The 243,793-nt window shown below is 43.2% G+C and overlaps 1 protein-coding gene across 6 annotated transcripts; it reads left to right on the top strand.

The window, feature by feature from the left end:
- The first annotated feature begins 361 nt into the window (after positions 1-361).
- Positions 362-137,902, top strand: LPIN1 (lipin 1). Of its 6 annotated transcripts, none has more exons than XM_090031991.1 (23): positions 362-570; positions 48,349-48,405; positions 84,265-84,465; positions 85,463-85,558; positions 87,857-88,191; positions 89,911-90,030; positions 91,043-91,150; positions 97,049-97,178; positions 99,650-99,962; positions 101,809-101,902; positions 102,635-102,825; positions 104,653-104,746; positions 106,013-106,082; positions 113,513-113,590; positions 113,720-113,812; positions 115,208-115,278; positions 117,291-117,435; positions 120,146-120,294; positions 121,737-121,823; positions 127,886-128,038; positions 130,012-130,126; positions 131,669-131,772; positions 134,075-137,902. In XM_090031991.1, the coding sequence occupies exons 1-23, from the start codon at positions 490-492 to the stop codon at positions 134,232-134,234; spliced, it is 3,045 nt and encodes a 1,014-aa protein (XP_089888117.1). In that variant the 5' UTR covers positions 362-489; the 3' UTR covers positions 134,235-137,902. The 6 variants fall into 6 exon arrangements, with proteins under 6 accessions (XP_089888117.1, XP_089888071.1, XP_089888090.1 ...); XM_090031955.1 differs by lacking the exon at positions 113,513-113,590 and adding an exon at positions 9,414-9,531 and having other exon boundaries at positions 381-570; XM_090031945.1 differs by lacking the exon at positions 113,513-113,590.
- Positions 137,903-243,793: the final 105,891 nt, after the last annotated feature.

Here is a 243,793-nt window from a genome sequence, read left to right as displayed (position 1 = left end):
GGAGTTCTGTGGCTATGTGGAAGGCAGAATGAAATTGTGATGCTCAAGGCTCATCTGAAACAAATAAGTAATGAACTGAAATCCATAATAAATACAACTAATAATAATAGTAAAATGCTTGCAAATTCCTTCCAGATTGTTGTTCACAGTAAATGAAACTGATAAAATGTATCTAACCATAAAAACCCTGTTTAAAATAAGAACCATTTGTCTGGCTGTTCAGTTTTTGCTGAAGCTTGTGACTTAACTGGGATACTTGAGGAGTCAGTTGCAAGGAAAGTGTGCGCCAGCTCGTTGGGCTCATGTTTCTTGCTTTGGCTGTGGTTCCAAGAGCTTGAGCAGGTAAAATTAGCAAGTAAACATGATCAGTAGGAAATTTTATTCTCTGGATCTCTGTTGTCAACAAGTATTACTTGAACGCAGCATTTTTGTTTAGGACCAAAGCTAAGACTAGATTCTAGCAGCCGTGGATAAAGAATTTTCCTGGGAATGGAGGAAAACAATCATCTCAAGATGTCATCAGGAGATGCAGAACATGCAGGGAGCCCTGCAGAATCTCCCTGGTCTTGGGTAAGACCATATAAACCTACCTAAACAACATTTAAAGCAGAAGAGAGTTGTTCATTGTGCTATAAGACCCTATGTGGAACAGAACCTGCCCCTACTCAATATGATTTTACTTTTCTATCATGGCTTAAGAGTTTAATTAAGTGTTAGATTTTCCTTTCTAAGCCTATTTGCAAATATTTTAGAAATATATTTGGCTGGGGGGTGGGTGGGGGTGGTACTGTTACTTAGCTTTGCAGTCTCTCCAGTTAGTTGTTGCAGTAAAATACAGCTGTATTTTTATAGTTCTCCTTGATGCCTTGTTGGCTGAGCAAAGCATTGCTGTAGAAGGGGGTTTGCTGTAGATGGAGGGAACAGGATGACTTTGAGAATGATACCCAGACATGGATTAAGAAAAAAGACAATGAAACCTCAGTATATAGAGAGTCTGATTTATTACTACATTAGCTGAAAAAGTAGAGCCCTATTAAAAATAAGTTTGCCTTGGGATCCTGATTACTAGAGGATCATTAGTTCTGGGGCTCCAAGTTTTTTTTAATCCAAACCTAAAGCCTCTCACTGCTGAACAGGATGACTTTCTATAGGGCATTTACTTTCATGGCATTATTAAATGTGAATAAGAATGTGCTAAATTGACTGGGAAATCTGTGTAGGTTCCAAAAACTCTTATTGAAATAAAAATAAGGCTTTACATCCATATGAATTACTTAAAAAAAAAAGCTTTAATGATGTATCTAATGAAAGAAAAGGCTGAATTTATTGAAATTCATGGATCTATTTGCATAAACCACCTTAACTATCTTAACTCTCTTTATCTCTGTTTTAATGTTGACACCAATGATCATTGTGGAAACAGAGATACTTGAGAGATTTATAACTATCACATGATGTCTGTGGGTGCTCAGGGACAGGCTTAGAAACATGGGTAAGGTGATGCACACGTGGGTATTGTATTAACCCTTTCAGCCAATGCATATAGATTTATAAGGGCATTTCATTTGGAAGGTAGAATTGTGAGTTTAATAGTTTATCATGAATAAGGGCCCTGTACCTGAAGCATAAGAGAGGAAATATTAGCAGTTCTCACTGTCAACATCTCAGACTGTTGATGTGCGAGAGGGCTTGCTTCTAAAGTAAGGGCCTGCTTTTGATGGGTAGGGAGGCACTCTGTAGATATGGATTTTTACAGTGAAGGTAGGTGAGGATTTGTGAAACTCTATTTAGGATACATTAATATGGCAGATGAATGTGAAAGGGTGGTTATTGAAGTCAGATGGTGAAAGCTCTAAAGTCAGTTTGAGCTATATTGTAGAGAAACATGCATCGGTATTTCCACCCTCTTGTGTGGTGGTGATAATTTAACTTGGAAAAAGAATCCCATCTTTCAGTGTAATAAATGTCTACAATATTCTGCAGTTATTTAGCGATGAGAATTTATGATCTTAATTTTACCTCAAGGTTTATTCAGGGGATTTCTTTAATATTTACTAATTTTGAAATGTTCAAGGCAAAAATACCAATCCCACTGCTACATGGAGCTATTTTTAAAGCACCAGATATGTGCATTGCATAATTAACTGTGCAGCCATTCTGTTAATGATTATATCGTGGACAACTGCTTGCAGCAAATGCATTAAAAGGCATTCAGAACTGCTGCTGTTGAGCTCTTGAAGTTGTTAGACCTGTGGTTCTGTCAAGTAGTTTAAAGGAGCACAGCAACATTGCCCCCAGGAATTTATGAAATGCTTCAACAGGAACTTGTTTTGCTCAGCTGTAGACATTTATTATGCTGGGTAGAAGGCTGTGGACCATACAGAGTTCATAAGAGAACTCAAAGAATATATTTGAAAGATCCAGAAGTCCAGAACAGATAACTCCCAAGCTGAATCTTCCCCCAAATACTGAAGGATACAAATTATGTCAATGCATGGGGTAACAAACTACAGTAGGAGTACTTAGACCAAACTATTTTCTTTTATTATTATTATTATCACTGTTATGGCCTTTAGTAAGAAGCTAGCATATTTCCAAAAATGAAAATACTTTCATTTTTCAAATATTCTAGGTTTCAAAAATGCTTTTTTTGATTCACCATGAAGGGTCCCAAAGACCACACATGCAGTTTCATACAGAGGCATAACCCTTTCCCTGAGGAAATCAGAGGGGTCACATGCAATTTCTGATCTGGCCTGCAGGGCTGGGCACACACCATTTATCCAGCCTATGGACCCGCCACACATCATTCATTTAGACCAGAGGTTCCCAAACTTTTTCTTATTGCAAACCCCTTTCCAGATTTACCAGCTGCCCATGTACTCCTTCCTACTAGCATATGTTTTATATTTTAACTTAAATGCCAATTATTATTATAATTGGCATTAAATAAATGAAAATTAAATCTGCCATTACACAATTTCTCCCATGTACCCCCCACAGAGATGTCTTGTGTACCCAAAAGGGTACACATGCAACAGTTTGGGAACCCCTGATGCAGACTGTGGGCCCAGATGAGTTTGATGGCCCTGATGTATGTGGTCATTTTTTTTAATGCAGCAGGAGAAGACAATGTGTTGGGTTGTAATCTCTTTATGGGAGGGAAGGAAAGAGAGGAAAAAATTGGAATGGGCCTAATTATTTTCTCCCTGACTCCAGTGGGAAGGGAGGAAATACCTGTGAGATCCTTAATAATGTTCCTAATGTCCCCCTCAACTACCTCATGGTAATACAAGTTTGCTGAAGCCATGCTACTAGCAGCTGACTTCAGGACTCAACAGACACAAACAGCTGGGGGCGCAGAAGAGGAACTCAACCTTTGTGACAGCTTTCTGTTCTTAGCTTTGTGGGATCGGTGCAAGGGTGACGAGGTACATCCCATCCAGCCTCCACCATCAGTCCGTGACGCCTCAGAAAAGGGGAAAAACATCTGCCAAAGAAAGCTGAGCTTTTCTTTCATATAGGAGGTTGAGATCTTGTGTACAGATCTTGTCTTCTTGTTGGTCTCAAACTCAGCCCTCCTTTATGTGAAAAGCAGCAGTGATGTATTTCCAGTATTTCAATGAGGGGTGCTCACAGCCTTTATTCTCTTCACTTGTGAGAAAGCATTGGTGACAGTGCAGATCTTGTAGACAAACAGCAACAGAGCAGGAGAAAGTGAAGGACCTGCTGAGACCTTTTGCTGAGTTTGATGACATGACTCTGGGAAGCCCTGAGAGCTCCTTCTAGCATGTCACTGCGGAGGAAGTGGGTGTGGAGGGACAGGGGAGGCAGTGCTGCCTTTGGACTACATTTGTACAAAGGCCTGCTCCAGACAGATGGGAGACAGACAACTCAATAGGAGATAGTGTTGTTCTTTCCATCAGGAAGGTGAGAGGCTGTGAACTACCATTTACTGGAAAAACTTCATAACATTGAGCTGTAGACTAAAAAAAACCTCCAGTTCTTTACCTGACTGCCCACAAGTTGACTTCAGCCAAAGCATAGCACAAATATAGTCTACCCACTGCACCTATAGAGTCCCTTGTATATATGTGCTTGAGAGGCATGTAGGCATGTGGCTATACAGAGGCCTGTTGGTAAGAGCAAGTGTTAGCAACTTTAAGCCAACTGATGATACACAGGCCTTCTAAGAAGCTAGATCAGATGGGTTTAAGGAAGCTTTATTTCAGTGGGTTGAGACAGAAATACTGACTTTTGTTAAAGATTAATACAGATATTGTTCTGTCATTCTGGCACAGTTGGTGTATTTAGCTCAGTGACTGTTAGTACCTTTTGTTTCCAACGCATTTCAGTCTTAAATCTTTAAGTACGCTGCTGTCCACAGAGTTAGGCAGAATTTTATATTCATTTCATTGAGACTACAGGGAAATGGCACACAAAATGTGCCCTTTTTTACTGGGACTCTACATTTGCTTTCTCACTTTATCATTTTCCCAGTCTAAAGCAAAACTTGGCTTTTATTGTGGTGGGGAAAAATGTTATGGATGTAGAAGAGCTAAGGTGTGTGGTTTGGGGTAGTGTGGGTACACAGAAGATGGGAAGCCATGAGAAGAGAACAAAGATTTTGGATAGACAGTAGGGAACAAATTAAAAATACATGGGGTTTACTTTAGGAATTTCAAGCTATGGTACATAGCTATAGCTCTAGTTAAAGACAAACAAGCAATTAGAGCCTATAAAACCAGATTCTCATTTGGTATAAATCAGTGTAGCTCCTTCGGTTGTAATGGAGCTGAGCATCTGGGTCAATATTTGAGCAAAATATGCAGCTATCTCAGGCATGGAGCAACCTGTTTTACAAGAAGTAAAACAGTTTTACCAAGCAAGCATGTTGCATTTGCATGAGAATTTATGAGACTGAAAACCAGATTATAATCCTCTTTTGTTTGCATCACTCTACATTAGCTCTTCCAAGGGGGGATTATTTGTTTAATATACATGGCTTGATAGCATTAAAGGGCGTATTTGCTTGATAGAGACCCCAGCCTAAATCCAACTTCTCTTCCTACTTAGCTAATTTTAGCTGTACGCATTTCAGGCCACTTGCACAGAGATTAGATTCTCCTCTTATCTTTGAGCATGCTCACAAAGGGAAACTCTGGCCCACTTAGACTCTGCGGCCATGTCCAGATGTGCATGGACGTTTGGTGCCCTAGGTACAACTAGCGGTGGCGCATCTTCTGCTGCTGCTAGTTGTCCCTGAGGAATGCCTGTGCCATGTGTGTTCTGGCATGCAGCAAGTTACCCAGGGTGGGGTAGGGGAATCTAGAGCCAGCACCTAGCAGCCTTACCTGAGGTCCTGGGGGCCTCCTGGGGCTACAGCAGTGGTGATCCTGCTGTGCAGAGTCTGGTTGGCAGCAGGATGCAGCTCTGGCCAGCCAGTCTCCACTTCTTTTTTTCTGCAGGTTTTTTTTACTCCTGGATATCCAAGGGTGAAAAAACCCCTCTGCACTGCTCCCTTGCAGCACAGAGAACAACAGAACACGTGGTAGGTGGAACTGCAGATGTGTCTGTGTGCTCATCTGCCTGTGATTTTATTCTGCCCTTAACTCTGTGAAAGTACCAACAACAGAAACGGGCAATGGAATAGCTCCAATAACCATCAGCCATGGCTAAATTTATTCACATTTAACCATGCTACTTCCATTCCATTTCCTGACCCCGGTGCTACACAGGGACTTACTATAGCTTAAAGAGGGTAATAAACTCTGCAAGGGAGCAGAAAGAGTGCAGAGTGGAGAAACATCATTTCCACGAGTTTCAGGCTCCGAGAGCAGCCATGTTGCTGCTGCCCATAGATCAGGCGCTGATTGACTTTTGTCTTTAGCCCTCGGTCAGTGGCTAAACAATGGCCCTTATATGACTGGACATATATGAAGCTCAGGCTGACCTCTGAAGTTCTACAGGAGTGGGAAGTATTGCCTTTTTGTGAGGATAAGTGGCTGTCAAATGTGTGCACCAGACACCTATTTTCCAGTGCTACTGTCACGGAGCCACAGAGGTGCTCCGTGATTGAGAGGGTGATTGGCAGAGCTGTCAATCACCCAGGCAGCTCAGGTGCCTGGTTGCCAGGACAACCAGGTGGTCACATGGCCGGAAGAGGTCAGGGCCAGGCCTTTATAACTAGCTGAGGCCGGAGCTAGACACACAGTTCCCTTCTGGCTGCTGCAGGAGCAGGAGCTCTGCAGCTGAGCTGAGCGGCCTGAGTTAGTGGTCGCAGTCCTTGCCACCCTAACCGGCTGCGATGATGCAGGGAACAAGATCACCCTGACTGCAGGTAGGACTAGGAGCCCTGGCAGGGCTTGCAGTTATTGTTGGGCGTGTGGAGCCTCTGTATTTATGTTGGAGCCAGAGGGCTGGACTTTGAGTTACAGTTTACACCGGAGGACCGGGTGAGGCTGTAGGGGAGCGAGGAGGCCTCAGGGGAGCTCCCCAACTGCTTGGGGGTTCCCAGTGCCCAGTTGAGGCACAGCGCCAGGGGCACTAGTGTCGGTGCTGCTGGGCATTATTGTGCGCCAGGGAGGCGCGGTGTGCGGGGTTACAGACCCCAGCCCATAAGGGCAGTGTTTAGCCCTGGAGCGGGGCAGGGACAGAGCGCAAGAGGCGCGGAGTCAGCCCCGAGAGGGCAAGGCCCTGGAGCGGGGCCAAGACAGGGCGCGTGGCGTGTTGGCCCCAGAGTGGGAAGCCCACAGGGGCGAAGCGCAGGGAGCGCGGTAGAGGCCCCTGAGGGGCGAGGCCCCAGAGAGGGGCCGAATAGCCAGGCCTAGCTAGCCACCCAAGGGCGCCGAGACTAGGGCGGTGATAGCGCCGGCCCAAGGGCGCCGAGACTAGGGTGGCGATAGACCTAAGGCTAGCGCAGTGAGAGCAGCCGAGCTAACCACCCCGAGGGCGCCGAGACTAAGGCGGTGATAGAGCTCAGGCTAGAACCCAGCCCGAGGGCGCCGAGACTAGGGCGGCGGGAGTGAGCCGGCCCGAGGGCGCCGAGACTAGGGCGGCGGGAGTGAGCCGGCCCGAGGGCGCCGAGACTAGGGCGGCGGGAGTGAGCCGGCCCGAGGGCGCTGAGACTAGGGCGGTGATAGAGCCGAGATCCGGGCAGAGGGAGCGTGCCGGCCCAAGGGCGCCGAGGCTAGGGCGGCGAGAGCGCTCCAGACTTAAGACAGAGCCGGCGATTAGCCAGGCGCCGGCTGGGACCCGGCCCAGGGGGCGCCGGTAGTGAGCGGCGCTGGCGAGCCGACCCAGGAGGCGCCAGCAAGTAGCTGGGCGCCAGCGTGACAGGCCCAGGGCGCGGGGAACGGGCGAGAGATTGGGGCCCGACCCAAGGAGGCGCCAGGTGGGCGAAGAGCCCCGGTGCCCGAGAGCGAGAACAAGGGCACCCGAGGGGCGAGGGACCATACAAGCGTCCCCCGGAACAGCTGCGAGGCTTGGGGCGTGCTGAGGGGGAGGCTTGGAGGCACGCATTGCCCTTAAGGCAGGACGCTTATCAAATCCCCAGTCTGGAGTAGGGACATACAACAAGACCGCCTATTAGGGAAACTGGCAGCCTCCACATTATATCTTTTACCATCAAAGTCGTGGCGGGCGAGGTTCTGAGGGTGCTACGTCACCCTAAAGTGACGGTAGGCGGCGCTAGGGGGTTCACGGCCGCCCCTAGCCGCCGCTCCCTCACAGCTACATCTACATCTTGAATAGTATGTGCAATTGTGGGCCATCTACCTCTAAAAGAATAGAACTAGGAAAGGTATTAGAAAAGAAGGGCAACAAGGATGATCAAAGGTTTCTGTATGAGGGGAGACTAAACAGGCTAGGACTTTTCAGCTTAGATAAAAGACAAATGTTTTAGGGACAAAGATAGAAATTAAGAAAATCGGGACTAGTGTAGCGAAAGCAAGTAGGAATTTATCATTTACCAGCTTTCCCACTACTAGAACTAAGGGACAAGGATATTATTAGGAAGCACATTTAAAACTAACAAAAAAGATTCTTTTTCACGCAGCGGGCATGTCTTCATAAGAAGTTTGCTGCGGCGTTCCCTAATTAGCTCTGCAGTAAACATCTCAGTGTCTACATATGTGGCCCTATTAGGATCCAAGAAACTAATAAAATCCACAGCAGTAAATACAAGTACTATCCTGCTGCAGAGTTTTTTTCATGCATAGCAGTGCACGTGTAGATGCTGACCTGGCTGGTTGCGGCACAAGGGTGCTTTAGTATTGGGGCTTCCTACTGCCTAGCCCTGCACTGAAGCATCTGTGCCTCAGCCAGCCCCTCTGCAGCATGTTGAACCTGGTTGGAGCAGCCGTGGGGTAGCAGGCTGACCCCCCAGGCCCCCTGCCAGCTGGGGCTGCTCTGACCTGGTTCAATGTGCACATGTAAACACGGTGCCTGGGAGCAATACACTCTGGTACGATACGCATTGGAGTTTATTGCTGCACATTAATATGCACATGTAGATGTGCCCAGCATGTAATTATCCTATGACACTTATTGTTTTAGAGCAGCAGACCCAAATGAGAGTTGTGGGGGCAATGCTGGCGGCGCCATATCCAAAGGACAAGCTGCGCCGTGTGCTGGGAGGTTCTCCACCTCCGGGCCACCACCGCTGCACTTTGCTCCCAGCAGCAGGTTGTGGCAAAAAAAGGTTGGGAATCACTGTTTTAGAGGCTGAAAATTTAAGTAGGTTCAGAAGAGGATTAGACAAATTCACGCAGGATAGGTCCATCAGCAGTTTTTAAACATTAAAGTTGCAATTTTGAAATTAACTCTTCCGAGGCCTATAAATGCTGGAAAATATAAGGGAGGAGGGGCAGGGGACAGATCAGCTCGGATAGCCCCTACATAAATACTCATCCCCTTATCATGTGCTTTGAGCCACTATGAGATACACAATGCTCGGTTAGATGGGGTTGTGATCTGACCCCAGAAATCTCCTATGTTCTTATGCTCTTTAGGATGAAGCACACATGCCTTTTTCCCACTCTTTGAAAAACAAATTGTAAGCGTGACCCAAACAGAATGTCTTGCAGTGATTTACTTCGCAGTCCCCAGTGTGATGTACCTCTTCTGGAAACCTCTTCAATATATAGTTATTTTACATTTCCCTTAGAGATAATTGCTAAAGCATAGTAACCCTCTGCACTTATGTCTTGAGAGAGATTTTTTCCTTATTTTATGGTAGATGAAAGTTCAGCTTAAACCCACCAGAACTAAAAGATGTGAAACAAGTAGCTGGTAGACAAGCAGGAATGGGATGGTCAGTGGATGTGTTATCCAGTTCCTGTCTTCCACACTATAATCGGGGCTCTTTCTTTACTTGATGAGTAATGCTTTAATAATAACATCTTCCCTTTTAGGTTCTGCAATGCCATAAATGTGAACAGAGCTGGACAGACTCTGGCCCAAATCATCTTCTCAATGTGAGACAGGTGTGCCTCACTTGGGAGCCGGAGGGTATGCTGGTGCCAGTTCAGGGTAAGAAAGAGGTGAACTAAGCTGTCTTTGTCCCATGGAGCTGAAAACTAGGGGCAAAATTTTGCAGGTTTGACTGAGCAACTGAACTCATCTCCCCTTGAACCTTGGGCTGTGAGTGCTGAATACTTCTAAAAATGTTGGCCTGTGTCCCAGTATTGTGAACCCCAAACATTCAGGAACTGTGAGCCAGGCTACAATTTTTTTTTATTTGGCTTGTGAGGGCTTATGTTTTCAAACTTGTTTTGTGCCACCAGACAGCCTAGAAACACCTTTTATTTAAATGAAATGTGATCAAGAAATTAGTCTGTAAGTAAATCACCAAATATCACAAGATTCATTCACAATAAAATTCCTAAAATCATAGAAAGTTAGGGTTGGAAGGGACCTCAAGAGGTCATCTAGTCCAACTCCTCGAGGTCCCTTCGAACCCTAACTTTCTATGGTTCTATGATTCTGACTGAAAAAAGTATAGGTATAATACTGTATTCAGCACCTGAAAGGAGGACTTAAACAAAAGATCCAGAACCATCCAGGGTACAGACAGACAAACTAGATATCCTGAAGTAAAAGGCAGTAGGATTTACCTTGTAACATGCTCTGTGGTTACTGCCCGTGTGAACAATTTTATCCCATGATAAAAGAAAGTAAACCATGCGAGTTCCTTTTCTTTCACTGAGGGTCAAGCTGTCATGATTTAGCTCCTATCTACTGTGGAGTAAGTGTGTGCACAGAGCCAGTTACCACAGCATAACTGATGCTTGGTAAATCCTTGCCCTGTTTCACAACGTATTAACTGGTCAATCCATCCATAAACTTAGTGCTTATGGACACGCAGGGCACTTGCTCCAACATGCTATAATTACAGTGTATTGCAACAGACTTAATTAATCAAGTGTGCTGGAGTGTGCTAATTAGCATGCTTCAGCAGCCTCAGCATCTTATGTATTCAGTGTCCCCACACTTAAAAATGGCGGCAAGGGTGCTTTAACTAAAGCTCATTAAGTGAGCCTTAATTAAAGTGCTCCTGCAGGCATTTTGAAGTGTGGGATGCTGAACACATGAGACACTGTGGGTGCTTTAGAGTGGCTCCCAAGAGCTGCTCTAATTAAAGTGTCCTCCCCCCTCCAGAGTGGGTGTCAAGATGACTACTCTGCAACTTGTCCTGACAAAGAAAGTGTATGCGTTTGGGAACCTAAGTATCCCTGCAAAAAATGATTTGGGCTCCTAAATCATTTAGGCACTTATAAAAATGTTACCCAAGGAATCTGTCTTAGAAAGTTTATAATCTACATAGAGAAGAAGGTAGAGGATGGGAGGCAATTATAGTACCTGATCCTCTTTCAAGGTTCATTGGGCCTTTATGGCTCTGTTGTTTGCATTTTTTTTAACGTACTTGTCTCTTACCATCCGTTCAAAGTGCATATGTGTATGTTGGGTGGGGGATGCACCCAGGATTCATAGGTCATATGGGAGAAGTGGCTTTTCACATAAGACAACAAATAGTAGTAGTAGTAGCAATAATAGTAAAGAAAGTGAAAAGGGAAGACTGAACAATAAGGCAGCCCAGGCATAAGGAGCTACGTGAAGTGGCCGAAATGGTGATCAGTTGTGATTTCTGTGAAGAGACCGAGAGACTCAAAAGAAAGCAAGCTATCAAGTATTCATGACAATCTTGCAGGATTACAATTTAAAATATTTTGTATGGGCAACTAATGATAAAATGTGTGTATACTACTGGGCTCTCTACTTCTCACTCTTATCCTCTATTTACATTTAGATACATAACAAGTATATATGGCCCCAAGTATATGCTTTTTTACATGAGGAAGAGAGAAAGAACTGGTAAAGCAGCCATTCCGAAGTCATTTTCTTTATCCAGTTTTACTTGGCTTGGTTTTTTCTCTGCCACTTGCAGACAGTGAACTGACATCTGGTCAGTGATTTGTGAAATTCCTAGGGGTGGGGAACTGAGAAGCCACACAAAGGTCATGGTGCCACTGGAATGAAATACTGTGAGCCTTGTGAAATACTTAGCAAAAGAAAAGGCGAGCCCAGAAAAATGCCTTCCTGGGTGGCAAAGCTAACACAAACAGGGGAGTCGGGTGCTCACCGAATCTGAAAATTTACCTGACTCCCTTCTGCTTATAAATCACTGTCATCTAGAAGAGTGTAGGAGATGAAGAGGGTGCCTCTTTGCAGGGCACTGAGCGTCATGTGTGATTCAGTGAAACATGAACTGCCCGACCCACTTCTGAGATAAGCAAGGGCACAAACAGTTGTCACTCTTGACAGTTCTATGCAAAAGGTAAAATATTAAGGGCTTATATTAATTAAAGGATGTTTGAAGGCAACAATCAATCTTCACAGCTGAATCAACTGTTATGAAAATCATCATTATAATACTTAGGTGCAGATGTGAAAAAGGTGTCTTTAAAAGAGATTCTCATTCACTTATTGACTTGCATTTTTTTTAAGCTGAAGCTATCAGCTTCCATTTCCTAGGCACTGCAGATCCAAATAGCTCAAGGGTTTTGTACTGTTGCCCATCACTGAAGTATCTGAGCACCCTCTACGTAATTCAATAGCAACAACAGAGTCTGTAGTTAGCTTTATGGAAGATCTTGCTTTTCCTCCTTTCTAGGTCAAAATGCTGCTTAGAGTTCAGGCTTTTTCTACATGGTGGTAAAGAGTTTATTTTTCTTTTTAGATAATATTTATTTACAATTTTAGGTAGAGCTTCTGGGGCAGAAGGGGCATCATTCTATAGTACTTCCAAAATGCTTAATTTAAGATCTGAAACCATGTGCCTCTGGTAATACTGGTTTTCAGTTCTGTTGCAAAGCAATGTGAAGGACAGCTTTAGAAGTGGGCACTGGGTAGCTGAACGTTATAGGATACACAGTCTTTGCAGTGAGTCCAAGAGTTCTTCAGAGAAGCATGCACCATTCACTTGCTCTTATGCCAAACTCCAGGATTAGGTGATGTGGACAGTCAAGTGGCGCTCTGAGTGTGCATGCGTGCCAGGAAACGTCCCCAAGTCAGAGTGCCTGAGAATGGCTCAGGGCTGGACTAAATGGGGTGCTGAGCAAGATTGGCTGGGGCAAGCACACTTCAAATTGGTACTTATGGGCTCACAACAGAGGTGATGTAGATATGGCATCAGTCATGGATGCTGGGTACAGGATAGGGCTTTGCACTAAACCAGGGGCAGGCAGTTATTTTGGGCAGAGGGCTGCTTACTGAGTTTCGGCAAGCCATCTAGGGCCACATGACAGGCAGCCCAGGGCAGATTAATATTACTTTTCTAAATTTTTTAGGGGCTCTGTGGGCCGGATAGAATGGCCTGGTGGGCCACATCCCGCCCCCAGGCTGTGTTTTGCCCATCCCAGCACTAAACCCGTAGAAATACCAAAGCATTTTAAAAATGTGGTTGTTTAACTGGTCAAAGGGAAGACTTGGTGGGCAAGAAATGTGTTTTATGGATGCCCCTATTTAGAAATTTCTAGAGGTGTCTTTTATCTGATAGGCCTTAGATTGACATTGGTAGTTACTCTCAGGGTACATCTAACATTATTTCAGTTTCACGTTTTAGTTGGTGGAAGCATTTAATGCAACAGAGTTGCGTTTATATGCAGTCCTGCTCCACTTCAATTCAGGGCATGAATGGTCTCTTCCTGAGCTTGTCTGGAAGAGTGTAAATATTATCAGTGATATCTTTCAACTGCAACCTCTTATTTAAATTAAGTGCAATGCCTGTCTTATTTTTTCTAATTTGTATAGTGGGTAGTGCCAGGTTCATGGAACCACTGCTGAGAGTTCATGATGGAAGAACAAAATGTTCCTTGCCCAACACATACAAGGAGCACGGGTGCCTATGGTGTCACTTGGTTGCTCTAACTGAAAGAAGCCAGAAAGTCTCACTGCGTCATGACAGCCTGAATAAATTAAAAAAAAAAGGGAAAGGGGACAAACCAAACATAGATGGATGCTTTATTCATGAGAGCAGTTTCCCTGAAGCCAACTGGACTAATTGCATGCGTCATCACTATTTGCAGGGCTAAGATTGTACGGGATTTGGACTTTATTCTGGTACACATTATATTTAATTTTTTTGTTTTGTTTTTCCCTTTTTTTTGTTCACTGGCAGCAGCAGCCTGACATTTGGAGGCGTTCAGTGAAATGATGGATATGTGCACAATGCTCAGGGCACAAATCAAGCATGAAGTTTTCATATTTGTATAATTTGTAATAATGACTCCATGTCATGGAAAGTACATCACACACAGGACCAGAGAACAGATTCCTCTTCATTCTGTGCCAATCCTTCCTTTGAATTTAAAAATGATAATTTTTTTAAATTGCAAAATGCCTTTTAGGTAAAAGCATTCATTTAGCAAACCTCTACTTGGAATAGTTTTTAGGATGGGAGCCATTTTATAGTCATAACATGAGAGAAACAAAAGTTCAGGATCAGAGAATAGCTTGGCATGAAGCAAACATTATCAGGTGTCACATCACGTAAAATTGATTTCTTTTGCAGTTCCCTCTCCTAAATACGGTGTCTCCCCCCTCTTTTTTAATCACCTTCTACCTCTTTCCTCCCAACGTGGGTATTTAATACTTTTTTTGATAATTCTAAAATTAAAGCTGTGTTTTTAAAAAAAAGAAGGTGTAGAGCTTTCTGTTTTTCAGATTGTTTTTTCTGCTTCTTAAGTACTCAGAAGCTGGAAATATTTGAAACAAAAGTGACCCCCAGTGGTCAACAATATTACTTCTGGCTGATGTCAAAAACCTGTTTTTTCTTAGAGTTCAGGCAAACAGCTTAGATTTCCCTATTCCCAAATCTAATCAACTACACCTTCCCTTAGCTTGAGTTCTGGAGCGGGCCAAAGGTTAAATGTAAGACACAAAGCCCTTTTATTACTGTCTACTTCACTGGATCAAATCTTCCTCAATTCAATAGTTGCAGGGCACCATGATTGTGTGGCACATATGGCATTTGTTTAGACCAGTGGTACTTCTCCTTTGGGCCCCATGGGCCAGATGAAGGGTGTAGGGCTGATCCACAGGCCGGATTGGGCCCTTCACTGCCTCTGCCCAACCCCCACACATGGATTGGCCCCTGCGTGGTCTTCGCTGGCCCTTGCATGTACGGATTGGGACTCACTGCCCCACGCTACCACTGGCTGACCCTCCCCTGTTGGCACTGGACCCTGAGCCTTCATGCCACCCCCACATACCAGGATCAAGTCCTGGTGGCCTGGACTACCCCTGCACGCTGGGATTGGGCCATAGCAGCCCTGCACTACCTCCACATGCAGGGATTGGCCCTTGGGGTGCCACACCACTCCTGCATGCTGGGATTGAGCCTTGGTGCCCTGTGTACGGGGATCAGTCCCTGTGGCCTTGCGCTACCCGTGCCTGGCCCTGTGTTCTGGGATTGGGCCCTGCACCACCCTGTGCATGCAATCCAGCACAAAAGCCCATGCTATATCTGCCTGTGGTGCTTCCCATGGGTCTGAAAATTTGAGAGTAGTGAAGCAGTACCACAACAGGTCAGGTGACACAACACTGAGGACCAGACCTGCTCTGTGCACCTGGGGTTGAGCCTTCTTTGATTTAGACAAAGTTTTATTTCCAATTAAAAGCTCAATCTTTTTCACAGTAGCAGTCACAATTGCCAGCATCACAAGGGGCATTTGAAAGAGCATGGAGACTGAACCATCTTCTTGTAGTCATAAGTTGGACATCCAGGTCAGCACAAGTCCTTGCTGCAAACAATACTCTAAGAATGTAACATGGTGAGGCTGCTGCTACTGGATGCTGATGCTGATACTTCCACTTGGAGATTATTTTTTGTTTGTAGTCTATGTAGAGCATTTTTGGAATAACTTCCCAGGCAAAGTGAGTTCATCAGCTAGAGGAGGCCATGTGTACCAGGTGTGAGATGCATTAGCAGGGGGTTATGGAAATCTTGTGCTGAATAATATCAATTTCTTAGGTAGGCAGGGCTATTTCTCCTCTGACCAACATCAGTGTCATCCAGGTGTAGCCCAGTTGATCTCAGTAAAGATGTTCCCTGACGTACAGAAGTATAAGAGATGAACAAAGCACATCAAAGACTCCAGTAGCTATGGCTGTCCAAATGGCACCTTTTAAAAGCAGAAAATTCTTACCTCGCTGCTTTTTGATATGTAGAACCACAACTGTGGTTTCACCCATGACAAATGCACTCAGATTACTGGGGACCCCTCTACACATTGCAGGTATCCTACAATTAACTGGCTAATTGTGCAATTAGCTTAAGACCAGCTGCACATGCAAAGCACTTATCACAGGATAAAAAGCTCCAACCAGCTATCAAGTTAGACCTTGAAAATGTGGACTAACTTTATAGCTGGTTGCTACTGAGCCTTTACTTGCACGTGTAGCAGGGTTTCCCTAGTTGCTAGAAGTGCTCAGCAGCTGACAGGGCTTCCAGTTGCAGGGATGTGTCGTGCCAAGAATGAAACCCTTGGGCTTGGGTGATCATGAAAGCCAGGATCCCCAAGGTTCAGGGGTGCATGAAACCCCCCTCTTGGCCCCAAATGCCTGTGGTCCCCACAGCAGAGAGCCCTCTCAGCAAAGGGGGATTGAGTTCTCTCCACAGAGACAATAAAGCATGATTAAATCTAATGCATAATCCCATAGTTGCACCTCCTTCTATGCATGGGGCAATTGTGTGGATCACACATTAGATCCAATTACACTTTTACCTGCACATGTAGAGGGGGTAAACAGTCTTAACAAGTCTAACTTCTGTGACACTACGGAAATAGGAGTACTTGAGTTCTGACTGCGCTCAGCGAATTGTGGAGACAAACCCCAGAAGCTAATTCTTAGCACCAGATCTCTTCAGATATGAGCCCTGGGCAGCAGTGGTGGCAATAAGAGCATGTCTAGCAGCTGTGTGAAGCCTCAGCCCAGCATGTTGTGTGAAGCTTCGGTCCCTGATTCGATACAGCAGAGATTTGGCCTGGTTTAGTGGCTGAATCTCTGAATCCAAATCGTCAAGAGACCCTTTAATCTCTCCAAATTGAATTGGAACCCTCCGAATCAATTTGGAGAGATTTGGAAAGATTTGGAGATTCATAGACACAGGTTTAAATGTTTTTCTACAAACCCCAAGGTAGCAGGTGGCTCATGAACACTGCAACGCTGGGGTACATGACGTGTCCTGCAGGAGCGTGGGGGGCCCCCCAGCTCGCTCAGCAGCAGATCTGGAAGTGGACCAGAAGCACATCCAGGTCTGCCAGGAAGTGTGCAGGGGCCCCCTGAACCCCCCTCAATGCTGGTGCCTCCTGGGTCTGGGGGGACACCCACGGTCCCCCCGTGGCCAACTGCTGAGCCGGGGTCGGGGGAGCTCCCCAGCGCACTCCCTGGTGGACCCAGAAGTGGACCGGAAGTATTTCCAGTCCACTTCCGGGTTCACTACCGAGCAAGTGGGGATCCTCCTGTGTTCCTGTGGATGCTCCATCCACCCCAGCATGGCAGCATTCATGAGCCACGCCTGGTACTTGGAGGTATGTAGAAAAAACAGTTAAAGCTGTGTCTATGGCTGAATTGTTGATTCTCCAAATCAGCACTGAATCTTCAGATTTGGATTCGGCCGAATCAAATGAGGCACGGTGATCTGAATCAATAAATTGAATCACTGTCCCTGATTCAGACCAAATCTGACTCAAACACGGCTCATTTCGCACACCCCTAATGGCTAGCCACAGCACTGGCTGCTGTTCTTGTGTTCTCTGTAAGCAGGTTTGCAAAGCTGGTGCCTAGTCACCCATCACTCTTTACGCTGCTGTACTTCTTGCAGGACCAGGGCTTTGCTCGTTAACTGGATGTAACAAACCTGGCACTGCTGAAGCTCCTTAGGTAGCAAGTTACTACATTTTTGGATGATCTGTTAATTAACAATCCCTGAGGCATTATACTGTCAAGCATCCAGCTGAAAACTCTTCAAGTATGTTGGTATATATTAACTTGTGCACTCAATGGGCCTTGTGCAATTTTTGTCGCAACATTTCCTTTGAAATGGGAGAGAATATTATCTGTTTTCCTGATTTCTCCTGCATATTCAATTTTTATCAGTAACGTAAGTGTTTTCTTATTAATAGTCTCCTTAATAGGGATTCCAGTTCATTTAAGGGTATTTTTACAGCCTGGTGGCAGAAAGATCCCTTGTGCTGCTGATGAATTATGTCCTACCCACGTATTTCCACCCACATGCACCTCAGAAATGAAGTGGTGAGGACATCCTGGGAGCATCTCAAGCTGCTGATTTTGGATAGAAACCCATGCCTTGAACATGGTGCTAGGTGAAGGGACACAGGATCTCCTCTCTTCTTTGTTTCCGCATTGATGCGTGCAGAGTAGAAGCAGGTGGATGGCTCTTACGTCTTTGGTGATGTGACTGAGCTCTCTGCTGCTGTTGAGAAGATGTACCTTAGGACTCAGAAATCGGTAACTTGGATTTTGAAAGGTATTTAGGTACTGTACTTAAAAATAGCTGATGTGTGGCATTTACAAAAGTACTGATGAAGTAACTCCTATCTATCAGTTGAAAGATCCAGGATTCATTTGCCCAAAAATGCTGTGGAAAATTAAACCAAGTTAAGAAAAAAGTGACATTACATTACCTTAATTAAGCTATTTTAAATCTGTGTGGACAACTTCATTCAGAATTAAAATCATGGTGTTTCAAAACCCACAAACTAAGAAAACCTGTCCCTTTACTTAGGATGAAGAGTGTATGAATAATGAAAGAGAAATTATTGTTGCTTTTTTTTTTTTTGCATGCACTGCCCAGAGCCTTGGTTAGATTTGTGAAGCAGGAACACTTCAGATCGTGTTAGATGATTTGTAGGGACACCCAAAGAGCATCTCTGCAGCACTACGTATCTGTGTATACACTGCATATATCACATATTCCTGAGCGCAACTGCTCTTAGGTTCAGTGAGATCCTCCAAGTTTCCAGTGCCCATGTTCAAAGTTCAACTCCTCTTTTATAAAAAATCTGGTGAAGAATTGATCAGATTCTGTCCGTTGTGTTACACTGAAAAGCACACAGAGAGTTATCCTATGACTGACATACATGAATAATCCCCTTGACTTCAGTATTCCTCCTCCTCTTGTGTATAGAGAATAGATCTGCTCCAAAGAAACCAATAGATTAGAAGACAGCAGAGAGAATAAAACTGTGTGAGACCAATAGCACAAAAGAGGTGGAGGGGTGGGCTGGGGCTGGCATTTTGTCATGGTGTAACCTTGTGACAGAGAAAGGTAGTTTATTAATAGAAGTTTGGCAGACACACTATACCAGTGACCAGCGTTTAATGACTGTAAAAACAAGATGAGATCAGGTCTCTAATTTCTTGATGGTAACATATGCTGAATAGGTGATAGGTTAACAGAGTAGGGAGACAGAATACTCCATGGTCCATGTAGAGAAGTTTTGGAAGGGAAGTCTCTTTTTTCTCTGACAGACCAGGCACATCTCAAGCTAGAAAAGCTCATGGTGCACCCCTGTGGCGTGGACCCTGGATCACCTGATGGGGCTACCAGATATGGGAGCATACCCCATGGCTGGGAGATCCAGTTGGCCACATGTTCAATTAATGGCTTGATAGGGACCAACCACAAAGTTACTAGACATTTTTTGTGTAATAGCTTTGTGGCTTATTCTTTATCACACTCTTAATTGTATTCATGTGTGGGCAGGTAACAAATGATTAATTATGCCTTACATGTAATATGTGCCAAAGGCCTTAGATTTCATCCACAAACTCTCTTTATCTGTTAGCCTGTCTGCCCATGCAGTGTGTGTGTGTGTGTGTTTGTGTGTGTGTGTGTGTGTGCGCGCAACAAGTGACCCACTTCTTGCCCTGAGAAGCACTTTTTAATTCTTCAGTTTTCTTTTAATCTCCGTTCTCCTGTTTTTGGCAAAGCAAGGCTTACAGCTGTTTGGGGACAGGTTCCGTGGAGCCCGTTGACCAGTTCCTTACTTTGGACTGATTACGTCAATTTATAACTGTTAAGAAACACAGATGCTACCTGATCAAAATACCTGATTGGTATTTTGTCTTCTACTGCATAAGCTGAATTTTGTAAGTTCTCATTTGAATCAGCAAAGCTGAAATCTGAGCTTCTCGGGTGCTACTGTGCCTATGTCACTTGACTGCTTCACTGCCTCCCTGGAAGAGGAGAGGACATTCCAAGCATTATGCACAGGATCAAGTTAACTTTTCAACGTAATGCTCTATGTAGCTCAAGCTACATACATGAATGGTTTTCTGATGCTCAGTGCATCAGAGACCCATGTAGTTGTCAAGTAAAATTGTTGACTAAGTATGGCCAATAAACAACTTGATTTGTCTGCTAATGCTTGTATGTCTCCCAACGTGACTACCCAACTCACTTTGATATTAATAGGATCTACATTTGCACATGAAAAAGAGAAGAATTTCTTTTGTATTTGCTATAGCATCTACCGCAATGGACTCTTGGATGGATGGTGACTATGGCTTCTAGGCAGCAGTGGTAGCCCAGTGGTATACAAATAAATAATAAAATAGAATCCAATCCCTACCCAGTCGTTGTTTTCTTCTGTACGCTCTTGTGATGAGCTTTAATAATTTTTAAAGTAAAACAAGCTGTATTTTGACTACCTTTACTGAGCTGCACGTTCTATTTGCCTCAGTTTCAGGCTTGCCAAGAATTTTTTTTCAACTGAGATTCTGATGAAACCCTCCTGCTAGGCTAAGCTTCAAAGTTGAACAGTGGCTGGCTTCAAAGTTAGGGGTCTAATACTAATTAGAGTAAAAAAGTTTTGTCAGTAAATGGTTTTCATACTGTCAGTGAAAAGAAAAAATTCTTGGGTTGGCAACCCTACTTGACTGCAGCAATGCATCTAAACTGTGCTGCTTCCACCCAGGGGTTCCCTACTCATTCTCAACCCTGACTGCATCCTGCATTGTGCTACCCACTCCCAGGCTTACCCCCACCAGCCCCACTACCTGATTTCAGCATGCATTCCTACTCATGACCTCTTTTCCTTTTCATCCCCAGAGCTCTGTTCTGGTCACACCATCTCCTCCCCATCCTGCTCAATACCTCAGACTGCCTGGAGTTACATGTCCCCATCTACCTGTGGGGTGATCAGTGTTACAATCAGGTGACAGGATGCTGCAGCCACAGCACATGGCTGGGGGGAAGAGGGTTACAAAGGCTCCCATGGGCCACAAAGCCATGAAAGGTCTCCCTTCAGGGTCTTTCACTCCCACTTAGGCACCAAGTGGCTCTGCTTTGCTGTGCTCTGCCTGCCCATCACCACTTTGTATCCAGACTCTGATAATGGAGCTCCAGTCAAATTCACAGTTGCTTAGCTTTTTATGAACAGCTTAATTTTTTTTTTACAGACAGGCATTTTTAGCCTTTTTTATTATGCACTGTCTATACATTTATAGACAGTTGGCAACCCTGCTCAGTTTCTGTTGTCACATTTCCCAGGTGGTCCAGCCTTGTCCAGAAGCCATGCACTGGGTGTTTCAGAGACAGCACTCCTACATTTCAGGAGTATGCTTTGGGCTAAGAGCAAAAAGAAGAGAAATTCACATGGAAGAGAAAGGCAAAGGGGGAGACAAACTTTAGGAAAAGGCAATGGTGGGATATTACAGGACAGATCAGAATTATGTCTGTCAACAGTTGCTTAAGTGTCATGGGTTGTACCAACATCTATGTTATGACCTGTGTATCCCTACTCTGATTCACTTAATTCTGCCATACCTCCATAGGCCATGCCTAAGGGTGGGAGATGTTGGGAGTTCTTGTGGAAAGACGTGATATCTAGGGGTTAAGGATCCCCAAACCCAGTTATGGAAGGGTGATCTGCAATATCAAAGGTATAGAAGCTAATCTGGTTGATTCTTCAGTGTCAACCAGCATCCTGTCATCTTGTGGCCCATGGCTTGGGTTGGGTGATACAATGGCAGTAGGATGGTTGGAGCACTGATTCTGTCTTGAGGAAGGAGAGTTATACCTTCTGGAGCCCTCTGGGATCTCCTAGCCTCTTAATATGGGCTTGGTGCAGGAATTTCATATAAGAGGCTATATATCCATAGTACAGAGTATACTGCACTGCTTTATTCTGAGAAGAGCATTGGCTTCCATGCTTTGGCAAATGCAACAACCTAATTTTGTGCTCTCTTACTGTATTGTCATTCTGTTGACCTTAATGAAGCAATTCCAAATAAAGGCCCCATCTCAGCAAGGTGCTTAAGTGCATACCTGGCTTCAAGCACAGGAGCAGGCCTATTGGGTAAATTCCCACATGTAGGGGTGTGTGCTTGCAGTGGAAAAAGTAGTGGCACAAATTTGTGCTGCTACTTCTTGCTGCTGCACATGCCCCTGCATGTGTGTTTTGGTGCAAGGCAAAATGCCCCGCTTCAGTGTGCTGGAGGAGCCAGGACAGAACTAGAGGAGGGGAGATTTTCTGGTTGTCAGCCAGAGCATCTCCCTGGAGGACTGAGCCTCTGTGTCTGCCAGCACATGCTCCTGTGTCATGTGCTGTACCACTTTTTTGTAGCATTTATTTTTTTTGCTACCAGGAGTTCCTGGTAATAAATTCTGCTCCTGCACTGAAAATTTGCAGCACAGAGCACATTTTAACGTGCCAGGCATGTGGTTTGTGGCACTCCAAAGAGGTTTGCACCACCACAAACCACATGTGCTTGCCTGTCTGGATCCAGCCATTGATGTCAATTTATGCATTTCAGGTAAGGTACATGTGTACATGCTTTGCTGAACTAAGCCTCAGGATCAAGCTCTTTATGTGAATGTTTTTTTCTGAAGCACAGTGGGTACTGAGAATTTTGATTGCTAGTGATGTTTGTTTTGTACTGTGTGAAGTACTGAGAATTTTGATTGCCAGACTGGTCGTTTAACAAGCAAAAGAACTAGAGCACGATTGCAACATCTTGTCCATTTCCAAAGAACAGATAGCACTTTCGCCAACACAGTGAAATCTTTGGCATTGTGATGGTGATGGGTATTAAGGGATAGTTTGACTGTGTCATTTTGAAATAAAATATGAGCAATCTGATTTCTGTAGTTGCTTTCTACAAGAGTTTCTCCATTAAAAAAAGGATTATAAAAAGCTCATAAAATGTTCATAAAAAGCTAAGCAACTGTGAGCTTGACTGAAGCTCCATTATCAGAAAGAGTCTGGTTACAAAGTACTGCATGGTGCAAGAAAGGGAAAATGAGAAAAATATATGCCCCAGCCTGTGTTCAATAAGTATTTTTGCTCTTACTGTGCAGGTTCCAACAACCTCGTGAGCCATAGAGTTAGTTAAAAAATAGATCATTTGCTCAGAGCATAAGTAGGTGCCTGTGTTTCACTGACTTGTTTACTCTTTCACTCATCCAAGAGTGGGTTTTCCCTTAGACTGTAACATACTCGATACAAGATGGTTCAGATGGTTCAGCTGTTCCCATGAACACCTTTTCCCCTCCGGACACTGGAAGGTCTGGCCAGAAGCCTCTGTTAAGAGGATGCCCAGTGTTGTCACTGTCACTTTACAGGTAGAAGGTTTATGCTCGTTCTTCAGAAGTCTGAGTCTGTCATCTTGGTGATTTTCCCAGGCTACAAATTTAGGAGAGGAAAGGCCCAAGGACATTACTAAATCCAACAACCTCATAGTCTTACCTTGTTCATTCCAGCCCTTTGAAAACATGCACTTTTTCACTACCACTACTGCAGTTTGGTCAGTGAACAGGAAGAGCATTCATTTAGACAAGACACTTGCATTTTTTTAGTACAGAACAATACCACACAGCTGCACTCCAAGGCACTACTACACGACAAACTGCATGGCGCCACACTTCGCATCTGCAGTGCAGTTTCTCTTCTTCCCTTAAAGTTTTACAAGGAGTTTTTGTTTCTCTTTGATCGCCTAATCATCTAGCCCTGATCTCTGTGTCATTTGATCATCTGTGTCATTTAGCTCTAATGTCTTGCTATTTTAAAAGCATTTGAAAAATATTTCTCTAAATGTCTTTATATGTTTAAAATGTAATCTCTGGCTATAAACAGAGGAAACAACTGCTTCAGGAACTCGGGATAATTTGCTGCTCAGCATCATGAATACAAGGTGTTCAGGATCTTCATGCTGCTATCATGATATACCTGAGCTAAGTCACTATAAATTTAAACCTGAATGACACATAGTTAAAGTTGCAATCGTTTGGCACATGCATGTCACCACAGGAACAGGAAAAGGTACCAATTACAACCACAGGTGGGGTAGCCCCACTAACGGTATTTCTTCAATTGCCAGGAGCAGCTACCAGGTATCTGCTGTAGTTGGCTTTTTACTACTGCATCATCTTGCCCCATATTGACCACCTTTTTAATAATATTATGGTAAAAATGCCGAAGTTGAATTTCCGTTAGAGTGACAGCTGTTGCTGTAAAGCTGCTACTTGTCAATCTGTATCACTGCAAGAGAAATGGTGGGACATTTCCCCAGATACAGCACTCACTGCCAGTTCATGTACTAACATATGTGACAGAGGTAATGAACTATCTTGAAGGAAGACTAGGACTTTTTAAAAATTATCCAAGATAAAAATATTGGTAGGGAGGAAATGCCGTGGTTGTATTACATTTTGAAATAGTCTGATAAAATAAATATTGGACCACCCATCATTTTAATAATTGTAAATAGGATAGGACTTTTGAGACATCACTGATAGTTTTGTTGTTTTTATTTTTCTGTATGTTTGCTTGTTTCCAATTAACTGAATAAAAATGATTAATAGACCTGACTCTGTGGTGCTGTTTCATTTAATACATTCTGCCAGAGAACGTCATGTTTATTCACTTATTTTAAAAGAAATCTAAAACATATTTACAGAAACAGATACTATATCTGCGTCACCAAACCTATGTGAGCTGAAAGGCTTTCGTTTATGAGCTTTAGCAAAAAAGGGCAGAGGTCTTCCTGTTGTTGTGTTTTGACCGGGCAGCAGCCCAGTAGTGTATTTTGATTGGTTCTTAGGGGCTACCTCCCTTTCTCAGAAATAGCACTGAGCAGCGTGCAGCTGTAGTGATAGAAGCACTGGAAGCAACAGTTGGATTCCTCCTCCTCCTCCTCTTCCTCCTCCTGCTCCACCTCCTTGCTTTTGAGCCTTTAGCTCAGATCAAGTCTGGTATTACTGAAGAAGCCAATTATTAAATACATATTTACTTATTCATACTTACTACTTTCTTATTATAAAAATAAGTGAAATGGTAAAAAAAAAGAAAAAAGAAAAAGATTCCGATAATCACATACAGTATGAACAATAGCTACATGACTGGCTAATTAACAATGTAAAAGACATCGACAAAACTAGCCTTCTACCCTGAGACCAAATCTGATGACTCAACAATTGCTTGAGTATGTCTACGAAAGTGAGATCTTGAGTCTTGTGTCTAAATTATATAGCTAAAGCATAGGGCTGCAAGCTGTGGTTGCTGATAAACAGCAGGGATTTACAATAGGAGCAGGATGAGGCAGGGGAATTAACAAACAACACTTTTTCGAAGTTGCTTGTATGAATAATAAAATCACATTTAAAAAAAAGTCTCGGTGTTCTATAGTATGGAAGCAAGCAGCAGAGTAAAGATTAGAAAAACTTTAAATGTGCTCACAGTTCGTTGGGGCTCTGTGTGTGTGTGTGTGTGTGTGTGTGTGCGCGTGCGCGTGCGCGTGCATGCATGCATGCAGGGGCAGATCCAGAGAGGGATGTATTTCACCTCTCCTTCCCTGCACTCTTTGATTCCTGGTCCACCCAAAATTTAAATCCAACTGCCTGGTAGTGGCAGCAACATTTCTAGTCAGGCTATGCTGAGGGGGGTGGTCAAGTGATTACATAGCTCATTATAACCTACCAGATCTCTTCTAAACTTCTTTCCACAGAGGTTAATGACTCTGTCTTCTTTTTAATGGTCTTGACGTTCCACCGATCAAGCTAGGCTTTGTCTTGCAATTTTGCTGTCTGCTAACTGCTCCTGGTAATAAGGCTCCTATTTCACAGCTTTGCAAATTGTTTTCAACTTATTTCAATAAAGACATATTTATTAATGCTTCAATCTTAAATTGAATAATACAGCCCTAGGCCCTTACCATATTAGGAAAGCTTCTAGTATATTTTTAATTGGATGAACATATGTGTTGTTTCATATGTGACAACTCACCTCAGCATCTGCACCCACCACCCTTTTCAAAATGTTCAGATCTGCCCAAGTACGGATGTATTTGATTTAAATGCCATATTCATAGATTCATAGATTCATAGATGCTAGGGTCGGAAGGGACCTCAATAGATCATCGAGTCCGACCCCCTGCATAAGCAGGAAAGAGTGCTGGGCCTACATTACCCCAGCTAGATACACATCCAACCTTCTCTTGAATACCCCCAGGGTAGGGGAGAGCACCACCTCCCTTGGGAGCCCGTTCCAGACCTTGGCCACTCGAACTGTGAAGAAGTTCCTCCTAATATCCAATCTAAATCTGCTCTCCTCTAGCTTGTGGCCATTATTTCTTGTAACCCCCGGGGGCGCCTTGGTGAATAAATACTCACCAATTCCCTTCTGTGCCCTCCTGACGAACTTATAGGCAGCCACCAGGTCGCCTCTCAACCTTCTCTTGCGGAGGCTGAAAAGGTCCAGTTTCTCTAATCTCTCCTCGTAGGGCTTGGCCTGCAGGCCCTTAACCATACGAGTGGCCCTTCTCTGGACCCTCTCCAGGTTATCCGCATCCTTCTTGAAGTGCGGCACCCAGAATTGCACGCAGTACTCCAGCTGCGGTCTGACCAGCAGCTGGTCACTATTTTTAATGCAACCCAACCTCCTCCTAACCTCCCCAAACATCTGTATGTACTTAATTATATAAAATTATATATATACATATTTCTATAATGTAGAGGGGATGCATCCATTGGTTATATCCTGGGGAGAACCCGGGATATTTTGATTATGGTAATTTAAAATTGATATATCCTTGAAACTAATCATAACATGAAAATATGTGATGGAGGAGAACTAGATTTTGGAGAGATCCTGTTACTAAGGGTAAGATTAAAAATAAATGGCTATTTGATACGTGAATACCTATTAAAAGCACTCTCCCTAATTCTCTAACTGAAACCTAATAGAATAATAGTTCCCAGTAGAATATGGTCAAATGAAGGAAACTGTGATAACAGAACAATAAACAGAAAAATCCCATAATAAGGGGACTTATGTCCTACAACTAAGTCTCTCATGCTGCTATCTTATCAGTTAAGCAGGGGCAGGTCAGTACTTGGACAGGTGACTTTCAAGGAAACAGCTAGTTGCTAAAGAAAGTGATGATGATGATTCACGAGGTGGCTCTTTTCCAAAAGGGTCTGTATTTGATCAGGTTTCAAAGCTCTGTGTCGCCAGCGGTGTTTTCTTTAAGAGTGAAATGTAAGACAGTTGGTAGAGTTTTGGTTTTTACCTTCTTGGCTAGACTCGAATTTGAATGTCTGCATTTTACTGCTCTGTATTCTCAAACTCCTGCACTTTGCAATGTACTTGGCTAGTTTATATTGTCCCCTCAGGACTGAATGAACTCAGGCCAGTGGGAATCGCACTGTATGATGGTTTGTCGTAAATTTGAGGAGGATAAACTGAAATTATGGCACCAAACAGAGTCTGTGTTACTCTGAAGAGAAACAAAGAGCTGTGGGAACTGTGGGAAAACTGAGTAGGGTTTACAGGAGTGAAAAGCATACAGGGGCATAGCCAGAATATCTCCTGGAGATACTCTGTGCCTGGGAAGTGGTGGGCAAAATATCTCTGGCTACTAATGCACACTATGAGATTTGCATCAGGGCCCTCTGCAAAGGGATCTCATGCTTGGTTTATGTGCCAGAAGGGGTGTCACTCTCAGTCCCAAATGAATATGCAATAAAAAGGAACACTTTCTTTAGTTTAACTGTGCGAGCAAGCAAACAAAATATTCTAGCAGTTCTTCCTGCACTCATGGTTCCTGTCCCAAATCCGTCCCTAATGTATGCTTGCCTCCTAAAAGTTTTTACAACACTATGGAAACAGGTACCACAGGCAAACTGACAAAGGCCTCCATTCACGACGTGGAAGGTTTGTTCAGGTTTTCAGTGTGGCGCACAAAGCCCCGTGCCTGTTTTACAGGTGAGCTCTAAAACTCATGGCCAGATTCACGTGACAAATGGATGGATCTAAACAAGTACTTCTTTTCTTATTTTAACTGCCTTCCCTTTTCCTCCCCTCTGTGCAGCAAACACCCAGAAGGCATTTTTACTGAGTGAAAACATAAACAAAGTGTGCACTGTCTTCTTCCGAGAACAGCGCCCAGGACTGCTGGCTTTCTAGCAAGGCGTTCTTTTGTTGGTAGTTGCTTCTGGGTACTACGGTGCCTGAAGACTCTGTGTCACAAGCCCATCCTCTCAAGCTTGTAAACACGAAGACTGATTTGAGTGTAGCTCATCCATCTGGTCTGTTTGATGAGAATTTATTTGCCTCAGCTACTTGATAAGTCACAATATTTTTTTTTTGCTTTTCCTTGTACAGTGTGCTAAAGATGTAGGATCAAATTCATGCCTGCTGCAACTGTACTGAAGCCAACAGAGTTCTAGCAGGGATGAAATTGGCTCGTGCTCTGTTTACACAACAGAACTGGGAAAATAAGTTTATTCCCCAGATCTGGCAGACATGTAGAGTTGTTTTCTTTTTTTTCCACTGGTGTGAAGAGGTATAGTTCTGTTGATTCAAAGGCATAGCAACAATTTACACTAATAGAAGATCTAAACTGGATTTCATATAGTGTATACAAATTGCTGTGTCCAAGCTCAGTCCACATATTTGACATTTCTAGAACACCAGCTTTCCTGTGATTATCTATTTCTTGTAAGTGGTTATCATTTTCACCCTTGTCAAAGTTTTTCTGTCTTCTGTCTGGTAAAGGTTCCTCTGCAGTAATTCCTGCTCTCATTCCTGGTCTCTTCTTGCTGCCCTTTGCATGTGCCAATAGCTCTGCAGTTTATTATTCTCTTCAATTCACCCATTTCAAAGCCCAGTATTTTCAAAAAGGGGTGGGTGTGGCATTGTATTGACCTGCATGAAATACAAGATAAAATGACTGTGTGCACATGTATATGTCCAGAGGAAGGACTAGTTTTAAACCTACCAAACATGCTGAATTTTCTGGGACAGTCCCAGATTCTGGGGCTGTCTCCCCAAAATCCCTGAAATGGACTTTTATACCAAAGGTAGTTTCCTTCAGCATCTGCTACTGCCTGGCCCTGTGTGAGGTTGCCTCTACTGCTTCTGTTTAGAGAAGGAGCCACGGTCTGGCTCCTGAAGTAGAAATAGTATAACTGTGTTCACACAGCAATGAGACCAGGCTAATTAGGTCTACTGTGAGACAGAACTAATTCATTCACTTGCTGCCCTGAGCTTAGGCATCTCCACTAACTAGAACATCAAATAGTGCAGACTATTTCCAGTTCTAGGGTGACTGTGTCTATGCAGGTTGCTTACTTCAACTAGGGGAATGGTAAAAGAGTGTTTGTTATAGGCCCATGTGTATATGAGCTGAGTACAAGGTTCTTCAGGGCTGAAAATTTGTAAAATAGTTTTAAAGTTACTATAGGACTGATGTCCATGCACAAAAAAAATATATAAAGATGTATATGTAAGGACATAACTTGTTTAAGATGCCATAGTACCATGCACCTATACAGTAAGTCTGCGGGCATGGACAGATGTGCAGGTCCCTGCTCTAACTCATGGCACTTTATATGAAGCACCATGAGTTGGAGCAACCCCCTGATGCAACAGATGTTCTCCTGTTGGGTTGGTGGGAGGGCAGTAATGGAACTCCACTTTGGAGCTGATCAAGCCTGTACCTTTCTGCCCTAGCCCTGCTCTGCCCTTCCCTTCCAGCTCCAGGAGAAAGGAAGAGGGATCAAGCTTCTGGCTGAGGTTTGCCCAGCCTGAGCTGGAGGGGCTGGGGGGGGTGGGGGTGCGTGAGGCAGGGGGGCTCCAATCCATCCATTCCCTCTCTAGCTCAGGCCAGGAAAATTCTAAACTGCAGCTCCTTCCTCCTCCCTTCTTCCCCTCCTTCCTGCACACAGAACCAGGGGTAGGGCTGGGATGCATCAACCCAGCCCCAATCACAATTAATCTTAGGGAGCAGAAGTTCTCTATGGGGCTCCAAAGTGGAGTGCCTTCATCTGATCCTCATGTGATGACTGTTATTTGTTGTGCTATCAGCCACTTTCAAAGTGCTCCACAGCTGTGCATGTGCATCATAGCACAGCTGTAGAGTACTTTCAGGGGTCCAGTCATGCAACAAATGTCACTTCTGTCAGTGCTCTAAGTTGCCAAATATATCTGTATTCACTAGCACTGTATTGACAAGCATTGTATTGAGCAAGGCTTTTGACAAGGTCCTGCACAACCTTCTCATGAACAAATTGGAGAAATGTGGAATGGATAAAACTACAAGGTGGATAGGTGCCTAGCTCAGTAGTCACAAGCAAAAGGTAATTATTAATAACTCCTTGTCAGAATGGCAGGAGGTTTCAAGTGGAGTCCCAGGAGTCTGTCCTCAGCCCAGTGCTGTTCAACGTGTTTATTAACAATTTGGATGCTGGCATAGAAAGCTTCTTGAGCAAGTTTGTGGATAACATGAAACTGGAAAGGATTGTAAATATGTTGGAGACCTGGTGACTGTCTATAAACTCACTAGGGGGGACCAGAAGGGTTTAGGGGAGACACTGTTTCCCCTAGCACCCCCTGGCATGACAAGGAACAATGGACACAAATTATTAGAGAGTAGATTTAGATTAGACATCCATAAGAACTACTTCACAGTTAGGGCGGCTAGGAGCTGGAACCAACTTCCAAGGGCTATTGTTGTTGCTGGCTACTACCCTGGGGATCTTTAAGAAGAGGCTTGATGACTACCTAGCTGGACTCATTTGAGTCCAGTCTTTTCTCCCGCCCAGGCGGGGGGTTGGACTTGAAGATCTACAAGGTCCCTTCCGACCCTACTTCTATGATATGGAGGATGTAGTGCAATTCAGAAGGATCTCAACAAATTGGAAAGTTGGGCTAGCGCAGGGGCAGGCAACGTTTTTGACTGGAGTGCCAGCAGAGCTGCAGCATGCACTGCTAGGCAGCGGGGAGGGGGGAGAAGGTAGCCTGCCCTACTGGTGGTGGTACAGTGAGAACTGCAGAAGGGGCTTCTATCCTGCCCCTAATAGCTTCTCCCAAGGGTTTTCAGGCAGCATCTCCTCCTGAGTCTCTTGAAAGAGCCTGGAGCAGCAACTTAGAAAAAAAAAACAACAATTTCTATGGTGCACCTCCTGGCATGCCAAGAAAAATGTCTCCACGTGCCATTAACTGGCATGCATACTTCAGGTTGCCTATTCCTGGGCTAGAGCTAACAGGATGAAGTTCAATGTAGACAAATGCAGGGTGCTAAACTTCAGGAGGAATAATCAAAAACACAAATACAAGTTAGCGGACACTTGGCTGGATGGCAGCTCTGTGGAAAAGGACTTAGGAGTCTCAGTCAATTATAGATTCAATATGAGTCTGTAGTCCTCTCCTTGGACCATAACCTTGTTGTGGTGGAAAGGCATATGCTTTCCAATAACCCTCAGAGCTTTGTTTTCTGGAGTCTTGTATTCCTGGTAGGGCCTTCCCTAGTGAACATGTTTGAGGCAAAGTCCCAAATTAAGCATGGTCCAAACTTCTGAAGGACCCAATGGCAGAACAGGCATACTTGAGGACCTGCTGGTTCTCTGCAATGGTGAAGGTGGATGAGAGCTGCAGCAGGATGGAGGTCACTGGTTGTCTTGGATATCCTTGCCACTAGGTTCAGGGCTTCTTCCTGTCAAGTTTGTGTGGCTGTCACTTGTCCACCGGCTTCCCCACTTTAAAAGATGTCACTCACTGGCAGACATCATCCTCATATTGAGGGATAGCCAAAGAAGATGAGCCTGCAGTGTGATGCAGCTGCACAAAAAGCCAATGCAGTTTTGGGTTGCATCAATAGAAACGTTAAGTGCAAGACATTGGAGGTGATAGTGTCTCTTGACTCAGCACTGGTTAGGCCTCATCTGGAGTACTGTGTGCAGTTCTGGGTTTTACATTTTAAAAATGATATGGAGGAGGTTAAAGAGGGTCCAGAGGCAACAAAAATGATCAAGGGCTTTGAAGGCAAGCCCTACAAGGGGAGGATGAAGGAGCTGGGTATGCAGAATGGCAGAAATGGTGCTTAAAAGGGAACATGATAGCAATCTTCATAGTTTCTAGGGTTGGAAGGGATCTGAACAGATCATCAAATCTGACCCCCTGCCCTGGGCAGCAACGAGTGCTGGGATCATAATACCCCAGCCAGATATCTATCCAACCTCCTCTTGAAGATCCCCAAGGTAGGGGAGAACACCACCTCCCTTGGGAGCCCATTCCAGAGCCTGGCAAACCTAACTGTAACGTAATGCCTCCTGGTGTTCAGCCTGAACCTGCTCTCAATCAATTTGTGGCTGTTATTCCTTGTTCTCCCAGGTGATGCCAGGGGGAAGAGAGCCTCACCTCTTTTCTGTTGGTCCCCCCTCATGAGTTTATAGACAGCTACAAGATCTCCTCTCAGTCTTCTCTTGTGGAGGCCAAATAGATTCAGGCCCTTTAGCCTCTCTTCATTGGGCCTGGCCTGCTGCCCCCTGACCATATGTGTGGCCCTCCTCTGGACCCTCTCAATGTTGTCCACACCCTTCTTGAAGTACGGTGCCCAGAACTGGATGCAGTACTCCAACTGCAGTCTGACCAGCACTGCATAGAGGGGAAGGATCACCTCCCTGGACCTGCTTGTGATGCATCTGTAGATGCACGACAAGGTGTGGTTAGCTTTACTGACTGCTTCCTCACATTGGCAGCTCATGTTCATCCTGGAGTCAACAATGACTTCAAGATCCCTTTCAGCCACTGTGGTGTTGACAAGGGCGTTCCCCAGCCTATAGGTAAGTTGCAGGTTTCTTCCCCCTAGATGCAGTACCTAGCACTTGTCTGTGTTGAATTCCATCCTATTCTTATCTGCCCACCTCTGTAACCTGTCTAGATTTAGTTGGATTCTGTCCCTCCCCTCCAGAATATCCACTTAGTTTCATAGTTTCTAGGGTCAGAAGGGACCTGAGCAGATCATCTAGTCCGACCCCCTGCCATGGCAGGAAAGAGTACTGGGATCAAACGACCCCAGCAAGATGTTCATCTAACCTCCTCTTAAACACCCCCAGGGTAGGAGCCTGCACCACTTCTCTTGGAAGTTGGTTCCAGACCCTAGCTGCCCTGACTGTGAAGTAGCGCTTCCTGATATCTAACCTAAACCTTCCCTCTGCCAGCTTATGACTGGCACTCCTGGCAGTGCTTGGGGGAACAGTGACTCCCCCAATGCCTGATGATCCCCCCTGACTAGTTTATAACAGGCCACAAGATCCCCCCTCAGCCTTCTCCTTTGGAGGCTGAACAGGTTCAGGTCCTGTAGCCTCCTTCATAGGGCCTGCCTTGTTGTCCCTTGATCATACGAGTGGCCGCCTCTGGACCCTCTCCATGCTGTCCACATCCCTCTTGAAGTGCGGCGCCCAGACTGGACGCAATACTTCAGCTGTGGCCTGACCAGTGCTGCATAGAGGGGGAGGATCACCTCATTGGACCTGCTTGAGATGCACCTGTGGATGCATGACAAGGTATGGTTGGCCTTCCTAACTGCCTCCCCACACTGCTGGCCCATGTTCATCTTGGAGTCAGTGATGACCCCAAGATCCTTTTCCGCCTCCATGCTGACAGGAGGGGAGTTCCCCAACCTGTAGGTATGGTGCCGGTTGTTCCTCCCGAGGTGCATCACTTTGTACTTGTCTGTGTTGAAACCCATCCTATTCTTATCTGCCCACCCTTGTAACCTGTCTAGGTCTGATTGTAGCCTGTTGCATCCTTCCAGTGTGCCCACGTCCCCCCACATCTTAGTGTCATCAGCAAATTTGAACAGGGTGCTTTTTACCCCCTCGTCCAAATCCCTGATGAAGATGTTGAACAGTGCAGGCCCGAGGACCGAGCCCTGCGGAACCCCACTGCTCACGTCCTTCCAGGTTGAGAAGGTCCCATCCACCACCACCCTCTGGGTGTGGCCCTCCAGCCAGTTGGTGACCCATTTGACTGTGTGGGTGTCGACACCACAGCCCCCCAGTTTCTTAATGAGAACAGGGTGAGAGACAGTGTCAAAAGCCTTCCGGAAGTCCAGGAAGACTTTGTCCACTGCTACCCCTGCATCTAATGATCTGGTGATCTGGTCATAAAAGGCCACCAGGTTGGTCTGACAGGACCTGCCACTGATGAACCCATGTTGGTTGCCTCTAAGCATGCAGTCCCCTGCTGGTCCCTCCTGGATGTGTGCCAGCATGATTTTCTCGAACAGCTTGCCTAGGATCAAGGTAAGACTAACCGGCCTATAGTTTCCCGGGTCCTCCTTCCTGTCTTTTTTGAAGATGGGAACCACGTTGGCCCTCTTCCAGTCCTCCGGTACCTCACCAGAGCACCACAAGTGCTTGTAAAGCCATGCCAGGGGACTCACAATGACCTCGGCCAGTTCTTTTAGCACTCTAGGGTGGAGATCATCCGGACCGACTGACTTGAATATGTCCAACCCCTCCAGAAGCTCTCTAACTAAATCCTCGCTAACCCGTGGCCCAGGTGTGCATCCCCCGGGGCCCAAGTTTCCTCCCCCAGGGCCCGACTTCTCCCCACTTCTCCCAACATCTTTCTGTCATCAGTGAATTTGGACAGTGTGCTTTCCACGCCCAGCTCCAAGTCGCTGATTAAGATGTTGAATAGCATTGGCCTGAGGACTGAGCCCTGGGGAACTCCATTGCCCATCTCCCCCCAGGTTGAAAATGACTTGTGCACGACCACTCTCTGGATGCAACCATTGAGCCAATTTACGATGCATCTGACTGTGTAGGCATCAACGCCATAGTCGCCTAGTTTTTTTTATGAGAATGGGGTGAGAAACGGTGTCAAAGGCCTTCTTGAAGTCCAAGTAGATGACATCCACCTCAATGCCCACATCCAAGGACTTGGTGACCTGGTCATAAAAGGAAACAAGATTAGTCAGGAAGGATCTGACTGCAATGAACCCATGTTGGTTGCTCCTGAGCATTACCTCCTATGATGGGCCCCTGCAGATGTACACCTTGATAATTTTCTCAAAGGTCTTCCCAAGGAATGAGGTGAAACTAACCAGCCTATAGTTACCTTGGTCCTTCTTTCTCCTCTTCTTGTAAATGGGGACCACACTGGCCGTTTTCCAGTCCTCTGAGACCTGGCCAGAACACCACGAGCTTTCATACAGCTGTGCCAGGGGCCCTGCTATGACCTCTGCCTTCAAATACTTGAATGGCTGCCAAAAAGAAGAGGGAAAACAGCCTCTCTCTATGGCTGCAGAGAGAAGGATGTGGACCAATGGCTTGAAGTTGCAGCAAGGTAAATTTAGATTGGCTATCTGGAAAAAAATCTTCACTGTTTGAATAGAGAGGCAGTAGAATAGGGTAGTTGTGGACTCTCTCACTGGAAGTGTTCAGGAAGAAGTTGGACAGCCACTGATTGAGGATGATCTAGGTGTAGCTACACTTATTTTTTAAGATGGGTATTTCCCAGACTTTTGGGCCCTGCTGTTGCTTCTGTCCCACCATTCCCCTTTTATGTTATATGTGTCAGGGTGTTTTTAAGCCTTCTCAGAGGCTTTGGGTGTTGGTAACAATTAAGGCTGGGGCTTTGACTGGGGTGTGCTGATTCTCCTGCTAGTCTCAAAGCCAGATGTTTCTGGCTAGAGGGTCTTGCCCCTCCGCTCAGACTCAGACCAATCACGATATTTGGGGTCAGGAAGGAATTTTACCCCATGGTCAGATTGGTATGTACTTTTTTCCCTTTTTTTTTTCACTGAGTGGGAGGAAGGGTGAGGGTGGGGCAAAAGGGGCATGGACCTCTACCTGGAATCTCTTGAGGATATATTGACAATATTCTATAGAAGCAGGGCATTAGCTGTTGTGGTTCCCCTGCTTTACCTATAGCAAGTTAAGGTGTTAGGTCTGTGTTGTGTCAAGGTTGAGGGCAGTCACAGTTTGGATTATGATTTGTTTGGCATGGTTTGGATAGGGATGATCATGCCCCTCAGGCAGGCGATTGGATTAGATGTCCTCCAGAGGTCCTGTCCTGCTCTACTTCTTTATGACTCTATGACTCTACTGCTTAAAGCAGCAGCCACAAAACAGACATAGGGACATAGCAAAGAAGGTGTTAAGCCAGCCAATGATGGCACCTCTTTGAAGAGCACTGTGTTAGGCAATAGAATTTGGGGAAGATGAGGAAACAAGTCCTATTGCATTGTGAATACATACAAAGATAATTTATATAACCATTAGATAATTTGCCTTGCAAGTGACTAATTCAGGATCAGGAAATAGAAGGAAGCTTGGAAGAATGAATCAAACGCTGATAAATGGACAGGAAATCTACTGCTCATTGTATGAGATAGATAGATAGATTTAAAAGGACTAGCAGCAAAATCCAGATTGGCCTTTTAGGAAGCAGAGATGAAAACACCTTCTGTACCCTCTCTGCTGAGTGCCCTAACCACTGTTCTGTAGAACCATCCTTCCTCTTGTTTGTTTGCCTATAGCTCCATAACTTTTGTATTTTTGGCTGCACAGTGACCCAGCTTCATAGAATCATAGAATCATAGAAGTAGGGTCAGAAGGGACCTTGTAGATCTTCAAGTCTGACCCCCCGCCTGGGCGGGAGAAAAGAAACTGGACTCAAATGAGTCCAGCCAGGTAGGCATCAAGACTCTTCTTAAAGATCCCTAGGGTAGGAGCCAGCACCACTTCCCTTGGAAGTTGGTTCCAGCTCCTAGCCACCCTAACTGTGAAGTAGTTCTTGCAGATGTCTAATCTAAACCTACTCTCCAATAATTTGTGTCCATTGTTCCTTGTCATGCCAGGGGGCGCTAGGGGAAACAGTGTCTCCCCCAAACCCTTCTGGTCCCCCCTAGTGAGTTTATAGACAGTCACCAGGTCCCCCCTCAGCCTTCTCTTGTGAAGGCTGAACAGGTTTAGGTCCCGCAGTCTCTCATCGTAGGGTCTGCCTTGTTGTCCCCAGATCATGTGGGCGGCCCTCCTCTGGACCCTCTCAATGTTGTCCACATCCCTCCTGAAGTGGGGTGCACAGAACTGGACTCAGTACTCCAGCTGTGGCCTGGCCAGCGTCGCACAGAGGGGGAGGATCACCTCCCTGGCTCTACTTGAGAAGCACCTGTGGATGCACGACAAGGTCCGGTTAGCCCTGCCAACCGTGACCTCGCATTGTCGGCCCATGTTCATCTTAGAGTCAATAATGACTCCAACATCCCCTTCTGCCTCCGTGCTCTCAAGAAGGGAGTTTCCCATTCTATAAGTGTGCTGCTGGTTACTACTGCCTAAGTGCAGCACCCTGTACTTATCAGTATTGAAACGCATCCTTTTTATGTTAGCCCACTCCTGTAACCTATTCTTGGTGCAATTTTCCCCTCCCTACTAGCGTGCTTACCTCACCCCAAATTTTGGAATCATTAGTGAATTTAAACAGGTTGCATTTCACCCCATCGTCCAAATCGCTGATGAAGAAATTGAACAGCGCAGGCCCCAGGACCAAGCCCTGGGGGACTCCGCTGCCCACTTCCCTCCAGGTCGAATTTGACCCGTCCACCACCACCCTCTGAGTATGACCCTTGAGCCAATCTGCAATCCATCTGACTGTACAGGCATCAATGCCACAGTCACCTAGTTTTTTAATGAGGATGGGGTGGGAGACAGTGTCAAAGGCCTTGCTGAAGTCTAGAAAGACTACGTCCATGGCGACACCTGCACCCTTTGCCTTTGTGACCTGATCATAAAAGGCAATCAGGTTGGTCTGACATGACCTGCACCTCATGAAACCATGCTGGTTGCCCTTGAGCATCATCCCTGAAGCTGGCCCATCACAGATGTGCTCCTTGAGGATCTTCTCAAAGAGTTTCCCAAGGATAGAGGTCCTCTCTCTTCCCTTTTTTAAAGATGGGGACCATGTTAGCTATCTTCCAGTCATCTGGCACCTGGCCCGAGCACCACGAGTGCTCGTAAAGCTGTGCTAAGGGCCCTGCAATAACCCCAGATAGCTCCCTCAACACCGTGGGGTGGAGAGCATCTGGACCCACTGACTTGAACATGTCCAGCCCCTCCAAAAGCTCTCTAACCCGGTCCTTCCCAACCTGAGGTCTGGAGGCGTTCCTCTTGAGTCTGTCTGGCATCACAGTGGGGAAGTCCCGGTCCCTGCACAAGAAAACGGAGGTGAAGAATTGGTTAAAGAGGTCTGTTTTCGCCTCTGGCGCAACCACCAGATTGCCCAGCATACTTTGCAGGGGCCCCACATTACCTGGGGCCCCACATTACTCTTCAACAAGAGGAATGAAAGGTACTTACCTCACTGTTCTATAATCTGGTAGTTAGGCCACTGTCCTGAGGTTGCTGACAGAAGTGACATTTGTCAGCCAACTGGGCCTTTGAAAGTGCTCCACAACTATACCCTGACAGAGGGACACAGCTGCAGATTGCTTTAGAAGTGCCCAGTTGCACGACAAGTTAACCCTCATGTAATGAGCATTCAGATGAAGGTGCTCCTACGTTGAGCACTTCTATCTGTTCCTTTGTATGTTTACGATTGGGATGATGCAGCTCAGCTGCACTCCTGGCACTACTTGGGCCAGGGAGAAAAAGGGAAGGGAGCTCCAGGCTGGGGTTTGCCTAGCCTGAGCTGGAGCGGGATGGGCCAGATGGATTGGAATTCCTTGCCTCAGGGGCTCCAATCCACTTGCCCTCCCTCCAGCTCAGGCTGGACAAAGCTCCCTTCCATCCTGCAAACAGCATTGGAACTGGGGATGAGATAGAGTTAGGGAAGAGAGCCTGTAGGCAAGCAGCTCCTCCTGGATTTGGGTTGAGGGGGGTCACGCTAATTCATGGTGCTTTCTGTGAAGCACCATGAAGTCATGTTGAGTACATGTCTTCAGTTTCCAGAGGAAAATACGATGACCTCCTGACATAAGTACAGACAGTAAAAAAGGCCAAGGTTGGATTGATTCAGTCTTTGCAGGTTAGTCTAAGCTGCATAGATTGAACCAATAAGCAAGTGAACAGATATTCACTTTTGATTCGGGAAATGCACCTGCATGCCTGCAGTGGCTCAGGCCAGAACCCGGGGTGCGCTAGAGCATAGTTTCCTGCACATCTGGAGCAGACAGCTTGGACAAGACAGCCTGCCCACCCTTTGAAGTGGGATTTGTGGGAGAGGTATAAAGAATCTTTAGATGCTGGGGGACTGTGGGTTAACTTGAATCTGAATCTGGAAAGGATTTGGAAGAAGTCCAATCAACTGATTTAACCTAAATCAGTTAAATGTGATACTACATCTATCCAGGTTTATCTTAAACTGGTGTCAGCCATTTTGAAAGATGTTTATATGCACTGCGTTACAGATTTGAGCTGGTTTCGGATCATTTATACTGGTTTATGTGTAATTTCTATCCCTAGCGCTGGGGACCAATAGTTGGCATTTTAGTAGCTTCTTTAACAATAGCCATCCCAGTAGCTAGGGCAGTTGCATGACCAGGTGGCCAGGGGAATAAAACAATTGGACTGTAGATTCTGTCAACTCTGTTTCTTGTTTTCACTAGAGCTGTTTGTAGTTTCATGCCTGAAATTTTTCTGAAAATTTTCAGCCATTTTTGGAGATTTGATTTGAGTCTAGCCACTCCAGTTTAAGTCTACAGTATGACTCATATTCGAACCCAGCTATTCTAGGAAGCAAGAAGTCAATTTTCTTTCATCCGTGGTCTAAAAAGATATTCAAAATATTTACAGCTTTGACCATTTGTTAAATTGAGGGCTGTCATCTTATTTTACACATAGGTAGCTCTTCTTGCTTCTTAAAGATGCAGAGGTGATATCCTCATGGGTGGAAAAATTGGTGACCTGATACTTGGTGACTTGATGTAGCATTCTTTAAACTGCTTCTCAAAGGTCAGATGCGCCATCTTTGTTAGTGATGGGAATGCGAGAAAGAAATGACTAAGAGGGTCCCTTCTGGCATCTCTGAAAAAAAAAACCCAGGGAGACTTTAGGGGAAGGTGTGGTTTAATTCTAAAATGCAGGGAGGAAATGATTCTTGCTTCAGTTGGCATGTTTAAGTCACCTGAGTAGTTTGTGAATAGGTAATCTCATTTGTTGCATCTATTGCAACAAATGTCCTGAATTACTCAATGCCCAGATGACATCTCATAGGCTGTATAATGCATCGCAGAATGAAACAAATGAGAAATTTGATCTGGAAGGGCCTATTTAATTAGCCAGGGCAGGATTGCTCCATACAATAGTCTTTTTTGGTATTTTCTCAGTCTAATGTAAAATCTCTCAGCTGGTGGGACTTCCACCAGCAGTCCCGACACAATATTTCCTACCCTGAGATTAGTTGTTAAGAAAAAACCCCCACCTTTTTTGTGCAGCCACAGTTTACCATTTTAGATCTTGTTCCTCTGTTCGCATTCTGTCATCTTTTCTCATGTTCATGTGCCTGGTACCTTAATAACTGAAAGGCACAACTTTGATCTTATGTGCCCAATTCTGCTACTTATTCAATGCAATGGGAGTTGCACCCTTACAGCAGAGGGCAGGGTGGGGACACAAGTATTTTGCTTTGTCAGAGCATTATAATTCAGTTGAATCAGTTATAGCTTTTTCCTCCTCATGCTCATTAATGAGTTTATGCACATAATACTTTGAGAGGTAGAGACCTGCTGTTATTTTTGTTTCACAATTGGAGAGCCAACAGCAGAGATGGCAATATGTTCCAGGTAAGAGAGGAATTTGGAGGCAGGACTGGAACAAAACCTAAATATATGGTGTTCCATTTCACTGCCTTAAACATAAAATCAATCTTCTTGCAAGCCAACTTCTTTGCTGAAAGCAATACATTATTTTTGGGTTTATGCCGGTGTTACCAAATACAGGAGCTGATCGACTTATTTCCCTTTTATAATATTTACTTGTGTTGATTTAGTTTTCCCAGTGGATGGATTATGAAGATGAATGGATTTATAATAAAAATCTTAAAAGAAGACATCCAATAGGAATGGTAAACTGGCAGGTGCTAAATTTCTTCATAAATTATAATGTGGAATAAAGGAGTATTACTTTAGTATTTTGTGGAGCTGTTTTTGAAATGAAAGTGGATCTGGTTATAGTGAAATCATTTTTAAAGAGTTCTTGATAAACTATTAGGTCTTAGATATCAAATAATACTCAAGTCCATCATTAGTTGTTTTCTCAAATAGCTGGCTGGAATCCTGGATTGCCATGTGCTTGCTATATTCCTAGTACTTAATGTTTTCAAACCTTTGCCTGTTTGACATTTTCTAATGGAGCTGAACAGGAGGGCACCAGGACTATTTTTATAATTGGTGAATTTGTTGCAACATACTGTTAGCTTTTTTTATTAATTAACAATTTTGTTTTCCATTGGCAACTCCTCCTTATGCATTTTTATTATGTGTTTATTTCACGGGAAGTGTAACTCCTCAAGTGCAAAGATGATTTTGCCATGTTCCTTGTAAAAAGAACAACTCCATTAGTGAATGCAAGCAGTTCCTTATTGAAAAATAATTTTACTTGGCTGAACAATGTTTTCAAACTGGCTAGGCACCAGATTAATCCAGGGAAGTTGGGAGGGAGAAGGGAAGGCAGTAGGGAGGAGACATAAATAGTCTTTGCTTATGATCCACCCTTGTAAAACATGCCTTTGGGGGTTTGATTAAAGAATTACATTTGATTAAGAAGCCAGCCCATTGCAAAATACCTTCCTTTACTCCCTCTCCCCACCCTAGCTCATTATGTGATAAGTCATATGAGCAGCTCTTCTGGACTGGGTTGTGTGTGTGGCTGGCAGCTTGCTATCCAGAGCATCTCTGCTTTTAGTCAACTTTGTTCAGCTGCATGAACACCTGCAGTCTAGCCCTATGGGCTAGGGACAGACTTTACACATAAACAGGTTTAAGTGATCAGAAACTGGCTTAAACCTGTAACAGAATAAATGTTTGGTGCACATAAACCGTGATGAAAATAGCAGAAACCAGTTTGAGATAAACCTGGTTGAACGTAGTATCAGACTTAAATGATTTGGATAACTACCGGTTTATGCAATGTCTGTCCCAGAGCCCTTCCTGGTTTAAGTTAAACCAGAGTCCCCCAACATCCCAGCATGCTCTCTGGAGTGGGCAGGGCTGTCCGCTGGAGCAGAGCAGAGTTGGCCCTGCCCTCTCCTTCCTAGCCAGAGCACTATCACTCCTCCGGCTGGCTGAAGGAGTGCAACAGCTGCCAAGATTCCCCATTCCCCCATTCCCCTCCCCGCTGGCTTCTGAAGCAGGGATCCACCCTCCTGCCCCTCTCCTATGGCAGGGACCCCGGCGCAGGACCTGGCATCTGGTCATGTTCCACCCCCCCCGCCAGGTAATGCTGAGAGGTATCTGTGTGAGTCTCGAGTTTCACTGGAATAAAGGCAGACAGCTAGTGGCTTGCAAATGCATCCTGCAGATAAGAAAAGCTTGAAACTAATGAGAGAGATGTTTTCTTTTGTAGGGCTTTGTGAGCTGATAAACTTTGCACCAAGCAGGTTGTTTGTCAGAACAATCTGTCAGTCTTCAAGAGGGGACAGATAAAGGTGTTAGAAATGACCTGGTTTGCAGACAGTTTAAAGAAGCAGGGAGGTGGAGATTGAAAAGCTCAGGGCCAACAGATGCAGGGTCTAGCAACACTCTGGCAACCCCTTGAGCAGCCAGTGGGGAAAAGCCTGGGACTGCAAGCTAGGGTGGGGGTTAAAATCCCTCCCTAATTATAGCATCCTGCCAGGGCCTGGCCATGCCCTCCACCCCACCTCAGCTCAGCACTGTGAAATGGAAGGGATGTCTTCTCTAGTGCCCCCCCAACTTCTAGCCTGAGCTACTGCAGGCATATGCCTGCATTTCTAGGATGAAATGGGAATGTCTATCCACCTCCAAATTGGTTCAAGCCTTGCAAGTTAGACTAACCTGCAAAGATTGAATCAACTGAGGCTCAGGCTTTTTGAATGTCTGTCTCTAGCAATGGAGGCATTAAACTGAGACCCCTTCCTCCACACATCCCCATTCCATGTAGCCTGAGCTGTAGCAAAGAGGAGAGAACAGTTTAGAAACAATGGTATTTTTTTCAGAGATTAGCTACATAGTAACAAAAACCAGAATCTGCCCCACCTGCCCATATTTTTGTTTGAGACAAAGTTAATTTCTTTTAAGAGTCTCCCTGTTATATTTCCCCAAAGTCTTGTATATTGTTCCAGTGCCAAGACTCAGTCAACACTGACTTTCCCATGATTCCCTACTTGCAATAACAGTAGAACAACTAGTAGTGTGAGCACTGGTGTAGACTGGTTGTCCACATTTTCACTGCTGACATATCAACCATAAGCAAGGCATGTTTAAGATGACACAATGATTAAAATATCCATAGCCCCCAACATCTCCTTTACTTTAGCTCTCACTGTTTCTACCACCAATGGTGAAAGGCAGTCTATTTTGCATAAGATATAATGACAATATTATGCCCAGACAATAATGGTTTCCAGACAATAGTATCTGGAAGATCCCCACCAAGCTTCCAGACTCAAGCTTGCAGTCCCAGGCTTTTCCCCGCTGGCTGTTCAAGGGGCAGGAGTGTTGCCAGACCCTACATCTGTTGACATTGAGATTTTCAATCTCTGCCTCCCTGCTTCTCCAGACTGTCTGCAAACCAGGTCATTTCTAACACCCTTCTCTGTCCTCTCTTGAAGACTGACAGATTGCACGAAGCAGGCTGTTTGTCAGAACAGGCAGACAAAGATATAATGGTTTCCAGACAGTGTCTAGACAATCCTGAAATGACCTTTGCTATTCTGTCTGGTCCAGTCCTATTCAAAGTCAGTCAGCAACACAGAAGTCCTTGACTTCAGAAAAGCCGACTTTGACAAGCTCAAGAGGCTAGTTGGTCAGGCCCTCAGGGACCATGACCCCAGGGAGATGGGAGTTCAAGAAGAGTGGTTGCTTCTCAAGGAAGCGATCCTCAGTGCACAAGCTAAATCTATTCCAACATGCAGGAAAGGCAGCAAGAAGGCACAGCAGCCCCCCGGCTCTCCAGAGACCTAGTGGACCTACTATGGCTAAAAAGGAAAGCCTACAAAGGATGGAGGACGGGATTCACCTCCAAGGAGGATTACTCCACGCTGGTCTGGTCCTGCAAGGAGCAAACCAGGAAAGCCAAGGCTGCAACTGAACTCCAACTAGCTTCAGGCATCAAGGACAACAAAAAGTCCTTTTTCAGATATGTGGGGAGCCGGAGGAAAAGCAAGGGCAATGTTGGACCCCTGCTAAACCAGATGGGGCAACTGACAACTGACTCCCAGGAAAAAGCCAACCTATTAAATAGGTACTTTGCGTCAGTCTTTCATCAGTCACACGGGATGCCCATGCCTGCTATGGGACAGGGAAATCTGGGTGAGGGGGATCCCCTACCCTCCGTCAATGCTGACCTCATGAAGGAACACCTTGAGAAGCTGGATACCTTCAAGTCAGCTGGCCCTGGCAACCTGCACCCCAGGGTACTCAAGGAGCTGGCGAGCGTCACAGCCCAGCCCCTGGCACGGATCTTTGAAAACTCCTGGCGCTCTGGTGTAGTGCCCGAAGACTGGAAGAAGGCCAATGTGGTGCCGATCTTCAAGAAAGGGAAGAGAGTGGATCCGGCTAACTACAGGCCCATTAGCCTGACTTCTATCCTGGGGAACACCTCATGGTGTTTAACACTGAAAAATGCAAGGTTCTCCACCTTGGGAGGAAAAACCTGCAGCACCCTTATAGGTTCGGCAGTGCTACATTGGTTAGCACTACAGAAGAAAACGACTTGGGGGTCATCATTGACCACAAGATGAACATGAGCCTGCAATGCGATGCTGCGGCTAGTAAAGCGACCAAAATGCTGGCTTGCATCCATAGATGCTTCTTGAGCAAATCCCGGGACGTCATTCTCCCCTTGTACTCGGCCTTGGTGAGGCCGCAGCTGGAGTACTGTGTCCAGTTTCGGGCTCCACAATTCAAAAAGGATGTGGAGAAGCTTGAGAGAGTCCAGAGGAGAGCCACGCGCATGATCAGAGGTCAGGAAAACAGACCTTACGATGACAGGCTGAGAGCCATGGGACTCTTTAGCCTGGAAAAGCACAGGCTCAGGGGTGATCTGATGGCCACCTATAAGTTTATCAGGGTGACCACCAGGATCTGGGGGAACATCTGTTCACCAGAGCGCCCCAAGGGATGACGAGGTCGAACGGTCACAAACTCTTGCAAGACCATTTCAGGCTGGACATAAGGAAGAATTTCTTTACTGTCCGAGCCCCCAAGGTCTGGAACAGTCTGCCAGCGGAGGTGGTTCAAGCACCTACATTGAACACCTTCAAGAGCAAATTGGATGCTTATCTTGCTGGGATCCTATGACCCCAGCTGACTTCCTGCCCTTTGGGCAGGGGGCTGGACTCGATGATCTCCCGAGGTCCCTTCCAGCCCTGATGTCTATGAAATCTATGAAAATTAGGATAAAAATAGGTGAAAAGAAAAAACAATAAATATACTTGAAAACTAAACTAGAAAAACACTATATAAATAAATACATGATGAGACCAAATTTTGATGTCTCATATTATCTAATTAAATAGCATTATCAGTGCATGATCATTTTGTATAATACTTTCAGGCTATGCTATTTGATTAATTAATTGACTGCCAAAGAGTCAAGGCAGTATCATGAACCTGAAAGGGCAAACACAATTGGGAATAATGTAACAATAAACCCAACCTGTGCACACTGTAAGCTCATATGTTTCAGAAAATAATCAGAGGTTAGCATCCTTTCTTAACAGTAATATCCATATTTTCTGGTTTACTTCTGAGAAAAGGTAGAATGGTTTTGTAATTAAAGCACAGAAATGTTTATTACTATTGTTGTGTTTTTGCTTTTGGTGCCTTTGTCTGTGCTTGCCATTATGTCCTGAATTGTCGGTAGACCCTCTACTTTCCTGCCTGCCACATCTTTGATGTTATTATTATTATTAATATTACTTCTAAATGTTATTGACCAAGAGGGTTATTTTCCTTCGGTTTCTTCTTATTAGGACCTTGTACTGAGGCTCATGCGCAAGATGTATATATCAGCCAATCTGCTGATTCATATACACAACTGAATTCAAATCAAGATATCCACTTACAGTCGGTTTAAAATAATTGATTCTTTTTCTTTATTTTTCTTTTACAACATTCATTTAAATTCCACACACCATCAGATTGGGGAGGTTCCTTGTTTCCCTTAAAGTATTAACTTTGTAACTTGTTTCACACAAAACAATTCTAGTTTGCAACAGTTAACACGCAAATGAACTGAACTTGGCACTCATGAGTTGACCCTCCACTAGGATCTTCTTCTGTTCCTTCTATTTGTTACAGTGTCTCACAATTTTAAGGGACAAAATATCTCTTCAGTTCTCCCTGTATGTAATCTGCCTATATCTGTTGTCATCAACGCCACCAATCGGCTCTCTCTTTAACTAGTGGTCTCATTCACTTCACTTCAGAGTTTGCAATAAAAATTCTTGTCTTTCTCTTTTTTTTCTTCTTACTATTGTTGATGGGTATCCTGAGTCCCATGGAGTCCTCCCGGGGATCCACCCTTCTCTCTGTCCTTTCTTGCTCTAATGGCGAGCACTGCAGGTCTCTCCTCTGATCCTCCTATGTTTTCTTCTTCGGTCTCTTCTCTTTTTAGTTCTTTTTTCCCTCCTTTCTTGTGCATTGCGCCACACCACTCCCTGCTTCTCTCAGGGCTTGGGTCCCGTCGCTCTCTGCTTCTCTTGGTGCTTTTATCCTTACATGGCAACAGCTCCAGAAACGGTGCTCTCCGAAGCGACACGCTCTGCTCTCCCCCGTTGCATCCCTGCTCCTCTCGCTCCTTCATAACCATCTATTACTGTTTCTGATGTAGACTGCCTTGGTACCTGATGTGAGTCACTTAATGTGCACCTCAGCTTCCTCACTTGGAGAATGGAATTAATAATACAAGCTTCAAAAGGGACCTGTGAAGCTCAGGGAACTAATATATGAACATTATGTTGAAATCCCTAATGGAAGGTTCTGTGTAAGTGTAGACACAAGCCAAACAACTCATCTAAATCACCTTTGCCTCCTTAACAAAATCCCTCCCGAGCCTCACTTTCAGTGTCACCTACAAGAAATGTTGCCCTGATTATTCATAAAATATATATAAAATGTGTGCTACACACATGTATTTGGTAGAGTTGTTAGCAGCTGCACCTACCAGAATGTATTTATTTATAGAACTAATTCATTACAGAAGGTAGCACGGTCACCCTTGGTCTCCTAGCCCTAATTCTCCTTCCTGTTTACTTACTTAGTCATGTCTAAATTAGGCAGTAGGCTCTCTAGGACTGGAAACATTCCACGCCTTTTTATTTGTTCTGTAACGTAACCAGCACATTTTTGTATATTCTGTAACAAAATAACTAATGTAAAGGTAGCATTTATTTTTTATAAGTATTTGTGCAGAAAAAGTTTGGGAGTATGAATTCTTGCAGAACTCAGAAGCTCGGCAATATATGAATGCCAGCACTGAAGGGAGATCTTTTAAATAACTTGATCATTTCCAGTATATTATATTTTTGGCTTCTAGTCCCTTTTCCTTTATTTTTTTTTCTGGATTCACTCTTTTTGTTTAATTTGGGAGGCTTTTATTTTTTTATATTAGTTCATTTTTATCAAGTTGTATTACTTTATAAATGAGAGAGTCATCTTCCCCAATACAAAAATACTTCATCCGCAGAAAGAGGCCAAGTTACAGAAGCCATGCTGTTAGATCCTGATGTGCAAGCGTGGACTCACTGCTTAGAGTTCTACGCAGCAAGGGACGGACTACTCCAGGCTGAAGACCTGGGTCCATAGAAGGCACCCTGTTGATTCTGGGCTACTTACAGCAGTTTGCCTTGAGGAAATTCTCCCTTGTCTCCTTGAGTCACACTAATAACTTACATGCCATCAGAGCAGCAGAGGGGGCTGGAACAGAGGAGAGAATCCTTCTCCCATTGTGCTCACATTCAGTGGAAAAAAGTCTTAGCCCTGCCTCTGCCCTTGGCAGTAGTCTATGCACCATGCAAAAGGGAGAACTTTTTTTGGACGTTGCTTTTTCAGAGTTTGTAGTGGCACGGTGCTTTCTGGTGTTTTCACTCAGGTGATACAACACTTTTCAATACTGATGCAAAGATAAAATGCTGGTGTTGGAGGAATTTGAGACCAGTTTTCAATTAAGGTGAAAAGTTATAATGGGCATGATGGTAACATGTCTTACCTTATGGAAAAAAAAGCAGAGGAAACTTTTGTGTCAAGGCAGATCCTCCAAGGGATGACAGTTGATGCATGCGTTTGTTGACCAATTGACTGGATACTGATTTTGATCATTCACAGTTTTTTTTTACTTTTTAAATTTGCTTTTAGATACCCCTGATGAGAGATCCAGGTTGGATCCGGGATGTCTGGACTCGTAACGTGAACGTGAGTATGAGCTCAATTGTTCCCTCTGCTTATTTTAACAGGAGTGCCCATGGGCAGGCCTCTTTGTAAAATAAAATGTGCAGCTCTTGTTCCAGCTTCCACTTCCCTGATAGCCTATATCTGGCATAACAGTCTGACAATACCTCCCTTCAAGTGATCTTCTGATGTCTCTTTTCATTAGCAAGGCACTGAAGGCAAAGGCAGCAGCACCAAAGAAATTTTAAAGAACTTGACCCTGGAGGTGAGAATAGATCAGACAGAAGACCCATTGTATAGGGTTGGGAGGATGACAAGGAAGAGAACATTGCATTTCACAAGTGTAGTTAGAGGGCTGCCATTGTAGAAAGGACTGTGAAGTGCACGAATGCCACATGCCCCTGGAGGCTCGCAGGGCAAGGTGACTGCCCGCAGGTGGCAGCAGCGATGGTGGCAGCAAGGGTGTGGCAGTGGTGAGTGGTGAGCTTCCGCAGGCAGCTACGGTGGTGTGGGTGGCAGGGGTAGGCCGAGCGGGGAGCTCCCACAAGTGGCCGTGGTGGTGTCAGCAGCGGGGGTGGCATGTGCTGACCAGTGGTTGGTGACCACCCACAGATGCTGCTGGCAGCGGTGGCCAGAGGTGATTGGGGACTGCCCGCAGATGCCACCGGTGGTGTCAGCGGCAAAGGGGGAGGAGTGGTGAGCGGTGACTGTCCATAGGTGCCGCCAGCATCATTGGCAATGCTTTTTGCAGGGGGTGCATGTGCACCCCCTATGCGTCACCAGTGATGATGTGCCATGTATTAAAGGCAGTTCTTGAAGCAGATCAAGACAGCAACTGAGGAGTTTTGTTAGACTCTAGCATACACTTCTCAAGAAAAAACAAATTGCTGCTGTGAAATACTCTTGACAGTAGGGGAAGAGGAGGATGTGGGGAGGCAAATGTGTTTGAAAGCTGATGTATGACTAGGTATCTTAACACAGCAAAATTTGTGAGCTACCCAAGCTCGCTCAAAATATATGGTGAATGAGTTTCTCAGCAGGGTAAATCTGAGCAGAGCACAGCCCTAATGTGTCCATACAGTTTCCTGTACTTGAGTTACCTTTTCAGAGCCAGCCCACCTATATCTAAAAAACACTGCACTGCTCAGTACAGATGTCCCCATGACCTACCAAAGGAAAACCCGTTCCAGATTGTTGGAGCTGACTCATCTTTGCCTCACAATGCTGCTCCTGGGAGGGCCACGTGGCTTGCTGAGTTTGCAGCCTTTTTGTTTTGACAGATGTGGGTCAGGATTTCCATGGAATAATGCCAGTTAGTGATCTAGCCTATCTGTTATTAGTAGTGCAATGAAAATGATGTGGACAGCTGGATCATTGGAGTAGACAGGTAGAAAGGAAGTCAAAGATGGATTACAACTGGCAGGGGTTGGACTGAGACCTCTTTCAATGAGCTATATAAACCTCTTTCAATGAGCTATATAAACAAGGGAATGGCCAAGGAATTCAAAACTCTAAGGGAAGAGCTCAACTCAAGGGGAAAAGGTCAGAAGACAGGGAAGCTACTAGAAATCAGACAGGTCTGATCAGGCAAGACCTCTCCAGTCTAGATTCTGGAAATTTGGGGGTCTGCAATTAAATTCTGAACTTTGTAAAATTATCTCTTGGTTCAGAGAAATAAGTGCACAAAAATATGCATTATAAAAACTGAGGAGATAATTGAATCTTACAGTTATATAATATTGGAATAAATTTTAATTTGTCATTTATCTGAATTAGATTTTGACATCCTGATTTTTTTTGTGTGCTTATATTGCTCTTGTCTCTTACTACTCCCCAATCTCTCCAACTTCTTTTACTACTCCCCAACCACTGTCTTGTGTTGCTATTGGAAAGCTGTATATAGAGAAGTAGAGCAGAAGGGGCAAAGCCATCCTGTAAGAAGGGCAGGCTACATACCAAGCATTCCATAACAGAACAAGATCATGGGAGGTTGGGAAGCCCAACTTGGCCTTAGAATTGAATCAAGAGATCTTGAAACATTTTGCAAACTAAAAATCACATTAACACTAATGTTTAGCTGTTTCTAGGCAAGCTATAATCACCAGGATTACAGCCCCCAGCATTACTACTCAAGATTTTGAACCAGGAAGTGGAGAACACAATACGGAACTGAATCTGCAGAGGAATAGAACTAAATAATTCAGTGGGTCAAATTTAATGTCAGGGCACCTGTGAACTCATTTGATTATGTGATTCCAGCCACACTGGAAAACACTGAAATCAACACACCTAGAAAGAGCTGGGCTGTCACCAGTGGTGCTGTGGGAGTGGTACCTGTTGTCATCATGATGACTATGCTCACAAGCTTGTTTGATTATGCAGACTGCAGAGTGTTGGGGTGGTGATGGGGAAAGCCCAGGTGTCTGAAGGGTTCACCTTAGAAACAGACATGTATATTGACATGGCTCTGTACTACCTCTGGGTATGTTTTTTCTGGTTGACATATTTCTTTTCTATATTTGCTGTACAGGCCTTTCATAGATCTGGAAGAGACCTTACAGATCATTTTATGTCTTTCTAGTGCTCTAGAGCTAGATAGAAATCTGCATTTGTATGTTGGGTCTACATTTTCTTTTCCCCAGAGAATATTTTAAACTGGACCAGATCCTGAGTAGAGTTCCACTGGTTTCAATGGTGTTATCATGAATTGCATGAGCTGAGAATGTGGCCTAATACATGTTTACATGCTAAGTAAGGTCTTTGAGATAAAAATAAAATATCCATTATATGTGATACATGCAAAGCTGAACACACTGTCAATGGCAAATAATAAAACCAACTTTGTTTATTGCTAGAATCTGTGTAGATGCCTAGGAAGGAAGAGATTGCTGCCATTGGATAGTTTTTCCTGTAAGGCAGCTTATCTCTGAATTGAAGGGGAAGCAGTGGAATCAACCCTCTCGTTGTGTGTGCTGCAACAAACATATTGCTATGTTGAAATTAAAAAAAAATAGAATGATTTGTTAAATATTAAATGTTCGTGCGGCTTTAACTTTATAATATTGATATTTGTCATTGAACAGACATTCTGGGTTTTGCTTAGGTCTAATTGTAGTAATCAACAGAAACTATGAAAGGGTAAAATTCTCCATATTCTGACAGGCAATGGTATTTCTGAAGCTGAAACACAATGGCTATGCTTCTGACATGGCAAAAGCAAGTCTGGCTTACCCCATACTTGCGTTTTAGACTGGATAATGACTATGTATTGAATTCTTCTGATGCAGAACTGAATTGCACTGTTAAAATGACACACATTAGACACATTAATACATTCAAAGAGCTTTGTGCTAGAGAGATGATCTTCTGTATATCTTTTGGAGAGGATACACTCTTTTCAGTACAAATACTAGTTGGAGTTGAAGGTTGCCACTAGGATAGCTGGGCACTTTTCCCATTCTTAAAAATCAGAACATGAAATTGCAATTAAAATTATCTTATTTTCATCCATATTGTACACACAATTGACAGCTATTCTGGGTGTATGAACTATATAGTGTTGATTATCCTAATGTTTCAGTGTCAAGCATATTCTGGTATGGGGAATTAACAAGAAGAATATATGAAGAACTGAGGAAAATTACAGTGTCCATGCTTAAAATGTTAACCTTGAAGTCACCATGGATTATTGGAAATTAAAACTGGTCTCTGCTTTACACTGGAGATAGTGTATCTATAAATCAGCAATGTCTGGAATTGTGTTCTTATTTTGTTGTTTAGTTGCTCAGAGCTGGTGCACTGTATGCTGGCTGCACCTACTGTTCTGTGATGGAGTTTTGGATGACCTAGTTCTGTGTCTGAACTTGTTTCTAGGGTCTGATTGTTTGATCATTATCTTATTCATGACTCAAGGTTTTCTAAACTATCTCATACCAGGAAATTAGTTTTAACCTCAAGCAGGTTCAAAAAGACAAAACCAGACCAGATACTGGTCATAAGCGTAGAATATTTTTGGGTTGAAAAATGGCCCACAAATAGTGTTGCCACAAAGATATCAATAAAGAGCCAAGAGATTAGCTGGATTCTGAAGAGGATGAGTTAAGAGCAAGAATATTCACAGATATGACAAAAAAGTTTAAAACAGCCAAGGAGACTTGAAATTTCTGGGTGTATCCAAGCTTTAACTAATGGATGAAACTATCTCTGAGGGAAAATTCTCCCAGGCTCCCTACTGCACAGTTTCTTTCATCTGCCTCTGAAACATCTGGACTAGCTAATTTCTGAAACAGGATATTAGCTTAGATGAAAGTATAAGGGCAGCTCCGCCACATCTGCCCATTCTGCTCAACAGTCCCAGACTCGGGCGTAGGGAGGGGAAAGTTGCTGGACTAAAGAAAGAGGGGAGATATGGGACTAGGCCAGAGTAGACCTATCTAGCTTTTCCTGTATTCCTATAAAGCCCCACAGAAGCAGAGATAACAGCTGTGGCCTATGGTGGGGTATACTGACCCTACATCTGCTGGAGAGGGGAAGTGTAAAATGCCAAGCCTCAGTCCCTGTACTGGCATGGACACTACTGTAGGGGTGAAGCTGGCTGTTCCCTGGAGCTAGTTTTTGTGCTCAGCCAAGAGAGGATTTTTGTGGTAGCTTGAAGAGAATTCTTTCAGTGGTTTTTGAGCTAAGGAAAGGTGAAAAAATAGTGTTAAATTGACTTTTAAGATGTGCTCACACATCTTTGCTAAATTTTGTCATTTTAAACACTAAGTAAGACTATTTTTTTGCAGAGAATAAAAACAAGAACAAAGAGCAGAGGGTCAGATTGTTTCACATCCACTGCAAAACCTATCAATATTTGTCTGTTTTCCTTTCCGAGTTAACAAATATACTGTAGCACAATGTTTTTAAATGCTTGTCTGAGGGCTGAGGATGAGAAGAGGTTAATGAAGGTCACCTTTGGGGTCTTCCTCCCCAACTAGTCATATAAGTGGGGGAAATGGGAACTGGGAGTTTGTGCCCCCTCCTCTATCAGGTTGCTTGTAAACTTTGGATGATTCATAGTATTAGGCAAGAAGTATGGTACCTCTTTCCCCATCTCTTTAAATGGTAAAAGTTAAAAGCACCTTTGTTCATCAGAACTATTGTAGCATGGACTGCACCCATGCAATGCATTTGCCAAGCTTGGTAAGTTTTTGCATAAATGTCTGATTAAGAAAAAGCTGAGTAAGGCTGCTTCTTCTTGGCACTTGATCAGTGGAAAAGATCACTCATTCTCTTATGAGTTAGAGAATGGCCTGTACTGACCTGTACTAAGCCAATAAGAACTTATAATATTAGAGTTAAAAACCCAAATGACCAGGAATGTTATATTATAAAATCATTTAAAATGAAATTATTTTAATGAAATCATTTTAAAGTTCCTCTGGAGTTTTACATTTGTGAAACCTAGTCAGTGTTAGCATTATTATCTGCTCAACATAGAGTCAAAGAGAAGTAGGGTTGAAAGGGACCTCCAGAGGTCATCTAGGTCCAACCCCCTGCCTGAGGCAGGTTCATCTCTATCCAAACCCTCCTGTAAAAACACATAATATAACCTGTTAGTAAAACTTCAGTCAACCCTGACACAACACAAGGCATAACACCCTATCCCGCCACAGGTAAAGTAGGGGAACCATGGCAGCCAATGTACTGCATCTATAATGTTGTCAATATGTGCTCAAGAGGTCTCAGGCTGAGCGCCATGCCCCAACTACAGAGGACAGCAGCCCCTGCCCCACCATACCAGTCTGACCATGGGGTGAAATTCCTTCCTGACTCCAGATACGATGATCTGTCTATCCCTGAGCATAGGGACAAGACACTTTACCCAAGAGCCCCTGGCTTTACTCCTAGCAGGAGAACTGCTGCAGCCCAGTTGAAGTCCCCAGCCTTAGCTGTAAGCCAACATCCAATGACTCTGGGGAGGTTTAAAAATACTCTGATGCATATACAAGAAAAAGGGTGGGAGGCTGGGGGAAGAGGAAGCAACCAGTAAAGTCCAGAAACATGGGAAATACTCAGGGTAGAAAATAGGCATAGCAATGACTAGATCATCTTGGACCAGTGGCTGTCCATCTTGAACACCTCCAGTGATAGAGTTCACAATTACCTTAGGCAGTCTTACTTTCCAAAGTCTTGGTCATCTTTGTTGCCCGCCTATAGATCTTCTACATCCTTTTTAAAATGTGGAGTTCAGAACTGCACAAAGTACTCCAGATGAGGCCAAGTCAAGAGGCACTATCACTATTAGGTTTTGAACCTAATGCTTCTACTGATGCATCCCAAAACTGCATTGTTGTTTGCGTGACTGCATCATACTGCAGACTGAGGTTAGTAACACTTTTGGCCAGTGCCATAAACACCTCAACCTCTACCCACACCTCAAACTGGCATTGCAGAGGCAGGGAGCCACAAGCAGCTGCCACCACTGCCACCATGGAGCCAGTCCTCTGCAGCTGGTTGCAGCCTCTCCACGGCCTGCAGGATAGCAGGGAGTCTGATCTTGTTGGCCCAGGCAGGGGTTATCCAACTGCCCCTTCCTCTGCAAGGAGCTCCAGATCTGGGCCAAACCCTCCTTCATTGGCTCTGGAAAGGGGAACATCAAGGCAAGTAGGGGGTGAAAGGACCAACCTGTTTCCCAGGTCCTCTGTGCATCCACAGCCCTCCTGGCAGCTGCAGGGCAAGGGTGGAGGTGGGCTGCACCCTCTGAGCTTTGGGACAGAATCTCTTCCAGGAGCTGCAGGGCAGGCAAATGGAGAGCTCATGCCCCATCCTTCTCCTGCTCAGAGGTCAGTCCCCACCAAGGAGAATGGCCAGGGCTAGGACTGATCCCTGCAACAGGTGGTGGACAGGCTGCAAACAGCTACACAGGGCTCTGGCACTGGCTCTGTGGTGGTGGCCGCTCCATGTGCACCTCAGGGTTGACAGCAGGGGAGGTGCCAGGGTTGCACTGCCACAAGCCCCTTCCTAGCCCTGTGCCCAGAGGCACACACACAGCCACTGGCACCATGGAGCTGGTGCCAGGGCTGCGGAGACCCATGCAGCTGTTTGCAGCCTCCCAGCTGCAGCTGTCTGGGGCTCTGGGCAGCTGCTGCCTGCTGTGGCACCTGGGCTGCTTGAAGCAGGGCTTGCAGCCTCCCAGTAGCCTCAGGTGAACAGCTCAGGCTCCATGGCCAGTGGCACCTGCCTCAAGCCCAGGCCAGCTGTGGTGTGCTGAGGAAAACAGCCTCACATGCCATGCTCTGGCATGTGTGCCTGGGGTTGCCAATCCCTGCTGCAGACTCATATTGAGCCTGTGTTCTACCAAGACTCTTAAGTCCTTTCTCATAGAGCTGCCATTCCAGGTGTTCCCCATTTCGTATCTGTGGTTTTTTTTATTATTCACTTTGTATTTGTCCATGTTGAACTTCATCTTATCTCTAGCACAGCTTTATAATCTGTTGAGAGCCTTCTGAATCGTGGTTGCATCGTCCAGTGTGTTTACAGTCCTTCCCAGTTTTGTGTCGTCTGCAGACTTGCTCAAGAAACTTTCTATGACAGCATCCAAATAATTAATAAACACATTGAACAGCACTGGGCTGAGTTCCTGTGAGGCTCCACTTGAAACCTCCTGCCATTCTGACATGGGCCCATTAATAGTTACCCTTTGCTTGTGGCTATTGAGACAGTTATCTATCCACCTTGTAGGAGTTTTATCCTGCCCATATTTCTCCAATTATTTTTTATGCAAAGGTCATGTGGGACCTTGTCAAAAGCCTTTCTGAAGTTCAAACACTCTATATTCAAAGTGTTCCCTTCATCCACTCAAGTAGTTACTTTGGCAAAGAAGGAGACATGCTTGACATGATTTGTTTTTCATAAATCCATTACCAAGCCTGTTACAATTAGAAGGAAACGTTTAATATACATAGTTTCATAGTTTGTAGGGTCGGAAGGGACCTGAGTAGATCATCTAGTCCGACCCCCTGCCATGGCAGAAAAGAATACTGGGGTTAAACGACCCCAGCAAGATGTTCATCTAACCTCCTCTTAAACACCCCCAGGGTAGGAGCCTGCACCACTTCTCTTGGAAGCTGGTTCCAGATCCTAGCCGCCCTGACTGTGAAGTAGCGCCTCCTGATATCTAACCTAAAGACACAAATGCCACCCCTTTACTGTAAGTTGGTTACTGTTGTTAAATTCTTGTCTATTACTAGAAAATGCTCAAAGGGTACTGTTCTGTATAATGGTGAGTTAACAACAGTGAACAAACTGTTTACAGGTGCACTGAAAAGTTTATCGAGCAATAAAATATCAGAAACTGCTGGCTAGGGTAATTCAGCATCAGCGGCAGATCTGTCTCGTGAAATTGTTTACCTTTTATTCTGTACTTCTATAGAGCCTCACTGAACCAAGGAGGAAGGTTGCCATAGCTTTTGCCTGGGTTGCAGTGATAAAAGCAGCAGTGAAGTTGGTTCCCAGATGTTACTTGTTCTCCATAAGTCAAATCATTCTAAAGTCTGGAAGAGATGTGGGAAAAATAAAGCAACTATTCAATAGAATTTAGCAGATTTATGTTGTATGGCCTTAAAGAATGATTTATAGCATTTCTTTTCAGATCATGTAATGAACAACATTAAGAACAACATCCTGTGTCATCCTTACTCACCTAATTGTCACTTCTGTATCTTACAAAATGCAATTTTTGGCACTTACATGCAGTTTGGATTCCACTTCAAATTGCGATAAGATCATATCTCTCAGGTATGCATATACATTTCAGAAGCAAAATTATAGTTATAAAGGAGGAGGCATGTACTAAAGGGTCTGCTCTTGTATCCCTTAAAACTTCTGTACATGTCAACAAGTATTTTGTTGAAGCAGGACTAGATTTGTGAACTCAGAAATCCTCCGCTTTAGTCGATTGTTTTATCACTGTGTCCAAAATTTCAGTCTCAAGCACTAATAATAATTTGAGTTCATCAAGACTCAAAATGCCTTTACAGATCTGGAACTCAATTTATTCATTCATAGCATAATTCCACCAGGGTTGACTTTAAGGCTCTAACGTTTAATTCACAAATTCCCTTGTTCGGCTCATGCATGGGCCAAAGAAGTCAACATTAGTCTATTTTCCTTTTCTAGCAATCAAATATGATGTAGCACAGTATTTTAAAATGCTTTTGTGGGTGAAGTTTTGTTCATGATGCCAGGAAGAAAAGAAATACTTAACTTTTGCATCAAGTATCCAGGTTGAAGCCGTATTGGTCTAGAGACAAAAGTTATCAGAAGTCATGATAGAGGTGATATTTTTTATTAGACTAACTAGATTTTTGCAAAAAAAAAGTTCTTTAATTGCAAGCTTTTGGGTATAAGCACCATTCTTCAGGCATAGGAGACAAGATTGTAAAAGTTCTCCTAGAAATGAAAGTTCATATTTCATAGGAGAGTTGAGGTGTGGTAAAATCTCCTGTTTGGAACAGTTCACTTTATATGCAGATTAGGCTCAGAGAAAAGTTGGAATAGTCTGTTTACCTCAGACTTGCTTGGTGGTAAGCAGGATGCAGTCGTATTGGCTTCTGGTTATGGTGTTTCATATTTCATGAAGGAGTAAGGAGATGAAATGCTCTTTTGGGCAGACTATTATCTTTCCTATACAGCTGATCACTTTTCTAGAATTATTCAGAAATGTGAGGATAAGAAGGAGCATCCCTCTCCCATTCATAATAAGAATAAAGTAAGCTTAGTATCATTACTGTGGGATGCTCAGTTGTGTAGACAGCATCTTGGTTTGGTCCTTTAGCTTATTTCAGTTTTCACAGATCCTGGACAGTGACAAAATGCTTTTTATTTGACTACTTAATAAAGATTTCTTCTCTCATTTCCTTTTCTGACAATTTCCTGTTGCATCTTGCAACTCTGCCTTAGAGTATGTTTGATGTCACAGTCCCGCTGAGGATGATGTCACGGTTGCACCTTTTAACAATGACATTTTGTTGGGCATAGGAAACGTATAGGCAACCACAGAAGTGAGAGAAAGAAGGAAGAGGGGAGTGACAGGAAAGCATTCTAGCATTGCTGCGATGGGTCAGACTCTGAGATAGAAATGTATAATGCACAATACTTAGGAACTGTGCCTATGTTTTCTATAAAGTTTGAAAGCTAAAATTCTTGGAGTGTAGGGATCTTAGTTGAAGTCCAAACAAACTTGATTGGTGATGTAGCCTAGTATTGTGCTTTAGTTGTTGCCGTATTAGATAACAAGGAGGACAAGATGGTTTCCTAAGAAATAAGGTAAAAATCTAATAATAGATTAATATGCTGTATGTGGGCAGGGTTAAAACATACAATGTTTGTTTTAAAATCAAACTATGTGCTACTGAGGGTTTCAGCTAGCTGCTATTGAAATCAATGGGAATAGAATCGGCTCCACAGACTTAAAGAAAATCCATAATCCATAGACATTTTAGTAGTCTTTACAGCTAAATAGCTTTTACTTAAATTTATTCCTTGAGGAGCCCTCAGATAAATCAGACACTGGAGAAATGGACGGAAAGCCAGGATTTACATACAGCAATGACTGGTCAGACAACTAAATGAGGGGGAGAGTCTCATTTTATGATGTTAGATAACTATCCAGGAAGTGCCAGGGAGAAAGAAAAGAAGATACTCGATTTGGTACAACACATTGAGTGATACAGAAGTATTAACAGGTCTAGGTTAGAAGAACTTTTCATCCTTTCAGATGACAAAGTATTTAACTAGAAAATCTGCAAAAATAGGGGCCCTTTTCTTCTCTCTTGCTTACACCCATGTAAAAGTAGTCAGTTCAATACTGCTGAATTTATAGGCTGGGGTAAATGATAAGGAACATTATTTCCAGGTTGTAGCTATCTTTGTTGATTAATTGTCATTTCATTAAAATCCTGGCATCCCTATTTAGCAAAGACAATTATTAATGCATGTGCAATATGCATGTAAAAGATGACATATTCGTAAATATATCAGCGCAATAGCACTGTGAACTGAATGACAAGTTCTAGCTTTACGGGAGGATGCCAGAAATCATTGATTATGAATTAATCAATGATAGTCATCACCAGGGATGACTATACTGCAGTCGCTCGGGGATATAGGGAGGCAGTCAGGAAGGCCAAGGCAGAGATGGCATTAGGACTAGCTTCCCAAATTAAGGACAACAAGAAGTCCTTCCTTAAATACATAGGGGGTAAAAAGAAGATCCCAGGTAATGTGGGGCCCCTGCAGGATGCGTTGGGAAATTTGGTCATCACACCAGACGACAAAGCTAACATGTTTAATGATTTCTTTGCCTCTGTCTTCCTAAGTAGGGACCAGAACAGCCACCTCCCTGCTGGGCCCCCCTCGGGCCCCAGGGGAAGTACACCTGGGCAAAGGGTTAGTGAGGAACTAGTTAGGGAGCTTCTGGAGGGATTGGACGTATTCAAGTCAGCCGGTCCGGATGATCTCCACCCTAGAGTTCTAAAGGAATTGGCCGAGGTCATTGCAGGACCCTTGCCACAGCTTTACAAGTACTCGTGGTGCTCTGGTGTGGTGCCGGAGGACTGGAAGAGGGCCAACGTGGTTCCCATCTTCAAAAAGGGGAAGAAGGAGGACCCGGGAAACTATAGGCCAGTTAGTCTTACCTCGATCCTAGGCAAGCTGTTTGAGAAAATTATTCTGGCACACATCCATGAGGGGCCAGGAGGGGACTGCATGCTTAGGGGCAACCAACACGGGTTCATCAGTGGCAGGTCCTGTCAGACCAACCTGGTGGCCTTTTACGATCAGATCACCAAATCACTAGATGCAGGGGTAGCAGTGGACATAGTCTTCCTGGACTTCCGGAAGGCTTTTGACACTGTCTCTCACCCAATTCTCATAAAGAAACTAGGGGAACTGTGGTGTTGACACCCACACAGTCAAATGGGTCGCCAACTGGCTGGAGGGCTGCACCCAGAGGGTGGTGGTGGATGGGTCCTTCTCAACCTGGAAGGACGTGAGCAGTGGGGTTCTGCAGGGCTCGGTCCTTGGGCCTGCACCGTTCAACATCTTCATCAGGGACTTGGACGAGGGGGTAAAAAGCAGCGTGTTCAAATTTGCTGATGACACTAAGATGTGGGGGGAATTGGGTACACTGGAAGGATGCAACAGGCTACAATCAGACCTAGACAGGTTACAAGGGTGGGCAGATAAGAATAGGATGGATTTCAACACAGACAAGTACAAAGTGATGCACCTCGGGAGGAACAACCGGCACCATACCTACAGGTTGGGGAACTCCCCTCTTGTCAGCACAGCAGTGGAAAAGGATCTTGGAGTCATCATTGACTCCAGGATGAACACGGGCTGGCAGTGTGGGGAGGCAGTCAGGAAGGCGAACCGTACCTTGTCATACATCCACAGATGCATCTCGAGCAGATCCAACGAGGTGATCCTCCCCCTCTATGCGGCACTGGTCAGGCCGCAGCTGGAGTACTGCATCCAGTTCTGGGTGCTGCACTTCAAGAGGGATGTCGACAGCATGGAGAGGGTCCAGAGGCGGCCACTCGCATGATCAGGGGACAGCAGGGCAGGCCCTGTGAGGAGAGGCTACAGGACCTGAACCTGTTCAGCCTCCAAAAGAGAAGGCTGAGGGGGGACCTAGTGGCCTGTTATAAACTAGTCAGGGGGGATCAGCAGGCATTGGGGGAGTCCCTGTTCCCCCGAGCACTGCCAGGAGTGACCAGGAATAACGGTCACAAGCTGGCAGGGGGTAGATTTAGGCTAGATATCAGGAAGTGCTACTTCACGGTCAGGGCGGCTAGGATCTGCAACCAACTTCTAAGAGAAGTGGTGCAGGCTTCTACCCTGGGAGTTTTTAAGAGGAGGTTAGATGAACACCTTGCTGGGGTCGTTTGACCCCAGTACTCTTTCCTGCCATGGCAGGGGGTCGGACTATATGATCTACTCAGGCCCCTTCTGACCCTAGATACTGTTACTATAAATAAAGAGACTTTAAGTTAAACTGAGCTTTTGTTCACTGGAAGAACCAGGAAAGTCTAGACATCTAGGTTTGAATAGAAACCTTTGATTTCTCATTGCAAATGAGTCTCTGTGTTATCCCATAGGAATCCTTGATTTCTATGTTATCTTAATCTTGCTTGTCTTGCTAAAAACAATGGCCATTTTATTATTAGAGGAGTAGATGGGTCATCACCATTGGCATTCTTATTAATTATACTAGTATAGCAGCTATCAGCCCTAGGCATAGACCAGGACACACAACAAGAAATCCCAGTCCCAGGGAGTTTATAACCTAAGTATTGGACAAGAGACAATAGATGGATACAGACAGATTAATGGGGGAGTGCAAGGAAACACAGTGACTGTGAAGCTTCTCTGGGCTTCCATGTTGGGAGGTTCAGATTCAAATCTTGGGACACAGATGATTGTCGTGACTACACTTACAACTTCCAAAAGGAAATCCTGAGGAAGAAGCAGACTGACAGAGACAAACTATGCTAGCAAAGAAATGTACTACTCATATTATCCTACTGAATCCAGTAGAACTATTTATCTAGTTGTGTTCTCCTTCCACATGAGCCTTCAGAATCTGAGCCTAAGTTTCCATAGAATTTCTCATGGAAATGGCCTGAAAATGGGAGTACAGGTATGACCTGCGACTGACAAAAAGAATAGAAGATAAAGTAGGATGAAGAACCAAGAAGCTGTTCTTCTGCATGTGAAACAATGTAGTTGCTTTGCTGGTTATGGGTAATTTTCACAATATTTTATTTGCATTGATAACGGATAGGGTCTAAAGAGTGGGATAAGAAAATGTGACAGAGTACATATGACAGTTGGCAGTGATGTGCACTGATCTGACATGAGCTCCAGAAAGACACAAAAGCCTGTGGCAGAACACTTCAACCTCCCTTTTTTTGTGTGTTTGTCTTTCCCAGCACTGCCCCTCTTTTTTGTATTTAAATCACTCTCTCCATGCTATACACTGCTCTGTGCATGCTTTTTTACAGCATCTGATGAAGTGAGCTCCGGCTGACCAGAAGCAGAACTAGAGCCAGTTTGTCTGACCAGAAGTTATAAAGATCTTGGAGCATTTTGTAAACATGAATGGATTAATCATTGTCATACTTCTCTGAGAAAGGCTAGTACAGTATTACTGCTATTTCTGTTTCACAGATGGGAAAACTGAGAGAAAGGAACTTTGACTGAAAATTTTTATGGCGAGGACTGTTGTTTTGTACTTGTACAGTTCCTAGCACAGTGGGGTTGTGGTCCACATATGGAGCTTCTAAATGTGATAATTCAAATAATAATAAATAATGTCAGAGTAAGTGATGTGCTGAAAGTCACAGAGAAATCAGTGGTGGTAGCAGAAATGGAATCAGGGTTGCTGACCCTCTCTCTTGTGCTTTGGCCACAAGACATCTTTTCTCTACCAGGTATCTTTACAGCCTGCATGCCATAAAGTCACCATTCAGGGGTCACTATACAATGAAGGCTCCATCCCTTGTTCTTCTGCCTTTTCCTGGTTCCTCCTTTGTTGAATCTATTCCTGTTTCCCTATTTCTGTGCCCTGCTCCCTTGCACTCACTATCTCTTTTGCAACCCTTCCCTCATGCTATGGTGACATCTGCTAGTGGATTTGGCTACAGCATGATTTCCTGCAGTGCCTCTCTCTAACCAGCCCACTCTTTGCATCTTCATATTGGGCAGATCTGAAGCAGGGGCAATGCAGTAGTTGTGAGCCACTCTTACAGGAGAAGGAAGTGAAGATTCAGGGTGAAGTTTCACACTACACTTAGACCATACTAAAAGCACTAAAGGCACTTAAAATGTGAACATCTACATGGTAAAGCCTGTTAATTTGTGCTATGTGCCCTTTGAGTGTCTCAAAGTTAAGCCACTTCAGGTGAGGGTTAATTCTGGGCTGTGTTACTTAGTTCGTGTTAGTGCAGGGGTTCCCAAACTGTGGTATGCATACCCATGGGAGCACACAAGACATCTCTGAGGGGTAGGCAGGAGAATTTGTGTAATGGTGGATTTAATTTTCATTATAATAATAATTGGTATTGAAGGGGTTAAAATATAAAACTTATGCTGATAGGGATACATGGCAGCTGGTAAATCTGGAAGGGGGTCTGCAATAAGAAAAAGTTTGGTGTAACTTCAATCTGCTCCACAGAGATAAAATGGGCAATGTACAGTCCTCCAGCATTCCAGGGTACACCTCCCAGCCCCGCTCTATCCTCTCCCACTCAAAGCAGTGAAAGAGCCCAAGTGTCCTGGCCCATAGCTACACTTTTGCTCACCAGCTCTTTAGTGGCAAGTCAGAGCTGTGCAGGCAAGAAGCAGTATTTGCTTTTAAAGAGCAAGGGTGCTTGCACATGTGGCGCCATTGCCATGTACACATGATGAAAATGTGACTTTGTGGGGCTTAATGGTGTCATGCTGTACATGTGCAGGAGTTTTGGGGGTTTAAAATGAGTTTGCATTGTTGCAAACTAAACCAGTAGAGGTCGTTTAGCTTCCAATGATGTGTTGCAGCTGGGCCTCTCACTACTTCTGCCTTCAGCAGGCACCTGCTGCAGGCAGAAGCGGCGAGGGGTCTGATCCTTTTCTTCTGAGGAACCTGCCCGCCTCTCCCACAGCCAGGGGGCAAGCTGCTGGCAGGCTGAGTGGCCCCTGAGCTGCAGGGGGTCCCGGTCTTTCCCCCGGTGGTGGTGGTGCCCCCCAGGAGTTGGGTGCAGCCCCAGCTCAGGGTTGGGGAAGACTTGGATGGGGCTGGGTGCTGCCTCCAAGCTGGGACAGCACCCACGCAGGCAGCCCTAGGGGGCACCACCACCGTGGAGGGAAGGACCAGGGCCCTTGGCAGCTCAGGGGATGCTTGGCCCACCAGCAGCTCACCACCCCAGTCATGGGCAGGCTCTGCTGAAAAAAAAGCAGGATCAGGCTCCTCACCATAACAGTGACAGAATGAAAAACTCACCATTTCAATTTAGGGGGCATCAAATCGAACCCTAAGGACTAACCCCCCTCATATGCATGAGTGCCGCCACAGCACGCTCTAACTTGAATGCTGCTTAACATTTCACAGAGTTAGTGCGGTCTAGGTGTCCTGTGTAACTTCACCCTCACTGACAAAGTAGCATCCTTGCTAGTAGCTGACCTAGGTGGGCATGTAGGCAGCTGAAGTCACCCAGGGAGAGTGCCTGCCAGTGTCTTTTTTATTATTAAGATCTGTGCAGGTCAAAAGCTGGCCCTGAGCACTCAGAGGACTCTCCCACCACTTGCACCTAATCAGGAAGAAGCTTTTGCACAAGGCTTTCCCCATTATGGCTATGCTGCGGCTTCAGGTTCAGCCTATGCCCCATCCTGCACTTGGCCAAGCCTCTATTCTTATCTGCTCAGGAACAAATCTGTCTGCATGACGCCCGCCTGCAAAAACTAGGCAAACAACATGCCAGCGCCCCACTCAAGGCGGTGGTGAGGCTCCTGAGCGGTGCCCACTGCCCTGGCCCCGCCAGCCGTGTTGGGCTGAGCGGACGGAGCCCCGGGATTGGCTGGACGGATCGCCTCAGCTCTCCTCCTCCTCAGCTGAGTCACAGCACAGCAGACAGCCCGCAGCTGTGCAGGCGCAGGGCCGCGCCAGGGGGGCTCCAGGCAGCCCCGGCTTGGGGAAAGCAACGAACTGTCTCTCCAGCCTTTCCAGCGCGCTCGCCTTGCCTGACAGGAGCGCGGCCAGGATTGCGGAGGTTAAACCGTGCTTGGCAGCTCCCCCCCGCCCCCCGACTCTCCTCAGGTGTTCTTTGTGGAAAAAGCCAGAAGGGAAGCCAGGCCCAGGCTTGCCAGGTCCTCGTGCACACACAGCTGGCAGGGGATGTGCTGACTTGTAGCATTGGGAGGCTCCTAGGGTCCATGTGTTTCACACCATATGGCAGGGATCTTGGCTCCAATTCAGCCCTCTCCCCATTGAACCACCACGGGAAAGCATCCCCATTTCCACAAAGGAGGCAGATTTTTGTCATCATTTTATTTAAAGCCCCAACCCTTTTATTACATAGATGCTGCTTTGAGGCTGCTGTTTAATTGTACTTTGCTTGGGCTTCTCCTTCTGTGGAATCTATATTATTATTATTATTTCTGGCAAAGGCATAATATTAGTTCTTCCCTTTGCCTGTTTCCCATGTGCTTGCATAAGCTGTAACTTTTAATGTTCATCCGTATTGGGCCTCTGCTGCTAGAAGTTTGGAGTTGTCTATGACACCCTGTTTTGTCTCTCTCGAGTCTTTCTGGGGGCTCCAGGGGACTTTTTCATAAGGGGAGGGAGATTTAAACACAAACCAATCCATCAAGTTGCTTTTGCAATGAACTCTGAGATTCTGAAAGACACATGTATGATTACAACCCCGGGAGGGGTGTAGGCTCCTTTCCCAGGTCCAGGTCCAAAGCCTTTTAAATCCAAGGCAGGAATCCTGTTGGTTTGAGGGAGTTTTGCATTAGGCGGTAAAGGCCTTATGCCAGGATGGGCAATTATTTTGGGCCGAGGGCTGCTTACTGAGTTTTGGCAAGCCACTGAGAGCTGCATGACAGGCAGACAGGGTCAGATAAATATTAATTTCCTAAATTTTTTAGGACTCCACGGGGCAGATAGAATGGCCTGGCAGGATGCATGCAGCCAGCGGGCTGCATTTTACCCACCCCTGCCTTGTGCTATAAGGTGCTGAGTTCCTCCCCTGAGATTCTGAGCACCTTTACTTGCTACTGATATCACTGTGTGTGTTGGGGACATTCAGGGCTGCACAGGGTCAGGCTTCAAAGGACTGATACTTGATCTGGCTGCTGCAGCAGCTGAGCGTAACGCAGGAAGCTGCAGTGCTGATGCTTTCCTGATCCCCCCTTACTTCCCCCTCACCTCCTCCCTGCCTGTGTCATGTCAGTCCCGCCTCCAGGGCGGGCACAGAGCTGGGAGAAGGGTGAATTGCCATCCCTGCAGCCTGCTATTTGCACACAAAGGCAACGCAGGGAACAAGTTAGTGAGTAACTGAAGTTTATCTTGTTTTTCTCACCTGTGCTTTTCCTTGCTTAACAGGAGGATGGAGTGGGTGGGCAGCAATTGCTTTTCTGCCTTCTGGTGGCCATGAGGGCTGTTGATGCTGCCTTTTTGAGGGGATATATAATAAAAGGGGGAAATGATGATATTATAAAGCAATGGAAGGATTTGGTGGGTGAGTGAGTAATATGAGAGGAAGAGCTAGATTTTGTAACTGCTTTGAGACTGTTGCTGCCTGCTGATTTTCCTGGTGGCCCTGCTGGAACTGTCTGGCTGGATTTTATAATCTTTGGAGCTGTGAGCCTGCATGAGCAGGCAGGTCTGTCAGCCTCTTCTGGCCTGTCCTGCCATCTCCTCCAGACTGATGGAGTGCAGCACTGTGCGTTGGTGGGTCTGCTCTGCTGGAGCACCAGCTGCTTTGCTAACCTTTAGTACCCTGGCTTGGTAATGACTAGAGTGGAACGAATAACCTTGAGAAAGGGGTATAACTTCAGTTTTGTTTTCTTGGTTATCTGGATATTAATTGGTTTGCAGAAGTCAGTGCTAGGGTTTGCAGATTCCCCCCTGGGCACTGTCCAACAAGCTTGGAGGAAAAACCCTATTTTTAATTTTTGCCTCAGTCAAAAACAAGGAGCTGGATGTCATCTTTAATTGTTCATGCTTAGGACAGCCTCAGTCCTGTTTATAGAGAAGGCTAGGAGGTAGGATATGTGAATTCTAGTCCCAGCTCTGCTACTGACTTGCTGTTTAACCTTGAGTAAGTCACTTAAACCTCAGTACTTCACATTTCCCTTCTATGTTTACTAGCCTATATGAAATCTGCAGCTGCAAACTGCTACATTAAAGTCACTAGACTATTCAGCCATTCTGTGTGGGGGGAAGGAGAGGGAAGACCAGGCCAGGCAGAAATTTAAGGTTATAATGGAGCTTATTTAGAGCGTAGTAGAATTTGACAGGTAAAGTGGAACTCTAACATGGTCTGTCTCCTTTTTGTTTTCTTTCACAATGACTAGTACTTGGCTTGTTTAATGACAGCCCTTTCTGTCTTTTAATGAGAAGGATTTAAACTATTACTTATGTACTTGAATATAAGCTTTCTTGGGAAGGTTGCTATATTCAGTCATCATCTGAGACACTGCTTCAGTAGAAAAGAGTTTATGTAGTGTGCTGAAGAAATGATATTTCTTTGTTTTTATTATAAGGAACAGTGTGCTTCAGACATTATACTGTAGATTGTAATAATAACATTTGGATAATCCAGAGGCTGTTTTCATCCTTGGCATTACAAGCTTTAACTACTATAGTTTGGGACTGTTTTTTTTCTTTTCATATGTATGTTTCCTGACCTACCAATAGATCTAGTTTGTTCCAAAGTGATTTTTTGTCTTTTGTTTTCACTGTGGCAAAAGAGATGCATTTGAAGTTTTAAGAAACTGTAGATAAGAATTTCTTAACATCCAGCACTTCCCAATATAAAACCAGTAGTAAATGTTTGGTCTATTCTAAAACTGGTATTAAGTTCCAGAAGAGAATTTGAAACTGGAAACAAAATGAAAAATAAGTTATCTGACAGTTTTGTGTACAAGGCTGGATAGGATTGTGTCAGGTGATGGTTAGTAACACTAGTTAGTAAACATTAGTCACATTAATGGTTTTAGATATTTTCAGAATCCTTTGCGTGTTTAATAACTTTGTTTTAATTTTCATATTTATTGTATTTAATAAAATATTTAGTTTTAATTACATACCAAATTTTTATGTTTATAATGTGGACTACATGTCAATATGTGCTTTCTTGCCTTATGTGAACGCCCTTTCATGTGAGTTCATGGACACAGTTTATTCTTAAACCTTCTTTTCATGTGTCCCATAGTTGTGTTGTATATATTACATACATGACTGTGTGTGAACAGATAAAAAAAAATAAGGGTTAGATTTGGAAGTCCTGAAATCCACAAAATGCAGAATTAATATCTAAGAAACAAATGTTGCTTTGTGTTTATACACTGTGCTTATTGTTGAAGAAGAGAAATACCAGCCCCTGACAGGTTTCAGCATGGAGTTGAAAATATCCTGAACCCTGTGTAAAAATTCTGGATTGCCCTTTAATACCTAAATCTCTTTGGAGGTCAGTGGAATAAAAACATATGTCAGCACAAGACACAATCTTGTGTATTTTCTCCAGTTATTCCAAAGATTTCTAAATTTGGCTTTAGCCAAATAGTTTTCCTTGTATTCTAATACCTCAATTCCTCCAGTAGTTGAGCATATCACAGTCTTTAATATGTTTATCTCATGCCACCTCTGTGAGATATGGAAGTTCAATTATAGCTAGTATGCAGATGGGGAAACTGAGGCATAGGGAGAGATTATGGGAATTACCAAAGATTACACAGGAACCTGTCTGTGTGAGAGCAGGGAACTGAACCTTGGGATGAATGTTAGCCTGGGAATAAATCCCAGGTTAACAGCCTGACCGCTAGTCCAGTCCAGCTTTCTACTCTTTAAATGGGCGAATTCAGCACTGGCAATTTTTTGCTTTCCAGTTTGAATTTGCTTGGTTTTTTTAGCTTTAAGCCACTCTTAATAATATTTTACATCAATACTGTTTTGTTTATATAACATTGCCCTGACATGCTCCCAGGCCTTTTGGTGTGACAGATCCTAAAAAAAGATTGCAGCTTTACAAACAAACCCATCATTTTTTTTTTTATGCTGGTAATCTGTGTGCGATAAACAAATACAAGCATTTGAACACAGGCCCTTTTGCTTAACACACAGTTGTGTTTCAAGCAGGAAATTGCAGAAGTGAACTTGGACCTTGAGTAAGAATTGGGCTAAAGAATGTATTGAATATTTTAAAAATGGCATTAACTCGTCATCTTATACATTAACAAAACTCAGATTACAGGACACCTAATAGTTGACACTTGTATGTGTGTGTGTGTGCTCACGCGCACGCATAGTGAAAGAGAAAAGATAGATTCCAGTAGGTAGGAAGCTGGTGAGGGTGAATTTTCTCATAACCTACACCCTTAACCATCATCTATTCTAAGAAGGCTCAGGGGGTGGACACACAACGTGATTATTACAGTGTAATTTACTACAGATTTTACTCTGTACTACATTTTACTCTGTAATAAGAAGTGGGTATTTGATCTGCTCCCCCAAGCTGTCTGCCTTCAGTAAGCACTATTGTAGTACCTGGCCATTAAATAGAAGGGGATCCAGGTTTGCTTTGAGTGTACAGCTACCTAGAGATGAAATTAGGTACGAGAATGGTGATATAGCCAGTACCCTGGTGTAGTTTACATCGGGCAATAGTTATTAATAACATTCAGAACAGTAACTTTTACTCTGGAGTGGGATGACAACAGTGTAGGCCTGTGTGCTGTATATGCAATCCACTTTTATTACAGAGTAAAGTCAATTTTGGCTGCAGTAAATGTGTTGTATGAGTGTACCCTGAGTCCTAGGTATGAGCCTTGGCTAAATGGGATACGGTTATATACAATTAAACCCTAAGTTATAATAGCTTTTATAGCCTATTGTAGCCACTTCTGTTGCTTCCTTTTATTTACATAACAAGTCTAAAGTAAACTGTTTCACCTGACACATTGGCTGTAGATACGTGTTTTCAAATGCCAGACAGACTATAGTTGGAGCACATAGGGTCACACAATATCCTACACAAACTACTTCAGCATACTGGAGTACAGGAAACTGTTGCTATTCGTGGGTTCGGCATTCGTGGTTTCAAATATTTGTGAATGCTGAACCCGCATCTTAAATACATTTAAAGGAGCTTCTCAGGAGCTCCATGCTTGCCTGGCGGTGGCAGGAGCCCAGCAGCAGCTCCTGCCACTGCTGCCATGCTCCCACTGCCACTGTGCTCCCACCATTGCCAGTGCAGCTGTGCCACCCCCCCCAGCTGCTGGGGGCACTGAGTTCATGAATGCAGACAGCATTCATGAATGCAGTGCCTTATTCGCAGATTTTGCTATTCGCAGGGGAATGACGAGGGTCTCCTATAAATGCTTCAAGTAAATGGGTAGATATTTCTTCTTTTGGGCTAGTGTATATGGCTATGTGAGTGGGGGAAGGAAGTTGTGGTGACTTTTGCAATTGTTGCCACCCAGACAAGCATTTCTTAAAATTTGGAGAGACCAAGGCCATCTGCTGGGCGTTCTCATATATTTGTACTGGTACCTAAATACCTTGGGCGAAATCTATGTGTAAGTGATATGATCAAGGTCACACAAGAATCCTGAGAGAGAGCAGGGACTTGAATCTTCTAAGTACTCAGGTACTGTTCAGACAACTAGAACGTCTCTTCTTTTCTTAGGGAAGGATGCATCCAGGCTTCTGGTGAAGATTTATTCTACAGACAAGCTCAGGCACTGTTGAGTCTTTATATGGAACTTGCCCAAAAGATCAGGGGTTGGTGTTCACAATTGTCTTCCTGGGTTGGACTCAACATAAGATTTTCAAAGTGATGAGTGATATTTTTGTTCAGTTCGTCATGTTTTGGATGCGCAGCCTGTTATTTAGAAACTGTTGGTCATCCAGCACTAGTTACCTCTGAAAACAATGGCCAAAGGTTTTTTTGGCTTTGTCTTTCAGTTGTAGAGTAGTGCATCAGTTTTGAGAAAATCGGCTTTACATGAACCATTCATAGCTAGTAAGTCAGTTGTTAGTGAGGTTTACGTTCAGATATGTAGCATTCATCTCAGGGTTGAAAATACACATCCAGGGAATCTTTGTTTGGAGGATTTCCTTTCCTTTGCCACACTTTAAGCTTAAATCTTTTCAGAATGTAAAATCAGATAAGACTTTTTCTTGGCAAAGAATAAGTCTATAGAAGAATGGCATTAATGGGTTAGTGTTTAATAATGTAAGGCAGGTTTGATTTTTTTAGAACCCCCCCCCCCCCCCCCCCCCCAAAAAAAAATCAGTAATAATCAGACATAGGCTGTTAGTACTTGTTTGTGAAGTTTCAAATGCTAAACCATGGATAGAAAAAACTTCTGTATTAGTGAGAATCAAGACTCACTTAGTTTAAGGGGCCAAAATCTGATCATGTAACAGTTACTCTTTTAGGTTTTGTACCCTGGTAACTAAGACTAAGGGAGTGATTTTTACTAGATGTAATTCTTGTAACTCTCTTCTCACTAATTGAGCTATGGCCGTCTATGCTGGCTGAAAATTTCCCCCCAGATTTTGGCTCTAGCACCAGCAATTAGAAGATTGCAGTGAAATGCTTTTAGAAGAATGTAGTGTGTATTGAAGGGGCCCTATACAGTATTACAAATGATTGCTGTTCTGTTGTGATAAGACCTGTTTCTTCAGTTTTGGGCTAGGGTCACACTGTACAAATATAACAAAAAAGACATTTTTACATTGATTCATATGGTTGCTTTGTGGCAGATTGGTGCTCAGCCCTAACTACAACAGCTAAGTTATGGCTACATTTATATTTGGTGTGTAACCATTTAAAAATAAAAATGCCTGACTGAGGAGCACAGGTCCCATTGAAAATTAAGGGGACTTGTATTTATATGTAACTTGTGTGTTTTTGAAAATCCTACTTGGGGAATGTCAGTAACTTTTACAGAAGGAATGGTGATTCTTTCCCAAAGATCTATCAGCCTAAATTTAAATATCACACAGTGCTTAGTGGAATAAATATGAGTCTCTGGAATAACCGAGACTTGCTGGGGAGCACTGTTGTGGATGGGTATAAATTGTTGAGGAAAGACAGGCAGGGGAGAAGAGGAAGAGGATTTGCATTTTATATAAAAGAGTTGTATGACTGCTCAGAGCTCCAGTATGAAACTGGAGATAGGCTTTTTGAAAGTCTGTGGGTTAGGGTCAGAGGGGAGAGCAAGAAGGGTGATGTGGTGAGGGTCTGCTATGGACCACCAGAATGGGAGGATGCAGCAGAAGACCAAGCTTGGTTCAGCAGGTAACCCTTCAGGAAACTAAATCACAAAAAGGAAGCTTATAAGAAGTGGAAACTTGGACAAACAACTAGGGAGGAATATAAGAGCATTGCTTACTGGAAAGTGCAACTGGAATTGCAGCTAGCAAGGGATATGAAAGGTAACAAGAAGGGTTTCTACAAGTATGTCGATAACAAGAGGAAGGTCAGGGAAAGTGTGGGTCCCTTATTGAATGGAGGAGGCAATCTAGCGACAGAGGATGCAGAAAAGGCTGAAGTACTCAATGCCATTTTCACCTCAGTCTTCACAGGCAAGATCAGCTCCCAGACTACTGCACCTGGCAGCAGTTTAGGGAGGAGGTAACCTGCCAACAGTGGCAAAAGAACAGGTTCAGGACTATTTAAAAAAGTTGGATATATACAAATCCATGGAGTCAGAAGAGAGGCACCTGAGGGTGCTAAGAGAATTGGCCAATCTGATTGCAGAGCCACTGGCCCTCATCTTTGAAAATTTGTGGTGATCAGGAGAGGTCCTGGCTGATTGGTAAAGGACAAATGTAGTGCCCATATTTAAGAAAGGGAAAAAGGAGGATCCAGGGAATTACAGACTGGTCAGCTTCATCTCAGTCACTGGAAAAGTCATGTTACCTCAAGGAATCCATTTCTTAGCACTTGGAGAAGAAGGTGGTGATTAGGAACAGTCAGCATGGACTCACCAAGGGCAAGTCATGCCTGAGCAACCTGACCGGTGTCTATGATGAGATGACTGGCTCTGTAGATGTGGGGAAACCAGTGGATATGGTATACCTAGACTTTAGACAGGCTTTTGATATGGTCTCCCACAACATTCTTGCAAGCAATCTAAGGAAGTATGTTTTGCATAAACGGATTGTAAGGTGGATAGAAAATTGGCTGGGTTATCATGCTCAGAGGGTAGTGGTTAACAGCTCGATGTTTACTTGACAGCTGGTATCATGTGGAGTGCCCCAGACGTTTTCCTCTTGTCTGCCACACCTTGATTGGATTATTTTATTGAAAAAGGGAGGCTGCCAGAGAGTTCCAGACAGAGTCTTAGCTTGTTTTGGCCAGCAGCACCCTCCTGTACCTAGCTGACTCCAGTCCTGTCCTTTAAGTGGGGGCCCTTCTGGCTCTGTCTGTGCTATAAGACATCAGGTGCCTTAAGGGCTATTTGTGGCTTTCTTACACCCATTTAGCCAGCCCATAACTTGCAGTTGGTACTTTAAGTTGTTCACTGGGCCTTATCCCAGCCCTCAGCCTTCTGGGTCCCTGAACTCAGGCTGGGCTGCTTCTGCTACACCAGTCTTCAGCCCTTGTAGTCTCTGACCCCAGGCTAGACTATTCCTACTGGCTTTGGCTCTCTCAGTCTCAGCCTGCACCAAGCCACAGCCCTCTGTGACTCGAGGCTAAGCTGCCTGCTACTGAGTGCCCACCATGCAGCCCTCCTTGGCTTCCACACTTCCCCCATAGCCACAACTTGGTCCTCCAATTAGCCTAATCAAAACATAAACACAACACAAGTGCAGTAGCTGTACAATGAAAATCCCCCTCCAACTCTGGGTCATAGCTTCTCTGTAAGTTATGTTTCCCTTAGCTCTTCCCTTGTAGCTCTCTTGGACAGTTTCAGTGCCAGTCAGGCTAAATCCCATTGCCATCTTGCTCAGGAGCTCCTCTCTTCACAGCCTGCAGGGCTAGATTGGCTTCCTGGTTTCAGAATCTGGCCTTAAATGCCTCCAAAGCCCCATACCTTCCTATTTGGAAGGCGAAGTATGACAATGGATAGTTCTAGTTTGTTTATTGTGGCACCTGCTAGCAGTGAACTTTTAGGAGGGATTAAAGGAAGAAAGAGGTGATGACTTGGGTAGTCCAGTCTAGGCTAGGTTAGTAAGATTTTTAAAATGACAGCTAGCTATTTCTGTTTAAGACATTTTTCCAGAAAAAAAGTGCTTTCATCATAGGCTCCAGTCTGCAATGCACAATGGTTTCTAAGGCATGCCTGTTGAGCTGGCTTCCACCAGTTGGCACTGTCCCCACTGCTCCAGCTGCATTGCTCCAGCTTTTGGCTCCCCTCCCTTCTCTGGCTTTTGCTTCCTGCCATCATCTCAGAAGGTGGGAGGATATGGCATAGCACAGCCTGTGGGGCTGAGGGAAACTGGGGTACCCACATGGTGTGGTATGGTGTGGTGTAACATGGGAGCCCACAGCCAGGGAGCGAAGAGTGAGGCTGGATCACCTGTGCATGCAGTGCAGCAGGGAGGGGGGCGGGGGTGCAGGGGGCATGGAGCGTGCAGTACAGTGGGGAGGCAACCATGCAGTGTGTGGTCTGGGGACCCTGTAGCTTACAGTGGTGAGTTCTGCAAGGTGTGTGGCGATGATCTTCTTGGAAGATGAACAGCCCTGGCAGTGCTGTTGCAAAGGTGGGGAGGGGGGACGAGTGGGGCAACTATCCTGGGTGTCGAAGCGAAGGGGTGCCAACAGGTGCTGCCCAGCTAGGGCAGGGCGTGGGACAGAGCCACGAGTGGTTCATTTTGGGAGGGAGGAGCGGGGACAAGGGGAGGGCAGCTCCCGCTGCTGCGTGTACTCCTAGGCAAGCACAGAGGGGGGCATGTGCCCCCTGGATCTGTGCATGAGGCGAGGGCAGGCTGCCACTGCGGGCTTTACCCTGGGCACCAAACTTTCTTGCCATGGAATTGAGCCCTGGTCTAAGGGATAAATGGAGTTTAGGATACACGTGACCCCTCAAAATTAGGTGCTATTATTGTAGGCTGAAAATGATGCCAGATGTGAGAAAAGTGGGAAAAGTGCTTTTATTTTCTTAGATGTGCTTTATCCCAAAGTGTCTGTCCATAAGTTCTTGTTTAGCTGAAAGAACAAAACTAGAGCCAAATGCTGTGCAGATTTTTATGTGTAAAATGCCTTCGTTATGAATTTAGAATGAAGCGTCCTCATCTTTTCCAGTAGCAATAGTATTTTTCTACCCTGCAACATTCACTGAGAAAGTTCACGTCCTTGTAAAATGCATTCTTGTGGAGACCTGAGGGCTACTCAGTTTTGTATAAGCAACAAGCAAGTACTAAGGGTTTCCCGTGACCTCACTGTTGGACCTGCTGCTGTCTTGATAGTGAGACAGGCAGAGACTGTTTGGAGCAGCTAAAATAAAAAATATCACCCAAACCACATACAGTCTCTTAAGGAATTGAGGAATGTTTTGTGGAATATTGACGTTTGAAGGAACTTACTCTAAACTCAAATTATAAATTCAGATATCTTGGGCACTGAACAAGCTAAGCTTTGGATATATTATTATTTAAAGATTAAATATAGTTAGATTTCAGAATTTAACTTACATAGTAATTGGCCCTAGTAGCCATTTCACTCCCTAAAAATACAGTCCCTAAAGCATGTTTTTAGGCATTCAAAGCAATCTGAAAATTTTTCCAGTTTTACCAACTCTGTCTGGTGGTCAGCAATTTAAGATCATTACATTCTATTTACATGGCTGCATTGTGGAAATAGGTCAGAAAATTAGAAAATACCCATAAAGATGGAATAACATTTCCTTAAGGCTGAAGATTGTTATGCATTAAACAAAGTGCTAGTGAGATGCATAGTGTCAAGGGCCTTTGGCCCCCTGTGTTGAAGCAGAGGTGTTAATTACCTTCCTCTGCTGCTCTTTGCACCCTAAAGGGGCTTTATGCTGAGGGAGGACAGGCAGACCCCCCTGCATGGCTCAGTCCCATGCCGCACCCTGGCAGGGCAGTTCCTTCTTGAGCCCCACTCCCTCCCCCCGCAACAAACTTCCCAGCTGGACTCAGCTGCTCTCCACGTGGCCGGGCTGTGCTCCTGGCCACCTGCGTGCTGCACTGTGGCTGCACACATGCACATGGAGCTCTGCGTACTCCCTACAACGCTTTTAAGTACCCCAGGGGTATGCATACACCTGGTTGACAACTACTGTTGCAGGCGTTCTGTTGTGGGGGCTGTCTAGCAGAGCCTACGTAGTAATGAGCTATGGGCCAAGGTGAATCTGGCCATGAAGATTTGGTACCTTTTAAACTGTCTTTACATTTTATTTAGCTGAAAATAAATTGCATTTTGCATTGTATCTTAGTTAAAAAACAACCCCTAAGTAGAAACTAAATCAATCATTTCAAAGCATGAGCGATTAAATGTCTTTATCTAGGGTCAGTTCATTCATGCTATCCCAGTGCTATTGTGTCTGATCCATGCAAGCATTCTGCCAAGAAACGGCGCAATTGAATTCAAGAAGCTAATGAGTATGTCCCTGGGCACCTATACATGTGCCTGAAGCTTGCTCCAATGCGTGCTTATTAGCACGTTTAGGAGCAGACTCGATTAATCGAGTCTGCTGGAGTGTAGTGCTTAGCACGCTCCAGCAGCATTGGCGTCTTGTGCACCACCCCCAAGCGTCAAAATGGCAGCAGGGGTGCTTTAACTAAAGCTTGTTGAATGAGCCTGGGAACCACTGAGCATACTTAAGGGTGCCCATGTTTAACTCTCTGGTTGGATTCGGGTATTTCTTCCCCTTAAATGTGCATTTAGGAAGGTATATACCTAATATACTGGGAGATTAGCATGACTTACTTGAGTGCATAACGTTCTTTTCTTGTGGGCCAATTATTTAAATACTTTGTTTTCTAAATGTGTATGTCAGGAATATAAAATACTTCCTGAATTTAGCAGAATAAGTAAAGCACATGAGTCACTTCCTATATGTGCAAATTAGTGTGTTCTTTGTTTGTATATAATTGTATGCATCTTCCAGCTAACATAATTGGACAGTGCAGCAAGGATGGAAACAGAACTGCACAGGGTCACTGAGCATTCACCTTTATTCCCAGACAACCATTTATTCAAAGGAGCCACAAGGTCAATGCAGTTATGTCCAGTGCAACCGTGACCCTCTCAGGACATTTTCAGTGCATAACTAATTACTTAATTACAGGAAGTCCTCAGACTTATGATGCAATTGGTTCCTGAAAACTGTGTCTTAAGTTGAATGTCATAACTCGGAACCAGTTTTCCCATAGGAACAATGTTATAAATGTGGGATTGGTTCTTTCATGATGCTGGATACAGCTGCATCCAGCTGGTAAGTCTGGTGTGGTGGAAGGGGAGGGGGAAGGGAAGGGGTGTGGTGGGGGGCAAATCAAGGCCCCCATGGTGAAGGAAGGGGCTGCGGCAAGTTGCTCATGTGGTGGCTCCCACTGCTTATCTGGGAGGGCATGGGGGGTGCGCCTCTGGATCTGCACAGGGTGGGCTGGGTGGGGCTGGGGCTGTACCAGGCTGCTCTGAGAGCAGCAGCTATGCCCTCTCACTGCTCACCCAGCTGGGACGGGGTAGGCATGGGACAGGGCTGCTGCACTGCCTCTGGACAAGTGGCACGCAGCCGCAGAATCCTCCTCTCCCCCAATGAGCCATGGCTCTGTTCTATGCCTGCCCTGCCTTGGCTGGGTAAGCAGTAGCAGGGTATGGGGGGGCATGTGCCCCAGGATTGGGGTGGGGTGGATGGGGCCAGGGTTTAAGTGAGCTGTGCTCCGGGCAGGTGGCAGAACATAAAGGGGGGCTATGGTCCCCCCTATAACCTCCACTCTACCACCCACCCTTTCCCACCCTGTTGCCCACCCCAGTCTAGGGCCACAAGCCCCCCACATGCCCTCCTGCTGCTTGCCCAGCTGGGGCAGGTCAGGCACAGGATGGAGCTGTGGCTCGTGGTGGGCGGGGACCAACTCCTGCCACTGCATGCCGCTTTTCTGGAGACTGCGAAGTGGCTCCTTACTGCCCCTGCCCCGTGCTAAATACCACCCTCCAGAAGACTTGATTAATTGAGCCTGCTCCTACAAGTGTTAATAAGCATGCATTGGAGCAGGCTTCAGGCACATGTATAGGTGCCCAGGGATACAGCTGCATCCAGCTGGTAAGTCTGGTGTGGTAGAAGGGAGGGAAAAGGGAAGGGGTGTGGTGGGGGCAGATCAAGGCTCCTCATGGTGAGGGAGGGGTTGGGCTGGGGCAAGTTTCTCATCTGGTGGCTCCTGGGGCTGGGCTGGGCTGGGCTGGGCTGCTATGAGAGTGGGGGCTATGCCCTCCCACTGCTCACCCAGCTGGGGTGGGGTGGGTGCAGGATGGGGCTGCTGTGCTGCTGCTGGACAAGCAGTGTAGAGCAGTGGGAGCCACCCTTCCCCCAGTGAGCCACAGCTCTGTTCTGCATCTGCCCTGCCCAGGCTGGGCGAGCAGCAACAGGTGCAGCTCTGGTCTCACCCACCCTGCCCTGCCCCATGCATGCCCCCCCCCCCCATTCCTTCCCAGGTGAGCAGCAGGAGCCGCCAGATGAGCAGCTTGCCACACGGGACCTTGATCTGCCCCGCCACAGCCCTTCTCTTCCCCCTCCCCTTTCACCACACCAGACTTACCAGCTGGATGCAGCTGTATCCAGCATCGTAAAGTCGAGACCCACATTGGAAAGTTGAAACAGGGTGTCAATTTAGAAACTTCTTAAGTGCCGTTCATTGTAATTCGACGAGTTGTAAGTTGAGGACTGCCTGTATAAACATCATGCATTATTCATTATACCACTTAGTCCTTGTCTTTTTCAAAGAGAATGTGTCACCATTATGAGCAAGATAATTGAGACTGGGAACCCGGGATAAGGAAAATAGCACTGTGGATGAAGGAGAAAAACAAGAGGAGACTGGGAGTTAATAGGTTGCAGGAGAGATTGAGTTGGGATAAGGTTTTGGGATGGACATCTGGGAACAGCTTAGGAATGACAGCAGTTGGGTAGAGGAAAGGGAGACAACTTAAAAGAGGGACTGTAAGGTGGCAGGAGAACTTAGGACTGTTTAAACTATTGAGGCCAATCTTTGTGGCATACATACCACAAATTTAGTCCTGAGAGTCACTGTGATCCCTCTCCCCTACCCAATCTGCTGCTTTGCTTTCTGCTCCCTGCCCTTTGCTCCCTGCCCAAGAACCTGGTCTGCTTTCTTCTTCCTGGCCTGGGTTCTCTGTTTGATTTGATACTTTGCTTTGTGCTCCCTGCTCTATCTGTCATTATACTATTTGTTCCCTCCCCAGTCTGCTGTATGTCACACAGAGAAGCTGCCTGTGCCACTTGTGGCATCCTATTTTAGGCAATGAGGATAAGATCAGAAGCCAGGGGAGACAAGGCACAGACAGAAGTGACAGTTTTTGCACAATCTGGCCACAGAAAGTGGTTTATTGCCATGACCAAACACAAGTATACAGCTGCAGACTCCTACAAAAGTGGCCGACTGGGTGAAAATCTGAACCCTCATTGCTCAAGGGGTCAGATGAAGATGTTTCAAAACACAGTGTCTTCAGTAACTTGTGTCTGCATTGCCTGTCCGCTTGTCATTGTCCTCAGGATGGGAGAGGGGGAAGAGAGCAGAGGAAGTTTGGTCTGGGGGTTTTTTAACCCCTGCTGGAGGTGGGGTGGGTGTATTGGAGTGCCTCCTGAGGTGGGGGTCTCCAATTCACCCAGATCACCCTGCAGTGCTGGCTGGGTTACCCCTAGAGCAGTGGTCACCAACTGGTCGATCACAATTGACGGGTCGATTGGGGAGCCTCTGACAGTTGATCTCAGTCTGTGGCAGCTCAGGAGCAATGGGATGCACATGGGGAGTGGCCAGGATGCAGTCTGGGAGCGGCTGGATGCACGTGGCTGGGGTGACCTGCACCTTCTGCCACCAGCGCCGGGCAGGGTGATTGGGACAATCTCCCTCCCTGGCCCCTGCCACCGAATGACTGGGGCCTCAGCGGGGCCAGGCCAGGGGAGAGTCAGAGCCTGGGCTGTTTGTCCAGGCACATGGTGGGGGGATGGCCTCCCACCACTGCACACACCCCGGCAGAGGCCTGGGGGGCACGTGATCCCTGATCTATGTGCAGGGCGAGATGCCTCAGCACACTGGACTTTGTGTCCCAAGCCCCACTGCAGCCATTTGGGGCCCTAGACCAAGCTCCCTTTTCCCCTCCCATTCTGAAAACAGGGCAGGCTGGCAGGGAGCAGGGGCTGTTGCTAGGGGAAACTGGCTGAAGACTGCAGCCAGCAGCTAGTGAACTTCTGTTTGTCCAGGGGATCATTGTAGCTCAGAATGCTTCTGGCAAAGCGTTATCAGTTACAGTGGGAAGCTGCATTTCTGTCTGCATCCTTAGACTTGATGAAGAGAGCAAAAAGAAAGGAGATTGGAAGTGAGAGCCATCTGAGAACAGGGATGTGGGACTGACCAGAGGTTAGGGAACTGGAGGGGAGGGAAGTCAAATGAGGAGTTGGAAAGTGGGAACTGGGATCAGCTCCATATGGCGACTTAAAATATTATGCTGGGTAGGTTCGAGGTGACTGAATGGCTAGATAAAGAAACTGGAGAGTGGGATGGAGGCTGGGATGAAGGTCTTGGAAGAATAACATTACAACTTGCTAGGTTAGGAGACTTATAGGTAGCCTGGGAAATGAAATGAGACTGTTTAGATGAAGAGAAAGGGGAACTTTCAAAAAGAAACGAAGGTTAATACGTGTATATCATTTTTTTTTGATGCAGGCCTTGGGGACGGTGCAAAAATACTCTCACAGATTTAAGAGGAGTCCATGGAATCTGTGTTTTTGAGCGTATAAATGTTATATAATGCTAAATAGTCTGAAAAAAATCAGGTCCTAAGCATTTCAAATTAGGCACCCAAAATTAGACCTTAATCTTTCTGTGACTTCATTCCTATCTGTAACATGGTGAACATTATACCCACATTTTACACAGATGTTGCAAAAATAAAATCATTTACTTTTGAGATTCTGTGATTCTATAATGACAAGCACCATAGAATAACTTACATAGAAAACAATAATTTTATCATCAGTAAAGAAAGCAGGAGGATGTGCAATGAGTAATGAGGAGAAAAAATATTGAAAAGCTGCTCATTGAAAGAACTCTGCTCATGCTGAGTGTTGAATGAAGCAGAGTTTCTGAGGAATAGATGGTGTAATCATATAATTACAGACTGCATCATACTCAAGTGCCCAGGGAGGGTGAATGAAGATTGAAGAGGCAACCTTAATGCTGATATTTCCTAACTTTTGCATGCTTGACTTTGCGGCCTTAGTGATGATCTTAAACAGGGTCCGGGTGGATAACAATCAATGATTTAAAAAAAAAAAGATTTTTTATTTAAATCAGAATTTTTGATTTAATTATATATTTTTTATTTTTTTGTTAAGATGCTTTTTAAAAAATAAATATATAAAGATACTTTTAATGTAAGGTAAGTTAAAGCTCAAAGATATCATCATGGAATAGGGATTATAACTTCTAATTATATACTATTTGAGATAATATATTCATACATTTTTAGACGTTTTATAAATTGGTTACAACAGGCCATGGACTATATTAGGAGTCCAATCTTTTTGGGTTCTCAGAGGCTCCTCTATAGGTTAGTAAAGTTTAAAGAAAACTGATCCACCCAATGGAATTCAGTGCTCAGTCTGGAAGATCCCATTAAACATCTCTGTGATGCTTAGTTTCAGTTCTCAAACTGTGGATTTGTGTCTCCAGAGATCCCAGGCAGACAAGGCTCTTTGGGTAGATGTGACCAACTATTTAGTTGGCCTAATCTTTTATTAGGCCAACTAAATAGTTGGAAAAATTGTTCTTTTCAAGCTTTTGGGCACAAACAGCCTTCTTCAGGAATAGGGAGAGTTTGTTGTCTCCAGAGATAACATTTGTGTTAGCAGTAGCAGTATATGTATATATGGGGATGAGAGATAAGAGACCTGATTACCTACCCACACATTTGTACACACACAGTCAAGCCCTTACTTTTCTCTAAAAGTGCAAAGTTTCAAGCAGTTAGATGAATAAAGGGTATCAAACAACAAGAATACTCTTTTTTTAGAAAGCAATGATTAAATCAAGGCTTCTTGACCAGTGATTTAAATCGTAAGCAGCCCTCCTTTCCCCTCCCTTCCGTAGTGCTGAGCTGAGGGGGTGGGTGTGGCCAAGCCCCCACAGGACCTCTGATTAGGGAGGTCTGCCTGCACCATCCCAGGCTTTTCCCCACTGGCTACTCAAGGGGTGGGAGCCCAGGTTAGCACTCTGAGGCAAGGGGTGTATGCATCTGCTGATGATATAGAGCTTTTCAATCTCCCTATCCCTGATTCTTTATACTGCCTGAAGCAAACTAACAGGCAAGCAAGCCAGCAGAGGGCTGATAACTGGTTTTAGCTATTTTCAAGATGGTTTATGTGCACTGAACATCTGTTCTGTTACAGGTTTAAACCAGTTACTAATCACTTAAATGGGTTTATGTGTAATGTCTGTCCCTAGCCAAAGAGTTTAAGTGTATTTAAGTTAATCATTCTATTAAATGTTTTCTCCAATTTTGCCTAAATGTTTTAACACGTATAAATAGATAACTGTACTAAATAAATCCAAGGGCAGGAAGAATGCATCCAATTAACCTGTAACAACCAACAACTTATCTGTAACATTAAGGTTGGGCCAAAACCCCCATATTTTATAGTATGCAAAGTCAGGTGCTGAAAACGTATGAAATGCCAGTATTAAGATTGCCGTGAGATCTTAATGATGTATTATGGTACAGTTTGATTACATGACCGTATATGATTTGTTTTCTAGAGGAATAGTGTTGTGAGTTGCAGCCTCTCTTATTAACTGGGTTGGGAAATGAGGTGGTGACCTAGGGCATGTGTAGACAAAATAGGGGCCCTAAATTGAAACAATGGGTTTTAAGAAACACCGCTTCAGTTTAGAGCTGATTAAACCTCCGTGTCGTGCACACACCCTAATGACTTACCTGCCCCTTTAGTGGGGAGGGGAGGGCGAGCTGCCAGTAGGCGGAGAGGTCCCTGGTCTGCGGATGGGCGGGTGCTTCCCTCTGCGGCAGCACCCGCCCATAGGCATTCAGCTTGGGTGGTCCTAGGGGGCACTGCAGCTGCATAGGTAAGCACTGTGCCCCCACGCAGCTCAGGCAGGCAGGCTCCGGGGGGGGGAGAATAAAAAGATCATGGCCCGCTGATTTTCTTGGGCAGAGCTGTTTTCCTGGGCTGCTGCCAGGCTGCCTGCAGGGCTTCCTGCAGAGCCATGGAGCTGCATGGAGCCCAGTGCTTCACTCTGTGGTTGTAGGGGCAGGAAACTAAAACTCCTCAAAGGAGTTTTAGTTTGCTGCACCCCAAGTCATTTAAGGCACATTATGCCGCCAAATTTCCTACAGCGGCTGGAATTAATGTGAAATATGCTGCTGAGGTGTACAAACACCTGCACCATTAAAGCATTGCAAAAGCATTTAGCCCACTTTAAAGTGTTGTGCCCAGATGGCTCTCGTTTCGTCTACACATGGCCCTTAATGGCAGTGGGAGAAACTGGATCAGCTGCTTGCTCATGGGCCAACTGCTTGCCCATGTGGTTCTGGGCATGCTCAGAACTGAGCAGAAAAGAAAGAAAGTTCTGTACTAGGAGAAGAAAAATAATTGATCAGTATTTAGAAGCTGCCCAGTCTGAAAGTCTGGTTGTGGTTTGGATACAAAACAACCCTCTGAAGTTTAGGAAGTAGTTAAAACTCTTTGCTTTACAAACCACGCTTTGTTTTGGCCTTCTAAAGTCCATCCCAAAGTACATTGACTGTAAATAAATTAAACTGGGTCTCCTGACTGTATGTAAAATTATATCTTTTGTTTTTAATATGAAAATAACCGATTACTCAAATAAAAAACATCTCTGGAGTCCTAAGAAGTCTTGACAGGATAATAAATTCTGATGATTGCATACATCTTTGTGTTTTCTTCCAGGCACAAACAATGAATTACGTCGGGCAGTTAGCAGGCCAAGTATTTGTCACTGTGAAGGAGCTCTACAAGGGATTAAATCCTGCTACATTGTCTGGATGCATCGATATAATTGTTGTACGTCAGCCAGATGGAAACCTTCAGTGTTCCCCTTTTCATGTGCGCTTCGGAAAAATGGGGGTTCTGCGTTCTAGGGAGAAAGTGGTATGACAACATTTGTTTTTTTCTCTGTGAAAAAATCCTAATTGAATTGTAGGTACAGAATATGTTACAGTGTATCAGTTCAGGCTTTCCTTTGATGCAGGTCATAAAATACCAAAAGTAGCTTCAAGCTTTATTTAAAATGGTTGTTACAGGTGGTATTAGTTTAATACAATTTATAGATGGTTGACCATAATGGGTTCAAATCAAAACAAAACAAGCAGACAAATTTATTGAATGAAAATGTACTTCTCATGCTTTGTGCATAATTTCATCAGATGTAGCTATTTTATGTTACTACTTGCTAATGTTAATGGGAATATGCAAGTATATTGATAAATATATTAATGAAAGTACTTCTCAGAATTTTTTGGTATCTCTATGTTTTTCAGTTTCATGCTATAAAGATGAATTTAATAATCTATAAACCCTTGTAATAAAATATTTGCATTTACGGTCATCATAATCTCAAAAATTATATAGCATTAATAGGATGGGTGGCAGAGTAGAAGTAAAGAGATTGAAGAATCTGGGGCTGTTTAAGAGGGGATGAATAATAGGATCTGATTGAGACATAAAATAATCAAGTTTCCTTTTTGGCCTTTTTCATACTATAAAAATGGGAATGGTTGGTGAAAGCATTTAGAGCTCATGAAGGGACAGAATTACCCTGTGGAAATTTCTGTCAGTGAAGTCAAGAGCTTAAGAGTACTGAAAACAAATTAGACTGTTATGTGAATAATGATGCATCTACAGTTACATAAGAAATGGAACTTTTTATCATTATGAAACCTCATGCATCAGGACCCCAGCCTTAACTACTATATTTTAGGAAGACACTTTCCCAACAAGCATTTATTTTTCATTATTGGGTTTCATTCATGTTCTCTGAAGCATCTCTCTAACTTCAGACACAGAATACGGGGCATATGGACTTGATATGAGAATTCCCATGTATTGCAAATTGCTTGATTTTAATTCAAAATATATTTTTCCCAAGGTTGACATAGAAATTAATGGAGAATCTGTAGATTTGCACATGAAACTAGGGGACAATGGAGAAGCATTTTTCGTACAGGAAACAGATAATGATCAGGTAATGTCCAATAATAATTTTTAGTTATCAGAGTTCTGGTGTGCATCCTGCCATGGCAAATTTGAGTACTTTGTTGATAAGATATACTTGAATTTAACTACTTGAGTACTTGAATTTGAGTACTTTCTTGATAAGATGTACTTTTTATCCAGTTTGTACCTATGATAGTTGCTGGAGATTTATCTCATATAGGAATTTGGTGTTGGATTGAATAGCCATTTCTGGACTGAAATTGTATATCTTTGCAAGGCTGATTAAAAATAACATTAATAATTGATCAAAGATAAACTGAGGCCCAAGTATGTTTCATTATGTTTGTGCATTAGTGTGTATGAAAGTATGTGTGCATTTTAGCATGCTCCAAGCATGCTTTCACAATGCCCAGAGATACACTTGCAAAACAGAGATTTACTTATGTCCGGAACTTATGTTGCCCAAATCTCTTATTTGTATATGTCCACTGAATGTTTCAGAACTGCAAAAGTGCACATGCTCTTTTAGTAGGGTTGGAGTGTTGTTGTAGCTGTGGTGGTCTAGGAAAAGTCTGGAAGCAAGGCTTTTTTTGTTATTTTTATTGGACCAACTATACAATTGGGCTTAAGTTGGCTGTGCTCTTTTAAACAGCTGGGCTTAAGGAGCTTGTGCTATTAAATGAATGATTCTGCAACTATCAGCCACACCATTTTTGAACACGGACTGTGGTGCAAATATTTGTGTGATTAAGATCTTGATGATGTATATAAGGCACATACTAATTTTGCCTACCCTATCCACCATGTAATGAGTGGGAAATCTTTTAAGGTTATTCTCTGTGAAAATATGCTCCAATATCTTGTTTGTCCAGAATGAAACAAACACAGTTAACACTGTACACTTAGCTTCATTTGAACATTGCACACAATTTTACTTCCTAAACTTTTTAATTTAAATATGTTAACTAAGCAAGATCTGGAGGCATGCTTCCTAAACAAAAAGTTTTGAAGACAGTTTTAATTTCTTGGAAATCTTCACGTTGTTTGATACAAGTGAGACTCATTGCTGGTATATAGGTGCTGACTTCCCATTTCTTTCTGAGACCAGTGTGATCTGTACACAGATCACAGGAGCATGATTAGGCAGTAAAGTTGTTGACTTAGGAAAGAGATGTTTCTGTCACTAAAATTTGCTGTTCAGGGTATTAAGGGGCTGCTGAACTCCCACTGAATTTGAGCCCATTGAATTTTATGTATGAAGTTACATAATTTATGTTTTGGTTGTTGAGTCTTAAGAGCAAGAACCTGAACTGTGGTATGAAGCAGAGCCCCAAGTGACCGTGGAAGAGGAAAACACCATGTTTCTCTGTGCACCAAGGCATTTGCACAGACTTCTTGGGCCCCGTCTGCCTTGTTTGGTCCTAAAGGTTGACTGGAGCTTATAATGGTACAAGGAAAGATCAGTCCCTTTGTTCATGGATAAAAGTGGTAGTAATCATTCCTGACCTCTGGGAAAAGACTGTGAAGGGCAGTAGCTGATTCTCAACCAGGATGCTGTGAGCTCCTTAAGAAAATGCCATTGGGTGCTGCACAATCTTAGCACTGTACGGTGTGCAGAAGGAAAAAAAAAGCAACATATGATTCACAGGATAGACCCAGACATTTTCATAATGTCAAAGGCATGTGGGCTTTCTAAATTATTTCAACAGAAGAATTACTTAATTATTTATGCTTAGTCAAGAAATGAGTGAAAGCTAAGAGCTGGAATTTTCTGACAGGTGCCTTGAGTCTAAAAAGATTGAGAACCATTGGTGTAAGGAAACTTCCCATGCCCCACTTTGCATCCAGGCAAGAACATAGCAGAGCATAGCCCATTTTATTCATTCTAATATGTTAATATTTGACATAGATCTGAATTGTATGTTTTGATTGTGTATCCAGAACACATATCAGGATGTTGGGACCTGAGATAGTGGTCTTAGCTTATTAGAGAGTAAGGAATGAGTTGTGAGCATGAGTTGAACTTTCCTAGTGCAGGGTATTTGACTGAGGATCTATTTATGACTTATTTTTAATATCAACTGAATACAGACTAGAATAGTTGACTGGCCAGCATTAGCCGTCTGAAATATATCTTGAGTACAGTGCTGTCCCTTGCTTGTTTTAAGAACTGGCATTCTGAAGCTGTTTTTGCTGTCCTGGACCCTATAGAGCCTACATGCAGAAAGGTTATTATACAAATGAACAGTGAGTAATCAGCTGCTAGAACTGTATTTATGAATGCCTGGAGTAATAATATGCCACATATTTTGTTATCTTTCTTAAGGAGGTAATTCCTCACCACCTTTCCACATCTCCCATTCTATCAGAGGGAGTTGGTCTAATGGAATCACAGCGGAAGAGGAACTCAATAGACTGGGTCAGGAGCTTGGACAGTACTGGATCCTCACAAGCACAAACTCAAGTACATGTTTCTCAGCCTGCTATAGAAACCTCTTCTGTTTGTGGCTCTGTGAAGAAAAGAAGAAAAAAGAGGAGAAAATCTACCCATAAAATAGACAGCTTGAAAAGAGAAGACAATGGAGACACTTCAGAAGATGAAGACATGTTTCCTATAGAGATTAGTTCAGATGAAGAGAATGACTTATTGGACAACAGCAGGTATCCTCCTTTAATAGCAGACCTAATGCCAAATTGTAGGGTTTGGTGTTTCTGTTGTGTATTTCAGAGAGGACTTTAATTTATATTTTTGGTGAAAGTTTTCTTCTAAATTAACAACCAAACCTTTCAGACTAGTTGTGAAATCCGAAAGGATTCTGAATTGAAACTAACAGAGAGACTCCCTTTGCTTTGATTATAATACACTGGCAATTTATAAGTATAAATAGGAATCTAATAAAAATGATGGACCAGATCCTTATGTAGTGTAAAATGGCATTCCTCTATTGACTTCAGTGGAGCTATGCCTATTTGCCTTGCCAGGGAATTGATCTTAGGCCTTCTCTACATGTGAAGGTAAAGGTGCGATTGGATCTAAAGCATGACCCACACAGTTGTGCCTCCTGCTAAGCCACACGTGCACAGCAGGAGGTGCGATCGTGGGATCATGAATTAGACTCAATTGTACCTTATTGCTGGTGTAGGGGGAGCCCAATTCTGGGCTTCCCCTGCATCGGCAAGAAGCACACACATACAGCTGGGAGTCACCTTGGCTGAGGGGGCTCCTAGCTACAGAGGCCATGCACAGCCAGGACTGAGAGAACCACAGTGGATGGGGTTCTGGGTCCCAGTTGTGTCTCACGTCTGTGCGAGGCTCAGCCAGGATATAGAGCCCTGTCAGCCGCAGGACCAAAAGCTTCACGTAGACCTGGGGGTTTCATGCACCCCCAGGCCTGGCGATCACAGCTGCCATGATACCCAGAGCTTGGGAGCTGCACCCTGTAGTTGGGAGCCCTGTCAGTTGATGGAGCTTCCAGCTACAGGGGAAACCCTGCAACACGTATACATTAAAGCTCAATAAGAACCAACTATAAAGTTAGTACACATTTTTGAGGTCTACCTTTATAGCTTGTTGGAGCTTTGTATCATATGATAGCTACTTTGCATATGTATCTGGTCTCAAGTAATTGTACAATTAACCAGTTAATTGTACAATACCTGTAATGTGTAGAGGGGGCCTCATATTTTATACAATGGCTAAACAATTGTCATGATTAGTTCAAAATAGCAACTCAGTTTTGGTGCGATCATTCTGGAAATCCCAGTTCTGTATTACAAGAGACCCACCTGCTACTTTCTTCTATATTTCCATCTCCACTTCTGACTTTAGGCTCCCTCCACCAAAACATATGGGGTGTTTATACACATGCTCCAGGAAGCAGGAGTGCTAATTAAAAGTACGACAGTATCATGTATATCGGTGTCTCTGCACTGAAAAATGGTGGTGGGGACACTTTTTAACAAAAGTTTGTTCCACAGTCTTTAGTTAAAGTGCCCTGCCACCATTTCACGCTGATACACATGATGCTGGACTCTGCTGGAGTTTGGGAATTACCATGATTAATTACCACGATTAGCAGCCTCGATGCATGTGTATAGGGGCCCATGGGTGTGGGACACTTGGCCCTGAGAAAACATCTTACCCTAGAAAGTTTATCCAACCAGAAAGAATAACAGAAACAGCACCACAAACTTTTAACAATAATCTTTAATCATCTGGAGACTACAGCAAGGCAGTCAGATAGTGGTTCTCCCACCGTTTGGTTTGTATCCCACCTTGAGTAGCTTTTTGCTGTAATGTGTATGTGGTAGTGTCAAATATTACCTGGAATGTGAAATATTCAATGATTATTTTTAACTTCCACATTTTTTTACCCTTAGGAAATCAGTTCCTGATGTGTGTGTTGATGAAATATCAGAAAAAAATACTTCTGCGCACAATACCCTTTCTCAGTCTGCATCATATCCCCATTCAGATGGGGAATGGTCCCCCCTTCAAAGGTACAGTATGTAGCAGTAGGGTCTGAGCCTGTAGATTTCTCAAACAGGCTCCCCTTCCCTAAAGAGTCTTATATCTGAGTTTTATCTTCTGCCTTCCCAAGCTTTATTGTAGTAAAGCATTGTTGCTGTCAATAATAAGAGGATGTCTTCTGTAGTCCAGTTCAGACAGCATGCAATGACGGTAAGGAAAATTTTCCCTTACTTCTAGTCTGCAGATGTAGATTATAATTATATTTTCTTTCCTGTTCTGAACCCTCGTATATTTATTTTATTGGCCTGGACATACATCCACTGTTGTTCTCTGAAGTTGGAATCATGTTCCTGTAAACCAAAAAATTAGTTATCCAAAAATAACATACATTGTAGCCCTTATTCATATGTTTAGACTCCCTGATGGTTGGGCCCATTTATAAGTACCATATAGTGTGGTAAAAATACTATGGAAGTCACTTATCCAGAAACTATGGAATAATTGTAATGAATTTTTTCATAAACCTGGGATTTTTTTGTACTTTGAGCGTGATCGATCCATGAACTTGCAAGAATGGATCATAGTATGTAAAAGTAAGATTTTGGAAAATAAGTTTCTCATGTTTGTTTCCAAAATCTATTTCTTTACCTATGAAGGTAGATATATAATATGGAATATTAATTATATGTAACAAATGTATACACAGTATTGTCTCTGTCTTTTTCCTTACGTAATTCATATGTATACATCAGAGTCAAAGCATGTTACTCCCCACATACCTTGTTCAATGTCAGTTCTGCCCTCTTTCTGTACGAGATCTCGTTGTGAGTGTCTGTCTTGTGCAGAGATTTTTGTGGTGTTTTGGACTGTATGCTACTTTTGCTTATTGACTGCAGTGTACAGATTTTGGAAACTCGAGGTGTACATTCCCATTATGGAATGGCTACTGAACACCCAAAGAGGTCGTGTTAAAATCATGCTGATTGTGAATAATGACACTCCCATTTTTCTTTTCTTTTTTTAACACATTGTGCTGTCCAGTCAGCCTATAGATTGCACAGGGCCATCCTCTCATCTCACAGTTCCAGCAGATGGAGGCCTATCTAGTTCTTGTCCTCATCAATCTTCTCGCTTTCCTGCTACAGACAGGTAGAGCAGTTATTCTCCCCTCCCTCCCCTTTGGAGCTGTGATTAATCCTTTAACACATTAACAGTACATGAACTTTGCTGAAATTAACAAAGCTTCTTACTACTAACTTAGCCACTTCAGAGGAAAAATGCTAGTTACTTCCTAACAGTCTCCCATGTGGGGTCTGATGGGAGGTTCCTTGTCCAGAGAAATCCTGCACTGAACTGTGATAAGATCAACAGTAAACCTGAAGTAAAACTGAAAAAGAAAGCATTCAGGGACATAATGGCCAAGATTACTGGGTGGTATAAAATTAAGTATTTTCATAGTGATTAATACAGACTTTTTATCTTTTAATTTATTTTAAATGGCATTTCCGTGCCACAGAAAACAGGAAATCTTCCTCCAAAATTTGCTTTCCTCAAGTGTACTACAGTATTTGTACATGAATACCTGAAAAAATCCCCATAAGTTAGCACTTAATCACACAAGAGAAGGAGCAAAACCAAATCCATGGTGAGAATGGAGCAGTGAGAAAAGGAAGCTTTTTTTCCCTCTTGTTTTCCTACTGTCTTTCACTAGGTTGATGATGGAAGCTTTTATTTAGATGGACTTAGCAGGGAGAACATTTGGTTAAGACACTAACCTAAGATTTAGGAGACCTGTGTTTAAGCCTCTGCTCCCCTACACTTTTTCTCTGTGACAAGAGACACATCAGTTACTGCCTCCATTTCCTGTTTCCACGGTGGGCGTTGTGAGGATAAACAGATGTAAGTCATGAGGTGCTCAGATACTCAGGTGAAGGTGCCATATAAGTGCCTAAGATAGGCTGCATTTCTCTTCTTTCCAACTGCCCTTTCTCATACTTTGGGGTCAGGAGACTGTTTTCATGATTCCTTTGTTGGACCCCTGGCTGATATTTATTGTTGGCTCAGGCTCTCTCTATTTTTGTTAGGAAGCCCTGTGGTGATCAGTGGCCTTCCTTCGCTTGATGCTGTAAAACTCTCAGTTCTGTAGCAGGGCTGTGCGAAGTTTCACCGGCTGTTTTGTTTCAACGCCATTTTGATTTGTTTCAAGCTAGGAACTCAGCCTGACTGGGGGAGGCTGTTCCCTCAGCCGGGTTCAGTTCCCCAGCGCTGAGTCCCAGGCAGCAGGATCAGGGAGCAGGAGCAGTGTCCTGTGATCCGGCAGGCAGATCGGGGGTCCACTTGCACCCGCAGGAGGGCTGCGGAGGCTCTGCTGGACTCCTCCTGGGGGCGCGGGCCCCTCGTCTGCCTGCCGGATCACAGGACACTGCTCCTGCTCCCTGGCTCCTGCTTGTCAGCAGCCTGAGGTGCAGTTTCCTAGAAACCCCTGCACCAATCTCACTTAAACTTGGCTGGCTTCATGCCCCCTGAAGGGGCTATGATCCCTGAAAGTTTAATCAGAATCAGGCAAGAAATGACAAAGTTATAGGCTGTTTTGTGCTTCCCCATTATAGCCTATGGGTAAAACGTTGAAATGGCATCAAAACAGCGAAACCATTTCAATGAAATGGAATAGAACAGTGCTTGCAAAATGAAACAAAACTTGAAACGAAGCACGGTTCTGTCGAAGTGGAAAGCTGCTGTTTCGCGCCACCCTATTGTGTAGTATATAATTAATATGACATCAGAGCTGCATCTGTTGACCATTGTAACTGAACTAAGGTTTCCATTCCTTCTTGGGCAGCACAGATGAACTTCTTGTGCTTCATTTGTTGTTATCTGTAATGACACACTGAATTCAACGGAATTTCACAAGTCTCCTTGAGGACCTAATCTGAGAATAGAGGGTTGTACAGAGGACCTGGTTCAGCCTATACCAACTTTATCACTGCTGTGGATGTGTGAAAACAAAAGCTTAAATTTCCACTCTCAGGCTGGGTTTACAGCACTGGTGGTGTTAATACTTAGAAATAAAGCCAAACTATGTGTAATTTAACAGATGGTAATAAAATTGGAAGATCCCCAGTGCTATGTTTCCAGAATCTTTTTTCCAAGCACAGCCTTGGCTTAAATGATCATAAGTGCCTTAAATGATACCCTCAGTATCTTCACACAATCAACCCATTGTTTTCTAAGTAAAGGAATGCCTGTTTCCTAAAGAAAATAACAGTTTTGTTAAACATTTGGACAGGCGGTCGGTGTGCTGTGGTTCCTGCTTATTCCTGTCTACACAACTGTCTTACTGTTCCTCTGTGATCTCTGTGTCTCTTTGCTATATCCACTTTTATCTCATTTTAAGTTTAGTCTGTAAGTTGTTTAGAACAGGACTCCATTTTCAATATAGTTTTATGGGAACCAGTGCTCCGTGCACCATCACAATACAGGTAACAAGTGAAAGTCATCACTCCTGTTGGTATTACTGAACCATTTCCTGCTGCTTTTACATAGACTGACCTGTGGATGCACATCACTGTGCAGTGATGAAGAAAGCATTACTTTGCCCATTTCAGCCCTAGATTCCATAATATGGAATTTAATGGCTGAACAGAGTGTTGGGTTTTTTTGCAGAATTGTAGTTTTAGGTCCCAGCAGATGTCAGTAGTATTTTCTGAACTTTTCCTTTCTGCCTTCCCCGGCTCTCCCACACCTCCCCTGACCTTAATATGTTACTTGAAGAGCACTATCAGAACCTACCAGGCCCAGGCAGGAGCAAGAAAATAGAAATAAGAAATGAATCCTGTGTGACAGGATACAAACATTAGCTTTTCAGCCTTACATAGTTTTGGTCCCAAATGAACCAAATTCAGCCCTAGTGCAAGCCATTAGCCAAGATTTGATTTGTTCTAGTGCTGTTTTAAAAAAATCTTGGGAGGAGACTTATTTAAACTGATTTTAGAATCTGCAGCATTAAGTGAACAGTATTTTAAAAGTCACAGCATGAAACAAGGAAAAAGCGTATGACACCAGGGTAAAGGGAGGAGTCTATATACATGAACTCAGTAGTCAGAACTAATTCCTGTATTAGTAAACCTTAGAGGTTTTGGTAACCTGTGAGAAACTGTTTAGTGTTACAAGAAAACATGGTATTAAAAGAAAAGGAAGTTACTGAGTGTGCTATGGTAAACAGGAAAAGGAAGGAAGGATTTCCACATCATAGAAGAGAACGTTTACATTTCTGCTTTTTTCCTTTACTACTAATGCTCAATCACTGTCCATTGCAGAGTGTTCTCTCTTCATCTGGGTAACCCTGATGGGCCAGACAAGTCAAATACAGGCTAGAGAAGGAGGAAATGCTTTCCAAGTGGATCAGTGGCAAGATCCCAAGGAGGCAGTGCATTTTCATTCCTGGTCTTGGTTCCTTTTTTAGGCTTTCAGTCACACAAAATCAGTGCTTTATATATTCCTAAAGGATGGTTTGTACAACAGAGCTATAGCTAGCCATTGGCTCCCCAGTGCAAATGGAATCATGGTGATTCTGATGTGTTTTAGAGAGGAAGAAAGCCAGAGATGTTTCTCTAAGGGAGAAACCTCTTCAAAAGGTTAAGGATGCCAATGCCAGTTTACTATTTGTGGATGGTATGGAAAATTACCTTGCTTCTTGCATAATGGTCCAACTGATCTAAGTAGAATGCTTTTCAAATAATGCAGTATTTACCCTTTGCCTTTCTCATGCATGTTTATATTTCTGATTTGATTTTGCAGTTCTGAAATTAAGTGGACGCTTCAATTGTAATTATTACATTGTTTTTAAAGGTACATTAGTATATGTATGCTAATCCCAAGGAGAAATACGTGGGAAAGTATTGTGGAATATGGACTGCCATTGCCTTCTAAACTCTTAAACTTTGCTTAAATGCAGTGAAGGTATAATAAAGCCAAATAGCTACAAAAGTAAACACTCAGGAAGCATGAATTTCCATTGTGTTTGTATGAAAATTACACACTTAATTTTGGGAAATGGGTGGGGTTAGTAGGATTATAGGATTCAAATTTTACCTATTGCCTTACTGCATTACCAGGGACAAGTGATATGGGCTGGGTCTGATCATTTAGATGACTGGCACACCAGGGGTAGCTCAACACAGATGCAAATTTCTATACTTGCCTTTATGTGTGTGTGTGTGCCAGGTTGTCCAGAAATCTTCCTTACTGCAGTGCGTCAGTGGCAAGAGTACTTGTTTGTACTTTGAGGGGAATTGTGTGAAGGGAACTGGTGAACTGTCAGCACTTGAATGATTATGATATCCATCATCACTGCAAAGTGGATGGGTCCCAGACCAAGTTAAAACAGGGCCCAGATTCTAACATATTCTCCAGCTGGATAAAATAGCATGGACTATCTAAATCTCTAAACCTCATTGTGTACCTCTAAACCTCATTCAGAGATATTCTGTATAGATTGGTTTTGTAGTAATGCCCAGGTCAAATGCCCTGGTTAACTATGGGATGAAGACATAATTATAGAACCATGGTTTGGAGTATATGTGTGTGTCTAAAGGTGCATAGTTATGCCTGATGGAATTTCCTAAAGATCCTGGCTTCATAATTTGCATGGATTTCAATGGGTGCTAGGTGTCTAGGTGCTTTTGAAAACTAAGCAAGGAACTTTTCATGTTGTGGTGCTTAAATACCTTTAAAAATCTGTTCCTTTATCTCTTCACATGTAAAATTATGACAACATAAAGATTAATTGTTTGTAAATCCCTAGGAAAAGGTCTTTTCCTAGAGATGACTCTTGCATATTTATTAGGTGGCTGCTTACTTGTACTTACAGTAAGACACTTGATTACCACTCATTCAGACTGAAGTAAGAAGTGCCTTTTTAACAGAAGGTATAATCTACCATTGGAGCAATTTACCTGGATTCCCTGTTGCTTTAAATCATAATCGGATAAATATCCCAAAGAGATGCTACATCTTACCCAGTGTTAGGGAGTGGCTGGAGGAATCATTGGGTGAAATCCTATGGCATGCATTATATTGATTGTCAAACTAGATAGTAAAAGGGTTCCTTCTAGTCTTAAAATCTATGAATCATAAATGATTAGTGGCTGACTCGACCATTCATATGCATTGTCTTTAATGCAGTAAAGAAGATGATGTCACAAACTAGCAATTTAATTATTAAAAACATTTGACATAAGTTGTTTGACAACTGATTGACCAGTTTTCCAGTAGGAAAGATGAAAGGTCAAATTCTGGACATATAAGCACCCTCGCCACAATTTTGAAACACAAACCATTGAATACATGTGACACTATGGTGTTTTAATTACAGCCTCTCTCCCAGAGCTTCCCCTAATGACTGTGCCCACATCCCAACACCCCAGAGCATGTGTATAGATACCCACAGTTCCATTGGCATCACTGACAACCTTCACATGCACGTAAAGGAAAAATTTAAGCCTTAAGAATGGGTAACAAAGTAAAAATGGAAATAGTACAGTATATTCTTAAGAGGGCCTATTGCTTAAAAGGATGCAGCTTCACAATCCTATTGAATTGTCTCTGTATTCTACCTCTGCACTGACAGTACTGGCATCCATAAGCCTTCCATTATTTATTTCTGCAGGAACCATCACTATTTCTTCCATTCAGTTATATGAATGGAACCCTGTCCTTGAACTAGTCCACATTGTTACTCCTGCTTACCCCCCCCAAAGATCTGCTTATACTAAGTTGTATACAAAAACAATGCTTCTTGTTACTAATGATTATGTAGACAATTAATATAATTAATGTATATTTTATAAATAGTTTACCACTTTCCCTCCATACTTGATTTCCTGATACTCTCCTCAGATATTGCACTTTTGGGGTGAGCAACTGTTCTGAAAGTGCTTGGGACATTGTGGTTGCCTTTATAATAGAAATACATGTGCTGCATAATCCAGCTGCTTTTTACTTATCTTTTTGTAATAAGCACTTTTAAAATTGTCTTTCCCCTATCAGTCCCTCAGGTTCACGGCCTCCCACTCCTAAAAGCGATTCAGAATTAATCAGTAAACCTTTGGACCGGGGAGCACAGAAGAATAACCCACAAATGCATTGGGCCTGGGGAGAACTACCTCAAGCTGCAAAGGTATCAGCTGTAAAACTTGTTCAGTCCTGCTTCTATCGTCAAGGCTATCTTCAGGGCCTGTGTACTCACATTATTTCAGACAGATGACATACGTGCATAGTTTTACATTTTATATAGGAATATCAATGTCAAGTTTCAGAACTGATTTATGCTGAACTGTGAAAGTGAAGAACAATAAATTATTTGTTGCAATGGAGGAGAGAGAATTTGAGATGGATTCAAAGCAGGTGCGTGGCATGGTTAGATAGCTGTAGAAGCTTCCTTTGGATTGAGGGGGCAGTGAAGGTTTTGGAATGAATGCCAAAAAAGCGCCAACTGAGTGGAGAAATGCTCAAGGCCTGAACAAAAGTTTTAGCTGTTGAGTCGGACAGAAAGGGTCAGATTTCTAAAATACTGTAGAAGAAGAAGTGATAAGATATGAGTATAAATGAGATGGGTATAGAGAAAGAAAGGAAAGTGTTGAAGGTGTCATAGGGTGTTCTATCTAGAACTTCAGGCTTTGGCCTACTCCTGTAGGAGGAAGGCATTGTGTGAAAAACACAGTAGTATAGAATTAAATGTCCTTGTTTTTATTCATATATTTATCACTAATTGGAATACAGTAGAATGCTAAACAACTGCTCTGATCAGGACAACCCTTGAGCAGTTATTAGATGGTGTAGTAACTGTGTGATGTAATTGTTGAATCTGCATGTCCACGTAGTGATACAAGTGCAGCAAAAGCCATTACAACTTTAACCCAGTTTCATTCAGAGTTAAATTTACAGAGATTTAGCTAATTTGATACCTACAGGGGTATGCAGAGGTAATATTTAACAGCATAAATAGATGGTGTATGGCAACTCCCCTTCCATTTTGGAAGCAGCTAAAAGTTAGTTCTGTGTATAGCCATGTTTAGGGTCAGGAAGGAATTTTACCCCATGATCAGATTGGTACCGACTGGGGGTTTTTGCCTTCCTCTGTAGCAGGGGGTGTGTGGCCCTCTATCTGGGATCTCTTGAAAATATATTAACAACTTTTTACAGAAGCAGGATATTGGCTTGCCATGGTCCTCCTGCTTTACCTCTGGCAGGTTAGGATGTTATGCCTTCAGGGTTGACTAGTTTTATGAAGAGGTTAGGTTATGGATTTGGATAGGAGTAGTTGGACAGTGGCGGTCCTACCTCAGGCAGGGGTTGGACTAAATGACCTATGAAGGTCCCTCTCAGCCCTACTTCTCCATAATTCTCTATGATTCTATGGCCAGAGGTTGCATTTTAAATGATTTTATTAACAGATGACCAGATGAGGGAATTCAGAAAGCTTTTAAAGGTTTTTTTCCTCAGAAGCACTCATCCTCACCAAACAGCAACAGGTTTCCTGATAAGGGAGGAACAAGGACTCTTTGTAGAACTTTGTGGGAATTGACTGGAGTGCTGTTGTTCAGGGTTCATCTATATATAAAATTACTGGCCAGTATTTCAGAAAAGTGACTAGTGATTTTTAGGAGCTCTGATTTTTGAATGCCAGACTGCAGAAATCTTTACAGGGCTTTTCAGAAATTGCTGACCAACCATATTTCAATATTGGATTCTTTCACAGTGTTAAGATGAACACTTGAGGTCATTAGTTAATTTTGAAAATCTTGGCTCCATCTGTAATTCTGCATTGCAGATTTTTTTCCCTTTCACGTAACTGAAATCAGCACATACAATTCCATTGTGTCTTGTGATTATCCTGTGGATACATGATACAGGGTGAAATTTTTAAAGATCTAGATACTTAAAGGTGTTTTTGGGAGGTCCTTAATACCTTAAAAATTCTGGATCTAAATGTTTGAGGGACCTACAACCCAGTAAAAGTCAATGGGACTTGGATTCTTAAGTCACTGATAGAGTTTAGAAAATATAATCTGTGCAACCAACTAAGAGGCATGTTTGCTACAGATTTATTAATCTTCAGAACACAGCTGTTCAGTCTATGTGAAGTACTCAAGTTGTATTAACAGCAGGCAAATGCAGAAGCTCAATATTTGGCACTCAGGTCAGATGAAGATACATGCCTACTTGGTGCATATATGAATCAGTGATCCAATACCATACCAAGCCAGGTTTGCTATGTGTATGTATAGTGTGAATAATACCAAAGCCAAGCCACACTAAACTGGTAAACTTCAGGCAGAAACTACACCAAGACAACAAAGAAAGATTCTCCTTTGTATTAGAAAGTTAATACAAAATGTTCTGAGTGTGTTTTACTTAACAGGTTTTGATCTATAACTGGCTTTCTTGAGAATTCTCCCTGCAAATTATCAGTGTTAAGAGACTTATTCAGTTTCAAAGGATAGCTTGGTATTCTTAACCTCCCACTGAACTCAAAGTCAAATATGGCATTGTAAAACAGAGCTTTGTATAGCACCTTGAGAACTTTGTGTTGCCTTTTCCTCAGATGCCTCTTGATCTTCATCTGTTTTCTTTTTTCTCCCCCTATAGTCCACTTCACTCAAGGCTAAAGAAGCTGGTGTGATGAATGTAAATCCTTCTGAAAGCACTCACTTTTGGGTCATACAAAGTGCTCCTACAGAAGAGTTTGGCAGTGTATCTCCTTTACCTGCTCTTGGACAGGCAGATACTGCAGCTCCTGAAGAAACTGAGCCCCAGCCAGAACCAGCTGAGATAAATCAACCAGAGACAGAGTCTGCAGGAGTAGTTGCAGCACCTCTGCCTGCAAATGAAGACATAAAACAAGCTGCAGCTTGCTTAGCTCAGCCAGTTAGTAAAACAGATTCACCCTCCAAAAAGAAAGGTAGAGCATTTGCTTCTACGGTGTATGTACATGATTTTGCTTGTAGGTCCCAGTATGATAAGATATTCTGTACTCAGACACACTAATCTAGAACATTCAGAACTAATAAGATCATTTTAGGTTATGCTGAAAATACATAAGCCTTTTACATCATCAGCAGCTAAATGCAGGTTAGTTGTGCATACTCTTTAATAATAAAGGTATGGAATGAGGATTTTATCCCTTGGGTTTTTCTGACATTTAGTAGATCAAAGCACAGGAAAAAGGCTATAGAACTTGTACTGACAGAAAATCCAGGTACTGCCGTAGTTTATGGTACAAGCATGTTAGTGTTTGTAGGGAATGCTGCCATTATGACGTTCTGCCGTTACCTCTTGGAACACCCCAGCCTCAAAAAGACATTTCAGAATGTCTCGTAGGTAAACATTATACATACTACAAAAGTAAGTGGTTTCATGTCATATAAGCAACTGCAGGTCTCTTTAGCATATACATAATCTTCTTAAGTTCATAGGGTAGAATTCTGTCTGATTAATTTCTTTCTATTTGCCAAAGATAATGCCAAATAATCTTTCCATAAGTTTACAGGGTCAAACTCTGTTCCACCTACTAAGTGTGTAATTGGATTTTAGTGTGATTCTATTCCATCCTGCTCAAATCCCTGATAATCCATTAATGCATCTACTTTTGCAACAACAGCCACTTTATCCTTAAGACTGAGTCACAAGAAAACCCCCAAAACAAAAACCAAAAACCCAGTAAGGAGGAGGAGGACCTACCCACCTTTTGCATTAATGGTTTTTCAAGGACTCAAGTGAGGTGCAGTCGAATTGCACTTACGTGCTTAAGTTGACTTTTGACTTAATAAGCAGACTTGAGTCTGGCCCATAATATCTACATGAGTTTTACTTGTTCACAGTTCATATTTTTGTAGACCCCAAATTCTCCAGGGATTATCCAAAACATCAGAATTTTGTGCTTTAACCTTTGTACCAGAAAACATTATCACACGTCTGTTTCTCAGCCCCTTCAGTAGTTCCATGTTTTTGAGGACAGAAATTATAGAGTTGTTCTACCTAGCATTCAAGCCTTAAATAATTTTTTTTGGATCACTCCTATTAGAATAGGAGGAGTTTTGTGTGTTTGGGTAAAGAATGCTAATGGGAGTTTGCAGTACTAAGTCAGAATATCATGACCTTGCCATTTCTGACATTAGCTATAACAAGAGACCAAAGGTGGCCCAGTATAGAGGGGACTCACTAGAGACCTAGGTTCACGTCCTTTACTTGTCATGGCTGTTTTGAAGCAAGCTACTTAGGCCCAGATCTAACTGTTTTGATTACTATATCTTTGAAGATATGAACCTCAGCCTTTCTGTGCCTCCTTTTACCAGCTATAAAATGGGGATAATGTTATTTTCCCAACTCACAGGGAAGTTATGAAGCTAAAGATATCAAAGATTATGAGGTCCTCACAGTTGGAGGGTGGGAGGGACAGTAGCAAATGAATACCTTAGAGAGAAAGGAATAAACACAAAGCATTCTAAAATGTCAATTATTTTAATTCCCAGTCGGCTCTATTTGGACTTGTAAGGGTTCAGTACCTCAGAAACTCAGCCTTTTTCTGAGTCCTTTGAGCACCTAAAGCCAAATCTGAATTCAGCTGCCAGGATTGAAACATCTGGCTGTGCAATGATAATCACATATTTTCTTTCTATCTCAAATTATCTGCATATGTTTTATGTACTATGGAACTTGTAAACCATACTGTTGTTGTTGTTTTTTTTAATTCCAGTCCTTTATTTGGAAAACACTTACTCATGTAGTTATTTATTCTGTGTTTACAGATAAACGAAGTCGGCATCTTGGTGCCGATGGTGTCTATTTAGATGACCTCACCGACATGGATCCGGAAGTTGCTGCACTGTATTTCCCCAAAAAGTATACATTATTTGTTTGTATTAAATAATAGTATTTAAATACTCATCTTCTCCTGAGAGTTCTTTTTCAGCTGTCATTGCACCAAACAGTTCTATTGCATGTCATGAATAGTTTGTGTTTCTTGAAAGAAAGTCTAAGTTTAATGGGACTTGGAGAAAGATAAACAAAACTATGCATAGAGAAGCTGGTATTCTTGAAGCTTTTAAAGCATTCCACACTTGTGCATAAGACCCTGTCTGAAACTGATAGTCTTTTTGATTGACCTAGAATTTACTAATGTTAATATTAGTATTACTTATTCATTACTCAAAGCATCTTAATAGTCTACAGTTTGCGATCATCTACATTTTGCATTATAGAATATTATTTTGGGGCGATATTTACAGTGTATATGCTTGTGAAAATGTATTTTGAGCCAAAACACATCATTGCTATTTTTGGTTTAGTTTTCATTAGTATTTCTTTTAACAATTTTTTGGTTCTCATTGCATATCATAATTTAGCATGACAAGAAAAGCGTTTAACATTTTCCCCATCCTATGCACAAAGTTATACCAGTACAAACACTTTTAAAGTGCTTGTACTGCTGAGGTACATAGATGAAGCAGTGGAGCTTTTGTGTTCAGTAAGGAGTTTAAATTCTTATTAGGCAAGCCAATTACCATGTAAAATAGTGTTTGTTTCTATGAGGGTGAAAGCAATGAGGACTAAAAGCCCAATTTATTTTTTCAGTGGTGATAATACTTTACATAATAAGAATGGAAATGAAAATGGACCACGGTCCACCAATCAGTCTCCTCAGTCTGTTGGAAGTTCAGGTGTTGACAGTGGTGTTGAAAGTGTCTCTGATGGAATAAGAGATTTGCCCTCCATTGCCATTTCACTCTGTGGTGGTCTTAGTGACAACAAAGAAATAACAAAAGGTATGGTATGAGCATGCACCTTGCCATTACATGTTGTTTAAATCTCAGCATCTGTTAAAAATGAAACAGTGCCCTCTTGGCAGACAAGGTCCTTTGGGTAAGACAAGGTTCGTCAGTGCCCTCTTGTGGTTAACTGGGATTTAAGCTTGAAGGAATAAGTAGCACTTTTCAGACGGCTAGGAATGGTCTCAGAATTTCTAGGGCTATTAATACAATACTACTTATTTTAACATTCTGCACTTCATACTGCTGGTTTTGTGCATTAGTAATAAAATGGTGTCTTTACCTCCTAAATTACCTTGTAGTACAGTATGATTACTACATTCTTATCTGTGGTACCAGTAGAGAAGAAGAATATCCAGAGGTTAGGACACCAACCTGTGACTGGGAAGATCCCAGCTTTACCAGAGCTGTCAGGTGTGATGTCACTACCTCTGTTCTTCATGTGTAAATTGGGTATAACAGCACTTCCTTCCCTTAAATGGGTGCTTGAAGATGAAGATATTAAAGACTGTGAGGAGGGCAGATGTGGTGGTAGTCAGGGCCATAGGAGTATCTAAGACTGATACTTTATTCAAGCACGGTTTGTAAACTATATTTCACATATATGGTAATACATTGTAATTATATTTATCCAGTGGTTTGAAGTCGCAGTAAAGTATGTTTAGATTGGATATCAGGAAAAATTTCTTCATGGTTTGATCAGTGAGGCAATGGAATAGATTGCCTTGGGAAGTTGGGGAATCTCTATTACTGGAGGTTTTCAAGAAAAGCTTGGATAAGCACTGGTCAGGGAACTATGCCTCTGCTCTACTGTGGGTATTCACTATCTTTCTGGAGTTTGCTGGTTGATGCATGGGGCTGAGAGAGACTTTTTCCCCCCCTTCCTACTATTACATGTCTAGGTTTTTTATTTCACCTTCCTCAGAAGCACTGTATCCAGTGCTGGAGATTTTGAATTGGGTGCACCAGAGCTAGGGTTAAAAAGCCAATAGGGTGCTAGATAGCAGGTCTTGCTGCTCTGCCACATTTGTAAGGCAGGAAGGAATTTTATCCCATCATCAAATTGGTGTGAATTGTGGGGGATTTTGCCTTCCTCTATAGAAGGGGATATTGCCCTCTTGCTTCGATCTCTCAAATGTGTTTTAACAAACTTTGCAGCAGCAAGACAGTGACTCCATTTCCCTGCACTTTTACCTGTGATAAGTGTTATGCATTGTGGTTGTCTGACAGTGCTGACTGTGTAGTTTTAATAATAGGTTAGTTGAGGACTTGCGTGGGAAGGTTTGGATAGGGATGATCCTGCTTCAGGCAGGAGGTTGGACTAGATGACCCTCAGTGGTCTCTTTCTGCCATGCTTTTCTATGGGTCTGTGATTTTTGTGCTTTAGTTAATCATGTTTCCAATTTCTGAGGACAGGACAATACATGAAGGGTTTATTCACAGAGCACAAACATTTCTCACTCTCCCTTAGGTTCTGATCAGGCACTAGAGCTATAGTCCTAGTGCTATTTGACTGAATAACTCATGGCTGGAGCACAGTTAATGCCGAGCAGTATAAGGCACAATTTCTCCAGGTGTTAAGGTGATAGTGCAAGATGCTGATAATATTCCTGACTTTCATTGACCATCTCTTGTGAGTTAAAAAAGCAGCTTCAAAAAAGTGCTTAGCATCTGGCAAGATTGGGGCCCTAAGTAACTTGACTCCATAGTACTGAATATCTCAGCACCCCAATAGTGAAGGATGACATTTAGCTCTCTGAGATGCTTTTAGAATGGGCAGCCTATATGGGCATAATTAACTTCTGTTTGTTTTTTTAACAACAGATCAGTTCTTAGAGCATGCAGTAACGTATCAGCAGTTTGTGGACAATCCTGCCATCATTGATGACCCCAATCTTGTGGTTAAGATTGGAAACAAGTAAGTATATTTCACAGGAAACAAGTCAAGTCCTGTAGCAATAACACTTGTATTTTTGTAGCACTACCTTAGTGCTTGCAGCAGCTCCATTTTTGCTGGAAAACGGATTCCTGTTTTCCTACTTTGAAAAAGTCAAATCTCCAGCTACTTCTTCCTCTTCTGCTACCTAGTTACACCTGCCCAGAAACTCTTGGCAGCTAGTCACAGTAAACCCAATTTGCATTTCAATGGATAGCACTGAGTGCTAACTGCATTCATAATCAAAATAATTAAAATGAAATATCATGTAAACCTTGCTCTTAGATTGGGATTTGGCAGATTTGAGCAATGAGCACTGTGGTCTGCTCATGACTACTCCATACAATGTTCTATGAGAGGAATATCGCATCCTAATTTCCTGGGTGCTGATGTTGTCTTGGGAAAATTGCTTATCTTCTCTGTGCCTTCTGTGTAAAATAGAGGTAATGATACTTGCCAATGGTGTAGGGCAAGGGTGCTCAACCTCCAGTCTGCAGGCCAGATCTGGCCCATGGAGCCATGTTGCCCAGCCCATGGGGCTCTCCACTGTGCCACTCATTAGGCCAGCAGGGCACAAAAGTTTGAGCACCACAGTTGTAGCATGTTGTGAAGAGAAGATTAATCAGTGAAGACTTAATGACATAGTGTTCTTTAGGATCACATCTATATTGCATCCTTACTGAGCTTGTGACTGCTGTCAAAAAGCATGGCCCGTCCACTTGTCCAGGGTAGGAGGTGTCCAGACAGAGCAGAGGTATGCTGTGACGAGCTGTGCAAGCTACATTTTTATGAGTAGATGTGTAAAGCCTCTCAGGATTTAGTCTTCTGTTTAAACATGGGAAGTTGAAGGTACATTCAATAATACCACAGAAGAAATTCTACACCTTACAGAACCCATCCCTTAGCATTTGTATAGAGTGTTGAAGTATCAGAAACAATATGTTTGGCTTGTAGAAAATGTAGGTTATGCTGTAATAATGAGCTTTGGCATAGGCATACGGAATGGATGTGCAATACCATTTCTCCATGATTTCCCAAGAACCTGTGGAAAATACTTGTGAAGACCCAGCTATATTAATTAAATTAGATGGGTCTTCTGATGCTCATCTGGTCCAAATGTTGTAGTTTTCTTCTTTATTTTAACAAAACTCTATCGTATTAATCTATTGTGTGATGCATATTACGTTGTGGATTGGAGTCTTTGGGAGCATAAAGTGGAAGAGTAAGTTTTTTTGTTTGGTTTCGTAGATACTACAATTGGACAACAGCTGCTCCACTCCTCCTGGCAATGCAAGCGTTTCAGAAACCTTTGCCAAAGGTAAGATTGAACATGGAAGTCATTTGGAACAATGTCAGAACTGCGGCATTTTGCATTTCCATAAGAAAATCAAGTTTGCAAACACAGAAAAAGTAGCCTTATTGTACAGAAGGATATGTGCACAGAAAGTAGCTGCTTATGCATAACCAGCATACTTAGTTTCTGCTGAGAACCTGGGGCCAAATTCAGCCCTGGATGTGGGCATTTGTTTCCCTGGGGACACAAAGCAGTGGCATATCTTGTCCCTGGGGAATCCCTGTGCTATGCGCCTTCTGGTGTGTGGTAGGTTACCCTGAGTGGGGTAGGTGGGCCTGGGGCCAGCACTGTGCTGGCCCGAGAAGCCTTACTTGGGGTCGTGGGGGCCTCCTGGGGCTGCAGTAGCAGTGGCAGACAAAGTATGGCTCTGGGTAGTGCCTGCTGCCCCTGTGTGCCCCACTCTGGTCTTTTTTTTTGCATGGGATTTTTGACCCTGAGATCTCCCAGAGTCACCCTCTCCAGCCCCCCCCCGCTTACGCAGATGGCTATCTTGCAGCAGGGGGAACAGCTGAACGTGTGTTATGTGGCATCACTGATGTGGTTGTGCTTGTCTAGATATAGCCAGAGTGAGCAAGGCTAAATTTTGTCTACATTACATTATTTATTTACTGGGTTACAAAAATATTCAAAGTATTTAGAGCTAAAAAGTCCTAAAAGTGAAAGTCCCTCTTGATGATTTATCCTCGCTTCTCTTTTGTTGGCTTCTCAGCATAGATTATATTTATACAGACAACTGAATTCTGTAACTGAATATTTGGTGTCTGTGTCTTCTACTATGTCTGCATAGAGTTTGTAATCTCAGTAGAAGTCAAGACTAAGATTTGGACAGTTGTTACAGTAGTAGGCCTTGCTTGAAGTTCCAGAAAAGAAGCGTATGTTCTCTAGGGAGATTTGTAATTGGATACAGTGTTTTCCACTGCTAAGTTACTTATTTGCAAGCCAAGCAGCCTGGGAGCAACAGATTGCTATGAGCATCTGACAGCTGTTTGGTGGCTTATGTTAAATGAATTGGTGGGCTTGGTCCAATGTCTGTCTGGTGGTCAGGTTTCCATATCAAGACTCAGTGTGGAGATGCTCTATAAATGGCTGCTAAGTAATAAATATCATATTTGGCACTAATCAGTACCCCGGTTGGCCACAAATTCAATAGACCATAGTACCTAAACTGTCTTACCCTTAGAAGTGCTCCTCATTGTACAGGGTTCATTAATAGGACATTGTTGGGAAAACAGCCATTCTTCAGTGTTGCTTTCTACGCAGATATTATCTCTGGTTTTGATCCACGTGAGTTCAAAACCTCTTAGTGTCATTTTGAATTTGGAACCTAATTCACTGAAAATCTAAGGGCTCCTATACATGTGCAGGGAGGCTGCTCTGATGTGCTCAATTAACTGAGTCTGCTGCAGCATGGAAATGAATGTGCTCTACTAGCTGCTGACATCATGTGTATTGGCATCCCCACGCTGAAAAATGGAGGTGGAGTGCTTTGAACTAAGGCTCGTCAAATGAGCTTTAATACAAAGCACACTGCTGCCATTTTTTCAGCACAGGAATACTGATACATATGATACTTGGGCACTTTCAATTGGCATGGCTTTCTAATTAAAGTGTCCCACCCTGCCTCCCAGAGTACACATATAAACACCCTAAGACACATGTTCAGTCAGTGCCACAGCATTACTTAGTGTGCCTTTGTGTCAGGACCACATACAGCTGTAAATCTATGCAACTGTAGTGTAACATACAGCCCCAAAGTAAACTGCCCCATATTTGCAAACATCTAGTGAATTTGGTCTCAGTGGGCATGTCTACATAAGATGCTACTGTGCAGTGGCGTTGGTGGGCACTAACCATGATGTGATGCTTCTTCGCAGTAGTAACAAACTATTGCGCCATAGTGTCTGAAAAAAAACATGCTCTGACACTATTGTACAGTAATTTATGCAAGTACTAAAGCTCAAGCAGATGTGGCCACTTTTGGGTTAGTAATGAATTGTACAACCAATTGAGTTTTGTGTGTCACTGCAAATATTTTACTGATCTCGGTGCTTTTGGTGGGTTGATTAGGAGATTCAGGGTTACATCTCAGTTGGGATGAAATGAAGGGTAGTTTAGCCATTCATTTCAATGGGTTCAAGACTTCACCATTCTTCTCTTTGGTTACCAGTCAAAACATCTTTCATGCATATGAAATATACTGCTTTTTTCCCCCTAAACACCAGCACTTGCCTTCCAGTTATTAGTGGAATGAACCAGTCAAAGGAAGAATGACTACTGAATAAAAGCATTGTAGAATTATAGGAAATAGAGGTGTAAAGGATCTTGAGAAATTATTATAGTCCATTCCCCTACCTGAAGGCAGGATCAACCATACTTAAACAATTCCTAACAGATATTTGTCTGTCCTGCTCTTAAACTTTCAGTAATAGAGATTCTACAGTCAATCTAGGTAATCTATTTCAACTTTTAACTATCTTTACAGTTAGAATATTTCCCCCTAGCCACATCTCTCTTGTGGCATCTTAAACCCAATGGACATGGAGAACAGGTTACAACCTTTCTCACTGTTGTAGCCTTTTACATGTTAGAAGATTGTTGTGATATCCTCCTTTTAGCCTTTTGTTCTCTAGATTAGACAACTTGGGTCTTTCAACCTTTCCTCAGGGCTTATGTTTTCTAGACCTGTTATTTTTTGTTGCTTTCTTCTAGACTCTCTCTCCATTTGTTCCACAACCTTCCTGAAATATACTGTTCAGAACTAGGGACTGTACTCCAGATGAGGCCTTGCTAGTTCTTACCAGGTCTTACAAATACTTGTCGCTTGGAAAGATTTGTATGGGTTAACTTTACCCCAGAAATTAACATTTATAACATAATAGAAAATAAGGTTGAAAGGAACCTCAGGAGGTCATCTTGCCCAAGTCCCTATCCAAACTATCCCATACATGTGTTTGTCTAATCTGTTCCTAAGACTAAACAAACAACTCTGCTGCACAACTACAAAGCACATTGCCCCAGAATAGCAGGAACGCTAACCTGCTATAAATAAAGCAGAGAGATGAGGACATCATCAAAGTCCTCCTGCTAAAATACACTCAAGAAATTCAAGGAAGAGGACAACTCTCCCAGCTACAGAGCAAGGCAACCTCCCTCCTCCCCGCCCCCCCCGACAGATTGGGCTGGTCTAACCATGGGGTCAAAATCCTTCCTGATCCCAAATATAGCGATCAGTTGAACCCTGAGTGGAGGGACAAGACTCTGTATCCAGGAACTTCCAGTTTTTAATTCCAGCGGGAGCATCAACACACCCCCATCAAAATCCTCAGCTGTTGTTGCAGCTGACACCAAATGTTTCCATTATTATTATCTATCACCCTATACGTCATGTTCCCCCTAATCATTTTCATTACCTTCTGCTGGACTCTCTCCAACTTGTCCACATCCTTTTGTGTGTTGAGAGGCCCAAAACTTTATATAGTACTCAAGATGTGGCCTCACTTGTGAAGGATAGAGTAGAATAATTACTTCCCTTGAGCTGCTGGTAACACTCCTACTAACACAGTCCAGTATGCTGTTAACCTTCTTGACTCGTGTTCAAGAGTTCAGCAGTCATCAATTCTTCATCTGATATGGACATCCATTGGATCTCAGGCTCTAGCAATAACATAGGCAAGAAGGTGCCATTCTTAAAGCGAGGTTGTCTCCATGTGTTTTTGTATTTGTCACTCTGTCTGAAGGTGGTGTTTGTGATGACAAGACCATGCTCTGTGCATTTGCTTAGGAGAAGTATGCCATCGGAGTTGGCTTTCCCTACTTTTTCCTTCCCAGTGGTGCCACTCCAGAGTTCCAGGTCATATCTGACCCTGGCAATGAAGTCACCAAGGAGAAAGATCTTGTCTTCCTTGCAAATATTGGTCATAATGTAGTCAAGGCTGGAGTAAAACTGTTCTTTGACCATCAGCATCAAGTGTTGGGGCATATGCACTGATGATTTCATAGATTTCATAGACATTAGGGCTGGAAGGGACCTCGGGAGATCAAGTCCAGCCCCCTCCCAAAGGGCAGGAAGTCAGCTGGGGTCATAGGATCCCAGCAAGACAAGCATCCAATTTACTCTTGAAGGTGTTCAGTGTAGGTGCTTGAACCACCTCCGCTGGCAGACTGTTCCAGACCTTGGGGGCTCGGACAGTAAAGAAATTCTTCCTTATGTCCAGCCTGAAACGGTCTTGCAGGAGTTTGTGACCGTTCGACCTCGTCATCCCTTGGGGAGCTCTGGTGAACAGACGTTCCCCCAGATCCTGGTGGTCACCCCTGATAAACTTATAGGTGGCCATCAGATCACCCCTGAGCCTGTGCTTTTCCAGGCTAAAGAGTCCCATTGCTCTCAGCCTGTCATCGTAAGATCTGTTTTCCTGACCTCTGATCATGCGCGTGGCTCTCCTCTGGACTCTCTCAAGCTTCTCCACATCCTTTTTGAATTGTGGAGCCCAAAACTGGATGCAGTACTCCAGCTCCAGCCTCACCAAGGCCGAGTACAAGGGGAGAATGATGTCCCGGGATTTGCTCGAGAAGCATCTATGGATGCATGCCAGCATTTTGGTCGCTTTACTAGCCGCAGCATCGCATTGGACGCTCATGTTCATCTTGTGGTCAATGATGACCCCCAAGTCTCTTTCTTCTGTAGTGCTAACCAACGTAGCACTGCCGAGCCTATAAGGATGCTGCAGGTTTTTCCTCCCAAGGTGGAGAACCTTGCATTTTTCGGTGTTGAACACCATGAGGTTCTCGTCTGCCCATTTGCTGAGCTTGTCCAAGTCAGCCTGGATCACCCGCCTATCTTCTGGCATGGATGCTTTGCCCCAAAGTTTGGTGTCATGATGGTAGTGTGCTGGGTGTTGCTGAGTTTAAATCACAGAGCTTAAACAAAAGATGTTCATTAATGCTCACAGGGAGCTCCATAAGTTGATTGATGAGCTGATTCTTGATGGTGAAGCTGACACCATTATGGGCTGGTTACTCCTTCCAGAAGAAGGTATAACTTCCACCCTCTTCCCTCAGCTGACCCTCATCTGGTTGTCTCAACTCACTCAGAGTCAGAAGGTCGATATTGTATCTCACTAGTTCTCTGGAGCCAATATCTGTTCTTCTTTCTGGTCATTCATTTTCTTGGTTATCCATTAATGTGCAAATCTCCATGTTATGAACATCATTGTTTTCTTATGATGCTTTTGACTGCAGAAAGAGTGATCATGCTGGTCATAGTTATCCAGCCAGGAGCAGATAAAACAGTTTAGATTTAGGGCACCTTTTCTAGCCCCTTCTCCATGTGGGATGATCATTGGGGGCCCTTAATAGGACTTCTGAGTCATGGTAGCAGCTGCCAAATTGCACCCTGCTCTCAATCCAGGTGCAAGATGACCTTCTGGCTGCTGCTGCCTGCTGCCCTATACTGGCTCTGTCACCACTGGTTCATTGCTGCAGGGCTTTTGGAGGTTGGTACAGGAAAGTGTGTTTCTTTCCTGTGGTAGAAGCCTGCATGTGACTTTATTTAACATGAGGAAGCTGATGCACAGAAACAGCAACCACATGATCTTGACAAGGTGGATAGCTGAATCCAATGGCATGAAAAACCCTAGATGACAGGAAACCTCCATCTTGCTGGAGCTTTCTTCAGTTTTTACAGCTGTTGAGATCCTGGCATGTTTTCCCACATGATCTTCTGTTGAGGACTTGAGTTTGGACTGTTGTTTGTCTGGAACCTACCCTCAGGCGTGTTTGCCATTGGTAATCCTGCCAGGTGTGTGCAAGTCTGGGCAACTTAGCTTTGAGGATCATTGGGATGCATAAGCCTCCTGACCACTACAAGGTCTTGGTCCTTTTAGAAGATAGTGAAAATTATGCACATGCTTAAATTCTTTGCTAAATGGAGCCTTTTTTAAAAACAATTCTTTCCCTAGATACAGCATATCTTGATCAGAGTTGTATGCAGCTGGAAGCTGCTTGGTTGTGGCATAACCCTCCACTGGCTGGAAGCTGTACCTACATGTCACAGCCTTGGGAAGAAGTGGGGAGCAGGGAAAAGTAGCAATGGCATGGACACTTCTTATAGCTGGTGGGGAGCTGTGCTGGGCAGCTTCCAGTTGTGCTCATACTGTAGCTGGGTAGCAGGGAAGTTGGGGCAGAAAAAAGCAGCAGCAGCATGTATGCAATTTCCAGCTGACTGGGCCTAGTGCCAGGACAGGCAAAGCTTCCTGGCTTTGCAGGCTGGATCCAGTGGCTCTGCAGACTAGCTCTGCCCTGTGGGCCCTTTTTGCCAACCTCTGACTTTAGAGCCTTTACAATTTTATACTCCCATTTGGAGAGAATGGGCAAAATCATGCTTACAATAGAAAGCAAGTTGGAGTCTTAAATAAGGATAGAGCATCATCTTTCCATAAAATTAGCATTGTCTTAAATAAGGTAGGATGAAAAACAACATCATTGTTGTATTAGCAGAGAGGCAATGGACCATAGGAAAGGTAAATCCTTTAGCCCTCAAAGATGATCATAACATCTCAAATTTTTACAGTTTTGTGTGTTTTGAAAGAAAGTTTTTACTGCTGCTGCCTATACTGTAGTTATTGATAAATAATTTCTATATCTAGTTCTCTTACTTCAGGCCACATACAGACATTCAGTCATTCCTGGGAGAATTGCTGCTCTCCCAGGAGAAACCATATGTATACAGATATTCAGGATTTTTCTCCCAGAACAAAAATGGCTGCTCCAGGACAAAAGTAGCCCAGGAACAACTAGCGTTAAATTAATCCTGGGAGAGTGACTGTATATACATTTTTGGTATGTATCATTAGCCATGTTCACTTAAAAACAATACTTCTTTAATGTGTTGTAGGTCCAGGAAATGTACGTAAGGCAAGGATTTTTTGTGGAACTCTCACTGAAACAACTGTATAGTTGGGAGAGCTGTTAGACAGACTTTGAAGCATCAAGTGTCCTTTCTCAGGTCTGAAAAAGAGGTAGACGGGGAACATCTTTTTTAGACCTGAGGAAGGACACTTGATGCCTGAAAACTTATCCGGCAGCTCTCTCAACTATATAGTTGGTCCAACAAAAGAGATCATACAACTCCTTGCCTCTGCATTCCTTACACTGTAGTTTATTTTTTAAAGCGAATAACATACTTTTCTAACCTTTAGTTTGTCCCCTTCAAGCCTGAGACCTTTTCCAAAATGTTGGGCTTGTGTTTTTTATGTATTTCTTTTTTATGATTTTCATTAACCAGCCTTGAATTAGAAACTATTCTTTTTACCCATTTCAGACAGTACTAATGCCTCTTTATGCTTTTTTCCCCCCCTTTTGATTTTATTTCTTTTTCCTTTAAAAAAATCTTTAAGTATTCATGCTTAAGTTACTTCAGAGCAGTTCTGGATACCATTAAGTTTTGTTTTAATAAATTTAATGGTCCACAGACAGTATGTTTCCTTTTCTTCTATTTATCATTGGTTAATGTTGTGTTTGCCATTTTCTTTTGTTTGCATGTGTTGTTATCCGTCCCCCTTTTTTTGTGTTCTGTTATTTATGTTAACATCCATTTATCACAGGCCACTGTGGAATCTATAATGAGGGATAAGATGCCCAAGAAAGGTGGAAGATGGTGGTTTTCATGGAGAGGGAGAAATAGCACTATAAAAGAGGTAAGGGTATATTTTTGGCTAATGTTAGAATCCCATGTGCTTTTGTATACATCCTCCAGAAAAAATGTGCTTTTAAATATAATTATATACCCAATCTGATTTAGGACCTGTACAAGAAAGGAATTTAAGTCATGATTCAAAATTTAGGAAAGAATCAAAAACTCTCACACTGACCTTAGAGGGCTTGGATAAACCCTTAACTGCACCATTTGTCTAAAAGAATCTCACTTCTGCATAATCTAATGGACTAATCCTGCATGTAGGAACTGGAAACTGATGAGTTCTTATCTCAGTTAAGCCACTAGCTCTGTGTTCACCTTCCGCCACATGACTTAAACTTTCTATAGCTCTGTTTCTATATTTGAAGAAATAAAGATATTTATTACTACATCATAAATTGTAAATTACACAACCTAAGTGTGAATGAAAACATTGTTTTTACATATTTTGTAACAGCTCCTTCCCATGCCTCCATCTTCTGACCATCTCAGAGTAGTAGGTATATTAATTTCTGCTTCAGAACTCTACATAAACATTAAAAAATTTGTCTAAATGCTACTGCAATCACTAATCCCTTTTACACTGAACATAGTACTTTAAAAAACTTGCAGTAAAAACTTTTTCATTGGCTTTCATAATATTGAAATACCTTGAGACGAGAGGAAAAAAGCTTACCAGAACCTGCTAAATTTGCATGAAAAAATCATTGTTGTAAACTTTAGCTATATCTCTTGCAAGTGCATAGTTCCATAGCACTTTTCATGCCGTATAGTTTTGCAACTTGTTGAACTCTAACAAGATTACTCTTCTTGGAAGTGTTCATTTATGTGACAGCTATAATTAAGGTAGAAAGCGCTATAGTAAGGCTGTCCATTGGTTTTTATTATTAATGCTGATAAAACTTCCCAACATTTTAAAATCTGCACCTTTTGAGAGAAAGTTGTCAAAGATGGCTTTGTTTTGGGGAAATTTCATAGGATTCAAGTTTATAAAGACTCTGTGGAACAATATTACAAATGTATTGCTTTGTTGAATGAAATATGGCTAATACATATTCTGCTCAGTGCTGGGCAACAGGATCAGTCCCACAATTCCTACCAGTTCTTGCCATTAGAAACTGGCTATTCTATACAACTGCCAAATAAAGATGCGTGTTAGTTCCTGCTGAACTTTAATATGTTGGAGTATTTTAGTGCTCTGGGAAGCAGTTCTTACCTAGGTTAAATCCTTGTGATTTTCCTGTTGTCCCGCACAGAGCCAAATCCCATCTGCTTTTCTTATGTGTATAGTCTTGGTGAAATCATTAGGACTCCTTGCACAAGTGAAGCAAGTCGGTTTGTGCCTTTAAGCATATATCTTCTAATAGATCCACCACTTCTCATATTTGTGATTTAGGAAACTAAGCCAGAAATCGGAAATGGACTTAACACAGGAGAGGAATCATTACAGCTGACCATTGCAAAGAGGTACCAAAAAATTGTCTATAGTTCAAGTAAGAAGACTGCTTAAAAATGAAAGCAAGATACTCCAAATCTTTGAACTGAGTTGAGGCAATAATGAAATGTTTGAGAGTTGTAATCTGTTGCACTCTAGAATTCATTATTTTTTTTGTGATATTTAACTGCAATACAATTCTCTTCTTTGTCAAGCCAAAGTCAGTGAAGCATGGTAAAATTTTACCCAGAAGCAATTTTGGGGCAATACTTTACTGGACTCCTTAAGTTTGTAAAATTAGGCTCTTTAGCAGATGCTCTGGTATTTCTAGCTTACAGCTGGGTTGGCAACTTCATGAGAAGAGTCTCCCTCAGACTCAGAAAGTTTAGAGAGACTTGAATACAAGACATAATGGTCTTGAAAGATTTTTCCCGTCAGTGGAATTTAAATTCTGCAGGGAGTGCTATGAAACCTAATGAGGGCCCTGGTAGCATTTGAATTTGTCGTCATCATCATCAAACTTTTGAGATGCCACAAAATACACATATGCGCTCGTGTGCATTCAGCCATAGGGTCTTTCCATGAAGACAATAGGACCCATGTCTGTGCTGTCCGCATTCACATTTGCCAGACCAGAAGGGGACAGTAAGAACCACCTCTAATACAGTCTCTACAGTTTAAATAAATTAAAAAGCAATCCTTTTTCAAGCAAAAGATAAAAAAAGGACTTTTGATACTTTTTCATCACTCTTCATGGTGTCTGGGGGAGAAAGATTGTCTGCAGGAATGCTAGCAGGCATCAGGATCTATTTGTTCTTTAGAAGACTAGAGACTGCCAGGTCAAATGTTTGGCACAAAGGCTGGTGCCTTACTTATACGCTATCTCAAATTTGTGAGATCCACTGAGTAGATCAGAGAGGATAATTTCTTCACTAGACAGGATACATGATATTTAGGCCTGTTGTCTCTTAGATGGTGGTTTTAAAATGAGCTTTAAATAGGATTAGAACATCAAGCAAACTTCACTCCTTAATTGCTGTTCTTTGTTTGAATTGTAACAGACTTCAGAAACATGTCAGGGAAAAAAATGTTGCTGGCAAGCACTTTATGGCTAGTGGAACAGTGTGTAGCAATTGGGGACCTGATATAACACCACATAGTTCGGCAGGCTGTATTTTAATATCTGCTAATCACAACCTGTGGTGCTTTGACACTATAGTCTGGGCTTCCCAACACCATGCACAACCCAACTGTGATGGAAACAAAGGAATGTGAAGGCTGGTATTTTAAAGATCAGATTGGCAGGGTGTTAAGAATATTTTAGGCGCTACCTAATGTGATAACTCTGTTTACCTTTGAAATGCTTTCCACTGTGAGGAAAAAAAATAGTTCTTGACAGATTTCTAAAAACGTTTGCTGTTGAAAAAAAAAAAAAAAGCTTTTTAGTGAAAGGAATACCATGCACAGGAACAAAATTTTGCAGGCATTTTGATTTAGTCTACTGAACAGAGTAATCTTGCTAAAATGGTCAGTAAAAGAATAATTTTCTGGCCAAAATCTGTAGTATTCAGAGAATGAACGGTGCAGTCTATTTTCCTTTTGAAAATAACATTCAGATAACAGTTTTATTCTTTAATTGCTATGTCATTCCTAGACTGAATCAGTTCTTTGCTTTTTGTTTACTTTAAGAATGAAACTTCCTGTTAAATCAACTAACAGATTTTCAAATCTTGCATGAGGTTTTTTTACAAGTCAACATGGTGTATTAATTTTTGTCTGAGTTAAAGTGATGAGAATGAGCATATAGACAAGTGAATGACTAGAAGAAACTAAGCATGAATATAGGAAGCATGCATGAATGAGGATTCAGCACTTCATTGATATATTTTAAGCCGTATTGTAAATGACCTCCTGAGAGACGGTGCTTAGGAACAGGGAATCAATTGACTAATTCAGTGATTCACTGCTAATGCATTTTTAATGGTCACCCAAATGCATTTACTGAGAGATGATAGCATCATTTTCCCTGTGTGCAATGTTCCAGAATAAAGGATGAATCTTCTTCAAGTGATGAAGACCCTAGAGCTGCCAAACAAAATATTGGGTCATTACAAACAAACTCAAGTCACCTCTCATTATTGTCTGGAATCAGTTACAAGAAGACCCTTCGACTCACTTCTGACCAGCTTGTGAGTTATTTTTATATTCTTAACAGGAACACAATTCAATAAACACATCTCTAGTACATCAGGAACAATGTAGATCTTCAGGCTAACATGGGCTTTATAAACACATTGCTTTTATTTACTACCACATGTTACTAAATATTAGGTTTTTTCTTTTAAAATTAACAGGTAAATGTCATGCTTGTGAGAGATGCTGCTTTCACTGGTCTGGTGTCTGAGGTTTTGGAAATGGGAGCCCAGAAGTTACATTCTGAAGTGTGTACTTAGTCATAAATTTCATAGACATTAGGGCTGGAAGGGACCTCGGAAGATCATCGAGTCCAGCCCCCTGCCCAAAGGGCAGGAAGTCAGCTGGAGTCATAGGATCCCAGCAAGATAAGCATCCAATTTGCTCTTGAAGGTGTTTAATGTTGGTGCTTGAACCACCTCCGCTGGCAGACTGTTCCAGACGCTGGGGGCTCAGACAGTAAAGAAATTCTTCCTTATGTCCAGCCTGAAACGGTCTTGCAGTAGGTTATGACTGTTTGACCTCGTCATCCCTTGGGGCACTCTGGTGAACAAACGTTCCCCCAGATCCTGATGGTCACCCCGATAAACTTATAGGTGGCCATCAGATCACCCCTGAGCCTGCGCTTTTCCAGGCTAAAGAGTCCCATGGCTCTCAGCCTGTCGTCATAAGGTCTGTTTTCCTGACCTCTGATCATGCGCGTGGCTCTTCTCTGGACTCTCTCAAGCTTCTCCACATCATTTTTGAATTGTGGAGCCCAAAACCAAATGGGCCTTGAAGGCTAAGGCTCAACTATCAGAAACATGGGCATGCTTCTGATAATACTGTGGGCAAGAATCCATACAGTACCTGTGTGTGGTGTGGGACGACTAGTAGTCCAGGAGAATAGCGTAAGGGTAACAGCAGTTATGGCTTCCTGATCCTGGGTGGCCCTGAGGGCTGAAGAAACCCTTGTCAAATTAAGCAGCTTGGGGCCTCTCTGAGTTACAGCATCTTCCAGATCAGCTATACTGTGGCCTGACACCTGCACAGCAATGGCCTGTCTCATCATACCTGTGCGGTAAACTGGATGGACTTAAAAACTTCATTCTGCTTGGTTACAAATTCCAGAGGTATCCCAACAGGAAGCATTGTGATCTACAGTATAGGACAGCAGACTAGGAGTCTGGAATGAATGAAATTTCGAACTGAATTAAATTTCTTAGACAGACATTATTTTTGTCAAAAAGTGCAATTTTAGACAGTCTTAAGTCCTTCCCTGATACGTTTGTTTTGCCTCCAGCTCTACCACTAGCATTTCCTTATGCTGCGATTTGTGGGAGGGCCTTGGAGAGCAGTATTATGGTTGTCCTACACCTGGGAAGATTCTCCCCCAGTTGGAAACAGGGCTTTTAGTGCCCTCCAGCCATTTTGCTTGGCCAAAGGGGACTCACTAAGGGTGAGGATCTCATCCTGTGCATATGCATATAATGGATGTACACATGTTCACCCATGTGTTTATGTGTGTGTGCACATGTACATGTCTCTCTTTTTCCCTCTCTCACAGGTAGCCAAACGCATCCTTTGCACAAATACATTCTTCAAGTTAGCAGCTGCTGAAGGAGCTGGTTTTTTTAATGAAGTGTGGCCAGGAGAATATTAATTTCAGGGAAATAGGCTCAGGCCACTTAGATATCACGACTGAAAACAACAAACAGTGCCGTTGCTGTGCAAGCCTGGTATAGCACTAGTTGATTTAGTAAATTTGGCCACTTAGGAAAAACTCCTCATCTTTGCACAGATAATTAATTTTTATCAGTAAACAGTGCTGAGGAATATAGCATTCACCAGCCCAATCAGTCACTGGCTGTTTAGAGAAAGAACATTTTGAGTAATCATAATAGAGATAGTTTTGTCTTAAGAGACAGAGAAGGTTATTTTCTGTAGCTGAAAACAGAGGTTGTACAAAGCCAGGAATAGTTATTTTTCAGGGTCAGAAGCTTTTCAGGGGGCTGATGCCAATCCTGGTTTTTGTTGTTTGAATACTTCAGGCTATTTCATTCCTCACATGTAAAGCAGGACTACTTGCTGGGTGCATCTACACTTGCAATTCATTTGATGCAATAAACTATTGCTCCCAGGCATGCTGTTTGAATATGTTCCCAGGACCATAGCATATTGAGCCAGGTCAGAGTAGCCCTGGCTGGCAGGTGGCCTGGGACTGCTCCGACCCAGCTCTAAGTGCTGCAGAGGGACTGGCTGAGGTACAAAGATGCTTCAACGTGGGGTTAGCTGGCAGGCAGCCCTCACAGTGAAGCACCTTCTTGCCCCAGCCAGCCTGGTAGGTGCCTACATGTGTTTTGCTGCACATTAAACAACTCTGCAGCAAAAATAGTACTTGTAATTACAAGTACAAACCTGTTATAGGGTTTATTAGTTTTCTGTGGCCTAATAAGGCTGCATGTGTAGATGCTGAGACATTTACTGAGGAACTAATTAGGCAACTACACAGTAAATGTCTCATGTAGATGCATCCACTGCTTTTAGTTGTACTGATGAATCAAGGATACTACGTGACCATTATGGCTGAGCTCAGCTAATGTTTTTCAGAAGGTCCCATCAAAAGAAACGAGATGAATACATTGCACTCAAAATCCGCCCCTTCCTGTTTATGCTGTTCTGTCTCGGAAGCACATTTTGACCTTGACAATAATCTTGTTTTTCCAGAAAAGCCTGAAGCTTAAGAATGGCCCCAATGATGTGACCTTCAGTGTTACAACACAATATCAAGGCACTTGCCGTTGTGAAGGCACAATCTACCTCTGGAACTGGGATGAAAAGGTCATTATTTCTGACATTGATGGAACTATCACTAGGTAAGGCTTTATCTACACAGGCAAGTTCTCCTTTGGGCCCAGGAAATCATTATAAATTTATGACTGGGGCGAAGAATCATAATATTTGGAGTTTGCATTTTCTTATTGTGCTTCAGAGTGAATCAAAAAATATAGAAAGCCAAACCGCATGGACTGGAGTCTTAGCTCTACAGAATCTAGTACATAGCATGCTGATCTTCTGTCTTATTTGCCTGTAGACTTTTCATGGGTGTCATTTCTAATAGCATCCTCACCTATTAAGGAATTAATTGTTACAGCATACCCATGAGGTAAATTGGATGGACTTAAAAACTTCATTCTGGCTTTATGAGACTGTCCAAATATGTGCATGTGCAGTGCCTGGCACAGTGGAACCCCTTGTGATAGATCAGGCTCTAGATACTTTTGTATTATAATTATTAATACATTTCCTACATTTAACATGGAACTATCTGTGAAATCAGTATAGCTATTTCCTATAAAATAGCAATAATCAGTATAACTGTTTTAAAGATGGTGAAGCAAGGGCTTGTCAACAAAGGAAAATGGGTACTCCAGCTATTCCACATTAACATACTGTGGGCATGTCTACATGAGAAGTTTACTGTGGAGGAGACTAATTAGCTCTGCAGTAAAATCTTAGCATCTACATGTGTGACCCTATTAGGCTGCAGTAAATTAATAAACTCCACTGTAGGATAGTACCTGTGCAGTTGTTAGTGTGCAGCAGCATGCATGTAGATGCTGACCCAGCTGGCTGGGGCATGAGGGTGCTTTAGTGTGGGGGCTACCTGACAGCTAGTCCCACACTGGAGCACCCTTGTGCCCTAAGCTGCCCCCTTCACAGCATATTGAGCCAGGTCGGAGCAGCCATGGGTTGGTAGGCTGACCCCTTGGGCTCCCTTGCCATCTGGGGCTGTTCTGACCCAGCTGAACATACAGCAGTCTTGGGCACACATGTAAATGTGGTACCTGGGAGCAATAAGCTCTGGCATGATATGCACCGGAGTTTATTGCTGCACATTAATTGTACACACAGACACGCTCTGTGTGAATATTATTAGCCCAAACTAAGAATTCCCAAGTTGTACTGCATAAAGTCATGCTCAGTAATCTGCATGAGGAATTAGGATGGAGCTTCTGGTATGGATGGAAATTCACACCCTAACTTGCACTTCCCTGTGAAGACAAGACCAGAAACAGAGATTAATATGATTAAATGGCTTTCCAGGCTAAAACAGGAAATTCACAACAGCAGAACTGGGAACTGAATTGCCTTAACCAAAAGAGTACCTTCCCATACCACTAATCAAATGACTGGGCAGGAGGGCATGTATTAATACCACTCCAGATTATTTAAAAAAGGATAAAAATTGCATATGACTATATTTTTGGGAGTTGTTATTTCAGTGCATTTACATTTTTTCCCCACCTCTATTCAGGTCTGATACATTAGGCCATATCTTGCCCACTCTTGGCAAGGACTGGACGCACCAAGGGATTGCAAAATTGTATCATAAAGTGAGCCAGTGAGTATTCAGTAAATCTTTTTTGTGCATCCTGTGTGTTTTTATCAAGGGATAGTGCAAATGTATGTGTTTGCATAGCAAGATTAAAATTTACAGACTACTGGTTGGTTTGTAGTGATAAGATCTGAATTTTGAACTTTGCTTTCAAACAAGAAGAGCATAGCTGGTTGCTCCAGAAAAGATCTGAGCCTTGATGAATAAGAGCTCCATTGCAAGAAATTCCACTATGTGATGATGGGACAGCATCATCATCTTCTGTGGATAGCAGAATGGTGGACTCCTCTTTAGTGATTTAGAGCATACTTACAAAGCTGCAGTAATTCCAATGGGCAGTGCTACTGCAGCCAGAGAAATGTACATTTTTTGAGAACAGGCAGCTTCAACAGATACACGTCAGAGAGTTCATTCACAAGCTCCTAACATCTTCCTTTAAGTTATTTCATAGTTTTGTCAGTGAGGAGATTACAGAATAATTTAAGTATCACTTGGTAATTTTGAGTGTAAATCATTCACCTGTGCTGAATGGGACTTATCCCTCCTCGGATACTTACTATCAATAATTCTGGGCTTCTGTTTGACATATTGCATAATAACAGAATTCAAAGGCAGCAATGAAATTCATTGTGACTAGCATTTGTATGAATTATTAGCTGTTTAAAAGCATTGGAGGTCCATAGAACTTTTTTTGCTAAATTGGTAAGTGCCTGAGGGCCTGTGTACATTGAACAATTAGTGTGGCATGAGGTAGTATGTGAATTCGCAGTTCTCCAGGTAATCCACACTATTTCCCCATGTATACACTCTTAGTTGATACTTGAATATGCTTTTGTATGAGAGATGCCGAAAAGAGCCAGATTCTATTCCACCTAATAAACATCTAAATGGATTTAGGCAACTAAGTTCAATTCTATTCCACCCTGTTCACCTCACTGAAAAAGAGGTAATGCAAAAGGTAGGTGTGTCTTTTTCCTTCTTGCTACTTTTTTGATCCAGTCTTAAGAGCCACATGATGGTGAATTACAAAAACAGATGCACTAATACATTTTCATGACTTGAGTAGGGTGGAATAGAATTGCACATAGGTACCCCAGTCCACTTAGGCCCCTGGCAGACATTGCAATTGTCGTATGCTTAATGTGTTAATCATACAGTACCTTGTAACTTGCCACACATTTGAGCAATTTACTGTCAGATATAGAGCCATAAAAATGGAGAACCAATCTCAAAGATGTTGCTTGCAAAATGTAGACTAACTTTGCAGCTTGTTTTTATTGCACTTTAATTTGAATGTGTGGCATGTTACACGCAGAACGATAGAGCTTTTTCTTGGGAAACCTGTGGGCAGGCAGATGTACATAAAAGCACCTCAGAAGGTCACTGGAGAATTTGAGCCCTGCTGCTTCTGCCCCTGCCCTTCCCTGCCCTCCATCTCTCCTTCCCTTCTCCTTTTCTCCCTACTGCTCACACAGGTTTCCCCAGATCTGCACAAGGGTTGGGGGAGCAGGACTTTTACCCAGGGATAGCCCAACTGACTTCTCATTTACAGCACAGCTGATGGTAGGGATGACAGCCCCTGCCAGCAGCTTTCCAGCTTCCCTTGTTTTTAGTGTGGCAGAGCAAGTGCCCAGGGTGCTTTTTTCCCCTCTTTGGAAAGCTAGCCTTTTGAATATGAAGCAGATCACATGGTGTAACATGTCCACTGAGTGATATTACCCATTGCTTGGTGGAAATAAAATCTACCAGGAACCTTAGGCACCTGATAGACAGAATAGAATCAGGCCTTACATATAGTACAACATATAACTATATAACATGTGCCAATATATTTTGTTGTATTCCTGTTTCCATATGTGGTATCAGTTGAAGCACATAGAGATGTTTATGGTTCCTGGCTGTTTTAGATGAAATTCTATTTGGATTCTGTTTTGAATCTGGACAGAGCAATATTTGTCCACCTTCATGGATAAGCTTAAGCATCACCAGGGTAACTGTACATGGGCTATGAATTCTGATAGGAAGAGGCAGTTTTTGTAGAAATCTCACTTTATTTGTTTTGGATACCACATACGAAAATTGAACTGGGTGGGAGCTCCAAACAGAATAGGCTGTTGTATTCCATTTCCCAGCTAAACTCTTTGGCAAGAATATTCCTTGAAATGTATGTAAAAATCATTCTTTTAAAAATGTGTAGTAGCTAACACCAGGTTGTCTTTACTAGAAGGCATTTTATTGTGTATGTATTTTATTTCTTTCACTTTAAATGCAAAAAAAAGAGAAGCTTATTCACAGCTGTATGCGCCTTAGCAACTATTCAAAAGGATAGTCCATATAAATACCAGTACATTTGACACTGGTAATAAGTAGGTAGGATAGGTATGGTCAGACTAGACAGTGAATAACTTTAACATTGGAACAAGAAATCTCTGTTGGATGCAGTGGTAAAGAGGAGCCCTATGGAAGACTGCAAAGGGGTGACTGAGGTGATGGGAGAGAAAGATTAATAGCATCAGGATCTGAGAGAAGATTACAGTAGTAAAATACGGCTGCTTACAGATGTGGGAAAAAACCAACAAAACAGCACTTTACTTTCAGCTCAGTGTGCCCCTGTACTGAGCACACAGCATGCCCAGAAGAGGCACTGCATTCGTTTGACCCAGCTCCTCAGTGTCTGTATAGCTCATATGCTCCAGCAGGGCTTTTTGGCACCTTTGTCTGATAGCTAATTGAATTAGCTATTAGATAAAAGTGCCAAAAAGCCCTGCTGAAGCGTACTAGCTATTAGATGCTGGGGAGTTGGGTCAAATTGATGTGATGCCTCTTTTGGTAAAGCGCTACTTTTTTTCCCTCCCGTGTCTGTCAGCTCCCTACAGCAAAAGGACCTTGGCATGAGTTTCAGCAGCCTGTCCAAATAGCAAACGATGGAGGTTTGTGATGCTGTACAGGAGGAAATGGCACTGGTTCAGTCTGTGGATCTATGCATGTTGGCTAGAACCTTCTGATCATTCACATCCAACCTGAACGTCATTATTTGGATTCAGAACTCCTTTGCATGGTTAGGGGCATGGGTTAAAAAATGGCCTGGTCTTTAGATTGATCTGGGAATAGCCTGCATAGGAAAAGTATCTTGAGCGAGGATAGTTCTTCAATGCCCTGCCTAGAATTCCCTCAAAAGGGCAGAGAAATTCTTTCACAACTGACACAACCAGAAGAAGATCCTAGAATATCTCAGCACAGAGGCAGGGCCCCAGGCACATGGGCAAGTGCAGTCATTGCAAAAATACGGTAAGGCAGGTGAGGCTTGTTTGTGAGAAAACTAGTCCGGCCAGGTTAACTCAAGTGCCCAGGCCTGGATTCTGACCACCCAAGCTAACTGTGTGGTGAAGAAATACTTTATTTACTCAAACATAAGAATATCCCAAATATAAGACAACCCCCAATAATGAGATTCCATATATGGAAAATTTATACATTTGTCATAATTTTCCAGGTATAGAATCAAATTATTGGAGATCTGCCTTGAATTTGACCCCTTCCTACTGGTACAGCAGAGAAAGTAAATCTTGGGGTCAGAGAGTCCTTCCTCCTGCCCTCCTCCCTTGCTTAACTTCTTTCCTCCTGCAGCCTCTGCCCCCACCCCTGACTGGTAGACCCAGCTCTCCTTGAGGTCATGGGAGTGAGGGCAAATTTGAAAATACAAACTTTGAAATAAGCATGCTTTTTGTAATTTGCATATAGTCAGATTCCTACATGTACTCACAGTCTTGGTTAATCCAGAACTGATGCATTTTTACCTGTTTTGAAACTGTTGCAAGTTTTACCAAAGGTACTATATAAACTCATTTTTAAGCAACTGTTTCATATCTACTTATATATAGTAGAAACTATGCATGGTATTAGTCTAAAGCCAAAAGGCTCATGAGTTTCCATGTAGTTCATTGGGCTGGACCCCAGCAGAGTTAACAGTATTTCAAGCCATGGTGACACCTCGGCTCAGTTTTGCTCAGTATGTGTGTCTACTCCATATACAACCCTGCCCATTGTAGTTCCCCCCACAAAGGGTCCATCTGCTAATTCTCCTCACACTCATGATTGTAACTCGGTGTGTTTGTCAGGAGTTAATGAATGTAATGAGTTTTCCTTGTATGCAAATATGAGATGGCTTTCCTCTCTATGCTGATTGGGGGGAAAAAAATCTCATATTTGAGTAAATACAGTATGTGTAGAATCACTTGGGTGTGTCTAGGGATAGTCAAAAACAAAGAAGAGAGCAGATTACAGCCACAGTAACTAAGAAAGCAATGAATGAGATGAAAGGTTAATAATTCAGTTTTGGCAACAAGAAGCTTAAATTGGTAGCTGGATATGCACAGTGATGATGTGATAAAGTATTGGATAAAGAGGCATATTTCCTCATGTTCTAATATTCACAAAGGTTGCTTCAGTTTCATTTTTTACAAAAAGAAAGGTGACACAGCATTCTTCATTTATTCAGAATGCATTCCTGCTTTCTTCAATGCTGTGTTCTTTCATATTCAGTTCATAGTACACATTCAGATTACTCTTAACTACTTTGAAGATCTTCAGATGCAATGCACAATGGTACAAATGGTTGATTTAGTTTGTTCTGTGTGCTACGGTTGCATTAAAATTGGTTTGTTATTGTTACTTTTGTATGGATGATGAACTCTGTATTATGTATGACATAATTTAAATAATGGTAGAGATACAGGCCTGACACTACCAGTACTTTGGATAGGGATGAATTATTACTTAAGGCACAATGCAAACTGGAAGATCATGTGGTTAGTGTTGTTTAGGAAGATGAATAATCTTCTAATTGTATTTGAAAAAGAAATGAAGAAACGCTTTTTACTGTAATTGGTTTTTTTTAAGTCAACTGCTGTAGGCAGGTGTTAGGGCCATAAATTGAGGATCAAATAAACATGAGTTTTGTTGTATATAAATAGTGTTACTATTACAGCAGTTAGCTATTATTAACAGGTACTATAAATCTATAATGGCCATATTTAATGCCCTTACACGCACTGAGGAGCACTTCATGGGTAGTTCCATTACAGGATAAATGGGGTAAGGTGCTATTAAATCAAACTGAAGGCCTCAAAAGTTGAAAACCAGTAGCATGTAAATGCTCGGTTTTTTCTGCTGAAACATTTATTTCAATACCAATCCAGAAATGATTTCCTCATATGACTGAATTTGAAGCTCAAGAGATAATATTTCAAGGAAAGTGTGGCATGTGCGTATAAATTCATCCTTTGATATCACTAAGTCCCAGAGGGATTACGGTAGGTTGAACTTAAAGAAGATTGATATAGCCTTGTATACTGGCTACCTTTTCTTTGTACAAAGTATTTCAGTAAGTGATAAGAAGTGCAATGCCAGTAAATAGGACCAGATTTTACCTGGGTGTTGTACAAGTACCACAGAGATGAGAATATTGTATGTTGGTAAATCCCTAACTACAGAGCACATCTACACAAGATGCTTACTATGGAGTTGCCTTATTGGATCCGCAATAAAGCCTCAGTGTCTACACATGCGGCCTTATTAGGCTGCAGTAAACTAATTAACTCCAGCATATGTTAGTACTTGTAAACACAAGTACTTTCCTACAACACTGTTATTTAGTGTGCAGCATCCCATGTGTAGACCCTGGCGGGGCTGGCTGGGGCACAAGAGTGACTCCCCCCCTCGCCCTCCCTCCCCCGTCCACTGCCAACCAGGGCTGCTCTGACCTGGCTCAGTGTCCGGTGGTCCCAGGCACATGTGTAAATGCAGCACCTGGGAGTGATAAGCTCCGGTACAAATTGCACCAGAGTTTATTGCATTGTGCTAATTGCACATGTAGATATGCCTATAGTGGAGCACTACAGAACATCACCATTTGAGGTTCTTTCTCCTAGTGTTTTTACTGTTTTGAAATCATTCTTAAGTCTTTACAGCCCAAATGGGTTATATAGATAAAGGTCACTAACAGTCATAGCTTATCTCGTGGATAAATAATATAATTACAGTGACTGCTTCTTTTTTTTGTTTAATAGAAATGGATATAAATTTCTGTACTGCTCAGCACGTGCTATAGGAATGGCAGACATGACCAGAGGATATTTACATTGGGTCAACGAGCGAGGAACAGTGCTACCTCAGGGACCTGTGCTATTAAGTCCAAGCAGCTTGTTCTCAGCCTTTCACAGGTATTTATATAATTGTAGTTCATACCCGATGAAAACATTCACAACCTTGTATAGGTAGATTTCTTGATTTTATTTGTCCACTTTAATTTATTAGCAGTATTTCTATTATGGGTTGGTACAGATTCTAATTAAAGGCCAGTCTGTAGTAGGTAACCAATATTTATTTGTCCCTGAGGTGTTTGCTAAAGACAGGCTTCATGTTGCAATGGTAACTATTAAAAATTCAATTCTTGCCAACAGATACCACCTGTTGACTTCACAGTGACTGCTGTTATTGCACTTGTTTATATACAGTTTTCAAAGAGCTGCTTACAAAAAATATCACATTCAGTTTCATGTAAAAATAAAGTTAACATATTCACTTAACTGTGATATGTTATAAAGACATGTTGATGTATAATAAACTGAATGTAACCTGTCTGAGGAAGAAATAACTCAGCTTTTGACATGTGTGTCCTACTTCAGTAAAGTGATTCTTGCAAATATTGTAGGGTAAGTGCAGCTGTGATAGGAGTTTTCCATTAAAATTATAAATTGTGGAACATTTGAAAAATGTGTCAGTCAATTTCACACATTGTATTCTAAATATAGGAGACCTTGGAAACACCCAAGATTGTACTCGGGCTGATTTACTGGAGGGCAATAAAATAGTTTTTATTACTTTACACCTTACTCTATCTTGCTAGGGTTATAGTTATAGTCCTGCTTTCTGCAGATGTATTAGATATTTGGTCCTTGTTCCCACATGTACAGTCAGAGCATCAGTGGCACATGCTGACATGGAGTGACTGCAGGGAGGGGATTCTTAGTGGTAGCTTTAACCTTTAGGGACTTTGCTTTGGCTCCAAATGCTTCTCATGGGTGCCATTTAAATAGAAACAAGTTGTACCTGGTCTGGCTCTTTGAGCTTGTAACTTTGGTAGGTTGGGAAAAGGTGGTTTTATTCCCCCCGTTGCTGCTCCTTTATCCTAAATTCATCTGGGGCCTACTTCAACATCAGGGTTGCTTTAGTTTGCACTTTTCTGCATAGGGCCCATCACTACAGCTGAGAATGGCTGGAGTGTAAGAAAACTGTGCCAGCCATCCCCTGGCAGCCTTCCTGAATGCATTCCTGTTTAGGGGATCATCTGGGGAAGCCACACCAGCTCTGCACCATGAAGGGTTCCGTATATGTTGTAGGAGTTTCCTGAGTGCCAGATGTGCTACATTTTGGGTTCCCTTTTGCCAGGAGATGCAGTTGTCAAAGGGTTGCAGCTAGATCCTCTGTCCACTACCCTGTCATGAATTATAGAGAAATAGAAACTTCTTTTGTCCTTATTTTTTGCTAATTGGTATTGGTGGGTGAACAACCCTGCAGAAACAGGTTAACTGTAAATAGTCCTTCTCATCTGGTACAAATGAAAATTGCAATCCTGATGACAGCATAGATAAACAATGTGTAGGGAAGGATAATATCATCTATTGAATCATTCATCATTTTTCAGGAAGAGGGTTTATGTTATATTACACAAATCATAAATATCTCTCTTAGAAACTGTTCTTTATAATTAACTATCTGTACTTAATAGCCACATATTTACAACTTATTTTTTTTAATAAGTGTGGTCTTTTCAGGGACTTTATCTCTGTAAACTTGAGGAAAGGGTTTCATAGCTTCATAGTTTCTAGGGTCAGAAGGGACCTGAGTATATCATCTAGTTGGACCCCCTGCCATGGCAGGAAAGAGTACTGGGGTCAAATGACCCCAGCAAGTTGTACATCTAGCTTCCTCTTAAAGACCCCCAGGGTAGGAGCCAGCACCACTTCTCTTGGAGCCATAACTTCCAAATAAAGATTTATGGTTTGGGGATTTCTTTTCCTCTACCCCACGCCTAGAAACTGGTTCAGCAAAATGTATTGAACAAAATAAAAATAAAATTGCTTATGTTTTATTTTTCGTGCACTTCTGAAATCTCATGTTTTTTTTATTTTAGGGAAGTGATAGAGAAGAAGCCAGAAAAATTTAAAGTTCAGTGTCTGACAGACATAAAAAATTTGTTTTATCCTAACATAGAGCCTTTTTATGCTGCCTTTGGAAACAGACCTGCCGTAAGTGATAGTTGAGGGTATTTTTCTTACAAAGTATGGAATGTCATTTATTTAGTGTATCTATTGCACTAATATTCAAGAGCCCCGCATAGGAATTAGGGCCACGTTTCAGGCTCTGTACAAGTACATAATGTAAATTTAGTCCCTACTTCCATGGCCCCACAGTTTAGGCTTATGATGATATGGAACAGGTAACTAAATGGAGAGAGGAAAGGGAAGAGAAGAGCAGTAAGCATTTTCATAAATTAGCACAGAGAGTAGTCACAAGTGGTTGACTCTATTTAAAATCCTTCAATCTATCTGAAGACACTGAAAGTGATGGGCTGCCTTGGTATCATTAGAAATATAGGTCCAAATTCTACGTTTAGGCACACTAGCACAAACCTACTGAACTACATGTGAGCACAGTAATGCAAATTGAAGCAGAATTGTGCCATCAAAAGTCAATGAAGATTTAGGCCTCTACAGTGTCTTTACACATGCTCTGGGGTGCGGGGAGAGGAGGGCATTTTAATTAGAGCGGCTCTTGGGAGCCACTCTTAAGTGAAATGCCCTCAGAGTCTCATGTAATCAGCATCCCATGTTTCAAAATGGAGCTCAAATGTGCTGTAGTTAAAGCACCTCATTGCCATTTTGAAATGCAGGGATGCTGAATATACATGATGGCAAGGCTGCTGGAGTTTTCTAATCAGAATGCTGCAGCAGACTCAGTTAATTGTCTGCTCCCATGCATTCTAATTAGAACATGTTGGAGCAGGTGACACGCACATGTATAGGTGCCCTCTAAGGCTTTGATCTTCAGAGGTATTTAAGTATGTAATTCCCATTTAAATTAAGCTGCTCCATTTTGAATGAATAATTAAATATTTACTAGCATAGGTCTCCCCTATCCAGATGAGGGCTATAACTCATGGGTTTTTAAGTCATTCCCATTATCTCTAGCCCAGTGAATATTTATAATATGTCTAACAGGAGAGATTAAGAGAATAGCATAGTGCACCATAGCCTGAAGGTGAGGGCATTCTTCTGGGAGGTGGATGTAAATTCAGGTTCCTTCAGGCAAAGAAAGACTGTCTTAACCACTAGGCTAATGGGAAAAAGGTAGTTGGCATGACTTTTTCCTCCATGTTTTGTGTGGGGTTAGACATGTTTAGAACATATGTGCTGAGACAGGTGAAGAAATGCCTATTTTATTAATCTCACTGGGCATGAGCTTGTCACTAAACCTAGTTGGTACTGCCAGGATCCCAGAGATATTTTGGCATCTGAACCACCATTGTGAACCTGGGCCCCTGTTTCTTTGATTGCCACTAAAATGTATCATTTTCCTCCTTTCTGAGGACTTTATTAAGCTTGATTCTTATAACATGTTAAGAGAACTTCAGATGCAGGGTAATGTGCCCATTAATACCACCATTTGTACCACTATATATATTCTTCTGTTTTGTATATTTTATAAAGAATACAAAAATGGTGTTGAAAGGAAGGATCATAGTTTTAATTTAATTTTTTTCTTTTCTTTCCTTTTTTGATTTTGTTCAGGATGTTTATTCATACAAGCAAGTAGGGGTCTCCTTAAATAGAATATTTACAGTTAATCCCAAAGGAGAACTTATACAAGAACATGCAAAGACTAACATCTCTTCGTAAGTAGTCATCTCTCCATTTATCTCTAAGGTTTCATAGACCAATTCATCCCCTGCTGTAATTCCATTGATGAAATGAATTACACCATTGGCTGTTAACAAAGGTTTCTTTTGAATATTTATATCAAAAGCTTTGCATTGATGGAATACTATTTTATCCAAATCTCAGCTTCCTTTACTTCAAATAACTAGGTCTTCACTGAGCCTAAAATTTAAAAAAGGATCATATCTATTCACTTAAAGGACTGTCATTTTCATAGAATCATAGAAAATTAGGGCTGGAAGAGACCTCAGGAGGTCATCTAGTCCAACTCCCTGTTCAAAGCAGGACCAGCCCCAACTATATAATTCTAGCCAATGCTTTTCATACCTGGGTCTTAAAAACCTCCAAGCATGGAGATTCCACAGTCTCTCTGGGTAACCTATTCCAGTGTTTTACTATCCTAGTGAGAAACTTTTTCCTAATATCTAACCTAAACTAGCTTTGCTGCAACTTCAAATTTGAAATGCAGTCCGTTTAAAGGACGAGTAAAAGCAATTGCCCGAGTCCTTCTGCCTTTTATATGGGTTATAAATAATCTTGCCTTTAAAGTTTTCCTTACTTTGGATTTTTTGGCACAGCATCCAGACAAATAAAAGTGGAAACTAGGGTTCAGATCCTCAAAACTACCTGGATGTGTTAGATCTAATGGAATCAGCCTGCAGTTAGATGCCTGGGTTTTCCTATACAATGCTGAAGGAGAATTTAGTGCTTAAGAAAGCAGCTGAGTGGGGAGCTGCTTAATTCAGCCAGGAGTAAAATGTATAGGAAGGGAGTGAAATTTGAGTTCCAGAGATCTCTGGTAAGGCTGTTTTTAGAGACCTGAGTTGTGAACACTTCTGCAGTTTGGTTTTCGTATCTGAGAGAAAAGGGGACAGGTGTGGGGGAGCATAGAATGGCTTGCAGAGATTAATGCAAACCTTTCCTCAAAATAATTTTATTTTAGAAAAGTAACACAGAAAAAAGAAGAATATCTGAGTCCAGAATCTTATCTGCCTGTTATGTACTAAGGCCTGCATCCTATACTATGTCTAAAGCTGCATGAGTGGCAGTGCCACTTCATGCAGATTTTAGAACCTAAACTTCTCTGCATGATTACATTTCCAAAACATGCTCAGGTGTGATTCAGTACTCCACTGCAACCCTATTTCACCTGGGAAAGTACATGAATTCTGTGCAGTTCTCCAGAATGTAGCCAAAAATCCATGTCTACAAGAGCTTCCAGCTTGGGAATAGTGGCGGTGCTACTCACCTTTTGTCCGACAGCTTAGTAGTTAGATCACTTGCCCAGGAATGGAAGATATGAGTCCCAGGCCCTCCACACATCTCAGCTAGAACAGAATCCTATCAATTAGGCAGGGTAGAGGGGAACTCCATCCCTCCTGTTAAAGCTGGGCCATTAGGCAGCCAGAGGGGAAAGATATGTGAAGCTTGAAGGAGAGCAACCAAAGGGAGCCTGGCTTTGGTTCATTGAAGCTGGCACTGCCCTGGAAGTGAGGGAGCAATACTTCCTGTTCCTAGTTCCCAATAGCTATTTAATGCAAAGTACAAAGACAGCCTCAGGAGCAAGTCTTTTCAATTGGCATGGCTAATTATACAGGATGGATTAGGACCTAAACTCTATATAATTGGCACTTAATGCCACTTATGTATTTTAGAGATGAATTAAAATTGGGGCCTTGGACCTCTAAATGAAACTTAAAGGTATAATAGATGGGTTAGGATCTGACCCACAGTCATCATTCTAAAGTTATTGCACATGAGCAGTTCCATAACAATGGAGAATTATTGAGGTGCATTTGTACAATATACTTCAGAGTGGTAACACAGGTTCTACCAGGATATGCATGAATCCTACGGAACCCTGACTGCGCCTGTCCAGTCAACTGCAAACAGTTTCACAATGTTTCTGCATTGTAGTTTCTGTCCTATTCTTAAAGTTTATAAAGAGTATAAACTTGATGCTTCCCTTTTTTGATGAAGAAGGATTAAAACATGTTCTGGGTTCATGAAATATTATGAATACTTTTGTCCAAATTAGCCAAAGGGATGGGTGATTTTTTGAGACTACTAAAAAAGAATAGGGTTGTGTGGAAGGAGTGTTCAGTACTTTCTGAAAAATCTTCTTGGTATGCTTCTTGGCTTTTCTATTGTTCTATGTGGGCTTTACCATCTAGCCACTTCCAAAATAAGCTGAATTTTTAAATAAAAAAATCAAAAGAAAAAGAAAAGAGGTGATTTAACTGAAAATTTGTTTTTCAGCTATGTCAGACTATGTGAGGTGGTTGATCATGTGTTTCCGTTGCTGAAAAGAAGCCATTCTTCAGATTTCCCTTGTTCTGATACATATAGTCAGTTCACATACTGGAGAGAACCACTGCCACCTTTTGAAAACCAGGATATAAATCGATCCGTATCTTAAATTCAACTCCAGGCTCTTGGCCTTAGTTCAAAGAACTAGCTGTCATGTATTTGAAGGCTATAGTTTGGCTTTTGCCTTGGACACTTCAACTGGAATTTGTGATATTGTGAACATTCAACCTGTTTGTTAAGAGAAACATTAGAAATGCTTTTTTGAGGCTGCAAGTCACATTTCCAAATGATGCATCACGACAAATATTACTGGGAATGGGAGTTGTGCTCTCAACTTTACACCCAGCATGCTCAGATTGTGTCAGACTTATTCCATAAGGTCAATTGCAAGTGCAATGATGCTGAGATTGCATTTAAGTGCACTATAAATGCTAGTTCAAGGGAAAACAAAAATGAACTGTGATTCTTTTTTGTACAGGGATCTGATGAATCCTCATCCCTTCTAACTAAGAAGGGAGGCCATAGCATATCCCCATGACACCTGTTTGTAATGTGTATAGGGATTGTTACCTATGCCGAGTTAAAATTCCTTTGTTTGAAGGAGGGAAAAATATGGGGAAAAATTATCAGCTGGTGCAAATTGGCAAAGAATCATTGAGATCAACACAGCGATGTGAAGGTATACCAGCTACAGAGCTGATGTATTATTTTGACATTATCACACTATCACAAGTAATGCATGATGTGAATTTAAAGTAAGGGTGATAAACAGTAGTGTCAGATTCTGCTACCCTTACTCACATTGAGTAGTACCTTACTTCAAGAATAATCCATTTGGATTAAGGTACAATGTAAAAGTGGAAGAATTAGACCCACTGTTGAACTCTTGTCGCTACTGAAGTCAATGGCAAAACACCCATTACTTTTAGGAAGGCCAGGATTTCACCTATCAATTGCACTGAGCCACTGGAGCCAAGAGCTTCAAAGTAGTTGTCAGCACCAGAAAATGTTCTGTCAAACCTTTCTTTGCCTACTGTGTGCCCTTTACTGGTTAAGGATGCATCTCATGTCTTTACTTTGCAGCCTTTTCCAATTCTATATAATAAAGATATATGTGTTGGGCAGTGTGTCTTACATCTTTGTGGAAACAATGAAATCTTCTGTTTGTGTTAAGTTCTGTACATGCATATTTCTGTCCTCATTTGCACATATACTCTATGTTGGTACTGCTTTGTTTTGTTACCTGCATTTGAAAGCCTTAAGATTTAATTGTATGTGCTGGAAGCAATATAAGAGATCAGTCTGAAGTGTTCTTCAAATAATCTGCCTGAACCAATTGCAGTGTTTCACTTTAAAATACAGACTTCAACTGGGCCTATATTAAGTGATTCTGGAAATGTGCTTGGAGCTAGTAATATGATATACTTTTTAAAATATTTAAATCTTTTAAAAATATATTTATAGCCAGATTGCTGTCTGAAAAAAGATTGAACATGGTATTGTGGAATTCCATATATATTGTATTTCAGCTTCTCTGTACCAAATGTGCTCAGTTTAAAAGAAACAGTCAAATTCTGCAGCTGATTGAAGTCAACGGTAGATTTGCAGATGGTATTAGTGGAAGGAAAATTGGGGCTCCAAAATCTGCCTTGTCTAACTGGTAGTGCTGCAGACTCACCCTGGGGGCCAGTTCACCCTTGCCCCATACCTGGAATAATAATTTGCACCAGTGTGAGGGACAGCAGTGAATAGGGACCTACATCTCAGTAGAGCTGCAGGCTCTGTCCAGCTGAGGCAGATGTCCTCTTCAGTTAAGGCACAATTAGAGCAAGAGGAGAAAACAGCATATTTGTACTTCCTAAACCCCAGTTGACTTTGCAGGCCTGGCGGCTTTAAAGAAAACTATACACTTTGTTTCTTGTAAACTGCACTGATTTGGTATGGTGTTTCTGGGAGACAATCAATGTGGGCTCTAGGGTGCCAATTAAGTGTGTCAATTCTCTAAGTACAAGCACACTCAAACCTTTATTCTTTGTCGATGTTATTTATTACGTTTCATTAACGTAATTGGAGTTACTCGAAGAACACACTAGCTGTATCCTATCTGCATTTATCCTGAAAAGGCTGATCTTGGTGCAATTATTACACACACAAAAATTCTGGTCATTTGGTTAACAAACCATCAGTTCAGCTCCATAGTGCTTTGGGTCTGATTTTCAGAGGCACTGAGCAAGTGCAGCAGCTGCAGCATCCCCCAGAGAAAATGCCTCTGAAAGTTAGGCCATCAAATGTATTTGCCTGTTTGCGACTAGTAAGTAGCAAATCCATTCTCTTTAAGCACCTTTGCTATTACAAACCAAATGACAGTGTGATGAGTAGGTAATTTACTAGTTTTGATGTGAATATCCTACTGTTTACAGTGCTGTGTACCCCAGTGTATATAGATGTTGGAATGTAGTTGCATAAACACATGCAAATTTGTTTCACTGCTAGCTAATACTTATCAGATAGGCTCATGAGAACAGCTTAAAAAATCAGTCAGCCTGTTCTCAAGACAAATATTGCTTTATTTTTAAATATACAGTTTTCTAAAAGTACATTATGTTTTGTTTTGATGCCTGAGCAATTTTATGCACACATCTTTAAATTGCTTTGTTAATTCATAAAGAACAAAATGAAATGGTTTAATGAATTCTTACTCTTTCTGTGAAAGAAAAATCTTCCAACTTTGCTTTCAGTGTAATGCTGGTTTCTGTTATAGAAAGAATGTTTGCTAACATACTAGAAATACACAGACCACTATGTATTCTATTTATATAATAAACATATAATAAACTAGAATATGCAGTGGTGAGGAGTGAGCTAATATTTATTTTCATGGATCAGGTGATCATGCTGCTCTAGCAGTGTTGCATGAGAAGCAGGCTAACGGGGGCAGATTCTATTCTATTTATTAAGGTCTAAGTGGACTTAGACACCTAAATATGATTCTGTTGCACCCTTTTCAAGTCCCTAAAAATCCCTTCGTTCACTGACATTTGTAGCACAATATCATATGAGTCTTAGGGCAGAGTCAGAAAAAGCCAGTGATGATGAGTAACTACTCACCTTTTCCATTCACAGTTTTTGAAGGACTTGAGCTGTGAGGAATAAAATTGCACATGGGGTCTGAGTGCACTTAAGTGCCTATGGCTACAAAAAGACATCACATTTGTCCCAGAGAAACCGCTGTATCCCAGGACAAAGTGAAATTGTTCAGACATTCATGTCTGTTGTTCTGGCTGTAAAGAGGTTCACGGTACAAGAAATGCTAAGTTTGTCCTGGGACATCACAAAGTGTGTCTGAATGGTTATCCTGGGATAGCATCATTGAATCAATGGCAAAAAAGTGGCAGTTCATTCAGCTTGTTCACTAAGCCCTGATTGGAAGGGTGATGTTTATAAACACCAATCCCGAGTGTTTTCTGTTCAAGAATAAACACAGGTGCAACATATCCTGGGACAAAAGCAACATTTGTTCCTAGCCGAATAGGTGGAATAGAAACTGGTCCATAATTGTTATGTTAGTTATGCCAAGATTAACATAATTTTGGAGGTAGAGATCTTTTTTTATTTTTAGGTTTAGATAATTATTTTTCAGTCTATTTATATACAGTATTTGCTCTGTGTATGTATGTGCTACTGCAGCGATAGAAATCATTGTAACACCTTGTTTTGATGTGCTGAATGCAGAAAACAAAAAAAAAATCGTAATAAATACCAAATGATGAAAAATAATTTTCTGAAATTTCATGTCACAAGTGGTTTTTTTCAAGGCTTTGACTCTAGCCCTGTGTTTTTGGAGACATTTTGAAGACTAGTGTGACATTTATGCTTCCAATGCTAATTGCTTTGTCTCTTAACAGGTTTACCCACTGAGGCATCTAATCTTTGTAGCATACCAAAGAGAGCCTTCTCTAAAGCTTGTTTAAGTTTGTGGGAAAATTCCATTGCAGGTGGCTTGGCCAGGATACCTCTGGGCTCCCGCTATTCCACAAATAGTACTCTGGAGCCAGGGTCATTCAGGCATCAATTAGAGCAACCATGATACTAGTTTCCTTCAGAGACCTAGTGAGATTCCTGTCCTGCCTTAGAACTGTAAGGCTGCAAAGGTAGCCTGAAACTTTTTATTGCTACTCCTGTTCCTCCACTTCCCTTGCATCCTGGATGAAAAGATAGGCCTGGGTGTTTTCTTTTCATCAGTTTTGAACAAGGACCTACATACATAACGGTTTGGTTAGTCTGGAGGGAAATTGATAGGAATGTTGACACTAACATCCATGGGGCCAGAACTAGGCTGTAACGTGTGGGTCATACAACATTTTTTAAATACTTCTGTGATTGTGTTGCTGAGAAATAAGGGAGAAAAAGGAATTGCAGCTGTTTGCAAGAGCAAGAAGAAATGCTTTGTGCTCCCTCTGCTGGATTTGCTGAGCAAGCTAACTAATAACCACAGTAATGCTGCCAGGTTGCCTTGAGCTGAAGATACAAAAACAAAGATGTTTGAGGTTGATACGGTTCTTCAGGAGCTGAAGTTCACCGTTAAACAAAAACATGTGAAGTTCCATGTTGGCCGGCTCACAGTCACCACATGTCAGCTCCAACCCGCCTTCTTGTCTTCAAAGCGTTGTCTTGTATAAACATTTGTACTCAAGGTCTAGCGAGGGTTTAAAATCAGGGTGCTTTTTAATTGGAGATGATGCTTTTGTTTTTGCAAATTAGACCTTGAAAGAACATACTGATTTCTCCTGGAATTCCCTGTAAACAAAGATTGGAGGTAACAAGTTCAAGAGGAGCAACTCCTTTAAAGTTGTCTCCTGATGCTGCAGAAGAAAATCCTCCCAGTATCTTAAAACAATGTTGCCTTTTTAAATGCAAAGATTTGGAAAGAATTACTATTTAATGTCACCACATAGGTTTGGAGAGATTTCTGGAAGAAGTAAAACCAAGGGTAAGTCAAAGAGTTTGAAAATATGAGGCCTACATCTCTGGAGCCTATTTTAAAAAGCTTTCTGTGAGCATGCATCCACAGAAAAGGTCTGGCTGTGAAAAGGCCCAGGCAGTCTGAGATCTGGCACACTGGAGTTCCTTATGCTTTGGGAGGGCAGTCCAGACCCATCACCCTTGGCTATAAAGCATGTCAGCTATGCAAAGGAAGCCTTGAAGTGGATGAGTACCCACAACATATTCCCCTGCAAGCTTCAAAGATCCCTGAATTGCAGCACACAAGGAGTGGTGCTGTAAGATACTTTGCCTGCACTTGGAAAGAGCTACTTGAACATATGCAAAAGCTACTTTAACTGCTAGGATACAGAGCAAGAAAAAATGGGTTCAGGAGAGGAAGAGAGCAAGGAAAGGAACAGGGCAATCAATACTTTTGACAGCTGGGACAAAGTTACTACTTTGCAGCACCCTTCACCATATGGCTAGCCAACTGCTTTGTGGCCTGATGGGCAGATTCTTCCCTTCCCAACAGTACGTCTACTCCATAGTGAGCTTTCCAATTTAGGGCTGGTATTGGCTTGATATTCATATTGAATGAAATCCTGCATGTCTCTGCATTGGGGGTTCACATGGGTGTGTAAGCAGGTCCTTTATGGCCACAAAAGGACAAAACAAAATTGGTCTCAAAGTCTATTTTTCACCTGTCTCAGAGTATGGCAAATAATAGAGGGAAGCTGCACATACAGCTGTGTTTAAAGCTGAAATACAATACTGGTCATTTTTCTATGGAATCAGAAAACTGCAGCTACTTTAGAGTTGCTGCAACCTACAACTCTGAAATAACTCAGTAAAATGTATATGTGTATGCATTGTGAGCCTAATTTGTGCAGTATTTAAGTATATCCTTAAGTCCCACTAAATTCACTGGAACTTAAGCACATTCACTGGAACGTGAGCACATGCTTAAGTACTCTGCTGAACTGAGACTGGTATTGTTATTGAGGATTGTGTGGTAGAGTGCAGACGCACAATAACCTCACTCAGGAATTGAACTCACTTTTGGCTACTTCGATATTGTTTTTAAGCCTCTAGCAATGTCAGGTGTTCCATGTGTTGCCAGCAATCTTTTTATTGATACAGGAAATCCATTTTGCCTTGCCTTGCTTTTAATGAGTTTTGCAAGCAAGTGGCCCCTTCCTGTGACTCATTCTGTGTTTTCTGAACTGGAGATTGTGGTTTTAAGTTTCAAATTGGAAAGTAAATGCTATGTCTGCTTCTCCTAGCCTGCTGGAATCTTAACAAGGAGAAGACATTTTTGAACAAAGAAATGTAAATGGGGTGGAACAGTTCACATTTCTTTACAAAATTGTATAAACATCCTTTTCGTGAGACAGTTAAAAGAACCATGCAAACTGAAAATAGGTCAGGTTTTCAAAAAACTGTTTTCCCTTAGAACATGCCTCTTAACACAAAAAAGACATTGTCCTTGATGTCTCAATATCCCTTTGTCTTTTGATTTATAACCAGTAAATATTAAAAAATTAAACATTGAAAGGCTTACTCTAATTGCATTTTCACCAGAACAGCTCCATCATGCATCAGTGCTACTATTCAGATTTACACAGCTGTGCTGATGAGCCAACTCCTATTCTGAATCTCTTCTATGAAGACTTACATTCAATTGCTGATTCTATAAACAGTGTAACTTTTAATCTTTTACTGTTTCTAGGTTGGATGTGACTGGTTTAGAAGTAAGAAGGCCAGTTTTGCATTTGGTTTTCCTTTTTTCTAAATAGTGTGGAAGAAGGAGGAGAAATCATATTTAAGTTGGAACCATGAATATGTTATACCTTTGTCTGTTAAAATGACCTGCAGTATTAAAGTACTGTGTAGCTCCTGGGATCGTCTAGTTCTGGATAAGGTCAGTGAAGTCAAACAGGGTTTGGTAAACACGGGGCAGAATTCTGTTTCACCTGGTGGATGACCGTACTGAAGCTTGCAGCCATCCCAGTCACCCAGTTGATGTATAGGAGCAATTCTGTTATTCTCTCCAGATTGCTCTCTGGAGACATGCAGATGTCTTCCTTTTCCTATAATGGGGGCACTCATTATAGAACTGTGCCTACATTTCACTCAGGAAATGCCAAGTCGGTTGCAAGCTGCACTTTGATTGTCCACAAAGGGAAACAGAATTGTGCTCAGGGTAGTTCCAAATCCAAGACAAAGAAGTGAGAAGTGAGAACCAAAAGACATATAACAGGTAAGATCAATAAGGTGGAAGAAGTTTAACAGGCGACAGTTTGACCTTCAGAATCACAATGATTCAGCCTGTCTTACAGATTTCACGTTGTGTTTGCAGGGCCATCAGTTAAGGGGAAAACGCCTTAGTATGCAACTGGGCAAGCTTGGTCTGGAGGGTGCTGAGTGGAACCTAGTATACATTCCATTATGTTATTTTATGTTCACTTTTCTGAGAGGTTCCTCTTGAGCCCTTTGCTGCTCCCTTCAAGTTCCATGATGGTTGCTACAGTTTTGTCCTAGACTCCCCCAGTACACGGAATATTCTTATCTAATTCTCTTGCCTTATGCCATAATGACAGATTTTATTATTTTTTTTCCAATACATACCTTTCCCTTGCACATCATGCTTGGAGTCATCTCCTTTTTCCTACATGGACAAGTCACTCATTCTACCTAATGCTCCTGTGGAAACCAGGGAAACAGAGGTTCCCTGTGTCACTGGAGTGTTGCAGGGAGAGCCTCACAATCATGGTAGTACCTCCAGAATAAGGTTGATATAATAAGAAATTGAGTCCAAGAACAACTGAGTCCAACGCACATAGAATCATAGAAAATTAGAGTTGGAAGGGACCTCAGGAGGTAATCTAGTCCAAACCCCTGCTCAAAGCGCAACCAGCTGCAACTAGATCATTCCAGCCAGGGCTTTGTTGAGCCGGGCCTTAAAGGCCTCCAGGGTTGGAGATTCCACCACCTCCCTAGGTAACCTGTTCCAGTGCTTCACCACCCTCCTAGTGAAAAGGTTTTTCCTAATATCCAACCTAAACTTCCCTTGCTGCAACTTGAGACCATTGCTGCTTATTCTGTCATGTGCCACCACTGAGAACAGTCTAGCTCCATCCTCTTTGGAACCCCCCCTTCAGTTACTTACAGGCTGCTATCAAATCCCCCTCAATCAGCTCTTTTGCAGACTAAATAATCCCAGTTCCCTCAGCCTCTCCTTATAAATTGTGCGCCCCATCCCCCTAACCATTTTTGTTGCTCTCCACTGGACTCTCTCCAAATTGTCCACACCTTTCTATAGCCGGGGAGGTGGGGAGGTGTCCGGAACAGGACACAGTACTCCAGATATGGCCTCACCAGCACATAATAGAGTGGAATAATTACTTCACTTGATCTGCTGGCAATGTCCCTACTACTTCAACCCAGGATGCTGTTAGCCTTCTTGGCACCAAGCACACACTGTTGATTCATATCCAGGTTTTTGTCCACCGTAACCCCGAGGTCCTTTTCTGCAGAACTGCTGCTTAGCCAGTCAGTCTCCAGGCTGTACCGGTGCATGGGATTGTTCCATCCTAAGTGCGGGACTTGGCACTTGTCCTTGTTGAACCTCATGAGATTTCTTTTGGCCCAATCCTCCAATTTGTTGAGGTCACTCTGAATCCTAGCCCTACCCTCCAGTGTATCTACTATACCCCCCCTCCTTCCCTTTCTTAAAGATGGGCACTATATTTGCTCTTTTCCAATTGTCTGGGTCCTCCCCTAGGCACCACAACTTTTCAAAGATGATGGCCAGTGGCTCTGCAAACTCATCAGCTGACTCCCTCAGCACCCTCAGATGCCTTGCATTTGGCCGCATGGACTTGTACATGTCCAGCTTTACTAAATAGTTCTTAACCTGTTCTTTCACCACTGAGGGCTGCTCACCTCCTCCCTAAACTGTGCTCTCTGGTGCAGTAGTCTGGGAGCTGGACTTGCCTGTGAAGATTGAGGGGAAAAAAGGCATTGAGTACTTCAGCCTTTTCCTCCTCATCTGTCACAAGGTTTCCTCCCCCATTTAGTAAGGGACCTACACTTTCCCTGACCTTCCTCTTGTTGCTGTCATACTTGTAGAAACCCTTCTTGTTGCCTTTCATATCCCTTGCTAGCTGTAACTCCAATTGCACTTTGGCCTTCCTGACTTCATTCCTGCATGCCCGAGCAGTGCTCTTATACTCTTCCCACATTGTTTGTCCAAGTTTCCACTTCTTGTAAGCTTCCTTTTTGTGTTTAAGCTCACTGAAGAGTTCTCTGCTAAGCCAAGCTGGCCACTTGCCACAATTCCTATTCTTCCTGCACATCAGGGGGGATTGTTCCTGCACCTTCAGTAAGGTTTCTTCAAAATACAACCAGCTGTCCTGGACTCCTGTCCCCCTCTGACTGGCCTCCCAGGGGATATTGTCCATCAGTATCCTGAGGGAGTCAAAGTCTGCTTTTCTGAAGTCCAGGGTCCATACTCTACTGCTCTCTTTTCTTCCTCTTGTCAGGATCCTGAACTTGTTTGAATAATGGTCACGCAGGCAGGAGGATGCCTGACCTAGGAATTCAGTCTAATTTTCTTGAGTCCCATTTCAGTGCTCTTCAGTGCCATCAGTCATTGTTGTTTGCCTTGATATCTATATATTTCAAAGATATTTTGAAAGTGGGGACCACAATGGCTGGGTTCTAAAATGTCAAGTAAATAAAAAAGCCTCACTGGACTTCCAGTTCAGAAGTAGAACATGCTGCTTCTCCTATTATTTATTATGTGTATAGTTTAGGATGCCCCAGTCATGGAGCAGGATCTCCTTGTGTTAGACACTGTGCAAGGCCAGAACAAATGAAACCCCAAGGAGCTAAAATCCCATTATAAGACTAGATCCAAAAGGTGGATGCGGACAGACAGATGGGACAGCAGAAAGAATGAGTCAACACTGGTCAGCATGATGGATGGCAGTTTATATAAGCTTTTGCATGGCTGAGTTCACTCAAGTGATAGGAGATTTGATTTTGAAGCTATTGCATAACATTTCATATGCATTCATCCAGCCATTAAATACAAAGGATGTTTGTGAACTACTTACTTCCCCAGCTGTTTTTGTGACCTGGTTCCAAGAACTTTACATGCAAACTATGTAATGTAAGCATGCCTGGCTTTATCTCTTGTTGCTCAGAGCTGCTGTCTACCGGTTTCCATGGGCCACTGCTGGTTTCTTTAAGGATCACTGAATTGATTGATATGTGACACAGGAAGGTTGGATGTGATAATGTGGAGTGGCATTTAGAGATGCAGCATCTGTGTCCAAAGTAAGAAGTAGTTGCGGGGTTAGACAAGTGGGCCATCAATTACAGGGGACTGAGGTTAAGGGCAACTGAATGTTTGAAATAGCACCTCATGTTAGTAAAGGCAATTTTCCTGTGTTGCAAGATACAAAGGTGCAAGTGAGAAACAGGCCTCCTGTGTAAACCTCAATGATACAGGGAACAGCTTGTCATTGCCATTTTTAGTGATTTTTTTAGAGGCAGAAGCAGACAAGTTTCTTTAGGTAAATGTGATATCTTTTATTTGACCAACTAAATAGCTGGAAACAATGTTCTTCACAAGCTTTCAGGCAGAGGTATTTGAAGATCCTACTACACCTGTGCTCACTGTTCAATATCTCTTGGTCCCACCAATGTTTAAATATTCAGCTACATGTCTTGTATCTAGAGAGAGATGTGGGTACAAGCATTTATTCTGTGGGTTGCATTTGCTTTGTAATAACCATTTTTTCTTGAAATCACAGGCTGAGCTAGAGTAACACCAGCCACTTTAATCTGTTTTATTTTCATGTTCAAAGATTTAGGTTACTCTCATATTTATTTTCAGCTGGTCAGTGCAGCAGGGAGATATTTAAAGACTCTCTGCATTATCTACACATAAAAGTTGTATAGCTTTAATTACATGTGTTTAGCTAAAAATGGTATCAATTCATTTACTGCAGATGTTGGTTTAAAAGTGCTGATCTACTGTTATGGCCTTCATTTGTATGGCAATAAATTATATAGGTATAACTGCATTGAGAGTAGGGGTTTTACTGGAATAATTATATCAGGAAAGCATCATGCCATGATCTAAAGATCACTATCCTGGTACGAAAATCTGTGTGTGCATCAGGCCTACTGGCAGTCTAGGCCATTGCTGCTTGCTCCAGCTGCATGTCAGAGAACACTGGGCAGGAAATGAACTCCCCAGGCCCTGCAGTTAGGAGGGAAAGATAGGTAAATATAACAACAGGAAATCAGAACAGAAACATAGTTTAGTTTTTCTCAGTTTCTGTTTTTACCTACTAGGACTAGCCCATGTAGTTGGGGGATTTTATTCAAATTAAGCCATAATTGTTGCATTTTGTCTTTTGTATCAAAGAACTGGAACCAATTTAGCCCTTTTCTGTTTCCTGCTGCCAGGGTTATTTCTGTTTTAACTAATGACTGTCTCGCACAAAACATACAAAAATTCCCAGGAGCAGGGACTGGAATCCAGGGTTTGTGCTTCCCTGGGGAGTACAGTCATCACAGGGCTTCTCCCTCCTTGCTTTTCTTCTCAGCCCAGGAATCTTGTATTGCTCCCTGCCCAGTATCACAACTTCAACAGGAGGATGCAGAGTAGAGGCTATTCCATGGCTGGGTGCTTAGAGCTCTGTCTCTAGAGGTGACCATGTCGTCTTGAGTGGCCGAGGGCAGCATAGAATCTGGGTGCCTCACTTCCTGGGTGGGTGTTTTAGCCACTAGGCTATTCTGCAAAAGGTAGACACTGTCATCAGCCACATTCACGAGTGAAAGTTGCTGTGGGTGCTGTACATTGCACTGAAGTGAACGCTAGTGTATTGCTGTCAATGAGCAAGTCTACATGAGATGCTTTATTGAGCAGTAGAACTAATTACTGTGCTGTAAGAGTCCATGTCTACATGTGCAGATGCTTGCTGCATAGCAATTGGCTGTAATGGCAAGTAAATTTGCTACCTGCAAATGCAAAAAGCAAATTTACTCATGATTCGTAACCACACAGTAGCACATGTGTAGACACCTGACCAGGAGCAAACCTGCTTCTAGTCAGCTGGGCAGCAGGGGGTGGGAGATTGCTATCTGTCTCTGGGAGCTTCCTGCTGCTGGGGCACTGGAGCCCGGGCGCCCGGGCAAGGACAATGCTCCCTTGCCTCAGCAGCAGGGAGCTCCCAGCCCGTTTCCCAATTAAGATTGTGGAGTGGAGTGGAGGCTGGGGAGATTGTTAGCTGCATTACTGGCAGATTGGGGCAGGGGGTTGGGACCTGCCCATCCCCCGCAGCTCTTTCCAAGACCCCTGCCTCCAAGTGGGGAGCCAAGGCCAGGAGCTCCCTGCTGCTGGTGCAGGGGGACATTGTCCCCACCTGGGATCTGGTGGTGGAGCCCACCTTGGCAGGAAGCAGCCCTCCTGGGGCAGGGAGCAATCTCCCAGCCCCCCACCAGGAGACAGCTGTTCTCCTGGCCCTATGCTCCTTGTCCACCCCAGGCTACCATGCAGGTGGAGCCTAAAGCTCTCCCTGACTGCTGCAGGAGCACAGTGCATGGGAGCGGGCTGCTTCCAGGAGCAGCAGATCTGCTCCTGCATCCCTGCACATGTAGACACCTGCCCAGGGTGGGTTTACTCTGGTAGCAGGGGTTGTCAACTGGGGGTACACATACCCCTGGGGGTACTTCAACTAGTCCTAAGGGGTACGTGCAAGTGGGCAGGGACAGAGCGCCACCACCTCCCAGATGTAGGGCTGGGATGGGGAGGGGTGAGGACATCGGTGGCCCTCCGCAGGGTGGGGAAGCCTGCACATGTGGCAGCCACTGCCACCCACCAGCCTGGTGAACTTCCCTGCCCTGCAGAGGGCCGTTGCTGCCTACACCCTGCTCGGCATCTGGCTGCTGGGGGTACTTAGACTTAAAAAGGTTGAAAACTCCTGCTCTGGAGTAATTTACCCTAGAGTGGACCCACTCTGGAGCAAATGCACACGTAGGTGTACCCAGTGTGAATTAGGTTTCTCTTCCTCAGTCAACTTGCTAGCTGTCCCAGCTGAGTTACTCAACCCCTCTTCCTCCATCTGTTTTTCCGCCTTATAGATATACTTCCAGCTCTGGACTTGGGGCAGTCCCCTAACAGGGAGTTCTTTTATCTTGGCAAAGGGGCTTAAAATCCCCTTCTACCTCCTGTCCCAGTCCAGGGCTGCAAATCTTGTAACCAGGATCCTAGATATTATAGCCCTACCCAGTCGTGCAGAGGGTCCTCAGTAGTGGGTTGGGCCTAAAAACTGGCCAGTTCTTCAACCTCAAGTCGATGGTATCTGTCCCAGCTAGGTTCCATGACAGCTTTTGCTAAGTCACATGTTTTGATCCAGCTTCTCATAAAAGTCTCTACCCCAACACCTGTCCTCTGCTACACAGCACACTGGATTTCCAGTCTCTAAGCAGCTGTAGGCCTGACTTCTGTCCCTGCCTTATCTTCTGGTTTCCTGAATTGGATCCTGATATTGGCTTGACTCCTGGTTTTCAGTCTCTATTTCTAGATCCTTAGCTGTGGTCTGGCTAACTTTGTCACCTGATCTCAATCTGGTATTTCAGAATTGCCTTTTGCTCCTGCATCTTGACTTTACAAGAGTCCTGCTGGCTATTGGCCTTTGACCCCTGATCTTTTTCTGGCTTATGACTACTCTCTAGGCTTCTTGCCTGTAGCCAATATTTTGAACTGTTATAGTAAATAAGATGTCTCTCTTCTGGGTGATCTGGTTCCTGAGATGAAGGAGGTGCCTGAGCTCTGAGTAGGAATGAAAATTTGGAAAGAGCCTTATTTGGCTTGCTGTAAGTTCTTTCAGCTTCACATTTTGGATCACCTTTCAGAGATGTCTACTGTCTCCTTTGACAAGTGCCTAAATGTGTTGATACTGCTCTCCTGTTTGGGGCAATGTGCCTAGTTTTTAGGCATGCAATGTGTAAGTGGAGGTACCTACATGAATGACTTGAATCTGCCCCAAAATCAAAAGCCCCAGACTTGATTTTTGGTTTCACAGCATATATTCATTCCTAAAATAAAACATTGAATGAATACCCCCCTCCCCAGATAATCATATCTTGCAAAGTGACAGCTGTGTGCTTATCTATCTTACCATCTACAGTATTCTAGCACCCAGAATTAAGGAAATGAATATATAGGGTGTTGTCATATTCTACGCTGCTTTGATAATAAATATAAAGTACCCACGGACCTAATAGAAGCTCTGTGTATTTAGTATATTTAGACTTAAGTATTAAAGTATGCCAAGTAAAGGCACCAGAATTCTAAAATGTTGACCATTATTCTTATCAAGTATCAAAGGGTGCAATGGATTTCATCATCATGCAACAGTCTGAACTCTGACACCGTAATTTTTTTAAAATTATTATTTTTATTCTTTTCATTTCCTTTTAAGGGATTCAGGTCTGTGGGAAACTGCTGAAAATGACTGTTTCTTGAGACTAGTGTTGCAAATGGAATTTAACAGGAAAAATGGAAAATTGTTGATATGTAATGAAAATACCCATGTGGATTTGTATTGGAAGTTTATAAAAGTCACAGATGTGCGAGACACAGAGCTGATCTTGCAAACATTTACATATGTGAATAACTTCATCATAGAGCAAATCATTTGTTATTTCATTGGCATCATGCATATATATAAAATAAAACATCTGTATAGTTGCAGTAGCAGGGCAATAATTTTTTGATTTTCTTTTTCAGAAACATTTAGTGGTTTGCTCCTACTGAGGTTACTGTTGAACAAATAGTATTGATTGTAAATGGTGGGATGGATAAGCGGTGAGCCCAGGAACATTGCTTAGAAATATACCCTGTCCATTTAATATTCAATGTAGCCATTGTGAAAAGGTATTCACCATGTGAACAGGGTGCTGTAAGATGCTCTGCCTTAGGTGTACTTCTTGGCATGCACTCACAGCTGAGCTAAACTCATTACATTGCCTAATGCCAAGGTTTGGTGAATGCAGAGCAGGAGCTGAGTGAATGAAGTTTGCTTCTCAGAGGTGCTCTTGGGATCACCATGGAGACAGTGCAGCTATGCCCTTAGAATATTTACCTCTTTTTAAACAATGTTTTAATGTTTGGGGGCAGTTTGTTAGATGTGGGTTTCGGTGGGATATTTTTCCCCCCATGTTTTTTAATTTGTTTGGGAAAATGAAAATACAACTTTACACATTAAATAGAGGTGGCATAGAGGGGTCAGCAGCCTGTTAAACAAAATGAATAAAGCTAGCTACCCTGAAGATGGTTGTAAAAAAACAACCATAATAAGTCCTTATTAAGTTCCTTAAAAAGTCTAAAGAAGTGGTGTAAAGAAACTGTCAGTGAAAATATAGTGTCATCATCAACCTGCTATCTCTTCTGTGGGCTGCTGGAGGGATTTGTTGGTGTCAATAGTTGTATATATTGCATGTCTGCCTTTTCTTTCTTTTCTTTTGTTAGCATCAGGGATGGAGAATAGTGTCTAGTTATCAAATCATGATAATTTCTTAAGCATTTTATTACTGTTGTCCTTGGACACTGCCTCTTTCCTGAGACAATGTCAGAATCCACCTATATTTCAGATCTATAGTATGATGTGATTTACTTGGGTAGACAAGGAACATAGTTTAAATTATTTCTCCTTGATTCTCCAGGACTAGGGACAGACATGCAAAAAGCCTGAGCCTGAATTGATTCAAACGTCTAAACTGGCTAGGCTAAATCAGTTTGTAATCCAGGCAGACATCCCAGAAATGCAGGGACATGCCTGCAGTGGCTCAGGCTAGAAGCCAGAGAGTGGGGAGGGGGGTACTACAGCACCTCTCCCTTCCCTTGTACAGGGCAGAGCTGAGGGAGGCATGGCCGGGCCCCTGCAGGATGCTCTGATTATTCCCCCTCCACCTGAGCTGCCCCCAAGGCATGTTTAACATCCTTAACTCAGTGTTTATCAACTTACTAAGAAAACAAAGCCTCTCTCCACTAACTAATGGAGCTCTTCTTAAACAGCTCTTCCAAGGAAGGACATTAAGCTACCTGTTGATTAGCTCCAAAAAGCCTGTCTGCCTCTGTCCTCTGCCCCTGCACAGACCATAGCCAGCATATGGTCTGCTAGCTAATGCTGAGGTGTCTGTATAAGGCAAAGGGGAGTGGGGAATAATCCCTGCTTAGCATGGAGAAGCCAGGCAGATGCTGTGTGCCTGCAAGTCTCTGTTGAGTAGAGGGGAGGGGCCAGCCCTGCTGTGGAGCAGAAAGCCCCGCCCAGCCCAGAGAGCATGCAGGGATGCTGGAGCTGTCTGGCTTATCTTAAACCAGCAAGGGATCTGGGACAGACATTGCAGAAACCGGTTTGAACCAAATCAGTTAAGTCTGATACTACATTCAACCAAACTGGTTTATCTCAAACTGGTTTCAGCCATTTTCAAACTGGTTTGTATGCGCTGAACATCTGTTCTATTACAGATTTAAACCAGTTTCCGATCACTTAAACTGGTTTATGTGTAATATCTGTCCCTAGCCCAGATGCTTAATTATAGGCCTAACTTTATTTCTGCAAGTAGTTCCACTAATGGCAATGTACAGTGCTTGTAAATAAAGTATGCATATCTGTAGGATCAGGGTCCTTTGTGATGATTTCCCAAAGGAGCCATTTAAAATTATTTAGGAACATAGGAGTTGCCTTGCTGTATGAGACCCTTGGTCCATCTAGTCCACTGATTCTATACCACCAGGATTCACCATCCTGAAGTGCTACAAGATCCTTTTAAATGCTTTCCAGAATGCCATGTAATATTATCACTGTTAGGTGTGCAGACACCTATGCATGATTCACAACATAAACCCAGAGATTTGAAATAGAAATACATAGTGTCAAAAATGTTCAGACCTGTTGTGGTCTTTCTGAGCTTGCAGAAGAATTGCTGTATTATATTTCCATAGTCAAGAAACAAGTGAAAGCTAAGAGGTGGCACTTTCTGAGGGGCGCCTTGAGTCTAAAAAGGTTGAGAAGCACTGATCTACCTTAACATCCTATTTCTCATGGTGGCCAACACCTGATTGTCCAGAGGACAATTCAGGAATCCCTCTATGAACAGGTATGGGTTATTCCTGCTCCAAAGGGATGTCTCCTCTGATGGCGGGGGGTGCAGGATGGGTGTCACACACCTTCTGGGCCACAGAACCCTGGGACATAGCAGGAGCAATCTGGGGAGCAGCTGCTGGGAAGGAACCTAGGGGGTTGTATGTTAACCCCTTGCAGGCTGGATGGAGCCTGTGGGCCACCAGCTGGGCAGCCCTGAGTTAGGGAGTAGTTTAAATCCAGCATAGGTTCGCACTGTTAGAATACATGCTGTTTGGCAACCAAGCTTAATGATGCACCTCTGAAAGCACACCTTTCCTTTCCTTTGTCAAGGGAGACAGGAGACAAAGTAATAATTATAATAATAAACCACACACCTGAAGAACTAGCGCTGCAGATGGTGGTTCCTATGGAGCTAGTGCTTACCCTTTACCATGTGCCACATGGTAAATGTTTTTTGTGGAAAGAGCCTCATACTCTTTTAAAGCTGTCTTGTGAGTGGAGGGTAATATACTTTCTCAAACATATAGCACCCAATTCTGTTCTTACTGAAGTCACTTGCAAACATTCCACTGATGTCAGGGAGGTCACAGTCCAGTGGGAACAGGATTACAGTTATCAACATATACATGTGAAAGCATTTGGTAAAATGGTTCTCATGGGTAGAAAAATATTATTCCTTTGCGATGATGTTCAGAATGCTTTTACCAGTATGTCTATGTATGCAAAAGGATCAAGCAGAAAACTGGCCCCAGTGTAATCAAAATGCAGTGCACCATCTTTATTTCAAGACAATAAGCCATTTGCTGGTCCCAATATGTATATGTTGTTGTGAATATTTTCACTGCACTGAGACTGATAACGTCTGTGTTTTGATACATTTATCTAAGAACGTGCAAGAAATGAGCTCCAACATGGTAAAAATACAAGCAAATGTTGGTGATGCTGATTCCTAAAAAAGACTGGAGTTTAGTTCAGACAGGACTTGCAGACAGTTCAGATGCTTTTCCAAATTAAGGGGCTTTCCTCATTTATCCTGATGGCCTTCTACAGTATTTGTGTGCCACGATTCAAGTGATATTAGTTATGAATTTGGCCTATTGACCATAAAGATAGAGTGGTTCTTCTGAAAGGCTGAGTAACTTCATGTTGCTTTAGGGCTAGATGATGTCTTTAGGCACAGCCCCGAGCAAGGTGCAGTATATTAATGATAGCCCCCACATGTAGCCTCAGGAGGCACTATGCCTCAGAGCTATAATCCTCTTCTAGCAACCCCTTTTCTCTGAGGGTGATAGGAACAAAATTGCTGCTGGCCTATACCCCAGGCATATTCCAGATACCCTCACACTGGCTCAGGAAAGTTAATTAAAGTAACATATTGAATAAAATAAAGATGAAAGTATTGCTAATCAACCACTAAGTATTTAGGCAATAAAAGCATTGTCCTATGTATTCTTTACACTTACCCTTACATCTTCCATTGTTTTCCGTGCAAACACAAAGTATTCAAGGCATATATTTGACATATATTTTCTTTTCCTGGATTCTTTTGCCCTGATGGTCCACCTGCACTGACTAAGCCACTGAGTTGGTGGTTCCATGATGCTTTATTTAATGGTTATAACACTTTGCTTCCTTCTTTTATAAAGGTCTTTAAGAGCTATTGTTAAAATGTGCTATGTAAGAGCAAGGTAATAATAATAATAATAATTTTAAATGAAATATTAATACAACTCATCACAGTTATCTTATAAATTACCTCACTAATGGTTTTTAGAATGGTCATTTTTGGGTTTCCTTAGGTTTTGTTTAAGGCTATATACAAAACCTGGTCGCTTGGTGGGATATTGTATTTGCTATTCAATGCAAGGTTTTCATAACTGCTTAATGACTTTGTGGTGCTTAATCAGAAATAGTGTAAAAAAAGGCTCTGATTTCCAGAAGTGCTGAACACCTTCCCAGCTGCCCTATGCCATGCCAGCAGTACAAGCAGTGCAGCCTTCCTCCTGACCCCATGTACAGCACAATCAAACTGCCCCAAGATTTTTTTTATGATATCTCCAGTTCAGATCCGACAGACAACTGAGACGCTAAATGAACCCTCTAAGTCATTAGTCACTTTTGAAGGTCTTGGTAGTTATGAAAAAGTATTTAAAAGCTGAAGAAAGAGATGGCATTTTACACCCAGTTTTCCATGTCTCAACAACAGTTGAGTAAAAAAGATGGCAATTATATTGGAAGCAATATGTTTGGGTTTTATTGCTAAAGAAGCATTAACCTGTTTGTATTTCATTTCTAAGTATGATATTGCTGCTTTCCTGATAAATCTTGTTAAAAGCCATAACCTTATTTTTCAGTGTGTTTGGTGTAGGGTTTTTTTGCTCAGATCACACATATAAATCAATGAAATCTTTATAGCCATACTATTTTACATCAGATGAGGATCTGAGTTTCTACTTTTAGCAAGGTAGAGACAAGTTTGGTACATTTCAATAGTGGGTAATATTATTTCTTTGATACTTGTAAAATACAAAGCACTGAGGGATATTTCAGGCCCTATAAAAGGCCCTATTTAGATATATAATATTCTTTATTTCATGCAAGTTTTTGGCACTGTATTTCTACAACCAATAATTATTTTAATGGACAGATATTACATTGTATTAACATGGCACAACAGGAACTGAATCAGATTCCCAGTTGATGTCAGTTGGTCCAAATTGCCACCAATGAACACAGGGCATTTTATGCCAGATGCGGCCGATGTTTCAATATTCACTATTTGTAGCTGAAATAACTGCAGAGCTATTGTTGATTATCCCATAAAAATCAGCTATTGCACAGATATCAGATATCAAAATAGAAGAAGAAGTGCAAACACTTATCTAGCAAGGCTGCTCCCCATAGATAGAGAATATGTAGAATAGATGTGATCTTTTAATGCTTCCCAACAGGTTTGCTTTGATTGTCTCTTTATATTACAATAAGAACTGATTTCTGAGGCAGTCCCTATGGACAATTTCCAGAGACTCCAGTGAGAGGTAGAGAAGGCAAAAACTAATCATTTGGGATCAAAAACTCCAAGATGCGGGGCACATAGTTGGCAGTTCCTTAAAAGTGTTTCCAAGGACCTGGCTGCTAGGAGTATGGGACAACCCCAATGATCACAGTGTGCACATTTACATGTACAATAACCTAGCTGAAAAAACTGCAGTGCTGTTCACCACGGTCAACCTGCCAGCCCAGAGTTGCTCTGTCTTGGCTCAGAGTGCTGAGGAGGGGTTGCCTGGGGCATGAGGGTGCTACAGTGCAGGGCTAGCCAGGAGGCAGCCCCTGCACTGTAGTTTTCTTGTGCCCTGGCCAGCCCTGGTCACCATCTATGCATGTGTTGCAGTACACTAAATGAGTCCGCCATAGGAAAGTACTTGTGTTGAGCAGTACTGCACATATAGATGGTGACGCTTTACTGTGGAGCTAATTAGTCAGCTTTGCAGTAAAGCGCATGTGTACATGCTCCCAGTGAGTCATAGGGACAAGGAGACCTAAAGTTAGGGCTACTCTATGAGAAATGGAACATAAAAATATTTTCCACTTCAGTGGGATTTTGATTGGTTCAGTGAACAGAAGGCTATGATGTTATAGCAGTGCTATATACCTCACTATAGCTAAAATTGCAGCTACTCTGCCACTCTGAATTCCCCGTTTCCACAGCTTTAAAATTGCATCACAGAATAACAGAAAAATAGGCTTGGAAGAGACCTCAGGAGGTCATGCCATAATAATTCCACCCATGACTTTGTTGAGTCAGGTCTAAAAAAACCTCCAAGGATGGAGATTCCACCACCTCTGTAGGTAACCTGATCCAGTGCTTCAGCACCCTCCTAGTGACAAAATTTTTCCTAATATTCAACCTAAACTTCAGAAGCTGCAATTTGAGACCATTGCTCCTTGTTCTGTCATCTCTCACCACTGAGAACACTTTAGCTCTATCCACTTTGGAACCTCCCTTTAGGTAATTACAGGCTGCTATCAAATCCCTCCTCAATCTTCTCTTTTGCAGACTAAATAAGCCCAGTTCCCTCAGTCTCTCCTCAGAAGTCATGTATCCCAGCCCCTGAACCATTTTCAGGTGGCACATTGCTGCCACATGCACCATCTTGCTTTTTTGGCACTTTTTTTTAGATACCACGATTTCCCAGTATTTAATTTTGCACCTGCACTGCAAATATGCAGTATGGTGAACAGATTAACATGTGCCGCATATGTTTTGTGGCACTTCACAAGGCTTTGAGCACCACAAATTGCATGTTTCCACTCATGATATGGCCCTTGATGACCTGCTCCTTAATTTTTCCAGATATAGAGGCTAGACTGACTTATCTGTAATTTATGGATGCTCCTTCACTTTGTTAAACATAGGCACTATACTTGCCATTTTTCTGTCATCTGGGACATTACCCAACCTCTATGAGTTTTAATGAAAGCTGAAGTAAAAAAAGGCATTAAATACTTTGGGCTTCTCTGGTAATCATCCATTACCAGATTGCCTTCTGTATTCAAGTACAGGAGATACACGCTCTTTCTCGTAGCGATGACATACTTGTAGAGTTCTTGTCTTTTACATTTGTTGTTTATTGCATCTCAAGTTATGCCTTGGTCTTCCTGATTTTCTCCCTGCATGTCCACATAGTACTCTTGTATTCTCCCCTTGTGATATGAACAAATTTCTATTTTCTGTAAGATTCCTTTTTGAGTTGCAACATACTGAAGGCTTTGGTTTAGCCCCATGTTCCACTTTATATTCTTGCTTTGCATTGAGATAGTTCTACTGGATCACTGAATGCGCATTCCTGAGTAGTGAGCACCCCCATGTAAATGGTGTGATTGTATGACTGTCCATTCTCAAAAAGTGCTTATCATCCACAAGCCTGCCCTGTCGTCTGTTCACTGATGACACTTAACTCAGCCACTGCAGCTGTGGTATTGTCATTTTTAATTAGGAAAACATACAATGGCAATTATAGCTTTCAGGTATCCCATAGGGGCTTGAAACAGCATGGGAGAGAAAACATCCAGCTCTCTTGTACCTTATGGCATGTCAATATGGTAGGGATACCACTGATATAACTATGTAGCCATAGCTATGATCACAAAGCCATGGTATGAATGTAGCTACATTAACGGTCATAGAGCTACCCCAATAACCCTAAGGTGACAAAGCCACCCTTCTGCCTGTATAGCTACCTCAACCCCAAAGGTTGCACTGGCATTGCGATGTCATCTGGGACTGTGCTTTTTTTGTTCACACTCCTGACAGACGTAGCTGTGAAGGAAGACTGTAGTGTAACTAGGGTGGAGTGAATGGGACACCAGCCCTGGGAACAGATTTAGAGGGGTACTGGAAGAGCAGCCCCTGGGGAGCGCACATGGTGGCAGCCCTAGCCAGGGTGCAGGGACCCCAAGCTGTAGCTTCAGCTCGTCTTCTTCCTCATCTTTACAAGGTGAGTATCAGTGTAAATACTCTGGCTTGACAAATGGCTATGCAAGGAATTGGAACATCAGGTCATCATTCTTCTGATGATTTGAGCTAAGTACAGACAGTCAAAAAGCCTGAGGCTGAATTGATTCAGTCTTTGCAAGTTAGTCTACATGTAAGAGATTAAACTGAGAAACAACTGGACAGACATTCACTTTTGATTCAGGACATGCAGCTGCATACCTGCAGTGGCTTAGGCCAGAGGCCAGGGGGCACTAAAATACAGCTCTCTGACATGTAGCTAGCATAGGCTGTGTGTTCGCTTCCTCTTCCTGCTGTCCCCTGAGGGCTGGGATTTGCAGTCCAGAATCACAACAGTAGGATTCTGCAGGGTTTCTCTTCACTTCCTCTTCCTACTTCTAGGTGCCTCTGGGATTTGTAGTCCATAGTCACAGCAGTAAGTTTTAGTAGGGAAGCTCTGTACTCAGAGGAAGTGGGGCATTAACCCCCCTCCCTGGCCCCAAACCCCAGCTGGTATTTGCTCCCTGCCTCCCTCTGGCCCCTCAACCCTTCTCTGCTGCAGCAGGTGCCACAGCCCAACCCAGTCCAGCCCAGCCCAGGGCTGGAAAGCATGATGGGCTGCTAGGGGACTGTGATTTAACTTGCACCAGGAACAGGTATGAGATACAAGTTTGATAAACTGGTTTGACCCAAATCAGTTAAGTCTGATACTACATTCAACCAGGTTTATCTTAAACCAGTTTCAGCCATTTTGAAACTGGTTTATATGCACTGAACTTCTGTTCTGTTACAGCTTTAAACCAGTTTCTGATGACTTAGACTGATTTATGTGTAACTTCTGTCTGTAGGTTTATAGTGCACGAGGGCAGGAGTTCACTCTGCACCAGCTCTTAGGTGATGCAGCAGACTTTCCCCTCTTCAGTGCTTCTGGCTATTGCAGCATGAAGAAGGGGAAGCCATGTTTCTATTCACTCTCTTCCCATTTTTAAGTACCACATGAGCAGCAGCAAGGAACAATACTTGTGCTCTGGGGCATGGAAGTTTTGAACTTGTGCAAGTTTTGAACAAAGGATGCAATGAACATCGGCGGATAGACTTAAGTGCAATGTGAACAGAAGCTGCAGTTGGATTTTTAAACCTCAGGTCCAAAGCAGTGGGAGTTGGATATCTAAGACCATAAAACTCATGTTAGGTACCCAGCTTAAGTTACTAGAGAAATGTGCCATGAAATAGGCCTGAGATCCAGATCCCCTAGAAAGCTAAAGCAAGAATCATGTAGCTGCCTGCCTTTATAATGTGTTTTCTCTCCCTCCTTTCATCCATCCATGAATTTTACCATAGGCATCACAATGGTGCTGAGCCTCTAAGTGATCTCTGGTGGGGACTTCTGAGTGACCCTTATATAATACAACCATAACTTCTCTTCCAGCCTCATAGCATTGCATTGCAGGCACCTTTCATTTTAACATCCCATTCTGATCCTCAGAGTACTTGGCATTTAACTGAGGCAGCAACTGCTTATAATTTGAGCCCTGAACTCCCTTTTCTCAATTGCTTACAAAGGGATGGTGCCTCCTTCTCAAAAACACCACCTCTCTGTCCAGATCTAGGCAAGAAATTGCCGAGCCGTTCCATGCAGTCTCCAGAAGATGGTGCCCTGCTGTTAGGAAACAATACTGTAAGCAGCAGTCATTCCAGTTCATTGGCAGAATGTCACACAAAATGCTTTGTGTCTGTCAGCACATTCCTGGAAGGTCACAGTGAATGATGAATGCTCCCGAGTAGGAGCTGAAGATTTTTTTTTCCATGAATTGCATCACTTGGCGGCCTCTTGGCTTCATTCATTTGACTCCTGTGGTTACAAACCTTTCCCAATTGTTGTGAGCCTGTTTCCTCCACAGGCCCTCTGTGGCCAAGGCAGGATATTCATGACTGACTGGCCCAGGGAAGCTGGATAGCTTCCAGCTACTTTCCACAGCAGAGTTGCTCACTTCCCTCCCCTGAGGTCTGAAATATCCTGTGGTTCTGGTTAGCTTTCTCTCCGGATGCACAGCCAGTAAAGCATATGCATCACCATGTGATACCCAAGGTTTTTTCAGCATAGCTAATTATGACAGTGGCTTTATTTAGACCCCGCATAGAGAAAGACAAATAAAATAGTCTGATGTAAAATCAAATCGTTATTTGACTTTATCCTAAATATACAGCTGACTTTCACTGGTCCTTAGCACTGAAATTCTCTGCTGAACTTTGCACATATGTCTAAGATGTTTAAATAATTTGAATAACCTGTGATGTCACCTTTGCAGCTCCACTGTATGGCTAGTTATTTGGTTCATGCTATTTCCTCTCCTAAATTACTAATGGACACAAAGCCTATTCTGCTACTGAATAGTGCTGTTCTACTTTTCTCCTAGTTCTTCAAACACAGAACAATTATATTTTGTTGAGGGGAAGACACCTGGGACTAAAAATCCTGCAGTACTTTCTCAATGACAGTCTTACCTGAATAAGAACTAGGGTAGTTACCCATTAAATCCCTAATAGGTTGTTGTTTGAAGCCAAACTAAACAGTGACATCTACTTCCTAGGCTTACGCAAGAAAAAGAATGTCATCCCCAGAGGACTTGCCATCTACAACCCTCTGATCACCACACACAACTCTAAATATGCTTCACAGCTAAGTTACACAGTTAGCTCTTACAAATTAAGTTAAACCGATTCAATTGTTTTAATTTGTGCTTAGCTGGGTCTTGTGACTGCTTCTTTCCCAAACCTGAAGAAGTGCACTTGAAGCCCAAAAGCTTGTCTCCTACCTTTCCTAATGGTTCAAGTTGGTCCGATAAGACATTACTGTACCTCACCTTGTTAAATCCCTGGGCATTAGCATCAATTATTGGTTGATAGACTTTTGTAGTTTTCCTGGTATGTGAAGACAGGCCCGGGGAAGGAGTGGTGACTTGCAGTGTTGGATTTGAGACCTAGTGCTGCAATCAACTCAGCATAAGCTGATCCCTAAATTTGCATACACTGAAAAAGGGCCTGTGTGTAAGCACAGGGCTCAACATAACTGGTTCTTTTCCAGGATCAGGGCCTTTGCTTCCTCCTGTAGCAATGTATATGCATGTTAGGGGCAGAGGCTGAAGAACTGAAAGCATAAGAGTTAGAAAGCTCTATGAATCAGGATTTTCTTTTTGTAGCACAAATGTAGACCACTTGGACAAAGCCACAAGAAAGCACTACGCATTGCTGCCAGTTAATCAAAACCCAGGAGGAAAATTATCACTTCTCACTGCTTACACTTCAAGGTGTTTTTCAGCAGCAAAAAACTGAACCATTTTGCAACAGTTCCCATAAAAACAGTGAAATGCAAACTGCTGTCTAATAATGGCTTTGTTTTTGCGGAGTGCAAAAAGGGGGAAAATCTGTAAAATGTGGTGCAATGTATATTTTTATTAACTTATATGGTTTGTACTGTTCTGAAAATGTCATAATATCTTTTTATTTCACTGAAGAAAGGTCAGGAAGGTTTTACACAACTTGGCGTGACAAACTCCTGGATTCAAAGCAAGTAATTGTTAATTTGACGTTTTAAAATAAATTTCATATGTCATGACTATGAATTCCATAAGAAACCACTGAAAAATAGAATCAAACAGATACTTCTTTGTTGTTTTCTCTAAAACATTCCAGATGGCTCTACATCAGGGGACACCAATAATGTCAAATCTAGCCTGACCCCACCTGGAGCAAACACTGTAGCGTTTGTTGCCCTCTACTGAGGGCCTAATCCAAAGTCCATTGAAGACAACGGAGAGACACTGCATGACTCCAGTGTAGTGTGACTACCTTTTCCAAATTGGAAGCCAGGACACATGCCTGCATCCCTCTCCACCCTGCCTCGGCATGGCCAGAGCAGAGCCGAGCGGAGTCTGTGGTGGCAGGGGTGGATGTGGTCTGGCCGTTGCAGGCTCAGGGCTCCCCACCTGGCTATCCTGTCCCTGGGAGCCCTGTGGCAGCCACGCTGCCATGGTGAGGTACAGGGCACAACTCTGCCCTGCTGCCACTGCTACTGCTGGGCAGGAGGTGCCTTGCCATGGCAGCGGCACCAGTGCAGAGCTCCCGGGGGCAGGGCAGCAGGGCAGGGAGCCCCAAGTCCACATCCTCCTCTACCCCATGCACAAATCTGGAGGGACATGTGCCCCCTTCCCCAGGAGTGGATGATGCAACAGAGAGCCCATCCTGGCTGGGCCCTGCAGCTGCACACTTCTGCCCTGGGCCCCATGTACCATCCTGTCTGGCCAGTGCCCCCAGCTCTAGCTGCCAACCCTGCCCCACTCCCTCCCTCTCTGTGGCAGCTCAATCTGCCTGCCTCATTGACTTACCACTGTCTGGGGCTGTGTTGGTGGTCATGTACACACATGCATGTGGCACCACCTACATCCCGCTCTCCCCTGCCCTAAGCAGCTGCTTGAAGGCTGGAACTCTGCTGGCCTGCAAGGGGAAACCCGCTGTCTCCCATGGTTTTCCATGGCAAACAGAAAACCCATATCACTGCATAATACTGGGAATCTGGGACAAGCATCCCGCAGTTATTAAGCCTAGGTCCAGGACTTGATCTTTAAATTTTAGGATTGTCCTGCCCAATTAGGAATGGGTGGTCACTCTGCTCCAGTGGGCTTTGGATCTGAGTGCATTATGATGGAAGTTTTCTTGATCACAGAACCATAGAATCATAGAAAATTAGTGTTGGAAAGGACCTCAGGAGGTCATCTAGTCCAGCCCCCTGCTCAAAACAGAACCATCCCCAGCTGGATCATCCCAGCTAAGGTTTGTCTAGCCAGGTCTTAAAAACCTCCAAGGATAAAGAGTCCACAACCTTTCTGGGTAACCTGTTCAAGTGCTTTACTACCCCCCCAAATGAGCAAATTCTTCTTAATATCTAACCTAAACTTCCTTGCTGCAACTTGAAACCATGGCTCCTTGTTCTGTCATCTACCACCACTGAGAACAATCTAGCTCCATCCTCTTTTGAACCACCCTTCAGGTAGTTGAAGACTCCTATTAAATCCCCTCTTAGTCTCCTCTTCTGTAGACTAAATAAATCTAGTTCCCTCATTCTTTCCTCAGAAGTCATGTGCCCAAGTCCCCTCACCATTTTTGTTGCCCTCCGCTGGACCCTCTCCAATTTGTCCACATCCTTTCTGTAGTGGGGGGCCCAAAACTAGTGTAGCCTCACTAGTGCTGAATAGAGGGGAATAATCACTTCTCTTGATCTGCTGGCAACACTCCTACTTATGTAGCCCAGTATGCTGTTAGCCTTCTTTGCAACAAGGGTGCACTGTTGGCTAATATTCAGGTTTTGCCCACTGTAACCCCCAGGACCTTTTCTGCAGAGCTGTTGCTCAGCCAGTCAGCCTCCAGCCTGTACTGGTGCATGGGGTTAGTCCATCCTAAGTGCAGGATTTTGCACTTTTCCTTGTTGAACCTCATGAGATTTTTTTGTCCCAATCCTTGTCCAGGTCACTCTGAATCCTAGCCCTACCCACTAGTGTATCTACTGTTCCTTCCAGCTTGGTGTCATTTGCAGACTTGCTGAGGGTGCACTCTGTGCCATCTTCCAGGTTGCTGATGAAGACATCAAACAAAACTGGCCCCAGGACCAACCCCTGGGGCACTCCACTTGATACTGGCTGCCAAATAGACACCAAGCCATTGATTACTACTCTCTGAGCCTGATGCTGCAGCCAGTTTTCCATCCACCTTACAGTTCATTCATCCAGCCCATAATTCCTTAGCTTGCCTGGGAAAGCAGCTCCAACCAATAAAAGCAGCAAACCTGATCTCCCCCCCCTCGCCCCGAAGTCTGCTTGCCTACTTGAAGTGTGCGGGGGCCCAGTGCTTCCCTCTGTGGCTGCAGTGCCCCCTGGGACCACCAGAGCCAACTGGATCATCCCAGCTAAGGTTTGTCTAGCCAGGTCTTAAAAACCTACCTACCTGGAGCAAGGATTCAGGATGTGAAAGGGATGCTCCAAACCGTAATCCAGCCCACCAATTATTACCCCATGGTCCTAGTCCATGTGGGCACTAATGATGCGGCCAGGAGGAGCCCTGATCACCTGATGGAGGACTACCATGCTCTGGGGTGTGTGCTGAAGGAGATGGGCGCACAGGTGGTTTTCTCTTCTATCCTGCCAGTGAGTGCACGAGGCAGACGGCATGAAATGTGCATCGCGGAGACCAACTGGCGGCTGCAGGAATGGTGCTTTGAGGAGGGCTTTGGCTTCCTCAGCCATGACTGGCACATCACTATGAGAGACATGCTGGGATGGGATGGGCTCCACCTTTCCCCTAAAGGTAAGCGTGTGTTCTCTTCTACGTTGGTGGACCTCCTCCAGCGGGCTTTAAACTAGGCTCATTGGGGGAAGGGGAAGATGAGAGTGGAGGAAACATCAGACTGCCAGACCAAACAGTACCCACAACTACAGCCCAGCCCAGCCTAACGAGTGAAGCGAATAAACAGGTAAGAGATAGGGACCAGGGTAACGCTGGGACTAGGGGGTCAGTACACACATCCACAGGAGGCCTCAAATGCCTCTAGACAAACGCTCGTAGTATGGGTAACAAGCAGGAGGAACTCACCCTCCTGCTGGCTGACACCAGCCCGGACATAGTGGGGATTATGGAAACATGGTGGGACGCAATGCATGATTGGGCGGTGAATGTCAAGGGCTATAGGCTGTACAGGACGGACAGGATAGGAAAGAGACATGGGGGCATGGCACTCTATATTAAGGAGGAATACACATCCTCGTCAATTAGCAAGGAGTCAGGGGAGGGGCACTCTGAAGTGCTTTCAGTTAGAGTACAAGGCAGTCGAGGGGAAAGAGACTTAACAGTGGGAGTCTACTACAGACCTCCCAACCAGGGAGAAGAGCTTGACCAGGAATTCTTGGGTCAGCTCACAGACGTAGTGAAGGCTAAGGATGTGGTAGTCATGGGGGACCTGAACTTCTCAGACATCTGGGAAGAACAGTCAGCCAGGTCTGAACGCTCATGTAGGTTCTTGGCCGGAGTGCAGGACCTCCATCTAACCCAGGAGATGCACAGCCCCGCTAGGGGGGATGCCTTGTTGGACCTAGTGCTGGCCATGGGTGATGACCTGGTGAGGGGGCTGCGGGTGCTTGACCACCTGGGCAACAGCGATCATCGCCTGCTGGAATTCACCATCCAGCGCAAGGCGGCAAAGGCATGCAGTAAGGCAGCGGCCCTAGATTTTAGGAGGGGAGACTTCAGTGAGCTAAGGAGGATAGTTAGAGAAGCGCTGAGGTCCTGGAGGGGAGGGGAGCCAGGTGTCCAAGGAGAGTGGTCGCTCCTTAAGGAGACGATCCTCCAAGCCCAAAGGAAGGTAATCCCAACGAGGATCAAAGGGAGCAGGAGAGCACACAAGCTTCCATGGCTCACCAAAAGTATCCGGGAATCTCTCCTTGCTAAAAAGGAGGCTTACACCCAATGGAAAGAAGGGGTCATCACCAGGGAGGACTGTTCTGTAGTTGCTCGGGGATGTAGTGGGGTAGTTAGGAAGGCCAAGGCAGAGATGGAACTGGGACTAGCTTCCCAGATTAAGGACAATAAGAAGTCCTTTTTTAAATACATAGGGGGTAAAAAGAAGGTCCCAGGTAATGTGGGGCCTTTGCAGGACGCGTTGGGAAACTTGGTCATCACACCAGACGACAAAGCTAACATGTTTAATGATTTCTTTGTCTCTGTCTTCCTAAGTAGGGACCAGAACAGCCACCTCCCTGCTGGGCCCCCCTTGGGCCCCGGGGGAGGCACACCTGGGCCACAGGTTAGCGAGGATTTAGTTAGGGAACTTCTGGAGGGGTTGGACGTATTCAAATCAGCCGGTCCAGATGATCTCCACCCTAGAGTTGTAAAGGAACTGGCCGAGGTCATTGCAAGTCCCCTGGCATAGCTTTACGAGCACTCGTGGTGGTCTGGTGAGGTACCGGAGGACTGGAAGAGGGCCAACGTGGTTCCCATCTTCAAAAAAGGCAGGAAGGAGGACCCGGGAAACTATAGGCCAGTTAGTCTTACCTTGATCCTAGGTAAGCTGTTTGAGAAAATTATGCTGGCACACATCCAGGAGGGGCCAGCAGGGGACTGCATGCTTAGGGGCAACCAGCATGGGTTCATCAGTGGCAGGTCCTGTCAGACCAACCTGGTGGCCTTTTACAATCAGATCACCAGATCATTAGATGCAGGGGTAACAGTGGACATAGTCTTCCTGGACTTCCGGAAGGCTTTTGAGACTGTCTGTCACCCCGTTCTCATTAAGAAACTGGGGGGCTGTGGTGTAGATACCCACACAGTCATATGGGTCGCCAACTGGCTGGAGGGTCGCACCCAGAAGGTGGTGGTGGATGGGTCCTTCTCAACCTGGAAGGACGTGGGCAGTGGGGTTCGGCAGGGCTCGGTCCTCGGGCCCACACTGTTCAACATCTTCATCAGCGACTTGGATGAGGGGGTAAAAAGCACCCTGTTCAAATTTGCTGATGACACTAAGATGTGGGGGGAATTGGGCACACTGGAAGAATGCAACAGGCTATGATCAGACCTAGACAGGTTACAAGGGTGGGCGGATAAGAATAGGTTGGGTTTCAACACAGACAAGTGCAGAGTGATGCACCTGGGGAGGAACAACCGGCACCATACCTACAGGTTGGGGAACTCCCCTCTTGTCAGCATGGAGGTGGAAAAGGATCTTGGAGTCATCATTGATGCCAAGATGAACATGGGCCGACAGTGTGGGGATGCGGTTAGACAGGCCAACCGCACCTTGTCATGCATCCACAGATGCATCTCGAGCAAGGCCAAGGAGGTGATCCTCCCCATCTATGCGGCACTGGTCAGGCCACAGCTGGAGTACTGCATCCAGTTCTGGGCGCCGCACTTCAAGAGGGATGTGGACAGCATGGAGAGGGTCCAGAAGAGGGCCACATGTATGATCAGGGGACAACAGGGCAGGCCCTACGAGGAGAGGCTACGGGACCTGAACCTGTTCAGCCTCCAAAAGAGAAGGCCGAGGGGGGACCTAGTGGTCTGTTATAAACTAGTCAGAGGGGACCAGCAGGCATTGGGGGAGTCACTGTTTCCCCAAGCACCGCCAGGAGTGACCAGGAATAACGGTCACAAGCTGTCAGAGGGAAGGTTTAGGTTAGATATCAGGAGGCGCTACTTCACCGTCAGGGCGGCTAGGGTCTGGAACCAACTTCCAAGAGAAGTGGTGCAGGCTCCTACCCTGGGGGTGTTTAAGAGGAGGTTAGATGAACATCTTGCTGGGGTCATTTGACCCCAGTACTCTTTCCTGCCATGGCAGGGGGTCGGACTAGATGATCTGCTCAGGTCCCTTCTGAACCTAAAAACTATGAAGCCAGGTGCCTGTGGGCAGGTGTCACCTGGGGGGGGTGCCACTGCCACAAAGAGAAGCACCAGCCACCCCCTCCTGCAGCCCAGCTCTGCCCACTGGCAGCTTGCCCTCCCCTCCCCTCCCCTCCGAGAAACAGGTAAGTCAGGGGGGTGCGCATGACACGGGGTTTTAATCAGCCCTAAATTGAAGCGCTGTTTTTTACAACTCTCCACTTCAATTTAGGGCCCCTGTTTCAGTTGCACACGCCCTTAACTCTACATTTATGGCCTGTTCCAAAGACTGTCAAAATCAGTGGAATACTTTTGACTGCTTCAGTGGCTTTTACTCAGGATCTTGAGGCCTTAATTTTATTTAGATGACTAAGTAAATATGGCTTTAGCTTTCTTAAACTTAAGCACCCACCCTAATTTGAAAAATTTGCTCTTATTTTATACCTTCTTGTATAACCTTTAATGACAATAGCAAAATAAAAAAAAGTGCCTATATTGCTAGCTCTGATCTACACATATGGAAGAAGGGAGCTAATAAATTAGAGAAGTAAAAACTAAAATAAACTTTTATTTTTATACTTTATTACAATATACCTAGGATGTTATAAATTTATTACCTGAAATAAAGGACTTAATCATTACTAAACCCTTTGGCAATTGTTTTAATAACATTAATCAAAGTGAGCTCATTTGGTGTTAATGGTTGTGTTTTAAGTACTTTTATAGGATTTTCACTGAAATTCAGAATTAAATAATTGGGCCATTATTCTAAAGTGTTTCCGTCATCCTTCAGGGAAGCCCCAATCTATCAGTTTGCATCAATTCAAAGTTTTATTTCCTCTGAAGCACTATGTCTGATTGCCCTCAATAATTTTTAGAGACCCTTATCCTCTTTATTAATTTGACACTCTTAGGGCAGTCTGTAGCTGATTGCCCTTAATAGTCTATTTTGTTAAGGGAGGCATATATAGGAAAGATTTATAATGTCACCAGATGAGTGTTCTGATGGATGATAAGATAGGAATGGTGACAACTATTATATTCTATGAAGAGCTAGAGAATCTGGTGATGTTTCATGACAGCTGGACTGAATGAGTAGTTGGTAAGGTAGGCAAATGCCATGCCAAAATCTGTTTGCCATATTGCCTTAAGAATACTTGATATTTATCAAGGGCTGTGATGGTTACAGAACCAGGTGTATAGGGTTAACTTGGAACAGGGAGGTGCACCATCCTAGGCAGTCAGTTATTAGAGGCATCCTCCCTAAGGAAGGGAGACTGTCTTGGGAATCATCAGAAGCAAGAACTACTGTAACATGCAGAAGAACTTAGTAGTGCCACCTTCCAAATACTTTTGCATGTGGAATGAACCCAGCCATAGCCTCACTTTGCTGTGGTTTAGGTAAGGTCCTTTAACTTCTCTCTTATGTATTTGACATTCATGTATAATACTGCTTTCCCAAATTCTTTCCAATAACACTTTATGTTACAGTACACAACCATGGTTGGCCCTCAATATAGCTAAGCCTACAGAATAATGTGCCTCCTTGAATAGTCTGCCCTTTTTGATTTTAATCATGAAAATATTCAGGATTTTTGTAGTATTCAACCAGAGTTATTTGCTGGTATTCCCAGATTTTATTCAGGACAGCCAGAAACATCTAATGCGGGTTTCTTGTCAGAGTTACTCTAACCTTTCCAGGGATAAAATAAACCTACAAACAGAAAGTAATATATGTTCTACCTTTGTGGAAGATCAGCTTTGTTTTTGTTTAAACAGATGGATCTATTCTTAGTTCAAAGATCTTTATCCAAATCATTGCATTGAGTTAGGTAAACAATCTACAATACACAGGACTAAACAGTTGCTTTGTGGCTTTCATTCTTCAAGGCATTGTGTAATAATGGAAAACATATTGTGTAGCCAGAGAATGTGTAACTTTCAACTTGGAACTGTCAGTATTGTTATTTGTTGGTATTTTAACTACTTCTAAATTACTCGGTATGTCAGACCTAACAGTTCTTACTATTTATTCAAAGAAAAAATGTCGACTCTTCCGTCAAATAAGTATGACTGATAATGTTGATATTTTCAGGATAGCTTTATTATTATCTTTAGTATTACAGAAATGGTATTGTTGGACATCATCTTATAATGATAGCTTCTAAGCATCTCTATTTTTGTAGCCTTCAGCTTCAATGGATAGGCCTTAATGTCTAAAACATGGTGGGCATGGCTTATAGCGGCATCCTGTCAAATATAATGTCTCTAGGATTGAAGTAAAGGCATATGACATATATCTTGTTTACACTTGCACAATTATAATAATTTCATACTCAACAAAATAATTGTGCAAAAGGGTTTCCTTTTTAAGACTTTATACTCTATCCACGCGGATACTGTATGCCAGCTGTTGTTACTCACCCTCTCACTGTTGTAGGCTATGCCTGTCAAGCATACTATATGTTTCTTTACTGCAGCTAGAAGTAAACAATTAGATTACCCATCCCGAGTAAAACCCTGAACTCTTTATTCATTTTTTATGCAGGCTTTACTGACTTAGAGTTTTCTCTGACTTAGATGTTAGTAAAAAAGTCCCTAAGTATTTCAGGATTTAGCTCACATATAGCAGTCAGTTAAGCTGAATGATGGACGCTGCTATTTTTTTCACAGCAGTTTTGCAAAACAACAATAAAAGTCACCATAAAGAAACAGATCTCAAGAATTCAATTTCTCTTTCCTAACATGGTGGATTTAAGTAGAATGAAACTAGTTTGATTACTTGTAGCATTTGTTTTCACTTAGGAAAGTCATAGGTTTTAAAGGCAGACAGGACCACTAATTATTTAGTCTGACTTCACACATAGAATTTTACCTTGTGCATGAAATTCTTCGTCTCTGTTATAGTAGGAGCCTGTTGGTTGGTATGAATATTGGTTGATGCAATAAATTGAACCATATCCTGATCTCAGTTACAAGCATGAAAAGTCCAGCAAGCTGCAACTGCCAGCACTGGCATTACTCCGTAATTAAATTGGTGAAGTGGACACCAGACAGTGACCCATTCCACTTCATATTGGGATAGCTGGTGAACAGTGTTCCTTTTTCTACTGAATAAGTAAATGTAACTAGCACTTCCCCATAGTAATTGCTCTACCCTGACGTTTAAAATTTCTATTGAATCTTTGATATCCAGGTATTGGGTTTTTTTGGCCTAATTTGATTTGTTTAGTTGATAAGAAAGAATCTTAGAATAAATAATTTATAAAAGAGTCATACATTTGAAAGCAAAAAGTGACCATAATAGTTACCTTATCTGACCTTCTCTCTAACAGACCCTAGAATTTCATATAGTAGTTCTTGCACTGAGCCCATAACTTCTGATTGACTAAAGAACATATTTAGGCCATCTTGATTTAAAGACTTCATGTGATATATAATAACCACGGAGTTGTTTTAACTCTGAAGAAGAAAAAAACCTAAGAGAGAAATTATAAGATGACAATCTCTAATGATGGGCCTGCTTTATATATTTATGGTCCCTTACTGCTAAAAGCAAGGTCAACATAGTTAAAGCACAGATCTCTTAGGTACAACAAGAGATGAAACAATTTAAAATGCAATCACCATTCAAGGTAATATTCTGCATTTATCCATCTAATTATGCATAAATAACAGTCAGAAATCGATGATGACATTACAGGAATATTAACGTAATTTCATATCAGCACAGCCATACAGCACCCAAATTGACCTCAATTTTGACACATTTCCAGTCACATACGGTTTTGAAGTCTTACATTTTGGAGAGAATGTACTGTGTTTCTTTTATACTGTCATTTTTCTCATTTATTACCCGATCATACATTATATCCCTATCTTTCTTTTTGGAGCAGAGAAACATGTAGCCTTCTTTAAGCAAGTGAATATATTAAAATGACCCATTATGATATAATAATCACTGCAATCCCTAAATGATATGTTCCGACATCAGAATGCGTTGGCATGGCAACTGGCCTGGTCTGAAACAGTTCAGCTGATGTGCTTTCCCGCTACACCCCTCTGAGATGCACTCAATAGGAAATCCATGTTCCATCTGGGTAACTGCAAACATCTATTATATAGGGACTGCTATTGATGCCAGTTTGAGTGACACTTCATGTTGCTGAATAAGCATTCGCAGACAGAAGAAAAGGACAGTTTAACAAAAACCTGTGGTTAGGAACGGGCCCGTTTTAATTGAAAATTCTAGAATATCCTTGTGCACGGTTAGAGCCAAGGTTCCTCTGCTCTGGGCTTCTGTGATAGTCGGAGACCAAATCAAGATGCTCTAGAGCAGCGGTCTCCAAAGCGGGGTGCACCAGGTGATCCACTGGGGTGCGGGAAGAAATTATTAGAACTTGTATGTATGTTAATTTTTTATCTCATCCTTTTTTAATTTCTATTTTTTGTGTATGTTTTATAATGTACATAATATATTAGTACAGTAGTACATGTATATCATATATACATAAATAAATATACATATATTGGGGGTGCATGCTCAAAAATTTTTTACTGATAGGGGTGCACAATCAAAAAAGTTTGGAGACCACTGCTCTAGAGGAAGGGGCAGGAACTCCTGGAGTGAGTATTTATAGAGTAAGCTGTCCAGAGATTAGGTGGCTTCCTAAGCCCCTTTAGCTAGAAGCTGAGCTATACAAGGGAAATGTGAGGGGTTCTGTTTCCATTTTAAATCCTCAGCTACCTTAGATGTTCTCATTACGCTTTTTCTTAAAGGGGTGAAAAGTTCTTGATTAAAATTTGTACTGAAATTTTTACATTCTGAGGAAAGTGATGTTGGGAAGGGGAAAACACTTCATTATTATAAAACTAGTACTGGTCCATTTAAAATACTCTGGTTCTTTATCTAATGTTTACATAGAAGACCAGATCCACCTTAATCCTGTAACATCATCATTGATCTCTGACTGCTGCTCCTCAGTCTGAGATAATTGGCGGGAGAGTGCCCTAACTCATCCACTACTAATGCATATTGCATTAAGTATTCACTGGATAAAATACACATGGGCCACATCTACACAAGCAGCAGACTGAGCAGTTGTTACTGTGCAGTCATTTAGTGCTTGCATAACCAAGTACTAAATGACTGTGCAGTAACTGGGGCTATTGTGCAGCAGCATCCCCACATGGTTTTTTAAAGATGCTACTGTGCAGTTACAACAAGCTATTGTACAGTAGCTCTTTACTACTGAGCAGTAGTGTCGTGTCATGGTTAGTGCCCACCAATGCTACTGCACAGTAGCAATGAGTTACTGCACAGTAGCACCTCATGTAGATGCACCCAAACAATCCTGAAAGAAGGTAGCAGGGAACACCCTCTTAGGGCAATATCCTTATCACTGGGCTACAGAGTCATGAATCATTGTGTACTCTCACTTTCTTTCCCTTTGGCCCTTCCATGATTCTTTTTCTCATTTTTGCACAGTATCTTTAGATTAGCCTGGTAATTTGGGCACTCCCTTGGGAAGTGGGAGATGTGGGCTTAAGCCTTCTCAGACTTAGGAGGGCATTGAAGTTGCTGCTACTTGGTGGGCTGCTTGGATACTATGCAGAAGATAGGCTACACCATCATCTCTCTCCCAGTACCTGTCTTTTCTATCTAAAAGGAACAGCTTACCCACTGAAGCCCAGAAGTGGCATTTGTTAGGGAATCCTGATCTCACACTGGTGTCTAGACTGTCAGGAGAGGTGGGATTTCTGACATATTCCTCTCTTTGACATTTCCTGTTGTCATTATAGGCATTCCTCTGCTCAGGGTTTTGATTATTGTCAATCCCAGTTCTTGAAGAAGAGAAGCTGAGAGACCAAATAGGATATTGACAGGACAGAGGTGCAAAAGAAACAGGTGAGAAGTTGAGAACTGCAGTGGGGAAGGTAATGAAATTTGCATAAATTTTTATCTCTGTTTTGCCAGCTTCCTTAAAGCTTTCAATTCAGTGGGAGACATGAAGATAAGGTGATACATGTTTGAGATGGGTTACTCGCCATATTTGATTCACCTGTTGTGTTAGCTACTTGGAGGACAGAAAATCATGGCCTGGATTGCTGGATTAACGTCAGAATAGTTCTTGACTAGGTTTCATTCCGTCTCTGCCAGTCTTTACTATCTAGGCAGAAATAGTCATACGCACTAGGAAGATTTGGGCTAGGGACAGAAGTTACACATAAACTGGTTTAAGTGATCAGAAAGTGGTTTAATGCTGTAACGGAACAGAAACTCAGTGCACATAAACCAGTTTCAAAATGGCTGAAATGGGTTTAAGATAAACCCGGTTGAATGTAGTATCAGGCTTAACTGATTTCAGGAAAACCAGTTTATGGAACTTCTATCCCAGACCCCTTCCTGGGTCAAGTCCCCCAGCATCCCAGCATGTTTTCCAGCCCTGGACTATGCTGTGCTGTGCTGTCTGCTCCAGGGAGCAAGCCTGGCCTCACTCCTCTGCTCCCTGGTTGGAGCAGTAAGGGCTGGCTGACAAAGGGGTTGGGGGCAGGGGCAAGCCCAGCTGGGGATGCAGCCTAGTCTATGAGGGGGGAAAAGCTGCCCCCGCCCGACCCCCGGCAAACCCTGGCTGGGGTCTGGAGCCAGGGAGGAGAGTTAAACACCACTTCCCATGTATAACACTGTGCATGGATCTCAGAGGCAAAACCAGCAGCAGTAGAAAGGAGGAGTTCGAAGGAGGAAGAGGAAGTGGGGGGGGAAGAGGAAGAGAGTTAGGCTGGGGGAGAACAGCAGGCCCCGTAACAGACCTGTAAGAAACTGCTATAATAAAGACACTGTTTATATTAAGTAGGGAGTTGTTCCTTGATTACCCAGCCAGGGTCACGTGAAACATGGTGGCAGCAGAAGGTCTGTGAGGAAGCCCAAGAGAAGAGAGAGACCTGCACCCCAGCAGTGATTCAAACAGGTTGCGAGAAGCATGGAGGGACTGAAGCCCCCAGGACAGCTGGGTTTCAACACACAGAGCCTGGCACAGGCATGGACGCAATGGAAGCAAGAATTCAGTCTGTATATAGAGTTAACCACGGCTGATAAAGAGAGAACATGAAGGTAAAGCTGTTTTACTATCTAGTGGGGGAAAAGGCCATGAAGTAAGTGTGACACCGATGCCGGGGAACTTGGACACACTAGAACAGTTAATAGAAGCCTTTGATGCATACTGTGACCCCAGGAAATGAGACTGTAGAGAGATATCAGTTTTTCACCCAAAACCAGGAGGAAGAGGAAGGAATAGAGGCCTATATCACAGCTCTGAAAACTCTGGCATCCTCATGTAACTTTGGAAACATAAAAGACTCCCTAATCAGGGGTAGGATTGTGTATGGTGCACAGGACTCTGCCCTGAGGGAGAGACTACTAAGAGAGGTAGATCTAACCCTGGAAAAATGTCACCAGATTGCAAGGGCAGCAGAATTGTCTAAACAAAGGATCAAAATGATATCAACAGCCACATGTACAGAGCAGGTTCACAGGCTCAACCTAAAGGACGCTGGAAAGCAGGAACTTGCCAGGCCAACTGCAAACACTGACAATATCATTCAGTCCACGTACTGTGGGAAGCTACGTGAAAGGCAGAAGGACAAATGCCCAGCCTATAGAAAGGAGTGCAAAAAATGTGGAAAAAAGAATAATTTCAGGGGTCAGTGTTGTAGCCACCCAAATAGAAAAAAATCAGTCTGTGCAGTGATGAGGGATCAGGAGACTACAGATAAGGAGGAAGCTTTCAGTGTAAATTTGACGGATTCACAGACTCACAGGATACACACATTACAGAAAAAAGTGGGCAGCAACTCGGCCATATTTGCAACAATGATACTAGAGCAAAGACCTATAAGATTCCAGGTGAATTGTGGAGCCACTTGCAATGTCCTTCCTGTGAATCTATTGAGTAGCAGCATCAGAATGGAAAAATGTCACCAAGTGCTGTTAATGTATAAGAAAACAACTGAGAGGCCACTGGGAAAGTGCCGGCTGACTATAACTAAGTCCATGCAACAAGAAACAGTACTGCCTGTGATTTACAGTGATTGGCAGGGCAGACACCCATCCACTGCTGGGCAGCTGAGCAGCACAGGCCAGGCCATGGATTTAATTATAGTGCAACGCTGCAACATCCTCCAGGTCACAGAAGAGCAAGAATGGTCATTAGGTTCACAGCCTAACGTTCTGTTAAGATATGGAGACATATTCCAGGGCACTGGACTCTTTGAAGGCAAACTGAAGTTAGAAATAGATCCACAGGTGCAACCAGTATGACTACCAAAACACAGAGTTCCACTAGCCCTGCTGGAGCCACTGAAGAAAGAAGTGACAAACCTGCAGAAAAAAGGCATCGTCAGACTAGTTGACAGAAGCACTGACTGGATCAGCAGCCTAGTAGTAGTAAGGAAGATGTCAGGCAAACTGAGAATCTGCATTGATTCAGATGATCCAAAACCACTTAACAGGGCACTCAAAAGAAGCCACTTCCAACAATTGAGGATGTACTACCTGGCCTGTCTAGGGCAAAAGTGCTCACAGTTTACAATGTCAAGAATGAATTTTGGCATGTGGAGCTAGATGAATCTTCCAGCCACCTGACAGCCTTTAGTACACTCTCTGGCAGGTCTCACTGGTTAAGGATGCCCATAGGGATGAGTCCAGCTCTGGAAGTTTTCCAGCAGAAGCTGAACCACAAGCTGGAAGGTTTTCCAGGTATCAAAATTGTGGCTGATGATACTCTAGTCATAGGAGAAGGAAGAAGCAATCCGTGACCATGATGCCAGGATGTCAGGAGAGGAACATTAAACTGAATGCTGTCAAAATACAGCTGAGAAGAACAGAAGTACCCTGCTGACTTTGGAAGGACTATGACCAGACCCAGAGAAACTGAGAGCCATTATGGAGATACCCAGGCCACGGGATGTCAAAGGAGTCCAGTGCCTTATTGGGATGGTTAACTATCTGTGGAACTTTTGTGCACACTTGTCTAACGCTTGTGAGCCACTCAGGTTGCTAACAGACAATGATGCAGCCTGGGAATGGGCACAGACCCAAGAGGAGGCATTCAAAAGAATTAAAAATCTCATCAGCGAAGCCTCAGCACTGAAGCACTACAACACAGCTGAGCAACTAGTAGTACAGTATGATGTGTCAGAAGCAGGTCTGGGAACAGTACTGATTCAGAACCGGCAGCCCGTAGCTTTTGCTAGTAGAGCAGTGACTGAGACCGAAAGGAGAGATGCACAGATAGAAAAGGATTTTCTAGTGGTATTGTTTGGACTGGAGCGGTTCCATAATGTCCATAAGACATAGGCTGGGCAAAGTTCATGTAGTGTTAAATAATTTGAATGCAATATGGACATGTAGAAAGTTTACTACCAAACTACAGCTGTGAAAGTTGGTACTTACAAATGAGCTAGAGGGAAAATTATAAGCGATGTACTTCAGAAGGGTATTGAATGTTTCCTGGACTCAAAAACTACCCAACAAAGTCCAACAAATGGTTTCTTGATAAGATTATAACTAAACTAATTGATCCAAATAGTGGGAATGAAAAAAATGAAATACTGTGGACATATTCTAAGAACTCAAGCAAAAAGTCCAGTACCCTGGAATAAAATACGCACCTTGTTTTTAAAAGGCAGAATGAAAAAAAAAAGTTGATTTTTCTCTGTAGTAAGGAACTTCATAGAGACAGATTTTTTTTACTCTTTCCCTGGGTAAGGCTGAAACTGCACTTACTGTATTGCTTAAATATAAAGTGCAGTAACATTTTTATCAGCAATTTAAAAAAAAGGCATGCATTTGATGACAGAAAATATGATTAATATTTGATTAGTAAGGTAAGGTAAACAACAAGCATAGCCAAGTGGAGAGCATTTGTCCATCGCATTTCTAAACCTCTTGGTGAGGATGGCAGTTGATTTCTAGGGCTAGGGACAGACAAAATGGCTGAAACTGGATTAAGATAAACCTGGTTGAATGTAGTATCAGATTTAACTGATTTGGGTCAAAATGGTTTATGCAGTGTCTGTCCCAGACCTCTTCCTGGTTTAAGATAAACCAGAGTCTGCCAGCATCCCAGATGCTTTGCAGCCCTGGGGTGGGCTGGGCTGTCTGCTCCAGAGACCAGGGATGGCCCCACCCCTCTGCTCCCTAGTCAGAGCTCGGGTGGAGACTGCAGGCACAGCAGGATCTGCCTGGCTTCCTCCTCCCCTGCCCCCCCCCCCACTTGCTGCTCAAGCAGGGATCTCTCCCTTCTTCCCTCCCATTTCCCACAGCATAGGACCCAGCCCCATGGACCCTAGGCATATGGTATGCTGGCTAATGCGGACAGGTATCTGTGTGTGTGTGTCTCCAATTTCACTGGGACAGGACAAAGGCAGACAAGACAGTCTGCACTGAGGACTTTTGGAGCTAATCACCAGGTCAGTTGGTAATGTTCCTCTGTTCCTCGAAGCAGACCATTAGACTAACCTGCAAAGATTGAATTGATTGAGGCTCAGGCTTTTTGAATGTCTGCCCCTAGTCTAGGGGCATGTCCAGATGAGGACACGCATGCCTCAGAGCTGCACATCATGCCCCAAGTTGCACATGGTGAATGTACACCCATTTGCCACGCTGCTAATTTGTAGCATGGTGCCAAAATTTGACAGTGGGAGATGCTGGTGTAAAAAAAAAACATGGAAAAAAGTGGTGCAGTACATGTGGCAGCAATGTGCACCACTGGAAATGGAGCCAGGCTGGCTTTAAGCAGTTGGACTGGTGCTGCTCCTTCCCTGGGAGGTCCCCAGGATCCCAGCCTCCTCTACCACAACTGGAGCAATTTGCCATGTGTTGGAGTGCACATGTAGGAGTGTACCCTGAGGCAAAAAGCAGCAGCACAAATATGTCCTGCTGCTGTTTGTCCAATGGGAAATGTTCCCCTGCCTGTCTGCACTTACCTGGACATGCCTTAGATGTCTAAATCTCCCCATGTACTACAAATAGAAGTTAGGGGTCTAAATCAGGACTGTGAATATAATTCCAAGACCTGGTTACCTAAAATTTGTGTTCACCTATGTAAGGCACTTTATAGATCTATACCTAAATGATTTATGGGTTCTCGTGTTGATTGCTCTGAATACTGGGCAAGTCACTTAACTTACTTGAGCTTTGTTTTCCTCTGCTGTAAAAAGAGAAGCCTAAACCAGTTAGAAAATGGGAAACAGAGGGAATACCTTGAGGAACTGGACATTCACAAGTCTGTGGGCCCAGACAGGATGCACCCAAGAGTCTTGAAGGAGCTGGCAGACATCACCGCACCCCCCCTTAGCAAAGATATTTGAAAATTTGTGGAGCTTGGGTGAGGTCCTGGAAGACTGGAAAATTGCCAGTCTGGTCCCTATCTTCAAGAAAAGGAGGAGGGATGACTTAGGGAATTATAGATCAATCAGTCTGACATCCATGCCTGGAAAAATCCTTGATAAAATTGTCAACCAATCCATCAACACCAGACTAATGCAAGGCAACAATCTGAAGGCCAGCCAACATGGCTTTATGATTGGCAGGACTTGCCTGACTAACCTCATCTTCTATGACCAGGTGACATGAGCCCTGGGCAAGTGAGATGATGTGGATGTCATATCCTTTGACCTAGTTCCCCACGATGTCCTCATGGCTATGCTGTGGAATTGTGGCCTTGATCATCTTATGGTCTGATGGCTAGGTAACTGGCTACGGGGTCAGACCCCAAGAGTACTAGTTGATGGGAGCAAATCAACAGAGTGACCAGTGAAGTCCCTTAGGGCTCGGTACTTGGGACAGTACTCTTTAACATCTTCATTAACGATCTGGAGTCAGGAGTCAGATACAAACTGGCAAGGTTCACAGATGACACCAAATTATGGGGGAGGGTGGTGACACCACAGGACAGGCTGGGGATACAGGCCAACTTGAACATGCTCTCAAGATGGGCTGACCAAAACCTGATGGCTTTCAATGTAGAGAAGTGTAAGGTGCTGCACCTCTGTAGGAATAACCCTCATCATACTTACAAGCTCGGCAGTGCTACACTCACTAGCACCACGACCGAAAGAGACTTGGGGGTCTGGATTGACCACAAGATGAATATGGGTCACCAATACAAGGCTGTGTCTGGCAAGGTGAACAAAACTCGGGCATGCATCTACTGATGAATCTCAAGCAAAACCAGGGATATCATCCTCCTGCTTTACTTGGCCTTGGTGAGGCTGCAGCTGGAGTACTGCATCCAGTATTGGGCCCCCAACTTCAGGAAGCTTGAGAAAGTCCAGCGGAGAACCACTTGTTTGATCCAAGGTCTGGAGAGCAGGCTGTACAAGGAGAGGCTGAGGGGCTTGGGACTCTTCAGTCTGGAAAAGAGAAGGCTCGGGGGGACTTGATAGCAGCCTACAATTATATAAGAGGGCTACATCAGGACCTGGGGGAACAGCTGTTCACCAGAGTTCCCCAAGGGATAACAAGGGCTAATGGCCACAAACTCCAGGAAGGGCGATTTAAACTAGATATAAGAAAAATGTTATTTACGGTGAGAGTGTCCAGGGTCAGGAACAGACTCCCCCCAGAGGTGCTACAAGCAGCTGCTCTGCACTCTTTCAAAAAAATCTCAATATTTTTCTTGCTGGGATCACTTGATCCCAGCTGACTTTCTGCTTATGGCCGGGGGGGGGGGGGCGTGGGGAGGGGGGAGGGGTTGGACTTGATGTTCTCACAAGGTCCCTTCCAGCCCCTAATGTCTATGAAACCTATAATTAAGGCACGTGAAAGCATTTCAGCTAAAATGTTTTCTTTTTTGAATATTACATTTTCATTTAAACACATTGATGGAAAGTTTCTCCATTCCTCAGAAATTTTATTTCTGAGGGCTTGGTTAAGTAAGAAAAGATTATTTAATTTTCATTAAAAAATTCCCCCACAAGAATTCTGGACAGCTCTAGAAACAGTACTTATCTCTACAAAGGATGAAGGATGCTTTAGAAGTGCTAAATACAGTTTCGTTATTATTTATTACTAGGAATGTATTCAGGCAAAATTCCCGTTGACTTAAGAGTTTTGTTTGAATAAATTCCAAGGAAGGATTGTGACAAACAGATGAGAGATTTATGATTGCAAAATAATTTACAAAAAAAGAGCAAGCACATTGCATTGTTAATATTTCACATACTTTTACAATAGTATCCAAACATGGCCAAGAAGGTAACAGTGTTTCCTTATTAGCAATTCTTTTTTAGTAATTCTGAAGACATTAATGTAAGTAGCAAACAAGACTGTGCTTGTTTGCTTTGTGTGCCAAACTGGCACATACATAACTGCTATTTCAGAAAATTTGATGTTTGTTTAAAGGGAACTTTATGCACAGAATCCATACTTACATGCCCAAATGGCACTTACCCAGTCATGTCACTGCTGTTTTGGTATTAGCACGTGATTACTGTTTCTAGTAGGGAAGTACAAGGCTTGGCTGGGCTCTGGGCAGGGCAGTACACAGCTCCGTACCTAGGTAATCATGAGTCTCAAAGTTGTAGCTGGGCAAAAACCTATGTCCAGTGTGTATGAGAGTGACCCTCTTTTGTTTTGCCCCGATAGTGTAATACTTGGGGCACTTACCCAGGGAGCAGGAGACAGAGGTACTAAGCTACTCTCTCACCCAGACCCAGTTTGAACCTGTCTCCTGCTTCCCAGCATCACAATCTAACCATCAAGCCACAGAGTAGACAATAACCAGACTCTTCTCCTTCCCCCACTGGTCATGGGTCACTAGTCACGGGTCTTTGCCTGGCTATAGTTCCGTGAATTACTTTTGTCCATGTGTGAATTATGTATGAAACTGTGGACTTGCTTAGTCAGCATACAGCCTACTGTTTGTAGAATACTTCCTCATGCATGTGGAGTACAATCACTAACTGCAAAAATACTAAAATTGGGAGTTCTGTGGTTGGGTAAGTGTTATTAGGGAGCACAAAGTGAAGCATGATTCTGCCTTGTATTTGGGTTTGCGTGGACTGGTTGTCCCACACCCTGTCCAGAGTAGCTCTAAATGCCTAGTTTCCTGCTGAACTCTGCACGGTAGCCTTCTTTTTTCAAAAGGAATTATATTATGCTAAATAAAAATGTGATTACTTTCTTACATCTGTAAAGCTATGCAACACTATATTACAAGGAACACAGGAAATGGCATACCAAATTAAACATATGCTTGTGTTTAATCCAATATTTAGTCTTTGTCATTGACAGGATCAACAGCCCAGAGGAAAATAGAAGAAAAAGATATGGATTAACTTGTTTATAGAGAAAGTTTCTTTTTAATTTGCTTTAGTTAGTGGATACATTTTGCCTGAACTACGAGGACTTATATCACTTTCAGGACCATCGAGTAGTGTAACTATGAATGTTGTTATCTCCTACATAACGTACATTTTTTAAAAATCCTACTGAGTTTTGACTATATTGAGATGGTTAATTATGTGTTGTGTAAAAAAATAAGTTCTTTTATCAGGTGTGGGGAAAAGTGCCTCTTTTACCATTTCTGGGCTGTCCATTATTCCACCTATCTTTATCATGTCCACCTATGTGTCTTCTCTCTAACATAAATAGTCACTATCTTTGCAACTTCATCATGCATCTGATCATATTTCTCATCTGTCCCTGAACCATTTTCATTTCTGCTACATTGGTTTTATGATGGCATGGCCAGAACAGAACATGATATTCCAGGTAAGGGCTTAATATTGATTTATATAATGGCATACTGGGTAATATCTTTCAGTATTATTTTCATTCCTAAAGGGACAAGTTTAAAAGATGAAATTTCTCAGCACAGTTTTTATGTGATTGCCTCTTGAAACAGAGGAAAGACTGGTCTCAGCTTAATCCTTAGTAACATAGAAGTTGGATCAAAATAAATAGAAATGTGCACAAGAAGCGTAATATAATTAAGCCCAACGTGGTTGGGCAATAGCGTATATAGGGGTAGGTGAGTAAGGTACCAGCCCTGGTGGCTTAGAGCACACAATTGGTGGCTACTGCTGTGCCAAAGGCTATCACTGCCCCAGCCATCATTGCTGCCAAGGGTGCAAAAACTGCTTGCTATGCCTTTGTCTTCGGGATAGAATCATGTAGAAATTCTTCCAGGGAGAACTTACGTATTAGAAAGCAAATTTCAAAATAATCAGGAAGGAACTTTAAAAGATGCCCTAAACTCAAAAGCTAAGAAAATAAAATCTTGACATTTAGCAGTATAGCTTCTTACATGTGTCAGAAAACACCCATAGATAACAAAGATAACCATAAAGAAACAAAGCAAGTGGATAGTCAGAAAACCAATGGTTAGTATGACTTAACAGCAATATCCATGAAATTCTTAAATCAGCCTGGTGTCCTTCAGAAAATGGAAATTTCAGAAGTGAATAGAAACGCTGATAGGAGTGTTTATAAGAAGGGATTTAGAATGGTTAAAAAAGATTGAAAAGTAAATAGCCAGTGACATGAAAGAAAACAACCTGGAGGCTTTTCAGGTGGATCAGAAGCAAGATGACTGAAATAGAACCAGTGGGTTCACTGGACCGCAAGAGAACAGAGGGAACAATTAAGAAGGATAAAAATATTGCAGAGAAGGTAAATGCTATCTGTGCATCACTCTTAACTGTAGAGAATGCTAAGGAGATGTATCTAACCTTACCTTTTCTTGACAGGACATGAAAGACATTATCAGAGCGTATGTCCACTCTGTACAAAGACAAGACCTCAGCTCTCCCATATCCTGGGGAAGGTCTGTACCCAATAGGCTATTCTATAAAAGGCAGCCAGCAATATTTGTACTGGCAGTGTTTCTGAAAGAGAAGGATTGTGGGTGAACTGTTTCCTTCAAAATCACTCCAAGATGATAACATACAGGGCACTCTGCACAGTTCATCATTTCCCTCAGATATCTGAAAATGGAAGGGAGGGGTTAGGGTGGGGAAACTGTTGGAGGTGGAGGGTTAAGTTAGTATTTAGATTTACTGATGCGCTTATATGGGTAATGCTGAACTGTAGCAAAATCACTGGGTACTGCTTCTGAAAGCATGTGAAAATTGTGTCAGACATCTACATCATAACTTGCAACTTTCCTTATAAGTGTAGATACTGTAAATAGATAAACTGCCTGGCTCTTTGACATTGCAAATAAGTCCTTTTCAATATTGGTGAAAAGCATAATAGTTTCTGTTACTGTTTTTTGTTCAAATTGGCACATTTACTCTTTAGTGCCTGATTACCATGTTTTTTTAACACCACCCAAAACTGTTTCTGGTGCACAGGTCTGCATCTGCCAAGCACAGTGTTTTCTGAAGGGTTTTAAAGAAACATGGGACTCCTCTACTTCACCAAACTAACTTTGACAGCTAAATTTCCCCTTAAATATGTTTAGAACTTCCTTTATATAGAAGTGTGAGTCACTCTGACAGGCTTAATTTGTCCTGAAAAATGAACGTGTTAAACTTATTAGCCGTCCAAGTTGGGAAGACTGTAAGCAGTAGATCGATGACACTTCCACGTGTACCATCCAGTAGGTGCCTACAAATGTAAAAACTACTTAGCCAGTAAAATGCACACTGAAGATTTGGTAGAAACTTCATCCTAATCCATTTCTCTTCCTGACTTGATCTTTCTTCGCTACTTTATTTGCTGTAATGAGCAATGCTGTAATGATGGTGATAATTCCTCTGCAATAAGAAACAGCATAATGTATGAAGCAAATCTCCTCTTTTAACTACATCACATTTCTGCCATATGTATTCATATTTTGTACTGGAAATTAAACAGCATATAGGAAATAAAGCAATTTGATAGATTTATTCTGATACTGTGTTATGGCTCAAAGATCAGCAATCCAAGAAACAGCAGATTAAGAGGGAAGTTTTCTTAATTTATTTCTTAATGAACCTTGCCTCCTGGCTGCTCAGTGAGGCAGTGGGGATAATGCAGATTAGACACAGAGCAGCCCGGCATGGGCTCTGGGCAGCTGCAGCAGGAACAGCTGGCAGTGGTGAGGGGAAGGGTCCACTTTCCTTTGTGCTGAGCAGCATCGTCTGTCCCGTGCCACCGCTGTTGAGTCTGAGTGGGCGAGCCCAGAGCAGGTGCGGGGTACATGGGGTCGGGGCTGTGCAGAGCAGGTCCCCACCAGTACCACGGGGCTGGGGCAAGCAGTGGCAGCAGCCAGAAGGAGCCATAACCACCTGGGCTGCCTAGAAAGACAGTCCAGCTGTGGAGCTACCCCAGCCCCACTGCGTGCCCAGGGAATGGCAGGATGCACCATAGGTGGGTGATGCATAGGAGGCGTGGGGCAGGCTGGGTTAGGGCTGTGCCTGGGTTCTGGCTGATCCACTCTGGCATACTCACCATCCACCCCCCCCCGCATATGCAACCTCAGTCACCCTTCCCTCCACATACCCCACAGCCCCCCACAAACCCTGTACCCACCCACACATCCCCACAAACACCACCCACATCCACACCCCTATATCCTACCCCACACCATACACATACATCCATGGCCCCTCACAAATCTCATACCCACCCATAACCCCCACTCCTCCACACCCCCAGACAATATACAAAAGCATGACTACATTTTGAGCTATTATGCAATCACCTCTGTATACACCACACAAACACACGCACAAATCAGGACAACAATGAATTCTTAAATAAAATTAAAATAGTATTTTCAGTGTTTGATTTTTAGTATATAATTTGTTTTTTTTTCTGGTTCAAAGATGGCAAACCCCCTTCTAAAAGAAGTACTTCTGGGGGCTTGCTTGACGTGACAGCATTGCAGCAGATATATGGGAAATTTTACTAGCTTGTCTCACCAAGTACATACCTATCGTCAGTAAGAGAATGTCTACTGAGGGAATTTTCTGTTACTATCCAATCTCATTTGTGCTTCTCAGGAGTGCAATCTAACTGTGGAAGAGAGTGGATAATGAGAACATAGTGTGGAATCCCAGGACAAGTAATAATCCATAACAGTGGAGGAAAATTTTTATGAAAATACACATTCACCTCACTTGCATATACCAGCATTATGGAACTCACGCAAAGCCAGAATGGCACTCTTTCCACTGAGGCATATGATGTTGGAAATGCATTGGATTATCATGTCCAATTACAACTGTCTGTTGCTGGTTAAAATGAACAGAGATATCCATTCCAGACTTGTGATTCATTTGGGAGTGCTTCTGTCAGGGACAGTGATCCTACTATCAACGTTATACTCTTTCCGTAACAAATACAGAGGTTCCATTACATTCAGATTGTCAATGTGACATTCATATCATAAATGAAAAATACAGCACTTTGGTGACCAGTCCCTCCTGCGGATACCCAGAGTCCCTGAAGATCAATATTTTACAGAAGAACCAGTATGTGATGTTACCTTATATACAGAGTGGTGAAAGTGTCACATAAAACTAATTCAGAACTTCTTTGAAGCTCTTGAAAGAGATCATCATAAGTAAGTAATTTTAGATTTTCTTTAGAGAACCCTAAAAGGGGACAAAGTGAACCATATTATCTTCTCTCTTTTTTCCCTGGGTAATAAACAGGGATCCTGGTTTCCTCTGTTTAAAAATTCAAATTCTCTCATAAAAATCTCAGAATCTGTGTGGGTTTTGAAACATGAGCCAATCAAGTGTAGTTATAAGGAATTTTTTAAATGACAGCCAAAGATCAACATTGATTTTGTCTTCCCAAGATTTTGTCTGCTACTGTTGTTTTGTGCTCTCAGCCTTCCAAATGCCTTCATTTTGTCTTTGAAAAGTTTGCTTATCTTACTATCTAGGGACTGAAGAAAAGCCTCAAATGTATTAAGAAAAAAGTGTTTCTAATACATAATTCTCATAATCAAGTCTGCTGTGTGCTGTGTCAAAAAGACTTTTTTCAAGCAAGTGAACACTATTCATTCACAAAATCTTTCATATTTTGTGGGAGAATTTTACCTTGTTCTTAGAGCCTTAGTCAATCCATTTTTATATGAGTTTTTGGAAGAGGGGAAGGGTTGTAGAGGCAAACTCAGATTGACGTATAAGACAAATTTGATTGTAACCTTAACTACCATTGTTCCATGGTAATTTAAAAACCAACATGAGATCCAGGGAGTGAAAGAGGACAGGAAAAATACTGTATATTCTGAAGAATTACATCTCACTGCTCTGCTGACTCATAGCTTAAACATTGTACAAATCAGGTGACGTTACCTTGATCATAAATCTGATCCATATCTACACGATACGAATGCTTAGCCAGTCCTTTGTTATGTATTGAAGACCTACTGAGGAAATCATTGCCATATGTGAACATTTTTTTTCAGTGGGGACTTCTGACAAAATACATACTTTCCATTCTTTATTGAACTGTTTACCTAAATGAGAATTATGATAAACTTTTCAAATGTTTCATTTTCCCAGAGTCATGCGGAACAAATTAAGAATAAGTTTCCACAATGAAAATTACCTAGTAGTAGAGCTGTGAGATCTTCACCTCTTCGCTCCCTCTTTCAAGCTTCGCATCTGGGGGAAAAAATGTTAAAGTCTGTGTTTGTGGCTTTTACACACAGCTGTGTATCAGATGTGACACAGAGCAGCCTCCCTGCATCAGATATGCTAGGCAGTGAGGCACTATGACTTTCATAGCATTATAGTTGGTAGGGTTGGAAGGGACCTAAACAGATCACCAAGTCCAACCCCCTGCCTTGGGCAGGAATGGATGCTGGGGCCATATGACCCCAGTCAGGTTTCTATCCAGCCTCCTCTTAAAGACCCCCAAGGTAGGAGCGAGCACTTTGGGAGACACTATAGCCCATCAAGCCTTCAGGTGCACATGCTGTCTGTGCTACCTGTCTAGGGGTGCAGGATATTACTGGCATCTTTTAGAAAACCAGTGGTTCTGCCATGGTCCCACTGACTCACTAACCATTCTGTCTTACTGAAAGTTGCTAGGGACTAGGACCCACAATCCCTGAGTCTCACCATCCCTTTGCAGTGTCAGGTGGTCAAGAGAATGGGGTAAGGAATCTACAGTACTGTGGGAACTTAGGAAAGAGGAGGAGGCAGCTACAAGAGGAGGAAAGAAGTGCACCACTTGTCAGTCTGAAGTGCTTGTAAAAAAGAAAGCAATGTAGGAACTAAAGTAAGGTCACACACTTCTCTCACACAGGCCATTTCTCCAGACATCAAGTGGTTTTTGACATAGGTGAGTTCAAAACAGTGACTCGGAGGTAAACAATCTTCTAAACCATCCAGGCTCCTAAATAAAGCTGTATGCTATTTCAGACAGGATTTGGCACAGGAAATCAGAAAGCACTTCATCTTTTCATGCCCCATAACTTGGGCTGCTGCCAAAATGGCCATTTGTTAGTACTATTACATATTCCTCATGCTAATAACACTGAGTTGCCCAAGTACATGATTACGGTATTTTTTCCCGTTTGGATAGAGCATTTAATGCGGCACTGTAACATGAATTTGGAGTTTTTAGAAAAATAACACACTACTGTGGAACCTATTCAGCTTTAAAATGTTCAGTTCTGCATATTCTTAACACATACTATTGAAGAGGTGGATCTATGGGAGGTAATAGGTGAAATTGTTCAAACTGACCAAACTCAGAGTAAGTACAATGGCAATTGTACAGCAGTGACAGCAGTATTTTCCTCTATTATTTTCTATATCGCCTGGTTTCCTTTTAATTTAGTATTGCCACCTCCCAGTTGTGAGTCAGACTCTCAAAACACAAGAGACTGGCTGAAAATAAGGGATATATTTTTTAATAATACATTTAAAGGTTTTCTTCTTTTGCTATCTGTCTGATCCTGAAGTGGTACAATTTGGTATTCTTTTTAAGCTTTTCTCTATAAAACATGATTACTAGGAATTTACTTTAACAAAGTGAAATCTGAATTTCTTAGTTAATCTTGACTCCTAGAGCTGAGCCATTGGGTAGATTACCAAATATTATTAAAGTGCTTGAGTAGACATCTCTACGTTTTTCACATCTCTACATTATACAGTTGGGATGGGCGTGGAAGAGAACAGCAGCAAATGGAGGATTACATGATGAGAAGAGTGTCTGGACAGACTTCTTAAGGGCTAAATCTCATTTCAACTTTCTGTGCCTAAGTGACATTCACATAGCTGCATACTTGCAGTCTCTGGCACTTATGCAGAGGTCAGATTCAATTTTCACCTGTATATGTACTCTTACCTTGTACTTTCCTTCCGGTGTGCACTCTTGCTGTGTGAACTCAGGAACACAATCAGATCACTTGAGTACATGTGTAATGCCATGTCAGTCCCCAATATATTAGACACTGAAAAACACAGCTAGTGAATGTCTGATACCAGAGGAGGAAGTGAACTGTCTTGCCTTTTATACCAAGGGCCTAATGACCCAGGCTTTAGGCTCCCTAACCAAGAAGGTGTTTGAATCGGCATCTTCCAGTTTCCAGTAAAGTGCTGTAACATCAATTAAAACACTTTACTGATGGGCTAATCATTACCCAGAGCACTTTCTGGCCCTCTTGAGGACCCACTGAGAAATCAGAAAGGGAAGATGGGTAAGGCTACATGGTGGTAAGAAGCTAGGTTGGGATCAGTCCATGAGATGGACAGAACCCTGGATTCAGGTTCCAGCTCCTGCTGCAATTGTTTTGGTTTTTAACCTGTATTTAATCAATAGCTTGTATTTAATCGATAGCTTCTGCCCCACTGGAGACAGGGGCCAGGGCCAAAATCCAACTTAAGAGTCACTTAGTCACATAGGCCAGGTACAGACATTACACTTTTACTGGTATAAGTGATCAGAAACTGGTCTATACTTGTAACAGAACGGAAGCTCGGCACATCAAAACTGGTCTATACCCATTAACAGAAGTTGGGCGCACATAGATAGGTGGGTTTTAAAATGGTGGAACCCAGTCTAAGATTCGTCCCCCATACCAAAGGTGTTCTGTTTGCTACCAATCTAAACTAAGCCACCTACAGAAAACCACATAACTTAGATCAACTCTGCCTCAGGTTTTTTGACTGTCTGTACCTAGCCATAAAGATGAAATAGGATTGGGCCCAAAGTATTGCAGTAGAAGTCTATAGGGCCTCAGAAAGTTTGTGTTAATGTCATGTGAGCATGTGAGGTTTGACCATATTTATCTGTAGCTTTTACTACATTCAGTGGGCTGTAGAAACCATCAATATTTAAAATGCAGAATATTGTATAACCCCCAGGGAGGCTTTTCAGGTATATACTCTGACAGATCAGATTTCTGTAGTGCTGACACTAAGCCCACTAAAAGATGCCTTGGTGCTCTCTTGATTAGACATCAAGATGAGAAAGTATTTAAAAGCTAATATGTATCTGATTGATCTCAAACTAGTTCAAATATTTACTTAATACGTGATAATTTAATTGAATTAGACATTAGTTTGCATTGCAATCAAAATGTGTTTTCCCTAAGACTCTAGCTGTTCTAATGATTCCTTAAGTGTAAAGAAATGCCTGCTGCTTGATTGAAACATGTCCAAAAGGCATCACAGCTGACAGAAACTTGAATTGGTCTGCTGCATTCATTTATGATAGCAAAGGCAATATAATCTGACAGCAGATGTTAAGCAGACAACATTTTCCGTTTGCTTCTAAGAGCAACTGACAAGGAGCTGTAACCTAACTTACCAAAAATGAAGCCATTCAATTAATAAGTAAAACCATCTATTCCTTCTAAAGGATAGGCCATTTAAGTAGCTGCAACAGCAATTAACTGGTCTTGTATATTCACAGAACTAGGTCAACACCAACATTGGTCTCATTGTAGGATTGTAGCATCTCTTTAATTCTCCTGATTACAGTACTTTGTTTATCTGGTCTAAATTATCTGAAGAAAAACAACCCCAATGATAATTTGGCCATTTAAGAAGGAACGTGTGATCATTATGTCACTTTATGAGCCTCTAACTAATTCTTTGAATTTGCAAAACTAGTTCAAGTCTGAAAATGATCATTTCCTTTCATTTACACTTAAGCCTCTTGCCTGAAGCAAATTCAGTCTAGAGAAAAAATCCATGTTTTGCAGATCAAGGGAAGGCTCTTGCATGGAATAATGACAACATGTGACAGCTAAGCGTAAGAAGAAGAACAACAAATAGTGTCTGTTTTTTCTGTAGAATTTTTCATCCAGCTATCTAAAAGCTTTTATTGGTTTATAAAAGCAGTCAGTATATTTTGCCCCGTTTTACAAGGCTGAGAGCATAACCCTGAGGGTCTCACTCTAGAACTCACATTTGGTTCTAGCCACTGTACCTCACTGTTCCTTCAAGCAGAATAGGGACAAACAAGCCCCGAGGAATGCATAAATCTTGACATTCCTGATCACCTAGATGTTAAAACCCCACTGGGATCTATGAATGACCTATCTGACCTGCAGGAATGATTTAATGAGTGTCCTCAAAACACACCTACTGGCTTCTGCCTCCACAAAATATAGCCAAGGAAGGGATATTCCCTGTGTACCTACCCTTTTACGCAATAGCTCAGTGATTAGAGTGTTCACCTGGATGTGGTAAACATAGATTCACTTGCTTCCTTCCTCTGAGTGTATTTGAACCTGAATTACCACTTGTAAAGTGAATGCTATAACCACCAGGGCCAGAGAAACACAAAGAGTATGGGAAAATGACTCCATAGTTCATTGGTTAGGCTGCCCCCCTGGGAGAGAGGTTCTTGTCCTTCAACAGATGTTAAAAACTTTAAGTAGGTACCGGAACAAGGACTTCATCCTAATATGGCTAGATTCATTCTTATTCTTGTTCTCTAATCCTCTCAAATCTGGTCCAATTCATATCCAATTAGTCCATGCAAAGCAGAACTGCTTCAACAGGAGGAACTGAAAGAGCCCATCTTAGAATAACTTGTACCCTTGTTGGTTAAAGTCTTCTTCTAGGAGGTAGGAAATGCTGGTTCTGATCCTCTCAGGTAGAGAAGGCAATTCAACTGGTTATAGCACTCTCCTACTTCGTCTTAGGGCGGTGTTGTAACCATTATCAATTACAATGGAACCACTGCCTTCTGGAGCTTTCTGATCTTAGAAAGAGTAGCACAGGTTTCAGGCCTGTGGATCCAAACTGAACATAATTGCTTCCCTATACCCAGAGTAAGGAATCCAAAGTCGCAAATTGTCAGATCTTACAACACCGCTGTTCCCTGCACATTTCTTCCAAGCTGGTTTATGCAGCTCCTTGTCACCATGTGGGCTTTTGTGGATCCATTCTTCAGTACATTACTATCTCCAAGAATCATATAGGAAGCCTGGGTGTTAATGCAGTGCTGTGTTCCCCGTTGGCCTCAAGGCACCTGAAAGTTAGATACTACAGTGCTCAGAATTGCAATGCCCAAGTCTTTGTGGATTTAGCCTTGAAGTTTCTAGTGACATCCTCTGAATTCCAAACCAGGCACAAGCACTCCCCAGTGAAGCCGAAGAACAGGATTCTGCACAGATTGCTGTTTTCATCAGTGTGTGCAGAGAAACCTCGGATTCATTATGATGAATTCCAGCAAATGTAGGCCATGAAGCATGATGAGCTTGCAAATGAAATACACACTGCATGTAAAATAACAGAGATCAAAACCAGTCATCATGTCCATATCAGCAGTGAAGCTGATTTAGTGCATAGTAATCTCATTTTGGATAATATTTCATTCTTGGGAAAATGTATACATGGAACCTGGGAACTTTTGATGCGACTGCAGAGAAACCTTTAGCAATTAGTTAATTATATAGATTAGATTGTGCAACAGTAGGGATGGAGTGCAGGGAACAACACAAGGCCCTGTCCTTGAATGCCCTGTGAACAAGGACCTTGTGTCATTAAGTCCCTTTAACTGGGTGTTTGCTTGGGACTACCCTGGCTTTGTTTGATCTCTGAGAGTGTCCCCTGAAGCCACAGCTGCAAATGGCACAGCTCTTGTTAAAAAATAACAGCTGCAAATGGCACAACCAGGAGCCACTGCTGTTCCCTGCTCTGCTCCAGCTGTCTAGGGCACTGAGCTGCTCTGTTACACCTGTGACTGGAGTAAAAGACTATGCACGGGGCTGGGCATTGAGCAACGGAGAATCAGTCACAGGTTGCTGTGTCTTAAAACATCAAGGCCTGTTCCCCCTCGGCCTAGGACAGCAGAGCTGGCCCTGCACAGACTAGACAGATTGCATCTTGTAAACTCCTGCCTTTAACACTTAGGAGTGTTCCCATTCTCAAGGATGTCTCAGGCAGCATGCCTGTGTATAGGAGCACTGAGTGAGGCACGAGCCTCAGGCACCAACCTAGATGGGGTGCCAGAACAGAGATCCCCTGGGAGGTCTGCACCTTTCTGTGTGAGCTTCTGCTGGAGCCCCTCCTCTTAACAAGAGCTGTGCCTTAAAACTGATTCAGGGCTTAGTTCAAAGCTTAATTCAAGCTAATGGGCATCTTTCCACTGGCTCCCTAATGGATTTTTCCATAGTCTGTGATGTTTGTACAGCAGCTGGATAATGGATATGACATATAAGTCTTAAACAGTATTATTTCTGTAGAGTACATGGGCACATAAATGAACTAAAATAATGCAATAGCATTTTTGTCATTTCCCCAAGCCTAAAATCATGGCCTATTTAAAAATTAGTATGACCATAATTATCAATTAGCCATGTAGAGAGTTATTCATTAAAAGGCTTTGCTCCATTACAAGCTTTCAAGTAATTTCACTCAAAAAAACAAGGACTTCACCCAAATTAGCAAACCCTATTTAGAACTTATGGGTCAAAGTACATGCTGTATGCTGTTTCCACATGGGCTCATGCTCCACTTAGTTCTGCATTGTTTCCAGCAGCTTCTGATCAACACATTCAAGACTTTAACACTTTCCATACCAAATGGAAGGAATTTAAAAATCTAATAATTTAATTCTCCACGAAAAAGTCTAATTAGAACAGCTGCTTTTTAAACGTAAAGTTCCTCTGGTTGTTTTTTTGTTGTTTTTTTAAGGCACCAGCCAACAACATTGAGATCTGGAGGTTGTAGTTGTTTGTCCCTGGATTACAATCCTCTTGTTCTGCACATTTGAAAGTGTTTAGCTTTATGATACCCATGCACTTTATTGCAATATAAGCCCTAAGGATGAAACTCTGATTGTTTTTAGTTGGTTTTTAATATCCCTTTTTCTGCAGGTTATGAGTACTTCCTATTTGCAACTAATTTACTTCCTAAGAATGGCTAATATATTAGGCATGTTTGAATCATTTTTGTTCAAAACTAGCCAGGAGTTCTTCCGTTGTGACAAACTGAAATACCTTCCATTTTATTGCAGTACACAGACATTTGACCACATTGCAAATTCAACTAATGCATGTATTTATTGGTACAATCCTTTCTTTTCTGCTAGTGGTCATATAAAGAGACAGGTTAAGGATATTGTAAAGAAAAAATCCACTCCTTTGACCAATTAAGGGATAGTCCTGTATTAGGATTAAGGGAAGAGGAAGAAAAGCCAGGCACCAGGCACCAGATCCTGCTCTGGGAGGGTGAGAGTTGCCTGTGTGTTTGCCTTGCTGAGTGTTTGTTTGATGGGTTGTCAGTGTTTTGGGTGTGTGCTCTGAGCAGTGGTTTGAGTGGGGCTAGCTGAGCGACTATTGAATGACTGCTGGATGACTGCTGGATGATTGCTGCCTGTGTCTAATAAGGGAGTGGAGCCAGTCCAGGCCCAGTAGGGTATAAAAGGAGACTCCCCGAGTGACCAGGGAGTAAGTGAACAGGGGAAGCAAACAGGACAAGCAGTTTGCAGGTTAGTTTGTGCCCCTCCTCCCCACCCCACCCCACCCCACTTTGATGAAGAGTCTTTAAACTTGGTGAGAGGAAGCAGGGAAAAGGAACCATTCAGGACCAAAGAGCGGTAAATAGGCTATCTTATAGGTGAGTTTGCTTGGATGAAGGGCAGCAAGAGAGAGGCTGCAGATTAAGACCCAGAGAAACAGCTGGAGGCTGTTGTAATGCCAGTCACTGCCTCTGTGTGCACCTGTGAGGTGTCTGTCCTGGCAGGACTGCTCACCGTCAAGGCTTCCACCCAGGTCCTGGTTTGGCGCTATGGAGACTGTAGCTTGCAGGTTCCTTCCAGTGACAGCCAGCTGGGAGACTGCCTATGATGTGAGTGGTGCCTCCTCATGGTGTCCTTCAGGGAGCATGCAAAAGAGCTACCGGAGGTGATGACAAGCCTCCAAACAATCCTCCACCATGAGGAAACTGGAAGCTTGTGACCTCTGGCAGCAAGCAGAAATCTTCATCTCCACCTGCAGCAGTTTGCTATAGGTCCATATCTGTTCTCCAGGTAATAGGGGATGTTCCAGTGGTAGTGGAGGACAGGCAGGCCAAACCAAGTTTGGAAGGACTGAGACCACTGCCACCAAAAAGAAGAGATGGGTAGTGGTGGTTGGAGATTACCTTTTGAGAGGGAGAGAAGTATCCAATTGCTGGCCTGACAATGTTGTCTTGGGAGGTTTGTTGCTTGCCAGGAGCTTGGCCCTCTAACTACTACCCCATGCTGCTCATTAGGCCTGTGCGAGTCATCAGCAATCCGATCTGGCTTCGGATCCAGCCACTTCTGATGGCTGCGATCGGATCCAGACTGGGTTTCCGCCTCAATCCAGCCGAAGCGGCTCTGAAGCTTTGGAGCCACCTCAGAGATCTGGCTGTAGCATATAATGGGGGAATCAATTAAATATCTATAACGTTGTTGTTTTTTGTCTGATTTTTAGATGAAACTTGCAGGGATGGTAGCTTCTTCTAAGAGCATGAATCTTGCCAAGTTTCAAGAAGATCAGTGCAGGAGTTTTGGGACAACTGTACCACAAATTCTTGAAAGCAAAACTCCTGTCATGTCTATGTGTTATAACACAGGGGGGTGAAAACTGCAGGGCTGGTAGCTCTTATTGAGGCCGCACAGTGACAAGTTTCAAGAAGATCGGTGTAGGGGTTTGGGGGGAACTGCTCCTCAAGCTGTGGACAAGCAAAACTCATGACACGGGTGACACTGTGTGTGTTGAAGTGCAGTGGGGTGACAGCTGCAGGGATGGTGGCCCCTTCTGCAGCCCTGAAGCCTGCCAGCTGTCGTGGAGATTGGTGCAGGGGGCTTCTGGGGCCCTGCACCCCTAGCTGCTGACAGGCAAAACTTATGCCATGGGTGCTTATGGGACTGTCTCTGTCTTGGGGCAGTTGATTGTCTGTATTCTTTCCTCTCCTTAGTGTGGTTTTGTAGGTGCTAATTAATGGTAATTAACTGGCTACATTAGCTAGGTCCTGTGTATTGAGCTGGTCCATGAGTGAATCATGATTGATTGGTAATACAGTAGCTTAGCAGCCAGGCTTGCAGTAGTGTCACCCTCGCCCCAAGACAGACAGAGTCAGTGAACTCATGGGCAGGATCCCCAAGTTGGTTATATTTTACAGAAATCTTACTGAAGGTGCAAGAGTGAACCAACCCAGTGAGAACAAAGACTAGAAAGTATGGCAGAAGACCAGCTTGGCTTAGCAGGGAACTCTTCAATGAGCTAAAACATGAAAAGGAAGCTCTGGCCTGGAGTTCAGGCAGAGGAGATGAACTCTGGCCTAGGCTAGGCTGCCATCCACAAGGCAGGGGGATGGGGTGGGTGAGTGGGGTGTTACAATGCCCCATGGGATGTTGGTGGAATGTGACCTACTATAAGTCACGCTGGGATCTGGTACAGATGTTCCTTATAGCTCTCTACCGTACAGCACTAAAGTCTGATGCCACATCCATCCAGCGTTCTCTTAGAGTGGGATCTGGCAATTTTACAGTGCTCCATGTGCCCTGACCATGTGTTTGATTATGGCTATAGAGCACTTTCTATGTGCTTACTGTGCAATAAGTGCAACTTCTGTACCTGGCCACAGTTCTTTCAATTCTAATGCCTATACACACAAGGTGAGAAGCTGTACACATGAAAGTACTGTTTGAGGTCAATTAGTATTCTGTATACATAATTACACTTAAATATGCAAATTTCATTATTGTGCAGATGCTGGTGATAGTAGAAGTGGTGCAGGCAAAGACAGACACTGCATTTTTAAGAGGCTTTCTGGCAGTGTGTTTAGTCAAAGGCTATTTTTCTTTTTCTGGATTCCCACCCAATAGTGACAAAGAATTCTTTCCATTCATTCAGTTTCTGCCATCTAATAGTTGTGGTCTAATAATTGTTGCCAAGTGTTTGACCATGATTCCTTGGCTTGTACTTATGGCACTTGGGATTCCCCAGCTGGCATCCTAATTATGAGCTAGGCACAAGACTATTTAGTTGCTGAGATTGGATGAAATTAAATGCATTTAGTCCAGCATTGCCACAGGCAATTTAGAATGATTACCTAGAGAATAACAACTTGGAAATTAGAAAACCAAAATAAGAGTACTGAAAAGTGCTAGGGCATGTGTGTAACTCGATGGAAAGCATTGACAGTGGCAATCACCTTTACTGTAACCTTCCTAACTAAACTAGGTTAGGGCACTTACCCAGGGAGTGGAAGACCTGAGTTCTAGGGATTTGAACCCACATCTTCCACTTTCTATTTGCTTGGCAATAGGATTGTCATTGGGTAAATGCATAAACAGTACTGGAAGCAGGAATAGAACCTGTGGCTATTTCCTTCTCAGAAGAATATCCCCTTCATTAGTCCACAGCCGTATTTCTTGGTTGCTCTGCTCCTGGCCCTGTGACTCCTGCATTCCTTTCTTCCCAGTGCCCTCGCTTCAGCAGGAGAACAGGAGGGGTAGAAACTGCCTACTCCATAGACCGGTGGTTTGGGCACTTTCTTGGAAATATAGGATAGAACCCTTCAAGCGATTAGGTCCTGGACCTAGCTGTCTCCACTTCTTGTCCAGTGGTCTAACCAGTATGTTACTGGGTAAACGGTGAGCATGTTCTTCACCTTCTCCATGTAGAATCCCACAATCTGGAGGCATGCAACATACAGCCCTAAGTCAAATGCCTAAGCGGTGGGAGTCCTCCACCCCTCTCACATCAACAACTCTGTTTCTCTCCCTGGAAACTAGCATTTCCTACTGCTTGCCTGAGGCCAACTTTCTGCTCAGTACTTATGTGCTCCAGAAATGTGTAAGTCTGTCTGTTGCCAGACTGGAGTGCTCCCAAGGGTAGAGTAAGATTTTTCTCTTGAGGTGATCCCTTAGGCCAGCAACTAAACCTTAGGCTGCTAGGAGGCAGAATAGATCACAGTAACAAATCTGCATAATTCCCTGTCATTAAATTTATGTACGATTATTATGTGAAGTTTCTTCTTAGTTCTGTACAACCAGTTAGGGAAGAACTCTTCTGGAAATAAAACAATATTCCCTTTATGTTTAATTTTAAAGTCAGGATAATCAAGAGGCATTTGTAACCTTTGCCAAATGGTTGAACTACTCAGCATTCCCATTCCACCAGGGAACTAGAGGAGGAATGCAAGACAGAAAGGTTATGGGACAGAACTAAGAAAGTAACTGTGAGGTAAAAGGAGGAAAAAAACCTACTAAAATTAAATGAGATTGAGCATCTAGGGTGAGACTCTTCCCCAGTCCATTTCTTCAAAGACAAGGGAGAGAACAAAAGACAAGGAATACATGGCATAAGATTCTTGCTGGGTTTCTTCTTTTTTTTTTTTTGCAAGGTACTCAGCTGCCATGGTGATAAGCACAGTATAAATAACTACATGCCCTGTGATGGAATGTATTAAAATAAAAAGCATAATTAAAATAATGCTTATTTAGATCAGGGATAATGCCTCAGTTCCTATGCAAATGAGCAAGGTGAAAGGATCACTTGCTTTTTAGAAAATGAATAGACTCCTGAGTTTGATGAGAAACTTGGGAGAGAAACATTTTGTAATTCAAAGCCAATGCAATCTATGTATGCAAATGAAATCAATTAATTTCACCAGCTATTTATGTATGAGTGCAAATGAGAAAATCAATGATTTTCAAAATCTGGTAATTTGATAGCCATTAGTCTTATTAGACTTTCTCTTTAAAGCTTAATTATTCAAAAATGCAGAAAGACTGAATTGTGGTTTATGAAGGGCTCATTCTTAAATTAATTACAACAGAGATTTCTTTCTATAATTTGAAGTTACAGTCCTAGCTATCCTGGGAATGCATAGCAGCATGGCCTCAATATGGGCACGGCAGAGTTTCAGTTTGGTTGTGGTCCTGTAAACTGTTGAACATCAGTGAGATCTCCAGCTGCGCTGTGGACTCCTCTGTGTAGGGCTGACCAGGTTACATGTGCATGCTGCTCTCTCTTCCCCTTCATCCAGATCAAGCTTCCTCTTCCATTTTGCCCTTGCAGCACAGCACCTGGGAGTTTCTGGGAGTTGTAGTCCACTTCAGCAGTCAGCACAGCTTTGCAGATTGCCCCTTATTCATCCTGCTGTTACACACCTTACATTCTTGCTCTCAGCCCTAGTTATTACCCACTGTTTGTGTCTTTGTAGGATTTGAGTCTTATACAAGATTTCAACTTGATTGTCTAATTTTCATTTTTGAGCCACTTGAGGTGTGTGTTGGGGTAACCCGAGTGGGAACACTTCCCTCTTACAGCCATCATTCTGCTGCTGATGAGTGAATTTGACTTTATTTACAGGTGGCCATTAACCGGACAAAGTGTATCTTCAAAAAAAACTTCATATCTGAAAAATACAAGGCCATTCCACCGGGGCCTAATTGTATTGTACCACATTCAGTAAATGTTCATGTTGGCTCCATTAGTTTCACACAGAAAGGGATCAATCCTCAGCTGACTGGTTGTTTCCATTGCCCTTCATCCTGTAGTTTCTCTAAGAACGCTAATCACTGACCAGCAAAAGTTTCCGAGATCCGTAGCTGTATCTGTTTAATTGCTGCAGATCTGGCTCACTGTGTTTCTAACAGGCATGTTGGAACAATTCACTGCACTGTTATGAAACTTGTCTACCTTTATCCCTCCTTTATCCACTTTTAGTCCTTCTGTGTCTCCTCTACCCTTCTTCCTTTCCCTCCTCCTCTCTTGCCTCACACTCACTATAATCTTGGTATACGGAAGATCTGCTTTCAGAGGGCCAATTAAACACAGCATGGCATCAGCAGAGATGAGGCGCAGCAGCAGTGATGAGGCACTGCAGCAGTGAGTGAATTTAAATCATGTTGCAGTTTATGAGATGTGAGCTCTGCGCTGTCAATAGAATATACATTAACTGGGCTGAGGAATCTGCATGTAACAATAACAGCAAGTCTGGTCCTAGAGAAATGTGTGAACCTGAAATGTAAAAAAAAAAAAATTACATTCTTGCTTATGCATCAGAAGAGCCTCTGACATGTTAGACTGTCTCCTTAAAGGTGACGGGCACATGTGGAACAAAGAGTTTAAGTGAATGTGTAGGGCCAGATCCTACTCCACCTATTAAGTCCACTCGGGCACCTTGGTGTGATACTATTCTATACTGCTTGACTCCCTGAAAAGCTATTCATACAAAACATGAATGGGTCTTCTTTCTCCTCATTGCCTTTTCATGACCGAGCCTTGAGGCTAAGATGAGAGCATGTTACAAAAATAGAAGCATTCATGGATTTTTAGGGACTCAAACAGTGCAACAGAACCACACTTATGCATCTAAATCCACTTAAGCACCTAATAGGTGGAGAAGGAGCTAGTCCTTGTAATGTCGTCATGCATTTTTACAATACTTGATCCTGATAGGCCAGGATTTCATAAAATTAGTTCTCCCACACGTAAGGTGGCTTCTTTTCAATAGAGATGGTATTGCACTCATCTCTGTATTTCTCTGACCTACTGGAAGTAGATTTTAGATACCGCCCCTCTGAAATGCAACTGCCTATGGAAGAGATGGATTAAAAAGACAGGATTGTCTCATATTTCTGGGATGACTGAAATCTCAGGGTCCCAGTGGAATATCTCTTCCAGCTACACTTGGTCTTTTGTTTCACAGTCCTTGATACTCCTCCCAAGCATGACGAGCTCAGACCACGTCAGCAGATGGCAAGCTCTGAGCAGTTATTGGTGTTCTGCACAGCTCCCTGCTGCCCTGCCTCTGACCTGGTCTGAACGCCCTTTGACCACATGATGGATTCTTTCTAAGGGTAATGCTTTAACCCTGCCCATGACATCTGGGGTTGAAAACAGCAGCTGGGTAGCAGGGCACAGCAACACCAGAGGGTGGTTTAAGACGGGAAGCTGGTACTTTATCAAGCTGCAACTGCAAAATGAATTTATGAAAACAGATGGGTAAGAGAATGAAACCAGGGCAAATGTCTTTCCCTCTAAGAAGAAAAGGGATATTTAACCATCCCAAGAGCTTTACTTCAGTGGAAACAAGGATAAGATAGAGGTGGGTCCTCATTTCAGGATCTCACTTTTCTGTGGCAGAGCAACACAAGTTTGACACTGCTTCTTAGCAAAAAAATGTCTCTTGCCACCACCTCTTGCATCCCACCACCTCTTGCATCCCAGCCATTTTCCTTGACCACCTCCCATGCAATGAAAGATCTCCCATACAAGGCACTTGAAATAATACCTTCTTGGAAAAAATGAGAAACTGAAATGGTAGTGCAATAAATTTTCCAATTTACTGTGGCACTCATGTCTTCATAGTCAGTGTAACATCTTGCCTATGTGAAGGGAAGATGTTTTGGTATCTCAGATGCATTGTTTGGGGGATCCTCAGCAGCTGAAGTGGTAGTGATGGCAGAACTTCTCTGAGCAGCCCTGGCAATCACAGCAAGGCACTGGGGCACTTAAAAAAATGATGGACTGTATATGCATATTTTCATAGGGATCCAAAGCTTCAGTGATAGCAGCTGGATTTCACTGGACAGCCCTTTCCCGCAACTCAGGGGCCCTTAATAAATGAGCACACACAGAACTCAGGTGAGCTGCAATCCCACGTATCACTTAGTTACATGTTACATTTAGACCATACTAAGGACACTTAAAATGTGAGTGTTGTCATATTAAAGCTTGTTACCTTGTGCTAAGTTCAATAAAAATGTTGGGAGCTTTCCATAAGCCAAAATGACATGTCTGTTTGCATTTTCAAGGAATGTATAGCCTGGAGACCCAGTTAATGCCCGGTTGATCTTCTATATGTGGATTTATCTATGATATGGAGAAAGCCAAGTCCGGTCTAATTGTGCTGCTCTTACCTCAGGCAGTTAAGTAACTAGCCTGCCTCTACTGTGGCATTTTAAGTATACATATATTTCCATTATTTAACTGATATTTACCAATCTTGGGATTTTTCATTGTGAAATGTTCTTTATTCAATATCAGCATAGAAAATTCATTGTGGAAAAATAAATGAATTGTTTCTAGATCAAATGTCTCCTCCAGAGTGATAATTTAGATTTAAAAAATATACCCAATGGGACCTCACAATTTCTTCTTCTTGGATTTGCCTGACTGCTCAGTAAAAAAACCAACTTTGTCCACTTAAACACCTAGTGATTTTTCAGATATGTATCAATAGGGGTTGAACACTGGTTCCACAGGTACCGAGGTAAAGAGCCACAAACCTCAAGGATAAGTCTTAGCTGTGCAATTGTAGTAGTCTGTACTGTCACTGGGACTAAATGCTAGACAAAAGCATGCATGTTAGAGTATATTATTACACGTCAGCAAAGCAAGTACAGATGGTCCAGGATAGAGAGCAGAGACTGTTAAGAGCAAGACATTTCCTAGCCCTTTGCCCCACAACTTTATTCGCATGGTGTCTTCGCATGACCTTGTCTTTGAACATGACAGCCTGCCTCTGAGCCAGTATCTGTGGCCTTCTACAGCTTGCTGGAAGGCATTGGATTCATAGCAATGAAGAGGGCTGATTGTAGATACATTGGTAATATTACATTTGGATATGTGTGTGTCTGTGCACGTGTTAGAAAATACAAAGAGCTGCCAATATAAACTTTAGATGGAAAATAATGTATATTGTCCAAGTTGTGTATTTTGTTTAAACTATCTTCAAAATTATTAACAATGGAAGAAAAAGAAAAGAAAAAGAACATATATATTCCTCCCATTACCTCTGCCTTTAAAGAGGAGTTGCCTAACACGTGTGTGGTACAGCCCCAGTGATGTTCCAGAATGAAATGATACTACCAACCAACCAAACGAGCAAAAAAATAGAAGTGCCCCCTACTGATTTTTTTTTAAATTGCTTTAATCTGGCGTCACAAAGATTAAAAGTTCTTAATTGTTTGGTTACTACACAATGTCAGTACTTAATATAGTTGTTTTGATACTTTAATTGTGCAATTTCATACTTTTACATTTAGATGTAAGTATAATTTTACATCCTGCTTACATCCAATATAATTTCCTGTATTTTATAAGATACTTAACCAGGTGATAATTACAACTCAAGTAATATTTTTTAGCATTAAATTCCTGATATGTATATCATATACATTGCATATATACCCAGATAGAAAGTATACATGTATACAGAACATAAGAACTGGCACTTACTGGGTCATACCACAGGTCCATCTTGCCCAGTATCCTGTGTCAGGCAGAGGCAGAGAGTGGATGCTGAAAAGAGGACTGGACGGGGTATGACCAGGGTTTTTCCCACTATTCCTCTCCCACTTTCAGCCTCCAGCATTTAAGATTCAGGGAGTTCTGATTCAGAGGCTGAACCCCTAACTCCCATGCTCAATAGCTTTTGGTGCACTTTGCCTCCAGGAATATATCCAGTCCCTTTGGGGATCTGCCTAACCTGTCAGGTTCCCCCGTATCTTGTGGAGTTCCACACTTTCATTATATGCTGTGTGAAAACAAACTTCCTTTGGTTAGTTTTAAATGTACTACCCACTGGTTTCATTTGATGACACCCTACTTCTTCTATTGTGAGAGATCGTATATAATACATTCCTATCTACTTTCTGTTCACTATTTAGTATTTTGTAAACCCTTAGCATATCCCTCTTCAAATATCTCTTTCTAAGCTGAATAGGCCTAGCCTCTTTAGTCTCTCCTCATATGGAAGCCCCTTCATATCACTAATCACACCTGTTGCCCTTCTCTGTACTTTCTCTAGTTCTTGTATATCCTTTTTGAGGCATGGGAGCCAAAACCGGGCACAGTATTCAAGATGTGGAAAAACCATGGATTTATAAAGGGGCATAATGCTACTTTCTGCTTTGTTTACAGTTCCCTTCTTAATAATCCCTGGCACTTTTGTTTGCCTTTTGGATGGCTGCTGAGCACTGAGGTGATATTTTTAGTGAACTGTCCACAATGACGCCCAGATCTTTCCTGGGTCGTAACAGCCAGCAGAGCCCATCATGCTGTAGGTATATTTTGGGTTATTCTTGCCCACATGCATCCCTTTACACTTACCTACACTGAATTTCATATGCTGTTTAGTTGCCCATTTGCTCAGTCATGCCAGATCCTACTGTAGTCCCTCACAGTCTGCCTTGGTCTTCACCACTTTGAACAATTTTGTTCCAGCCATCTCGCTACTCACCCCCTTTTCTAGATCATTTATGAATGTGTTAAACAGCACTGGTCTCAAAAAAGATCCCTGGGGAATCCCACTGTTTATTTATTTCTGTCTTGAAAAGTAACCATTTATATTTACTCTTTGTTTTCTATATTCAAGGCAATTCCTAATCCCATGAGAGCCCAACTTTGTTAACAGCCTCTGATGGGAAACCTAGTCAAAGGCTTTTTGGAAGTCCAGATGTATTGTGTCATCTGGATCACCCGGATTCAACTGCTTACTGACACCCTCAAAGAACTCTAGTAGGGTGGTGACACATGATTTCTCTTTGATAAAAACCATGTTGATTCCTCCCTTCGGCAAGTCATATTCATCCATGTGCTGAACGTACAGACGTAGAAGTTTTTATTTTCTGCCTGTGTCCTACACCCCCCCATGTATGCATGCATGTGTGTGTGTGTGTATGTATGTATACGTGTATACACATACACGTATACATACATACGTGTGTGTACGTGTGTATATACACCCACACACATTTCTGTTTGAAATCTCTCATTTGTCTCCATTAGTATACTTATGAAACATTTTTAGATAAACAAAAATCTGCAGAATGTTTTTAAATGACAAAAAACCCATAGTCATTAAAAAAACACTTTAATGCTTTACTGTATCTTAAATCTTGTAGGATACTGGTTTGTGAAAGCTACTGCAAACCTGAAAAATGGTGGCTGGAAATAGGCTTTGAAGTATAAAGGGAAGGGCATCAAACAAAAAAGAGTGATAGAGAACAAAGACATGGTAATGTCAGGGGTGTTTTTAGGTCCATCATCTAGATTTAAAAAGCTTCAAAATAAAATCTAAAAAGAATCTAAACAAAACAAAACACAAATAGGAAGACATATGAACATCCTTGTTATTGTGGAACATTTACACAATTATCCGTGAAAATTAAATATCTTTGTCTCTATTGGTAAAAACAAAAAAAAAAGGTGGTTATGTGATCAAATCACTGCTTTATGTTCTTCTTTCTTCCCATGCTATTCTTTCTCCCCAGGCTCAGTTCCATCATGTATTTATTCACCAAACGCATTAGAATTGCGATGGCAATCAGAAAGAGAGAATGGTCTCCATCTATCATCCTAATTCTAACAAGAAGAGGTAACAGACCATTTTAGTTACAGTGCATTAATGCTCATTACTGCCATAATGAAGATTTGTGTTGCTTTTCCAAGAACCTTCAAGTTAATCTGTGATTTCCTTTTTTTACTTTCTAAGAAATACCAGAACATTTTTTACATGGTTTCAGCTTGCTGGAGCAAAGGAAGGGGATATTAATTTGACCATCATAAAACATGGTTTTATAAATAAAGGGAAATTGATATAAAGAAATTGAGACAAAATCTGCTTGCTTTAATTATCTGAGGCTAGAATTCAATTGGCTGAATGCAAACACCTCTTGATTGACTGTTGCTCTCTATACATGAGCAGAGCATGGGGAATCAGCATGAAAATTCTTCTTTCATGTGGTTATCTTTGGAAAATTTGTAATCAATATATATCTTGCTCAAATACATGGGAGGTGTCAAATCAGTAGCTAAACTTATATCTAAGGCCATGCAATTGTGCCGTGTTCCATTTCTGAATGCAAGGCTAATGCTTTGGTTACTGGCCAACCTGGATTGATCCATAACATTAGTATCATTTCTAGAAGTTTAATATTACACTGAAAGATTAATGTCATGACAGATAATTACAATCCCCCAGCCCCCTGTGACTGCATATACCCAGTGGGGACCTACCACCCCACACCTGAACTGATAAAAGGAATTATCAAACAATTATAGCTTATTCTTGCTATACGTGAACAGAAGAACAGCAGACAGAGAGTGAGTTTGCCTGGGAGCTGCTGTGAAAGGAGCAGCTTAGTGGTGGAATTGCCTTGAGGAGGCTTTTCTGAGAGCTGGTCATCTAAAGACCAGAAACTCTGGGTCATGTTTAATGGTGTCTGTGTTTGAAGTGGGCCTTTTAAATTTTTTTCTATGGAGTGACTTCTTGATAGGGTTTGAGTTCACAGCTCTGTGTGATATACTTTGAGTGGGTCTGGTTCAGGTAACTGAGGGGTAGAGCTAAGCAAGGCAGCCTTACAAAAGGCAGCCCCTTGTGAACAGGGAAAGGAGAAAACAGCGGAGCAACAAACAGAAAGAGAGTTTGTCTGGGGGACTGTCGAAAGTGGGAGCTACAAAGAAGAAGACTCTATGCATGCATTTGCATGTCAGGGCATAGGCATGTGCACTTTTTCTTTTTTTTCTCTTTGCTTTGTTTTTTACAGCCTCTGTGTCCTCCAAAGCAGGCATCAATGGAGACTTGATCAGTAGTTGTGACTTAATGGGGGTGTGCTATTTTTGTGCTTCTTTCAGAGGGTCAAGACCATTTCATCTGTATCAAGTCTATCATGGAGGAGAAGACTGAAGGGTTAGAAGCACTAGTGTATATATACCATGTGCTATTAAGGGAAATTAATATTTCTTGGACAGGAGTTATGAGAGGATGGCACTGGAGAAGCCAATGGGAAAAGAAGAGAAGTGGCAACATGTGCCTTCTAGAAGAAGGAGAGTCTTCAGATTGCAAGAGAAATAGACTGAAGTCAGCAACTCTTTTCAAGCATTCTGAAGTAGACATCAATAAGCGAGAGCCAAAGGCTTCAGTAGTCTAGGGAGTAGGAAGTGCTGGGCCCCAGGTATGTGGGCTCTAAGATCACTGCACCAAGAAGTAAGAGAAGAGCGGTGGTGGTGACTCACTTCTGCAGGGGACAGAAGCACTAATAGGTCTTCCTGATTTGGAGTGTGGGAGGTGTGCTATTTGCCTGGAGCCCATATTCAGGATATTAAAAAAGACTATTAGAACTCATTCAACCCTCAGATCTCTATCCTTTTCTGCTTGTCTATGTAGGCATGAGTGATACTACTAGGAATGACACTGAGCAGATTGGTGGTGACTATGAGACTCTTGACAGGAGAATTAAGGAGTTTGGAACAGAAATGGTGTCCTCATCAATCCTCCCTGTGGAAAGTGAGGGTCCAGGCTGGGACCGTTGTATCATACAAGTAAAACACATGGCTAAGATGTTGACGTGATTGCTCTGGATTCTTTGACAATGGACAGATGTTCTGGGGAGGAGGGCTGCTATCAAGAGATGGGATTCATTTAAGCAGAACTGGATTGAGCACCTTTGGGTCTTTTCTGGCTAACTTAGTAAGGAGGGCTTCAAACTAGATCCCGTGGGGGGATGTTAAACAAATCAACAGAGCAAAGAATCCAAGGGAAATGGACTGGAAGAAGAAGCTCAAGACAGAACTTAGAGGGGACTTTATGGGGGCTTAAGAGGGGATATGATAGTCTTCAAATTTCATAGATTTCATAGACATTAGGGCTGGAAGGGACCTCGGGAGATCATCGAGTCCAGCCCCCTGCCCAACGGGCAGGAAGTCAGCTGGGGTCATAGGATCCCAGCAAGATAAGCATCCAATTTACTCTTGAAGGTGTTCAATGTAGGTGCTTCAACCACCTCCGCTGGCAGACTTCCAGACCTTGGGGGCTCGGACAGTAAAGAAATTCTTCCTTATGTCCAGCCTGAAACGGTCTTGCAGGAGTTTGTGACTGTTCGATATCTGAAGGGCTTCCATATAGAAGGTGGAAAAACACTTTTCTGCCCTGAAGCAGAGAGTAACATGCAGAGCAGTGGCTTGAATTTGCAGCAAAATAGGTTTTGACTGGATATCAGGAAAAACTTCTTCACTCTTAGAATAGTTAGGAAGTAGAATAGGCTTTGTAGGGAAGCTGTACACCTCACTGGAGCTCTTCAAGAAGAGGTTGGATGAGCAATGGTCAGTGATAATCTAAGACTAGCTATGCCTAAAAACCAAGGATTAAACATTGTAACTGGCTTTATGGCATACTATAATCTGCCTGACTCCTGATAATCTTTCTTCACGCTACAGGTGATAACAATCCTCTTCCCTTTTGAGAGGTCTTGATCTTCCACTAATTAATCTATTCCCTTTTTCTGTGATCTTGCTTTTCTGATACCCCTGGGACTTTCTCTTTTCTTGAATTTTACAGCCCTGAAGACTTATTTTAATCTTTGCTGTGCCTGCCGTTTTCTCAGATGTGAAGAAGAATCCACTACATTTGAAAGCTTGCACCCACAGTCTATCCCACCACGCAGTTGGCCCAATAAAAGATATCACCCATAACAATCCTGTCCTCTCATCCATTTCATGAACCATCACAGGTACAACATTACTTCAACATAACAATTCTTTGATACAGTTTTCTCATCTAACATTAGAAAAGTACAAAGAGCATGTTAACGGCTTCTATATGATAGATTTTCCGTCTTGTCCTTTTTACTAGGAATGCTCAATTTAGATCCAAAAGAAAGCATCTTATTGTGGCATACTTCATGCATGCCAATGAAATGAAAGCTATGTCACAAATCATACTTTTCTGGTGTTGCATGTCACTACTGTCTTGGGACTGAAGAAATGGATACGTGACTGAGCTCTTTCACTTACTTGTTGGCGCATTAGAGAACATCAACTCCTGTGCAATGTGTTGGATGAGACTTTTTATTCTCTTATGTTCTCTAATGCTTAGTAACAGGAAGTGGAACACCTTTTCTTGTCCCATCGTGCTGGAATGTTAAATCATAGAGCCACAGAATCTTATGGTTGGAAGGGACCTTGAGGATCATTTCACCACTGTATTCATCTGGCTCATAAATACAAGAAATGATCCCTAAATCATCCCTGACCAATGGTTATACAGTTTCCTCTTGAAAACTTTCAGTGAAGGGATTTCTGCAACATTCATAAGCAGTCTGTTCAGCTGCCATACTGTTCTCCATGTTGGTAGCTCAAAGGAATTTTATGCATTCATATTTATTTAAATGAAATTACACTTAATCTATGAAAGTATATATTCTTGGTCTAAGGCAGGGGTTATCAACTGGGGGTACTTGGAAAGGGGTTAGGGGATATGGCATGGACAAATCGCTGCGACCCACCACCCCACACTGCCACTTCCCATGAGTGGAGCTGGAGGGGGGTGGCGAGGGCAGTGGCTCCCCTCTGTGGGCCACACAGGTGCTACCCAGCCAGCTGGATGCAGCAGAGGGGTTGAGTTTACACATGACGGTGGCAGCCACCATTCACCACTCTGCGATGCTGCCGCTGCGTGCAAGCCCTCCTGCTCTGCATCTGGCTGCCACCACTCCTCACCCTACTCCACTAGAAGTGTACTCAGAAAGAGTACACTCCTTAAAAAAGGTTGAAAATCCCAGGTCTAAGGAAAATAAGTATTGCTTCCCCTTTAAATAGGACAATACACATACAACCAAGATTATAACTATTCAAATTTAACATAGTTGTAAATAGTCTCATTCTACGCCATATTCTTGCCTCCTAAATTTTGTATTGGCAGTTGGTCATAGGAAAGGCCATTCATCTAGGAAGAAGGATGCAGGCCACAGTTACTGGATCAAAGCTTGTATTTAGAGAAGGTAATTCAGAAACTGCTGACAAAAGTTTGGTGGCAATAGTTTGATGCTGCCATGGCAAAATGAAAACATGGAATAGATAAACAAGAGAAGTGGGACTAGGAGTGGGAAGCTGATCTTATCTTTGTATGTGGCAATAGTGAGACAATTAGTAGATCATGTCCAGATTTAAAAAAAAAAAGATGTTAAAAAATTGGAAAGGGCTCAGAAATAGCTACAAGTATGTTCTGAGGCCTGGAATATGTGGTTTAAGCTGAAAAGCTAAAGACCTTCCCAACTACTCTTCTTAAGATACGTGGTGTTTCTGTTAGTCGTAAGTAGCAATACTGGGAGATGATTTTTTAAAAAATTAAACCCTCTTTAATTTAGCAGACAAAGGCAAAGCAAGATCCAATAGCCAGAAGCTGAAGCTTGGTAAATTCAAATGGTGCAAATTTTGAATAGAATGGATAATGAATCATCGGAACAACTAATGGGGGATTCCCTATTCTCGTTAAATTGAATTTGTATGTTACTAAAAATATGCTCTAGCTTAAAAACACATTGTGAATGCAATAATTGCATGGTTAACTGAACTGGCTTGTGCTAGGCCGGATGTCAGATTATATGAGCAAAACAGTCCCATTTACCTCAAAATCTATGACTGTATGAAATGGGAGGAGGATGTTAATAGTTTCCCTTTCTCATCAGTTTTTTACCATTTTCAGAATGTTTCAGTTGGCATTCATGGCTTTAGTAAATACACGCATGAGAGTTCATACACATATTCCAGCTGACACATTTATTGTGGAGGCTGCTATATGCCTTTTATTCCATCTGTAGGCTGAAATAACCTTTTCAGATGAGCTATTCTTCACATAAATCAGTATCAAGACAAAAGAATCTAGTTTAGTGATGGTGGGTGATAAAAATCCCCATTTATATTCAAAACATGTCTCCTCTGGGAATTCTTTCCCCCAAAAATAGATCCAATAGAACACAGGACTTGACACGTGGATTCCCCATTTACAGTATAGATTCAGTAGAGAACGTGTCAAAACTGGCTTCATTGACTTCACTGAGACTAGTTATATGTTTAAATACTATGATTAAGTCCAAGAGCCCAAAGACTTAGGAAGTTACTTGCCTGAGATTTATACCAAAGATCTGCTGGAAGAAGTTGATCCTAAATGACTACTTGACATTTGAACTCAAAGCTTTTAAAAGAAAAGAAGAATCTCAGTGGATTTCAAACCATATAAATATATTATAAGAAAAGACTAATCTGACTGTTGTTTGAAGGTTTATAATTTTGTTGGCTGGGGCTACTTGGAACTCAGAAAGCCATTTACACTGGAAGTGAGCTTGCAGAATCATTTCCTCCACTGTGTATCTTGTTCTACAGAAATAACAAAAATATTCTATTTCTGTATATTTTAATAATGGTAAAGGAAAAGGTGTATGCAGAAACAAGGAAAGGCAACTTTTTGACCCAGGCTGTTGCTGTCTGTTCCCATGGTTTATGCATAATATTGATGTTACATGATTCCTTCTTCCTGTGGAAAGGATATCTGCAATAAGAAGGAGTTCTGTCATGCTCTAAAAGCCTCACCTTTTTACTGGTAGCAGCTTGGCAGGTGCTTGTTTTCTTTTTTAGATATTGTAGTTACTGAAATTAAAAGGCACTCTATGGGCCCAACTATCCTATTTTCACCAGCACTGCTCCTCTGACTGTGGGTGAGTTACTTGTGATACATGAGGATGCAAGTGAGATGCCAGACCTTGAGATTTTATTTCATATTCAGGGAAACCAACATGACTCTGAGGGAAAAATACGTTGAAGCAGTGGTATGTTATATTTCTGGGCAGAAGATACAGATCAGTAACTCGGAATACATATGGACAATAAAGTCTACGCCCGGTAGTAGGTGTTTGAAGAATAAAGACCTTAATTGTTAACAGCTGTTTCCACATACTTAATAAATTGTGCCTGGCCAATTCAGACTCTTTAAAATGTTTAACGTGGTTTTATAAAACACGCGCTGGGGCCATGCACATTTTTCAAAGAGTGCATCAGCCATTCTGCTGATTAAATCTTGTCTGTCTTTTGATTCTGGTGACAGCTTTCTGAAAACAGCTTTTTGAAGGTAGAGCAGGGGTTTGAATAATTCTGTAATATTTTTAGAAATTGGTGGAAATTATTATTCAAAAATCATCAAGCTGCTATTAAAGGTACTGCCTGTGCTTTCCCTCCTTTTGCAATGCAGAAGGAGAGCACAAAAGGGAGGGCAATTTAAAATGTATGTTTTATTCCTCCATATTTTTCTTTTTTCCTTTTCTCTGCCTTGGAAGTATCAGAATGTCAAATCTCTCCTTTCTCAAAGATCTGTTGGAAATCAGAAATGTGTTGCATGAGTTTTTTTTAAACCTGAATTGAAGGAGCAACAGCTGAATCTTTAACAAAGGCCTTTTTCCACTTTGAGGGGTTGTACAATTCTAGCTGAACCATTATTGCCTCCAGTATTGATAGCCTCTATTGCTGTAGCAAGGGGTCCTCCTAACTATTACAATTACGGTTACATGCTTACAAGTTACCAGGGTAAATCTCACTGGTGCAATATATCTAATATTGGTGACTTGCAGCTGCGCAGCAAAATAGAAGGCCCTTCTAACAGGTTCATCACCCATGTTCTTGGTTTAATTATGTTTTAGTGTTAGTCATACTGGTGTGAATTTGCACTGTCTAGATAAGCCCAGATATGGCTTTGTGCAAATTAACAACACAAATATGAACAAAACAATTTTAAATGACTTGAACATTTCTATTTTTCATTGTCCAGCTTTCATTCTTTTGTCTAGTGTGCTGTGATAATTCTATTGCTTTACACATGCACACACGCACGCACACACACACACACACACAAAGTAGAAACACACACACACAGATGGCATAAGTCCCCATAATTACTGCACAGTACGGTTGTGCATGTGTAGACATCGGTTGTGCATGTGTAGACATGTACCCATACTGTGCAGTAATTTTGGCTACTGTGCAATAAATGTGCATGTGTAGATGTGCCCACAGTGCCTAGAATCATAAAAAAGGAAATGGAGGACACAGAACCAATTCTTCCACACCAAAATTTTCTTTAAAATTAAACAACTTTGTTAACTAATGTTAGGGCAGTGGTTCTCAAACAGGGTGGTGCAACTGCCAGATCCTTTGAAGGTTGTGGTGAGGTGTGAGGAGCTAAATAGGCTTATACCTGCCTGCCCAATCCTACCATTTCCCCTGCTGCCCAGGCTTCTGGAAATGCCCACAGGATGCCCATGCCCGCTACGGGACAGGGAGGTCCGGATGAGGGAGATCCCCTGCCCTCCATTAATGCTGACCTTGTGAAGGAACATCTTGAGAAGTTGGATACCTTCCAGTCAGCTGGCCCTGACAATGTACACCCCAGGGTACTCAAGTTGCTGGTGAATATCATAGCCCAGCCTCTGGCATGGATCTTTGAAAACTCCTGGTGCTCTGGTGTAGTGCCCGAAGACTGGAAGAAGGCTGATGTTGTGCCTGTCTTCAACAAAGGGAGGAAAATGGATCTGGCAAACTATAGGCTCATCAGCCTGACTTCTATCTGGGGAAGATCTTAGAAAAGTTTATTAAAGAGGCCATCCTTAATGGACTGGCTGACGCCAACATCCTAAGGGATAGCCAGCATGGGTTTGTTGCGGGTAGGTCTTGCTTGACCAATCTCATTTCCTTCTATGACCAGGTGACCTATCACCTGGACAAGGGAGATGAGATTGGTGTCATATATCTTGACTTCAAAAAAGCCTTTGATCTGGTATCCCATGATCACCTCTTGGCAAAACTGGCTAATTGTGGCCTTGGGTCTACCATGATCCGCTGGCTGGGAAATTGGCTCCGTGGATGGACCCAGAGGTAGTAACTGATGGAAGTCACTCATCATGGTGTCCTGTGACCAGTGGGGTCCCCCAAGGCTCTGTCCTTGGACCCATATTGTTCAACATCTTCATTAATGATGTGGACATTGGAGTCAGGAGTGAACTGGCCAAGTTTGCCAATGACACCAAACTTTGGGGCAAAGCATCCACACCAGAAGACAGGCTGACCTGGACAGGCTCAGAAAATGGGCGGGTGAGAACCTGATGGTGTTTAACACCAAAAAATGCAAGGTTCTCCACCTTGGGAGGAAAAACCTGCAGCATCCTTATAGGCTCGGCAGTGCTACGCTGGCTAGCACTACAGAAGAAAGAGACTTGGGGGTCATCATTGACCACAAGATGAACATGAACCTGCAATGCGATGCTGCGGCTAGTAAAGCGACCAAAATGCTGGCTTGCATCCATAGATGCTTCTCAAGCAAATCCCAGGATGTCCTTCTCTCCCTGTACTCGGCCTTGGTGAGGCCGCAGCTGGAGTACTGCATCCAGTTTTGGGCTCCACAATTCAAAAAGGATGTGGAGAAGCTTGAGAGAGTCCAGAGGAGAGCCACATGCATGATCAGAGGTCAAGAAAGCAGACCTTGCGATGAGAGGCTGAGAGCCATGGGGCTCTTTAGCCTGGAAAAGTGCAGGCTCAGGGGTGATCTGATGGCCACCTATAAGTTTATTGGGGGTGACCACCAGTATCTGGGGGAACGTTTGTTCACCAGAGCACCCCAAGGGATGACAAGGTCGAACGGTCATAAACTGCTACAAGACATTTCAGGCTGGACATAAGGAAGAATTTCTTTACTGTCCAAGCCCCCAAGGTCTGGAACAGCCTGCCATCAGATGTGGTTCGAGCACCTACGTTGAACACCTTCAAGAGCAAATTGGATGCTTATCTTGCTGGGATCCTATGACACCAGCTGACTTCCTGCCCCTTGGGTGGGGGGCTGGACTCAGTGATCTTCCAAGGTCCCTTCCAGCCCTAATGTCTATGAAATCTGTGAAAGAGAAAAGCACAGTAATGCATACATTATTTTTTGCAATTAGATTCCACTCAGTTCACAAAAGGTATAGAGGAGTACCTCAAGTCCAAAAAGGTGAAGAACCACTACATTTGGCATTGGTGAAAAGTAGGGGGCACACATCAACACTGCTGGCGGTGCCCTCCCTTCGCTGCCAGCACTGTTGACCACTGCTGGTGGTGTCTGCAGGTTGTCCCAGCACCAACAGAACCACTGCCACGTGTGGGAGCTCCCGTGCCCCCTCAGCCTCTGGAATTCATGCATTAGGGAAATACCATAAAAGCAAGATGAGTGTGTTGCCCAGCTAAGAGCTCTAATGACTAAACTATTGGATAGGGTGCACCACTAACTATCCCCAGTTTGGTGTGATGCCTAATTTGGTACATATTTTCTGAAAGCAGCTAGTATATGGGTCCTGCCAAGTGAGGTTGGGGAATGCCTAGTTCCTAAATCCTATTGGAATTTAGAAGCTAAGCAATATGGTGGTTGTTGTGCACATACCCAGTAACAGAAATGTGAGCTCCCAGAGAACTTTCCTGGTTGAAGTTTTTTTCCATTCAGGGTTAGACAAGAGCTAAGCAGAGATTTTAAAGAGCTAAATTTTGGAACTATTGACCATTTAAGTGCCTTTGTGGATTTACCCCTAGTACACAAGTCATTCCAATTAGCAGTATCCTGTTAGCCAATAGTGGCTTATACCAAATACTTCTGAGAAAACTAAGTCAAACCTTAGTAGGTAGTTATGGTTAAGCTGCTTTTACAGAAAGTTTCTTCTGTATGATCCAGGAAATTAGGCAGAGGGAGTAACAACCTTTATCTGAAATTTATGCTTGCCAGTTATGTTGCATATAACTCATATTCTCCCTCATTGGCTTCTCTGCAGATGATACAGAATTATTCTAAGGAACAACACTTTGCGTATAGATCTCTCATATTATTCTTGATATTTTTCCAATAGCAAGTATGCCATAGGTCCCCATCAGCTTACTTCAGACCATGAATCATGTTTATGTTCATGGCTTTACAATACCGTTGAATATGATATGGGAAAGAAAAAACTAGCATAATGCAGGGTCAGCAGCAGCAGCCATTATTTTTTAAGAACAACTTGCTGGAAATCATATGAAAGGACATCATTGGCTCCTGCAAATAGGTGATTCATTGTGTATTTGTTTTTCATGGCCGCATTTCATTCAATGTCACTTCACTCAATGTGAGTCTGATGGGCACATTCTCGGTTGCCATGAAAATAAAGCTCACCAGGCAAATGGCAACATACTCCTGAGCTCTGTAAAACAGTAGTGTGGACAGCTCTCTAACATGCTCATTTTTGGGTCGTTGAACAGACAAGTATTCCCTTCCCCCCACTACCAAAAAAGCAATAGCTCTCTCATTAGTGTGAAATGTGATTTTGAGATTTATTTCCCTAAAAATGACAGGATGGCATGGGATGCATGATGGAGAATGAGAATGTATTATACAAATTCACTCAAAAATGTATTATTAGGCAGAGAGACAGATGACTCAGAATTAGAAAAAAACAAAGATCTTGTCTCAGTGAAGTCAATGTTCATAACAAACTTGAATTTCCTATTTGCACATGGGAATTACATTACATGCTTAGAATCAATTTGCATATGCTGTTTCTACTCAGTCACACAACAAATAATGTATTAGAAATGCATTTTAATGCTCTATATTATCTTACCACCATAAACACTGTGTTCCATTAATTTGCTTTGTAAAGCATGTTTACTGTATATGTATTAATATGTTTCTCTCCCTCTCTTTTTCTCTCTGACAGTCTGCATTAGATTTTGTATCACTGGAGCACAATGACAGAGAGAAGTGTTTGGGAGACTGGGTGGTTTAGGAGTTTGTTAAAAAAAGCTACTGAGATTTGCACTTTTAAATGAATGTGTAGGGGTGTGCCCTGTCCGCAAGCGGAAGGAATGGGGTGGTCAGGCAAGAGTGCTGTGAGAGGGGCCTGTCACTGGGAGCAGTACTCTCTTTTCTCTATAGAGCCAGGCTGGGACAAAGCACTTAACTATATACAAATTTATTGCTATACAAAAATTAATATGAATAAGAGACATTAAATATTTACAGTAGAATTGGTATGTGACACCATATACAATAACCTGAGTTCGACACATTGCACCACTTTGAAGGACTGCAAAACCTAGAAGAAGTAAGTGGGAGCTCAGTACAGGTGCACAGATGAACATGTAAGTCAAGGCATCAACACAGTAAACACATATATACACCAACTCAGATAAACCCAGGTAAGTTGTGGTAGCAGTGCAATAGACAAACACAGGCAAGAACAATACAGGTAAGTTCAGGTAATAGGCAGTAAACATATAGGCAATGAAACAGGTAAATCAATATAAACCCTCTTAAGGAGTACCCCTAACTACATTAACATCAACAGTGTGAAGCAAACACCAATCACAAAATATGAGGTGCTCTCAGCACCCCATGGGATGTTCCCTGGAGCCCCTCCCCTTTCGGGCTCAAGATGTGGACATGCCCCCCCACGATGCAGGAAGGTGGAGGCTGCAGGCCCTCCCCTTCCCTCCCCTCCCCTCCCCTCCCCTCCCAGGGCTGCCTCCCTTGTGGGACCTGCTTCCCCATCAACTCAAGCTCCTGCTCTGAAGCAGATAAGGCTCGTCCTGCAAGGGCCTCTCTCTGGCAGTGCCTCTGGTTCCTCTCAATGGCCTGGTGCCCCACTCTGGGAACCCAGGGCTCTTCTGCTGCCTGGAGCAGCATCACAGCCAGCTCTGGGCCCACCCAGCTTCCCACCAGGGCTTCCCTGATGGCCCTGTGCCTTGCTCCAGGCACCAAGGGATCTGCTGGCTAAGCCAAGACACACTACCTGGGCTCTGGCTGTCCAGCCTGGCACTAGGGCTTTCTCTCCTGGTCCCTGCTTGGGGCTTTGGGGACTCTTCCTGCAATCTCGAGTCATACTAGCAGCTTCGGCTGCCCAGCCTTGCACCAAGATCACTGGCCTGAGCCACCCCAAGTGGCTCCCAGGGCCTGACTTTGTGCATCATCCCTGTGCACCATGGATGGATCTGAGCAGCTTCTTGCTGCTCCTAGGGTCTGTGGATCCATGCAGTGCTGTAGCCTTCCACCACTTGGATCCCTGAGAAGCATCTTCAGGGACTCTCCAGGGCACTGGCTCTGCCCACGGGGCTGCTCTCTCCAGCTCTTCTGGGCCCCACTCTTCTTGAGTCCCTTGTCATGTCTGTCCAGTGGGCTTTTATTTACACAAGAGGCCCTGCCCCAAAGTCTGCCAGATCTGCAAAGTGCAGTGTTCAATCAGGTCCAGAGGCTCTTCACCCCCCCATCACCACCAGGCAGGGATGGGGCAAGCCCCCCCACCACAGCTGTTACCTGATTGGTGGAAATGTTCTACCAATCCAAATTGTCCTTCTCCAAGCCTGGTTTGCTGGGCAAAAGCAGCGAGCCTGCCACAAATGGTTCAAAACTATTCCTTCTCAGTCATGAGCCTGTGCAATGATCTTACAGAAAATTAAATTAGTTTCTGGGGCAGCCCCTACAGACTCCTGCCTATGCCCATGTCCTTGCACAGAGCGATGACCACACAAACTCAGCAATAAGATTTGTTCCTTCATTTGATGAAGATCACAGATTCCAGAAGTTGTGCCCTTAGAATAACTTAATCAATGAGGATTTGTTTTGCTGATGTAATACCTCTGTGTTGGCATATCCTCATTTTGGAGGCAGAATGTCTGCTAATTTTGCCAGGTACCCTGGAGTAAGGCTTTGTGACTAGCTGATTTTTGGTTCATTGGCAGTTCCTTAGTTCAAAAACAAACAACAAAATGCACAAAAATAATTAGGTCAACCCAAACAAGAAATTTTACAACACTTCCAGTTTAAAAAATTTTAATAAAGTCATTAATCAGTATGACTCAAATAAAATGGTTTGGGGTTTTTAATATATATTTGTTGTTTTAGCAGAAGTAACATACATTTAGAAACTAAATGTTGTTACAATAAAAAATCAAAATGATTTATTTATGAAATGGTCAAATGAAATGTTTTTATATTGGGATTGGTTTAACCAAACAGTTTATTAAAACAACATGGGGTCCCAGAATGCTTTAACACAAATTTGCAAGTTTTGATGAAATCAATTACCTGAAGAATTTTGAATCCTGCAGAGGTTGGGAACAATCATGTGAAATAAAGAAAAGAACTTTATGTTTTGTCTAATGTTCTTTGTTGTTTCCAGGCTCTTCTGGCCAAATCCTGGTCCAATCTTAGTTGTAGAGCCCATCAGAGCCGTTTGAACCTGAAAAGTGACGTTTAGCTCCACTTTATCAGGTTGTTAAGCACTTTCAATCTGACAGCATAATTTTATGCTAATTCCTCAAGCATGGCCTTATTGGACGTCCATAACTGTCTTGTTCCATTCCCTTCTCTCCATGAGCATCCATAAAAATCTAGATTAACATCTTTAACATCAGAAAAACAAAGGTGCTTCACCCTCCTGCTTAGGGACACTCTACCCCCCCCCCCCCCACGGTAAAGATCCTCATTGATGGACAGAAGCTGGAGAATGTTGAGCACTTTGCACACCTTGGCAGCCATCTCTCAAAGAAGGCCAACAGGATCCAATGTGCCAGCTCTGCCTTCAGAAGACTGAAGTGTTTTGTGTTCAACGATCATGACATCAGGACTTGAATAAAGTTCCTGCCATATAAGGCTATGGTAATCCCAACTCTTCTCTATGGCTGTGAAGCTTGGGTGACGTACAACAGGGGTGGGCAATTATTTTGGCCGGAGGGCCACTTAATGAGATTTGGTGAGCTGTGGAGGGCTGCAAGCACAGCCCTGCCCCTTCATGGGTACCCCAGCCCCTGGTCACCATCTTGGGCTCAGAAATCTGACCCTTAGCCCCTGACCTTTGCCACTGGAAGTCCCTCCTTTTGCCCTATAAATACTCCTTTTGGGAGGGAGGGTGCTACCATCCCGAACCAGGAAAAAAAACAAATCATATACTAACAAAATCAAAGACCGACTATAACTTATTTTAATTTTATTTAAAAAAACTATTTTTGCCCTGATTTAGAGGCAAATGCATAATAACTCTAAATATACTCTTCCTCTTGTATATGGTGTGTGGGGAGGTAAGGGAGTGTATGTGGGGGGTATGGATGGGAAGTGGGTGTGTGTGGGATGTGGGTATGGTGGGTGGGGTAGGGTGGGGAAGTGAGTGTGGAAGGGTGTGGAATAGGTGGTTGGGGTGGGGACTGTGGGAGGGTGTGGGAGTGTTTGGGAATATGGTGGTGTATGGGAGGTTGTGGGTGTATGGGTGGGGGGGAGGGGAAAGAGGGGTCCTCAGAATCCCTGGATCTGCATTGGATGGCAGCAAGTGGGGCAAGCAAGTGGGGCAAGCCCTGCCGGGCCTCATAGTCACAGCTCCCATGCTCCCACCCCAGTCTCAGGCTGCATGTGGTGGCAGCATGTAGGGCCAAATCGACCCAGACCCATAGCGCAGGCCCCCCCATGCTCCCACCATTTTCCCCCAGTGGGATTCCGTGGCCCTGGCCTGGTGGTGCCATGCCAGTTCGCAGGCAGGGAGGCTGGGAACAGCCACATAATCATCAGTAAAAGCCTCTTCTTGTCTCCAGCACCCCCTAGCTTGGGGTTTGGGTTGGGGTGGGTCAGGCCAGTCTGGGGTATGAGTTGGTTGCTTAGCAAGCAGAGGTATACCTCCTGCAGGGATGCACTCACTTGCAGAGGGGCAGTGAGGGCCAGGGCTTACAGAGGAGTCCTGTGGGCTGGATGGAATTGGCTGGCAGGTTGAATTGGCCTGTGGGCCATATTTTGCCTGCCCCTGACCTACACAGACCACCTGAAAAGCCTGGAATGCCATCACTAGTGCTACTTTCTGAAGATCTTTGGCATAAAGTGGGAGGATCATTATACAAATGTTAGTGTCCTCACTGATGCTAACACCATTAGTATCAAGGCATTGATTATTGAACCTCAGTTGTGGTGGACAAGGCATTGTGTGTGCATCTCTGATGTACATATACCAGAACAACTGCTATAATCCCAACTCAACCAAGGGCAAAGGACATGCAGGAGCCAGGGGAAATGCTTCAAGATAAATATTAAGAGTGGTATTGATACCACAAATTGGGAAAAAAAAGCCAGGAACAGGACTACATAGCAACATTTTGTGCGAGAAGGCACATCTTACTTTGAGGAAAATCATCTTGCCCTGGAGGCAGAAAAAAGACAGAAACAGAAGGAAAAGAAATAAGACAGAGAAATATGTGGTCCTACCCTCCCTTTGATTACTGCTTGGGACATTTGCCAGATTCTGCAGTTTTAGGATTGGTCACCTTACTTATCAATGGACTCATGTACAAGTGATCTGTGGGAGTGATCATCCTTGACAGTCAGAGATCATCCCCACCACTGCTGAGATGGGATGATTGCTATGAATCTTAAAGACTAACTAAATCAGATCTATCTGATGAAGTAAACTTCTGCTTATGAAAGCATATGGTATGCATCGCTGATTTAGCTAGCCTAGAAGATGCAAATTCACTCTACCTTTTGCCTGATTTCAGACTAACACAGCTAACTATCTCTGTCCAGCCATAAACATGCTTACCTTCTTGATTTTCTTTGCATATTTTCTTTTTTCAGTGATGCCTATCAAAACTGAAGGTATCAGGTGTCTGATGGAGAATGAAATCCAAGAGGCAGAATGACAGCCTGCCAGGTCAAAGAAATTGCAAATGGTGATTGCGGGGACATGGGTCACAGCCTTCCAAAGAGCAATTCCCTTCTTTTAACCTAACTCTCTACCTCCTACCAAAATAACATTTTAACCATAATGGAAATGGACCAAATAAAATGGAATTTTGACCATAAAGAACCATCCAGCTTTCCCTGACTTCTTTGGCTTTGCCCCAAACATGTTCTGCCTTAGTCAAATAAGTAGAGAGCTTGGATATTTATTCTATACCATACATTACACTAAAATAACACTGTGCAAGACACTGATTAATAATGATTAGACGTTCTTATCTGATGGTAACTCACTGATTTTTGCTGAAGAAATGGGTGATTTTGTGCTTGACAGATGTCCAGAACATAAAAATCATAGTCATCATCAAGTGCCTCCCTTGACATCAGAGGATTTAGCCGAGAGGCCCAGGACTGAATGGGCCAGGAAACTTAGGCTAAAAACAGATGTCATTTTTGTTGTGGCATAGCTGTGCCAGGATGTGTCTTTGGTCTGATTGGTCAGTAAAAATAGATGCCATTGTTGTCCTTCAGGGTTGGATCCCCACTGCTTCCAAGGGTTCAGGGGCCTGAGTCTCCAGGTTGATGACTCCAGGAGCCCTGACCTGGGGTATGACAGCTTGAAGGCACATCCTGGGAATCCCCAGCAGGGAATTTGTAAGGGTTGCATATCACAGGGGGCAGCAACATGAATCACATGCTCTGGGAATTCACCTGCAGGGTGTTCCTGGGGTACTCAAGGGTTCAGGATTGAACCCCTTTGCAGACACATGCCCTGAGGAATTCCTGGAGGAGGTTAGCAGGCTGAGGGGAATCAGGGAGGCGGAGGATGAAATTGACGGCTATTTCCTTTCCCTGCAGGGCCACACAACCAAGGAAGAAGCACCTCAGGAAGTGCCTTCCACTGCAGAGTGGCAGACGGTCACCTCCAGAACCAGGGGTGCTTGTAACACAGCAGTACCAGTTCCTCCAGTCTGGCTGGAGAACAGGTACGAGGCCCTGGCAACTCTGGAGGAGAAGGAACGAGGGGAGGCAAATGGAGAGGAGGCAACTCTACACTCTCCATGATCTTAGCAGGCCGAAGGAGCTAAGCAGTCCCGGAGGAAAAAGCGTCGAGTGATTGTCATAGGCAACTCCATCCTGAGAGGTACAGAGGGCCCCATCTGTCGCCAGGACCCTTCGGCACATGAGGTCTGCTGCCTACCTGGAGCAAAGATTCAGGACATGAAGGGGATGATCCAGCCATGATCCAGACCACCGATTACTACCCCATGGTCCTAATCCATGTGGGTACTAATGATGTGGCCAGGAGAAGCCCTGATTGCCTGATGGCAGACTACTATGCTCTGAGGGGCGTGCTGAAGGAGATAGGAGCACAGGTGGTTTTCTCTTCTGTCCTACCAGTGAGCGGATGTGGAAGATGGCATGCGACGTGCATCACAGAGACCAACTGGTGGCTTCGGGAATGGTGTCTTGAGGCAGGCTTTGGTTTCCTTAACAATGACCCACACATCACAACAAGATACGTGCTCGGATGGGATGGGCTCCACCTTTCTCCTAAAGGTAAGCGTGTGTTTTCTTCTAGGTTGGCGTATCCCTCCAGCGGGCTTTAAACTAGGCTTGTTGGGGGAAGGGGAAGATGAGCGCGGAGGAAGCCTTGGACTGCCAAACCAAGCAACACCCACAAGTACAACCCAGCCTAGACCGACGAGCGGAACATATACGCAGGTAAGCAACAGGGGCCAGGGCAATGCTGGAAGTAGGGGGACAGTGCACACATCCTCAGGAGGCCCAAATGCCTCTACGGAAATGCTCATAGTACGGGAAACAAGCAAGAGGAACTTACCCTCTTGCTAGCTGACACCAACCCAGACATAGTGGGGCTCACTGAAATGTGGTGGGACCCAATGCATGACTGGGTGGTGAATATCAAGGGCTATAGGCTGTACAGGAGGGATAGAAGAGGGAGGAAAGGTGAGGGCATGGTGCTCTACATTAAAGAGGAATACACACCCTCGTCAATAAGCAAAGTATCAGAGGAGGGGCACTCTGAAGTGCTCTGGGTTAGAATACAGAGCGGTCAAGGGGAAACAGATTTAAGGGTGGGGGTCTACTACAGATCACCCAGCCAAGGGGAAGAGCTAGACCAGGAATTCTTGGGTCAGCTTATGGAGGTAGTTAGGTCAAAGGACGTGGTCATCATGGGTGACATGAACTTTCCAGACATCTGCTGGGAAGAGCAGTCAGCCAGGTCTGACTGCTCACATAGGTTCCTAGACAGAATGCAGGACCTCCATCTAACCCAGGAGGTGCACAGCCCCACCAGGGGAGATGCCTTGTTGGACCTGGTGCTGCCACCGGTGATGACCTGGTGAGGGGGCCGCAGGTGCTCGACCACCTGGGCGACAGTGATCATCACCTGCTGGAACTCACCATCCAGCGCAAGGCGGCAAAGGCCTACAGCAAGGCAGCAGCCCTAGGTTTCAGAAGGGCGGACTTCAATGAGCTAAGGAGAATAGTCGGGGAAGCACTGAGGTCTTGGAGTGGAGGGGAGCCAGGTGTCCAAGAAGAGTGGTCGCTCCTTAAGGAGATGATCCTCCAAACCCAAAGGGAGGTAGTTTCAACATGGATCAGAGGGGACAGGAGGGCACAAAAGCCCCCATGGCTCACCAGAAGCACCCAGGAGTGTCTCCTAGCTAAAAGGGAGGCGTACACCCAATAGAAGGGAGGAGCCATCAGAAGGGAGGATTATACTGTGGTTGCTCAGGGATGCAGGGGGCAGTCAGGAAGGCCAAGGTGGAGATGAAACTGGGACTAACTTCCCGGATCAAGGACAACAAGAAGTCCTTTTTTAAAAACATAGAGGGCAAAAAGAAGCTTCCAGGGCCCCTGCAGGACATGCTAGGAAATTTGGTAGTCACACCAAATGACAAAGCTGACATATTTAATGATTTTTTTGCCTCCATTTTCCTGAGCATGGACCGGAATAGCCAGCCCCCCTCTGGGCCCCCCCTCAGACCCTAGAGCAGGCACACCTAGGCCATGGGTTAGTGAGGAACTAGTTAGGGAACTTCTGGAGGGACTGGATGTATTCAAATCAGCTGGTACGAATCATCTCCACCCTCGAGAACTAAGGGAATTAGCTGTGGTCATTGTGGGACCCCTGGCACGGCTGTATAAGCACTCGTGGTGCTCTGGTGTGGTGCCAGAGGACTGGAAGAGGGCCAACGTGGTTCCCATCTTCAAAAAGGGGAAGGAGGAGGATCTGGGAAACTATAGGCCAGTTAGTCTTACCTCAATCCTGGGCAAGCTTTTTGAGAGAATTATTCTGGCACATGTCCATGAGGGGCCAGCAGGGGATATTAGGCTTAGGGGCAACAAACACAGGTTCATTAGAGGCAGGTCCTGTCAGACCAACCTGGTGGCCTTCTACGACCAGGTCACCAAATCCTTAGATGAAGGGGTAGCAGTGGACATAGTCTTCCTGGACTTCCGGAAGGCCTTCAATGCTGTCTCTCACCCCGTTCTCATTAAGAAACTGGGGGACTGTGGTATAGACACCCACACAGTCAAATGGGTCGCCAACTGGCTGGAGGGCCGCACCCAGAGGGTGGTGGTGGATGGGTCCTTCTCAACCTGGAAGGACGTGGGCAGTGGGGTCCCCCAGGGCTCGGTCCTCAGGCCCACACTGTTCAACATCTTTATCAGTGACTAGGATGCGGGGGTAAAAAGCACCCTGTTCAAATTTGTAGATGACACTAAGATGTGGGGGGATGTGGGTACACTAGAAGGCAGGAATAGGCTGCAATCAGACCTACACAAGTTACAGGGGTGGGCAGATAGAATAGGATGGGATTCAACACTGACAAGTGCAAGGTGCTGCACCTGGGGAGGAAGAACCAGGACCATACCTACAGGTTGGGGAACTCCCTTCTCGTCAGGGCAGAGGTAGAAAAGGATCTTGGAGTCATCATTGATGCCAAGATGAACATGGACTGGCAGTGTGGGGATGCAGTCAGGAAGGCCAACCGTACCTTGTCATGCATCCACAGATGCATCTCAAGCAGGTCCAAGGAGGTGATCCTCCCCCTCTATGCTGCACTGGTCAGGCTGCAGCTGGAGTACTGCATCCAGTTCTGGGAGCTGCACTTCAGGAGAGATGTGGACAACATGGAGAGGGTCCAGAGGAGGGCCACTCGCATGATCAGGGGGCAGCAGGGCAGGCCCTACGAGGAGAGGCTATGGGACCTGAACCTGTTCAGCCTCCACAAGAGAAGGCTGAGGGGAGATCTAGTGGCCTGTTACAAACTACTTAGAGGAGACCAGCAGGCATTGGGGGAGTCCCTGTTCCCCTGAGCACTACCAGGAGTGACCAGGAATAACAGTTACAAGCTGGCAGACAGTAAATTCAGATTAGACATCAGGAGGCGCTACTTCACGGTCAGGGCAGCTAGGATCTGGAATCTGCTTCCAAGAGAAGTGGTGCTGGTTCCTGCCCGGGGGGTCTTTAAGAGGAGGGTAGACGAACACCTAGCTGGGGTCATTTGACCCCAGTACTCTTTCCTGCCATGGCAGGGGGTCGGACTTGATGATCTGCTCAGGTCTCTTCCGAACCTAGAAACTATGAAACTATGAAACACAGGACTGCAGTGAAGCCCTGGGAGTGCCTGACTTGGGCAGCAGAAGAGCTCCAGGCTGCCTGTGCTCTTTCACTATAAACCAAGCAGACATCTGCTGCAAAAATGCAGTATAAATTTTTTTCCTTTATTGTTGCAGCCAAATTTTTGGGCATTTGTGGCCTGACAAGGGGCATGGACTTCTGTTTGCTTATGCTTTGTGCAACCATAAACACTTTCACGGTGGCACAAAGGCAATCTCTGTTTGCAGCCTTAGTAGTCTTTTTTACCTTATGAAAGGAACAACCTTTAGAATATGGATAAAGCACATGGACAAAGGTGTGTCATTTTTCTATTCAATGCACAGAGATCATAGTTTAGACCCAAACCAGTCTCACTGTGAAATGATTCAAATGTGTATGTCACATGCAAGGTGACCACCAAATCACAATTTCTGCTTCATTAATTCTAGCACTACTGGATGGGAGTAAACTTCAGAAGATCAGGATGTTTTTCTACAAATAACAAAAGATATGATAAGTTTAACTTCTAACGTGGATTTGCTTAATAGAACTACAGTGCTTTCAGTACTTTCCGGAACTATAGTAAAAAGAAACTAATCCAGACAAACTATCACTATAAATTCACTGTTAAACCTGTCCGATTATGTGACAAGCAGTTAAGGCCTCATCTGAAAGCTTTGTGAGTGGCCTAATTCCCACTGGTGTAAGATTGTCACCTTGTAGACTTCAGCCCACGCTAAGTTCTATCCATCTGAATTCTCTATTTTAATTCATCATTAACTGAGATGAACATTATGTAGTTTCTGTATTGTGCAAGTTAACTAATTTTCTAATGTAATTTATTCTTATTACTCTGTCACTTATATGCTTTCCTCAGAAGGAGTGCTGAGGTCACTTCTGAATGATTTTTGCTTTTACCTTTGCATATGATAAAATACATTTAACTTCATTCCGGAAGTGGAGAAGTTAAGGAATTATTTTATTTCATATGCTACCCGATCATGCTAAATGTGCAATGTATATTAGTAAAATCATCTAGAAAGAGAAAGTTAGCTCACAAATGATATTTTTGACTATCATGTGATCCTATTTCAGATTAGACATATGTTGAATGCAAAGACCATGCTCTTCTCATTTTCAGTGTATGCTCAGATCTGTATTTTTCGTGTGGGTTTTGCATTTTATAGTTGCACTAATTTACTCCTGAGTTCACTAATGCATGTGTATAATTTTGGGGATGCAAAAGACAAAATTTTTAAAGTTCATTGAACTTGCTTAGCATTTTGAATGGTTAAGGGATGATGAACATTATATCTTACCAGAAAAAAAAGTCTACTACTCCCTTTACTGAAACAGAATAAAATTTCCCTTGGAAATGGCCTTTTAATTGCATATGTAGTACTTTCCACAGCCTGCAGCATATTGGTGACTGTATGTCTTGGTTTAGCCAGGAAAGTTCTGGATTTTAGAGGCGAGTCCGAGCCAGTTTATGAGAATTAAATAAGCATCCCAGAAATGCAGGGGTGCAGGGCACAGTTTGCCAGGGAGGTTGAGCAGCATGGCATGGCATGGTGTGCCAGGCAGGCATGCAGACAGGCATTATACTGTCCACCATGTCTCTGCATGCAGCAGTGCCACTGACTTGGTGGGGTGGGCAGTGTCCTGGATTTCCCATTCTTCCATATGATCACACTAGATTTAAACAATTATACTGAGAACAACATAGCTCCATCACATACATGGTTTAGCAATGTTAGTGACACAGACACAGGAAAGCATAAAGAAGGACAAAGTTGTTTCACTGAATCCTGAACAAACAGAGAAGATTGCAGTTGGGTTGAAGTGCAAGGCGTGTGAAGAGGAACTTGTACTTCAAGCAAATTTAGTATGGTTCTCACATCCTTGAAGAGCAAAGAGTACACCTTCCATGGTTCCCACTGTGTTATTTCAGGACTGGGGGAATGTGGACACTGGAGAGACATGAAGGGCACTGACATGTGCAGGTCCCTGCTCTACCTCATGGCGCTTTGCATAAAGCACCATGAGTTAGAGAGCTCCTCCCCCCGACCCAACATATGTTCACCTGTTGGGCTGGGGTGGGGTGGGATTGAGTCTGCCTGCCTGTCCTGCATTTGGGGCTGGGCTTATGCAGCACCTCTCCACCCCAGCTCTGCACTGTCTGCAGGAATGGAAGGAGGAGAGGGAGGGGGTGCTGCGGGCTTGGTTTGTGCAGCCTTGGTTTGCCCAACCTGAACTGAAAGAGGGGGAGCAAGGGAAGCTGTGTGTGTGTGGGGGGGCTCCAATCTACCTGCTCTTCCTCCACCTCAATGCCAAACCCCAATCCACAACTCCCACTCCAGCTCTTCCCTTCCTCCTCCCTTCCTACAGACAGCATTGGAGCATCAGCCCAGCCCCGATCATGCTGACAGATTGACCATAGGGAACACAAGTTTCTAACCCTAAGCCCTGAAAGGTTTCATTTGACACATGATCAGCCACTTTTAAAATGCTCTGCAGCCATGCAAGTGTTGCCATGGCACTGTAGAGCAGTTTCAGGGGACTGATCACATGGCAAATATAACTTCTGTCTGTGCTCAAAGGCATGCCCTCCATGCATATCCTGACCATGGATGGCTCTTGCTTATATGTGGCACATGTAAGAAACAAAAGGAACCTGTTAACAAACAAAGTGCAAAATTAGAACTATTATTTGAATAAAAAGAAAAAGAGAGAGATAATAAGGCAAACCTTTAAAACAGAGGCCCTAAAGCACTCAGCAGTGTTCCACCTACCTCCAGCCTGGCTAGTCTGCCAGCATGTCTGCAGGAAAGTTGGCAATCTTCCACCATAACATTTGCAAGCATAAGGACATAGCAGGGCATAGTTTATAAGGGAATCCTTTTGATAGAGTGGAATTTTGGCTGTGTCTGTATTGCAAATGCAGAAAAGGGATCTTCTGGTCTTGGAACTGACCCACGAAGAACTTCAAAAATAAATTTGGATCCAGACATTTGTCAGGGGCTTCTTAAAAACTTTCAGTGCTTTTGATCTGAAACTCCTGTTTTATCTCATAACTGCAAGTAGACTGTAAATTCCAGACCTCCTGCTCCTTGGCCTAAGGCAAGTCACTTGATGTCTCAGTATTTCAGTCTTTAAAGTGATCTTGATGCCATCTATGAAGCTTATGAGATGGTGAGGTTGGATAACATTATTTTTTGTACCTGACTGCAAGGAGGCATTCCTACCTCCTATTTCACAGTAAAAAATTCTTTAGCATTGTGAGCCCTGCCCACTCATGCTGGGGCAGCCTGCACCATGCTCCTGCAGGTGCCTACAGCACACAGGGCTCTGGCTCCAGCTCCTAAGAAGGCAGCCAGGAACTGAAGCTGGAGTCCTGCATGCTGTGGGAGGAGCTGCCTGGCTGAAATGCATGGCATGGTGTAGTGTGGCTCTGCATGGCAGGGGTGAGATCAGAAGCAGGAGCCATCTCAAGAAGTGTGGGGGTGTGGAGAGCATCAGCCGGCTGTAGCCACACTGGGAACAGCCCCTCCAGAAGCTACGTGTTGGCCAGGGCCTGGGCTGGCAGGCACCGGAGGGAGCCCAGGGCAGCCTGCCCTGGCATGAATGGGCAGGGCATGGCCCTGTGCAGAGATGGGAGCCTGATCCAGTCACCTGGCAGGCTGGATCTGGCTCATGGGCCTTATTTTGCCCACCCCGACATCGGCCATAGATATCTGCCTGACCTGTTCTTAAGAACCTCCAATGAATGCTATTCCTTGTGTCTGTGTTTTGACATTTTATTTTAAGCAAAGTTAAATTTTCCAAACAAAATTAAAAAGACAAGCATGCGGAAAGTGTTAAATAACTAAATAAAAAAAAGCAGACGATGGTATTTTCAAGCCTTTATTTTGTCAGTTCTTTTTCTTTATATTTTTTATTGGTTGTCTCTCAAATCTGAAAAATACATTAATTGTACAGCACTATCTTAGACAGCTAAGTGACTTGAAATGTACCTAGAGGTTATTTTTACCAACAGTCTACTGGTCCAAAAAAAGATTGAATTTTATTAATATGATCCACAATATTTTCTGGAAAGATTGGTAGCTTTGAATGAAAAGCTAAAGATTTCCTCTATTATTATCCCACATAATTGAGGATTATCAATGCAAAGCTACCTGATGTCAAATGGCCTACTGAATAATTATTGGTTTTAACAGCTTTTAGAAGAGACAATTACCTCAATTGTTACGTTTAACTGGTCTCACCACTTCCCTGCTTTCTTTCCAAAAGTTCACCCTACACAAGATAGATTATTAATCAGAAATCATTGGGACAGTCTAAATCTGTCAGAGACTAAATGAAGATCTGTGGACATACGTTTTATCCCATTTACTTGTTTATGGGGCCCAAGTTTCCTTTATACCGCAATACTATTTGACAGCCACTGTCACTTTAGTCTGTCAGCTCGTTGAGCCCTATGAATTGTTTCACAGTGCACATCTGCAGTACAGCACTACAGCTGTCATAAAATAAAAATTAATAATCAATAATAGTTGACAATGCTTCCTTAATTCCCCCCAGATGGATAGCCACCACCACCAGGCTTCAGAGGTCTTATTTTCAGTTTAGGACACCATGAGACAGAGTTCTTGGGTTTTATTCCCAACAGCTCTTATTATAGAAAAAAATGCTTTCCTCTTGCAAACTGATGTCCTGCTGTCTTAATGAGTCTGTAGTGAGAATTAAATGACAGCACCAAGAAAGGTGTAAACTTCTCTATCCATCACAATGGTCTGTTAACTTTGAAGTCTGATTACAGCCACCTAAATGCCAAAACTATTTGTAGCTGCCAGGATTATTACTTTAATTGACATGACATTTAGCCAATCTTCAGCCAATTAATATCTTTTATAACTGATGGGGTATTCTTCCTCTCCAGGAAATGAAAAGTCAGCTCTGCAGATTTTCCTCTGATAAGGGATGGTCCAGTGATTTCTGATTAATAACCTATTTAATACCCTACCTCCATTTGATATATTAATATATGATTCATACATTACTCACGGGGGCAGGAGGTGTCTAAAAACAACAATGAGCCTAATTCTGGTTTTTATTGTCAGCAAAAATCCAGTTGATAGCATCAATAGTAGAACACAGCCCCAGCACATTTTTGTTATACAAATGAGGGGCAGAAAATGTTAAAGCAACATTTTAATTCTATTTTATATAGAACCTTGTAAAACCATCATCACAATAGTATCTGGGCCCACTCTGGCAATGTCTTAAGCAACGTGACAAATATCTGTTGTGTATGATCCATTTTCTCTCTCATTTTGGTTTGCTAAGGTGCTGTACTGCATTCACTATGGTACTAACTGACTATCAAATAAAACTGTAACTAGCACAATACACAGAGCTGCAGAAGTCCTTCTGTCCTCTAAATAAGCTATCAACATCTATGCCAAGCATCACAGAACCGTCTGGTACATGAAGGGGGAAATCAGACAGCTAAACCATGGAGGAAGAGTAAAGTAAAGATTTAAGATTTAATTTCAGGACTCAGCATCCTCTCACAAAAAATTTCCATATAGATGTCCAGGAATATAGGAGTCCTAAATTAGGAGTCCTAAATCTCCATAATTTGTATGCAGAAAAATAGGCATTTCTGGGATTCAGAATTTAAAGCCCCTTTGGAAGAGGGTTTCAGATTGTGCCTATTTACATAGTGGTTAGAGTAGCACTACCCAAACTGGGTTGTGATCCTAAATGGGGTTGCAACATCAGCAGATGGGATTGCAATAAATGTGCCCCTGAGATTTCTGTGCCCACAGTACCATGCGGGGCTGCAGCCGGGCCAGACCACCTCTGGGCAGGAGCTGCCTCTGTGGCCCAGCAGTTAGGACTCACTGTGGGAGGGAGTGCTGCACCACCATGGCTACCAAGGTGAAGCATGCTAGTGGCAGCAGTGTGGAGTTGTGCCCACACTGCTGCTGGATGAGCAGGGGGTGCCTCAGTTTGGCTGCCATGGCAGAACAACATGGTAACAGTGTGGCACTCCTTCCCTCCTGCGCTGAGTCCTGAGCACTGGACTGCAGACCTCTGGAGGGAGGGCAGCAGGGCAGGGAGCCCCAAGCCTGCAGAGGATACCCTGCAACCTCCCCCCATGGGCTGTGCTCTGGCAGTGCTGCCCATGGGGGAGAGTATGGAGCTGGGGTGGGGGAAGCCAGTCTCTGTACTCTGCGCTGGCTGCTGCAGCTGCCACCTCACATGGGTGGCAGCTGGGGCTTGGGTGCCTGGGGAGGTGGGGGGGCTGTGGGTGGGGAGTGAGGTGCACTGACAGGGCCAGGGGGTTGTGGTTGGGGCGTGAGGGGCACCTGGGGTTGTGGGGGGCTGCAGGTCAGGAGTGAAGGGCCATGATGAGGAAATGAGGTCATAAATGGGGTCACACTGAGGAAAAGTTTGGGAGAAGCACTAGGTTAGAGCATTGCCTGAGGAAATGAGAGACTTGGGCATTAGACCAAGGTGGTCAAGGGCCCCAAGGCCTGCTGGACCAAGGTCACCTACCCTGCTGGAGCTTTGCAACAGATATGAACCTCTTGCAGCCCCAGCAGAGCCTGCCAAGCTGCCAGCTCATGTAGACAACACAGGCTCAACTGTAGATGCTGCCCCCGCTCTCCCTAACACAAAATGTGTTTGTCATGGGACACTCCATCCTGAGGGGAACTGAGGGGCCAATCTGCCACCCTGACCCCTTAGCCCGGGAAATCTTCTGCTTCCTGGGAGCCCATATCGAAGACATTGCAGAGAAGATCCCTGAGCTTCTCCAGGCCACTGACCACTACCTTATGCTCCTTATCAATGTGGGCACAAATGACACGGCTCAGAGCACTCCCAGCCAGGTTATAAAGTGCTACAGGGATTTGGGAGTGGAGCTTAAGGGAGTTGGGGTGTAGGTGGTGTTTTCATCGATTCTCCCAATTTTGGGCTACGGGCTGAGAAGGGAGAGGAGGATCGAGGTAGTGAACCAAAGACTGCAACGTTGGTGTCATCAGGAAGGCTTTGGCTTCCATGACCACAGTCTGTTCTTTGGTGAGAGAGGCAGCGAGCTGCTGAGGAGGGATGGCCTCCACCTCTCTCCCCTGGGAAGGAGGCTCTTCTCAGCCTGACTGGCTGACCTGCTTCACTGGGCTTTAAACTAAGTCCACTGGGGGATGGGGGGGATTACTGCCACTGCTGGCTCACTGAGCAACACTTGCAAAGCCAGAAGGCCAAGGCACTTAAGGGAGCACAACCCTGCCTCAGCTCTGAAATGATCTGTGGGCAAGGCAAGGACCCCCAAAGGGACACTTGCCTGCCTGTACACAAATTCCAGGAGCTTGGGGAATAAACAGGAGGAACTTGTCCTCCTGCTTAACACAAATAATTCTGATGTCATAGGGATAACGGAGACCTGGTGGGACTCCACCCATGATTGGGCCACAGGTATAGACAGCTATACCCTGAACAGGAGGAATTGTGTGGACAAAAGAGGTGGGGGTGTAGCTCTCTATGTCAAGGAAAGCTACATGTCCCTGCAAGACAACATTGGCACCCAGGGTTGATGACTGGAGACCTCTGGGTTAAAATCCATGGGGAACACAGCACAGGGGACACAATGGTGGGAGTCTACTACAGACCTCCTGCCCAGAATCAAGAGCTTCACCACGAGTTTGCCAGGGAATGGGCTGAGGCCGGATGCTTCTGGTGCATGGTTGTTATGGGAGACTTCAACTACCTAGACATCTCATGGGAAGAGTGCTCGGCTAAATATAAGTGGTGGCAAATCTTTCTCTTGTGCGTGGATGAGCTCTATCTGACCCAAGAAGTTGATGGGCTGATGAGAGGTAAAGCACTGATTGACCTGGTTATGGCAATGAGGGATGACCTAATCAGGAACCTAATGATCTAATGGAAACTGGGTGACAGTGACCATGAGCTGATCACATTCACCATCTGCCATAAAGCTGTCAAGTCAGTGAGCAACACAGAAGTCCTCGACTTCAGGAAAGCTGACTTCAACAAGCTCAGGAGGCTTGCTTAAGTGGGGTCCCCCAAGGCTCTGTCCTTGGGCCTATACTATTTAACATCTTCATTAATGATGTGGACATTGGAGGCAGAAGCAGACTGGCCAAATTTGCCAATGACACCAAACTCTGAGGTAAAGTGGCCACACACGAGGACAGCAGGATGATCCACGCTGACCGTGACAGGTTCAGGAAATGGGCAGACGAGAACCTGATGGTGTTTAACACCAAAAAATGTAAGGTTCTTCACCTTGGGAAGAAAAACCTGCAGCATCCTTATAGGTTTGGCAGTGCTACCCTGGCTAGCACTATAGAAGAAAGAGACTTGGGCATCATCATTGACCACAAGATGAACATGAGCCTGCAATGTGATGCTGCAGCTAGTAAAATGATGAAAACGCTGGCTTGCATCCATAGATGCTTCTCAAGCAAATCCCAGGACACCATTCTCTCATAGTACTTGGCCTTGGTGAGGCCGCAGCTAGAGTACTGCATCCAGTTTTGGGCTCCATGATTCAAAAAGGATGTGGAGAAGTTTGAGAGGGTGCAGAGGAGAGCCACGTGCATGATCAGAGGTCAGGAAAATGGACCTTATGAAAAGAAGCTGAGAGCCATGGAAGTTTTTAGACTGGAAAAGTACAGGCTCAGGGGTGATCTGGTGGCCACCTATAAGTTTATCAGGGGTGCTTACCAGGATATGGGGGAACATCTGTTCACCAGAGTGCTCCAAGGGATGACAAGGTTGAACAGTCACAAACTCTTTCAGGGCTGTTTCAGGCTGGACATAAGGAAGAACTTTACTGTCCAAATCCCCAAGGTTTGGAATAGATTCCCACTGGAGGTGGTTCAAGCACCTACTTTGAATGCCTACAAGAGACATCTGGATGTTCATCTTGCTGAGATCCTATGATCCCTGCTGACTTCCTGCCCTTGGGGCAGGAGGCTGGACTCAATGATCTTCGGAGGTCCCTTCCAGCCCTAATGTCTGTGAAATCTATGAAAACTTTAAAACCTTGGAGATCAAGTCCTGGATTCTGGCCACTGCTCCCTTGGTTGTCTATGAACTTCATATTGGAATGTTTATTTCAAAGATACATAACCATTGAAGCCAATGGAAGCCTCCTACATATGGGAATGCAACATTTGCTTATTCATATGTGTTTAGAGGGGAGTACATGGTGGGAGATGGAACAGATAGTTGCTCAAAATTGATAAATGGTGTTTGCATTCCTACCTCCTATTTCAAAGTCAGAAATTCTTTAGTCTTGTGAGAATTTCTGTACGCCTAAATAAACAAGAGAAACTGGTGGAGCTGCATCAGTAGAGAATTCAGCTCTGAATATATAAATAGTGATTTGCATTAAGCTTCATAGTCCTATAAATGCACACTATGGTGTTTACTCCATCCTTTGACTTACTTGTTCAATTAAATTGTTAATCTGTATCCAATTGTTAATCAGTGTTGCAACTCATTTCTGAGTTAGGAAAATATTCATCTTTATCATAATCAATTCAAAGAAAAAACTTGTTGTTGTACTAAAAATGTTCTTTGGAAATACTTGATAAGTCATTAATTATCACTGCCATTGAGAGTACCTGTATATGCCACTGACATTATTAGATACCTACACATCATTTTTTATGCTGGAACCATTACTTGAGAGTGCAGAGAGAGAGTACTAAATTGTGTGTGTATAGAATATGCAAAATTTGCACCACAGATTAACCGACTATAACATTATGAAAAGATAGAGGAGGTCCATATTATATAATACAGGGGTGTCAAACACACAGCCTACAAGCCAGATCTGGTCTGCAGAGCCATTTCCTTCAGCTCTACAGGACTCCCAGATAGATTGGGAATTTGGGGAGGGAGGGTGAGTGTGCTTAGCAAGGGGCTGGGGACTGCTACAGAAGTCAGTGATATGGGACCTCATTGAGGATGACCTTTGGCAATAGTTGTGCTGACATAGTCATGCTTGCCCTGATGCTACTCATGTTGCTGCTACTGCTTGCCCTGCCACAGCCAAGCCTTAATTCAGCCAACAAGGAGGCCCATGATCTAGGTCCAGCTCAGGACCTGGGGTGAATTTAACACTCCTGATATAACTGATAAATGGGGTCAGTGGTGATGCATATGGGGTGCTTGGGGGTGCATGTGCACCCCCTGAGAACACTAGTGCACCTCCTGAATGGCCGCACCCCCCACTTAGGCAACGGGTGGGGGGACAGGTGGGGTACCCCTGCAAGCACCGGCTAGGGAGTGGAGTGCCGTGGAAGCAGCCGCAGCTTCCTGAAATGGCCACAGTGATCAGCCATCTCATGACTGGCTGTCGGGGAGACCTCCCCATCAGTGAGATTGGCTGCAGGGGACCTCCCCGGTAACTGTGGGGGCATGTACCCCCCCTGACTAAGGTGGCATCAATCACTCATGAATGGGCTACAGATTTACAGGAAGCACAAGTACTTTCCAGTGATGCTTCCCAAAAACTACAGAAGGCTGCATAGTTTTTTAACACGCTGCCCACAAATGTATCTTTTTTATCATAAATTGTGCTACTGCTGTTCTGCTTTCTGGTTTTAATTGCACAAGTAGTTTGATTGGACTGGAAGTGTATACTCTCTGTTTTTCCTTGTGTTTATATGCTGGTTAGCACATTGTGCCTTGGTCCGTGAATGGGGTTCTTCAATACAATAAATAAATACTACAATACAATACAATACAAACAATAAAATGTATTAATACCAGACAGATAAATAGGAGAGAGAATGCCATATGAAATACTGCCCTTGTTCATGCTTGCTCCTGTTAAATACAGCAGCTAATCCAATAGTTAAGTAGATGGGGCTGAGCACATCAGTTAAAAGGAGGGTGGAGAATACTGCCTCTCTTAGCTAAGGAGAGTGTAAGGATGTTTGATTTTAGTGTGCTCCTCTTATTTTGCTCCCTGAGCACATCACATCTTGCCTCTTCCCTCCTCTCTTAAGTGACTCATGATCTTTTCTCATGTTACCGCCTGTGTCCAGCATCTATTTCCTATGCACCTTCACCCTACTCCTTCAAATCTCTCCTCAGGAGACTTTTCTTCCAGCTTTGCTTTTAATGGCCCCCAAAAAATCAAATCTATATTTAAAAGGAACTAACAAAATAGTAAGGTCTGTTGTTGCTCCGTCTTCCTCGCAGCTTGGTTCATTGCCATCCCATGCTGTGTTATGTCTGAAGTAAATTACATGCTCTTTAAGGTTGGTTTATTTAGACAACTAGTTATCCACTTTGTGCAAAACATGCAGCTGTAACTTTAGAGATTGGGCTGAAGCCGCTCTTTGAGTTTGGCCCTTAATGCTATATTAGAATGAAAGATGTTTGGAACGCATGTCTGAGCTATCAGGCTGTTTTCTATGTATTAAAGAATGTATTCAAAATCTAGCTTTACAAGGCAACAGAAACTTTTATTATTTGAAATTACTTGAGCCAAGAGCTACATTATTGATGATATATCCTTGGTGCGGACAGTGGTTTGAACATTCCCAGCTGGTATTCCTACCTTTATAAGCCAGACATGATGCTTATATAAAGATAATAATTGCCTACTGACTGCCTACTATCTCTGCCCATGGCTTTCATATATTATACTAATGGAGGGACTGGTCTAAAGTCTATGTGTACTCCATGGGATACTTCCCACTAACTTTAATTAATGCTGAATAAATTATATAATGCTTTCTTCCACAAATGACCCTACGGCACTTTTCACACATTAATAATACAGCACTGCTTACATAAAGCCATCTCTGGGATGATCATGACCCAAACCAATATTCTTTGAAAGTTGCTGTGGTATCTAAAGTTTACCCCAAGAAGCTGGAAATTTGGTTTTTAATATTTTGACTAAAAGATTCCTTCCACTCCCCTATAGTCATGGTGAACAATGGTCTGGAGCTTGATGGAGTGAAAGCCCTGCTGGCTGTAGTAGGGGTGGTCACCAGTGGGTAGGTGGCAAGGATGTGGGTCCTATCCAGGGCCCCAGTGCACTGGGGAAAGCCCAGGGCATGGAACCTCATCACCACGTCTAGAGGGTTGTGCATCTGAAACACAATGTGTCCTAACATGTTCTTGAGGCTGCTGCAGACCTCCAGGACAGCCTCCCTGACAGTTGCCTTGCCCACACCAAAGAGGTGGCTGACATAGCTCAGGCTGGCAGGCATGGTCGTTTAGAGCAGGGCGGTGGCCAGCTAGGTCTGCATGGGAAGGGGCAGCTGCATGGTTGTTGTCTGCTGTTCCAGGTGCAGGTACATCTCTGGTTGAGGAGATCCCGGAAGGTGGCCCAGGTCATGTAAAGGACTTGAGTCACTGGTTGTCATCCCAGATGGTCTAGATGATGTGCAGCCACCAGTCCTGCTGGTCCGGTTGGCCATTAGGCAGTGGGGCTGGAGCACTAGGTGCTCAAGGATGGCACTGGTGGTGGCACCCATGTGCAGCATCATCAGTGTCCTTGTGGACCAGGTGGCAACAGTGCAGTGCTAGGGGGCCTCAGACACTGCAGTGAGCCTGGCCATGGGGCTGCACTGCACAGCCAAGTCTGACCTGGACCAGGTGTCAGTCGCTGTGGAGGGGAAGCATGGTGAGCAGGGTGGTGAGCAGGAGCCCAGGGCATGGCTTGTTGCTTCCAGGGGTGGAGCAGCCATTACATGGTGGGCACAGGCTCTGGCAGCAGTCATAAAGGGCTGTGCCAGTACACTGCAGCCTGCTCCAGGCCCGGAAGGCAAGTACCCAGTAGGGGTGCACTGATAGAGATTTTTGGGGCTGGTATCAATAGCTGATTTTTAAGGAGGCATATTGGCTGGTACTGATTTGATTTCTGATATGCAGCTTGATCTACACACAGATCATCCAGTGCTTGTCTGGCGGCTCCTGCCCCTGTTCCCACTGCTCATCTGGGAGGTCACGGGAGGCATGTGCCCCTGGATCTTCTGGGCCGGGAAGAACCTGGCGCCTCAGCCTGCCCTACTCCTCCCTGCCCTGCCCCATGCAGATCCAGGGGTACATGACCCCTGTACCCCATGCCCTCCTGGATGAGCGATGAAAGCAGTGGCAGGAGCCATCTGACAAGCATTGGACGAGCCATGTGCAGTGGCGGGAGCCACCCCCCTCTTTCCTTCCTGTGCCCCCCTGACAAGCTGCACCTCTGTCCCGTGCCTGCCTTGCCTCAGCTGAGCAGCCCCAGCCCCAGCCCCAGCCCCAGCCCCAGCCCCACACCCTCCCTCACTGGAGGGGCTTTGATTTGCACCCCCATGCCCCTTCCCTCTCTCACATCCCCCTCCCTTTCCCCTCGCACCACACCAGATTTACCAGCTGCACACAGCACTGCACGCTGATGGCCCTGCTCCTCACTGCCTATGTGCTGCACTGTGGCTGTGCACACACATGGGCATTTACCGGAGAAATTATTGGGGACTTTGAGCTGATTTCCGATAAAGAAAATTTTCTTTATATCAGTGCTGATCTGATATTGGCCTGATGTGTTGGTACACTGCTAGTACCCAGGGAGCAGCGCGCAGGGCTTCCTTTTGAAAATGGCCCCTGGCCACAGGCAGATGTGGCTGGAGCCTCCAGTTCCCCCTGGCTTCTACGAGGGAGTGGTGCAGGGCTGGAGGAGGCCAGGAGCAGGCTGCTGCTATGTTGCTGCTGGCTACATGATGCGCTGACTGGTCAGTAGCCCAGTAGCACTGCATGGCAACAACTGTGATGTGATGCTTCTGCACAGTAGTATTAGGCTACTATGTAATAGCATCGTGAAAAAGATGTTTGTCGGTGCCACTGCACAGTAATTTGGGTTACTACACACTCATTTAGTACTGTTTATAATGCATCTTATGTAAATGTGGCTTCTGAGAACTATTCCATGTGATCAGAGATCATCTTAACTCAGCTAAAACAAAGAACCTTGGGACAGCTACTCCATAAAAACATTTGCTTAATTTTGTTACACCTGTTTCTGACATCTTTTCTATTAGTCCTTGTTGTTATGGGGACCACAATAGGACTCAGTTTTAATTGATGTGTGCTGGCACTACTGTAGTAATAATTTTAGTATGAGTCATGGTCCTGACCAAGCGCTATTTGATTGCATTAAGAATTGTGGGAGCTCAGCTTCTTGGAAAATTGGACCCAGTATTTCCCAAACAGAGTGCTCAGGACCTGAGACACTTTTAAGCCATACTAAGCTTAGGTAAGAATTTAAAATAAAGAAGGTTAAACAGAAACAGTTGCCACTCATTTTGACACATACGTAAAACTCTAAAGTATTTGAAAATAAAATCATTACATTTGTATTGCATGGTTTTCTTCAAATGTGCCTGAGAACCAGACTTTTTATATTGGAATAATTAAAGATATACACCCTTGTAAATCCAAATGCAGAGACATAGCCAAGGGTGCTTTATAGCGCTATTGCTGAGAGACCCAGAAATTGATTTACATTCCTCTGTTAGCACTATTTCGCAAATTAATTCTTATTCCTTATACATGTAAAAATAATTGTAATTCTATCTTGTATAGACATAAATATCAGCACTCAGAAAGTAAATATAACATTATAAATGAAAAAGGAATGAAGGATAAAGGGACTGAATTGCTGGGAAGGAAACAAAAAACATGATTTCACCCAAGAGGGTGGATCAGGGGAACAAAATCAGAATCAATTTTGAATGTTATCATTTGTGTAGGTAAGTTTGTATAAAGTCCAGTGGTTCCTCATTTCACTTTTTGTGAATTGCATGTGAATATCTGCCTTGCATAATTTACTCCTGTGTTTTGCATTCCGTGGTGATATCAAGTACATTCCTTAGTTGACTCCTATAAACAATGCTTAAATCATAAATGAATCAGACATCTCAGATGACCATTAACTGTGCCTGTGGAAATATGAAAGTTTTATATTTGTTGGCATGTGGAAAAGGTCATTATTTATTCTTTCTAGCCAGCTAGATATATGAAACTGTACTTGCTGGAATGATTTCTTGGCATTTCTTAACATCATGGAACATGTTAAATACTTCTTTTATAAAATAAGGAATATGACTATGTCTATCTATGTTAGCTGGAAACAATTTAAAATACAGAACTAAGTGTTCATGTTTATTTGGGAAAGGTGGATTGAAACTTGGAAGTATTAAGGTATCTTCAACTGAGGAGGTCTACATGACCCATTAAACACCGGTGCATTATTTTCTCAAAAGCCAAGGCCTCCATCCAGTACTCATTGAAGCCAATGGCAAAACCCCAATGACTTCAATGGGAAAAGGGTCAAGCCATAAGATTTTGCTCTGACCCCTGTTCTCAGGAATATGAGAAACACTTCTGTGATTAAGGGTCTGATGACCTTGTCACTGAAACTAGCAATTTAGTTTTTAACTTTAACAAAAGTAGGAAGTCAGAACAAATAGCGTTTTCCACAAAGTAACTTTAAGGATACTGCTGCTGCCTTTACCTTTTTTAAAACTAAGATGTAATTTTGTTTTGTTTTGGCTACCACAGGAATCAACGCATAATATTAATAGTTAAGAGCAACATTTGACATTTGGGGATATTTGCCTGTAAGTGGGGAAACATTATGGAAAACAATTTTGGGGGAAAAGTCTTTAGAGAAATACCATCAATTCTTGAGTCGTGATTCCATACGGAGATCTACCAGTGTAGATTTTTCCTCCTGAAGGGGTCCTTTAGAAGTAGAAGGCACAACATTCAAGAATCAGGGTCTCTCTGTTGGTAGTTTGGAACTTGAACTATTTGGGATCTTGATTTTTCATCCATTGAATTCCATGGTAAAGCTCCCATGATAAGTAACAGAAGCAGGATGGAACTTTAGAGAACATTTGTTCAAAGGCTATGCTGCTGCAACCCTACAGGAAGAGACTTGAGACTATGAGATACCCTCACTGTAACAAAAATACAACTTTGTTTTCTTTTCTTTTCTGAATGCAGCCTGTAAGACTAGGATTCATAGACAGATTTTAAGAGGAGGAAGTATTATTATGAACATTGAACATGACCCCCAAATGGAGCCATGGTCCTTATGAGTTGGGTCACAAGATGGGTTTGGAGCATAAATAGAGTCATGCATATTCTTGAGCTGACTAGAAGCTCAGTGATGAGTAAAGTGTAAGATTAAGAAAGATATCCATTCTTGATGGCATGTAGCTATGATGGGTTACACTGATAGGGCAACTATGTTCACTGTTAAAGAAACACATACACTGTTTGTTCATTTTTCATAAAAAATTAAAAACAAAGGTGAACAGAGTGACATTGGCACTTGACTTTAGCATTATAATATTACCATATTTATCGTATAATTATATCATATAATTGGTCTATGTTTATCCAGATGCTACTATGACAAAATCATGGCATGGATTATAACACTCTTCTGTAGTGATGGTAGCAAGAGCCCAAGTAAACAGAAACTCTGAAGTAGTTTTATTAGTGCATTTAAAGTTAACTAGTCCATGCACAAGCTCAATTTAAATTTGCAAAAATCTGAGAATGTTCGAAGAATTTATGACAATATTATTAGAAAATTAAATAGCTGAAATAATATGCATTTCATTTTGAAACTGATAAAATTAATCACACATGAAAAATGCATCTCTCTTTCTTTGTGTGTGTTTGATCAAAAATACATCTGTAACTAGTCCTGTGGGATATTTCTGTTATGTTCTTGTGTCTGATTTACCTATTATTTTTCAACATCTGATATGAACATTAAGTTATATAACTTTTACATGCTTTTAGTGTCTAGAACCCAAGTTACATAAATTCCAACTCTTCTGACTGTTTGCAATCTTTAAAATGTAATGAGCTGAAAGATTAGCTTTGAGCCCTGGGGCCGGATTGATGTTTTGCTTAACCATTCAGCTGAGAACAGCTTTTAGATGGATAACTTGTGCTGCAACACATCAATAATAAAACTAAGGACTTAGATCCAAGCAGCTATGAATGAGAATTAAGTCTCTCAGAATGTTATAAGCTTAAATGAAACAAGTCTTAAACAGAAGGCAGCTGCAGGGACTGGATCTAAACTGCATTAAAATGACACAATATTCTTTTGGAAACAATAAGACTTCCACTGACGTGTTCTATAAGACAATCCCTCAATGGAAATGAATAACAAAATTAACATAGTATGATGAAATGTGACTCATACTGAAATACAAGTCTCAGTGGGGTTTCAGCATCTGAGAAACATATTCATAACTAAGACTGTCAAACTAATAATTCAGTTTCAGGAATATGCTGTTTAGCTATGACATATAGAAATGCAAAGAAAGGAGTAGGACTTTCCAGTGACGGGGTGGGAGTAAGATGGGATTGCTAGAGCTTTGTTGAAGATGCTTCCATTTTGTTGGCATGTTTGCATATATGGAACTGATAATAATTTTTTCTACACAGATACTTGTAAGACCCTCATTACCATAACGTCTTTCAGAATTGCAGTAAATGATGTGACTAACATTTGTCAACTGTGGCTCTTTCTTCCTCTCATCCTCTCCTCACCTCAGGGGGAACTCTCCAGGCAACAGAGTATTTTTAGTGTTTTGTTTTATATCATGCTGATATTTATTTATTTTTCCTTACATATTTCATGGGTTAGATCCAGCAAAAACCAACTTAGGCAATGCAGTGTTGAGGAATGTAAAGCCTAATGTACAGGCAACTGGTTCCTAGATTGGCATCCAGAATCCTGTGTGAGGCAGCTACTATCCTTATATAGAGCCTGGAGACAGCTGGGCACCCCAGATAGGATCTGCAAAAATAGCACATTTTGTTGATTGGGGTGTTGCCTAAAGTCTTCAGGAGATGCTTAGAGCTACAGAAATACTGAAGACAGGGAAATTATCTGGTGTGGCAATCCCTTGGAAAGGTATTTCATAGCTGTTTTCAGAGCATGCATATGGCATAGAGCCTCTCAAAGGAAACAGATAACTGATCAGGAAGACGGTTTAGTTATCTGGTTTAAATGTGAGAAAGACATGGAGATACTTAGCTTTGTCAACACTTAGATGCTTCTGGGCATGTGTGTAACAAAAACTTTAAGTACCATGACAGACCAGGTTCTTTGGGTGGTGGGACTCTATGCATGACTGGGCAGTGAATGTCAAGGGCTATAGGTTGTACAGGAGGGACAGGATAGGAAGGAGAGGTGGGGGCGTGGCACTCTATATCAAGGAGGAATACATATCCTCGTCAATTAGCAAGGAGTCAGAGAAGGGGCACTCTGAGGTGCTTTAGGTTAGAGTACAAGGCAGTCGAGGGGAGAGAGACTTAATGGTGGGGGTCTACTACAGACCTCCCAACCAGGGAGAAGAGCTTGACCAGGAATTCTTGGGTCAGCTCACAGAGGTAGTGAAGGCTAAAGATGTGGTAGTCATGGGGGACCTGAACTTCCCAGACATCTGCTGGGAGGAGCAGTCAGCCAGGTCTGACCACTCACGTAGGTTCTTAGACAGAATGCAGGACCTCCATCTAACCCAGGAGGTGCACAGCCCCACCAGGGGGGACACCTTGTTGGACCTAGTGCTGGCCACGGATGATGACCTGGTGAGGGGGCTGGGGGTGCTCGACCACCTGGGCAACAGCGATCATCGCCTGCTGGAATTCGCCATCCAGCGCAAGGTGGCAAAGGCATGCAGTAAGGCAGCAGCCCTAGACTTTAAGAGGGCAAACTTCAATGAGCTAAGGAGGATAGTTGGGGATGCGCTGAGGTCTCAGAGGGGAGGGGAGCCAGATGTCCAAGGAGAGCGGTTACTCCTTAAGGAGGCGATCCTCCAAGCCCAAAGGAAGGTAATCCCAACGAGGATCAAAGGGAGCAGGAGAGCAAACAAGCCTCCATGGCTCACCAAAAGCATCCGGGAATGTCTTCTTGCTAAAAAGGAGGCGTATACCCAATGGAAAGAAGGGGTCATCAC

Source organism: Crocodylus siamensis, chromosome 1, assembly GCF_052110815.1.
Source record: "Crocodylus siamensis isolate JL-2025a chromosome 1, ASM5211081v1, whole genome shotgun sequence".
Taxonomy (NCBI): domain Eukaryota; kingdom Metazoa; phylum Chordata; order Crocodylia; family Crocodylidae; genus Crocodylus; species Crocodylus siamensis.
Note: the sequence above shows the minus strand (reverse complement) of the source record. Positions and strands in the feature narration are given on the sequence as shown.

Excerpts from the sequence above, each read along its gene's own strand:
- LPIN1 (XM_090031991.1), top strand. The coding sequence starts at position 490 with ATGGAGGAAAACAATCATCTCAAGATGTCATCAGGAGATGCAGAACAT. Across the intron at positions 48,406-84,264 it reads TCTGGACTCGTAACGTGAAC|GCACAAACAATGAATTACGT; the intron begins GTGAGTATGAGC and ends GTTTTCTTCCAG. Across the intron at positions 99,963-101,808 it reads TTCACCCTCCAAAAAGAAAG|ATAAACGAAGTCGGCATCTT; the intron begins GTAGAGCATTTG and ends CTGTGTTTACAG.